At 42.1% G+C, this 252,266-nt stretch overlaps 4 protein-coding genes and 1 long non-coding RNA gene across 19 annotated transcripts; 4 read left to right on the top strand and 1 right to left on the bottom strand.

Moving 5' to 3' along the window:
• The first annotated feature begins 49,723 nt into the window (after positions 1-49,723).
• On the top strand, positions 49,724-81,304 carry CD96 (CD96 molecule). Of its 6 annotated transcripts, none has more exons than XM_019283769.3 (14): positions 49,724-49,832; positions 53,830-54,048; positions 56,964-57,389; positions 60,851-60,960; positions 62,404-62,626; positions 66,798-66,853; positions 68,781-68,871; positions 69,235-69,411; positions 70,577-70,630; positions 73,378-73,449; positions 75,341-75,418; positions 77,994-78,083; positions 79,156-79,279; positions 80,327-81,304. In XM_019283769.3, exons 2-14 carry the CDS (start codon positions 53,991-53,993, stop codon positions 80,433-80,435), a joined length of 1,668 nt encoding a protein of 555 aa, XP_019139314.1. In that variant the 5' UTR covers positions 49,724-49,832; positions 53,830-53,990; the 3' UTR covers positions 80,436-81,304. The 6 variants fall into 6 exon arrangements, with proteins under 6 accessions (XP_019139314.1, XP_019139315.1, XP_019139318.1 ...); XM_019283770.3 differs by lacking the exon at positions 49,724-49,832 and adding an exon at positions 51,253-51,435 and having other exon boundaries at positions 75,344-75,418; XM_019283768.3 differs by lacking the exon at positions 49,724-49,832 and adding an exon at positions 51,255-51,435 and having other exon boundaries at positions 53,833-54,048.
• Positions 81,305-89,907: 8,603 nt separating this feature from the next.
• PLCXD2 (phosphatidylinositol specific phospholipase C X domain containing 2) lies at positions 89,908-114,794 on the top strand. 2 transcript variants are annotated; one of them, XM_039557438.1, is made up of 4 exons: positions 89,908-90,052; positions 103,366-103,826; positions 106,321-106,562; positions 109,041-114,794. In XM_039557438.1, the coding sequence occupies exons 1-4, from the start codon at positions 89,929-89,931 to the stop codon at positions 109,195-109,197; spliced, it is 984 nt and encodes a 327-aa protein (XP_039413372.1). In that variant the 5' UTR covers positions 89,908-89,928; the 3' UTR covers positions 109,198-114,794. The 2 variants fall into 2 exon arrangements, with proteins under 2 accessions (XP_039413372.1, XP_010394141.1); XM_010395839.4 differs by lacking the exon at positions 89,908-90,052 and adding an exon at positions 100,399-100,538.
• A 1,402-nt stretch (positions 114,795-116,196) lies between these two features.
• PHLDB2 (pleckstrin homology like domain family B member 2) lies at positions 116,197-234,999 on the top strand. 9 transcript variants are annotated; one of them, XM_019283799.3, is made up of 20 exons: positions 116,197-116,554; positions 179,678-179,787; positions 183,098-184,446; positions 193,236-193,619; positions 195,866-196,009; positions 196,866-197,003; positions 205,917-206,045; positions 209,616-209,771; positions 210,532-210,642; positions 211,378-211,467; positions 214,613-214,756; positions 215,581-215,754; positions 216,410-216,550; positions 217,125-217,224; positions 224,495-224,702; positions 226,476-226,566; positions 226,990-227,136; positions 229,492-229,711; positions 232,272-232,357; positions 233,042-234,999. In XM_019283799.3, the coding sequence occupies exons 2-20, from the start codon at positions 179,739-179,741 to the stop codon at positions 233,180-233,182; spliced, it is 4,002 nt and encodes a 1,333-aa protein (XP_019139344.1). In that variant the 5' UTR covers positions 116,197-116,554; positions 179,678-179,738; the 3' UTR covers positions 233,183-234,999. The 9 variants fall into 9 exon arrangements, with proteins under 9 accessions (XP_019139344.1, XP_039413313.1, XP_039413339.1 ...); XM_039557379.1 differs by lacking the exon at positions 116,197-116,554 and adding an exon at positions 170,564-170,604; XM_010395829.4 differs by lacking the exon at positions 116,197-116,554 and adding an exon at positions 171,317-171,401.
• Positions 148,413-161,106, bottom strand: LOC104686995. The gene is made up of 3 exons (XR_751450.4): positions 160,775-161,106; positions 159,096-159,981; positions 148,413-149,397 (listed from the first exon to the last, which is right to left on the bottom strand). It is a non-coding gene; the product is annotated as an uncharacterized LOC104686995 (long non-coding RNA).
• Positions 235,000-236,535: 1,536 nt separating the features above from the next.
• Positions 236,536-243,583, top strand: ABHD10 (abhydrolase domain containing 10, depalmitoylase). The gene is made up of 5 exons (XM_039559342.1): positions 236,536-236,638; positions 239,529-239,712; positions 240,521-240,632; positions 241,567-241,704; positions 242,749-243,583. The coding sequence occupies exons 1-5, from the start codon at positions 236,545-236,547 to the stop codon at positions 243,088-243,090; spliced, it is 870 nt and encodes a 289-aa protein (XP_039415276.1). The 5' UTR covers positions 236,536-236,544; the 3' UTR covers positions 243,091-243,583.
• Positions 243,584-252,266: the final 8,683 nt, after the last annotated feature.

Genomic DNA, 252,266 nt, shown 5'->3' with positions numbered 1-252,266 from the left:
TTAACTCAGAAACATTCTCTAAGATAAAAGAGCAGTTTGGAGAGTTATTACAATATTAGCACAATATTACAATATATGTCACTGACAGACATTGTGTGCTGTTGATTTACAGCTTTAAAAAAAATCTTTATTGCTTGAGAAGGCTGATATCAGCTGATAAAGCTGATCTGTGTCATCCTGAGAAGCCCAGTCTCATCCTAAAAACTTGCAGAGGAATAGGAATGGGTCAGCAGTTGGCAGTTCAGAGAAAAAGTGTCACAACCTGTGAATATGTTTTCTTACATCATGAATGCTAGGAGACAAAGATGAAAACCAGCTTATAAGGATACAAGCAACAATTACAGAGGAAATGCTGGGTGTCAGAAAAGGGGAGGGAAGCAACACCAGGGTCCAGAACACCTTTGGGTGCTGCAACCACCAAAAACCTCCTGAAATCTCTCAGCCCCACTCAAACTGCTTTTAATAAACAGATACCTAAAATTCAAGCACTGCCTTTATAAAGCCTCTTGGTTTCAGAGGAGTGGATCGCTGTCTGACAGTTCACTGGGACGTTCTTCTTCCAGGATTGCTTCCCTCCTTCGCAGAGTTGCTTGGAGAGCAGCTCAGCACGCTGGCAGGCTGTACCAGCCAGGCGTTTACTCCCACAAGTGCCACCTGCTCTGCTGTGAGCCTTCCCGTGCTGAAGCCGCCAGCGTCTTTGTGGCTGATCTGCAGGGCAGCTCCCTCCCGTCGGGCTTGGCTGCTCTCCCACGAGAGGAACAGTTCGCGGAGCCGCTTGGCTCAGGAGCACTTGGCAACCTCCGGATGTGCGTGCGTTCCGCTGGGCAGCGGGGACACACGCATCCCAGGGTGCTGCTGTGTGCCCCATCCATGGTGCTCCCCACAGCCTGTGTGTGCCTCCGGGGCACTCGCTGTGCAGTTGACATAGCCCTCGGGCATCAGGCAGCTGGAGCTATCGCCACAGAAGATTTAGCAGCAGAACACATCACAGTCAGAGTCGAAGGCTGAATTGAGATATCGGTGGGGGAGGTGGCTATTATGTTGCAGCTCTCTTTAAAAACCATTCTGAGACTTGTAAGGCATTGTGTTGTGCTTGTTGCTGGATTTCAGACTGCTGACTGTCAGGCGGTGAAGGTCACTTTGTGCTTTCCTCTTTAAGGCGAGCTGCTGTTTATATTAGCAAGAGACCAGTACTGCTGACTAACTCCCGGCATGTTAACCTGCATCTCTCCTAGGGAAAAGGTCTCCCATGCACTCCCTTAGGACCTGTATAGTTGGAGAGTTGTATATCATGCAGGTGTCAAGCCCAATCAGAGCTTCCTTGTCAGGATGTGTTAGGACAGCTGCCTGCAATTTGTGTGACAGTGCACATCTCTGCCAATAAACTACTTTTGCTCTCCCTTTACGCTGTGTCTGCCGTCTGCAGGGCTGTTGGAATGCTGCCAGGGGAAGAGAGCAACTGCATTCACGAATGTGTCTGGGTGGCACCTCTTGTAATCTGTGTTCTGCACGGTGTATTGATTGGCTTTGTGGATGGATCCCAGGGGCTGAACACGAACATCACGTACCAGAGCATGACATTTTAATCAGAGACACGTTTAACTAGTGGGAGCAGCTCGGGCAACATCTACTTAAAAAAAAAAAAAGAAAGAAAATTGCACCAAAAGAAAAAAAATATGCATATGCTGGTTAGGAGCTATGTGTCCTTAAATGCAGAATGCAAGTAAGTAGGTTGTGTCAGGGCCAAGAGCACTTCGAAGTAAAGCTGTAGTAAGTGCAAATCAGTGATACAAGTGAAGACACTGAAATAAGGGTTTGCACATGCATGTGCACACACCATGGCCAAGCAGCAGAGCCTGCTCAGCACAGTGCCATTCCTGTCTGCCAGCTGTAAAATCACTCAGAGGATAAAAAGGTGTTCTGCAGGAGATGCGACTGGCAAGGAGCAAGAGAGATTTAAAAAAAGGCAGATGGAGTTTTCTCTGTATTTGCAATGATAAAGAGTTATGAGGAAAATGGAGCTCTTTTGGGGTTGGTGTGCCAGCTAGCCCCACCATCATTTTGAGTAAGGGTTGAAAAATGACCACTTCAGAAACATCAGGGAAGGTTATCCTCCTTCTCAGCCTGTAACACACTGTGTAGTAGAGTTAACCCTTCTATAGTAAAATCTCAGGGTCCCTGAAGAGCTCTGTTAACCTTGAAATCTGTGTAGTAGGTTACTTTCTACCTGCAAAGTAGAAAGCACCACTTTTTCACCGTTGTGAATGACACCAAATCTGGTCCAGAAGTAGACTTGAAAGGACATTCATCTGCTGTTTGTAGGAATTTAACTGAGAGGAAACTTCTGAAGTACTGAAACACAGAGAATAGTAAACTTATTCCCAAAGCGTTGCCTGCCTTCTAATTGCTGGCCATCTTCTTTTGTAAAAAGAAGCAAAAGAAAGAGTTCATGCAAGCGCAAGTGCTTGCTGACTTCTGGGGAAAACTGTTGTCTTTCTTCTCTTGATTTTGGACGCTTAAAATGAGGAAAGCAACATATCAGACTAGAGAGAGAGGAAAAACAGTCAATGTTGCCTTGGTATCTGATAATCAAAGGTATGACCCCCACCTGCGGTGCCCTGAGAATGGCAGCACGTTTCCTGAGGGAACTGCACTTAGTTCAGAACAGGCAGTGTCCCTTCACTCCCTGTGTTGCCATTGGGAGCAGGAGCTGCCTGCCTGCCTTGGGAGAGCAGGGTATTTATCTTTTCCCAATAGAAACAGAGCAGCTTAACCAGTTATCCTCTGCCAATGAAAAGAAGCAGGAAGATAAATGTCAGAGAACGATTATTCCCTGGGTAGTGACATGGCTGACAGGTATTTTCTTGTGAAGATCCAGTCAGCTACAGCTATTAAGTAACAGGAATTTATGAAATTCGTGGCCAGCTTTCCTACTCAGCTTCCTTTCGTCATTTTAAAAGTCTGTGATTTTGTTCTGACTACTATACTTTAAACACAGAAAATAATAGAAGCTAAGAGGAAAATGGTTTGTTCTTTACATTCAGTTACCACTTTACTGTGTGCATTTTAACACTCAAAATATACTGGCTCTAGCTGACATTTCCAAGATGTTGGAGTGCCTGTATGCCCCTCATGTTTCTAATGAGGCACAAAGTATAGAGAACATAAATGACAGGAAAAAGGCTGCAGTTTTTTTAATTACCACGATCATATATTTTAAAGCTCTAGCCTAAGGTTACAGCACAACAAAGCAGGAAAAGTGTCTTTCATCTGCAGTTTGCTTGAAAACTAGGACCAAATTTCATTCTCCCCAAGTGACAGAAAACAGCAGAGTCCCCAGCACAAAAGCAGAGACCCAGTCATGCACCACCCAGCATGAATCCAGTAACACCTTTCTTTGTAGAAGTAAAGCAGACAAGGGCAGGACAGTCAATGAGACAAAAGAAAATAGAGAAAAAATTAAAATCAGTCAACACTGTGAAGATATTAGGTGAGGGTGTTACAGTACCTGATGTGAGAGACCTTAATTGGGACATGCATAACATTTTCCCCCACCTCACCAGGCAAAGGGCTGCCCTGACTTTGCCATCAGAAATGATGAACAGCATCAGCTCATCTAAGTTCTTAATATACATCACGCCTTTTGTATGAATTTTTGCCAGAACTCTGAGGCAATTTTCTGAGATGAGAATTATTTTTTGTCACCTGTAAATTGCACTTTTGTGAGGAGCTGTACTGAGGAAAACGTAGGTGAGATGTCGGTGGGGTGAGCTGGTGCCCCAAGGCTGTACAGCTGACAAATGAGATTTCTGACAAGGAGAGGCAGAGAGAAAAAAAAAAAAAAGAACCAAGTTCAATTCCTGGTGATTTGAACAGACTGCTGAAATTGCAGGCTGTCATTGGGAAAATCCTGGTTTTTAGACACAAATGGACAGTGGACATTGACATGAAAATGCCAGTGCAAGTCAGTCGCTGAACTGTGTTGTTAGGTGTAAAGAGTCTTTACCTGGGTCTTCGCAAAGGGTTAAGACAGGGGTTTAGCAAGCTCATGGTTCCTGCTTGCATTACAGTAGCATTACAGGCATGTTCAGGACCCATAATACCAATTGCAGTTTTCACAAGCAGTGTGCATTGAAGGTGTTATGTAAGTATACATAAATACATGTATACGTGGTGAAGCCCCCTGAGAACCATAAAATCAGTTTGGGGAGATGAATGGCAAGACAGGCAATCCAAAGAACTTTCTCATATTCCACCTGCAGAGCTGCACTTGGGGGGGAAATAAAAACTAACAAAAAAGAAACACTATCTAAAGCTCCCAGTTTCTCATTCCTTACTTCTATGTCCTTTGTATTTTACCAGAAGCTGTTACTGGAAATCTTCAGTGGCAAAGGGTCTGTGCAGTATCAAGACTTTTTTTTGTTCTTTTTGGTGTGTGGCAGAGTTGCTGTATGATGGCAGAGCAGAAGCAGCCCAAAGGCTTTCTGTAATGCCTGGACACATGGTGTTGGCACATTAATCTGTTCCTTGGGCTTGAACTTACCATGCTGCAGTACTAAAAATGTAACAAAACTGAATTTGGGGCAGGCAAAACTGATAAGAGATTTGCTGCTACTGGGAGCGTGAGTCAGACCTTTTCTGCAGCAAAGTTGCAAACATTAACTGAATTTTGAGTGCACAGAGACAGTGAACTTCTTCAGTGGTTGTAGCTCTGATCTGGTAGTGGGGAGTATCTGTTTGTTTCTGTACTTAAGCAATTGTCTGCAGACTAGCAACAAAATGAACTATCCAAGATGCTTTTGATAACTTTCAGGCGGGACAGCACAATAAGGCTAGCAGCTACAGATGTATGCTCTGATATCAAACAGTGCTTTTTGAGATCGTGAGGTGGATTTTGTTCATATTTAAGCAATGCCTTGGACTATCATTTCTGAGACATTTTCATGTCTACCTTTGATCTGAAATGTGTTAATCTAATGAGTGGGTAGAGAAAGTGAGTTACTATGGGAACAATGTCTTTCTCTAACTTACTGGCCCAGCTGGCTGCTCTGGCAATTGAAGCACACCGCGAAATGGAGCGAGGCCACCAGAGACAAACGTGCATTTCAATCTTAAAGGGAGGATTCGAGGTTGGGTTTGGCGTGTGAAGGATAACAGCAGACCGCTGGGAGCTGCATCACGTGCTTAAAGCAAAGTGGGAGGAGGAGGAGTGTGCTGGGATCTGACTGTGATAAGGAAAGATGCTCTGCTTCTGTGTTTCTTGGGGTGTAACTGATAAATGATAAGGACAGCTGTTAAAGCTTTAAGCTTTTAAATCAGTTCTGGTGGTTATTAGTAAGGTATTTCACCATTAAACAGCTCTATGAGCTTCCTTTGCTTCCTATATCCTTCTGTAGGCTCACAGAAGAAGCCATCAGTATGAAAAGTAGGGGTGCACCTTCCCCCAACCTGGAGAGCAGTGCTACCTGCTGTGACCTCGTGGGCTCGTAACCTCTGTGGAGGTGTTGTTGGCTGGGAAGTAGCATCCTGTACTGGTATTAAATTTCCTCTGTTTGCACCTTCCTAAAAACATAACACATGTGGAGAGGGAAAAGCTGAATTTCTTGTTATTGCTCATTAAGGGGAGAGCTTTTTTCTGGGTGGAAAAGTCTTAATCTTCTCTTATTTGATTCCTGTCTTTGGCCTATTGCCTGGAAAAGGCAAAGGGAAAAACCTGTGGGCATCCTGCCTCCCTTCAGCTCACTGCCTCTGGGCAGCATGTGAGCATGAGGTGAGTGCTCACCCCAACTTCAACACTTATGGGTGAGCAGGAAATAGTTCCTCTGGGCAGTTTCTTTGATACCTACATTCCTCACCATGTAATGTATGTCCCTTTTTTGCCTACTTTCTCAGGTAGAAGAGCTGTACAATTTATGTGGTTAAATCAAATCAGGATCCAAGCATTTTGATTTGCTTTTTTTTTAAATGAAAAGTAAGTGAAGAACAATTAACAAAACACATTCAGGATCAATATCAACAATGTAAATACAATACTAGACACTCAAACATTATCAAAAGCCTATGCCTTACTGGATTTCTAACTGGGTTGGACCACCACTCTCCTATTCCAATGTTTCTCTCCACAGTCACAATTTTTTGTACCTTCTTAGTTTTTTTCAAGTTGATTCCTGCCCTCAAGGTCTCTTAGTAGTCAGTCCCTTGCTTGCTGTGTAACCAGGCTGACAGTCAATCTAAGGCAGATTCATCATTGGTAATTTCCTCCCAGCACAATGAGCTTTTGGGTGATGCCTTCTCAGACAGCTGCAGGTCTTACACTGCCCCAAGTTCCGTCAATGTTGCTCTCCTCCTGGCTGCTGTTGTCCAGGACTCACTGGGGGTCTCTGTGGATCCCTCACACCTGCCCTCAGACTGGTACCTGCCCTATTTGTGTCACTGAGGCCGTGCTGCTCTGCCTGTGGCCCTGGCACTCGGATTTATCTGGTTTCTGTGTTGCTATCCGGTGTCCCTACAATTAGAACTTCATCTCTCTGGTGCTGTTTCTGAAGTTTAATGTTCTGCTTATTGCTTGACTCATCTATTTGCTAGTTTTGTGTGTATGCATCTTTATTGGAAGCCTCAGGGACTTGCCTAACTTTGAGCTCACCCGCCCAAGAGCACCTAGCTGGAGTGGGCCAGGCTGCTTTTTCATGTGTACGTGACAAGGGAAGCATCTCACTGTCTTTTGTGCCACAGGCACATCCCCAGGCTAGGTAGGGTCACACTGTGCGAGGATTGGAACACAACAGGGGCTGCCTTTTTTCCAGTTTGAGCCCACTGATGTAAACAACAGCAATAACTCGAGCACCCTGAGCTCAGTGTTGCAGCACCTGCATTCCCAGTCTGCAGAAGTGCAACCACAGCATCTCCCTGCCTGCCTTCTACAACTGTGCCTCTCCACCTCTGGTATGTTCCCAAGCTCTTCTCCAGAGAGCTTTCTCTGATGCAAAGAGGTCAATAATACAAATAATTAATGTCAAGTGGCCATATCTATTGAGATACTAGGTCTGAAAACATAGCATGTGTAAGCCCATATTAATTAATTTCATCCCATTCTGAAATTTGAACATTAAGCAAGCTAGGAGGGATGGTATGGTGATAATGATCAGTGCTTATTTTTTCCTGGGAGATGTTGAGAAGCAGAGGAACTTTGGCACAGCTAAGTCCATACTGAGTTGGTTTATCTCTCCCTTCTTCTGAAATTGAATTTTTAAATATTTGGTAGTTAATGGTATAATGCTTACTTTACAGAAAGTTGAGTTTCTCAATCACAATATAAAAATTCCTATAATGATTTTATTTAAAACACAAAAAGAAGAATTACACAGGGAAGCAGCAAATGAGAAATTAAATTTTTATCTTGACCCACAGACTGCTTTTTCATGTGATCTGATCCATGTTCTTGCTATTTGTATTTCATACCTAGTTCTTGCATCTGGTGCATTTAGTCCAATCCAATTCTCTGCTCTCGGAAGCATTTCATCAAGGTGGAGGAGCAGGGATCTCGTCCTGGCACACAGACCTTGAAGAGGGTAATAGCAAACAAGGCATGTCAGACCAACATCACCATGTTAAAAAGAGCCCATGTAAAGAGATTTCCCATATAGACATGTTGATGTCTATATTGATTTGTGAGGTGAGAGCTATTGGATTTTTTTCTCTGATATTTCTAAAGCAGATATCTGATAGTGTCACCTTTTCTATGTTGCAGAACTTTTTTTGCAAGTGGGAGGGAAAGAGCTACAGGAATAAAATCAGAAGCTTTATAAAGGCCCTGATTTTTAATATACAAAATAATCTCACTAGAATGAGCAGGAGGAGATAAATAGGGGAACAGAATAACTTATTTTTATCTTCAGAATAATACAGACCTTTACTCAGGTGTAGAAACATTTCAACACAAGTTTGTTTTTCTTTGCACGCTCTATCTGGCACAAGTCCAGGCTGCTGCCCACACCAGTCCTTGCCTCTCTTTCCTGCCACTTCCCTGCCCGAAGCCCTGGGTGCCGGTGAGAGTGCAGTGAACAGAACTCCTGTCCCAGGGCAGCTTCTCCGGGCAGCAGGCGAGCAGCCTCGCAGTTCCGAGGGCGCGGAGCTGTCACCGCGGGGAGGCTGGAGTGGGGTGCCTGAGGGAAGGGACAGCCTGGGCTGGTGCTGCTTGTGCTGGGCTGGAGGGTGCATGACCTGGAGCTCTCCCCTTATCTAACAGCGCCCACTACTTCCTAAGAGCGGGAAGAGCTCTAAAGGGGAGCCGGCTTTTCATCTCTGCGCCACTCCAAGCCGGGAGCAGGCGTGCCTGCCTGGAGCACACCCTCCCCAAAGGCAGAAGCTGGCCAAGCTCTTCGGATAAGGAGAGAGAGAGAGAGGTGATGAAGGGTGGATCCTGCTGCCTGCCCATGAGCAGGGAGGAGTGAGCGAAATATCGCATTCAAGCACACGAATCGCGTTGTAAGGAGCAGAGCCCTGGGAGAGGAGGAGCTCAGGTTTTCCCATGCATCCTCCTCTCGTCGTTCCTTTGAACTCCCTGGCCTTTAGAGGAAAGGAAATATGGCAGATGTCCAAGAACAGCCTTTCCTTCACTGGTAGCTGAACAGCTCATATCTGGGAAAGGAAAAACGTCAAGGAAGATCAGGAAAAGGAAATAAAATAAGGTGTCTCTAAGTGATTAAGACTTAAGCAGCCTGCCTGTTAGGTGCCAATGAACTGAAATTACTCTGTTGCTATGAAAATAAGAAAAGTTCTCCAAACCAAGATCTTGACTTTGGTCATGCTGGATATTCTTCCAGCTAAGCAGCACAATTTATTGAGCACAACAATTTCTTGGAAAGTGCTCTGTGGAGTCTCTTTGGATGCTGAGAAACTGAGCAGTTGTTCTTCAGTCTCTGGTGGAGTAGCCAGTGTTATTGAAACATGGTGAATTGCAGTAATTCCTACAATTACTCATGACTGATTTATCACTTGATTGTAGGAATTGAGTTTAAATAGATTTTTTTTTCCCATCTCCCTTGCTCCCTAATTGATTATTTTTTTTGAATGCTAAATCTTTGAGTTTCTCTCATAAAATAGATTAAAGTCATTATAGCTGTGCGCTTTTTAATCATTCTGCTGTATAATTACTGTTGCTGCTGCTGTCTTCTGGTTTACACTGCTTCTTTATTAGCAGCTCTTATTGCCAGAAGCATTAAACATTTAATAATCTGTCAAGGTGGTAATTTGTTGTCTTTTTTTTTTTTACTTGAAGACTTTTCCAGTGATATCTTCAAACACCTGGCCTGCCCAGATGCTTTAATATTCACTTATCTCTGTCTGGTTGGCCTCATGTTATTTTTAATTGCCCTTTTCTGGATAACCAAAGTTACCCATTCATCATAAAGAGAATGTAAATAAGTCACATGCAACAGTATCAGGCAGTAGGAAAATAGACTGTCCAGAAACAGTAATGAGGCTGATGGCCAGAGATGATGCATAGGCTGTCTGTTGGCACAAGCAAAAGAACATTATTGGAGCCTGATACAACATTCATGGTAAATGCAGGTTGTAGTGGTTTCCATACTATGGAAGGATTTTACCACAATTGCTCTTTTTAATGTTTTTTTGGGATTTCCATTGAGGCTCCCTGCAGGAATACAGCAATCCTCCCTGAGCTCCCAGAGGCTTTTCCTATGTAGCATATAGCATCTCTGGAGTAGCTTGCCTTTCTCAAAAGCCAGGTGTCGTGGTTTGACACTGGCCAGTGCCAGTCACCCATGAAAACCACTCACTCACCCTCCCTTGCCATAGCTGGGCTGAGGAGAGAAAAAATTTAATGAAGGCTTCATGAGTTGAGATAAGGACCGGGAGAAAACACTCCAAGGGCAAAACAGGCTCATCTTAGAGGTATAAAGTGAGTTTACTACTAACAGAGTCAGAGGAGGATAACGAGAAGTAAAATAAGCCCTTAGAACACCTTCCCTCCCCAGTCCCTCCCTCCTTCCCAGCGACAGCGCAGGGAGACAGGACATGGGGGCTTGGGCAGTTCATCACCGAGATTTCCTTCCGCTGCTCCGGGAGAGGAGTCTTCCCGTGTGAGGCCGTGGGGTCCCTCCCAGGGGAGACTGTTCTCCATGAACTTCCCCGGCGTGGGCCACTCTCATGAGCAGCAGCCACACCGCACCTGCTGCAGCGTGAGTCCCTCCCACGGGCACACAGCCCTCCCAAAACTGCTGCGCTGTGGCTCTCTTTCCACGGGGTGCAGTCCTCCACGGACAGGCTGCTCCAGCCTGGAAGCAGGGGCCCCCTCTCTCCAGCGGGTGTTCCACTGGATCACAGCCTCCTCCAGGCATCCACTCGCTCCGGCACGGGCACCTCCCCCACGGGCTGTGGGTGGATCTCTGCATCCCCCGTGGATCCCCATGGGCTGCAGGGGCACAGCTGCTTCACCATGGTCATTACCACGGCCTGCAGAGGAATCTCGGCTCTGGCGCCTGGAGCACCTCCTGCCCCTCCTTCTCCACTGACCTTGGTGTCGCCATGTTGTTTCCCTCACATGTTCTCACCTCCTCCTCTTCTCTGACTAGAAAAAAAGCTGTGTGCCCTTTGTTTTGATTTTCTTCTTAAATATGTCATCACAGAGGCATTACCACCATCTCTAACTGGCCAGCCTTGGCCAGAGGCATGTCCATCTTCAGAGCCATCAGGGATTAGCTCTGCCAGACATGGTGGAAGCCTGCAGCAGCTTCTCACAGAGGCCACCTCTGTGGCCCCCCACTACCAAAAACCAGGCTGTGCAAAACCAACACACCAGGAAAAGCCAAATAGTTCATAGGTGATATTTTATCTCTGTAAAGGCCCTTGGATTGTAATTCTGGCTGACCTGAGTGGAAGTCGTGGGGCTGTTGCTCCCTGAGGAGTCCTGCAAGGCTGTTCCTTGGCGGCTGTGTCCATCAGCCTCCACTCGTCCCTGAGGGCAGCGCTGCTGAGCGAGATGGCATTTAGCAACAGTGACAGCAGTGTCCTCTGGGGTCACAGCCAAGAGCTGCAGCACTGCCCAGCTCGTATGCAGTGCATAGCCAGGACACCCTGTGTCCCACTGGAACCAAGCACTGCAGCAGCTGCTCCTTACCCAAAATATCCACTGGAGCCAGCAGCCTGGCCTCTGCACGTGTCCCTGGGCCCCACCACAGGAATGGGGCCTCAGAGGTGGAGCAGCACTCTCCAAGGCAGCTTCTCCTGTGTCCATGAGGTGATCAGAGACGGGACAGCACCAGGAAGGGCCAGAAGAAGTGAACAGTTCAGTATAGGTTACTGAAAGCGGGGACATGGTGGCCTGTGGGTTAGTAAAGGACTGTGGTGGTGAGAAAGTGTTCAATTCTCCCCATCCTCAGGGAGAGGACAAAGTGTAGTGGGTTCCTCTGGGCTGAAAGCAAGAATAAAATTCTGGGTGAGGAAAGAGGGTGATGCTTGGGAACAGAGCACCTGGGGAGCTGTTGGCATTTCAGCTGCTGGTGGTTTCAAAGGAGTGTCTGACACACGAGTCTGTCAAATATGACACACATATGATGTGCTCCTCACTTCCGGCAGGCGGATGGGTCAGGCTGGCTCTTAATTCTCTTTCCCCTCTGCTCTCCGTGTGTGGAAGTGCAAGCCAGAGGGAACAGAAATGCTGGGATTTGCACATATATCTCCCCTAAAGATCAAAACAAAAACACAGAGTAAAGGTTTTGACATACAGAGAAAAGAATAAAATCCAAATACATCAATCATTTATGACTGAAAAGAATGAACAGTAAATAATTGCTTGTGGAAAATAAGGTATTTACTTATATTTTAAATGACATCTTACAGATTTATATTTTCTTTGCTTTAGAGTTCTTTGTTGGGGAAATGGTTACTTTACTTTTTCCTAACATTTCTTCAACCGTTTTAGGATAAGCTTTTTCATTAATGGAAATGACTGTCTATGTTTCTTTTAGCATCTTGTCTGTGCCTTATTTTATCTTGTCAGAGGAAACTGGCAGATAGCAATTCTTAGGGTTTTTCTTGACTGTATGATTATCCAGACAGGATTTTGACAATTTCAGTACAATAGCCTCCTCTCAGGAAGTCTTTGATTGAACTAAAACATACTCTGAAGTGCTAATTTCTTAACCTTCTAGAGTTCATTATTTGGACAGATAAAAATTGAGTTTAAAATGACCTAAAAGGTCATCTTGCCAAGGTACAATCTAGTTAAAATTTTCTCAAATTGAATTAAGTGGTCTGTATACCATGTATTGATTAAAAAAAATCTTCTTAATGTAGTCATATTATAGGACTCTTGACATTATTTTTTTTTCTCCTTTGATGGAGCTGGTTTTTTACAGAAACTTCAGCATTTTGTTTTGTAAAACTGTCACTATCTTGATGGCTTCTCAGTTGTATAAGGCTTTGACCTCTAGACCAATCCTGTGTTTGGGGAAAACACAGCTGCAAAATTTTCTACTCCTGTGCCACTTGTGAATAAGTTTCTCTTATTACATTGATATGAAGAAGCTGAAGGCTGCTTTGGATTATCTCCCGAAGGACTGATGTCACGGCCTTTATTCAAGATGCATCCTTTGCACTTTCAAAATAGAAATTTTGATAAGTTCTGCTTTCAAATGTTCTTTTTGCCCTGATAATTATAATTCTTAATTCAGTTCTTTTTTAGCTTGGAACAAAACCAAAGAAGGAAATAGTTAAATACGTGAAGAGACAACTTCAGCTATGACTTATGTTTCTGGAAGGTGGGCAAAAGTCAGACAGGTTGAAGTCAAGAGTTGCTCTGTGGTGTTGGATAAGGAGGAGGATCCCAACTTTATTGCGACCTTATCCATTTCCATCTATGGCTTTCCTCTGCAAAATCTGAGTTTTGCAGATTTGGGAACTCTACAGCCATAGCCTTCTGTCAGCCTTTATGTCCCTGGGTTGTTCGGTGACCTCTCATGGGAGAACAGGAAAAAGTCTGATGCCTCAGCATCAGTTAATTACCAAAATATGTGGCAAAAGAGAAACAAAAGGAAAGTGGAGTCTGTATGCCTCACAGGGACAATGTTTTAAGTCTTCCTGTGGACCTTAACATGTAATTTGAATGTGCACAAACATGGTCAGTATTTGAACTTTGACCTCCTCTAGTTGCTTTGCTTTTAAAGAAAGTAATTTCAATAGTGATACTGGTTTTCTGATGCTTTTTGGCTCATCTACAAAAACTGCTCATCTGAGTTGACTGAGGAGGAAGGGAATAGGTTGTTCTGGGGTGGGTATTAAAAAAACATTAAAAATTATTTGGGTTTATTTCTTAAGTGTTGGAAATACCATACAAAAACCCTTTTCTGGTATGCAGACCCTGGTCATTTAAACAAAACAATTACTTGGTTTCAAAAAAAAAAATCCAGTTGTGCTTTCTTTAGAAAAAGGTATTTTATGGCAAACCTGAAGTTGACAGTATTTGTTCAATTCACTGTAATTACTAGAGATGCTTCATCTATTCAAAAGCTTTCATGACACCCTCAGGGACTATTAGGCTTTAATATAAGTTGTTTTTATCTCTGATTTTTCTCTCAGATGATTTCCCCTTTTGTTTTCTCAACGTATCTAGATTTTGTTATTATAGTGTTAATTGTTTCACTTGAAAAGGTAACAGCAAAGCTATGGTGTTTCAAATCTTTTATCTGAATTCCTAGGGTCCGATTCTTATGTAGAGCTCAGCTATTTCTTGCTAAAATAATGTTGCAGGCTCGCTAGTGAACAAGCTCATTCAATCAATAGTTCCTGTTTGATAGACTAAATAAATGATGTTGTGCTATGTGATAATCTCTGAGTTTTCCCACCACCTGACAGAAGGCTCATGCTGAAGTGGGAGTGCGGAAATGGAGGAATTGACAGGCCCAGACAAATGAACAATTAAGTTGGTATTCTGAGGTCTGTGGCAAGGCAATAGAATAAGGTAGAATACGTGCCTGGAATATCAAAATCTTACATGCTACTTTAAAGTGTCCCAGGAGAACTGCTGGACAGATACAGCATGAAAAGCAGATGATATTCTTGTTACAGCAGATTAGGTGGCTTATCAGCAGCCTAAAACTTGGAAATATGGGAAAATGAGGCCAGAACACCTTGAAAAAAGGAACCTATGTATATCTATTTCTAAAGGAATAATCTGCTTATTTTCAGCAAATTCGTTTTGAAGCAACCTCTGGTCGAAGAGGAAGAGGCCTGAGGTGTTGTGAGGAGTGAAATGTGGGAGTTTTCAGCAGCAGGTCCCTTGTTCCCAGGTTGCAGCCTGGTTGATGGTGCCAATAATTATACAAGTCAAGATTTCAAATGTCACCATTATCCAGCCACATCTGCAGTGTCACAAGTGGCAAAATGACAATGAGAAGTGGGTATATTCACAGTATCTCTTGCTTCTGTTTTATATCCGTACTGTAAAATGTTTGATTCTATTTGTTCCTATTTAAGTAATTTCCACTTCAGAAAAAGAAAATACGTTATCAACAAAGTGCACTGCCTTGCACCTTCAGTTGGGACAGAAGAGAAGCATCAGCAAATGCTTGAGCAGATATAAAAGCATTGCTAAACAAATGGGCCCTTATGAGGATCTGATTTCAATTTTGGGATAAGTAAAGGTGTTTGCTTTGGTATTATTTTTTTTCTTCTGGATGTAATTTTTCCCGTAACTGCCAATAAACTGCAAATAGGATGATAGAAAAGAACTGCATTGTGAGTCATAAATAGGATTATTGACTAAATAGCAGTTGTAGGATCTGCGCTGCCAACATGTAAGCCAGAAAGCATATCTTGGCTGTACAATTTTATTTCTATTTTCATAGAAGCAGCAGTTAAAAAAATTATTATCGCATGCATCTGAGCTGATCGCGTTTGATTTGGATGTCACTGGGATGCAATAAACAGGAAACCCCAGGGTGCCATTCTACTAAGACAGTTTTCAGAGAGGAACCACAGTTTCTGCAGCAAAGCACCGCTGATTTACATGGATTTTCTTGTCACATGTTTTGGCAAAATGTATCAGCTTGTGCTTCTTAGCATCAACAAATAATACTTGACTTGCAAACGAGCTCCTTAGCAAGTACCCAGCCACAGGAGGCTTGGAGACTTGACTGTATAAAAAAGACTCTCATTTCACCAATTTCTGAACTGGCACTATACCTGCCATGGTTGTCTGCAGCCACTCGCTGATCCCTGCTCTTGATTCTTGGATATTGAAGCTATCCAGCCTGTTAGCTTTTACCAAATTCCAAGCAATGAAAATTAAACGTTTATTTTTTCAATTTCCATGTAAATGCCTTAAAGGGCTCTCAAGCTCATTTGTGCTCTCATGTTTGAAATTAATCTTCTCTACCATGTGACACTGGTATCTTTACCCTCACAATGTTGGCCTTTCAACATGTTCACCTTTTAAAGAAAAGAAGCAGCTTACTTTGTATTTTTCCTGTGCAGCCTTCTTGCTCATAATGAGCTTAAATATAAGGAGCATAAACCCATCTGGAAATAAAATTATGCACTAGGTTCACTAAAAAAAGTAATTACATTATAATCAAACTGTCACTTTATGAGATAGTGGGAGATGAAATACACTACAAGCTGACAAAAGAAGAGGATGGCTTGGTCTTTTAAACATCATCCATGGCACAAAGTAGTGAAAAAAATCTGAATTACGTACAGTGTAACCAGGAAAGCACCTGGAGCCAGGCAGGTAAACCTCAGCACTAGGACCAGGGAGACAGATGTGCTTTCTTCTGGTGGAATGGGGGAACCTTCAGCTTATGCAGCCCAATTCATGTACAGGCTACTACTGTCGACAGACTGACAGCCCAAGGGTGTTTGGATACACGGTGGGAAACAATGACCTGTGATTGGGAAATGCACTGTATTCCTGAGTCATGTTTTGCATGGAACTTCAGTCTGTGCTGCTGTGGCAGCTCTTGCATTACCTCCCTTGTTTGCTTCACCTGAAGCAGTTGTGCCCCACCAAGCAGCCTGTATTCAGCAGGGGCTGACTCCTGTCTCAGGTTAAACCTGTGAGGGAATTGGGAAAATCTGAATGCGTCTTTGTTCACGTTTTGCTGCATCTTATGGCCCTCTCAATCTGCCTCACTGTGATTGCAAATGACTTGGTTTAGGTGAAATCCATGGTCCTGTGTTGCCCCTAGGTAGACATCAGCAGCCAGGGGGGAGTGATTTTCTTCAGTCCTTCAGACCCTTGTCATACGAGCTGTTGTTGAACAAAGTCCTTTTTCCCTTCTGACATAATTTCTTTGAGATCTGAATCTGTTCCCTGTTTTTTGTTCTCTGTCAGCAACTGATCCTTTTCACGGGCGGATCCTTGTTCTGACACTTGACCATGGGTTGGTGGCAAGTGGTGGGCATGCGTGTGGGGCACGGGGAGAGGGAGAGGAGCTGGTGATGTGAGTCTGGATGCCAGCCCTGTCATTCCATGAGGAGCCAGGGAGGGGGCAGGTGAGTGGCTGCAAGTTTATCCTCCTGGATGGATTGAAGCTGGTGAAAGATTGGTGCCCAGGAGAACTAACTGCTCTTGCTGCCAGTAATGCATCTAATGAAAGAGAAATTTGTTCTCAGGTACAGGCTTTCTTCTGGTAACTGAAAAAAAAAAGCTTCAGAAATATGAACGGGTTGAAATTAATGTTTCTGTAGTCTGGTTTTTTTTCTGTTCTAGAGATAGAAATGGTGACACACTGCGAGGTCCATGCTGTGTAAGTGGCACAGCTGATACCTTTATTCAATGTCTTGCTTTTCATGCTATGAATACAGTGACAGAACAGCATGGAATTACTTTCCACACGCAGTGGATAAGACCCACTTTGTGTAGTCATGACACATCTATCTGGCACGGTCCTGAGAGCCTCCGGAAAACGTAAGGTGGGGTAGCTCACTGGAGACTTCCTGATACTGTACCTTGCTTTTCAAATTTAAATCCCTAATTTGTTTAAATACAATTAAATTTTATTTCTTTTCTAAGAAAACTGGAAAGATTCCAGTTCCAAGAACGGGAACATGAAATAAAGCTTCATCAAAGAGAAATAATAATAAAACCTAGTCCAAATGCCTATGTAACTGTGTAGCCTCTGTTTTGACAGAAATAGCTGTCAGAAACAGCTTTTGACAGCAGCTCTCCCCAGATAAAAGTAATTGTTTTAAAGCTACTGTTCTTAAATTCCAGCACCAAATCTCAGCACAGGCAACCCCACTCATGAGCTGCCAACAGTGGTTTACTGATGAGCTGTTAACTTGTGTATTGAAGGCCTCATGGACTGAAATTTATCATCATCTTCATTCTGCATTTTGCTGCTGTTCCTGGCAAGAGACTTGGTTTAATTGCCACAGTCTTCTTTTCAGTAAATTCATGTTTCTATAGCCACCTTTATCATGCAAGACACGTAAGAGATTTTGAATTGCAAAATAAACAAACAAATGAAAAAAAAAACAAACCCTAACAAGCCTCAAACCAACTAAACTAAATAATCAATAATCTCATGACAGATGGTCCAGGTAAGGTTTTCTTTGACTGTGTAGATACTTCCATGAGGCACTGTTTGGCATAATGAAGCTGTTTGGAGCAGAAACTGCACTTATCCCAGTGTCTTGGGCAGTCTCAACTTTCCCTGTGTGTCTTCTGCTGCAAGGATGAAGGCAGGGATGCTGGTTTGTCTCCATGCCCATCTTGATGCACACAGCAAGGCTCTCTGTTCAAGCCCTGAATTCACAGCAGAGCCAACAGTGAAATTTGTGCTCCCTGGTGGATTTGAGTCCTTAAGAAAGTCAGAGGATTAACATATGCCACATATATTCACTCCCCTTGGGACCCATTACCTTTCTGGCTCTTTCTGCTCATATTTAAATTCACCTCAAGTTGCAACAAATGCTGCAAAAAAAGGCTTCTAAATAGATTAGATGGTGCTTGTCTTTTGGGTTTTTTGGTTCTTGGTTTTATTATTATTATTAATAATAATAATAAAAATATTTGGGGGATATTTAGTTGTTTGTTTGAGTGGTTTTTTCTATAAAACTGTTTAAACAGTTGTAGAGATCTGTTTGTGGTACAGGTAAGCATCATTGCTTCTACAGGGAATGCTAAGTTGAAGAAGGGGTATAACCTTTTAGAAAACAAACACAACCTTTGAATCTAGTATTGCTTACCTCTAGCACAGAAATATGTAAGGCTTTTCCTTCTGCTCCTAGTCAGACACAGAAGGTATGTTGTTCAAAGCTAGCAAGCAGCTTGGGAAATGTTGTCAAAGAATTAGCAATACAGTGTACTCTCTGGCTTTTGATGAACTGGACATCATTAGAGTCCCATAAGCAACTGTACCTTTCTGGTATTGTACCTCCTTGTCCTGTGAAGATCATAGATATGCAATAATTTAGCTCAGACAGATGTGACACTGTAAGGCTAAACACTTTGTTTTACCTGCCTGCAGCAGCTGCTGCCAAGCAATGTAAACATTATGCATGATAAAGAAGAAAATAATTTTTCTAAAAAATTAAGGCTTTGGGGTTTTTTATAAGTGAAGACATGGAGAAAGACAAAATTACCCATCTGGGCCTGGAGTGATGTTCTTGGGATGTATCACAGCTCTGGATGATAACAGGTGACATTGCTGACTCTTCTTAGCCTGAAAAAATAGTGGCAAAATTACTGTAGTAGATTCATGACACTGCTGGTATTTAAGGATTCTGCATACAAGTTATGAATTCTGGCCTGACTCAATGAACTTGGTGTTAGATCTTGACAATGTTATTAGTTTCTTTTCTTTCTTTTTTTGTTCCCCCTCTGTGTTCCATCCTTCAGCTACTGTTCTGAATGCAAAACAGACACCTATGTATGAGTTTGTCTGTTAAGGTGTTTTCAGGGGCTGATGATTTTTCCTGATCCTGAAAGGAAGAGAGATATTAGACCTTTTTATTCCTTCTCTGCAGGGGCCAGGGCACAAAGTGTCTGGCACAGCTTGACACTGAGGTATAGGGACTAGATGTGCTTAAAATGTACTAACAGAGCAGGATTATTTTCTAGTATCTGGATGCATTTTATCCATGTTTTTGTTGGAGGTGCTATAGGTCCCTCAACTGTCAGCAAAGGTCTGCACTTTTCCCTGTAACCAGGCTTTCATGCACCAATCTTTTTGAGGGCTGAAACCTGCATCCTCCTTTCTGAAATGGCTGAGCATCACTGTCTCCTGAGATTGTGTTGCTCTCCCCTTGTTCCCCCACCCCAGTGCTGAGGTGCATCATGTGGGCAGGGCAATATAGCTCTGAAACTGTTTCACCATTCTCTTTACAAGAGTCCATGTGAAGAGTGGTGAGGCTGATAACTCATAACTTCTTTTGAGCCTTTCCTGCTTCTGGCATGCTGAGGCTGAGGAAAATTATTATCACACTTGTTATAAACCTGTCCTTGTGGTAGATGCAGGCCTTCCTAAAAGCATGTCAAAACAACTTGCTCAAGTGTGGCAATTTGCTAAAAAGTAATAGAATGGAAAACAGGACAAAATCATATGAAGACTTTGCAATTTCAAGATTTTAAATAGAATATCAGCTCAGAGGTGTGTGATGAGTTTTGATTGCAGAGAAAGCAAGGATGTAGGTTTTAAGAACCAATCTCTGACACATTTTAAAAATCCATCTGTGCAGTGTCTGCCTGCAAGAAATCAGCCTTCCATGTGATCCCTGCTCTTCAAGCAAAGGCAGCAAGGATTGTTGACCTGGATGAAATAAATCACTAGTCTTAGTACAATATTGGAATGAAATATCCTCTAAAATCTAACCTGCTTAGGCATAAAACAGCTTTCACTTGTTCAAGTGAGAAGCTGCTGACCTGCTTGCTTAGTTTTATGTTGTAATTATCCTTGTCTTCGTAAAAATACATTACTTCAGTTTTTATTCTGTAGATTAAAGCCAGAATTGGTAATTTTAGTAAGTCAGGATTTTATCCTGATTAATAAATCAAACTTTTTCTGTCTCGCTGTAAAATGCTCATGGCTTCATTAGAAACAATGTGGGCTGTTTACACTCCTGATCTGACTTAAAATGTATGTGTAAAGCAAAACAGGAACAATGGGAAGGATTCTCCCATTCTCACTTAATGTGTTTGATAAAGAAGGAAAACCCCTTCTTTGCAGCACCTAATAATAAGTTCAGCTAAAAACACAGAGGCCTGAAAAAAGCCTTTTTTTACATGGCTGCAAACTTTCTTGGTCCTATTGGCCAACACTGGCACCAAGTTCTCTCTAATGTAAATCCTGTAAATTACAAAGCACTTCAATTCTGGCCTTAGAGATAGGTGGAAACCTGACCTCAATAACATTTAATCAAATTTGGTTGGTTGGTTGGATGGTTTTTGGGGTTTTTTGTTAGGACTAAATCTGTTTTTCCAATGGAGTCATTGCACTGCATGCTGGACCTAAATTTCCTAGTAGCAAGTGGCACTGTCCCAGAGTTTGTCATGTGCCTTCAACTCTACTCAGAAGCCTGTGCTTACCCTGTCCTTATTGCTATGCAAACTTCAGTTCTTTGTCTCCACAACCATATCTGACCAAGGTGTGCAATTAGTTATCTGTAACAAAGCAAAGGCAAGAAATAAGTCCAAAATCAGAGACATAGATGTAATGGCTATGTGGCTTTGAGTGGAGGTTTTTGTTTCAGATTTTCCTTCCCTTCGATGCTATTAATTTATTTGATGAACCTCATTGTTCAGTCTTGCCAAACTGCTTACTTCAGTGCACGATACCTGCTTGTTACAAGCCTGATTTGCACTTGTATATCCTAAGTGCAACTATTCCAAAAGGGGAAATAAGATAAACAGAAAGAGAAAATTCAGAAGTCAAAAATAAAAGAGTTTATTCAGAGGCATAGAGTCCCATGGGAGCTTTTTATGTACAGAACACAAATCTAGCAAGTCGTAGTTGCTAAGACACATGGATGTCAAGGCTCAGGAGGAGTGACTACCTAGACCATTAATAACAGAAGTAAATTGCACCCAGATGTGAAACTGCAAATACAATCAGAGTTTATCCCTTAAAAAGGTTTTGCACATTAGCACCATAACCTTGAAATTAATCTTTCTTCCTTTAGCATTCTCTATTGCAAGTAAAATTGCTATATTTGCTGAACCATCTTTCATGCCAATGCTCTGTGGCAGCTATGCTGCAAAGATGCTGATGAAACAAGAGAGTTCATTTTACATGGATCTGGTGTTCCACATGAGTCTTGCTCTTATCATGTCCAAAGGCTTGATTTTATGGAAGCTGCCAACAGACTTGGTTGAAAAAACACAGTGATCTGAAATACAGTCCCATCTTTCTCATGGTCTGCCTAATTAAAAAGCTAATTGAATACCAGCTCAGTATGAGCTTTCTCCCTGCAGACATGATCTTTTCTCAGATTTCAAGTGGTGCTTTTGAAGCATCAATACATATAGGCAGTGTTCAGGGACCAAGTCTCAGAACACACCGCACCCATTTGAAGCCTCAGCAGGACACATTTGAGAACGAAAGCCTGGACTGATTCAATCTTTATTTTTCCTAAAGGCAACTTGGAAACATAGAGCAGTTTATGGGTTTTCCATCACTAAGACAGATCTGAAAGCCATTGACATGGAAATGAAATTTCAAGTTACAATAATGAGAAATCTATCATGAGGACATGATAAGTACCCAGTAAAATGCATGAGCTTTTTAATGGGCCTCTGTAGGAAAGAAGCTGTCTTAGGCAAGCCATTATGTCCTTAAGGCTCTGTACCAGAGAAGGTTCAAGTAGCAGCCAGAGAAAAGTAAGTGAGGTCAGATGGTAGAGCCAACATTTTTTATGATAAAAGAGAGACAGAAGACAACCTCTAACAAAAGCACAGTTGCTGTTGTTGCACAAATTTCCAAATGAGTAACTGTGGTGAAACTACCCACAGCCATGTCAGGCCCCTTTCTGAAAGTCTCCCCAAGTCAGCAGCCTGAAGTCCACAGTATTTCCTGTGAGCAATGTACCTTTTCCTTCAGAGCTGCACCTACACGCAAAGTCTGTTTCGAAGCTGCAAAAGGGGTTGGGTGAAGAGTAGGGTTGACCAAAACATCCATTTCTGTTAAAAGTTGTTGCCTGTGCAGTAGGACCAGGTATTTTTTTTTTCCCAGCACACAGCAGTGCTGCAGCCTCTCCATCACTTTTGCTCAGGATTTGAACCCTCCGTGACAGACCCCACTTCAGGCAGGAGGCTGGAGTGGAAACCCCTGGGTTCCCCTCCAGCCTGAATTTTCCTGTGGTTCTATGTCAGACCCCACAGGAAAAATGCTGGCTTGAAGCTAGGCTGGCTTTGAAATTGGCACTTTTACTTGGTGTAGCTTAAACATGAAGTTTGTGTGGGATAAAAATGGCTGGAATAACCAGCTCTGTCAGGCTTGGTAGGTAAGATGGAGGGATCCTGTCCTGAAGGAAAATAGAGGGGAAATAGCAACTCAGATTTGTATGTGGAAAGCTGAAGGATGGAGAGGTGAAGCTGATTTGCCAGGCTTACCAAGCCTGCAGGAGCTGAGAACAGAGTTGGGGTATTTGGAGTCTGAAAAGTATCTCTGTGTTTCTTCTTACAGCTACACAGAAAACCAGATTTATTTCAGGAATACAAGCTGCCCTGGCTTGCTTGTGGCAGGACCAACCATGCAGAAGCTGGAAGATACAATCATGATTTGCAGCTGAACTTGCTAAAGACCAAGCTTGTTATTTGTTAGTTACCTTATTTAACATATTTTAGAAGTACTGTCGTAATGTCTATGGAAGGACAGGTGCATAACAGTCACTCTGATTTATGCAAATTAGAAGTGGGAAATGGGCTTAGGTAATGGGGATGTCATAAATATCTCTGAGTTATGAAGTGGTGTACTATCAGAAAGGTCAGGAGCGGGACACAGTCATTGCTCATGACCTCATATTCATCATAAGTCCCTTCACTAGTACCTTTGCACTATTCCTTTTGTATCTTTGAAAAATACACCGATAAGCAGATAGCAGGAAATGGTGTCTGGAGGGGATCACACCATGAGTTAAATTAACTCTACCAGAGGTGGATAACTCCAGTGGTAATTCTTTCCTTTGTATTGGTGTTATGGTGTCAGCTACAGAGTATACTCAAATGCATTTCTCCAAGGAGAAATGAGGCCAATGAGTGATTGTTGTATCATATAAACAAATAACTGGTTTTTGGCAAGCTGTGGATTGATTGCCAGGAGGCACTCACAGGGAAAGCAGCAGTGTGTGCATGAGAATCACCACAGCAAACCTGAGATCTTACCCCAGGGTGGGGTATAAGGATGAGGGGCTCTGTGAGCAGCCTCAGCAATACCTTAAGGTTGTGGCTTGCTTTAATGGATTTTTGGGTTAGTCTTCCTGAGATGCTGGTCTGAGATTATGCTCTGCCTCTCTCAGGAAAGCCTGTGGTGATGGTTGTGTTCCCTTCATTGTGTTCAGCTTGAGGTGATGGTTGTAAGGAAACAGTTATTAAAGGAGTAACTCTCCCTTAAGGTGTCCCTGTAGGGAAGGAGTTCAGATGGGGAAGGCAAAGGGCAGAGATTCTGGCTGCATATCACAAAAAGGAAGCTGGGTCAGCAGAGCACATCAGGATGTGTGCTTACACACATTCCTGTCCTGGGAATACATCTGATGTGTAAGTGCAATAGATTTGGATGCTCATAATGCCTATCACAGACATCCAGTGATGGATGGTTATCAGGCAAATGTTTAGGGGTGAGAATGCATTTCTAATGTTTATAGCACAGACTGCAGGACTGGGGGGAAAAGTTACAATGATTACACACTTTTAGAAATAGAAATGGCATATGATGTTTAATGGGTAATTGCATTGTCATTTTTTGCTGCAATATGTTAATTAGTAGAATCATTGTAAGCTTCTGGAAATCCTTAGATGTAACAGTATCTGTTCATTTCTTTTGGACTTTCCTTCATTTGCTTTTCCCAATTTTTTACAGCACAAAGTACTCCGAGGCCATCAAGTAAATAAAAAAAAATTAAAAGAGCGTGTGGATGGTTACATATAAAAATAGTTCTGTATTTGAGAATGCATTTTTCAGACAAAATTGTTAAACTATTTAACCATAATTTCTGAATAACTTTGTTGTATTTGTGTTTTAGAGTTTATTTTGCTCAGTTAAAATTCATCATAATCAAAAGTTGGGTCTCAGGTCTCGCTGAGGGGCATAACATTGTTAATTGTTAACTTTGTCTCAATGAGAACTAAATCACTTCAGGAATCTCAAGGTTTATTTTAGAGTTAAGAAAGGTAACAGTGTTTGGCCCTACAGGGATCATTTTGTTCCACATCAGTTATTAAACAATTAGGAAGGTGTGGATTGTCTTTGACAGGAACTATTCTACTCAAGGGCTTCTACTCAAGAAGCTTTTAGTGGGGGGGGAGTCCCGGGTGCAGGGGAATCAGCTGGAGACACGACACGAACACCGATACGATTTGAGCATCGTGCTCCCCTTTATTGTTTACTTACACCAAGTTATACTTTGCAAAGTTCACGCCCCTTTCCCACGAGAAAGCCTCTAAGCAGTGGGGGAGCTGACCAGTGTATACCTTTTCCCAAGGCTGTTCAAGGCTGCCGGCTAGCAGGTGCCTTGCAAGCCTATCTTCAGCCTGAGGCCCCATCAGAGGTACTTCTGCAACAACCCTGGGGTGCCCAAGCTCTCCTGGGGTATCCTATGCCCCTGTTCCACAAGGAATTCCCCCACAGAAGCTGATCGTGAAGATCTGGCACCTAATGTTTAGCAGCTGATCAATGTCAAGAGTGATCAATTTTAGGCTAGGGAGATTATTTTTAAGTTTAAATTAATAGGAAAAATTGTCTTTCCAGGAAAGTTTCTATTTGTGATTTTTGTCATTGCCTTGTTGACAGTAGCTTGCTCTGGAGTACGATTTATCATATGAAGATGTTGATGAAACAGAGAACCCTTCTGGGATGTCCTGATTCAACAAACCTGTCACTTCACTTTCTCAGCTTTGTTCTCTTAAAAACCTGTGGTTTTCACAATCTGTTGGACTTTTCCGACTAATAGAAAACTCTGTTCAACATAAGACTTGTAGCATATGCACACACTTTCTGATGCAGTGGAGAAACCACCCAGAGGAAAGCAGTATGTTCAATCCTATTGCACTCAGGTGATGCCGACACTTTTATTATTTTTTTGTTAGGGTTAGGGTTAGGGTTACACTTACAGTTACTGTTGGGTTAGGGTTAGGGTTTTGGGTTAAGGTTAGTGTTAGGGTTAGGGTTAAGTTTAGTGTTAGCATTAGTGAATGCTTAAAAAAAAAAAATACAGATCTAAACAAAACCAATTTTGAAAACTTATCATGTTTTTAGGTGAGATTATCCTTTGAGTAAGTGTAATGGCTATGTGGGTCTGGAATCTCTTGAACAGGATGGTTGTTTTTCGTCTGGATTGCAACACGACTCTCCACTGCAAGGGCCTTTTTATCAGCACTGTGTCCATTGCTATTAAGTATCTAAACTACATTCAGAGCACCAAACTGTTCAAGCAATAGGGACCATTTCTGCATAAGCAGAAAACTTTCTAGTATTTCCAAGAGTCTCACCTATGAATGAATTGTTCAGTTATGCAGCAGGAGATGTCTGGGGAGTCCCTGGGACAGCCAGACCCCACCTAGGGTGCTCATCAGCACACTGAAGCACAGACATCACTCTACCCATAGCAGTGATCTACCTGGAGAAATGCAACTTTTTCCGAAATTCCTTCCTGAATAGCTCCTGAGAGAGTTAGTTGTGTTGCTGTTATACAGACTGGGAGTTGGATCAACACCACACCTCAGATCCATTTTTGTCTTACCAGTCCACTGATTTTTCTGTGCAGAAACTAACCTGTTCTCTTAACCTGAATCTGTTAAAATCTGTTAAAAGGAATTAAGGACATAAAGACACCAGATATACAAGCAGGCACAGATTTGATTACACCACAATTATAATTACAGGGCAAACTTGAATTTCTTTCTCATGACTCACAAATAAATTAAATGCAATGGCTTTTGCCACACACTACACATAACAGTAATTTCAAAGGTGTGTTTCTATTCTTGCTGGTGCCCCAGGAAATGGTAGATGCTTGCCTCCAAGCTCACACATCAGGAACTCCTTAATTTCTATATCACTAGCTAAAATAAATCATTTGCATCACCAAACTGAAGCTCAGGATATCTGCATGCAAAATATTGTTGCACAAAGCACTGTTGTCGTAACCTTTGTAAATTGAAAAGACAGCTCCTTCTTAAGCTGTGGGTTGGATTTCAATATGAATTAAATTATAGCAGCAAGATTTTCCAGTTAAGCTTATAAACTTAACAGTAGCTATTTCACCTTTCAAGTCTTGTCACTTGTGACACTTGAACTTTTGTAACATTAGTAGCTGTTTATAACAGGTTGGTGAATAAAAATAAAGTTAATAGGGCTTTTTCTGATAAGAAAATATCAAAAGTTACTGGAAATGTCTTGACAGTTAAAACTTCCAACTTAAGATGCTTCATAAAATATTAGTTATAGTTCAGTACTTTTGATCTGCACCTTCATGTGGCAAAGGAGTAGAAAGCCAAGCTAATGTTAAGTAGCCTTTGGCAAACATAAATGGATGCCACACAATTCAAATTGACACTTTCTACAAACAAAGGCAACTCTACACTGTTCAATAATTGAAAAATCCCTGTGGCATGAACACACATAATGATGAGCAGCAAAAATGCTTCATCTTCCTTGCAGTGCTTGCTGTGGGTTTCATGGAGCTTGCTGAATTATTCATTGGAAACAGTTAACAGTTCTTATTGTGGATATGGCTTCTTCTTGCATTCAGAAGTCAGGGATGCTATGGTTCAGTTAGAAGAGGATGTGATTTGATGGTTGCTGGGTCATCTCCAGTGCTCAGATGCATAACACTGGGATGAGAGAATCAAAATGTCCTCTTGTAGAATCACAACTGGAGCTTTTCAAAATCCTGTCTTCTCCCTATTTGTGTTTAGCCAGTAGTTTATTGCACAATTAGGTGCCATACATCTTTCTTTTCATCCTATGTGCTGCACAGCTTCCTACATGGATTTATTGCTCCCTGGATGTGTGCTATATCTGGACACACATTCATGGATCTTCAAGTGCACATTTAGTGACATGAAAACACAAGGCCTAAACTCAAGGTGGGAAGCTTTATCATCATCGTGCTTTCCCAGATATGCTCCTGACCAATTCAAGGCTTTCTTTGATAACCTGAAAGACAGACAAATAGTTCTTTCAAGTGTGTTTGAAACCTGGTGTGTCACAACCAGTCACTACTATGCCTGTTCTAACTAATCATTGAGGAGTTTTGTTTTCTTAGCCCACAGACAGTTTTGCTCAGGTCACCAGCTTTAGAACCATAGCATCACTAAGGATGGAAAAGGCCTCTACATTCCTCCAGTCCAACCAGTAACCCAGTGCTGCTCTGTTCACTACTAAAGCATATCCCCGTGTGCCACATCCAGACATTTTTCTGAATGCTTGCAGGGATGGAGATTCCACCATATCCCTGGATAGCCTATTCCAATGTCTCACCATATTTTCAGTGAAGAAATTTTTCCTACTATCCAATCTAAACCTTCCCTACCACAACTTGAGGCCTTTTTCTCCTGTTCTGTTGCTTCTTCTAGGAGAAGAGACCAACTCCCTCCTTCCAGGTAGTTGTAGAGAGTGATAAGGTCTTCCCTGAACCTCCTTTTTTCCAAGCTGAACAACCCCAGCTCTCTCAGATATTCCTCACAGGAGTTGTGCCCCAGACCCTTCCCCAGCTCCATTGCCCTTCTCTGGACTTGCTCCAGCACCTCAATGTCTTTCTTGTAGTGAAGGGCCCAGAAATGGACACAGCACTCGATGTGTGGCCTCACCAGTGCCCAGTACAGGGGGACAATCCCTGCCATGGTCCTGCTGGCCACACTATTCCTGATACAGGCCAGGTGCCCTTGGTCTTCTTGGAAGCCTGGGAAGATGCAGGCTCATGTTCAGCTGGATGTCAACCAGCAGCCCCAGATCTCTGCTTTGGAGCACAAGTTCCTTGTGTCAAGGGAAAAGTTGTAGAAACTCCTTTAAAAAGTATTGGTGGTGTTCTGCTGGTCATCAGGCAAGCTATCTCTGTCAACTACTGCACAGTCAGTGTCCAAAGCAATGAATCATCCTTGTGGCTGTCATCATCTTTGGTGAAGGATAACTACATTGGGACCATCTCATATCTGAACAGCACATTCAATCAGTCAGCATTGGTACAGGGAAGTGAAGGAAGGTTCATATTTTTGGTTATGATGTCAGCAAAGAGCTTAAGTATGTCCATCTCTTCTGTTATAATTTATAAATAAATGGCCTACAAAGGCCAGATTCTTGTTTTGAGTAGAGTCTTGTAAATCACAAGCAAACCACTGACTTGAGAGAGACAAGCTTACCCACTGTGTTTTAATAATTCTTTTCTGTAGCTACTTATCTTTTCCTAGAAAAACATTTCTAAAAAAGGGCATGAAATCTTCTATCATTAAACTTCACCGATCCCTCTCTGCAACATGTCTTTTTTAAATTGAAAATGTTTTTTTTATTTTGGCACACTATTGAACGCAGGATTTTTATTTAGTACACGCTAGAGTGTCTTGAGAACTGCATGCTAAATTACAGTAGTCTGCAAAGTACCTGAATTTTCAGAAGGGTTTTTTTGATATTTTCACACAGTGTCAATGATTGTTTTCAATTTTTTGCATGTGGGGAGGGAGAACTCTCCATTTTTCCCGGTTCTTTTTTTACAATTTGGTAAGCCATTAGAGGCTTGTGTTGTATTATAAGCAATAAAGTTTAATAGTTAGGGAGGGAAAGGGAAGGTCAACACTAACAAATCTACCTGCTGTAATTTTGAATGGCAAACATAAAAAATTATTTATATTCTCTAGGGGTGAAGGAGAGCAAATCCTAGAAAAAAAAGTCACAGTCTAAGGTATATCTTTTTAAGCTTCAAACATTCAAATACGTTCCTTCCTTCATTGTGTGTGTTTTTCCACTGGTTGTCCTAAAATTTTCTGTTCTCAGTTTTTCAGTGCCCTGTGTTGTCTGCTATTATTTTCCTTGAGCCAAAAATCACAGATAGCTGCTCATGTACACATTTGTCAGTGAAGCTGGCATGTACAAGATGCAAGGATTCAAATGAGAAAATGCATTGGCTTGGCACGGCCTGGTTTTAGGCAGCAGGGGGGCCACAAAGACGGCTCCTGTGAGGAAGCTGCTGGAAGCTTCCCACCATGTCCAGCAGAACCCATGGCTGATGGCTCTGAAGATGGACATGCTGCTGGCCAAAACTGGGCCAGTTAGAGAGGTTGGTAACCTCTGTCATGACACATTTAAGAAGAAAATCGAAACAAAGTTACAAGATTTTGGATTCTAGTCAGAGAAGAGGAGGTGAGAACATGTGAGGGAAACAACATGGCGACACCAAGGTCAGTGGAGAAGGAGGGGCAGGAGGTGCTCCAGGCGCCAGAGCCGAGATTCCTCTGCAGGCCGTGGTAATGACCATGGTGAAGCAGCTGTGCCCCTGCAGCCCATGGGGATCCACGGGGGATGCAGAGATCCACCCACAGCCCGTGGGGGAGGTGCCCGTGCCGGAGCGAGTGGATGCCTGGAGGAGGCTGTGATCCAGTGGAACACCCGCTGGAGAGAGGGGGCCCCTGCTTCCAGGCTGGAGCAGCCTGTCCATGGAGGACTGCACCCCGTGGAAAGAGAGCCACAGCGCAGCAGTTTTGGGAGGGCTGTGTGCCCGTGGGAGGGACTCACGCTGCAGCAGGTGCGGTGTGGCTGCTGCTCATGAGAGTGGCCCACGCCGGGGAAGTTCATGGAGAACAGTCTCCCCTGGGAGGGACCCCACGGCCTCACACGGGAAGACTCCTCTCCCGGAGCAGCGGAAGGAAATCTCGGTGATGAACTGCCCAAGCCCCCATGTCCTGTCTCCCTGCGCTGTCGCTGGGAAGGAGGGAGGGACTGGGGAGGGAAGGTGTTCTAAGGGCTTATTTTACTTCTTGTTATCCTCCTCTGACTCTGTTAGTAGTAAACTCACTTTGCAACTTAAGTTGAGCCTGTTTTGCCCTTTAAGTGTTTCTCCCGGTCCTTATCTCACTTTTTTCCTTTTCCCTCCTCAGCCCAGCTGTGGCAGGGGAGGGTGAGCAAGTGGCTCTCGTGGGTGCCTGACGTTTGGCCAGTGTCGAACCATGACAATCCTTTTAGTAGCAGAGGATGGTTTCAATCCATCCACCTCTGGGTTATAGGCCCAGCACACTTCTGCTAAGTTCGCATCCCCGTGCTGTGCTTTGCATTAGTAGCTGGAAGGGTGCTGGTAACAGAGCAGTGTTTTGGCTACTACTGAGCAGCGCTTCCCCTCTGACATTCCTTCCCCCCACCAAAGGGGATGAGAGTGGGCAAGATCCTGGGAGGGGACACAGCCAGGCCAGCTGACCCAAATCAACCAAAGGGAAATTCCAGACCATATGACATCAGCTCAGATATATAAACTGAAAGAGAGGAGGAAGTGGGGGGCATTCATGAGCTTCCAACGTTTGCCTTCTGGAGCAACTGTTATGCATGCTTGTCAGAGACTGAAATATTATAGTCTATGGCTTAAGCATTTTCTTAAAGGACTTTTTAAAACTGTAGTACAAAAGCAACAGAGAAGACTACTGCACCCTGAATGGGGCCCTGACTGAGGCCTTACACTGCTCGATGATGAAGATAAGATAAAGTAACAGCTCAGGGCTGGGGATATTCACAAAGCACAAGCCTAATACCTCCAAGGTGGAGACCACAGCCCCAGGGCTATCAGCTGCCAGGCTCCCACAGACCCCCTGCACCAAAGGGTGGAGGGAGGAGAGGCTTTGGGTACCTGGGAAAAGCCTCAGAGGCGCAGTGACTGCCCATCCTCCGCTGTGCGGAGCAGCCCAGCTGAGGGGTCCTCACTGGGGGGAAGCTTATCCACAGCAGAAGGGATGACAGGGGCTGCTCAAAGGGGCCTCCAGACCCTGCACCAGAGATGATGCAACAGACCCTCAGTGTTGCAAGGGACAGTGTCAAGCCAGCCCCTGCAAGAGAGATGTGGGCGTTCCCACCTGGCCCACAGCGTATATTAATCCACAGGACTCTGCACTCTTTGGTGTGACATGTGGCATGTGTGGCCACGGCAGCGACAGGGGACCCTCACCACCAGCAGACCGGATGGAGGGGAGCAACAAGATGTCATTGGGACCCTCGGATGGGTGAGATGCTTCCACCTAACCCCTGTCACCTCTCCCTGTCCCCCCACTCCCCACGCACACTTGTTTCTCTATTTCTTGCTTACTTTCTTTCTTTTCTCTTCCCTTCTCTTTCCTTCTTTTACTATTAAATAAAATACATCCATTTTTTGGCATCAACATCTAACCTCGTTTGGTTTTAATCTCGTTTCTGGGAATATTTTGAACCTTCTAAGTTGTTTCCGGTTTATGCATCAAGACTTAGCTTTCTTTGCTTTTCTGGATTTAAACCGGATCGTAACAATGCTGAAGGCCTGCTTCGTGGGAAATGCCCGAACATCGCTGCTAACGGGAAGCAGAGATTGACCTTTTTTTTCCACTTCAGCTTTTGCGCATGCTAATCTCTGCTTATTCTTTTTCTTTTACTGTAATAAAACTGCTTTATCTCACCCTGCTGACTGTTCTCCATCTTTCTTTCTCCCCTGTCCCAAAGGGAAAGGGAGTGATAGAGTGAATTAGCGGGCACCTGGCATCCAGTGAGGGTCAACTCACTACAGAATATCAAATAAAGCATAGGAAAGGAAAAGAGACTTACAGCACTTGGGACACAGAAGAACTTTTTTTTTTGACAGTCATTAAATATTAGCAAAAGATTCATGAGAAGTTTCAAATAAATGTTTGAATAGACCAAGTAATTTAAAGACGACCAAAGTAATTGAGAAATACAGCTTTCCGTTTAAGCTGAGGAAGGAAAATATTTATACAAAAGAATGTTACTTTTCAATATATGAAAAAGAAAATTCCCATATACTAGTTCAAGCTTCAGCTTCTTTTAATATTTAAACCATCCTAAATATAGAGTTTTCTTTACAGTAAGCAAAATTATTTCCTTTTTTCCCCCCCATTTTTGAGTGAGATGGATGAACAGGGGAACCATTGTTTTCCAGACTTCACTAGCTAGCAAAAAAATGGTCTATCCCAGCCTCAGTTCTGATGCCTCATGGAGCAAATCCAACTGAAGCGTAACTCCAGTCATGGTGGAGCAAACCTATAGCTACTCACTGCTGCTGGTGTCATCTTGTCACTGTAAGAGGAACCACCAAGGCACAGCTCTGCCCCTGAAAAACTGCTCTCTAGCATATCTTTGATTTCTCATCTTGCTATCCCTGCAAGTTCCCTCTGTCATGAACACCATGACTAAGGGGCGTGGGGTGGCTCTGTGCTAGGGATGCTTTTAAGAGCAGCTTATTCTCGATGCTATCTTGTCTGTGGACTTTTTGTTCTTGGAATCCAGCTCTCAAATGCCTGGGAACTTTCCCTGTCCTCAGAGCATCATTGCTGGCATGGAAGGAGGCCCTGGGACCAGCTTTCTGAAGTCAAACACTACCAAAAACCCAATAGGAAACCCCATGAGAGAGACCTGGTACCCAAAAACAGTGGTGTGGTACCCTGCTGTATCAATCAGCCCCCCATGTACATCCTAAATCTTTTGTTCAATGGCAAGAAATGAAAGGTAAATAAGCAAATAGCCATCTATATACACTTGTGAGTGTAGCAGCTGAAGTTGCCTCACAGGGGACCATAAATCCAACTGCCACCAACATTTTAAAGAGCAAAACTAGCAAGGTCCATTTGAAATAGCACTGTATGCCAATACCAGTGGCTCTATGTATGTCAGGAATGGAATTTGAACACCATAAATCAATCCTCTAGATTGCCAGAAGGAGAGGAGGTTTGATCAGATGATGTCAAGAGATACCAGGCTGCAATAACTCATACAGGTACCTGCCTCACATTCACAGGTGGAACATCGCCAGAGATAAATATCAGCATAACAGAGTCATTATCTAGGATTTGGGGTTTTTTGTGAAGAGGAAATCTTCACAAAGTGGGGGTTGTGGTTTGGTTTTGGTGTTTGTTTTTTTGTTTGGAGGGGGATGCTTTTGTTTGTTTTGTCCCCAAGAAGCAGTAAAAGAGAGATGCTGCCTCTGGTGCTGTGGCCTGCTGTGGAGGCCAACGTTGGTGTTCCATGCTTCAGACAATGCTTTTGAATAGTAAGTTCGGTTGCTATGAAAAGGGGAGTCTTCTCTCCCTTCACCACCACGTCCCTTTCCCCCAGGCAATGAAGATACGCAGTAAACAACAAGACTTTCTTTACCCTGCCCTTGCAGCACATTTCAGCACTGGCTTTAGGCCCCAAAGGCATCAGTTCCCATTTGTGTCATATATCAAGCAGCTGAATACATTGAAAAGTGCAGATTCCAATGTTAGGACACAATGCAGGAGATTGCCAAGTCTAAATGCTGGCCTGAGACATCTCCGAAAGAGTTCCAGTTGAAGGCAAGGAGTAAAATGCAATAAATTGACTTTTCTACCACAGAGTAAAACCTACTGAAACCTTCATGTGATCAAGGTTCTGGTGAAGTAAAATGCCACATTTTCAAAAACAGGACTTCAAAAGTACTCAGTACAATCCAGACCTAAATTAAAGTGATGACCTTTCAGTGACTTAGATTTGGCTGTTATGAAATAAGTTTTTTTGGAGACAAGCACATCCCTTATAGAAAGGGACATGTTATTGAATTCTCATTGTACAGGAAATTCTATTGATCCTTTCAAGCACTCCCAGAGAGGTGTCATGAACTGGAGCAGGCCCTTGAGACTGTATGTACTCTGAACAGTCTTCAGAAGCCGTTCATTCAGGGATAGGATAAAGACACGTTATTGCTTTTCTTCTGGTTTCTTTTTTTTCCTGGGTAAATGAATATTTCTTCACTTCAAAGCTGTCAGTCTAATGACCCTCGCCAGAATTAATACATCTTTTATGGAAAGTACGATTTTGTTTAATTGCACCATGAGGAAAATGGGACAATAGAGGAAAACAGAATGGTAAAAGGATGCCTTCAGAGATATAAATATAGCACATAGCATTTCTAAAAAAAAAAAGGGGGTGTGGGAAGCACATGCAAATTTTCCTGACAGTAGGATTAAAACACCTGATTACATTTGTGCAAGAGATAGTTGTGGTTTCTCGAGCGAGGTTTCAAATTTTTCTTTAAACAAATGTTATTTTTTAAAAAAATTCTTACAGGAAACATCTCAGGAAAATGATATTTCAATGTTTTTTCCCTGATAGGGGGAAAATACAACTTCAGGAAAATGGTTGGAGCTGTAGCTTTCCTGATGTGGGAGAAAGCAGGCTGTCTGAAACATGTTCAGGTCAGCTGTTGAATTTACTTATTACTTAGATTTTCACTTATAGATGAGTATTAATTCAAGTCTTAAAATCCTGGCTTTTTGCCACAGCCTTTTTTTTTTTTTTAATTAAAGGTGCTTTATTAGGACCTTTTGGTCTTTCAAGCAGAAGGTGGTGGGAACAAACAGGTTTTACATAGATCTACAAATTTCATAAATGTAAACCATACATGGAACAGGAAAATGAAAATAGCATGTTTCTTTTCTCCAGCACTACTACAAATGAAATGATTGTTTATCAATAAATACATAATGCACTTTATGACTGCATTATAAACAGTGGGAGATGAATGAATTTCAATTACGCAGACCAGCGATATTGTGCCACTCATTATATAAATCAAACCTAGGCAGGGGCCTATAAGCTTTTGCTGCTTCACTGATTTTTATTGCCATACAAAATGATAACTGGAAACCATATAGAACAAGGCAAATTAAGAATCTATTGGGGGGAAAATGCAATTGGAAATGAACATCTTCCTGGAAGCTACATTCATGAGTCAAATGCCTTGTGAGATTTTATCTTCCATACAAAATGTGATGATATTCCTGGGCATATATGGTTAAATTAATTTTCCATTATCAGCATAAAATTGTAGCTGGCCAAAATAGATTAGAACTGCATAATATGTTGGATCACATTTTATTTAGGTGGAGAAGAGGAAAATATTTAATTTCAGCCTGGAATGATATTGAGCAGAATAAATGATGGAGTTCAAACAAAGAGATCATGCTTCCTGGGCGTTTTTTCTTTTGTTGCATGAATGAAATGATCTGATGATGACAAGATGATGATTTTCTCAGTTGCGAAACAGTGACAAGAAAATAAAATTATTTCTCTGTGGTCAAACAGAAACCTCTGAACCTGCTGGACTCCAGTCTCACCCTTTGAAGGATTATTCAGTTAGTTCAGGAATTATTATGTGGGAATCCAGAGTTTCAGCCAGTCGGCTTGTGCATTTTGAAGCTAAGGTGGGATAAGGTGACCTGTGTCCTGCAGGATTTTTCTGTAAATGAACTCATCTTCTAAAGAGTTCACCTGTAACCAATGTGAGCAAGTGGCATCAGGGACATTGGTAGAGGGGTGCCAGATTTGTCCCTCTGCTAAACATATCCAGCAACCCCTGGGGGCCTGAGGATGCCCCTGCACACAACCCCACATAATCCTGAAATGGAAGACCACGCTGTTGCAAGTTAGAAAAAACGGTAGGAGGAGGGTGGTATTTTGAGGGGGCTTGTGGGTTTTTTGTCCTTATTATACTGTTTTACTTCTCCTTGCCATCTAAGTGTTTCTTGAGGTTAGTCAGGGCTTTTTTAAATGTTTTTGGGTTTTTTTTCCCAGACACAATGCTGTGGAGAATTATTCAGCCTTCAGCTATTTTTTTATAAAAACTTTTGAAGTAGATATCTAGCACGTCTTAGATTCATGTTTCAATGACAAAAGCACCTTCAAACACAACAGGCAAATATCTGCAAGAGAAGATTTATTTTGATGGCTACTTCTTGTTTCAGCCATATAGGTATTATTTAATCCAATATTCAAACATTATTGAACTGGTGATTGTTTAACTTTAAATTGAGATTTAATTGCTTTTTTTAAAATGTATTTTCTTATTTTTCATGTTAGGTATTTCACTTCACCTCTTCAGTAGACCAGATTTAATTTGTACCTGTTTTCACTCAATCATTGAGTAGAAAATAACTTTGTCTGCTTTGTTAAACATTTTGGCCAATTTGCCCTTCTGTGGCCAGAACTGAGTTCTCTCTCTCCCCTGTGTGGTGGAAACACCCCAACATCAGTCTGCACTGAGTAAGTCCCTCAGAGGCTGATGGCACAGCTCCCATGTGCCTAGCTTCCTGCAGTCCTGAATGGGTATCTCAGCTGAGGGAGCCTGGGAGCTAATTTCTGCTCACACCACCTCATGAGGATGGAAAATAGCCTCTTGAAACTGCACTTAGTAAGACAGGTCTAGCCTGAAAGAGCACTGAACAAATCCTCTGTTACTGTTGATTGTGCAGGAGTTCATGTAGTGAGTGCTACAGGGGAGTGGAGCCCCCAGAAGAAATACACACCCCACTATAAACATAATGAAAAAGAGAGGCATTTTCTCAAGATGTTGCAATGTCATCTCTGTGCAAGACCATCAGAGCAGTGGTAAGAAGGCTTCTGAGCCATGAAAGGGCTGAGCCTGTTGATATGCAGGGAGATGGATATTAAATGGCTTAACAAAAGAAAAATGATTCCTTCAGATTGCAAGATTTTGCTGAAGCCATAGAGGGAATAGATAGTGCTTTGTTATACTAGACTGTGTTTATTAAATAACAGAGCAATTTGGCTTAATAAAATATATAAGCTAAGAACAATGAAACAATGGTTTGTCTACTGTAATTTCATTTTTACATGTTTTGTGTATCATAATTAGAACTGTTCATAACTTCTAATACCCCATACCAGAAGTCTCATGTGCTCAGCCATGTGCCTGGTTCTTGTGGGATTTTTATTGTTTTATCAACTGGTTTTGTGAAAGATATTCCTTTTCCTTGAAAGTCTCACTTATAGCTATGGACCACTGTATTTCTAAGAAACAGTAGTGCCTTCCTAATTCAGATACATCCTATGTGGGCAACCAGATGCAATGAGACACATTGAAACAAAGAGCAAGCAGTGGTAATTCACCTAATTTTACCAGTGGCAGCAATATCTTAGGGTAAGTTTAGTAAGTTAAATCTTGTCAAAATCATTGTCAAAATAAATTTTTCAGTTTGAGTATTTGTGATACAAAGCAGGTGTTTAAACAGGCAACACTGATTTTAGCAGAATGCTAAACATCAGTTTAAAATGCATGATTCCAATATTTTAGAGACAAGAAATAAGAAGAAAATTCTTCAGGGCAGTAAGGATGTAGTATATAAAAGTAGAGTTAATTTTAAAAATTAATTCATGGACAAAATCCCCACTGTTCTCCCTCCACCCCCCGGCTTATGCCAGAGTGGAAAGCAGAAGTGGCAGCTATTGTGGTAAAGCATTCCTTGGTCTGTCTATGTTGGAGTAAATGAAAAACCATTAAATGGATAATAGAAAAACAGTGCAATGAGATGCTCTGAGAATCCATCAATAAAAGGATGGCAAGCAATTGCTAAAGACAGCCCTTTCTAAATGTAGCTTTATTGCCAGAGGTTGGGAAATTGAGAGAGAATGTGCGAACAATTGAATTTATGGTAATGGCATATAAGCATATTTTGTCACCAAAGCAAAGCTCAGAGCAAACATAAAAGAAAAAATACACCAATGTCTCATGGAAACCCTGTGTTTCACCCATTATCTCTTGGTACTGGAAACTGTAATATTCTGATATTAAAATCTAATTCATTGCAAAATGCATTAGGAGGCAATGAGGGTGATATTCTGCTCTGTGCCTGCTTTAAGGTGAATTGTTGGACTAAAAGTGATTCAAGGCACAAGCAATGAGCAGCTTGTTCCTGTGCACTCCAAGTAGCTTTGTTCCTTTAGCTTCAGTGATACCTGGACAGTCTGATGCTCTTACCTTGGCAGTTTATGGGTAAATTACCCTGAGATAATTTGAGTCAATTTGAATTTTAAGCCTGTTTGAAAATGCACTGTCACTATTGAACCAGCAGAAGTGACTGCTAAATGACAGGGAGGAAGAAAACAATTCACTGATGGGCTCAGAGATGGGGCCTCTCAATAACCAGATAAACTGGAAAGGGGAAAACCATCTTCTGCTGCAGGTTAGAGATACTTTCTCTGGACAAAGCCCCAGACAAAGACTGAATGAGGTAACCCTGTGGCTGGAAAACCACAGGCACCAGCAAACTTTAGCTTTGAGACAGACTGCACTCAGCAGTCAGACTAGCCTTGAGGGAGGGATAGGGAAGGCTTTCCCGTAAGGGTTATTTTGATTTTTATGTGCAAAGAAATTGCTGGCACGTTTTCAGAGGTTATTTATGCGTGCGTTTGGGGCTTTTTTACTCCATGTCCCCACCTCGTGGTGCCAGGAGACTGTTTTCAGGAGCTATGTCTCCCCTGACGACCACGGGGTTTCCAGGTGTCTCTGCTTCTGCCCCGTCTGCACTGCTGCTCCCATATAACCAACTCGGCACAGTACTGCTGGCTGGACCAGGGAAATGCCCCAGCACCAAAGGAAGTCTGGGATTTTTTTTTTTTTTAATGTGTAGAGAACAAACACAATGTGTTTGGATGCACTCTGGATAGAGCAGTGGGTATGGATGGGGTTACCTGACTGAGTGGCTAATCCTCGACGAGTTCAGAGTCTAAAGATAATTCTCTGCAAAGCACTGAGAAGATGCAGGCTTTGCTAGATTTATCTTCTGTAGATTTTGGGTTGACAATAGTGCTTGGAAACAGAACAAATAGGAATAAAATATCCTGGGTCAGTACATGTCATTCAGGAGCACCTGCTCTCCCTGAATGGGCACAGACACTGCTGAGCCAAAGTTCAGCTAAACTGGTTTTTTGTCTAAGTCCGCTGCAAAGACTGAACCTGCAGACAAGTTTCCCATACTAAAAAGTCCTAGACTGGATGAACAGAGCAAATCCATCTTTGTAAAATAATAATTAAAAGTCTAATTTCTGGGGGTTACTCCCCAGATCTCAATACCAAACACTAAGAATGGAAGATGGGGAGTTTTGAAAATGGTAGAAGGTTGCTGTGAGGTAACCAGCAGTGAGAAACTTGAGGTTTCAAAGCAGTACGGGCCTAAGGAGAGCCTGAAGAACATAATTGGAGAAATGAGAGTAAGTAGCAGCAGCCTGTCTCAGCCTAGCCCCATGGAGAGCTGAGCTCAGAGGACACCACTAAGTGGGAACAAAAATCCAAGAGTGTCCAGCTGATGGCCCTGCTGAGGTGGTGGGAGAAGTTACCACCAGGCAAAATAGCTGTAAACCAAGCCTCTGTTTTAAAGGTAAAGCCTTGAATGGTAGTGGCTTGGGCTGTGGCACTGCCTTGTGTCTCTTTCCTTGAAAACATTCACCAAACATGTAATTAGCACATATTGCAGTGTTGCTGCTATTAATGACTCTATCTTTCTTGAAGTAAAATATTTCTGATTTATGAGTACGTTAGGTTTTTGTTGTTGTTTTTGTTTTACACTGTTTTGCCTGAAGCATAAAAATTCCTGTATCTCTGAAAAGCCCACAAATAACAGAGGCACAACAATGTGAATTCTCTTGAAAGATTTAAGCCTGTCATTCCAAAAAGTGTAGTTGTCTCAGCAGCAAACAAGGATATAAGTACCTCTGAGACATTTGCCTTTAATTGTGGAGGAATGGCATCGCCAGCTGCAAAAGTGTTTAACCTTCAGAATTGCTTGTCTTACTCTTTAGCATCTCATTGAGGCACTGATTACGAATATGAGGGCTGGGAGAGGTACCTGTAGGATGGCTGCCTTGGCTGGGGAGCAGGCAGAGCCGTGGCATTCAGCTGAGTCTGGCCGCAGGGGACCTGCAAAGAGTCTATTTCTCTGAGTAGCTCAAGGGCTGAGCATGGTAATATAATGTTACAGGCAGCAGATACCCATACCTTCAGTGGAGGGGGGAGAAGTCATAAGCCTGATAAAGCTGGGGAGCACCTGTGGGGATGTTGAGGTCTGGGGTGGTGTCTGGTCACGTCCCTTTACAGGGCACAGTCACTGTGTCACATTGTTTCCCCCCATCTTCACCTGGGGCATAAAGGAGTTGGATGCATCTGGTGCCTCAGACACGTACGTGACAGCCCATGGGGAGTGGGGAGGAGGTACCTTGGCTTCAGCCAGAGAAACTCAAGATCTGTACCCTTTTCCTGTACCACCAGAGCTCTTGTGATAAAAGGTATATACCTGGAAATTATTTTTTATTTTTAATTTCATTTTCCCAGATTATTTTCTATACTAAGAAAAAAAATTGGGTAGCCTGTCTACAATTTTTTTTTTTTAAATCACCAACAGAAATTAAAGTGGATAAAAGCATTATGACCGTGCAGTGTCTCTAATTATACATGCTTCAAACCTTGCTTGTCAGGGAGTTGTGCTGGACTGTGCAAGCACTGCTATGCAGCCACGGCTGCTGCTTTCTCCCCAGGAGCTGCCTTCCCCCAGTCACCACCAGCACGGTGGTGATTTGGTGAGCTCTGCCAAGCTGCCTGCGTGAAATCACAGGCTGGTCATAACGAGTGCTCAGCAGGCTGTCCTTGCCCCTTCTGCCCCCTCCAGTTCCCCAGCCAGGATTCCTAAATTAGTCAGCTGTCTTTTAGCTCAGGTCTGATTCAGTATTGTATTTGTCATCCCCAGATTCAATGGCTGAAAAGCAGCAAACACAACACTGCACGTGGTGGGGTCCAACACTGTAGAAATGCCTGTCTAAAGGCTGGAGCTGGGCCTTCCTTTTATAGAAATTGAGTAAGTTATTTACAGGGAATCTTTTCTTACAGAGAACTCTGTGTTTCCTTGTCAATCACTGACTTCTGCCAAGTGCTCAGATTTCATTCCAGGTCTGTTCACCATCAGCTCTGTCTTCAATTTATTCCATGTAAGTTGAGATGCTGTAGTTGGACTTCTCCAAGTCTACACAGCCTTGTCTTAAGGTACGCCAAGTGTCTTATCCAGGCTTTGATTACTTCTCTGACGGACTACAGACATCCTGTTTGTTTGTTTATTAGGCAGCTTCTTATCTCAGTTGTAGACTTAGGAAACTCCATCATTTCAGTTGCACAGCTCCAGCAATTACACTTCCTGCTTTTCTGGTCTGGCTGGTGCTGCCTTACCATGTATAAAGAGCAGAAGAAGGTGTAAGAAAGAAAACATTACCACAGGGAGCAGTCAGCAGTATAAGGTAAGAACCCCGGTCATACACGTCCTGCGCTGAATCCTATCATGCTAGGGTGTTGAGCAGAACAAAAAGGTGCTAACGAAAGGCCAGCAACCAAAATGATCATTAACATAGATTACCATTAAAAAAAAAGTAGGTAAATTAGAATAAAGGACTTTTTTTTCAGTATTTTTTTCCTAGCAGGACAGGTTCAAGAGTAGCAGAATGCCCCATTCCTGGGAAGTAGTTGGTCTGGTTGGGTGGGACTTTGTACAACCTGGTCTAGTAAAAAATGTCCCTGCCCATGGCAAGGGGTTGGACTAGACTATCTTTGAAGGTCTCTTTCAACCCAAACCAGTCTGTGATTCTATAAAAACTGCTTATTGCCTTTTTCCATTGTCAACCCATACCAATTTGTACATATTCACTAGAAGATGAGCTTGGCCTGGGGTTGCAGATATGCATCTGAATCTTCATCAAATGGCAACATTCACCTAACAGGCTGCTAAAGTGCAAATATTCTGATTTTTCACCTGCAATAATACCAGAAGTTAGAAAAATATTGAGGATTTATAAATGCCATTTATCCCCTGGAGAAGGGGGCCTGAGTTGAATGCATTTGAAGGCGCTGCAAATTAGAAATGTTTTAATCATGTATTCCCACTGGTGAGCACATTTAACAGCAGCAAATATTTATCCAGATGGATGAATGCAAGAATCAGGTTTGGCCTCAAGCTGTCACTGCTCCTAGCCAGTCACATATGTCACTGGTGGGTCGTGCTGACATGTCATCTTCCCTGCTGAGAGCATCCAGGTGTCTTCAGCTGCTTGCCAGCCCTTCCTTCCCCTCACTGGGCTGCTTCCAGTCACTCTTCAGGCTGTGCCAAGTACCTCAGCCACTGGAGAAGGTCCATCTGCCAGCCTTTCACAGGGGAACAATTGGGGCTCTTTTTCTGGAGGTCAGCAGTACTGCCAGGATCTCGTATGGTTTCAACAGGCTACAGGAGCCTGACAAAAAGGTTAAATCAGACACTTGCCTGGCACAGTTTTAATTGCCCAACAGGACAGTGCAGGGTACTGCCTGTCAGTGCTGCTGCTCATTTAGCTGCCCTTAAATGTTGTTCAGGCAGTAAGGAATTTTAATGAATTATTGCTGAGCAAGGAGCATGGATATAGTGCTGTGTCATAGAACAGGATATTTTTAAACTAATTCCAGTCTTTCTGGGTCACAGTTCAGCTTCTTTCCTTTGAACTCTTGAAGGGGAATCCAATCTACACCCAATGTTAAGGTCAGTTTTCTGAACCCGTTTCACAGAGGCATGAATGCCTTAATTTTTCACATAGAGAGCCTGATCACATAACTCAAATGAGGAAGCCACCTCTTAGGCATGGCACGAGTCAGCAGGGGAAACTGGCCTTTACGTGCAGAGTCTGAGACCCAACAAGTGTGACTTCCATATGTATCTTCCATCCTCTTGACAAGTTTCTGTAGTAAGATTAACTGTAGCTGACATAATTTTAAGGCTAAATCCTGAAAAAGTCTGGAATAAGGCAGGTGAAGTTCTACTGTTAAAAATGCAACAGGCTATTATGGAAGGGCATTTTGAGAAGGATGATCATAATGAATGATGATCATAATGGCAGCAAAAGTGCATCAGGACTACGTTGTCAGAGCAATTTCAGGGCAAGTTTTGTTCCTGCTTTCCAGTAGAAAAAAAATCCTGTGTTCTGGCAAGCTTATTCAGGTCCAGAAAACTGGGCGCTTAAAATTCCTTGAGAGCTATGTAGTTATGGATTAAACTATACAGGCACAAAATGTTTCCTTTGACTGATTCTCTGTGCAAAGGGTGGGGATCATGGATGCCGGTTGAGTTTTCTCACTGGAGAGTCGCGGGAGGCTGCGAAAGGAGATGCCAGAGGTGCCCTACCCAGCCCTTTTCCCCACAGCAGAGCAGGAGCACCAGCCTTGGCATGCAAAGTAGCAGCTTTAAAAAGCCCCCCCAACATCAGCTGCATAATTCAGAAGTCTCTCCATTTAATGTACTCAGGAAAGACAGGCAGGGCACCGAGTCCCAAATGCCTGGACACCTGTTACAGTGGGGAAACTGCAACACGTGTATCAGACAACAAGGCCCATGGAAAAGAAATATCTATGGACCGATTCTTGGTAGATGTTTCAGAGATGGTTATTTCTCAGCCGCATGGCCGGGGCTCTGCCAAGGAACTGCTCAATCACGGGACCCGAGAGTTCTTGCCCACGCAGGGAACACAAAACAACCAACGGGGAACGAGGCTGACCAGGGGCAGGGAAACCCCGTGTCTCCCCTCCAGGGCCCCTCTCCCAGGGCTCCATGGCAGGGGGAAGGGACCCGAACAGACACCAAGGAGGCTGGAAAAGCCCTGGCATTGCTGGCCAGAGCAGGTGGCTGTTTGCACATAGCAGGGGCCAAAGGTGCTCCATGAAGCTAGTTCCCAGTGGCCTGGCAGGCAGGGCAGTGGCCCTGCTTCTTAGCCTCTCTCTGGGTTTACTGCTTTGGGCTTGAAATTAATACGATTTGTCATAAAAAATATGCACACTGACCATCCATGTTAATAATTAACTTAATGAGGATCTAACTGCCTCTAGCCCATCCCAGAGAAGTTAATTGAGGGGATTGTGTTTATAATCTGCCTTGAGAGTCCTAATCTTCTCTTCTGACTCTGCCAAGTCACAGATTGATTGATTGATTTTGGTCTCTTGGAGCAAAATAACAACCTCCTGAGACAGACTTTGGCAGTTTCCCAAAGAGAAAGTACACAGCATGGGGAACCAGGAAAAAACTACAGGCTTCTCTGTGGTGTTTAAATGTGGGTTGCTAAATCCTGCTTCCTAGAAAATACGAAGCAGTAAATGTCAAGCTTTTAGGTGCACTTCAGGTCCTATGGAAAAGCTGTTGCTGTTGACAAGGAACTTGTGTTGTTTTGTACAGACAATGGATGGTGGATTTTTTTTTTTGAGAATTGGTGTGGGGGGTTAAATAAAACAAAACAGAAGGTCATGCCTGCCTGTTGGGGGGTGGTGGGTGAGGTCTTGCAGAGGTAACTCCCAGGTCTGGGAACCTCCTGTCCAGAAACTGCCTGGCTGCTGGAGCTATTCTGCACAGAGCAGGTCAGGGGCTGGCAAACATGATTCTGGTGAGGGAAGAAAAGGTCAGCCATAGAGAAATACTCCTGAAAACTGCAACTGAAAATGGAAAGGAAAAGAAGAAATTGCTGGAAAACACACTGGGGAGCTTGTCAAGAGATCTAATTCTTTGTGTTGTGCCAAAGTCAGACTAACTGCACCTAAGCTATTTTTGGTCAATATTTTTTAGAGGTAATAATTCTAATAATAAGATAGCTAATATACTTGCTCTGTTCAATATTTTGTCCTTTTTGGAACAGCTGATACAACTTCCCTGAAAAAAAAAAATCTTAGTTCTTTCCTGTGGGCAACCAGTGTACCAGTCCCATAAAGCAGAGCATGTACTTTTTCTGTTCAGGAAAAGTAAGCAATCCTCCCTAGGATCCCACAGAATACACTTGTTGCATCCAGAGTTTTCAGATCTGGGCAGCATCCACACTGGTATAATAAAACTTACCTTCTGGGTGAATGGACCACATTAGTAGACTGCTTCTTTCCCTTTTTGTTTCATGTATGTGTTGTTAAAAGCTTCTATTGTACAAGTCACTGAACCATACATGAATTTTCTTTGAACTTACATTTCTCTCATTATTCACTTCATTCTCTTCAGCTTCTTGGGAATGAGAGCCATTGCAAAGCAGGAAGCCTGTCAGGGAAGTCCAATATCTGAGGATGTTATGAGATTACAGCTCCAATCTAATAAGGATAGATTAGTTTTATTTCAAATTTAGCCACGAGCATTTCTGGTTGAGCCAGATATTAAATCAGACTTCTAAAATTGTACCTGTACTCAGAGCAGCTGGTCAGCTGTACTGATCTCCAGGCTCAGTACTTGCTCTTGCATCTTGAAAGACCACAGCCAAGACATGGCAGAAGCACTGCAAGCTAAATGTGTCTCTGGTGTATTCAGGTAAATCACTGAAATGAGCCTGAAGTGATTTTGATCCACCCTTCTGCAAACAGATCCATGGCTTCTAAACTTGTGTTTTTCAAGCACTTCTGTGGTGGGCTTTTTTTATTCCTCCTTCACAAGCTCTTTGCTGCACATTATCATCTGTTAGAGAAATGTGAGTCAGTGCAATTTTATGGGGAGAAAGGATGACCAGCAATGGCCACAGCTGCCATAGTTTGCATGATGTTTGATGCTGCAGCTGCCAGGCAGCTGAGCAGGGGACAAGGGAGGAAAGGGTTCTCTGGAGAGTCTGATTCACACAAGTTAACTTTGTTCAGTTCTGTAATGAGAGATTTTTTTTTTCTTATTTGCAATTAAAATGTCAAATACACTATTTGATTTGTGCTCAGTCACAGTGCAATTCTCCAGCTTATTGGCTTTCATAAGTCTTCCAAGACGCTTTTTTTTTCTTTAATCCAATTACAGTAACAGACTGAAATTCATTTACTGAAATCATTGATTTTCCAGGGGGCAGAAGGTGACTTCAACCTTTTGGGGAAGAAGACTTGGGTAACATGAGTGGCTTCCCTTGTCTACAGAGTGGTGCTTTTTTGGGACACAGTCTGGAAGCACCCAGGAGCCACCCATCAACTCGGGCAGTTAAACCCACCAAGCCACTACATATTCATTGAAAATGGAGGCAATCATGCAAAATAGAAGTTAACTGCTCTGCTAGAGGTCTCAAATTATTTCATTGCCATGAGCAGCATTGCTAAGCTTAATCAGCTGTGGAGAAATTAAAGCATAACCTCATTTCAGGCAGAGGAAGAGCGGTGTTCAGTCGAGTGGTGCTTGTGTGTCAGTGGGTCACAAGCAGGCTCCCGGGAATGGTTAGGGTACACCTGAGTGACTGGGATGGAAATAGTATTAAAGACAAGGGGTCAGACTGGGAGGAGGGCTAGAGGAGATGACTACTAACCTACTCTTTGTTCACAATCAAAACTCCAGGTGGCACTCACGGATGATTTTCATTACTTGGTTGTCCTTTCTCCATTTTATGCAAAAAGATGTGTGAACAGTGACTCTTTTAAATCCCCATTAGTTGAGATATGAAGCTTCACTGAAAGAAGCAGCAGCAGTGCAGGCCCTGGCTAGTACTGTTTTGGGAGGTGACAGATTCAGCTAGAAACTGAAGATGTATTTTATATGGAGAGTGACCCTTACAAATCAACCTAAAAGTGGAAGTCTTTCTTAATTTTAGTGGTGGTTGAAACTTCAGGAAGTCATATTGAATATTGAAAGAGGGGTTTTCTGTTGAAACCCACCTTCATTCTCCATCCCTTTCTTCAGCTACTTGGTCAGGAGCGCTCTGGAAGGACTCTGTGTTCAGTGCCCTTTGCCATACTAAAAACTCTTGCGGGCTCCTTCGGGCAGGTTCGTATTATGACTTTGAGCACAGAGTGAACCAAAAGGATTCACATCTGCTGTCGCTACATGTTATTCTGCTTATGGTGTGGAAAATAACATTATGCAGAAATATCCAAGAAGTTTTCTACTCTCCATTTTACCTTCTAGCTGCTGCTGTGCTGTGTTTATCCCACCTGACTGCAGGCTGTTAACTCTATTGAGATACCCAGATTTAGGAATGCATTCATCCCATGCTGTGCTCATGTAAGGAGCACTCAGCTCTGTGCTGCCTTCTGGAGATGACCCCCCTCTTTCCAGGACCTGGGTGAGGCATCCTGCTCTGCAAGGCTTCAGGCTAAAGCACCTCAACGGTCCAAACACAGCTCCACTGAGATACACTTTCTTCTCTGCAAAGTCAGGCTCAACATGAGCAACAACCTCTGTTTTCCTTTTCTCATTTGTACTTCACCACCTTTTCTAAAGAGACAGGGAATTACAGTTTAGTGGACAATTTAATTGATGATGGATGTGATGGAAGTAGTATCTCATTTTCCTATGGTTGCTTCTGACATGCTGATAGTATGGAAGCTTTTGGGTCCTTTCTCAGAGCTCCGGTTTTAGGCGTCGCTTGGCAACGGCTTTCCGTGCTCAGGACCTCACAGGTGGGTCCGCACTGAGAGCTCCAGTGCGGGCGGTGCTGAGCACTACTCGCCTGTGCTCGGGGCGCGCGGCAGGGTCCCTCCATAGAGCTCCGGTCGGCACTGCTTAGCAGCATGTCCGTGCTCGAGGGGTGCTACAGCAAACTTCCTCAAAGAGCTCCAGGGAGCCGCTGTGCAGCAGTGGCCGCCTGTGCTCGAGGACTGGCAGGCAATTCCCTCCAAGAGCTCCAGGTAATCCCCGTGCTCGAGGGCTGCCTCAGCAGAATTATAGAGCTCCAGCTTCTACGATGCGCAGCAACGGTATGCCGTGCTCACAACACGTTCTAGGTGGTATAACTGGTCTTTTAGTTACCGTCCATGGAGAAGTCTCCCACAGATGGAGAAAGCTGAACCGGGCGTTCAATCACGTTGTGCGCCAGACTGCAGGTGCTGGGTGTGGGTTCAGCAATCACGATGGACTGTAGGTTCTCTGGTGGGTTTGGTCGGGAGATCTCTATAGGCAGATCTTGGAACATGCGGTTTATTGCAAAGGGCGTGGGTATAGGGGCACTGCTTAGAGCTGCAGCTGGCAGCTCTGAGCAGGCCCAAGAGAGCAAGAGAGTAAGCAGGTAAGAGAGAGAGAGAGCGAGAGCAAAGAGAGTGAAGAAGAAGTAGTAAGAGTGTCTGAAGTCCTGGTTACAATACAATAAATCATCTTCTGTACTGAATATTCTAATTGTCACTAACCAATCTAATACAAGATACAAATCCTATAGCATTTACATACAGCCTATAAGAGTTCTTATATTACCATAGAGTGTTACATCTTAACTTCTAAAAACTACTCTTTGGACCCCTTCTGCTGAGCTAGTAGGGTCTGCTCTGACCGTTGGACCTGCCTGCAAGGAGAGGGTATTGTTCAATCAAGAGGGGATTACCTTTAGTCGGCCATACCATTGTTTTCCAGTTGTTCAGTAACTAAGACTTGGTATTTCAAAAGTGGCTTTCATTTCGATGTCGCCTGTAGTTTTCATATTCTCAAAATCTTTTGTCAGGCAATCATATTTATAAGGCTTTCCTGTTTCATCTTCCCCAACAGAAGGTATTTATAGGCAACAAAGGTATTGTATGCAAATGAATTCATTAACATACGATGCTTTCAAAATATTTTGTCAAAAAGAAAAAGCCAAGTTATGGTTCTCAGTGTCACTGTAAACTTGGCCTTTTGTTGTTGTAAATTATTTTATTCTTTGGTTTTTTAATAAAGACAACTGTGCTACGCTCAAATCGTCACTGCTATTGTATCTGAAGTTAACTTTCACACCTTTATTCTTTTCTATTTGATGTGTTTCTTCAGTGGTGAATTCTAACCCGTTTGCCATGTTGTGCCCTGGCCAGGTGTCTGTGTGCCTTCAAGAAGGTATTTGCATACAATAGTATGGATGAATTTAAATTAGTTGGGGAACACAATCCATTGGAGATAGTCTGCATGGAAAAATGAGCTGTACAACCCATCTAGGTTTATATCATTTCAGAAGTGAGCTTAAGCTTTTTGGTTCTGACCAAGTGGTCTGTTCTTGTCTTGTTAACTCCCTCTGTCATGCACCACTCAAGACAAAGTCCCACAAGCTGTGTCTGAGAAAAGTTCTTTCACAAGCAGACTTCTTTTGCTGGAGTGATTCACAAAAGCTGCTGCAGGTCTCTGAAGCTGCTGCCAAAGTGACCGGGGGAGGACATGGCCCTTCTGGAAGGCTTCAGTGGAATCTCAACCTTGTAGTCTCACATGAGCAGGTGTTTCCCAGCACTCGCAGTGGGTTATCCTTTCCAAACAAATGCTTTATTCAAAGCTATGGGTGCCATTACATTTTGTTTCACAGTTCTTAATCTACTTTGAAACATCTTCTTACAAAACCTGAGAGATGAGATGTACAAGTGAAAAGCCTTTAGCCGATGTTGAAAACAGTGGGGAAGCACAGCTTGTGCTGTATCTAGAAAAGAGAAAGTGACCAAAGAAAGCAGGGCTGGTCTCATGTGTGCCTATGTCTGTGTAGAGTCTTTAATTTTGATGGAAATATCTGGCTGGCTTTCACACGGTGGTGTTTCATTAGTATTTCACTGTTGCGTCAATGTGCCTGCTATTTGTTTCGTTTTGCTCATTGGTTGCACTTTTTGTACTCTGCTTTTTCAGTAACTTGCACTTTGCACAAGGAAATGCTCAACAGCTTACCCCAATGAAACATCATTGGTCAGAAACGGCATTAAATGGGAGCAGAGGACCACAGGGACCTGTGGCTGGAATGGCAGAGAAGGTGAGGGAGCTCATTATCCTCCATTTATCACCATATGCTCTCTTTCTCTGAAACATGACGTGTAAGTTAGGCCTTCTAATTAGAAAAAGTAATTAAAAAGTTGAAGCAGGGAGGCACCCATGTCCTTGGTTTTCTCCCATACTCTGAGCTGTCAGTGAATAGGGAACAAAAATTGGCTCAGAGCATTAAACACCTTTCAGATGGAGAAATTGCTGGTGAGAGGGAAGTGTGTGTGCCTTGCCATGCTGCCTCCAGACCCTGGCTCAAAATGGGGCTGGACTGTGTCATACATAGGGTATAGGTGTGCACATGCAGCCATGAGGGAGGAGGAGTACGAGGAGGAAGCAGAGGAAGAAACCCTCTTCCCTCTTATCCCCCTCTTACCTTCTATGCAGAAGAGGCAATGCTGGGAGCAGGAGAGAGGCACCAGAACTACGTGTGGGAAGGAGAGACAGAGGAAGCAGGGGATCACTGAAAAAGCCCAGTGGGTGTCCCACTGCCAATTCAGTGCCCTGTCCCCTGCAAAGCTGCCCCTCATCCTGTGCCACCCACACATCCAACCCCCCATGAGGTGCTGTGGTCAAAGGTGCCCACCGGCTGTGAAGCCATTAGTGCAGGTTTCAAAGAAGTTCAAAACCAAAACACAGTGATGAAGTGGGAGTTTCTGTGCCAAGTGCCAAGCAAACCTGAAAGGTTAGTTTACTCTTTAATGAAATTCCTACTTCAAAGTCTCCCTTTCTTTTCCACCAGGGACCAGTGCTTTCTTTAAGCAATGTTTAGAGGACACCAGTCTGCAAGGGTAATCATCCTCGCCTCTGGCAGGAACGGCTTGTGCACTAGCATTTCTAAAAAGGATCTCTTTGTGACTAATTGAATTCGTCTCTGGAGTTGAAGATTTCTTTTTCTGTGGGACTGACTGTAGCTGTGCTTCCTCCTTAGGTACAGCTTACTGTAATTGAGGCAGAAGAAATGTATTGCAGTGGAGGGTTTTGTGAGCATGACACATAATAGGGTGATTGCCATGGAAAGAGTCATTTGTAGTGTTTAAAATACCTCCTCCAGTGGTGAACAGATCTGCAGAAAATAATTAAAGGATCCCCCTCTGCCATCCCCACCGGAGTGGAAAAAAAATTAATGCTGCATGAGATGTGCCTGTGCAGTGGGCATAGCCCCTCGCTGCAGTGCACCGTCAGGAACCCATCCTGGAGGATATTCAGAGCCCATCTGTTCCTGACACCCCCTGGGACACTGGGGATTATCAACCAGGTCAAATGCTTGTCCAGCCTAAAAGAAAACACTGTGATTCACACATCCACTAACAAGGTGTGTCACTTGCTTGGGCACAGCTTCTTTTCCTCTGAAACCTCCCAGCCTTGCAGCGATTTCTGGGTGTCTCTGGAATGGCAGGAAAAGCCTGCACATCCCAGCTCTGAGGCAATCGTCCCTGTAGCTTCTCCATCAAGGAAAAGCCAAATACAGATGTATCCTCTCTCCAGCTACCAGTGAGGTCCACTGTCCCTGGACATGTTTCAGTACCTCCTCTCGTCCTCACCATCCATAACCTGATGTGTTACATCCAACCACGGCATTTGCAAAGCTGCCTGTAAGTAATTTTCCAGGAAGGGGATAGTGGGAGAAGAAACTCTCGTAATAATTTGTATTGCTGTGAGCAGGACCTCAAGTCTGGCTCCAGGGAAGAGATGTCTCCCTGCCAGTAGGCTGAGATAAGTGGTGTGTCTCAGAATGGGTTTTGATGTCATTTGCAGAGGCAGGACTGTGCTACTCACGCACATGAATGTTGGCAGCAGGGTGAGTGCCTATTTCAAGACCTGGGCTTAAGGCAGGAATTGGGGCAAAACACAGCTCTGAACTGAACAAAACTCCATCGTGCTGGGAGGTTTCTTTCTCGTCTGTCTTTAATCACCAAGCACAGCAACAGAGCTGGGTGGCTGCATTCAGCCAACACAATGAAACATAGCAGCAGTATGTTTTTAGGATGTTATTTTAGGGGGGGAAACAAATTCTAATGGCAAGATACAGTGATCTAGTAACTCAAACAAGCTGCTCAGGGATTTCTGTGTCTCTTGAATGTGCCACACAGCACTTGGGCTGTCTTGTCAATTTGTGATGCGTGTTTCAGATCAATAAAAAAGATCATTTAAGACAAAATACATTCTCTCATGGTACAAACCTTACATGACCTGATCAGCAGGAAGCTAAGGTAACTGCAATCATAAATGAAAATCCAAATTTTAGACTGAAGTCAGATTTTCTTGGACTCTAGTATCTGCGGGTAATCTCTGGGTTCTTTGTGGTCTTTGGTCTGAACTGGAAACCAGAACATATCTCTTTAGTATTTTTGCTCCCTTCTGGGCTTGTCAGTTACAATGGCTTCAATATTCTGTTTATCCTCAGCTTCAGGACTTCTTGATCCTCTGAGACAGATCTCTGTCAGGTTTCTGAATGACAAACAGAGATTTCATCCCCAGGGACAATTCCTTTAGCAGTAACCTTGGCATCCAGTGCATTTCCTACAAGTGCTCTTAGTGCATTTCCTCAGGTAGAAGAGCAATGGAAACAAAGAAAGAACTGTGCAACAGCGTTTATTCTCCAAGACATGTGGAGCCCTGACGTAGCCTGGCCAGCACTATTAGCTCCCGCTGGAGCCTGTTTAAGTGTGACACCAAAAGGTTGCATATGCATAAATTAGGGAAGCGGTATAGATGTTGTTTACACCTGGCAGGTTGCAAAATAGGAAAATGACCAGAGAGTCTTTCTTTTTCACCTTTTACTTTGTACCTTGCATGCTAGAGGTGTGGGGAGCTCCATGGTTAGCAAAATTTGGAAGTCAGGAAAAGACATGTCAGGACTCGGATCAGTCAAGGACTCCCTCCTGAGGGAGGGCACTGCTGGCAGAGAGAGGTGCCTGTTTAAGGGACTGTGACACTTGCCTTCTCTTCCCTGAGGAATGGGCTGTAATAGGCTCTGTCCCAAAGTCCACATGGTGGGTTGTCCTTGGGCCCCCGAGGATGGAGCTATCAGGGGCAACAAGCCTCTTGCCCATCCATACTGCCAAACATCCACATCATGAAGAGCCAGCAAATAACATATCCACGCTGTGCATGTGAGGTGTCCTGCCCTGCTCTTTTTGGCTTGGGGGAAAGAAGCGTGATAAGCAAGAACTCAAACCTGTTTCTTTCTGAAAAGCTGCCAATTTGCATGACTTGCCTGCAATGAGATGCTTTGCTGGCAGGTGTGTGCCTAGCTCACGGAAATGCAGTGTGCTTCCAGGACATCTCAGAAGGATATACAGGTGACCTGCAATAGAGACAGGTGACAGGACTGCCAGGAACCATGCTCCTCCACCTGAGGGTGCTGCCGTAACCAAAACTGACAGCTGAAGGACAGTACAGGGATTAACTACACCAAGGGACATTGTCACATGTGATGCTGTAATTCATCAAACTGCAGAAAATAATTCATGTTCTCCTTCTTAGGAAGAAAAGGAGGAAAAAGAAGTGAATGTAGAAACTCTCATCTCATCTGTTTTAATTTCTGGAGATTGTTTTTTGATATTTTGCTGTGTTTTTTAAAGATTCTGAGTGTAGAGGGTCTAGAAATAGTATATGTGAGATACTTTGAACTAATACATGAAGGAAATGAAGGAAGAAAGAAAGTCAGCTTTTTTTTGTGTGTGCAGCCTACCATATAGTACCCAGAAAATACAGAATAATCAAGGTTGAAAGAGACCTTTGAGAGCAAGTCCCACAGCTAATGTGGCACCACCATAATCACTCCCAAACCATATCCCCAAAAATTACATAGTCAAACTTAGGTACCTGGCATGTTTTTGGTAGTGTGTAAACCAGTAAACTGCTTCCTCTAAGTTAACCTGAAAAGGCAAAGGAAAAAAAATTGGTTTTCAACGTGGACTTAAAATGTAAGTAATGTTTTCGTCTTAAAGGTTTCACAAGCTGTACTTATTTTATCACTCCAGCAGGAAACTGAGGCTTTCAGTTTAATGAAGCATTTCTTTGAAGTCATGCTAAGTGACTCTGCTGCACATCTGCCTGCCTGCACGGGGCAGGCCACTTCAACTTCCTTTTCTGAGGGAGCACCAAGAGAGATACTTATTCACCAGAACTTCATCAAGTGAAGATGAAAGCAAGGTGGCTCTTCTCTCTGTTTTGTTTGCTCTCAGTGCCCAGTGTCACAGGTAAGAGCTCCAGGAGGACACCTTGACTCAGTTTATGATGGAGGGTGGTGAGGGGCAGTTTGGCATTAGTGGGTCTCACAAGGGAGAGTTGTAGCTACTGGCAATGATTTTCTATTTCCTGACAACTTTCAAATAACACTAGTTATAATGTGCAGCTAGTAAGGAGTAAATGGCTTATGCTGACTAGCAGATTGCTTAATTCAATGTGCCTAACCTGTCAGAATAATCACAGGGATGAGCTCATTTGAAGTTAGGGCACGGTGTGCTCCTCTCAAATGGGCCGAAAGGAAAACTGCTTTCAATGGAAAAATTAAAAATACCTTTCTGTCTCTGTGTTACATACCTGTGTATGCAGAGAGAGGAAGAATTGAAACACTTCAAGTCAAGGGTAAATTGTACAGCTGCAACCCCTTAAACAGATTCTTCCCTTCCTCTTCTCCACCTAGCCCCATGTGCTGTGTTAAAGGCTTGAGAGACAAGTTTGTCATTCAAGTAAAACACTCAGAAAAGTTGGCTAAGGAGGGCTGCATCTTTGTCGGAGAGAGTTTAAACCAAAAGCAATCTGAGGAAAACCAAGAAAAAGTATGATGTTCACAAACCCCCACCCCTTCAAAATTCTGACCATGATAAATGCAGGAATATTTATTACCAGCTAGGAAGAACAATTTTGTAGGATACAAAATTTTCCACTAAGAAGGGAAAAACCGCATGTATTTGACTAGCATGGTAAGATGCATCTCAAAATCTGGCATAGGCTGCTCTTTTTTTCCATATAACTGAGGCAAACTGGTCCTAAAAATAAAGGAAAAATAATTTATACGTGTATTCATAGAAAATAGAAAATGTCAAATGCAAAGAAAGGAATAGAAGCCTCAAAACATGCACACATAAGAAAGCAATAGTAATTAGAGAAAAATAGGAATTGGGTTTTTTTTCCCCCGAGGATGAAATCCTCACTGAAGTCACTCAAAGGTGAAAGTGGAGGCCTTTATGCCCTTTGTGGAGATCAGACACCTAAAGGTCTGGAAGTTACTCTAAGAAATTTCAATTGGAGCACAAGTATGCACTAATGGACACTGATTTTGAAAAATAAAGTTCACATAAAATGAGATTACTTATATTGGGATGTTAGCAAAAAGTTAAGAACACTTTTGCACAAAAAGTTTTCAGTTAAAATAATCTAATGTGCTAGGCTACTAAGAAACAAATGCAAATTAGGATGTTGCTTCTACAAATATAACTTTGGCAACTTAATAGAAATTACTCAAGTGATTCTTCATAGGCATTCTTTATATGAATCTTAGACCTAAGGCAACATCAGCATGAATATGAGCAAAAAAATGTTGTGTGCCTTTTGCCTGATAGTCTGATTGCAAGATTACTAATTGCTTTTTCCTTAACTTTTACTGATGCAAAACTTGTGGTGAAATCAGAGAGCATTTCCTATAATAAGCTCCTTGGACTAACAAAAATAGTTTTAGTAATTTTTCCCTCAGCACAAGGCTGTGAGACTTGTCATTCAGGCTTATTTTTATTTACCCTCTTACATCACCACATGTCTTAGAATAAAAGACGAGCAGAACACATGCAGCAATGAAACAGCAGAGATTAATGTTGGCCATGGCCATTCAGTAGCTTTGTTCTCCACACATCTAGTCTCCAAGTGTCCATGTCACCCTTCAATGGACAGGTACCAAATCGGAGCCAGCTCTGTGGGGATGTATCACTCTGCCCTTGTGCCTTTTCCCTGTCAAGCCAGAGCTGAGGGTGAACAGAGTCCCTGCCTGGCTCCTTCCTGGCTGAGCTGGCAGAGTGTGGGGCACACTGCAGCACAACTGAGGTTGTCTGACCCTGGCTCAGGTGCCCCAGAGCCCTGTACCACACAGCAAAGCAAAGGATTGGTACCTGGCTTTTTCAAGTAAAGAAGGTGAGCGGTGGGCACTTGCAGCTGGCAGGACTGCAGGGCAAATTCCTAAAGAAAATATACAGTGATGTTATGATGCACAGGGAGGATAAAATGCAATGTAAATGGGGGGCAACAAGTCTGTACCTAAGGACAACTTCACAGCTCATTTTATTCTGTGGACTCACATGTCCTTTTGGAAAAGGGACTTTTTGTGTATGGCTCGATGGGAGTGATTGATTACTTGTCTCACTGCAACAACCCCCTCCATAAATTCTTCATCTCCTTGAGTTTGTCAGTGCCCTGCATTCAGGGGTTTAGGGACTGCAAGACTCTTACTCATAGGAGGGAGAAAGGGATATAAATCAATTTTACTACAACAGCAGCTAAACCAAGTAGTACAGGCTCCTGCTGAAAGCCCCTTCATTTCATCGATCCATTACTCCTTTATATGGCACACTAAGGACTGCCACCTGCTTTATGAAATTAATTGAGGAAGAAACCACACACACCAGAGCAGCTCACTCTGACACTGTGACAGACACTCCTTTAGGACATGCAGGAGATGTTTAATAACATGGAGAATGGCTTTCTCTGCCAAAGCCACAAAGGCAATGGTCAGGGGGACAGTGCAGGGAATTGGCCAGCGGGGATATCTCATTTGTTCTTGCAAGAAGAACTGGGGAATAACTGGGCCCAGCTTCTGTTTTATTTATTTTACCTGAAAGATTTTCATTTGCGCAGAGGCCCTCAGAGCTCTCATTTCTCTCCCACAAGCGTGACAGGACCTTCCTGGCCTCTTCCAGACACACATGCATTTGCTCTCCCAGTTGTCTCTCTGAAGTCTGTACTGGTAGAGATTTGCTGTAAAGCTCCTTGCTGGGAAGCCTGTGGTTACAGTTGTAAGGTCTTCATAGTTGTCTGTGGCTAGGGCACCAGGTCATGACAAAGATGTCTTAGGTAAAGCTTTGTTTAAACACTTGCACTGAAAATGATCCTCTTTGTTTTTAAGGCCAGACTGCAGATGTCATTACCCAGACAGAAGTGGTCCATGCTCTGCCAGGTGCTGATGTGACCCTGGTGTGCATGCTCCCAAAACCACACACCACCAAGGTAATACAGACGCAGTGGTCCAAGACTAATGGCAGCCTGTCTACCAAAATAGCTGTATATCACCCTGATTATGGCACCCATTACTTCAAGTTTTCTGCGGCTCCTTACAACTTTTCGGTGTCCTTCAGCACGAGGAGGTGCTGCCGTGGGGATGACACAGAGTCCTTGTGTTCCACCAATCCAAATGCCACCTCTGACTGCAGTTGGTGGGATCTGCATCTGAAAAATGTTACCATGTCCCTTAGTGGGCAGTACAAATGCACTTTTGCTACTTACCCATATGGGACAAAGGCTGCAAAAATTCAACTTATTGTCAAGGCAGCAGGTAAGTGATTGCAAATGAAATTTTGCTGTTTCCTAACCAGGTGGGGGAAAATATCAGGATAGATGAACATTTCTTGGTTGGTGATGGTGACTTGTTTGGGATTTACATTTGTGCCACTGAATGTTGCTTGTACGGTTTCCTATTTACCAGGCACTCTTTAGCTGTTTTGTCTAGCTTCTGATTAGGAAACCTTATTTGTTTGGTGGAATACAAAGTTAGATAGTAAAGTAAAGTGAAAAAAAGGTGGTGAGGCAGGCAGTTTCTGCATTTTCATTTTGGAGAAACATTGTGGAGGAGACTGGATGAGCAGCTCAGGATATGGTGGGACTAAGGATGTTGGATCTTCAAACCATGTTGTGCTACTGCTGTGGGCGTGCAGCACTGGGCACCAGAAAGAGAAAGCATCCTTGTCTGATTGAGGCTGAGGGCTGGCATCTGCAGGGCATGCTAGGTGTTAGCTCCACGGATGGATGTGTGTCCCCACCACCAAAAACACACTGGAGCAAAGTGGGGAATTGCTTAGGAGAATCACAGGAATGGAGATTTGGCTGCTTCTGTCAGCCAAAAGGAAGCTGGAAAGCAGCATGACTGCTCTTGGTAAGTAAGCCTCGGGGGAGAGTGTGAACACTAGGGAGGATATTTAAATTATCCTGGTAAAGGAACAAATTATTTAAATCAGATGAGAATGGATTTGACTGCAAATTAAACAACAGTGGCAATTGTCAGTGCAGCAAATTTGGGAACAGCTATTTAGTGTCAGCAGTGAGGGCAAAAGCCCAAACTGCTGTGAAGATGGAACTTGACAGGGGTGTTGAGCTTGTTGTTGTGCACATGGGGAACTGGATTTAATGGCCCTAGAAACCTCTTTCTGACCGAGGTTTCTGTTAACAACCCAAGAAGGATTGAAGTAAATACAACAAACCTGGCACCGTTTCAGTTCAGAGGAGCTGCAAGGCCAACGTCCTCACTCTGCTTGTGCCCAGGGCTGTAGACGCAACAGACATTCAAGAGTTAGGAGCAGGGTGGGTGCAGGTTAATTTCGGGGTATTTTAGTCTGCTCCCACTGCCCTTTTACCCGCATCATGAGGCCAGACTGGTAGTCCCCACGCTGGACCATGTTGCTCCTGTAGCACGAGGAGGTCCTGTGCAAGACTCATACTCCGGGATGTTTAACACTGATGGCCCCTGCGTGGCAGTAGCTCCAAGCATTTTGGTGCTGTTATCCTGGAGGCACATCTTGGGCAACCCTGTGGCACCCTCCTGCCCCGATGAACTTGCAGAGGCAAAGTGAGAGCTGGCACCTCTGCCCAACCCACAGAGGACACAGTGCACACTGGATAATTGTGCCCAAGATGAAGCTGCCACTCTACCTGCTGTGTGGGGTGTGTTGTAGTAGGCTACACTTTTGGAATTTTCCTGTGCTTCACAGGGCAGAGGGATCAAGGGGAGTGCAGTGAGGTTCAAACCGTGCTGGTAACCCTGTGAAACCCTCCCACACTTCTGTTCTTCATGAAAAGTTTCTCTCTCTGTTCCTTAGTACAGTTACTCTGCCAATCAGGCATTGCTTTTCTCTTGCCCTTGGTATAGACAGGTTCAATGCTGTTATTGCTGTCTACAGTGTGGGCAGCTCTTGTTCATATCAGCATCATTGCGGCTTTTTTCAGTAACTACATGATGTAGCAAGCTGTGCTACTGATGACTGCTTGCTAGAGAGAACTAAAAAATTGAGTTTGCTACCTTTTGCAGGTTTGTATTTTAAGGTAACCAGATTTGCAATGAACCACTCCCACTCAAAAGAAAGCAAAAAAACTTAATCCAGCCTATGAGTGGGATGGATAAAGGTGATAGTCTATGATGAAGTACAGTTTTCATTACCTCCAAGTGAAGTGAATCCAGATGCACTCAACTTGTCAAAAGCCCACAGAGCAGCAGGCCTTCATAGGACAGACAGACAGACACAGAGGACTTTAGCCAACAGGCTGTTAATGAAGATGCGAGCCAGAGATGGGAGGGGGAAGCAAGAATCTGGGACATGTGACTGTGAGAGTAGACAGAAGCTGTTTCCAGACTGAACTCCTGGGGTGACTACTCATTTCCATACTTGTTGTATTCTGTACAGCACTTTTGCATGGTGGTTTGTCCCAGCAAAATCTTCCGTACAGTTTTGTTCCTGGAGAAACTGGAGATTTGCTTGCTTTGTTCTTTCATTATCCTCTCTGCACTGTCCAGCCCTGGGCTTCTTCACTCTGTGTCCTGCTGTGAGAACTGGCTCCTCAGGTTCTTTACTCTGATGGATGCAGGGGGAAGCTGCTCCTGCTGCTGGCTCTCCCGGGCACAGCTCTGGGCACTGCCTTTCTTCACATCTCCATGGCATAAGCTGCGTGCTGGCACCATTGCTCCATGCTTGGGTGCCAGATGCAAAGGAAGTTAGTCATCAGAAAGTCCCCACTGACAAATACCATGACAGTCTGGGACAGCTGGATATTCTCACTCCCCTCAAGATAAGAAATGAATGAAATACATATCTGTTCTATCTCCACATGCAAGCCAGATCTACCAGGGGACAGAGCTGAGGAGTTTCACTGCAGTGTGTGCTGGTGCCTTGCCTCCAGGGAAGAGAGAAGGCAGGTTTTAGGGCAGGGAGGATGGCAGGATGCACCACACCCCCACCTGCTCCGTGGCCAAGGGTCAGAGAGGTCAGTGCTGACCATGGCACTCACAGCACCTCCCACCCATCACCACTGCTCTTCCTGCTTAAATGCAGACATGCACACTCACAGACCCAACATCCGGACCACAGCAACGCCCTGTTCACTGCATCACTCTGCCCAGCCTCCACAGCTGGATGGAACCCTGGATTGAGAATGGGTAGGGTAGGAGATGGTGAAATGGATTTTGAAATGGATGAGAAAGGTAAGAGTGAAAAGTTTTGTGGTAGTGGGCAGGTTGAAGAATAACAAAAGGAACACTTACACTGAAAAGGAGGGTTAATCTTAACCTGACTGACATGCTGAATAGCTTGCTTAGTGAAAAGAAGGTCTGCAGATATCTCCAGAGAAAAGGAAATAGAGGTGCACAAAACTGATATGAAGGTTTATTGCCTCAGAAAAAAAAACAACTGTAAGATAAAAATTGAAGCTTCAAATTATTCTCAGCCCCGAAAGGAGACATCGTGATCCTGCAGTGAAGAAAAGCTTTTTAAAGAATTGCCAAAAAATTCAGGTAATGCTGTGAATTGAGTCATGAAACTGCAACTAGAATCAGATGCAGGGCTTTCACTCAAAAAATGTGTCTATGGGTAATGGTTGAAAATTACAGTTCCCTTCTAAACAGAAAAGTGCCTGTTCCTTGAACAGAAGACTAGTCAGCAATGGTTTTCAAATCATGTTTCTGATTTTCCTGCTTGGGTTTTTTTGTTGTTGTTGTTGTTGTTGTTGTTGTTGTTGTTCCAATGATAAAAGAGGAGAGGCACTACCTGAAGAAAGTGTGGTTAAACGAGACTTTAGAAATTCCATGCCTTGAGGACGTGACCTCAGAAAATTTGTCCACTTATCCTTTGAAATGGCTAGTGGTAAGTATTTCTCATCTCAGTTATAAAGTTCAGAAAGAACTACAGGGTATTTTTGCAGATTGAAATGAAAATGTTCTACATTACTGTGTCCTGTAGAATCTGCTAAAAAACTTATCAATCATGTTGTACTGTGATAATAAAGGGAAAAAGTATGAACATAGGGTTGCAACATACACACTACAAAATAATAGCTGTTAAAGAAATAAAGAGGAAAAATTCCATCTTAATTGCTTTGAATTTTTTAGGAGCACATACAGAGCAGGTCTAGGGAAAGTGGCTAATGTAAAAAAACTAAAATATTTCTTAAGTTGGATTTCCAGTGAGTTTTTCTGTAGTGAAGCTTTAGTATCTGAAAAATACATGGTTACTGTGTAGGATAGTAAGACATCAGGCTGCTTTGAGATGGAAAAGGAAGGTACTGACTAATGTTTTTGGTTTTGTTAACCTCTGTGTCACAGATGCCACCGAAGACATGCAAAGCCAGTTATCAAGCTAACCAATGAAAAACTATTTTTAAGCAATTTTCTGTGAGATATGAAGCTCACTATATTTTTGTACTTTATCTTGCTTTCTGGATAAATATTTATATGCATGTTTTAATGTAACCTTTTAGCATTCATTTTGGTGTGTAAAGATAAGTATCAGTGAGCAGTGTCCTTGAGCTTTGCTTGTTCATTCAGAGGAGCTGTAGCTGTTAAGGGTTTCCTTAAAGGCGACTTTCAAATATTTTAGGTTTTTTAACCTTTTGTTCTTGTTCATTATCTATTTAGATCTGCCTTATGCAGGTCGTTCTTAATATTAAAATTTTAAATCTTTTTGTAGGGAGCACCCTTATCCTTACTACTTCAATTTTGCTGGTTCAGTCTACACAGTAGCAGAGGAAAGGGAAAAAACCCCAAAGGTCAGCGCAATGATATATGTGGGTTGCCATGCATCATACAGAGTAGAGCTTGCAAATATGTACTGAGGCACAGATGTCCAGGACATGCTGGCTGCACTTACAGCTAAGGGTGGCTGCCACACAGACAATAAGGGGAAATAAATTTTAGTTATTATTATCAGGTTTTTCTACTTAAAATTCTAAAAGAGCAAAGTTTTCCTTGAAATTTCAATCATATTTAATATGTATGGGATGTTCAGCATAACTTAGAGATTGGTGCAGTGAGAAAGCACCTCTGTTGCTCTCTCTGCGGGCTACAGAGATCAGGATTCACCAGACATAGCTCATTATTCCATATTTTATTGTCAAGATGATGACTGCTCTTGGTATTGAAGTTCTGAGAGAGAATATATTGGGGAAAAAAGCCCAGATGTTGCAAATGTCCACTTACTGCTACACAATGTGCAAAGGAAGATTTTCATAGTGGGAATAGAGCTGGTTTACAAAAATTTCTCTGTGTGTGTGTCTGGGCTTCACAATTTTGTGGATTTTTCTGTACACAGGGTGAAAATGGCAGGAAAGAGGAACTTGTGACCAAGGAGCCCTCCTGTCCTGCTGTGTACAGGAACAGCAGCGTGCTGTACAGGCAAAGAGTCCTCCTGGGTTTCAACAATGCCCTAAAGATTTCCTCCCCCAAAATCACTGATGATGGCAGAGTCTTTTCCTGCCATGTGCTGTACCACCCGGAGAGAGTCCAGAAGAGCAGCACCACTGTGAGAGTATTTGGTAAGGGGCTTATGCCAACTGCCTGCTGCCTTGCACTTGGAAAGCTGAGACTCCTGTCTGGTTCTGAAGCCAATAACCTTTGACAGATACTGGGGGGCTTTTTAATATAAATATATTTACCTTGTCATTTTTTCAGCTGCAATAAGGTAAAATGTTAGTAAATAACTCTGTAGTTCTTAGAAGAATGTGAGTCCATTCCTTCAATTTCTGGCATGAAAAAATAGTAGATTCATTGCACATATATCAACCTCACTGCCATGCACATGGCCAGTATATTACCCTGATGTGGAGGCTTATGTTGGGATTTTGTGGGTTATGGGGAAGCACACTGGTCATCAAGATCTCCGTGTCCCAATGGCTATGCTGTCTGTGGTTAGGAAATTATGGCCAAAATTTAGTAAGCAGTTTGAGACTACTGTTGTAGCAAAGTCACATCCTCAAAAGGCGTGTGACATTCAACCGCTGCCAGAGGCTCTGGCGCTGAAAATGAGGGTCCTGGTGGGGGTCTCAAACTGGTCGGGAGTGGCAGGGCCTGTGTACTTCAAACATGTAGGCTGGCATTTCATTCTGTAAGCCTTCCCCATCTTTAGTTACTTGCCTTGTTCCCTTTCAAGTGGCTTAGGAACTGCTCTACAATCACTAAGGTACAACTGAATCAGAAAATTGCTGCCCACTTGAAAACCAGGCTTTATTTTGTCTTTATAGGTCAGTTGGTCTGGAAAACATATTTCCAAAGCTCCTAAAGTAAATTTTAAACAGTGGGCCTGTCAACAGTCCCTTGACTGTAGCTAATTGTCCAAGGAAGCCCACAGCTTGAGGATGGCACAGATATTCAAGGCTAATGCTCTGAATTCAAAGAAAGGTTCAATAGGGAACAGCAAAAAAAAAAAGGAAAATATGTCTGGAGGCTCTTGGTCACTGATGTAAAAGAAATAAAAATAGAAGCTAATGATCTGAAATCTCCTCTTGTGTTTGCATGATTCAGACACTTTTTAAAATCAACATTTCTCAAATAGCAACAGTGTTACCTGGGTAATCATTCAAGGACACTAATATACTTGAACTCTCCTCCATCACTGCTGGTACGCTTGCCTAGATTTGTGTGTCTCAGCCTAAGAGGTTGCTTTATTTCGCTTTTTCCTCTGAATTATGGTGAGATGTGTGCTTAGCTGTGCATGAACCCACTTCAGAATATCAGTACAGCAGGGTAGAGAGGCAAACTAGAGAAAACAGCTGTGGCCCATGGTGGTGAACAGTCTATTTCTCAGTAAGTGCTGGCTCACTTTGGACCAGGGTGCTGTGCCACCAGCCTCTCTCGCAGGGGTCCTGAGGGCAAAGCTGGGTGCAGGGGCTCCCTGAGAGCCCTGAGGTTTGTGGTGGGTGCTGAGGAAAGTCTCTCAGACCTCAGGCAAGTAGAGTCCACCTCTCAGAGGAAGTGTGCTTTTGTGCTCCTAGCCCTTTCACCTCTGAATTTTGCAGGTAAAATAACTATTTTGCATCCTGTCTCACTCTTTTCTGTTACCATTTGCTGAAGTCATGCCACTTATGATTGCACCATTCCAGCCTTTCTCCATTTACTCTCTTGTGCTGCAGCAGGAGAGACCAAGAGCAGAGGGCTTAGAGCTTCCTCCAAGCCAGCCCACAAACCCATGCAGCGCTGGGAGAGACGCTGCTGAGAATAATCCAGCACTCTCTAGGTGACATGTGGGGACAAAGAGCTTTCAGATGACAGCACCTCTCTTGTTCCTCGTGCTGACCAGAGAATAAAGAAATGAATATTTCTGTTCTGGCAGTTAGATCCAGCCTCAAATGGGTGAGACAGTACCTGAAGATAGTGTATGTATACAATGTCAACAACACCTTATGGCAGTTTTATCTGTCATCCTGGTCATTAGCAACGACACAGCTAGGGAAAAAATGCCAGTTGAAACCTGGGAAGGTTTTCCCATCTTGGCAAGCCAGAATCTCCCCTGTCACCCAAACACTCATGCAATTGAACCCCACAGGCTGGGTGGCTTGAAAGCAGGGCAGGGAGGGCAGGCAGATATTGCATCACAGAGCTGTAAAGGACAGGAGGAGCAGGAGGAGGAGAGGGCACCTGTGGGAAACTTCTCATGCACAATCCCTCTGACAAATACTTCAGGCAGGGATAAACACAGCAGAGACAGGCCAAGTCTGAGGGGTGCCAGTAGTGTTCTCTTTCAGTTGTTTGAGGTGGCCTGAGTACGGCTGAGAATTGCACCGGAGAGGATGGAGAAACCATAAAAAGATCTCTCAAGGAAGTTGAGAGTTTTGGCAGGTTGAGTAAAAACAGACATTCAATCAAGATAGCTTTTTTTAAGAGGGTACTTTTGGACTGAAATACTTTAAAATATTTCTCTTCTAGAATAGAGTTCTTTTAGATAAAATTTTCTGTGAAAAGGTATGGCCTTTTCATGTCTAACTTTGCCAAATACTGATTTCTCCTTTTTGAAAGAGTAAAATCTCAGCAGCAGAAACTACTGAACTAAATATTGAATTTCTGCTAGATCCAAAACCTTGGTAAATATCCTAGCAAGACAAATGAATGTCAAACTGTTAACAGGGGCTGAAATGTTAATTGGAAAAGATCTATTAGACCATTCAGAGCTATGTGTGAGACCTGCCTGCCAGAACAGTTACCCAGCAAACACGTCTTCTCAGAAACAGAGGACAGCGCTCAATACGGGTGTGGAAAAGCATACCCATTCTCGTCAAAAAAACAAAAGGAGGAGCACGCACTAGACCAGACATCATTTAGCCTCCCAGCCAACCTCTGCAGCGATTAGAAGATCCAGTTTTCCAGACTTTTCCCTGTATCTGAAAAAGTATGGCTGTCTTCTGCCAGCTCCACTACCATCTGTATAGTTTTGGCAAGGAAGAAACAAGAATGAAATCTTAAGATGCTCATTTTCTGATAGGAAGAATCTATAACCACTGCCCCAGCTCACCCCCCAAAAAAGCAGAAAAACCCAAAACCCAGAAGAGGGGGGAAAAAAAAAAGGAAATTCCACTAAAAAAAGTATCATAAGTCCAGAAAACCATAAGGCCATGATAATTAAATGTAAGTCATGCCCAGGCACAATCCATCAGTAACATCAGGCAGAAAAATGGAAATTAGAAATAAAGTCAGGAGAGTCCTTGGTGGATTACTTGTATAAAACAACAGGGAAACCTGAATAGTTCACCTCAGGGGGGAATGCAATTAACTGAGGTGGTCCTGTATCAATTAACAGGGTAAGAAAAAGAGAAAATTATTTTAATGGTAGAGATTAAACTGAGGTTTAGGTTGGAAAGATAAAGAACTGTGGATCTCCTAAGTAATTCAGGGAGGGCACTTGTTTCCAGTCCAGTTTCAGGGCTCAGAAAGGGCCAGATGCACAATTTATCTAAGGCTTTTGAGATTTGCTACATATTAACATAGTTTCAGCAGTCCTTACTTAGCAAGTCAGTCAATATTGCTGCAAACCAGGTATCCCAGCGGCTAATTTTGAAATGCTGGTTTAGAGAGGCTTACAGCATCTGATAGCTTTAATTTACACAGTCAGCTGTGCCCAGAACCAAAATGCTGCAAAAAAAAAGTTTTTTGTTTCATGTGGATGTGGTCATCATCTGCTGCTCTGCTGTGAAGGTGGGCTCTGGGCTTCCTGGCAAGGCAGGAAGCATCTGTGGTGGGACACTGTCACGCATCTGTCCAGGAAACAGCATGTCGGTAGCTGGCACCCTAAATCAATCAACATTTTGGGGGATGATTCACTGGAGCATTGGAACATTCTTTGGAGATACCTTTGGCAAGCACACAGAGGAACCAGCAACTGGGGTGTATTTGATTTCATAGGGCCTGGGAAGGGTGGCTCTGCTGTGACTGCAGGATGGTTTCAGTTTGTTTCCCCAGCAAAGCCACCCAAGCCTAGTTGAGGTAGGCGGTGAAATACATCATGGATCCTGCGGCAATAGCTGCTGGTACAGGCTTGTAAACCACTTCCTCGACCTCAAATTGCAGCTGTGCACGCTTTTATCTTGCTTGATGTGTGGCTGGAGGTAGGATTTACTTTCCACTCTTCTTAAGAAACAAGGCTGTTAAGTGTTATTAGAAGCTGTTACTGTGATCTGCAGCATCCATTTCTCTAACATATTTATGTTTGCTTTCCAGCTTACCCCGAGATCTTCATTAGCCTGCAGGAGGGCTCAGCCAGCACCTCGCAGAAGGTGAGCCATTTTGGAGCAAAGAGTGATGCCTGTGACTGCCACCAGCAGGGCCAGGGAACTTGAGCTGAATCACAAGTAGGAGGGACCTCCAAACTGACCGAGCTCATGGGGCAGCAGGCAAGGCAATGAGTTAATGAGGTGCTCATGCCCTTTCCTCTGAGCGACTCCCACCCCCACAGCAGTGAGCACAAACTGGAGCTAGCTAAGGCCTTCTCTGTTGTGTGGGCCTCTCTTTTAGTTTTGGTAATGGCAAAACCTAAAAGTCTGCTGAATTGCACTGGCCATGCTTGGCATAAAACATATTTATGGGGCATAAAACATATTTATGGCTCATGTGGCTGACTAGCAAGCCTCTCTGTCTACTAGCTATGGTACTTTGCTTCCTGTTCCATCTCTCCAAGTTAAAGCTTTTGATCTGCAAGTATCTCAAATTAAGAAGGTTTTCCTTGGAAACAGAGCTTGTGGACAGGCAGAATCTTGTACTATCCATAACCACCCACCCCACACAATCCATGAGTCAGTTGGTTCTGCAAAATGGTACCATTTTCCTGGTGACCTATTTCTGGGTGTGGTGTTGGACATTGCAGGCTTTTGTCTGCACTGTCCTGTTGAACAGAACAAGCTGCAATCATGGGACTGGACAATAGAAACTCCCCCAAGAGCCTCTGTCTGTTCTTCACCTCCAAATACCAACTCCTTTACTTCTCTTTTCTGCCTTTTCTTGCAGGGCTTAAATCTAGTGAGGATATCAGATTAGTATTTCTTCATAGGAAGAATTTATAAAATATTATGACCTAAAAATGCCTGAAAAATAGGGCAATAATGAAGAGGTAAATAGTGGGGAGCAATTACACTACAAGCTCATGTGCTGTTTACCATGGCAGGGAAAGAGTTTCAGCTGGGTAGTTTCAGTCTTTGTACTGAATGATTGACTTCTGCTGACTTCAATACATCAAGCTTGCTTTCAACTAAATGTGGGAACCACTTTCTTTGAAAGAGGAAACAAGAGGGGTTTCTGCTGCATGAGTAGCACATGCTTTTTTCTTCTGTTGAAAAGAACAAGGCCATTTCTCTTATAACAGTGTTTAGTACTTAGCAGTGTCATAACCTAAACTAAGGTTAAGCTAAATAAACATAATTGGGAATGTCCAGGCAGCATGAGGATGAGACCGCTCACCCTGCTAGTGCCCAACCCTTATCCAGCCTTGATATTAAAGTCCTGCCCATCTATTGTTTGCTGAGAAATTAAATAGAGCACAAACACAGATCTCGGGAACAAATGGCACAGAACCAGGATGACTGCATCTAAAGCATCCAATTCCTTGTGATTTCTGGAAATCTCTTACATATTGTGTCTGCTACAAAGGTATCTAATTTTGTATATTCAACATATCATTGGGCTAGGCAGTCTTTTTCATGGGATTATTTTCTTTATCTGCCTAACGAAGGAAGGATTTACATGGCAATCAGAAAGTTTCTCATTTTCCTCACACACACTATGCCAATTACCAATTCCAGTGTTTTTCCATGTGGGTGTTTGTCACTGGGGGCAGGAGAGTGGGGGTCACTCTACATTTCTCCAGCCACAGCACAGGACTGGAGGGGGTTGGAGTCCTGACACCCAGGGCAACGGGTGTGTCCCTGAGCTCTCATTCAAGAGTGTCCACAATCAGAAAAATGAGGGGAGTGGGCAAGAAACACAATAAAGAGGAACAAAGTGCTTTCTTTCAGATCAGGATTGTGAGTAAACAAGCACTGTCTGTACAGGAGTTTGGAAGCTGGCAGCCAGGAGGGAAGTGTCGGAGGCTCACCTAACATACATATATATACATATGTGTGTGTGTGTGTCTGTATGTATATATATATATATAGATAGATGTACAGATGTATAGATGTAACCTAACAACTGCCTTTTGCTGTCCTGCAGCCTAGCGTGAGCTGTGTTGTGAGGAAGGCATTTCCCAAGCCGAGCCTCCTGTGGTACATGGATAGAGTGGGCCTAATGGAGCAGCCTGGAGGTAAAGCAACCTGTCCACAAGAAAACAGCACAGCTGCAGGAGTGGATCCCAGGGAAAGTCATGGCTGTTACCCACTCCTGCCACAGGGAACCTGTAGGGGTCTATCTGGCTGAAGGGGGGAGCGCCAGGCCTCCTCAAAGGAAACAGCTGGCATATGGCTGTGACCAGAGCCCCCTGCAATTGCCAGGGATGGGAACTATGGTTTGGCATGACCACACCATTCTTGCCAAATCTTTGACAGTGTCTCAGCAAAGAAACCTGTGGCTATATGAGCCTGCTTTCCAGTACCGATGTTTTGCACAGCTCTGACTTTTAGTTTGGAGTGTAACAAGAGGGTCTTTTCTTTCTTTTCCTCTCCCCAAGAAATTTCTGTGGTACAAGAAGACTGGCAAGACAATGAAGGTTTCTATGAGTTGAGATCAACGCTGATGCTGCAAGGGACCCATGAGACATATAAGATGTTCTCGTGTGTGTGTCTATTTCCCTTCCCATGGAATGAAACAAGGAATATTTCGTCAGAAGAAATATTTGTTTCCTTCGGTGGGTTTTTCACAGATAGGACATATCTAAAATGTTAACACCAAACACATATATTCTCTGTTATTTAAAATACTGAAGAAATGCCAAGAGTATAGAAGCTTTATTGTACAAGTTGATCACACAGCTTGAACTCTCTGGCAGGTTTTTTAGCTCAAATCTTTGCTCAAGCCTCTAAATGAGCTAAGAAACTCCTGCACAAACAGAAGACACTTGTTTGTTTAGGCAGAATCTTGCTGTCCTCCCCATACCCAAAAATATTCTAGCATAGCCACATGGCACCAGTGAGCTATTATAATCATGTGTTTTTCACTGAGCACTCGTGGCTCCCTGGGAAACCAAATCCTCAGACTCAGGGCTAAGTTTTACGTCTTCAGTAAAACATGCAAAAGGCTGCACTGCTGTGGGTGGTAGAGAAACTGCCCTATAACCTGTACTGTAGGAATTGGCTACATGATTAGGGAAGTGGGGAGAAATACTGTCCTGCTTTTTTGGTGAAAGCGGGAGACTTGGCAGTACAGTTTTCAGCACCTCTGAGGATGCAGTGTGATGGGTGAGAAGGGCAGACAGATTTCCTTTAGCACTCTCTTGTGCATGTCTCCTCCTCAGGTGCAAATGCATACCTTTTAAATTTTTTTTTTTGTGTATGCTCCCTGCTGCACAGACAATATGACTGAGCTGCTGACCCCTTAGCAGCATCTAGGGGCACATCACCTACCGTGGAAACCACTTGCATCCCAGCTGGGTTCTCTTGTGGCTGCGTATGTTCCTATTGGCATGTTTTTCCACAAAGTAAGACTGCAGCAAAAGCCACCGCTTACTCCTCTGGAAACATAGCTTCAGAGGGGAGGGAGAGAAATCATAATTTTTCTCAAAAATGACTCATTTCCCCCAATTTGCAGTTTTCTAGAAATGTATTCACATCGAAGAGATGTCAATTAAAGCAGTCTATGTTCTTGCCTGCAGGCTATGCTAATGCTAAGATAGATCCACTCTGTACAAAAATGTTAAAGTATTTAGATGTGACAGAAAGGAAAGAATTACATTAATTCTCTGCCATACTTTCTGCAAAGGTGCACAGTATGACACAAGCCCAAACTAAATTTTCAGCCTTTATAACTACTTTTAAGAATTGCTTTAATCTTTCTCTGTTTTATTTCCTTCACAGACAATAAGTCTAATGAAGCCTCAGCTGAAGTTTTTACTACCACAATTTCAGATGGTAGGATAAATTTGAGAATAAAATAACTTGGGTTGTGTTCGAGGTGCATTTATAAAGTCCTAAAGCTGTTGCAGCATTTACTACTCTAAATGGGTAGTAAGGTACCCCTTTCTGCAGCTTTGACTTCAGAGAAAATACTATAAACCAATATTTTGGTGATGTAATCTATCATAATTAAGACCAAGCATAATTAAGCTCCAGCCTTGAGGGGCACTTAATGTTATTTGTGATGCTTCATCTGGCATTTGAATATAGTTCTTTCAGTACTGAACTAATAATTAAAAATAACAGCCCTGCTAATGGAGGTTCTACCTTCTGCTTAAGTACACAGCCAAGATCCTCAACACTTTTGCTGTGTTAAAGAACTGATAGATGTTTCTTAATTTGTGTAAATTTGGTAAATCCCTGCTCTTCCCCTGCAAGTTTGTCTTATTATCAGCTTATTGCAGACAGATGAATGTTCTCTCCACACCTCAGCCAAAGCCCTTTGGGAACATCTCTCCTGGAGCAGTTTGCTCTGCTCCGCGTGGGAGGCAGCTGCACTTTAGCAGGGGGTTACATGAGTGTGTCAGAGAAATGCTGAAAGCAGATGGCATGAAAAAGTATGGGTTTTGTGGGAAAAGCTTCTGCAAGTGCAAGTTGTGGCAGGCCCTGGGGGCTCAGCCAATACCCCACTGGGCACCAGAAAACCATCCCAGATATTGGGGAGCCCTGAGAGAGGGAGACTTTTTCCTCTGCTGGCCTCTGCAAGGTGAGCTCTCAAAGGAACCCTAGCAACTTCCATCAGGCCACCACCCTGCTTCACCTTGCACACTGCAGAACCGTCTGGGAGCCAGGCACATCTCAAAGAGCCTCGCTGCTCTGGTTTTTAGACCTGTTGCATCTTTGGTAAGGAGTGCTTTACATCAGCCAGCTACTGTGAAATCCCTGTTAGCATGGGCAAGGCAAAGCTGAAATGCAAATGGAAGAGAAGCAGTCAAAGGAGGTACAATTGTTAGCACAGAAAAGCAGCTGGAGAGTGGATAGTTACCTGCTTATGCTAAGATCCAGTCTGCAAGGGTCACTCCCACCCAACGCCCTCCACACGTGCCTGACCAGACAGAGGTACCTTCTGGCTGCCTTCCCAGATATGTTTTTCTAGTGGAGTGTGTGAGCTTTCATAGATCTCTTCCTTCATGGACCTCTTTGGGGGAGACATAATCCATCCTCCTAGCCTACTCAGGGAGTACTTTGCCTCTTGTGATGGGAAAAATAAAGAAAGAAAACAGATATCTCAGGACATATATGCAACTTGGGCAGGATGGTGTCTCTGCTGAGCTCACCTGTGTGATTAACAGTTCTTTAATTAGAAGGAATAACTCCCCCTCCTCTTCTCTGGGGACTCAGTGAGCACTTTTCAGTGCAGAGTGTCTCTGAAATTTCCTCTCAGAGTTGCAGCCTCTGAAGTGCCTCATGGATGGAGCTGTGCAGCTGACACCACCAGGTCATAAATGTTATTTCAGCATCTGTGCTAATAAGGTGACTCTCTTTGTATGGAATAAACCCATGTGATTCATTTCTGGTTTTTAAGTTGAGGTGCCAGGGGCTCCAAAAATTTTTCCCCAAAACCTTTGTTTCCCTAGGGATTTCTCAGCACAGTTACCTCAGGTGCTTCACGTTTCCTTCTGGACTGCTTGGCTGAGTTGTGCATGAAAAGATTATTTGGAAATTTGGAAATTAGAAATTCTTGCTCCTGAACCTTTGAATCGCCCACTTTCCTAAAGCAGAATAAGCACCTTTCTCATGCCGAATGTTTGCTTTCATTCGTTAGACTTTGGTAATTCAGCACTTACATCTGCTGTCATGAGAGCCTCAGCTAAGGGGGAAAAATACTTTATTTCTTACTCAATGTATGTAGGATCTGTGCTTGACCACTGCCTAAATGTCATGCACTCAGAGTCCAAGGTGTGACTGGGAAAGGTCAGTGTGCTCTGGTACTGACAGTACCAATGGGCTGCTGCTTGGGAATTTGTGAGCTGTGAGGTTACCCAAGAAGAGATCTGACAGAAATCTTGATAAAACTGCCAAGTTAGGGCAGCATGTAAAATGGCATGCTGAATATTAGGTATTATTCCTACACATTTTTATAAAGTGGAATAATATGCCTATAAAACTGTAAATAATTTTGTCCTATTATGACAGACAGGTGCATGTAATAGAAAAGTTAAAGCCATCACTTTTCCTTGACCCGACAGCAGGGCACATTCCCATTCATTAATTTTATAACTAACTCTGTTTTACCAGAGCATGGATATGGATAATTACATGAAACTATCTTCAGCAATTGAGAGGAGAACCCTCAAGAGCAGGTGATCTCCTGGGCTTATATGGCTGTGGCCTGTTGTCATGGACCATTTCTGTCAAGGCCCTGGCTTAGCTGGGGAGCACCACATTCAAGTGGATGATCCACCCCAGAGCAGTCAAACTGAACCCTGTGTATAACAGCACAAATAATCAATGCCTGCAGCCAGCCAGCCAGCAGGAAAGGGTCAGCACTGATAACATCAGCCATCTGCAAGTGCCCACTGGAGTTGTGATATGAGTTTTGAGCATTTAACCTTAACTCCCACAGCAGGATTTCTGCTGCACAGTCTGCATTTACCCAACAGCTACTGCAAGCTCTTTGATCTAGGTTGTTTTGTGATTTATTTACATTATTTTCTAAAGAACTTATGGACTAAATGTGATACCATGTAAACTGTCTTTAGAGCACCAGACATCTCTGGCCTCTCTGGATTTCACAAGTCAAGCAAATTTGGCTCCTGCTTCCACAACACAAGGTAATGAATTGAATCTGTTTTCTCTATTGCTTCAACAATGTAGCAAAAAGACACATAAACACAATAACCATCTTACTTTTTTTGAAGCAAGAAATTTAATGTCCATTGAAGTCCTTTTCCTAGTACATAACACACTAGGAAGTACACTGACCACTGTCAGTGTAACCACAGTTCAGGAATAAATATATGAGAAAATACTGTCTTGAGTTTATCTTTTTTAATGCTCTGTGTAGGATATATTCATTAATTTTGGCAACTGAACAGACATCGAGTGTTATTGGCGTTTACAAAGAAGTTAATTAGTGTTATTATAGTGCTTACAAAGAATACCTATTGTCTTTAGTTAAATATCATACCTAAATAGAATACTGGAGGAAGATACTAAACACAAGGCTTTGGCCTGCCCCAGAAGAGTGCTCTTTGGGAGATAAATCACTCAACATAAAGCCCTGGGGCTTGCAGAGGCTTGACTGAGATATGCCAAGGCTGGAACACAGATTGCAGCAGTGCTGAAATGAAAGTTTGCTGCTTCTCACACTGCCTTCCCCATCTCCAAAACAGAGACACCTGCCTGTCTGACAGCAGAACAGATAAGTTGCTTGTCCAAGTTGAATGAAAGCCCTTCCGTCTCAACAAAAATATTAACAGCAAAGGCTATAAATATACAATGTGAACAGAGAGGATTCTCCTCACTGAATTATACATTTCCTCTGGTTGAGGTGGTACGAGAACAAACTCATAATGTGAGACGAATCTGAGCCATTTTTCTTCTGCAAGTAGCCCAGGAAGCAATTGTCTTTTATCAGTGCTCCCAACATGTGCCAGTCATGGTATGACAACCCTGGGTTAGCGCTTCTCCTCTCTGGATCACTGCTGGTCCTCACACTGGTGCCACCATCAGCTTCTTGACCAAATCTTCCGGGCTACAGTCGAGACACGACACCAAGGCCAAGCCTGCTGTTTTAGTCTACTGATTTGGTTCAGTTCCTGCTATTTTGCAAGTTTTTAATAAAAATCTAAGAGACTGCTGAGAATGGGTATGAGGGAAGAGTGCACATATATAGGCAAGAGGAGGAAGAGGGGAAGCAAAACCAAGGCTGTTAAAACTGTAGCCTGGTTTTGCTTAGCTTCCACAACAGCTCCATCACTGAGCCAGAGTTGCTTAGGCTTTGAGTGATACAGTTACAGCTGCAGTTCACCTTCTCAGGTTTGTTCAGATGGCTTGATATTTTTCCAAAAATGAGACAGTTGTTAAGAAAGATGGATTCTTTTTAGTAAATGTGAAATTGTTCTCTCGGGAAAATGAAGGTCTACATGCCAGCTGCCATCTGTCTGTGTTTGAATATCAGATAAATAGCTATCTGAGCTCTAGAAATCTTAGCACTAAAAAAATGCTTAAAGGAAAATATTAAATAAGTTGTTATTTGGCATCAGACATTGCAGGTGTGACTCTTGTAATCTAACTTCTTCAAAACTTCCCTTTGCTAGTTGGGAAAACAGTTTTGTTTCACTGGAGCTGGTGACATCCTGTCTAAATTCTGATTTTTATGTATGTTTGTTCATCACTCTACTGGTTTCAGGTCGAAACAAGCCAGTGCACTCAAGCTCCTGAGGTTCACCTGAAACTAAGCTGAAATAGAAAAATGCTTCAAATGTTTTGTCTAAGTTTATTTACCTATCTCAGTAAAACTCCTCTTGAGTTTCTAGCTCGTGATAAGCTTTCAAACCAGACAGAGCATTGTGTAGTGCTTGTCTGAGGGAAGCCAGCATCTTGAGTAGTGGGCTACACCTGTTTGACCTCAGTCAGAAAACAGGGAAAAAAGAGGGGGAAAATGAAAAACAAGTGATATGGCTCCCTACAGCAATTTTTACAAGCTTGTGTGCTTTTCAGCAGGAACACTGACTTCTACCACAGAGGCAAAAGGCTACATCAGTGCTACAGCAGTCAGCGAGACTTTGACAACAGCACGTGAGTAGACAATGCATCTCCTTTGCTTCACAGGACTGAAACAGAGGGGTTATGAAAGTGCAAATGTGGCACCAGCTCAGTGCGTGTTGGGTTGCAAATCTAGAGTAATCTGGAGCATCTTGCAAAAACCACAGCAGCAGATCTTCAGGTCCTCAATTTGTGATGCCTTTTCTCAGAGCATTAGCTCTGTGGTGCTTATTTTCAGCCGCTAGTTGAGAGTCACCACATTACCATGCAAAAATTATTACTAAGCATGGAAAAGTTGTGTCTGAGCAGAGGCCAGAAGTCAGGTGGAGTAATGTGTACCAGATTTTCAATACTTCACAGAAGCAATTTCCCTGTTGAGTTCCACTGAGTTAGAAGATAAAGGCTTGGGTTTCCAAGCTGTCAAGGATTTGCAGTGGCAAAAGAGGAATGAAAAAACATTTGAGCAGCCCAGTTTCATTAGACATATTTATTTTAATAATACTACAATTGAGATAGTTGCTAAGCAAATGTAGTGAGTGCTGAAGGTAGTTTATTGATGAAATAAATTGCTGGAGAAGCTAAATAAAATCGCAGAGCAGCAGTGAAATAATGAGATAATGTGGAGCAATAAAGGCTGGCTAATAGAACATTGAAAGACAGCCTCATTAAAGATCAATAAATCAATAAAAAAAACCCCTAGGGTGAACATTTTTTCACTAGTCTTTCCCTTTAGAAAATCTCTGCTCAGCAATACAAAGCCCATAGTGACTTTTCCTTTTTGACATCTTGGTTTGCCTTTGTGCGTTTGGAACAGGCAGGACCTGTCAATGTGCTTTTGCATTTGCATGGGAGTCATCTTTTGGCTGAGGCACAAATGTAGCAGCCGCTTTCCATTTTGTGAATGTATTTTTGGTAGCACTCTGGTGCTGATCTACCCTCGTACAACCCACAACCGTGCATTTATACCACAACCTTGTGACAGCTTCTAATGCTTCACAATTATGCTCTTGCACAGCTTGCTGGTTGCAATTTTTGCTAAAAGCATGCTGAATTGCTCTACTATTTGCAGGGGATACTGTGTGTTGCACCACTCATCTGCACATCCCTGCCACTGCTTCCCTGCACCTGTGCCTGCCTGAACACCAGCTAAGAGATAAGGGCCTTGAAGGGTCCTCAGTCCAGCAGCTGTAATTGAGGGCAGTTTCAGGCACCAGTGAGCCTGCTGAGGCACACACATGTATCCCTGTGCTCTCCAAGGGCCTCTGGGCTCCTATGACAGTGAGTACCATTATCATTTTGGTCCTGAGATGCCCTAACACAAGCCATTATGTAAATAAGAATAAATAGTGCTCATCAGTGTGCTGTAGAGAGCACAGTGCTATCGGATCTCTGTAAGTGTATATCCTTTTTTTTCATATGTAACTTTGTAAAATGCCATGCATTTTACAAATGTGAGATCTGTCATGCTTATTCACATAAAATCTAACACCTAGTAAGCAAGCAGAAAAGAACTGAATTAATATCCAAAAATCTCAGCAAATATTTAGAGTGGCCTAAAATTGGACTGATTTTTAGAAGGCTTTTTAATGCACACATACATACATATATATACACACACACACACATACACTTGAACTCTCAATTTCAGCCAAAGCTAGCAAGCATCTCACCATAAAGAGATTTTCTTGGTTCTGTCTGGTTAGCCATTTACATAATTTAAAGCTGGTTTTTTTTGTATTGAATTTATAAATCAACAGTTATACCAGAGACTTTCAGGTTCCTCCGTTATTTCATTTGTTGTTCGCATCAGAGAAAGTCAAAGAGTACAAAATAGCCACAGTAGAGCCTAATGAAGTAGTCATGTACAGGCTTGTATGATAATCAAAGGACATGATTCTTTTCTGTACAAATTTGAATGATTCCACCACTGAATCCCCACATCAGAAGTGCCATGGCAGCTCTGGAAATGCTGTGCCATTGTCTATTTGAGTATTTTAGCTATTATTTCAGAAGCTGTGAATGTGGAGATGGCTAGAAAAAACAGAAATGTATCCTTATGGAGCACTGATCTTAAACATCAGTAGCTTAACTGTATTAGGAAGGGAAAAAACTGTCTATAAACAGATGATGGATGATTTTTGTGGTTCAGACAGTACTTGACAGAGGAGACTGAGGTTTTGCTCAGTCATGACAAAGGTACGCTCTTTGTGTTGCTGCTAAGCCACTTAATATCTTTAGGTTTCTCATTACCATCAAAGCGGTAAAAAGCTTATCATTCTCCCAGATGGCTGCACAGCTCAAAGCTGGCTCAATGCTGGCTTGATGGAACATCTTAACAGGTGCTTGCTCTCTTCTCTTCTCTTCCCTTCCCTTCCCTTCCCTTCCTTTCCCATTCTCCTTTAATTTGATAAAAGTACACTTTTTATCTAACACCAGGTTGTAGGCCAAAAATGTAGGCATCTTGCCAGTGAATTTTTACACCCTGATCCTGGAACTTGATTTCCTCTTTTCAGCAGGGTGAATTACAGTGGGTTCAAAAGACAACCTTCATTTAAAAAAAAAAAACCAAGTAAGTTACTAAAAATATTCTGTGCCCGTATCTTTTTAGGTAACCTGTCCTACAGCATCACAGACCGGACAATTTCAGCTACTGGAGGAAAAGATTTGTTTACTACCAGCAGCCTGCTGAACAGTACTGGTGAGACATTATCCTACAAATCCTCTAGTTTCAGCATGCCACTGCAGAAGTACAAAACCTGGAGCCTTGTTTTGACCAGGGGATTTCAAAAAAAGGGAAAAGAGATGAAAAGAGGAGTCAGCTGCTGTGTCCTCATACCACAGGTTGTCACAGGCTTTTGGCATTCCAGCCTTCTCCTTCCATCTGCAAGCAAAGTTCCAGTGCATGTTTTCTTCCAGCAGCAAAATTTGGCCAGTCACACTCGTGCCCCAGGGAAATCTCACAGCTCATGCAGCATGGTGGACTGGCCACAGCGCTGGCTGCCATGGTGGGTAAGACCCAGGCTGGGTGCCACACCAGTATGGCCAGCCTTGCACAGCGTGGTGATGCCAGCACAACGGGAGGTGACACTGAGGCATATCGCCCATGGATCTCTCTGGCACCCAGGCCACTGCTGCACCCTCTGGCAGCTGGAGAAGGACTGTGGTCCTTCTGTCCTTCTTCTCCATGCCCAGGACCTCAGGGCACCTCTGTCAGCACACACAAGGTTGACTGTGCAGAAGGGGGAAGGGGACAGGAATCTCAGCATCCAGTAGGGAGAGGCAGCTGGAATGGGACTGGGATGCTGTGCTGCAGACAAGAGTTCACCTCAAAAGGCAGCTGAGCCCTTGGCCAGACGTTTTGGCAGGCTCTGGCGTCAGTGATGTGAAAAATGAACCACTGGGAAGGAGGGCTGGGGTGGGCAGATGTGCCTCTCTGCACTGTGAGCTTCTAGCAGAGCAGCTCACAGGGGAACTTGAGAAAGCCAATGGTTTTTTGGATAAATGCTCTCTGGGCTGTGCCTAAATAATCTTGTCAAGAGAACCAGTGGGTGGCTGAAATCAGCTCACACACCCAGTCAGAACAAAGGTGGCCTAAGTCCATAAATCAGAGCTGCAATGCTTGGAATTTGGGATCCTCAGCCTGGTGATGAGGGGCTGCACTGACAGCAGCGCTGTGCAGGGCAGGGAACAGCGAGCCACAGGCAGCAAACCTGGATTTCCCTCCTCTCTGAGGACACTCTGATGAGCTCTGACTGGTGTGTCCCTTTCAGGTGACAAGAGGAATACCAAAGCCAGTCGCTTCCCCTGGCCAACAGTAGTAGCTGTCCTGCTCCTCTTCTGCAGCTCTCTAGTGGCTCTAGGCATCAGGAAATGGTGTCAGTACCAGAAAGAGATGTAAGTACAACTGAATGGAACCACAAGGGTGGGAGGGGTGGCACAGAGGGCAGCACAAACTCTAACCCAACTGTTTGGATTTACACCTTTTCATTTGAGATGACACATAGCACACAAGGCCTTTAAGTACATGAATAACTAATGCCATTTTTTTCATACAGTATGAAAAGTGGAGTGTTCTCAGTCCTTTCATCTGTTCTGTGGGTTATCTTTAAAATAAACTTTAAGAAAAGAGCTGCAGTGCAGCTTCAGGGTGTAAGGGAAGAATAACAGTCAATTTTTGTCCCCAGAGCCCCCCATTTCTATTAGCCTCCCTGCCAGCTGCTTTTGCTCTCTCATTTTCTATGGTTACTTGAGGACATGTTTTAATGAAACTGTACTTCTAGGGCAGCTCTATTTGAGTTTTGAATAATATATATGAAAGTAGGCTACCCAAAACTCAATCCCAGTCAAAGAAGTGTTGAGTTTGTAATTATTACCAAAGTTTGATTCCCTGCTAAAGCACTCTGAGATCTACTGGTGAAAGCGATATCTACAAGACAATTATTTTTAATCTTACTAACATTACTAAAACACTCAAAAAATCATAGTTATAATTAATCACTTATGATTCTAAAAAACCCTCTTCAAACACAGCGGCAAATCCTGCATATCAAAGGTAAAAACAGGATTGATTTTTTTAACTGATTTGGGATGGGACCTTTATTTACAAATTGACCAAAAAAAGTTACGAGTCTTTAACTACACCTTCAGAGAGCAGTGTGAGCAAAAGCCCTGTGCAGGGGTTTTGAATGGTTCATCAGGACCATGTTCTCTTCTTTTAAAACATGAATGAAGTAAAATTGAGGTGGGAGCTGAGAAAGCCAAATGAATACCAGGAGGTGTGCTGGGGTTATAAAACACACTCAGGGAAGTCACAGTATGTAAGAGCGAATGTCAGGTGCTCTTATAATGACTTAGTGCCAATCCACCTCCTCCTGTGAACATTTTACAAATGTCTTTTGTGTGACTTTTGTGTGATAGTGCATTTTCTCTCTTCTATTTCAGTATGAACAGACCTCCATCTTTCAAGCCACCGCCGCCTCCAATAAAGTACACCTCCATGGTGGAGTCTGATGGGACTCCCCCATCCTGCCATGAACTGGAAAACCTGTAACATCACCCACACCCCTTGTGTAGCACACAGAAGACTGACACAGTTAAAAGGTTCTGCCTTTAGAACAGTGATTACAGGAGCTTGGTGTTAATGACCCATATTGAAATTCAGAGCTCCTATATGACATTAATTTTGGCAGCTGAGCACTCCTTAGGACACTCCCTTCATCCCATGTATCTCTAGGTACGCACTACATTAACACCATCGTGAGTGTCACTGTGAGATTACATGTGCTTAATTTGAACTGGGTGATTGACTGGGAATTTGCTGTCTTGTCCATAGCAGCAGATTCACACATCACTCTGCCAGCCTGACTGAAGTGTTGAAGCTTGTCCATCTATTAAATGTATAGAGATGACAGCTCTGCCGTATGGACACCACAGTTACATGGGAAACAGTGGCTGAACACAAGATTTTGAGACCTACATGAGCTGTTCTTGCAATTATTTATTTTTATTGTGAACTAACATAACCCAACATATAATTTTCTATCTCTGTGAAACCAAAAGAAAGAATCAGCACCAAACACAGAAAGAAAACATTCTGCATCTCTTGGCACAGGATTGCAGCACCGGATCATGGAGAGTGGCTGGTGAGATGAAAGGTCATGGTGCAGGCCTGGTGCAAGTGTATGCAAAGAAGTCTCATTGTCATCGGTGAAGTCACAAGAAAGCTAATTTTGGGCTCATGTACAAGTCACCTGTGGGCCAGAGACTTAAGGACTGAAGCAAGCCTAAAGATAATGGAAAATTCTAGTCCTTTTGAAAGGCCTTTGAAATTGTACTTACTTTTAAGTCTGCGCTTCAGGAATTATATTTACAGTATACATTAAAAAAAAAGAGAATTTAATAATTTTAATTTGATCTTAATGAGCTTCCATCATTTGCTATTTTCACATTTTCTGAGACCTCAGGGGTAGTTTCCCGGGTGGCTTAAGCCTGTGAAAGAGATGACCCAATCTTCCCCCTGTCCTGCCCAAGCTACAGATTTCCTTGTATTGACACTAATGAATAAATGATGGTGCAGAGGGTGGGCTCGGCTTGGCCCTCTGCACAGTTCTCAGCCAGGTCAGCAGCTGTGTCATCACCAATGCAAGGCACCAGAGCTGCAGGAGGAGCACTGCTTTTGGCAGCAATTACAATACCTTCAGGCAGCCAAGAAACTGTCCCTCTTAAGTTTGGAAATGCATTGTTACCACAATGGTATTTCTGTAATTAATGCAAATCAGCTAAAATTCAATCATGTCAGGCTTAAAATTGATATTCTGATTTAGGAATGGGATTTTCTTTATTTACTGCTAAACACTGGTCGATGAGTGTCAGGGTTCAGAGCACTGTATTTCCCGGGACTTTAGATTAAATTAATGGCTTACTGGAAAAAATGATCTCACAGACCTTTTTAGCATATTTTGTTGTATTATTTACCTTATAGTACAAGCAGTTCTAAATCCATCATCTGTGTGGAACAGAAAACACTTTGTTTCCTACAAAACTATACCGACCAATGTTAATTTGAGCATTTCTTGTCTGTGTGGTGTTGTAGGAGCCCAGTAGTTAAACTTTTGTCATACTGTCCGTCGCTGCAAAAGAAGGCCGATTTTTGCCCTTAAAAAAATAAATTAGAAAAAAACCACAAACAAACAAACGACAAACCCCCCCAAAACAGATGGATAACAGTGTTCCAAGGGGTGTGGAGAGCCAAGACGTTCCTCCTTGCCATTAGACGAGGATGACTGTCTGCAGAATACGTGCCGAAGAGGAGTTATTTTATTATCTCGGGTGTTCTGATCCCCACGGTTGCTTCTGGCCAGAGATGTTCCCTCGGACCGTGAGCAGCGCTCATGGGTGTCAGCGCTCCCTGCGGTGAGCCCCGCTCCCCGACCGCCCATCCCCGAAGGATGCTGCTGCTGCTGCTGCTGCCTCCGTAAGCGGTGCTCGGCGGGGTAACGATGCCCGGGAGCCCCCGCCTGGCTGCGGGGCGCTTCCAGCCTCTCCCGAGGGTTTTCCCCAAAAATCCCTCCGCCGGGACACGCGGGCGGGCACAGCAGCTGCGCTCCCGCCGCTCGCCAGCAGGTGGCGCCGCAGCACCGCGCCCGCCGCCGAGCGGGGCTGCTCCCCGCCTCCCTTCCCTTCCCTTCCCTTCCCTTCCCTTCCCTTCCCTTCCCTTCCCTTCCCTTCCCTTCCCTTCCCTTCCCTTCCCTTCCCTTCCCTTCCCTTCCCTTCCCTTCCCTTCCCTTCCCGTCCCACCGGCAGCAGCGCGGGAATGCGGCGGTGTCCCTGCCTGCCCCCGGGGCGGAGGGACGGGCACACGGAGGGTGCCTGCCCTCCTCTGCCAGCTTCAGAGAGGGAACAGGGAAAAGGGGCAGCCATCAGATTGCGACCTGAGAGAGGAAATCCCCTGCGTGCCAGCCCCATCTTCGTGGTTTTCTGCAGCTAAATTTGGTGTAGGATCGTTTCTATTCTGTTTGCCTCTATCTGTTCCTCACCACGCTAAGAATAGAACATACAGTTTACTCAATAATTGTAATTTAGTTCAAAACTGACCCCTGCTTTAAAGAGAATAAAACCCAACCAAACAAAACACTCAGCTGCAGCAACTTCAGCTGCCCCATCCCTGGAAGTGTTCAAAGCCAGGCTGGATGGGGCTTTGAGCAACCTTGTGGAGTGGAATGTGTCCCTGCCCATGGCAGAGGGGTTGGAACTAGATGATAACTTCAGATTTTTCTTTAAACCCAGAGCATTCTATGATTCAGTGATTGTTTTTGGCAGCTGCTGCCCCGGTACATAAACTGGAATCCTTGGCTTGAGCTTGGGTTTTGTCAGCTCTGGAATTAATTGGCCCAGATCAAGTTACCAGATGCTTGAAGGTGGCTATGGGAGTATTAGATAAAAGCTTTTCTGTAAGCGGAAAATGTTAAAAGCTTGCTGTGTGGCTATAGTAAAGATTTTTTAAGAGACTCTTAAATGTTTGTTGTGGTTTAACCCCAGGTGGCAGCTCACTTCCACCAGTAGGATGGAGAGAGAACTGGAAGAGTAAAAGTGAGAACAATCATGGGCTGAGATAAAGACAGTTTAGTAGGGAAAGCAAAAGCTGCATACTACCAAAGAGAAACAAGGAATTTGTTCACTGCTTCCTATGGGCAGGCAGGTGTTCAGTCAATGCCAGGAAAGCCGGACTCCATAATCTGTGATGGTGAACTGGGAAGGCAAAACACCGTCGCTCTGAATGTTCCCCTTTTCCTTCTACCCCAGCTTTATATGCCAAACATGACACCATATGGTGTGGGACATCACTGTGGTGACTTGGGGCCAGCTGTCACAGCTGTGTCCCCTCACAACTCCTTGTGCACCCCCAGCCCACTCAGTGGTGGGGTGAGAGGCAGAAAGGGCACAAAAGGCTTTGACATTGTGTAAGCCCTGCTCAGCAGTAATGGAAATATCTCTGCATTATCAACACTGTTTCTATCATAAATCCAAAACACCAGCTCATAAATCCTCATACCAGATACTATGAAGAAAATGAACTCTACCCCAGCCAAAACTATATTGCTAAATGCAAATCCATGACACAATAAAACATGTAAAGCAGACCCACGTCAGGATCTGAGGTCACGTAGTAACATGTAATGTCATACTGTGAAATTAGCTGGGTCTGCTGTATATGGTCTTTAATACGTGCATTACACAGCCATAAAAGCAATACACTGGAAAGCTAAGCAGCTAGGTGGTTTTATGCACAAGTGGTTTTCATCTGCTCCTGAGGAGATGGTGAATGCTGCAGGGTGAGAAGAAAAAATGACAAAAGCAAGGAATTTGTTCTCAGTATTTGTTTGCAGTTGCTAATGTGCCTTGTGAAGTCAGCAGCAAGGCCTGGGGATTTCAGTGGAGTAAGTGACTCTTCCCAGGACTCTGTCATTTGTATTGCTGCCTGTTGCATCCAGGTGGTGCTGGGCCCTGCTGATGGAGGGCCAGGAAAGGCTTCCAGCCCCAAGCCTGTAGTGTGTGTGGAGCAGACAAGTCTCCTCAGCCTGGTTTCCACCTCTCTGACAGAGAGGACAGCCCTGAGCTTAGAGGATGCCCTGGTCCTGGCACACCTGACAGCCATCCCAAGCCCTAATCCCCCTGAATTACCTTTTGCCTCACTCCGAATCACACAACCTTTTTAAACAGTATTGCAGTGGTTTCTCTTACAAGGCACCTTTTGGTCCTGTAAATCAATTACGTTTGGCTTGTTTATTTAAGAAGCACCCCTATAGTTTGCACGGTGTGCTCCAGTAATTGGAATGCAGCCTGGGAGCAGGCTGTGGGAGAGCACAGGCTGCCTGGCCGTCCCAGTGCCAGACTCATTAGGTAACAGCTGCTGATAATAGGCTTTGCCACTTGGGATTTCCTGGGATGGGCTGTTTCGCCCATCTTAATACCGACCTATGGAGTTTCTCTTTTCAGGGATGTTCTCCTCATTGCAGCTGTGTTGAAAGCCTTGAGAAGTGCTCCAGCTTCGTTTCAGTGTTTGTGTTTGCTTTACAAAGTTGTGCACAGAAATTATACCTGTTAACCAGCACAGGGTATTGGTTACTTCGCGTGGTCTTTGCTGGATTTAAAGCCATCACGTGTTAGAAATGGAAAACGTTAGAAAGACCTGTGTATGCTTTAACTCCAGAAGAAGCAGGATACAAATGAGAAATTTTGTTTTATTTATTGTTTATGTTAGTAAGCAATTCTTCCTGACTCTGCAATTAACTTTTGAGCAATAAACCAATGGAAAGCTCCTAAAAAGCTCTGTAGGGGGGTAACGACTGCTTAACCCTGTCTAAGGAGATTTTAATGGAAATAATATCAAATCATATTATCTTTGAAATTATTTCTTAAGGACAAGACAAAGCTCAGGGAAGTCCACAGTAAAGATTATTTGATTTCAGGGAACATCCGATTATGTCTTTAAAATTCCCCTTCCATCTGCTTTCTAGCCTATGATGTTTCATCTTTTTTCTTTCAAAATCTCTTATAGCAGGTTGCCCTGATAAAACTTTTAATCAGGGCAAAATAATGTATCTGTTTGCCCCTTGGTTCCTTTCCAAACGGGATGACTTCCAGATTGACTCTGGCATCCTACACAGCCTCAAACACCCTCATGTGGTGTAAACGAAAAATTGAATAGCTCGCTATTGTCAAACATACGGCTCACAGATGCCGGGGCTTGGCTTGCAGCAAACAAAGGGAGAGGGAGAAGCAGGCAATATATTGATAGAACTGACACTGAGGCCATGAGTGATGGGCAGAAAAAGGAAGGGAAGTCAATATTATATTATATTATATTATATTATATTATATTATATTATATTATATTATATTATAGAAATCTATGTATTTGCAATGGGCTTAGGAAGTGCAAAAAGTGCCGTGATAGTAACAGTGGTTTTCTGACTTGATGTAAAATGGAAAATGAACACTGCTACTTGTGATGCACTTGAAAGAAGTGGCGTTTTAAATGCAGTGATGTCTGCAGAGCTTTGTGACTGAGTGCGTCTGATGGTCTGATGGTTTGAAATGTTAAATAATTCCATTGCAGTCAGGGTAAAAATGGTAATGAACAGCTTGGAAGAGTCTGAGTATACTTACATGCAATGTTGAGCAATTAGCTTCTCTCTGTGCGAGTGAATCCTGCAGTTTTCTTCTCATCAGAAGCAAAGTGACCTTTAAAATGCACAGAAGACACAGAAGCTGTTCCAATAACTTATTTGATCTATTGCCTGCTGATAAATTGCATGTAAGGATTTGGAATTTACATGGCACTGTAGACTTTGGGCTGAAAAGGAAGATTTTGAAAACATTAACAGAAAGCTTTCTAACAGTGGCAATGCAGCCTGTTTAAGAATGGGACGTGTTATCAGGATATTCAATGTGGTAAGGAGAAAGAGGCTAAGCTCCCTGTAGCACCTGATATTATCAGCTTCTTTTCAGTTCCTTTAAAGCTCTTTTAAAAGTTCATTGTTCTGGATTTATATTCTGTATATGGCAACCCACATGTTAAAATTGAAATAAACCACATTTGTGTGTTTGGAATTGGCTAACAGTGAAAACCATATGCCTCTTGGTGCTTAAATAGCACCAGCCTGATCTGCACAGCTAATCTTTTTACTCTGCATTTGAAACAGGAGGGTTAGGAGGGTGGGAATGGGATTTGAGCTGCTAGATTGTCTAGGCTGCCTGTGACATTGGCTTGTGCTCAGCACCCAGGCAAAAGGGAATAGCTGAGCTCTGTGTAAATCCGCATAAGGCATAAATATGGCTATATAATCTGTGGGGGAAAATTGATAGTAAAGCTTTAGTCAGGCTATCCTCATTGCTAAATGTGATTCATATGGGAATGCTCCAGCTACATGGAAAAATACAACAACCTACTGACCTTGATACAGGATTTAAAAATGTCAGTAATGTGATGTTTTTCCTGCCTGCTTAGGCATTCATTTTTGCAGTCACTTGCTTGAAGTGGAGCATTTGAATGGTCTCAAGTGACAAGACCCTATATAATTTGTGAGTTTAGTCTGTGGAAAATAAAATTGTATTATTAATGCCATTTGTTCCCTCTGGCTATCTTAATTAATGATCATCATTGCAGGGTTTGGTACTGATTACAGAAGAAAATTACAAAGTTTTGTATAGATGGAAAGAGGTTGAGGTTTTGGTGAAAGCAACAGGTGATTTAATGCTCTTCTTTCTTAGAAAAGGAAGGGTTTTTTTGGACCATAAGAAAGTCTTGGTAGTGATTACTGCTGGCAAGCATCTGTGCATAAAATCTGACGCTCAGAGCTGAAGTCTCATCCCACAATGCTGAATGGATGCATGTCCTCCTTCCCTTATCGTTCTGCTTGTGAGCTGGTGGTGTCCCACACAGTCTAAACGTCCTTTGAAGGTTGGAGATCTAGATACCATCTTAACCACAAGAGCCAGGGTGTGCTCATCCTGCATATCATAGCCTGGGGGTGCTGAAACTACCTGTGGACAAGGGAGAAAGTCACTGAGCTGTGGTAGCACAGAAGGACCCCAGTGCTGTCACATTCCCCAGTACCATGGAACAGTGATGGCAAATGGTCAGAGGTTTTTGTGAGGCTGTGAAGGGAGAAGGTTTGAGACTCTTCCTGCTTCAGGTGTAGCCCCCTCTTTTCTAGCTGATCTGATAGCAGAGGACTGCTAAGACCTGCTCTCATGGTAGATGTGATTAGATTTCCTTCTCCCATGTCAGAGCACACTCTACTGCTCCTCTTCAGACTCCGTTGCCTGTCATACACACCCCATTGTTATGTCCTTTGAGAGATGGGAAATGCAGGATGGGGCCTGGCAAGGACACCCAGCAGTACTGTGTCAGTAGTCAGCCTTAATAATTTTGGTCCTAGACTTCAGTGTTTACAGTTTCCCTGTCCAAAGGCAAAGATGTCCCTGGGAACATACCAAGCTCTGTCAAGTGGCTACCCCTGCACTGCAAGGCTTTCTCATCCTGCAAAGCTACACTTGACACAGCCGTGGTTGCCAGCTGCATTCAAGGTATTCACAAGTGCTCTTTTCCTGGACAGCCACAAGCTGCAAAGGTGGGGGCATGAGAGAGTGAATAACATACAGTAGAGCAGACATTTAAAGGAGATAAACTTGGGAGTGGTAGGGACTGTTTGGAGCTCCCACATAACAACCACTCTCTTAGTTGAAGATACAAATTTATTTACAAGAGAAAATGCTTATGATCTCATACACATGCCTTTGAAGAGTGCACCCTGCTGCCTCCTATATCGGGGCAAGTGTGGTCTTCATGGGAAGGGGGAGCAGGGCTGCAGGAGAGTGGAATACATGCCAAACCTACCCTCATGTTCTTCCTTGAGTGTGAGGGTCAGGAGTGCCTTGTGAAAATTTATAATACAAATTACACTGGGTTTAAGATTCTTCAATATCAAAGCTCTAAAAGCAAAATGTCTTTGTTCACTTCCTTGAGAAGGAAAATGCTGACTCATGGAAGGAGATAGATTCTGGTTGTATTATGTGAAAATATATAGTAAATGTGTATTTACAAATACATTAAGTTTATGTGGACTTTAAATATACAGTTCTGTCAGCAGTTTCACTACATATCAATTAAAGCATTCCGTGAATAATGTGCAAATTGTAACATACCAAATGAAAAATACTTGCTTAATTAAAAAATACTTCCTTACAGACAAAACAGAGGACTTCCAAAATACATACTTTTGGTATTTTGTATTCAGACTTTAATAATTTGATAGTGAAAAATTATCTTTCAGAATTGTATTTGTGAATTTGGTTTTTTTCACTAACATATGATGGAGTAGGTCTCAGTGTTGTATACCTAGTCATCTCTATATCCTATGGGAAGAGTATGTTTGTACATATTTGTAAGGAGCAGTTACGAGAACATGCTCACAAAGCATTATCCTTCAAAGACACGTAATAATGCAAGGAAGGAAAAATGTATCTTAGAGGATCAATTTTGTGTGACACAGCAAATCCAGAAATTATTTTGGAGAAAATTCTTTCCCCAAAAACCAAATGCAGTGAAAGGTCGAGTGTGAGACTGTTGGGGAAAGGGAATTGTGGAAGAGCAAGTGGTGGGATTGAGCCTGTCCTATCTTGCTCCTTAAATCTTGTGCTGCCGTGTTGGCTCCTGCCAAGTGTAGATCTCTCCAGATAATACACTTAACTCACCAGTCAGCATCATAAAACCAAGGTGCTGGCCCTCTGTCTCGGGGGTAGCTTCTCTGGAGCTACAGCAGAGGGAATTAAGGAATTTTAGGGGGCTTGGTGTACCTCTTATACAGAACGGCTGAGAGAGCTGGGCCTGTTTGGTCTGGAGAAGCCTGAGGAGAAGCCTCATCAATGTCCATCAGTATCTGAAGGGAGGGTGTCAACAGGATGGAGCCAGGCTCTGCTTGGTGGTGCCAAGCAACAGGACAAGAAGCAACAGGCAGAAATGGATGCCCAGGAAGTTCCACCTGAACGTGAGGAAGAACTTTCCCGTGCAGTGACCGAGCACTACAACAGATTTCCCAGAGAGCGTGTTGGGTCTCTCTCACTGGAGATACTACCAGACCGGTCTGGACGCAGTCCTGTGCCACGTGGCCCGGCCTGCACCTGCTGGAGCACGGCGGTGGGCGCAGAGGCGGCGCAGAGGCGGAGCAGAGGCGGCGCAGAGGCGGCGCAGAGGCGGAGCAGAGGCGGAGCAGAGGCGGAGCAGAGGCGGAGCAGAGGCGGAGCAGAGGCGGAGCAGAGGCGGAGCCGTGCCCCGTGCCCGCCCCGTCCCGCCGCACTCCCCGGCCGCCGCCATCCCAACCCACCGACCCCACGGGCGCGCGGGGCGGGGCGGGGGCGGGGCGGGGAGCGACCAATGGCGAGCCGCTGAGTCCCGTGACGTCACCGCCATTACATAAGGGCGGCGGGTGCCGCCGTTGCCCCGGCGGTGCCGGCCCGGCCGCGCCGCCTGCCCGCCGGCCATGAGGGGAGGGCGGCGGCGGCGGGGCGGCGCCGTGGGGGCCATGGCCGACGGCAACGCTGACTGGATGGGCTCGCTGCCGCCCCCGCTGCGCTCCCTGCCGCTCTCCAACCTCGCCATCCCGGGTAGGGCGGCGGGGCGGGACGGGGTGTGCCGGGGCCGCCCGGGCGGTGGTAGGGGAGTCACCTCGGCCGCGGCGTCGCGTCCCCCGTAATTTAAGTGCTGAGGTGGAGGCTGGGGCGAGTGCTGGGGCTGAGAGGAGCCCTGTCCATTGCAGCAAAGAAAGGAGGGCGTAATCTCCCGTAAATACCGCTGTGAGACTTTAACCATTGACATGCTGCTTTCACTGCCTTGAGCAAAGGTAGCGGTGACCGCTGGAGGCCCTCCTGAACGTTTGCGGGTGCTTCAAGTAAGGCTGAAACCGGGTAGGGAGAAAGGCTTGGTTGCGCTGAGCCAACAGCTGGAGGTTCATCAAATGGAAGGTCTGTTGAGATGGGGCTCTGAGCAACCTGCTCTCGTGGAATGTGTTCCTGCTCGTGACAGGGAGCTTGGAACTACGAGATCTTTAAGCTCCCTCCCAGCCCAGACCATTATATGGTATGTTTTTTATAGCCTGGTTTACAGATAGATAAACTGATAAATGACGACAACACCAGATGACCTGAAATTTACTTTGGCTGATCTTCCATCTGTAAAAGGCAAAAAATACTCTTCCTTGCGAATGTCAACAGGGAGGTTTTTAGGGGTGGTTACTGTAGCTCCTTCTAATAGTGGATGTTAGACTCTGGTACAGGCTTAGTTTTCATTTTAGTGCTTTAGCTTGTCCACTAGCACTTTGGATATGTGTTGTAGCATACATACAGTCTCAAGCTGTGCCTGGGGAGGTCCAGGATGGACGTTAGGAAGAGTTTCTTCACAGAAGGGGTGATTAGACATTGGATTGGGCTGCCCAGGGAGGTGGTGGAGTCACTGTCCATGGAGGTTTTAAGAAAAGACTGGATATAGCACTCAGTGCTACGGTCTAGCTGGCAAGGTGGTGTTTGGGCTTAGGTTGGACTCTGATCTCAGCGGTGTTTTTCAGTCTAATCGATTCTGATTCTATATAGCAAACATTATGAGACACTTCCCTAGAAACAGTAACTTTTTGTGTCAGAGGTAACACAGCTGCTTCTCTACATGCTTCAAATACCCTTGAGAAGAGATGCCCTGTAGAGAAAGGGCTGTGTACCTCCTATGCACTGCTGTGTTACCTGAAGCAGAACACTTAAAATGACAGGTTTCAGTTAAAAGTGGTGCCCTTTCCTATCCTGATAGTAGCAAAAACATTTTATGTGACCCTGTTCTATTGAACAGGGAAGCAGGACAGAAAATAAGTTCAGTGTTTATGTAAGATTCAAACATCAGCAGACTGTGAAACTTCTGGCAAAGAAAGGCTTCTCTGTTTTAGTGAACAGTAATAAATCATCTTCTTGTTGGTGTAGCCACTTAAAGGCTGTGAAACTGCAGAATGTTATGGTATAGATTGCATTAGGTGCAATGCTGCTGTCACTTGCAAACATCATGCAACCAGCATTGCAGCAGAGAAAGCAAGTAAATGAGTGGTTGTTTCACTAATGCCATGGTGCTTTTAAAAGGGGTGATGCTTTTTTTTTTTTTTTTTTAATTTTTGCAGTACATGTTCATTTGTGATCAAGGTTGGTCTATCTCCCCCCCACTTTCCTGTATATACCTCATGCAACCTGCAAGCAGGCAAAAGATACTTTGGGTAGATTTTGGTCATTTTGATTACTGTTATTTTAGTCCAGTCATTATTTTGCTGAAGTGGGGTTTTGGTGTGGTGCTTGACAAAGCAACTTTTTTGAGCACCAGGCAGGTGTTCCTAGCAGTGTGCAATACAGGTTGCAGTTGAGGAATCTTTGCAGATGCTGAACAGCAATGAGGACCAGTGTTACCTTGAAAAGAGAGATGAAAGGTTGAATGAGAAGCATTTTTGTCTGTGCTTAATACCTGTGTGTGCATATGACAGGAGTGGCCTGCTTTTATCGATCTCGGGATACATTTGTTTTCTCCCCTGGAATGATGGAGTGAAATGGTTTTGATATGGGGAGTTTGTTTGTTCTCCCCTCCTACTCCTTGTCACCCTTTGTACATAGGATCAGAGATAGAGCTCCAGGAGTGGAAACCTTAGAACTTGTTTTAACTTGAAATAAAATCAGCACTCAAAATGATGCAACTGTTGTTCTATACTTTTTGCACTTTAAAGAATTGCAGCATTTAAAGAATAAAATTTTACCTTTCTTTAAGAGAAGAGCAAAATGATGGTATCATGGGCTATTTAAAGTGAAATAATTGAGAATGTACACAGAAAATAACTTCTTAGATTTAATTTATGTGCTAATGTGAGTGGGAAACTCCCTTGTATGTTGCCCAGGATGTCTTCATAGAGTTCTGCTTTATTTGCTGCAAACCTTTTGCTTTCAGAGCTGCTTGTTTTCACTGGCTTTAGAAAAGGTGGCTGTGACTTCTGAGGGTCCTTTTAAAGCTCCATTTTTCTATGATTCCATAATGGTGTGAAACACCTTACTGGATGGTAGAGAAGGTCATTCTTTCCTCAGTCCTTAGAACTGACTGGTAGCAAGCAAATAATGTTGAAGATGGGTATTAATGAGGTATATGGGGTGTTTATATGCTTATTTAACTCTGTGCTCAAAATAGAGAGAAACTTTGAAAAAGTCAAGGCCTTTCTCCAAAGCTTGTGTGCAATCAGTTCCCAGGTTTGGGCTTTTCTGTTACTTCTACTGGGAAAAACTAGCCAAAATGCTAAACCAATATAGTCTTAGGCAAGGAAAAGAGATGAGATTCCCTGTGCAATGTCATGAAAGGAGGGATCTTTTGCAATGAAAAATTGACAAATATCAAGTAACTAAAATGTCATCAACTTTACAAGCATACCATATAGTCAACAAAAATAACCACCCTCAACAAGTGATGACCTTGTGTGAAAGTCTAGAGGGTTTTCTCTTAATTGCATTTCACTAATCCTCTTTGGATGTGGGTTTAAAAATGAACCCTTAAACATTTTGATTGTGGACGTGACCTTTGGCAGGGTATGGTATAGCACTTGTTTAATCTGAAGCTGGTTTACATTAGAAATTTTTATGAAATCATAGCTGTGGTAGTTATTACTTTCTTTGGTCATCTTTTGATCTGCATCTGCTACTTTTCTTATTTCTCCATGTAGAAATGGAACACAAAAATCTGGAGTGCTCTCACTGATCAGTTTCCAAAGTAAATCATCTATTTAAAGAATTAGCTGGAGAAGCCTAGTTTTTCCTTGCTTATACTTGCATCCTGATAGTTGATAGCACCATGGTGTGTCTGGTTTATACTGTTTCATTTGAACTGCTGCAGAAATTTTTAGAAAGGCAAGCATCTTGATTAACTTGGTGTTAGAGTCTGAAGTCTCTGCATCTGAAGGTACAGTACCATTTTCCTGTTTCATCAAACTTTTACATGAATACTTGTATTAGAGCAGGTGAAACATTTTTTCTGTCTCAGTCTCCACTGTGTGAGGTGACGGTAAGCTCGTGCATTTTGGTTTGAGACAGCAAGGCAGTCTAGCAGATGTTAACTGCCAGCTATCAGTGTTTGTTTTTATTGAGTGTTTCATCTGTCTAGCCTCCAAGGTGCTGGATGAAGGTCATGAGCTGAAGAACAGGCAGTTCTGTGTTCCTTTGGGTCTTGGTAATAATACATTTACTTAATCCTGTCTGGACTATTCCAACTTTAAGTATATAAGAGCCGTGATGTAACAGGTATACTTGAAGTTTTGGATCAGTCTGTATCCCTTGATTGGTTCCTAGTTCTGGTCAGGACAGCTAGCTGTGAGTTTTTCCATACTGCTATTTTCTTTGTCTTCCAGAGAAAACATATGATGACTTAGGTAGGGATCCACTGCTGCTTGCAGGAGCACCCAGAAGAGTTATGGGTGCCCTTTTGTAAATAAAGTAAGGTAATCAAATGTCTCTTCTGTCCCCTGCCTTTCCTTCTCTCCCCCTGCAAATACAAATGAGTGAGTGTGTTCCCCAAGCTAACCTGGTGGGGAGGTTTTGTGTGGTGATAATGGTTTAGAGGCATTTTTTTATTTTGAGAAGTGGTTCTTGCCAGAAAAGCTGCTTTCAACAGCTGCTCATGGAGTTGGGCAAGCCCCAGGGTGGGTGCTGGACTGTGTGGGTGTCCCAAGGGAACATGAAGGTTAACCTGATGTGTCATGGTGCTGCAGATGTGGACAGGAAAGAACAACAGGTGGAATATGTAGAATATTGTATAATAATGTATGCAGAATAAATGGGTGATTGTTTTCTTTCATATACTTTGGCTGAAACATAGGCTATTAGTAAAAACAAAGCTTACTGGGCAACAATTAATTTGACTCTGAACTAAGCTGTTTGATAGAAGTTGCTGAAGAGAGCTAAAAGATGGGAAATTTGGGAAAAGTAAAATGTTTTACCTTAGCGCTTTGAAATGTGATACTAAAAAAACCCCAAACCTTACACCAATGGTTTTCTTCTGGAGTTTTTTAAAATTTTGAAATAAAGATGTTTGTGTTGTGGGTCAAACTTGATACATCTAAGGCTGGTTTGAAACAGTAAGGCAGCTTTTGCCACCAGAAGTCAGTTTTTCAGCCACTGGTACACCTAGAACCACATGTCACACTCAGCAGAGTGCTCTGCTGGTGTGGAACGTGCAGGCTGGGCAGGCTGCCTTTCCAGGGAGAGGCGGGGCAGCTCCCCACCTGTGGCTTCTGGTGGTGTACAGGGCCTCTTCTGTCATCTTCTGGTGATCCCATTGGTGTGTTCTTGCTTCCTCAGAAAGCACGTAGACAGCTGGCCAGAATTTAATTTCTAAGTCATGCAGAGCATTTGGAATGTGGGGCCATTCCTGTCAGCATCAGGTTGGACAACTGGTGAGGAGTTTCCTGTGGGATGCTGGGTTGTAGGTAGCCAGAGCTGACAGAAAAAAATGGGGTTTACAGTTCCGGAAGCATTTTTTTTGAACAGAGAAAATCATATTGGCCTGAACATGGCCAGAACAAGACCATATTGGTGACTTAGAATCGTTGGTAAAGTGTCTTGAACATGACTGTTCACTGATCTCCAAGGAGATATGTGTTCTTGCTCTTCTAAAATAGTAAATCTTTGCTGCTCCAAACTATAGCAGTAGTGAAGCTGCCTAACTCCCCCCTATGACACACACACTCTTGACTTTCTAGCCCACTTTTAAATAATAACTTCCCATAGCTCATTTATGGTAGTGTCAGTATGACTGGCCCAAAACTTCCCATACTACAATGTGCTGCTGTTTCTGCCCTTCTCTGAGAAGTTCGTCCCAAGAGCCTCAGTAGGAAGCCTCCTGATTTTGATTTAAATGATCAAAGTACTAGGACATTACCATCCCTGGAAAACAAAGCTTTACAAATACAGCTAGTAGGCAGTCTTAACAAGGAGCAGTCCTGCTGGCCAAGCCTATGGTTAAGCTTAAAGGAGGGATAAAAGGCATGGAGAGGTGTTGATGTGTTGATGACCTGCTGTGAGTGACTGAGTTGGTGAGTTGGACAGTGTGACATGTGCCAGGTTCATGAGGAACACCTGGAGGTGGTGGGGCCCTGAGCATCTTCTGTGCAGGATGCCATCTTCCCATCCACCAACTGGCCAACTGCTGTCCCAACAGTGTGACTGTTCCCCAAAAGCCCCATGAGCTGCTAGACTTGGAGCTGGCCAAGCAGAACCAAAGTGGTTCTGAAAAGAAGCAGCAGCACTGTCCAGTTGAGAGCTGGCCACTAGGCTCTCACTGGATTGGGTGGTTTTTCTCTTTGCCTGCGTGACTCTGAGGTGAGCTGCTGAACTTGCTAATGCTGTGATTTTCTTGTTTATTTGTTCGTGGGCTGGTGTGGACTGTGGACGTGCATGCTGAGAGGAGTGGTAGTGAGCTTGAGGCTGCATCCTCCTCCCAAACAGTACTCCTTTGGAGTTCTAATTAAAAGGATCATTGAATCAGCCGAACTGGCCATCTGTTGGGTTGAAGCTCAAAGGGAAGAAATATAAGATTTATGTTCTGATTCACCAAGCTTTAATTTCCCTCTCAATTTAGATTTCATCTACCAATGAATGAGGTGGTAACCTCACCATGAGTAAGTATGGTGATGTTGAGTATTTGTAAATGCAGAATTTTCTGAAAAGACATTTTATTACCTTGGTAGGCTATTTGATTGTAACAGCAAATCTCTAATATTTTTAGAGAGGCTGTTGAACTATCTGGACTCTTACACTGATAGAACATTTGATGGAAGTTGTTCCACTATTCTTAAGTAACCAAGATATGTTGGTTATGTCTTTTGTATGTCCATATGTGAGGAAGTGGTGTGGCGGACACCGGGTCTGTGCAGGAGTTCCCCTGAAAAGCCAGTTTTAGGGCTTCTCTTTTTAAAGAACTTATGTAATCTGTTTAGCCAAAACCAAATTACTCTTGAAATGCTGCAAAATTTTCTTCAGACAGTATATGAAGGTCCTAATTTTTTTTTTTTTTTTAATCTGGAAACATTTTCATTCTTCCTGTTACTTATTAAAATCTGTACCCTAGAGAGTGACTTAAGTGTGTCTGGTAAGTGAGTGCAGAACATACCAAAGTTTTACTTCAAATGGAGAAAACTAGTCATGATGTTAATATAAATGGTTGTTGTTCTCCTTCCATGTTGTGAAAGTTTGTTTGCCTGCTTTTCCAGAAAAGATGTTAAAAGAGGGAAAAGTACCATGTAATAAAAATTTCCCTAGAGCCTTCTCAACAGAGAATGAACCCTTGGTCCACTCAGTTCTGAGTAGTCACAAAAGAGGAGTTTAGGACTCTAAACTGAAGGGCTTTTTCCTTTTTGAGCATGTGGATCAAGTCAGGCTTTGAAATGGTAGAGACATAATGTGTCTTTCTTGCATTCCCATTGCAGACAGCTGAGATGGTTGATAAATGGGAAATCACTGCTAAATGGCCTTAAACTTTGATGGCAATAACTCCAACCAGTGCCAAAAGGATTTCTCCTGGCTGGAAAGACAAACAAACTACTCTGTGACATTGTGTCTGAGACAGTTTTAGGTTGTCTTTAAGCTCTTGCATCCCATTGCGCTGGCTGAAAGGGGCAATGGGGGAAATCAGGGTAGTTCTTGGATAGAGGGAGGGAGTTTTCCTAAGAGGATTTGGTCTGTACTAGGATTTGTCTTAATGGGACTGCATTAAGAATATCTAAAGGATTCTTGTAGGTTTCTTAAAATATAATCATCTCTATAGTTTTAGATAATTGATTATCAATAAGATGTTTCTTCTTTCTGCCTCATCTTCTTTTGCTAGACAAGTTAATGTGAACTATTTGATTTGCTTTTCATTAGTGATGAACTTTTAAGATGTTAATCTTCTAATAAGAAAATCTGGATTGTTAACGACCTGAATCCTGAGGACTTCTAGGCTTTGAGAGGCACTTTTGCTTATCCTATTTTTCCCTCAGTTTTGGCACACACAGGTTATCTGGTTTAAAAGAACATTTGTGGGGTAGCCTTGACTCGCTAGCACTTTAGATGCTGTGTTTTTGGAACTTGATTACTGTTTTTCTGCCCATCTTGGCTTTGTAATGCCTGCTGTGTCATGTGCAGTGGTGTGCAATGTGTGGGGAATGTACTTTGTCTAGTGAGCAAAGCTTGTGCTAAGAAGTTCAGCGTCACTACAGCTGGGGTGATTCTTTGGTCGTAAATGACCCTTTGATGCTTTTACGGGATGGGTATGTTTTGTTGACCTTGCTTCTTAGCTTCATGTTATGTTAAACATTTGTTTGTTGCAATTTTCATTCTGTTAGTATTCTATTCATGTAAAGACCAGTCCAACTTAATCAGATCTAGTTAAGCTTACCGACAGCACACTCTTCTGCCCTTGTGCTTTCATTTATTGCTTCTTGGTTGGCCAGATGTTTGTAGAAAGTGTCTTGAGCTGCTGGTTCTGACTAGTCTGCAGCCTTGGAACCAGGAAGGCTTGCAATATGTTGGGAGACATGCTTTTTATCCAAAAAAACCCATGAGTTTTTGTCTTGTTTTCGAGTGATTGGCAGTGCACAGGTATGTTCTATGTTGGAAAATCTCTGCACTCTGTATGCTGTATAGTCATATGTTTAATGTTCCATGAAGGTAAATTTACGAGGGGTTGGTGACATGATGCTAATCCCTGTCCCTCTGCTACAACTGTATTTGCAGGAAGTATAATGTGGAAACAAAAGATAATACCAAATGATACAGAATCATAGAATATGCTGAGTTGGAAGGGACCCACAGGATCATCAAGTCCAACTGCTGGCCCTGCACAGGACACCCCCAAGAGTCACACCCTGTGCCTGAGAGCATAGTCCAAACACTCATTGAACTTGGACGGGCTTGGTGCTGTGACCACTCCCTATTCCAGTGTTCAGCCACCATCTGGGTGAAGAATCTTTTCCCCAGATGTAGCGTAAGCCTCCCGACTCAGCTTTGTGCTGTTCTCTCAGAGTCCTGTCACTGGTCTTGAGAGTGAAGAGCTATAAGCTAGTATTTGTTGAAATAGAAGGCTTGATAACATTCTGTTGATGAATGTCATTTGTTTCAACTCCACCATTGGTTAATTTGACTATCTGTGAGTAAGTAGCATGACAAACAAACACACTGGGAAGTTAGATTTTACTGCAGATGTGATGATAAAAGGCTGCTTTCTAACAATTAGCACAAGGGCTTCAACAAAAAGTCATCCTGAATAGTGAAATACAATCTATTTAACATATAAATTGAATTGAAAAGTGAGCTCTTTAACATACAATTAACTTGAGGAATTAGTATAAGCAGAATAAAAAGATGTTTAAAGATATGAATGAAATTTAATCCACAGTTGCAATTACTGGGATAAAATTAAGAGGTCTATCTGTCATTTTAAATCTGGCGTCTGGAAGATACCTATATAATATTATTCTAACTATAACAGAGCCTTTGATAGTTAAATATCTGGGCATTTGATGGCATGTGAGTTCTGTCCTTGAAGCTGCCAGTCTTTGTCAGATGAAAGAAATGAGACTGAAATAGAGCAGCGGCTATCTGTAAGAGCTGCCAGCTGATTAGCAGTCTCCTAATTTTTGTCTTTGAATGTGCAGTCTCTTTCATGATTAAATTTAATGCTTGCTGCTTCATGCTGCACATCTTCACCCAGTTGGAAGCAATTGGCAAATCATCATCTCTTTGTTGTATTTTCTGTGCCTGACTTGGTTTTGGGAAGGGCTGAGCACCAGACAGATGCCATGTCACTGGAGCAGCTCGGTAAGGTTTGCAGTCTGAATGCTGATCCAGTCTCATCTACAGTAAGTCAGTGTCCTGCACGTGCAGGAACTTGCAGCAGTTCAGGCTGGGCTTGTGGCCTCTCATTAACACAAGGACAATGAAGACAAAGTTTCTTGGCTTTTCTGTGCCTTTTGACTTCTCAGTGTGTGAGGTGGAGGTTATAAATGCCTAGTTTTGTTAGTTGCTTTGTCCACAAGCAACAGTTTTAAGGAATAGCTTTACTGAATAGGGTGTTACTTCTATTTGAGATGTTAATTATCATCTGAAGTGTCTCACCTCAAGAATTCTTGAGGTTGTTTTTTCCCACGGCAAGTAAGTACTTAGCGTAATTTGAGGCAATGCACTTTATTTGTGTGGTGGGGAACACAGATGGTGAGGGATTTTTTACAAGTGGAAAAGACTTTACAGTGTATGTCGCTATGAGGGTTTTGTGGTTCTTGCTCTGTCCAGGAGCTGCCAGCCTTGTTGCTGTCACTGGGCAGTGTGGACGTACCTTCACACATCCTTGTGTTACATATGAATTGAGAATGTGCTTAGCAGCTCTTACACTGACCTCCTGACAAAATGGGGCTCGTCTGCTCCATCCTTCTGGTGTAGGCTCTGCCCTTTGTCTTTAAAGTTTTACAGATTTGTGTTGGTTTAGGTGATGCTTTTTCAAAAAGAAATCATGCTGTATCACATATATCAGCAACCAGCTTGGCTTCTGCTATAGCTACAGAACAGCAAGACTTTTTATGACTTTGGGGATAAAGAAAAGGAGAGCAGGGATTATTTTGACATCATGATGCAATCCGCTTAGCATGTACTTAATATCACAGCTAAGCTATATTAAAAGGCAGTGCCTGAGCTGGTAGTATATCACAGTGATCTTAAAGTAGGGCCTGGTGGATGATGTGGGTCTTTACCTTGCTCTTACCCCACAGCTCCACAAGTATCCAGTGCTGTTGCTTCAAGGTCTCAGTTTGGGGTTTTTTCCTGTTACCAGAGTTAAAACATTGTGGGTCCAGGTTTGGCCTAGATGTTGGTGACTGGCCTTTTTAAATGACCACTGAAGACCTAATTGAACTTCTGCTGTCTTTCCAGCCTCAGTACTGATCATAGAATGATCAACAGAATTGGTGATGCTCCCCTGCCCTCCTTACAAGGTGATGTGTTACCAACAGTGAAAAGGAGGATATGTTTTGCAGATGCTCCAGCTCATGTTCTACTTGGTTATGCCTAGGTATGCATGTTGACTTTGTTGTAGGAGAGAAGCTCCATATCCTAGGCTTTTAGCAGAGCCATGGGGCAGGATTTAATGGGATCTTCTCTAACTATAGAAGCATGTCACACATAGTTCAGTTGGCTGGGAAGGCATGCAGTTTTTAAACTATGTGTTGAAAAAGTTGCAATGTGCTGACTTGTTTTCTTTGATGTTGATTTCTAGTGCTAGGCTATAAATAGAATTTGGTTTGTGATAGTGCGGGGAGAAAATTGGCTCTCTCTATCCTTAAAAGTGCCTTGTAAGTGACAAACTGCAAAGGAAAGACTTTTGTGGCTATAGAGTGATCAGAATTAGGAAAATGAGTTGTTTTTTGGTTCAGATTTACTTAGACAACTCTGAAGTGACAACAATATATTTGTGGCCAGATAAAATTCTCGTTCCTTTGTAAGTCAGATTTATGAGTCTGACGAAGCATAATGGTGAGAGTGACTGCTATAGACAGGTCTCAAGAATGCTGCACTGTCTTAGTTAAAATGAAAATATTTCTTATGTCATTATTCTACAATGTTAAACCATCTTCTACAGTGAGCTAAACAGAAGAAGAAAGAAAACTTGATAGAACTAAGAACTAAGAAAGAAAACCAACCCAACAAAACAAAAGATTTCTTTGTGCAAAGTGACTAATTCCAAGGTAGAAGTCAAGCCCCTTGTTATTGAAGTCTACTTTCCAAATATTGTAGAAGCTTGAAAGATTCATTCTGCTGTACAGAGAGGTAGATGAAACTCAAATATCTGTAAACTACTGTTTAAAGCATCATATAGTTTCTGAAGTGTCTTCACGAGATGTTTGCTCCTGGATTTTGTTTGGGGTTGTGTGCTTGGAGATGGGGGGAAAAAAAAATCTAGGTATCACTCCACAACTAACAGCCACTTTGTAATGTAGTTTACTGGGACAGGTACTAAAAAGCTGCTTAAGCTGGCATCTTTGGTACTTCTCACTTCTGTTTAGAAGACTGGATGGAAAGCGGTGACAGAGAATCCACTTTTACAAATGCTGTGAAGAATTCATGAAGAGCTAGTCAGAATTAGTGCTCATTTGTAAAGCTTTAAAACTAACCTTCACACTGCCTCTTCACTGCTTTTGAACTAGTTGAAATCCATGGAAACAGAGTGCATTTAAGGTTGTTGAGAAATGATGTTTAGTTTATGCACAGTCTGTTCTTTCATCTGGATTAAAAATGCTGACAAGGTAATCCAGTTAAGATCATAATCTTGTTTGTAGCTCTGATCTTGCATCACAAGAAATGCATCACTGTTCATGTGAGCACTGCTACACAACTAAAAGATTGGGGTAAAGGAGGCTCTGAATGCCTCAAATGTTATTTTGAATATGAAAAATTAGGATTTTAAAGAGTTGCAGACTGAGGTAGAGCAGGAAATTTGAGAAAAGCATGATCCTAGAAGCAGGGACAAGCATGCAGGAATGTAAAACATAGGTGTCAGCAGCACAGTGCAGCGTCACGGTACCCTGGGGCACCTGGAAAATGAGCTGCTTGGGTGAAGATGCTTTCTCTGCACTTCAGCAAGTGGGTCCACAGGGAGCAGGTGGGGTTTGGCTTAATGGGCAAACTCTTGTCTCCTGTCCTGAAGACAAAGGGTAGCAGGGCTTTTACAGCTCCTATAGTGTTTTTGCTGGCTGGAGCTTCACAAGGAAGGTAAGCCTGGAGCAGCTGCAGCTTCTTGGCTTTGCTGGTGCCTGGTGGAAGTGATTAGAAATCCCTGGTAAACCCCAGTCTGTGGTGGATCAGCTTCTGCCAGTCTTTGCTTTCTGCTGTTCTGGTACAATGCAGACATACACTGTCTTCTCACTCTTTGTTCTGTTACTGACTTGGCTAAGGCAGGGATATTTCATTGACTCTGAAACTTTTCTTTTGGAGTTTTGTTATTTCACAGGTTTTTTCCCCATTAACTACTGAATTTTCAGTTGGAGGTTTTTTCTAATAAGTAAAAATTTTATATTGGAGATGCAGTTTCTCTGCCAAGGTACAGATTGTGTTACAGGGGCTTTTTGGACGTGCATTATTTTGGTAGGGATTGGTGATTTTGATTGTTGGTTGTATTTTTTTGATGAACTTTCTGTTCACCATACCTGTGGTCACTCAAAAGCATGCCAGGTAAAAGACACGTTCATGAACTTGTTTAACATGAGTTTGGTATCTATCCATGCTGTAACTGGTGGTGCGTTCAATTGTTCCACCTCTAAGGCCAGCCAGTCATTGCCCACTGTTCAAACTACTAATCATTTATCTGCCATCTTGCGGCTAAAGTGAAATGTGCTGGTAAGGCATGTACAGGTGCAGATCCCTCAGTCCATTACATGAATAAAGATACCTGTTCCAGGATGTTTGGTGTATAAGGTCATGGCTAGATTTACCAGATAGAATTAAAGTTTAGATTCTTAAAATGAATCTGGAGTCTCATCCTAGATTAGTCATGTACCAGGCTCTGGGAAAGCTTTGGGGGTTGATTTGTAGTTTGTAAACGAAGGAAGGTTAGAAGGAAGTTTCCCGTTACCACAAATGTCTGTTCTGTAGTGTTCAGGGAGCACTGAAATTGGGAGCTCATGCAAGAAAGCAGTTCAAACTGAGAACCTTATGCATAACTCGTAACACTATCAGGGAAAAGTAAGGTGTAAAGAATAGTCTGAAGGACTCACACATGAGCATAACTCTTCTGCAACCCTGCCATATGCATAGGACTTAGTTCCGTTTTCAGGGCACATGGGTATATGTGTTTTGGGAGAGTCACTTTTTCTAAAATTAATTTTTCTTGGCTCTTTTTCTAGGATCACATGATTCTTTCAGCTACTGGGTTGATGAGAAATCTCCTGTGGGACCAGACCAAGCAACAGTCATCAAACGTTTGGCCAGAATTTCCTTGGTTAGAAAGATCATGAAGAAATGGTCAGTGACTCAAAATCTAACTTTTAAAGAGCAGTTGGAAGGTGGGATCCGCTACTTTGATCTTCGTGTATCTTCCAAACCCGGGGAAATAGGACAAGAGATTTACTTCATACATGGCTTATTTGGCATCAAAGTATGGGATGGGCTGAAGGAGATGAATGGTTTTCTTGAGCAGCACCCCAAGGAAGTAATCTTCTTGGATTTCAATCATTTCTATGCCATGGAGGACAGCCATCACCACTTCTTGATCAACAGGATCCACTCAGCATTTGAATCCAAACTTTGTTGTGTTGAATGTGTAGAATATGTGACACTACTGTACATGTGGGAGAAGAAACACCAGGTAGGGAAAGGATGCTTAATGTTTTTCAAACCCAAAATGTTAAGACTTTAAAGAGACAAGCTTTGTGTAGTTCCCACTCACAGTATTGGACCAAAAATGCTGCTGATGGTCAAGTTAAAGCCCACTAGGGCCTTGTTTATGTAGTGTGCGTGTTTTCCTCTATTTACATGAAGCTGTGTATCAACTCATCCATGGTGTGGTGTAGTGGTTTGGTCTAAAATATTCATTACTGTTTATCTTCTGTGAGATAAGAATTAGGAGAAATGCAAAGCAGGCACCAAACTTGAAAGAATATAAAGAAGTTTATTAACAGACCTAAAAGAAGAAAAAAAAAAATCATACCACACCTTCAGAACTCTTCTCCTCCCCCCATCTTCCTCCCTTCTCCCACTGACAATGTAAAAAGACAACCCTTGAGATGTTCAGTCTGTTTACCACTTCCATAATAACCTTGTTCAGTCCATTTAGGAAGAGGAGTCTCTCTTGCCCATGCTATGAAAACAGTATCACAACGAGACAGCCGCCCAGGTTGGTTCTCTGCTCGCATGCGAGTCCCTTCCCCCCCCGACTTACAGCTTTTCCCACAACTGCTTTTGAGGGTCCACTGTTGAAATTACTGGGGTAGAAATTTAAGGTTGAGCTGTTCAGAAACAAAAGTTCTCTTCACCCATCTCTGGGAGCATTTCATCTCTAAGAACAGAGGCCCTTCTCCTTCCCTGGGAGCAAAGGGTCTTCCTCATCTTCATCTCTAGGACTATCTCTGGGAGCATCTCTAGGAACTGATGTTTTCTCCTTTTCCATTTGGAGCAAAAGTCCTCATCGCTTCCATCTCTCCCTGTTCAAACTTCTCATGAAATTACAGCTGCATCAGCATCTGCCTATCTCAGCGCAGGTGCTTTTGCTCACAAGTACAAGTTGAACGCTCCACCCCCCATGCCTTCATGAAATTACAACGGGTACTCTGATACATCATAGCTTTACAACAGAATTTCAGCTTTAAGCATCTCCTCTTTCTCTTCCCTCAGGTTTTCAGCTCTTCACGCACTAAAAGGGTTAATGTCACCTAGGCCTTGCAGCTGGAATGAAGCTTATTGCTGTTGGTCACATGCTCTTTGCTGGACAGTGGTGCAGCGTCAGCTGAATCTTGGCCACAGTGGAGGGGAGGGGAGCTGAGCCGCTCTGGCTGCCCACAGCAGGGCTGTGGGAGGGGTTCCGTGGGTGGAACAGGGCCCATCAGCTCCAGGATGGCTGTGGCCCGGCCCCACACAGGGCCCGCAGCCACCTGTCCCAGCACCGGAAACAAGAGAGAGAGAGACTCTGCCTCAGAGTTTCCTGTTCTTAAGTGTGGATCACAGAGGTGGTCACAATTTTAAGTGGCTCAAAGAATTGTCCATATTCAAACTGGCCAGCTGATAGGTTCTGTCAGGTCAGGTCACAGAGGAAGCTGTAAGCACCCCTTTGCAAGAACATCACTTCCGGGACTTTGCTTGCTAACCCATGACATGTGGCCAGTCTGTGTCCTGCTCCCAAGCATGTTTGTTAAATAATTAAACTGTAGTATCCTTGGAGCTTTGTGCTCTTCACAAATGGTTTTCTCTTCTGGAAGGGCATGTAGTGCAGACTTGTGTTGGTGAGGATTTGATTAGCTGTTGTCTTTCTGACTAGTGTGAAGCATATCAGCTTTAGCATGACTATGGTATGGTGCTGAATTTCTTACCTCCTTTGCAGCCATCCAGATCTGCAGAGGTGAGGTTAATGCCTCTTCTCTGTGGTAACTGCTCCCAGAGGTACATGAAAATTGAGAACCGGAAAGGGTTTCAGCTGCAGCACATGGTCTTAAACTGGAAATGAGGCTTTGAGGAATTGTTCTGAACTGATGCTGTCAATACTAGGGTTCAAAATGAATCTTGTATACAAGTGGGTATTAATAAAAAGTGTTGCCTCTTTGTGCTGTAGAGAAGCACCTTACAAGGTATAAAATACTAACTTTGGATTTGACAGTTTTGCTGACAGCAGGACTGGCTTTGGCATCTCATGCAGCAAGTGTGAACACGGTGCCAGTATGCCAGTCATGTGCCAGTCAGCCCAGCACACTTTAGCCTCTTAGGAGGTGCTCAGAAGATGACAAAACTGCTAAAATCCTTAACTTCAAGTACAGCTACAGTATTTTCTGACAGTAAGAATTTGCAATGTATTTAAGCTGAGCTCTTTAAATGAAAGAGGCAACTTTGTCATTTTAAATGGATAATGCTTAAAGCCTGAAGCAATCCTGTCCTCAAAGCTGAACAAAATGATCTCCATCTCCTTTGGCAATAGTGCAACATATTTACTGACACTCATGACTCAAGAGCAGCTTCTTTTTGTTTGGTCCTCTTTTCACTGCTACACTAGCTGCAACAGTACTGTGTGAACACAAACCAATGCAACAGCCTGTCCAAATAAAAATATAGTAATTGTGATTTTTTTCTTTTGTTTTTTATTTTTGTTCTGTTAGGTTCTCATATTTTACCACCACCCTTTATATCAGGAATATCCCTTCCTATGGCCAGGTAATAAAATGCCAGCACCATGGGCTAATACAACTAATGTGCACAAACTGCTACAGTTCCTGGAGACCACACTTGGGGAACGAAGTCGTTATGGGGCTTTCCATGTATCTCAAGCAATTCTCACACCTCGAGTGAAAACGATTGCACGGCATCTAATTCGTGGTCTGAAGAACACACTTGTTCATAGGTAAGGACTTGTCTTGATTTTCTCAGTTCTTTACTTAATACATCTCGTGTTGAAAGAGCCACTGAGCTGGCAAGAAACTAGGAAACATTTGCTTAGGCTTGCTAAAAGCATGCAGCTTTGCTCATGTTGTTCATGAGAGATATTTACAATCATTAAAAATAAAGAATTAGTGAAAATAATTAAGTCACAGGATGTATATGTGTTTCCTTGTAAGTGGAACTTTTTCTGAATATTATATAATTTTGTAAAATGTGGGATGGATGTGTGGCTTCAAAGCAATAATTCATTTCAAGCTGGCTGAAGTGGAATTTAGGGGGGCAAAAAAAGCTTGTGCCACAGAGGAAAATTGCTTATTTCTGGACTCAGTTTTGCATTTGTCCATACAAATGTCTCAGTAATTTCGGTAACAGCCAGAGATGTATGACCTAGGACAGTATTTTACCTTGTATTTTTAGGGGGTGGGGAGGAGGCTTTCCAAAAACTAGATTCACCATTTGGCTTTTTTTAATACCACTGACCATTGTACAATTAATTTGCCTATAAGTAAGGTCGCTGTAAGAGGGTTTTGCTTTGATTAGCACAGAGTGCCAGTGATTTTTAATAGCATTAACAGCATGAACAGTATAGTTCCATATGATTTATTTTATGCAATTATTACCTTGTAGCCCATTTGCTAAAAATTACCTGAACTGTGAAAGTCCTCTTGGATATTAGGAAGAAATTCTTTACTGTGAGAGTGGTGAGGCCCTGGTACAGGGTGCCCAGAGAAGTTGTGGATGCCCCATCCATGGAAGTGTTCAAGGCCACATTTGATCGGGCTCTGAGCAACCTGGTCTAGTAGAAGGTATCTTCTACCTTAGGGGGTGTTGGAATGAAATTATATTTAAGGTCCTTTCCTACCCAGGCCATTCAATGATTCTGTGAATAAGGGAATTTCAGGTTGGGTATAAATCTGTGAATTTTCAGTCCCCGTCCTGTTTCGAGGCGTTCATGTGGCACACCCACAGTCAGACCGCGCTGCGGGCTGGGTTCGGTGTCGGTGGCCGCGGCTGTGCCGGCCGCGCTCGGCACCAGGTGGCGCTGGGGGCCCGCGAGCGGCCGCGGGTCCCTGAGCGCCGGCGCCCTGCGGGCATCCGCGCCAAGGCCGGACGGAATTCCTGGGCCAAAACTAACAGAGGACCGTCGCATTTCGTGGAATGGGCGAGCAGCTTCGTTTCAAGGGACTCCTGGCACAGATCTGTGCTGTAAGCCACTGTTACTGGGAAGCCTGCGTTCAATCCAGCCCTTTCCCTTATCCTTACCACTCGTTTGAAAGTAAACTGAAAGTTGCAAATAGATGCTGCAGTTTGCATAAGCATGATTGCTTGTGTGCATTTGCACAAGCTAGCTGATATGCAAATCTGTCTTCGCAGTTTTATGTAGATGCCTGCCTTCTTGTATGGAAATTTTGCCCTGAATATGAATATTTAAGTGTTCTTGAGGTCTTGCTAAAGGAGAAATGTGCAACAGTCACACTTAGCTGGCTGAAGTCTGGTGTGTCCCCTGGCAGTAATTACGCCTTCACTCATGGTTCTTGATAAGACTTTTTTATTGTCCTGATGCAGCAGGAGTGGAGTGTTTTTAAATTTTTTGGTTTTGCTTTTTTCTCTTCATCATCCTGTTAACTAATATGCTAGCATACCATCTTCTCAAATAGTGTATACATGTTACAGGAGTAATCTAAATAATGCTAGCATATTTAGCCATTTGTGTCTAACTGCTGAAAAGCCTGGTGTTTCATGTTAGAGTGCAAAAAAGCTGGTGCAGACTCCTGACTTGCACTGTGTCCAAGAAGTTACTTGAAATTTCTCCCCATGGTAGAATTTGTAACTTGATTTAACTCAGTTCCTGACACACCTCCCCTTTCTCCAGTTATAGTGATGTATAGCAGGATGTTCAACCCCTGTGGAGCTGACAGCTTCATTCTAGGTTTGGTTTCCCTGACCCCATTGCTCTGGGTGGGTCTGGAGGCTGGAGAGAGTTTGGGAGAAATGCAGTCTGCTGCCTCCAACAACTTTTTTCCCTACCCACCTTGAGGCAGAGAAGAGCAGGGGAACATCTTGGGCCAGGTACAGCCTTGCTTTGTGTTACACTGAAGTCTGCTGTGAAATTGAGCATTTGACTTAACATGTGCTTGGGTGAAAACAAACCAGGGTGGAGAAAACTGTAGTGCAGTGTTAAATCCTGACTGCCCGGTGAATATAGAGGGACTGCTGATTTGGATTGATGACTGACCAATATGTCTGTGATAGCTCATGACCACGTGCTGTGTTAAGCACTCATCTCATCAGCCAGTTGCATTTAGGGTAACAGCCAGGACCTGATAACAAATATGAGATAATATATTTTGTAAACAGCATGGTGTTTGAATTGAGTAGAGTATGTATAGATAAGTGCCTCTTTTAAAATGTTTAACTTTCTTTATTTCAATTTCTTTAGGAATCTGCCCATGATTTTGAATTGGGTGAAAGCACAGAAGCCTGGTGTTATGGGTGTTAACATAATTACATCAGACTTTGTGGAGCTGGTTGACTTTGCTGCTACAGTTATTGCATTGAACGACCTCCTTTTAGAAGAGGACGAATCTGCAACTTAAATCCTGATTGCTGTGCTCCATTTGTGCTCCTTAGTGGACATCTTTGAACTGTGCTAAATGTTTTACTTGTCAAGTGAAACCTATTGTAATCTCTCTTTATGAAAAAAGTTTCCTAGAGGAAACGTGGTTAAACATCCCGTACAGCCAGGTCCCTTCTCCTGGTGTCGTGTGGACCTGAGTGAATCACCGCGTGCTGTGTGAGTGCTGCTGCGTCTGTCTGTGTGTGTGTGCTCTGTTTGGCTGAGCTGTGCACACATCTGCTGCAGACAGGGGCTGGCCTCTGGAGCAGATGTACCCCATTGTGGTGCACATCTCCCTGGTGACCGTGCTCCCAGCACCCCTGTGTGTGCATCCTGCCCACTTCCCATGGCCAGGGCTCACGCCAGGGATCGCTGCTGATCCCGTGGCAGCGTGACCAGGCTGGCTGGGGCAGCATTGTTCTTGGGCCACCTCAGGCATGGCTGGGCTCAGCTGGAGGCTGCTGCTGTGTTCATTATGCTGTTTTAGACACTACCTCTGACTTACTTGAGAAGACAATACTGCTGTTGTTCAGGGAGAAGCTGTTAGCACTGTTAAATATCCAAACTGTCCTTTGGGCCTCAGAGGTGAAGGCTTGGCACAATCTTTCTTCTCTACCTCTTATGTTACTTTTTTACTTCAGTACATTTATTGCAACCGTGTTTAAGTGTGTTTCTTTTGGCATTAATTTGGAGAATATTTCAGTCTTCAAATTTTGAGGTTTAGAACTCAAGTCTGAATTCCTGTGTCCTGTGACATACAGGAAGCATTAATTTTCCTGAATTCCTGGGACATTTAGGAAACCACAGCATAACCTTTCTCTTTTACCTGTTGGTCACTTGGGTTTTTTTAATCCATTAGTTTTTCTTCGGGGAAAGTCTCTCACCCAGGCAGCCCTTCTCTCAAAGGAGGGTGGGCCAAGTGGGGGCTTGCTCAATATTCTAAGAACTGGAGCTGACAGGGACTACTCAAAGCCCAAATACTGGATCACCGGTTTGTGATGGGACAGTGAATTCTGCAGTCCAGCCTGAAAGTTGTGCTTGTAGACAGAGAGCCACAGCCATTAACGGAGACATTTCTCCAGCCTTCACCTGCTTGTGACAGAGTAAGCAATAGTCACACAAGCACAGGCAGGTGTCAGTACTGCTTCTTTCTGTAGTCATACTCATTTTTGTGCTGGTTCACAGTGAAATGTGACCATGTGTTTGAGCCAATGCAATCATACGTTGGTACTTATCAGCACTTAATTTACTAGCTGATAGTATCCTATGGTCTGATTTATCTTCATTGTGGCTTTGTTTTTTTTAAAAAAGCACAAAAGGGACTGAATAGCAGATACTTCTCTGCTCAATCATCTTCCTAAAGCAAGATTGGTGCTTTAGTGCACCAATTGCACTAAAATTGTGCAATATTGGTGCACTAATTATTCACTGATTATGAATTTGTATTTATCTCTAAGCTTATTTATTATAGACTGGATTGTCTTTATACATATTTTATTCAAAGGAAAAATGAATCTCCAGATTTATTATTTATTTTGTTGTTTTATCCTGTATCTGCCATCATGATCTAACAGCTGTGAAAAAATCCCAACTTTATTTGTTTGCTTGTCACAACTCAGGAGAAGTTTAAAGGTTTGCAAACCTTCCATGTGAACCTTGGCCGAGTTCAGAGCAGACTGTAATCTGATTTATCTGTTGTTTGCATGGCTTTCATTAGAGTTCCTTGAATTTTTTTGACTGAATCATTTCTTGAAGGGAGTTGAGAGTGGGGGAAGTGCCTGTTATTCACTGTCTTTCTCCTTTCCTCTTGTGTTTTAGTGATAGGGGACAAGTCATAAAAATCAGGGTTTGGGAACTGTGCTCAAATTTCTAGTTTAATGCTTCCTTTTAAAACCACAGCAGAAGGTTTTTATTGGGGTGTTGTTGTTGTTGTCGTAATTGTCAGAACCTGTTTTGAACAGTTCTGTTCAGTCTGCAAGTTTATTTAAAATACCTGGATTTTCCTTAGCGGAATTGTGTTTACTATTTTATCTGTGGCCCCAACTGAAACTACACATGGGTTTGGTTTCAGTGGTTTTCTTCTGCAAATTGTCTTAGTGCTCAGAGCCCAGTTGGGTAGAGCATGGTGTTAACACCAAGGTTGTGGTGTGGGCCATTCACTTAAGAGCTGCACTCATGACCCTCATGGGTCCCTTCCAACTCAGAATATTCTGTGATTCTGTAACTTGGCTTGAATGCCAGTGAGACAGAAATAATACCATTGCAAGGTTCCCTGCAGAACTGGAAGACAAAGCAAGGTGAAGTGAGTATGCTGTTTGTATTTGACCTTTAATCTATTTTGTACTGTGTGTGTATATATATGTGTGTGTGTATATATATATATATGCCTCAAAAGAGATTTATTTGGCTTAACCAATATTTGTGTGTGCACAGTAATGACTGTCATTAGTCCTTCTGCTGTATTTATCTGAATAGAGATGGGATGGGCTCAGGGCTTTGGTTAGATATTTTTAAGTGCAAACTCTAAAGTTTCTCTAACATATTTGCTGTTAGCTCTTGCCTCTTGAAATAGAAAATAACATGCTGGGTGTTAAGAGTGTTAGCAGAGGGAAAATAAATGGAAAATAGATTTAGTATTAATGGTTAAGTATGTGTGGGGGAAAATGTTTCTGTAAGTTTGGCCTGTCAGAAGAGACTCGTGTCATTTCAGAGCAGTACTTGGTGCTGTGCTTCCACTGTGAGGAATCTAATGTTCTCAAATGGTGAGTTGGGCAATTGGCAGGTAACTCTTGTCAGTGACATGACATCTCCCTTGGCCTACTCTGAGCATCGTTCATGCTGGTGTTTAGAATTGGTCCTAGGGTTGTCCTAAACCATCCTAACTAAGCAGTGTGAACTACCTTTAGTCCGTTCTGTTACACAGAGCAAAGCTATCCATATAATAGGCTTATCTTGCTTGCTCAACACCAAAACACATCCAGACTTCCTCATGCCTTGCCAAATGGATCTCATCTAGGCTTGGACTTTGGCCTGTGGACTCTATTTTCCAGCATTGCAAAATTAAAAGGTGAGCTGGGCAGCAAGGGAGGATCAAGGAAGTAGGGCAGTAGTTTGCATCCAGTGTCCACATGGAAGGTGTGGCAGTGCTTAGCCCAGTTTTGGGCAGCACAGTGGAGCAGGTCTGGCAGGTGAGTGACAGCGCTGCAGCTCACACTGGCACACTTGGCCAAGTCTGGCCCCTGAGCAGTCTGCCCCTGAGATTAGCAAATAACAGCCTGCAAGGTCAGGATGTGTGAACTTGAGGAGAACGAAGATGAGTATGAGCACAGGAGAAGGCTGGGGGTTCTTACTGCTGATGTAGACGCACATCTGGTGAATACAGTGGTTTTAGTCTTGCTTGTATATCCCCAAAGCTGTAGAGTTCACTTTTAAACAGGCTGGGTAGAAAACTTCCTCAGAAGAATTGTTCTGACCTCTTGACCATTTGGTAGGTGCTGGGAGAGGAGAAGTCAGAAAACAAGCATCTGCTCGAAGCAAAGTACTTAAACTGTGTATTCTTGAATAATTACACATATGGTTTGTTATTAAAGATTCAGGTTAGTTATACACTGTGTTATGACTATTGTTTCTCTTCCTGGTGTGCAGTCCCTGAATGCCAAGCACACTGGTGGCATTCCTCTTCTCGCACTGATTGCTGCTATGTGCAATTTAAGGGCATATTTGAGGCACAGGAGACCTCTGTGTGTATCCCTGATGGGAAGCAGTAGGGAGATGTTTGTTATGGAGCATCTACAAGTTTTTAGCCTCTTATTGTGTCCCGTAGATGAAAACAAAAAAGAGTTAGTACTAGATTTTGCAGACTGACAATCTGTTGGCTTCTTACTTGGGGACTACTGTCATAATATATTGAACTGCATAGGGAAATGGTGGAGTCATCATCTCTGGAAGTGTTCAAAAATGTGTGGATGTGGCACCTGAGGATGTAGTTTAGTAATGAAAACAGCAGTGATGGACTTGATGGTCTTGGAGGTCTTGTCTAACCTTAACAATTCTGTGATTCAGAGCAGAAATGCTGACTGCAAAAAGGCCCATATTCTGTTAAACGGCCTCTTTGGAGGAAAGAATAATGGGGAAATGCTGCCTTAGCTCCTAGCACATGCTGGGTTTTGATGTTGTTGGTATCAACTTAGCTGAATGTTGGAGTTTAAAAAGCTGAATTGTAAGGTTGAAGAAGCACTTTTGAGCAGGGATTTTGGTTCAAACAGAAGCAGGACTTCTGCCAAGATGCTTGTCTCTTCTCATCTGGCTAAGCCTTTGGAAATACTTTCTTTGCATACTTGTCTCAGGTGTCAGAGTTCATTGATGTATCATTTAGCAGACATGGGTTTAGGACTTAAATAGAGATAGAGGACATGGATATTTTGATTTAGAATTGGGTTACCTATGGAAGTCTGACTGAGCATGTGTGACTTGAGGTTTACTTGAATATGCAGTATTTAATATGATGTCCATATGCTGTTTTCATAATACTTTCTTCTTGACTTGAACACATATTTACCAATTCCTAATAAGCAAATTTTTTGGTCAGAGAACCACTGTTTGGGACAAAACTTCAGCAAATTTTCAATGCTTGTTAAAGCACAGAGAAATTGTCTAATGTGAGGACCAGAACTGACTCAAAAATTCATTTGAAGTATAGATCGGGTCTAAATGCAGTCCTTTTGGCAGTGGGAAATAAGATTTTTCTTTTCTTCTTTGACAAATTCTTATTCCAGCTTTGGTTTTTAGCTCAACAGATGGGTAGAAGAGCCAGAGCATATGGTGAAGAGCAAATAAATTTTATGCTAAGGACATGTATGTAGGACTAACTGTGGTAAGAGTATAGTGATTTACTTACTGACACCTTTAAGGGTAATCCTATTAGCTCTTTGGTGTAGGTTTTTAAATCAGTCTCTATTTTGTATTAAAAATAATCAGTCACACTAATTCAATACATCTGTTCTGTTGAGTGTGTTTACTTCTGTATGTGTATTTATTTCTCCACAAGTCTTATCAAGTAAACTTTTAATTGTAGGGACTGGAATAGGAATGTCAGCTTTAGAACAGTGTGCTGAATCTGCTTATGTTGTATCCCCGAATATTTATGTATTGTGTGTTGTCCATTTAAACAGTACTTCTCTTACCCTTTGTTAGACCTATGATACCACCTACATTGAACTGCAGTGTATTCTTAATTTTGAAAGAAGTGTTGATCAGCACATCCTATATAAAAACAATTTAGATGGTTCTTTGATTTTTCTCAATGTCAAATGTATTTTCCAGATGGATTTTTTTATTTATACTGTGGAAGGATGCAAAGGGGGGACCAGGTGAAGAGGAGTTATGAATTCTCAGTCTTTATTTTGTGCAGTTTGTCTTCTTTTTGCAGTTTGTGCTTTACCCATCTGTCCAATTCAGTTTTGTGAAACCAGGATGCCTCATCTGAACTGCAAATAAATTTGGGGTTTACATCTGTTTCTTCTGCTTTATATCGTTGGGGGTTTTAATCCTGAAAATAAAAAGTACAACTCGAGCTAATCATCTTTGATGTGTGTTCTGTACTGCTGACTGTTTTGATATGTGATGATTACATCATGAGTCAACCAACATCGGTTGAGCTCAGTAATTTCTCTGATGCAGAATGGTGTAATTGAAGGTGGGTATGGGGTTTTTTTTGAGGTGCTCCATCTTTCTGCACCTGTGTCCCCTGAGTAGTCAACATCCAGACAACATCCTTTTTTTTTAGGATGTGCTGACTACTTCTCAGTGCAAGTAGTAGTGCAAAGTGATTAGAAATCAGGGTGTGCTTGCACTTGTGTGCACACACAGCTACATCTTTGCCTGACTGCACTGGGACAAAAGCCTACTAATCCATGGATCCAGTTCTATCCTGGAAGGCAGGTACAACTTCTGTGCAGCCTCTACTGCTGTAATATAGGTGATGAAGCTCCATTGTAACACTTAAACAGGAAACAAAGCATTGATAATGATTCCTGGAGCCTGGGCTAATGTTGGATGCTTGTAACCCAGTGAGATCAGACACACCCTTCTTTTGGGTTGCTTTCAGTGCGCCTGTCTTGAAGATGTGGAAGTACTAGGAGTGTGGACAGGGGGAGAATGGCTGGCCCTGATTCCCTCATGTTTTCAGACAGTGGTGGCTGAGGGGGAGCTATCTGTAGATTTTTTTTTTTTTTTTTTTTTTTTAATTGCAAAGTTAGAGCTGGGAATTCTGAGCTTAATCACTACCTGTTGTCTCAGACATCGAAGTAGGTGTTTGCAAACCAGCCTTCATTAGCAGTGACTCACACAAAGCTAACCATTGGTGTCAGTAATGTCTACAATGTGCTCTAGGGAGGGAGTGTGCCACTCGTTTTTTTCAGAGTATACCTATGCAGCACGAGTCTAAAGTGACTGGCATAAGCTGCCAGTGTGTAAAAAGTTAATGGTTAAATAGCTTGGAGCGGCAGTGTGACTTCCATCCCCCACCCCCCATACAGTGTTTCCCCAGGCCAGGAAAATTATGAACCTTAGAGGGGACTTTAGGTGCAAGAGTGAGAATGATTTCATCGTATTGCTTCACCAGGGGATTTAATGGATTTTTTTTTTTTTAGGCTGTGTGCCTTCAGCAATGCTGGACAAGGTCACACATGCATATACATGTGCATATATGCATGAAGTAAATTGTTATTTTGAAGCATGTAATGGGACTGCAAAAACTAGAAGCATGTTCTGTGACAAATTTATGCACGCCCTTTATACCAAGTTTCGTTGTTGCCACAAACCTGTGATTAGCTGTTCAAACAGAATCATTCCTGAATTGCATGTGTCTTACTATTTACCTCTTAGGGGATGCTGCTGAACCTGCATGCAGTTTTTCTAGCTGTGGAGGATAAACTCCTCCATGCTGTCTGAAGGACAGCCAGTTTGGAGCCTGGTGTATGCTGCCAACTGCTCTCCTTCCTTGTGTGGCTGGAAGGGGAGCAAAATGCTAGCAGGCTCTGGACCTGAGTAATGGTAATGTCACTGATTCTTCTCATCAGTTAGGTGACACACCAGGCACTTGCATTCGACTAGAAGAGCATTTGACCAAAAAGCCTCTCTCCAATTTAAATGTACTAAGTGAGGTCAGTTTGTCATGCTCTTGGGTGAGCAGATGCTGGAAAAAGAAACCAAGTGAATTTTGAACTGCTGGTTGGTGAGCCCAGCTTCTCTTCTTGAGGATCAGGGTTTGATCCGCTCAGCTGATAGCAGTGCCACTGCCCGAAGTTAAGACAAAGTGGATTCTTCCGGAAAAGATGGTGAGTGCGACCAGGATCATTAACAGGTAACTTTGTTGCATGGCTAAGCTGTTAATACAATCACACTGAAAATCAGCTTTCCCTCAGTTTAGGGATTTGTTTAAAAATTAAAGGCAAAATTTGCTTAGAGTAGAAAATGGCTTATTGTTTTTGTTCTTTCTTGTGTATCTCTTATCTGCAGTAGAAATAAATACACCTTGGGGGAAGAACTTTGGGATGGTGCAGAGTCTGCTCAAGGGAGAAGCTACTGTCGTACACATAGCTGTGGAGGTTTATATCTGCAGGTCCAACAAAAATTTGGCCTCAGAGTCAGTACTGTTCCTTTCAGCAACCAGTGAGAACATATGCCCATGGCAGAACTGCTTACATGGCCAAATTTGTGGATTAAGGTTTCCAGCATAATCTGTGGGCTGAAATTGCATATGGCTGTAAATAATGTAGTACTTTAGAGAGGTGAATGCTTCTCCTGTCTGCTTTGAGATTATTTTTTTTCTCAGTAGTTTAAAAATAAAACAACCCCACTTGTTGCAAGATATGATTTCTTGGCCTGGCTTCTAACTTAAAATTGGTGCAAGGGTAATTTTCTGCTGCCTTATCTGTAGTGGGCAGTTCCTTGGTGGAAGAAAGGAAGCAACTGGCAGTACCTTAGGCACTAGAGCATCAAGGGAGCTTAGCTGGTAGCTGTATAAAGTTGGAAGTGCATGGCACAATGCCAGCACATGCTGTCCCCTTATGATTGAGGCAGGTGGATGAACCTTTAAAGGGGTTCTGGTGGCTCAGGAGATGCTGAACAATGTGTTGGTCTTCATGCAAAGGCTTGCAGGTTTCAGTGAAATGGCATAAAAGCTTGGCTGGTACCTCATGCTTGGGTTTGAAAGGGTAATTTCTGTTTGACCAGAGCTGCAGGTGCCATTGTTTCATCTCTGTTATAATCATGAGGAAGTTTTGGTACTGTTTGTGCAGATGCTGTTTGGGTGGCTCAGCAGAGGGACAGGCAAATGGCTGGCCCGGCCATGTCCCCCCAGCCCCTCACTTTATACTGTGGGACAGCACCTTGGCACTTCAGGTATGTTTGCAACTCTAATACCAATTTCCTCTTGGACTTGACATTTGTGAATGCAGAATACAGAAGAAATTGAGAACTGAGTTATTTCTATCATGTTGCTTCTTGCAAATACTAAGAAAAGGAAAACAAAACACTGCCTAGGAGGTGTTTCTCCCTGCATCAAAGTCATCCTTCGGCAGATTGGGTGGAGAAGAACACACTGTTTATTTGGTGAGGTCTGTGTAAGTGAGAATTAAAGATGGTAAAAATATTTTTCTTTAATTTTTTTTACTGAACATTCACTTTTCTTTTTGTCCCTAGCAACTGAGCGAAGGGTTGGGTTTAGGTATTCCTGGGTTTTCTTCCAGCTTGAAATTGCAAAACCTAAAATCACGAATGCAAGAAACAAAAACCATCCAGAGAGTCAGGAGCCGTGGAAAAGGAGGAGGAAAGGTATGCAGCAGTGATAGTGCTGTAACTTGCCCTTTGGAACAGAAAATAAAGCTCTTGGTTTGGAGCACTTTTTTTTGACACAGAACAAATTATTACATCAAGTTCACTCTTTGAACCACATCCAGTGCAAAGTTCATTTGATACATTAAATGCAGTTCCACATTTGCAAAAATGCTGAATTTGATTTGATTGCATCTTTTGAAAGGCTACACTGGCAGCAAATAAAATACATGCCAGGCATTTCTCCTGAGGAAAATAACAATTGCTAGTATTTCAGCCTAAATACCTCAAATGCCAACAGTTTTGGTTCTTTTTCTCTAATTTTGCTTTTGTTGAAGAATCACGACTTGTACTCTGAAGCATTAGAAGCAGCCAACTCATCCTGTGTGATAGTGGATATTGCTGCAAAATGTGCTTTGGTCATTGCCAAAACAAAAAAATAAAGACGTGTGTATTGCAAAGATAATCCCCTTCTGGCCCTCCATAAATCTGTCTTGAAAACTGCCCTTAGTAACAGGGTTGTCTGAGGATCAGTGACACAGGCTGTCTCACTAGGCTGACTCCTTTGCTGCACACCACAACAATGTACAGGGAGTGATGAACTGGTGTTTTTCAAGGCTGTTTTTCCCCCTGTCTGCTGGGTATATTCACTGTGCAGGCATGTACAATGCTGGCAAAAACACTTGAAGCCAGACACATCCTTCCAGGTTTTAAGATCCAGAATGAATCTGAAACTCAGTGTAGGTTTCTTGAAATACATCCACAAAGGAAGAGCAAGGCTGCTGCAAGAAGAGTTTACATTTGCAGAGTTTATGTAATTTGGAGGATCCTAGAAATTCCTACCAACTAATCGTTTGTTTATACAGTACTGGTTCTGGAAAGTTTTGGTGGTGCTGAATTAGGAGAGAATTGGGATTGTTCAGCCTAGAAAAGAGAATGCTTGGGGGGACCTAAGCGTGGCTTTCCAGAACTTGAAGGGAACCTATGAGAAAGAGGGAGAGGGACTTTTTACAAGAACATGTAGTGACAGGACAAGGAAGAATGACTTGAAACTGCCAGTAGGTTTACATTAGACACTAGGAAGAAATTCTTTGCTGTGAGGGTGGTGAGGCTCTGACACACGTTGCCCAGAGAAGCTGTGGCTGCCCCATCCCTGGAAGTGTTCAAGGCCAGGTTCAATGGGGCTTTGAGCAACCTGGTCTAGTGAAAGGTGTCCCTGCCTGTGGCAGGGGGGGTTGGAACTAAGTGTGCTTTAAGGTCCCTTCTACCCCAAGCCATTTTATGATCTTCATATCACCTGGATTTTGTGCACAAAGGAGATTGCTTTCTCAGATGGTTATATGACTGTCATCTCCTGGATAGATTTGCTAAAAACTAAACTACTAAAAATATTGCTTGTTTATGGAAATAAACTAGATAATTACAATCTTGTCTTCTTGCATTTATTGCCAAGAACAAGAACTTTTAAGTAGCTTAATTTCCCTTCCACATCTTCCTTCCTCCTGTCTTGAGGCTAGGTTTGTCCCCTTTACAAGGCTGAAGGATAATGTAGGCAGCATTAATACATATACCAGGGAACTGGCGTCTCAAGATCAGAATTACAGTGCAATTCTGTTCCCAAAAGTGAAAGACTTGGCCAGTGAATTTGTTCTCTGCTCTGTTATGATCCTGTGACTCTTGGTGCAGAAGAGGCTGTAGAGGCTGTTAGAGCAAGGTTTTTAGCAAAGAATGAGGGAAACATCTGAAAATCAAGCTTCCAGAGGACATTGGAGTACCCATTAAACCTGTGTGCTTTTGTAGATGGCTAACAACCAATCAGCTTGAAATCCTTTTTTTGTGCCCCACTAGCTGTGAGTGGTTGGTTAGGGCACTTTAGGAAAGACAAGAAGAAAAATCCTTCTTACTGTCCTTATGCCTACTGAAATGCAGTATTTAGTAGATGGGTCTGTGCTGCTGTCCCCCCTGCTTCTCAAGGGACATGGGCTGGCAGATCCCCAGGGTCACCAGTGTGTCCCAGGTCCCTACCATGTGTTCTGTTGTTGCTGATGTGCAGTTGCCCTGTCCTGTTCCTGGGACCTTGCTTTGGGGGCCTGTATGGCTGCAGCGGTTGTCACACACCCTTCGTGCCTGTGGAATGGATAGACAGGATTTCTTTTCTGGGTCTCAAGCCTACAAAAATGTTTGGAAGTGGAAAACTGAAAAACCTGTGTTATTATTTTTGTTTAGAAGAAAACAGTGACTGCTTTCTCATATACTGCATCTGACAGTGGTGATCATTATACCTGCTGAGATGACAGGGGTGTTGCACTACATTCATTAAAGCCTGAGGAACACTCCTGCTCCAGTGCTGAGGACTGCAAATACATAGCCTGACACAGGCATTCATCTGAGCAGACCGAAACCAAACTCCCACATATAGACTCAAGAACACCCTCTGTGAAATGCTGGGGTGCTGTCTCACCTGCCTCTTCCTGTGACACACCTCCCTGGGGAATGTGGACCTCCAGGGTCAAACTTAGGCTCAATCATATGTTTTGAGATACCATCTCTAGGATTTAAGGGCACCACACCTTATTCTTCTTTTCTTTAAGACTTCTGGATGTGGTAGGACAGGAGAAAAATGAGCAGACACTACCTGCTGGCCTATCTCAAGCTCATGCTTAGACCTCTGTCTCATTTCTGTCTTGCTGGATTCCTGTTGATCAGAGTCGATCTGCTCTGTCCAGCAAGTCTCATCATTAGTGTTGGTGCAGTTCTTTTCCTAACTCAAAGGTAGCTGGCACATGTAACTGTGTCCCCCAATAGAGTTTAATGAGGTATGGCTTTCTGGCTCCAAGCTGAGACAGTGTTCAGACTGATTGGGTTTTTTCCAGATCTGATTGGTCTAGGAATAGTGCTGAAAGCTGCTTTTTAGTTTCAAAATACTTAACCATCCTACTAAATTATTAGCATTGGCAAGATGCCACCAAGCAGGACAGAGTCCAGTTCCGGTGAGGTGGTAGAGCTGCTCTCTTACTTAGGTGGTTTTATTGAATAACAACCACAAAAGACCACCTAATACTTGTCCAAGTTTTTCCTCCTGATCTGATGGGAGCAGAATGTATAAATAACATTGAGTCTGAGGGAAATATGGGCTCTTTTCTCTCATGCTTTTCTTTTTTGTGTGTGCCAAGTTAAGGAAGAGGAGAATTCAGAAAATGCAAGGAATTCTCATTTCCCTTTTCTCCTTGCTTGTTTTGAAGTGCCAGAGTGAGAAGCTGGTATCTTAATATGTCTTCTGTTTATTACCCCATGACACACTTCACTGTGATTTTGATACCTGGAAAGGGAACATCCTCCCCCAGGGGTATTTTGGACTCCTGTTATTGTATTTGCTGATGTTTGTAAAACTCCATTTGCTATCCTGTTAGTTGTTCTGTTTCAACATACCTTTAGCTGACCTGTGCTCCAGAGAATTGTTAAACATTGCAGGCATGCTTGAGGAAGGAAAATAATCTTCCTTTTAACTTGGAGTGCAGCACTTAAACTCACTGGTGTGGCAGAAGGAGCAGTAGATGTGCTGTGGGTGGTGCTAAACCGGTTTGGAGAGAGCTGAGAACGGCATGAAGCATGGAACTAAAAACTTTATGCTGTGATGGGATGGATAAGCTAGCATCTATGTGCTGGCAGACTTTGTTGTGTGGGGGGTATTAGAGCTTTAAAAGCATTGTGGCATATAGAAGGAGCATTTTGGAAAGTTTTTGAGCCCCGGCATTGCCTTTGCCTTGGAGAAGGCAAAGGAGAAGGTCACCAGAGATGGTTAATAAAGCTTTGGCTGCTGAGCTCACTAAACATTCTTCCAGTTCAATGGCCTATGCAGAATGATGTGTTTAGTCAATGTTTAATTCCTAAGCAACAAATGGTGATTGTCATCCTAGAAGGCACTTGTGGTGTTGACTGAAGCAATGGAGGCCAAGGATTAAAAAGGTCGTGCAGGGAGATCACTTCGGCAGCCTCTCAGCTCTCACCTCCAGGTCAGGTCCCTTCTCAGCAGGAGAAAACAAGGAGAAGTTCATGCTGCCTTAAGACCAATAAAGGCTTTCCAACAGGAAAACAAACCAGCCGTTTAAAAAAAAATTATTGGCTGTAGGAAAAAAAACAAAGGGAGATGTGAACTGTGGATAGTTGAGGGAAGGCAGGGGAAAGCAGGAAATTAAGAGACATTTACTCTTGCCCTGGTGATGGGAGAGCAGGAGTGGAGCATGTAGCTGGTGAGCAGAGGCAAGCTGTGACTGACAGCAGGAGGGGAAAGGGGCAGCAGCTGTTGAGGATGCTGAGGGCTGCTTGTATGGTTTAGATCTGGAGAAGAGATGAGAGAGGACTGCAAACAGTGCCTTCATGGAGCAGAAGACCTGGATGGGATGCCAGGCAGAAAACTCAAGAAACTCTTGTTGGATGAGTCAGAAATGAGAAGAGCCCCCGCAGATGAAAGCCTCTAACCCTGTCTCACCTTCATCCTTCTCCAAGATCTAATTGCCAAGGCCTGGCCCCTGGACTCTGAGCAGCCACCAGGTCTGTTTATCTCCAAGCCTGGCCTGGTTTTGTCTGAAGCTGCTTTATCCAAGGACTCTGTTAACTCAAGCTTGGGGGGAGGAGGAAGGGGGTGTAGGTATGTGACATTCCTGCCTCCTATGAAACCAACTCAAAGCATGTGAAGTTTACAAGTCTGTTTATAAAGTCTGGCCCAGGCCAATGGGACTGGCATGGCTGTTTTGTACATATAGCACTTCACTTCTGTATCAGTGCTAGGAGGATTGGGATGATTTGTTCTTTATTGTTCTTTCCTTTCCATGTTTTATACATCAACATGCAAAACAGCAATTATTGTGTGCTTTTCCAACTCTGTTGGGTAAAGTACACGGGGATTTTGTGATAGAGACAGACAAAGAGAAAGTGCTGTTCAAACCATTGCACTTTCCAGGTTGTGACTCAGTCTTTGGGATTGCTTTGTCTTAAAGACAGAGCTATAACCAATTTTTTTTTGTTAGGCTGTTACTGAGCCTGGACGTGTGTAATGCAAACCAGAGTTCTGCTTCAGTTTTAGAAGATTAAAGCAAGATTGAGTCAATTTTCTTTGATCTACCAAGACCTCCATTGCTGAGCTACTAAAAGAGGGCAAGACTGCAAGCTAATGTAAGGGCTTACTTGTGGCCAGGACACTCTATTTCTTCCATACTGAATATTGACTCCAGCACTGATTTACTGGGCACCAGGAATAAGTTTTCACCCATGAAATTTCCAGCTGCAAGATGGGTTTAGTTCTAAATTACTGATCTGTGATGATCTCAGTGATGGCAATGATTAATTTTGCTGATGAGTTTATGGTTTTGTAAACATGTAGGGCAGCTCTGCAAAAGTCATTGTTTATGATGTATTTGCTGCTTTTCCTTTTCAAATTTCATGCTGTTTACCTTGAGAATGAATGCTGTATAAAAGTGGCATGTCCTATGAGCCAGAATTACTTTGCTCTGAGTGTTAGCAGGGCCAAGCTGTTCCAGCAGTAAGGGTGCACATTCCAAAGCAATTAGAACAGTTTCATAAGTAAATACTGCTCAGCAGCTGATAAAATGCCTTTCAGATGTCTTCGTAAAACAGATTCAGGTGACCAGTAAAGAACTTCTTTCTTTAATCTTTGCAGTCAAATGTGAAAATACTTATTTTGATTCCTAACAGCTTTTTCATTTAAAAATTGCTGTGAATTGAAAGTAGTTCACTTGTCTTGTTGAAATAGCCTGCAACTGAGTCACAGGGAAAAGAAATTATGACAACCATGGATTCCCCACCCTCTGTGCTTCACCAGGGTCTCTGACCTCTCTGTGCATAACCACACATTGAAATCATTTGATGCTTGGCTTACTGCGAGTGTAAAAACTTCTAGGGAGGAGGAAGAACAAGTGGGAGGGTGGAAACCGAAAAAAGGAGGATTTCCTCTGCCTATAAACTGGTGCACAAAATTGCAATTCATCTGGGAAGCTCTGCAAACTAAAGCAAGCCTGTTTTTTGCTCAGAACAAGCATGGCTTCAAGCTGCAGCACTGATTCCCAAACTTCTTGGACCAGCTTTTACCCATATTGTCCCTTGTCACAGAGCTTTGAACTCCCAACCTCAGAACAGGGCTGTGGTCTCCAGGCCCCTTTGGAGGCCCACCAGCTATCTGTATTTCCAGCTGTGAGAACCCCTGCTCTAGGGCACCATTTGGGTAAAAGCATAGGATGTTGGCCTTTATGTACTCCAAGACCAAAGCTAAAGATCTCTTTTCCAGAAGCATTCTTTCAGAAGCTAAACAAAACAGTCATTTAGATGTGGGTTTGCTTTTCTCTTTTGTTTCCTCCGTTTTCCTGATTTTCTTTCTTTATTATCTTTTATACCTCTTGACTAGTGTTACTTTCTGGGGATTGTTTCCTTTTGTTGAATCACAAAATAGTGTGAGTTGCAAGGGACCTTTAAAGGCCATCTAGTCAAAAACCCCTGGAATAAGCAGAGACATCCTCAACCACACCAGGTTGCTCAGAGACCTATCTAGCCTGACCTTAAATGTTTCCAAGAATGAGGCATCCACCACCTTTCTGGGCAACCTGCTCCAGTGTTTTATCACACTCACTATAAAAAACTTCCTCTTTATAGCTAATCTAAACCAACCTTCTTCTCGTTTAAAACTGTCACCCCTTGTCCTATCACAACAGGCCCTGCTAAAAAGTTTGTCCTTACCTTTCTCATAATCAGAGAATCATCAGGGCTGGAAGAGACCTCCAAGATGATCAAGTCCAGCTATTAACCCAGCACTGCCAAGACCCCTTCAAGTACTGAAAGGCTGCTCTAAGGCTTTCCCAGAGCCTTCTTTTCCCAGCAAGAACAACCACGACTCTTTTTGCTTATCCTCACAGGAGAGTTGCTCCAGCCCTCAGATCATATTCATGGTTCCTCTGGATGTGCTCCAACAGGCCCATGTTGTTTCCATGCTGAAGTCCCCATGGCTGCTGTATGAAGGATGGATAGAACTCTATGAAGGGATAGATTTTTTCAAACACTTTTGTGTCTGAAGAGTGTTGCTGTGACAAGTTGCACGAGAAGGCCAGTAGCAGGACACTCACTGGAAACTCCAGTTGCAAGGATGAAGGAGGCCAAACATGTGAAGGGTGAGCAGGGCTGAGTGCTGAGCCTGAAGAGCTGTAGAGAGTGGAGGTGGGCCTCGAGCAAAGCCAGCTGAAGTTCAGCCTGGACAGTGCATGAGCCAAACCCTAAATCTGTTTGCTTTGACTGCGTAACTTAAGACCTGCACTTGGACACAGTGGTCCAGGCCCTGGCCAAGCACATTAGCCTGTGTGAGTATGAGGAAGAAATAATCAGCTTTGGCAGTCCAAGTCCCAAGCCTGTCATATAAGCACACCCTGAACTTTAAACATATGTGTACCCCTATTTCCAGTACAGCATTTGAAAATGTGTCCTCACTCCAATCCTTCACCCTGATTAAGAAAACAGAATTTATAAAGAATATTTTAAGCATGAAGTTGCCTTTTGTTCTGTACTGTACTGGAGCACACAGATAGTAATAGTACACAAAGATCTATTTCCTTTCATTTACTCCAGTTAGCAGAAGTAGAACTAGCATTGGTTTGGGGTTTTTTTGGTTGGGAGTTTTTTGTGTGTGTTTGTGTGTCGGTCTTGTTCTCTTTTGATGTGGTTTTCCTGGGGATGATTGTATGTGATGTGGTAGCATGAGAATTGTCAGTCGAAGAACTAGGCTTGGCAGTTTTCTGTGGATATCCAAGAAGCTGCTGATAGCATGTATCTGGCAAGGTTCCAGATGTGATCAACTGTCAGAAGCTATTCCGCCTGACTCTTGCCCAGAAGCTTTCTTCCCCTTGCTACCCCTTCAAGCTTTCTTCCAGAACAGCACCTCATACTTATACTTGGTAAAGCCCATTTCTGCTGGAAACCTTGATGTGATATCCATGTGAGTCAAATCCACTTTTTCTCTTCCTGCCTCCCAAGTCTAAATATAAAATCTGTGTTTCCATATGGTCTTACTTTTAAAATCCCGAGTTAAACTAAATAGGGAATTCTGTTGATTGTGCTATGAAATCTTATTTATGGCATGATTGTCTTCCTCAGCTGGACTCAGCTTTTTTAAAATGGAAGACAACAAACGAAATATTTCCAGAATGAGGTGACTAAAGTTTTCCAACACCTCTGGGGCCTTCAGTTCACAAGAAGTGTCCTGATTCTGGTTTGCTGTGAGTCAAAACCTAAACAAAATCCTTAGGTCAACCTTACTTCCACTGCTGAGCTCCACTACATTAGAGGCAAAGGTACAAATTTTACCTGGATTATTTGAAGAGCTTTACAGGACTTTCCTCAGTTTGGAAACCTTCTGGAAAAAGTAAGAGGAAGCTTCTATAATTTTATGCTTAGTTTCAAGCTGGAGTCAGAGCCTTCATAGTATTTTCTGGCTTTGGTTTGGAAAGGGAGCTGCTTTGGCATTTGGCCAGCTGGCGCAGGGGTAGCTTTCAGCCCTCCCTGTGGAGCCCTGCTCTCTGCAGGTCAGCAGCTGAGCCACAGAGTCTGGCCACAAGCAGGAGAGTTGGGTCCTGGCCAACTTGGCATGCTACAGCCCTGCTGGGTAAGGATGCAGCAGGCCAAGAACTGAACCTCTGGGAACCAGAGAGAGGGCTGTAAGGAGCCTACCTCTGCCTCCCTTGGGAGGGTGCTGCTGCTTCATACCAGCATCAGTGTGGAAGGAAGAAGCTGTCTCCATCATTCAGGACTGGATGGGAGGATTTCTATGTCTCTGTTTCCTAATCCCATGCTGAGTGGAATGGGGTTGCAATCTGCAGCAAAATTAGCTGTGAGTTGTACAACTCTGAGTGATATTCAGACTGTTAAAAAAACTTAGAAAGTCCTGTTGTGGTTCTTAAAATCCATGTGTTCTTACCTACTTCAAAGCTCTTGAGTTGGCATGACCAACAGAAGCCCTACATGTGGTCCCATGTGATGAGCAATGTGATTCACCTGCAGAGGAGGAACCTCTAAAGTCCTCTTATGCTATAGAAACATAGAATCATAGAATGGTTCAGGTTGGAAGGGACCTTAAAAATAATTTCATCTCAACACCTGTGCTATGGGCAGGGATGCCACCCACTAGACCTTGTTACTCAGGACCCCATCCAACCTGGCTTTGAACACCTCCCCAGGCAGCCTGTTCCAGCGCCTTGCCACCCTCACAGGAAACAATTTTTTCTTAATGTCTAATCTAAACCTGCCCTCTTTCAGTTTCAGCCATTGTCCCTTGTCCTGTCACTATCTGCTGTCTCGGTTTTGGAGACAAAACTTCAGGAGGAAACACTCTGGAGTGTCTCCTCCAAAGCGAGAAGGGCCTTCCCTTTTCCTCCACCAATAAGACAAGTAGGTCACAGCAAGTGAAAGTGGAAAAAACAAACTGTTTATTAACACCAAACAAAACAGGGTAGAACAGAAAAAAACCCTCTAAATACAACAAATTCCAGAGAGGGAACAGACACATGGGCTTGGACTAGCTGAGGCCACCCCACGGGCCCGCCAGGGCCACCCACAGGCTCCCCGGACCGGCAAGGAGGGAAGGGAGGCAGTGAGGCAAGGGAAGGGAAAAAGAACAAGAAAAACCACCAGAACCTTTTTCCCGCTAGCTGGAACACAAAGGAAACCCCAAAAAGCAGCACAGCGCTCCCGGTGCAGCCCCTCCCGAGCCCCGCCGAGCCCCAGAGCCCCCGAGCCGTTGGGCTGAGCCGTTCAACCGCCCCGCACTCGGTCCTGTGGCTCCGGCCCCGCCCCCGGGTCCATCTTAAACTAACAGCGTCCTTGGGCACTGAGCAGATGATTAAGGAATAAAACAGCTTCATAACATCACCTCAGGACATCTGCCCATATAAAAACTCCCTCTCCCTCCTTTAATAAGCCTCCATAAGGTACTGGAAGGCTGCAGTGATGTGTCCCTTGAGGTGTTCTCTTCTCCAAGCTAAACAGCCCCAACTCTCTCAGCCTGTCTTTGTAGGAGAGGTTCTCCATCCCCCTGATCATCTTCATGGCCCTCCTCTGGATTTGCTCCAAGAGGCCCATGCCTCTCCTGTGCTGGGGACCCCAGAGCTGGATGCAGTTCTCCAGATGGGGTCTCACAAGGGGAGAACCTCTCCCTTGACCTGCTGGCCAGGCTGCTTTGTATGCAGCCCAGGATGTGTTTGGCCTTCTGGGCTGTGAGAGCACATTGCTGGGTCATGTCCAGTTTTTTAGCCATGAGAACCCCAAGTCCTTCTCCACAGGGATGCTCTCAATGATTTCTTCTTCCAGTCTGTGCTTTTGTCTGGGGTTACCCAATACTCCATCGCTTGAAACCTGGATGGTCCTGCTAGATGAACGTTGCTGTTTTGTTCTTTGCTGTGGGCCATAGTCTTGACCTCAGGTACAAAAGTGTGTGTGGTGAGATCTGCAGCTTTGGAAGTCTGAATGTGGTGACCCGGGCTGAACCTGGCCTGTGTTCCTTGTGCCTTGTATGCAAAAGGCAAATCTTTCTCACTTTTAAACTTGTTGGTTTTCCACTTTGGTACGTTTCTCTTTGAATTGTTTCCTAGGAAAGAGAATGTTAAAAGCTGCTCTTTCACCTTTAATTCGGTAAAGTAGGCTGAGTGCTGCTAATATGACAATGCTTAAAGGGATTAGTTAGCACATTAACAGTTTCAGTTGCTAATCTCCTGTAGAACACAGAGGTTTGGAAGGGAATAACTGCTTCTCCCTAGTGACTTTCAATTGTTTGTTCTGCATGGATATAGGTATTTCCTCAGTCTCTGCAGAAGGCTAGCAAGCAGTGTGCTGAGGTAACAAGTGGTGTCATGCTTCCACAAAAATCGGTAGTTGGCTGAGCCAGCACAAAAATCATCCTATGGAAGACCATATTGGTCATGATCAAAAGTATAAAATGCTTCATGGCATGACAATGTCTCCACTTCTCAGGGCAGCCAAGAGCAGCTTCTCAGTCACACAAGGCCCATGATGCATAATCACTTCTCATGAAGCCTCACTAAGTTAGAACAAACAGCAAAAATCAGTTTCTTCTGAGTTTCTGCTTTCATTTCCAGCTTGTTGAAAAACCCATGCTTCCTTCACCCCCTTGAATTTGCTCCATGCATGCATGATCTACATGATGTTACTTTGCACTTGCTCTATGTAAAGCTACGTAACTTCTGCATGCACATTTTTCAGCTGGAGTGGTAGGAAACTGCTCACTTTTCCCCTTGTCCCAGATGCTTGTAGTTTCAATGCACATTGATAATGGGGATCTTGAATCTCTGGGTTCCTGTGAAACAGCTGCCTGCTTCTCAGATATAGCAGGTCATGAAGCAGAGTGCTAGAGGGCAAGATGTATTTGTAGTAGAAGATGGACAGAGGAAAATGAAGTCAGAGTTCCCTCCTTAAGGGAGTCTTTGCAAAGGTGTTTACATGTAGACACAAATAATTCGTCCTATCTTTTCTCTCTTAAATGTGTAATACTTTTTTTCTGTTAGAGAAATAGACATCTCTGGCTACTCCTTCAGAAGGAAGGTAGTGAAGTTCAGTGGGAGGCCAGAATTAAAATCCTCTTGAGATGTGCCGTGTGTTATGTAACCTCTCATGTGCATTTCAGAAGAGTGTTTGCCTGTGATCCGGAGAATGTCCAATCAGTATCCGTTGGTGAATTGCACCATTTTTATTTTGGGTGAAGCTTTAACACTGTTTTCTTCAGTATTGTTTCCTGATGCTGCTCTCAGCCATGGTCTCCTACTGCTTCATCTCCTGAAAGCTCATTTGTGTTCCAAAATACCTCATTGGAAATTAAGTATTCAGGAAAAAATGATAAAATAAAGGCCTTGCAGCACCTTCTGATGTTTAACAAAAGGTTAACAAATGCAAAAATGGCTCCTGAAAGCTGTGGGCAATTTCAGGCCAGGTTTGCATTTTTCAAATTCTTGCTTTACCTTATTTGGCCATGCAGAATGGGATTCAGCGGTCCCCAGGGATCTGGCTATGCAGAGATTGGGCTTTGTTAAGAAGAAAGTATGTGTTTTTTCCTTGAGAGACACATGGCTAAATATGGGCTGTGTTAATAACAAATGAGTCTGTTTCCTGGCGGAGTTACAGATTCCCAATGTCCCTCACGTTAAAAAGGCAGGCACACAACAGCCCTTAGCACCAAGCTTTGACTTCGACTGCGACTGTATTGAACGGTGGGGGAGTGGAGGGATGTGCCAAAATCAACACTCATGGAACTTGTCTTGATTTTAGTGGGAAGTAGTTTGGGTACAAGTCTAAAACAACTTGAAATGAAACCAGACTGGTCAGAAAATCTGAATTAAGTGATTTTTGTGAGCTAAGACTATATGTAATCTTTTTTCTTTTTTTTGCAAAATTTTTCTTTTTTTTAATAGTATTTCCTTGAACAGCAATTCTTCTGAAAAATACAAGTGGATAAAACAAGCTGGCCAAATAATATGCATGGTTTTAGGGAATAAATATTGACTTATGACCTGATATTGGTCAAGTGATATGTTTGAGGTGTGCCCTATAAAATGTAGCTCTTGGGACAGGTATCAGATCAAAAATCTCTGCTGACTGCAGGTTTTATTTACCTATTCACAAGGGTTCTGACTAAAATATTACACCTCAGTGCTTTGTTAGGCATGAAACCTGTTGATGCTTGGGTTGAGGTGAAGAGTGTAAGGTGGACAGCAATGGAGAAGTACTGATGTATTAAAGTATGTGTTGCATAAAGCAGTAACTGTATAACCACTTTTTTAAAATCTAACAAAAGGTTGAAGAACTCTTGCAGGAACAGGGGGAGGGTACAGCCAGAGGCCGTCAGGGAGCTATCAGGACCAAGGCAGATGTTAGGAAAAAGTGTAGGTAGTTGAACAGCTCCCACTGCTTACTTGGGCACTGCTGATGGGACAATATGAGCTAGATCCTCTTGCTAGTTGAGCAGTTTTAGCTCTTCAGAAATTATTACAGGCCAAAGTCCTTGTAGATGGTTCTCTGCTCACAAAAACAAATCCCAGACTAACCCAACTTAGAAAACAAAAACCAAACTAGTGAAAGTTTAACTTTTCTGTTAAGTGCAGCTTGAGGTGAATCATGGAGGAAAGGCAGAGAGGGTAGGTCCCAGTGAGACTTTGATTGGGAGCATGCTACATTTCAATCTCAGTCGCTTCACAAGCTGACTATACAAGGGAAGAAAACATGAATTATCTAAAATGCTCTTTGAAGATGTTGGGAACAGGACAGCCCCAAAAGCTTGCAGGCATTCTAATGACATGGTGCAGGTCAATGTGGCTGCATCGTGAAGAGAAGCGGGGGGTGGGCAGTTGCAGCCCTCTCTTGATATCTGTTCTTGGGAAAGTAATTCTAAACTTGCTATGGTCTCCTCATGTGTTTATATTATCACCTGGATTGTACAAATGTTTTCACTAGAGCTGGTTGAAATTTTCTTGTAGGAAGAGTCTGCAGAAAAGGATTTTACTGAAAAATAAAAATTTCATGTGGAAAAGGAAAGCTCTTCCTGGGACATTGCTTTGGACTGTTTTTGCTATCTCTGTTCAAAATGTTTTCTGTGAAAAGAGAAGGATTTTAAAGCTACAGAGTCTTGCTTTCAGACTTCCGGTGAATGTTTGTACTTTGTGGTAGGATGGAGGGGAATATTGGTTCCCATAAGTGTTGTGTGGATTGTAGACTTGGCAGACCTTTGAACATGTGAAGCATTACAAAACTTCTGTTATTTTTGATGTGAATTACATTCTCAGTTGTCTTGTAAATGGTTTTTAAACCCGAAGAGCAAAGAGCTCCAGAAAACCCAAGTGTAACATAACTACTGACCACTAATTTTTTTTATTATTTTTGCTTTTTAGTGTACCTGAATATCTGTAAGAGTGAATGACTGTGGTTGGAGTTGAAGGTGGTTCAGGATTATCCCAAGTTATGCTTGAGGCATCCCAGGGTCCACACAAGGATTAGGGATATTTTCCTGAAAGTTTTGCTGCAATTTTTCTTCACAGCTGGTGCTGGTTTTTTACACCATTGTTGCATGATGGTGAGCTGATATTTGGAGGAGGTGACTGTGTCTGCTGAGGACTGATTTCACTTGGTCGCGTGACTGTTATAATTTGGAAATGTGTGACCAGTTCGGGAGTCTGCTCTGGACTGAGGTCCTGAGGTAGCTGGAGAATGGATGAATGAAGGACTGAGAGCTGAAGACATTCAAAGTCCCCTTAAAATGGTGGCTTGTTTTACTCCCTGTACCCAAGGCTAACAAACCTGACTATTTCTTCTGCATCCTTTCTATGGACAAGGTATAGGATTTTGATAAGCTCTATCTTCTTATGCCCTTGGAGACTGTCAAGAAACTAAGTATCTGTGCAAAAGTGAGGATGCAGCAGGCTTGTGGCTTTTCACAAAAGCCAATCTATTCTTCTAGCTCAGGCAAGATGTTCTGCAGGAATGAAACCACTCCTGCAGCCCCTGTGGGCTTTTTAGTAAGGCTCAGTCAGGCAGTTATCAGATTTCGGTAATGCTGATGTTATCGCTGTTCGAACTGCCTCTGTTTTGATTCCGAGCACCGCCCACGTTCTCAGAGATGGTTTGTGAGGCTTTCACCGCCGGCTGCCTGTGCCCACATTCTGGGGTGCGTTGGGACAAGGCTGGGATTCGTGCCTGAAATGCCTGGCGCATACCAACAAACCCACTCCCACTGCCTGTCTGTTTGGAGGAGGCACTGGCAGACCAAAGGGCTCTCGTGGCCTCCGATAAGTTAATTACTGGTGGCTTAAATGTTTATGGGGTGGAATGTGCCTCCCATTCAGCATCTGACCTGTGCTGAGAAGCTGCCTTTGACAGGTTGTTTCATGCGTGAATGGTTTAAAGCGTCTGTGCAAAGTTGAAAGTTGTTTGAACGATGTATTATCAGTGCTCCTTTATAACACTGAAGCTTCTTTGCTGTCTGATTTAAAATATGAATAAGCCCAGTACACTGGAGCTGGGGATGTAAGCTCATCTGGCACAAGGGTTTCTCTGAAGCAGCCGTGTAGCCCCTTCAAACCCAGTATTTTGTGTGTGTAATTGTGTTGTTGCTAATTACAAGGTAGTCATTGTTTATATCCTCGTCTACCCTTCCGGCTTCCTCTTGGAAGAACGGGCACAGCTCCAATCTCCCTGAGGCAACTGGAGGCTGTGGCTGATGGTGGTTGGCAGCACCAGTCAAGGCGTGACACTTGCGAGGGGAATGTCTGAGCTGGGACCCAGCAGTTGCCCTCCAGATCATCCTAACCCAGAGCAGGACACAGAGGAACAGCCCCTCTTGTGGAAGAGGCGGCTTCCAGGATGAACAATAGCCTTAGGGAATGAGATCTCGTGCAATGTACAAAAACCCCCTTATTCTGCAGTGAAGTAGAATATGAGTGCCACCAGAATAGTTAATTTGAGACAACTCTGTGGCTAATTGAGTGTTTAATTCTTAAATCAGGGAATGGTTTTGATTTTAGTTTCCTAAAAAAAAAAATCGTTTTTAGGGAAATGAGAAGAAAGAAAGGAAGCATACTTTTCCTTTGGAAACAATAATGAGAGATTTGGATTATCAAATAGCAGCTGTGTTGATGCAAACACAATAGCTGTCTGTCAAGAGCATGCAGACAGCTTACGGATGAAATTGCTGTGCTCCCAGCTCCCAGCAAACACTGGTATCCACTGTGGGGGAAACTGATGATGGCCATGGATGAGGCACTTCCTTAGTAGGTTTCTCCAGCATTATAGCTTAACATGCTGGGGAAAATTTTGATGAAAAGGTTTTCTGTGGAATAGAGAATGCCGTTTTATCAAAACTGAAACACCTTCTATGAAACTGCGGATCCTGGAAAAAAAATTATTTGGAAAAAAAGAGAGTGATTAGTTTCCTCTGTTTGGTGAGGGTGAAATGTCTATACCTAATCAACTGTGTTTTGGGAAAGTAGTGTGTTTCATTTGGTTTGTTGAAGAGTATACTCAACCCGAACTGCATTGGGTATCTTAAGGTGGATTTGAAAGTGAAGAAAGAATGTTTGCCACAAGGTTTCCCTGACTGAAATTAGAAATGTGAATCTAAAGATTTTTACTGGTCTTAGAATTGGGATTTTTTCGGCCTTTTTTTGCTTGTTAAGACTGAATTACTCTTAAACATCACAATGATTTTCAAGAACAAACCCTGATTCTTGACTGGCTTGTCCACAATAAAGCATTCACTCAAGTAGCTACCTAACTGCTACGCAGCCTTCAGGACACTAGTGTTTGAATTATTTCATTTAGGCTGCTAACCTCTTCACTTGAAATAGCATCCCCCTCTCCAGTCACAGTGTTTTGCCAGGAGCTTTTTGTACCACGTGGAACAGGCAGAGGAGACACAACCAGCCCAGCATCACATCTGAGCTTGACTTGCTTTAGATTCTTGGAAGAAAAAGCCCAAATGGTACAGCCCTGGCAAGCTGTACAAGAGCAAACCACCTGCATTAGTGTGAATAGAACTCCCTTTTTGTAGCATCCCTCAACACAAGGGAACTTAAAAATCATCACATTTGTGGGCACATCTTTGTATACTTGATATGCTCATTGTCCTCAGAAACACGGGAAAGACAACAAGGATGCAGGTCTTCTGTTGTGCTGTAGTGGTCCTGGAGGATACCATGGTCAGGTGGAAAAACCATGAGAAGAAAAGATTCCAAGTGTGTTTGTGATGGGGAAATGAACTGTGAGAGACAAAGCAGGAGGGGAAAGAAGTCCCTGATCAGCATACATCGCTTTAGAAGGAGTCAGTAGAGGCTCCCTGGCAGCAGCACCACTTGCTTCCAGCAGTTTGGAAAATGATTATGGACTGAGCAAAACACAGGGGCCTGGGAAAGGGCATATTCTTCAGTAGGGTTTGGGACAGTTATGTCCCTCTGTCTATTCCTGTCTTGCATAAATACTTTAAACTGGCACCAGCCTGTAGCCAGTTGCAGCCGATGTTGCATATTTTTCATGTACCACATTTTGAAAATGTGACTCAGAACTGCCTTGATCTGAAATGTAAGTTTAATTTTAAAACTGGGAGGAATGGCTTATAAGCCTTTGTGTAAAAGGAAATGTTTTAGTACACTGTTATTTTTAAACATGTTATGGAATTGCAAAGTTGTGTGAATCAAGTGCTGATTCTCACGTTGTAGCTAGAAATAGGAAAGTCTGTATTGAAGAGTCAAACAACACTGAAATTTAGAAGGTTAAACTAGCAGTAAAAAGGGGGTTAATGCAAGTAAAATATTAACATGATTTCTAAGGATGCAGAGCTGTTTAATCAGACCTGGTACTACATCTGCATGTCTTTTTCTGTCTGAAAACTCTTTTTATCTATTGTCCAACTTTAGGTGTGATAGTGGGAGGAAGGTATTCAAAGTGATTAATTTTTGCCAATGAAATGCAGTGAAAGGGTGGAGAAGATACTGCTGTTCCCCAGAGAAAACTTAGAGGTGATGGCAATCTTGCATAGACACCGGAGAATCCTTGCAGAGGAGCCCTTGTGGCAGGGAGAGCCACCTTGGGAGATTGCAGCCCACCTTTGTACTGGGCTAGGCTCTGCTCTTTTAGCATTTTTATGGAAATAGTTTTAGTGGGAGTCACACAGTGATGTGCCCAGCAAAGCCCTGTTTGTTGGAGAATGGAGATGGTAGAGTGTAGCAATGGTGATGGGCACTGATATTTCCGTGCAAGCCCAAAGGTATTACAAACCCAAAGTTCTATAAACACAGAGCTAAGATTGCTCAGTTGTCTGAGCAATCAGCAGCATGGCATGGGGGGAAGAACAGTGCCTCTAGCAACAAATGTGAAGTCAAGATGTGCAAATTCCCACCCTGGGAATTGTTGGTTTAGAGTATGGAGTGGCTATTGAATTGCAGAGATTAAAGGCTGCCTCTGTGTTTAGAAGTTGTGTAAATATGTAAAAAATTAAAAAGATGGTGCTAAAGAATTTGAGGTTTTTATAAGGCTACATTTCACAGATGCAAAGTGTAACACATTTTTGCAGGTTTTTCCTAGTACTGCTTTCCCACTACTAGATGGTGGAGATGTTCACTGGATCTGCTAAGGAGAAGTGCAGTTAAAATGTGCTGCATAACTTGGTTCTCAAGCATCACAGTGCAGGGCTCAGTTTCAGAGCACTGAATTCTTCTTGCCATGGGGATTGGCCTTGGCTGCTTTCAGGTGACGTGTGACAGCAGTGTGGAATGTCGGGTGATGAGTGTGGTGTTATAGTGCGTCTTCCTTACACGTGGTCTAAATCTCATCTTTGTGCTTACAGGGAAGAAAGCTGCTCCAAAGTGTCCTATAGACTGTGTGAGGGCAGGATATGACAGTGCTGGACAATGCTCAACCAGACTGAACTTCAGGTATTCCACACTGTGGTAGCCAAGTACTGAAATGGCATAAAGCCTGCTCTTTAGCAAACAGAGCTCACCAATTCCTGATGATGGCCATAATAGGAATATTTTGCAATGGCAGGAAATCCTGATGAAGCAATGGTACAGCATAAAAGGCAGTTTTGCTGCTGACACTTCCCACTGTGGAAAAGCTGTGCTCTCTTTCAAGATTCTCAAAAAGACCAACTTACTACTTTATTGCCTGTTTCCTAAACTGTGGAAGTGATGTGCTCACCATATTATTTTATAGAGTAATATGTAATGGTGTTAAACATTTAGCTTTAGCAGAATAGTAAGATTTATGAAACTGAAGTTTACAAGTTAAGGAAAAAATCAGAGGCAATTGCAGTAGAAAGGTTTTAAATCTCTTTGAAACTCTAAGGTTCTAAAAGTTTTTGTTATGACAAGGTGCCTCTTGATTTCCAGCTTTAAATGCCTTTTGCAGGCAAAGATAATTGTTTTCTCATGCAAGTCAAGTGACCATGCTTACTTTGGTCTTCAAAGTGAAAGATCCACTGACTAGTGTTTATGAGAAATGATGCTATTAGAGTCAACAATAAATAGTTTCTGTAATGCCATGCTTGACTGTAGAAGAGAATAGTACAACTGCGAGCAGTAAAACAGAAAATTGCTGCAAAAGAGTTTAACTTAGCAGTTCTGGAAATCCAGATTTCAAGTTTCTGTGAGACTCAGGTGATGGAATGTTTTGTGTGCATCAAATAATACTTTTAGAACCAGACCTCTTAGAACTCTGGTTTTATTGTGCTATTATATTTCCCTTGGAAGTAGATGGGAAATAAAACCACATTGATCATGGGCACTATCAGCTGATGTTTTTCAACTTGAGCTGCACTGTATTTTTGGTACTGTGCCTTTCTGTTCTTTTTATGTTCTTTTTGGATCCTGGCTTTGTTGAAACTGGTCAGACCCTAAGCCTTTACACTTGTGAATGCAATTCTTACACTCTGCCTTTTGCAGGGTGCAGCAAGCAAAAATGTTTTTGTTCCACCCAGCACAAACACCAGACACAGCCTGGCTGTGCATGGGGGAAGGGGAGCAGGATCTGGTGTGCCAAGGAGCAGTGACTGCCTGCGAGGTGGGCTTGGTGCCTGTGAGCACTGCAGCCATGTCCTTGCTCTGCACTTACTGTGGGCTGGGCTGTCAGCCAAAATTCCTTGAACTGGAGGAAAAAATGAGTTTTATGTGATGCACTACAGGCAGCAAATCCAACCTCTGTGGTCCTCTTGAAGAATGACAATTATGATGAGGGTGGTGAGGCACGAGCATGGGTTACCCCAAGATGCTGTGGACGCCTCATCGTTGAAAGTGTTTAAGGCCAGGTTGGATGGGGGTTTGAGCAACCTGGTCTAGTGAAAGGTATCCCTGCCCATGGCTGAGGAGATGATGATCTTCAAAGATTCCTTTCAATTCAAACCATTCTAAAATCCTATAAAGAGCATCTTGGGACCTGTCTTTCAAGAGAATGGTGGAAATAGATGAGCGGTGGCTAACCCCATTTGCTGAAGAGAGGCCTTGGGAAGAGATACTAGAAGATCAGCTTTTGGAAGAGAGGGCAAAAGGTGGCTGCGTCTTCTGAGAGGCAACATGGGCTACTTGTCACTTCTGCTTGGTAAATTCATGCTTGCTCTAGTTATTTTAATCTGCAAGTTTTCTGTCAGAACTCTGCAGGAGGAAGAACTTTGATTATCCTTTTTCAACACCACAGTAGTTTACATCAGTCTTTAAAAGATGATACAGCCAACTGTAGATGTATCCGTTTTTAATCAAATATTCTAAATAATGTAGGTATTGTCTTGCTTAATAAGTCTAGGGAACTATGATCTAATCAAACAGCAGATCAGAGAAATGGTCTTCAAGTACTAGCTGGGATCATCATCCAAATGAAGAAATTCATCAGTGTTTTCCCTAATGATTTGGATGATGGAACAGTGATTCATGATTAAATATATTTGATAAAGTAATATTTGGGCTGGAAGTGAGGTTCAGGATTTCTAGGCAATGAGTTTCTGGTTCAAAATAACTGAAAGAAACTGAAAAAACTATTTGAAAACAGATTATATATGCCAGGGAAGACAAATGTGAATTTCTTCACTGTAACAAGCAATAATTGGTCAGTTGGTCACAAGGTGGGAAACTGATTAGTAGATTGCAGTTCTGCAGAAAAAGATCTTAAAATGTCAGTCACTGATATATTATCAATAATATATTTATATTTATCAGTAATATATATTGTCAGTTATTCCACAAGGTTAAACTGACAGAGGTGATAATACATGCAAAGGGATCCTACTCCCTCTAAAACCAACTGGAGAGGCTTGAAAGGAATACGAAGAAGGACTGGGGCCATGCACAGTGAAGAGAAAGACGGTTGTGGAATTCAAGGCAAGTAAGGCTGAAAGAAACCAAATAAGTTGTTTGCAAAGACAAAAGCAATGCTCTGTTCTCTGGCCCATGGTGGCCAAAATGGGCATTAAGATGGCTTTGCTGAAAGTAACAGTGGCTGGAATAGGCAAGCTGCAGAATCTCTGTTCAAACCATTTAGATGAAGTCTGTCAGGGCTCATGTGCTCAGCTGATTCTGCCTGGGAACATGACTGTGTGGTTTGAATTCATGAGGTCCTGCTTGGTCTTCTGCTGCTGATCACACTGGGAGGTGGGGAGGGGAGGGAGGAACCCTTAACGTGTGGTGATCTTACTTTTTGGCCAGTGCTTGCTTCTGCCTTTCTTCAACCTCATGCTTCTAATTCCTGAGCTCAGACTCCGCTCTGCCTGCTTGTTGACATAAACTATGCAGCCAGTCCTTTCAGGCAGGGGCTATGTTTACCTGCCTATTTATCTGCCATCAGTGGGGCTCCAGTGTTGATTGGCGCTCCAAGAATAAACAATAACCATTGTCAGAGTAGATTTTTCAGAACAGAGCAATCTGAAGTAATTTGGTTATGAAAAGCTCCCCAGAGCATGAGTGCTTGCTGTGACCCAGAAATTTTGGCATGAAAATCAATTACATGGTAGGATTTATGTGGCAAACTTGTGGCTCTTCCTTGTGCAGACAGCACACGGTGTCATGGAGATGGTGCCTATTGTGTGAAATATATGTGCAGCCTTCCTAAGGGAACAAGCTCCAGCCATGGGAAAGATGGCTGAAGGAGCCCTTTTGTTGGGAAAGGGGGCGATGAAAAGACAGTCTTTGGAGTTTCCAAAGTGAGATGATACGAACAATAATTGCTGGGGAGGGAGTGAGATCTAGGGGCCAAAGATGCAGGGTGTGAAGCCAAGTGACTCCCATCAGACATTGTCTCCAAAGGGACAGCAGCTCTGTTGTTTGAGAGCTGGTTAGACAAAGCACTGAAGAATCCAGAGCTGTTTGAAATGGGCCAAAATCCCTTTTCTTTTTCCATTTCTCTGCCCTGTTGCTTTTTGCCTCTCATGAACGTTCCTGCCAGATTCTGCTTGCTTTTTGGTTCTTGGGGAAAAACTGGGAAAAATTACTCCTATCACCTGCCCTGTTTCAGAGAGCTTTTCTGCTGAAGGTACAATAATCTCTTGCATGGGGACTCAGGCCCTGGGAACTGTTGCTATATTCCCCACCAAAATTGTGGAAACTGCTAAGAAGGTGTTGTATCCTGTGGGCTTCTCAGAGCTGTTAAGGACAGTCACCTGGGCAGGCAGACTGTGGGTGCAATAGACAAAAAAAAAAAAAAAAAAAAACTTTATAAAATTTGAATTTCTCTAAAACAGCTTTAAAATGAAAAATTTAGGCCTTTTTTTCCCCCCAATAATAAAAAAAAAATAGTCAACCAAAACCCCTCAAAATGGCTAAAGGTCTTTATGGAGAATATGTTAAATCTTAATCTGAAATTATAAATCTTCCCCAAGGACTGAATCCATCTGAAGATGATCAAAGCCGTTCTTCCAGTTCATTCTAACTAGCAGAGCAAGGGAATTTCCTAGCAAGTCACTATTGGTATGTGAAAGTGCAATGTGTTAAATATCTAAAAGCTATGCTCCGCTCAGAGCAATGAAACTTGTCTTGATTTCTGCTCTGGACAAGTTTCAGAAACGCAGAGACACAGAGATAGAAAGGTAAAGCAGCAAGAAAATATGCATGTCCAGCATCCACACCTCCCTCTGGGGCAAATACCCAATTCTTGAGACGACAGCAAAGAAGCCACGTACAGCACTATGAGCTTGTGTGATAGGTTCATATGCAGTGAGACACAGTTTCTTTCCTAATCCATATGGTGATCAGTTTAAACCATGAAGTGTGAAATGTGATTACCCTTGTCCGGTGTTTGAATTAGGGGGCTGCAAGGAAAGGCCCATTGCTCTGGATTGCATGAAGGAGGAGAGAACAGGCACAGAGACTGAGCTGGTTCCTCATGTCTGTGAGGCAGGGCAGAAATATTCCTCTTCCATTTATTCCTTGAGATTAAAGTATGATGAAATAGATAACATTCCCTCAGGAGAGCTTTAATACAGATCTGCCATGCAGATGGAATGCACTGACTTGGACCCCTTTCTCCTACCCTGTCCTGAAAGGTTTTCTAATAGAAAAGCTAATGTGCTTTGCTGTTGATCTAACACTGGTACTTTTCACACTATAAGGCTGAGAAATTCACTTTAGGGTTGCATAAGCTTTCTTTTGAATCTGTGCTGCCACTTGAGCTGTCAGCTTTGTAGAGAAACCTCACAAAACTGTATGTAAGTCTAGAATGTGTAAATGAGAACAGCTGAAAACCAGTGGTGTTTGCATTGAAACACCAAGTGTCATTTTCTGTTGCTTCTTCACTTGCTTTGCTTTTGTAGACTGAATTTCCATATTTTTTTAACCAGTTATAGTAGCCTTCTAGAATCAGAAGAGTCACTGCTCTCCTCTAGAAGCAGCTGTGTGAAATGTTTTGGTTTTAAGTGTGGTTTCACCTGAGTGCACTGGCACCCCGTGATTGCCTCTAGAGAGACAATCCCATCATAGCTCTGCACTGTAATCGCCTGCTTGCAAGTACGTGACCCTGCAGTTACTTGGACTTGGACATGTTATAATATTCACGAGATATTGATGGTCTGTATCAAAGGAAAAGAATTCATTCTGCTAGCCAAGTCTGGAAGCTAGACTTAAGGAAATCCACACGGTACAAAAATCTCAGCTTTGGTTTGGTGGGCTGCTAATATGTGATTGGTTTATCTGAGAACAGAATGGTGTTCTTCACCTGCCTATAAAATGCTACACAGCAAATGCATCAGAACAGTAAAGATTGGTAGTCTTTACGCTTATTCTCTCTTAGAGGCTTTCTACTGGCCTTTGAAAACAAATTCATTTTCAATATTTCAGTATTCACTCCATGCAAGCTATTGTGTAGACTACTGGCAAGCTACCTACAGAGAAATTCCAGTCTGGTTGCCTGTTGCCTTTTTCTGTCACATAATTGACGTATTAATATCTTTCCAAGCATAAGTCTGTGCACTGAGATTTTTTTTATTCAGGGCATTTTTTCCCCAGTTTTCTGGGGGAATTTCCTTGAGGAAATTCTGGAGGAATGCTGGAGAGCTGTTGTCATGCTGGGTGAGTCTCACTGCTGAGTGCAGGGAATTTCAGTCGCGAGATGGAGCCTCAGACCTGCCTCCTTGACACAGTTCCATGACTTTGCTGCTCAATAAGAAAAGATATTGGAAGAAACAGAGTGGCTTTGGGCTGGGAGCCAGGAAAGGTGGGGAGATCCCTTATGTTTGGCCTGCTGGGGATTTGGCTGGGGTTTTGGGGTGCTTTTTAGTGAGCCTCCCTATTCAGCAACAACAGTGTTTTCTTCATTCATGGCCTGTCCTAGGCTTAAACAACCAGCCATGTGGCCCAGGCTGTGGATCCCATGCTAGTTAGAATATAAAAGGTCCATTATTTATTATAAAATAAGCAAGTACAGATAGGAATGATATAGCTTGAGCTATGAATCACATCTGATTCACGTAAAGGTTACAAGTCCAAGTCTACATTCATCTGTATCAAGTGCTGTTCTACTATTGGTGCTAATACATGAAAACACAGGCGTTAGTACAAGAAGGCATTTCATGTGAAGTATTCATCTTATCTTGCTTCAGACTAGGTATTTCGACTGTGTCATCACTTGTATTTAACAGTTGTCAAAACAGCTGAATATGGCAGAGGGGTTGTTTCTCATCAGCAGACTTTGCAGCCTGCCTGACTTCAGATAATAAATCCCTTCATAGCATAAAATATTTTCCTATGGAGAAACCAATTATTAACTTCTGCCTTCCTCAAGGTTTTAATAATATACTGTATATAGGAGATATCTGTGGTTTGGATAGGAGAGAGATGAGAAGAAATATAGCAATTTATTTTTACATATTAGGCAATATGTCTGGATAATGGGGGATGTGATAGAATTAATTATGTAGAGCTGCAGTGACAGCTAAAAAATGGAGCATACAAATATGTATGTATCTTTTGACTGTTGCTAGTTCTAGCCACCACAAATAATAGAGACTATAAAGCTGGCCCTGCTTGGTTAGTTCATTATTTCCAATTAACTCTAATTTCCTCCAGATGTATGTGGCATTAGTCATTTTTGTATGGCGTGTATATATAGTGTGCTTCATTTTTTTCAGATTATTTGTTATTTGTTCTCTGGGCTTGGTTTAGTAATCCCAATTATGCTATTTCTATTTCCCCACTACATGACCAAAATGCATTGGCAGAAGAGCATTAAAGAAAGAAAGGAAATGCATTCAGACATCCTAACTTTCATAATCTTGTTAATATCAGTCAGTGTTCTAGGAGCCATAAACAGTTTTACAAATACTTGATAATCTCCAAATATTTTCAAACCTTTAATATTCTGGTCTGGTAATTGAACACAAATTAAGCTACAGGTTTAATTTCTTTTTAAAGCCATGCTTTATTTTAAGCTTTCTTTTCTGTTCCCATGCTACCATATTTGATGAAATTGCTTCTAGCCACAGGGGTTTGTGTTTGTCACAGGCTATCATTTCCCACAGGAAGCCAGGGGCCTTTGGGTTCCTGAGGCTGGGAGCTCTCTTGCTGCATTGCTGTATTTGTTCCCAGGGTCTCTGCCGCGAGCACGGCCGCGCTCACCACTCCTGCCCTGGCTGCTTTTCTCTTTTGCTGCTGTGGCAGGAACTCGACTGTATTGGGTGTGCATGGCAAGGGTTTGGTAGCAGGGCGGCTACAGGGGTGGCTGCTCTGGGAAGCTGCCAGAAGCTTCCCCCATGTCCGATGGAGCCAGTGCCAGGTGGCCCCAGGCTGGACCTGCCATTGATCAAGGCTGAGCCCATCAGTGACAACCTGTTAAAACATGTGTAAGAAGGGAGAAAAATCACTGTGCAGAAGCAAATTGCAGCCAGAGAAGAGCAGAGTGAGACCATGTGAGAGAAACATCTCTGCAGAAACCAAGGTCAGCGCAGAAGGAGGAGCAGGAGCGGCGCCAGGCATCAGAGCAGAGATTTCCCTGCAGACCATGGTGAGGCAGGTCGTGCCCCTGCAGCCCATGGAGGTTCATGGTGAAGCAGATACTCACCTGCAGTCCATGGAGAAGGCCGTGCCAGGCTGGGTGGACACCCAAAGCAGGCTGTGACCCTGTGGCAAGCCTGTACCTTTTGTTGTATTTTCTCTCCCCGGCCCAGCTGAGGAGGGGAGTGATAGAGCAGCTTTAACAGGCAGCTGGCATCCATCAAGGATTCAACCCACCACATCAACTTAGTTCAAGAAATACATTTTTTGGCACTGGCAGTCACTCTTATGGTCCTTGTGCCTACTGGCTGGTGCACAAAGCACAGAAAGCACTCCTGACCTGTGCCTCCAGGCAGCTCTCATGACTGGTATCAGCAAGTACCACCTACCCACGTAAATCCTTATCTCCTTCTGCCCTCCACCATCTCCTAATTGTTCACTGATGCATCTTCCTTTAGAACCATGGTTCCTAAAATTAGTTTATACCACTATTGAGGCTAGTAACAGCAGCAGCTCTGGACTCTGTGCTTTGGGCATGAGCAGTAAAAGATGGTTGTTGGTTCAGGCAGAGTTTCTGTAATATGTGAAGTATCTGGCATGCAGCTTGCCTAGGAAACCCTAATGAAGACCATTGTTCATCACGGCTGGATGTAGAGTTGGGCAGATATCATGGACCTACCTGGAGTCTCAGCTGTGAGCCTCTCATTTTTGGTACCAGACTTCCATTTTCTGCTTTTCTTGAATCCATGAAAGAAAGCTAAGAAACAAGTGACATCTGTCTTGCACATCTTTTCTTCACATGTGAGTAGTGGGTCTAATGATTACCAAAGGAGACCCTGAGTGGAACAGGCAATAGAGAGGTACAGACTCAAAACTTTGTAAGGATTTTAACTGTCTAGCTCCTTGGGATGTTAGTTTTATTTGTGTGGCTCTTACATTTTAGGGTTAATTATTTTAAATACAAGCTAAGCAGGATACATAATTATGTAAGTCCCTTGGTATCCTTTGGAAATAAAAATCATTTTGCTGCTAGATCTTGCTAACTTCAGGAGGAAAATACGGCTTTATAGTATCAGGCAATAAAATTAAACTTTACCCTAGAAGAGACCTCTTTGGATATTTCTACAACTTTGCATGATGTCTTGGAAATGTCTGATGTATGCAAGAATAATAAACCTCCTGCAGTGTCTCAGCTGTAGGCAAATGACTCTGTCTCTGAATGGTCCATGCAAGTGGTTTCCTATACTTGAGGGGCAAATTGTATGATTAGGCAATTAATAGTAAAAACTTTGCTCTTCTCCAGTGGAGTGCAGCAATATTCAGCAGAACCTATTGCTCATTTGTTCCTTGTAGTTCGTTTTTGCTTCTTAAACAGTCAGCACTGGTTGAGTAATTATTTTTTCGTATAATTAAAACAGCTCTGATTGCCGAGTCACCGCTTTCTGTAGTCCCATAGTGAATACATCTCACATTCATTTCTCCTTTTGAACCTACATGTAGAGGAGTCATCAATACAAGATACTTGCAATTACCTCTGCTTGTTCAGAGAAGGCAATTAACCATGTGATTCTTCATCTTGTAAACTGATGCTTTGTCTTAATGGGCCATTTTGCAAACAAATTCTGATGATCCATTGAGCACACAGGTTCACGTGCAGGAGCCTCGTGCTAATACTGCTGCAGCCATAGGTGGTAAATAAGGCAAAGGGCAGTAGCAGTCTTTCCATAAGGGCCTATGATGTTGCTGAGGGAGGGAATACTAGCACTGAGGAAAAAAGTAGTCTTCCATCCCTCACTGAGTCACTGATATCCAGAAGTAAATAATTCACTGTCTCAGTCTTTCCAGTGTCATCACTTTTGATAATATGGGCCTGTCTGTAAGAAGCAGTAGAACTTGCCTGTATGTTTTTGGCAAGCCATTTCTTTTCCTTAGAAAGGATTATGTGTATTTGCTGACTTATTTGGCATAGGTATGCAATTATTTTACTTTGTTAGACAGTATTTACAGATGTTTATTTGAGACTATTTGGTTTGTGAGTTTAAACATTCCTGTCACTGGTGAAGCGAATAAATAGTCTGGAGGAAGATGTTTAATCTGTCATCATTCTTCATTAATAAAGCAAAATCTAAAGAAAAGAGCGAGGATGGACTCTAGTATGACTGCATTTGATCTGGTCCTCTGAGGTATTGCCTGCTTAGGCTATCTAGCTTGGGTTTCTCTTGCAAGCAGAACCCCTGCCCAATGCCTCCCAGCCTCTAGGGACAGCGGTTTCTGATCAATTAAAAAATATGTTTTAATCATGATTAAAGAGTCAGTCAGAAAACCAGTCTTTTCAATTTTGTAAGAACTGAAGATACACCTGCATAAAGCCTGCAGGCAACTTAGGGTTTGAATCTATAGGAACATTCCTCAGGCTATTTCTGTTGACAGATGATTTTTGTATAGGAACTTCTTAACTTATGGAAGATTGGGTTTCAGTTTTGAATATATTTTTTTTAGCCAGCTTTAAACACTGACACTTCTAACATATTTATCTTCTTAATATGAGTCTTCTCACTCCAGCTCCTTTTCTCTGCACCTCTAGAAGATATTCCAACATGTCACCATATTATTTGGACTCATGAATGATGTCAGTGCACATAGGCAGCTCTGCTATATTGGGGAAATAGAAAGGGACGTGGCTGAACACCCCTTTCACAGGGGTTTACAGGAGAGGGATGGCCTGAAGCTGGGAGAAGGCAGCACGTGTATGCGCACACCCATCTCTCTGCCTGGCTTCTCTATAGTCCCTCTGTCACATTTAGGGAGGTGAGCATGCAAGAGTTGGATGTGAGGACAGAAAGGCAGAACAAACATGAGGGGTGGTGGGAGAGGCACGTGGTAAACCCCTGTGCACTTTGGATGCTGTCAAGGTCAGTGACTACACTCCTGAAGGTGAACGTCAGCTGCCAAAAAATCCAGGGCTCAGGCTGAATGTCTGCAGATGTTTTGTATCTCCCAGTAAGTGCCAAGGGCACTTGGACCACCTAAATAGTGGGGCAAGGCTGAGAAAGCCTTTCCTCAGGCAGGCAGCTTGGAGCAGGAGCATTGCTTCAGAGAAGTACTTGGCCATTCCTCACATCCGAGATGTCACGGGCTGCCAGTGGCTGCTGTACAGCAAAGCAGGGCTTAGTTTGCCCATGGCAGCCAAGAGCCCCGTGGGCTCACACATAGGGTTCAGGCCATTGCTGCCCCAAGCATCCTGTGCCATGAATGATCTGCAGAAGCAGCTACTTCATGCCACTTGCCCCATGGAATTATAATTCCCCTCAGACCAAAGTTATTCCAGGGCACGGGATGGGTATCTGGCAGTTCAGAAAGGAAACAAAAAGGGATTCTCATGACACAGCTCCTGGATACTGTATTGTCCCTTCTTCAAAGATGTAGTGGTGTCACTGGTTGCTAATATATCCTGGATAGAAAGATCAAAGATTAAATGGGGTGCATGGGATGAAAGAGGAGACTGGTCCTGTAATGTAACCTAGAGAGTGAAACTACCTTATCCTTCCCTTGGCCATGAAAATACAATTTACTTTGAGTATTGTGCATGTGGATTGTGTGTAATCCACAACAAAGCCACTGCTGAAGGCACAGGCTAAAATTGCATGGCCTAATTCTCTGACAATTGGTGGTGTCTGCTTAAAAGACATCGTGTTTTTGTGCAGATGACTTTGGGTTTTCAGAGGGAAAGTCTTCAATGTTGTCTGAAAAACAAAGCAATCTGAGCAGTTCTGCATGTTGCACATGCCAAATCAGAGATCTAAACTCACAGTTACTTTAGAAAATATGGACTAAAATATTTAAAAATTAATTCTTCATCATTTTATTTCCAGGATTAATTCTCTTGAGATCACCACTGACATAGACATTGTCAGTCTTTCAATTTCATTCCTGTTGCTGTGGGCACCTATGAAATGGGAGCACTGCAATACTCCCAATTCTTGTACTGCAGAGAAAATCCCAGCGTTTTTTAAAAGACTTGTTTGTTCTGACTGAATTCAGAGAAAAATTGTAGCCTTTGGTTTAGAAGTTTGGTTAAATGGTGACTTTTGGCAGTCTTTTTCACAGAATCAGTCAGAGAACCAACTAGCTTGGAAAAGATCTCTGAGAACACATCCAACCTTTGACCAAGCACCACCATGTGAACTAGAACATGGCACTAGATTTTTCTAGACTTTTTTCCCCCCAAATATAGATATTTTTTTTGTATATCATAAATCAGAAACTAAGTGACGTGTAGCAAGACTTGAAAAATATTAGTTTTACCAGATGTGACACTTGAGCACAAGATGTTCAAAGAAAAAGTCTTGGCTTTCTACCAAAATGTCAATGACATTTGTGATGAATTAAAATAATTTTTGTCAATTGCCAAAAACTAAATGGGAAAAAGAAAGCATTTTCAGCTGTAGAAAATTATTCTGACTCCTTCCCATTACACTGGATAATAAGGTCTAAATTCCCTACTCAGACTGATGCAGATCCATAATAATTCTTCCAAAATCAATACCTAGCTCATATTTACATATTTACAGGCAAGTGAACAAATATTGCTCAGGTAATTTCTGCAACTTTGATAAAGATTCCAGTTTTCTCAGATTAATCACCTTAGATTAAACTTTTTAAATGTTTGCATAGGTCTTAAAATGTATATTTATATTTTCACAATTTCAAATTGAAAGTATAGAGCATTCTGTTTGTGGAAAATAAAGCCACGATTTAATTGATACTGGTTACATCCCGTTAAAATATTTTCTGAAATTTACTAATAAGTGGAACTCTATACATAAGACAATGAAAAGTTGCTTATTCAGAGGTACACAGATGTATAACATACTGTGCATTAAATTTTAACAGCCTGATTGCAGGCATCGAGCATTAGAAGTAGTAGCCAATAAGTAGGCAGAACTTAAAATGGTAACAGTGAAATTTCATTCTGGATTAATCTCTAAAAGGAGAACTTTCTAGTTAAAAACAGAGTACTGGATGTCTGTCCCATTAGAATCCTTACAATGGTTCCTAGAAAATGGGAGTTATTTGCTTCAAACACCCATATTAATACTTCACCAAACTTCCCAGGCCCAGCAGGATACATCTTGCGCTCACCTGCTGAGATAAAAGCTGACATTTGAAATTCCCCTAAGCCACGTCACTCGGCCAAACTGAAGGTCCTGTGTCCATGTCAGTGTCTCCCTGGGGCCCGTGCTTCCCAGCAGAATCCCTGCTTGGTGCCTCGCCCCTTTGTGAGCAGCAGTCGCACAGCTGCCTGGTGCCGTGTGCTGATGCTCTTGTCCAAATGGTTCCTGCTTAGAGATAACAAAAATCACAGAGGTTTGCTGCTGGAGATACTGATGCAGAACTGCATCCTTCTGAAATGTGACTGTAACAGGCTCTGAATGAGCTAGGCAGTAAAAATGTCATTAGTTTGCCTTCTAAAAAATGCCAATGGTTTGATTTTTTCCCCAACAGAATGCATTTGGAGTCCATCAAGACGAGCACACAAAGTGAACTCGTTGGTCCTTGTGCTCCTTTCTATTTGGCCTAGAATTTGATCTTAATTTGTATTTTTGGTTTGAATAAATTTCTCACTGTATTGTGCTAATACTTACTTCTCTTGCTAATACTGAATAAGAAAAGAATTTTATTTATGCATCAAGTTTTATTAAGCAGGAGTGCATAGCATGCTCTGGGATTAAATTATTAAATATAATGTATAAGATAAGTGACAGAACTAGCAGAGTATATATATATTTATATAGCATATAGTATTATTTAGTATTTACTGTATGCTAAACAAGAAAAAAACATTTCAGTCATTATTAATACAGAAAATAAAATCAGAAACCAGAAGAAAGAGGGACACAAAACTAGATTTTTAAATATTAGTTTAAGTTAATGATTAAACACCCAAGTATCTGTGGAATAGGTTATGGTGGGAGAAGAAACCAAGTGATGACAAATCAGTGTCTGGTGTAGTCTTAAGACTTACAACCTATGGCTCCTGGCTCCCCAAACTCATCTTTGGAAGGAACGAGTAGGGCCCTTCAGTGAAGCTGTACTGGTTTCACAGGGTACTCCTGGCTTGAGGCCTTCTGGAAATGTTTCCTGTCTTGGTGCCATTTGGGTGCCTGTTACTCTTAATTAGGTTTCCAGATCACTTTGGTGTTTTGCAGAAATTTGAGAATAAAGCAATAAATACCTCATCTTTTGGGGTTTTTTCACTTGATTTTTTTTTTAATACAAACCAGAAGAGCCTGCTTTTCAGTTTTAGCTATGGAAGAAGCTGGACTTCTCTGAGGGACAAAATAGGATAGCATGAGAAATGGCATGCTTTAGTATTTGTGTGTTTCACACTAGATGAAGATGACAGAGATCACCTGTTTTCATTTAGAAGCTTCTTTTAGTTAAAGCTGCCCTTCTTTCAGCCTGGGCTTTACCCTTATACAGCAACTTACTGAGTAAAATTAAATAATTTTAAAATAAATGGTTTGTATTAAGGCCACAGAGGACAGTTTTTAATCTCAATCTTCAAAGAGTCTTTGACCTGAGCAATCTATCTCTTTCTTCTCCTTTGTATTCAATCCAGTGTTCATTCCGTTTACCTCACTGCCTCATGCAGATACTAAAACACACACTATTGTTTACCTTTGGCTGTAATTTCTGTACCTCTGTGGGGGTTTTTCGCCACCCAGCCAGGAAACACAAGACAGGGTGTGCTTTTAAAGATAGGAAAGTAGCTTTAAATATCCTGATGGAAGAGCTGTGGGATTTTTTTTTTTTTAAAGGCATCATTTTCTTGAAGACTTTCCAAATTTGTGCCTTTGTGAAACATTTATTTTAGAGTCCATTTCTGAGTCTAGAAGTGAAGCTTCTTCTAACAACATAAGCAGGACTTCCTTTTCTCCTCTCATCCCCCTGCCTTCCCGGGGCCTTAAAAAGAGCATTTTTCCTGTAGAATAAATAACTTCACCAAAATAGGTATACAAACCCACTGTAGAACTCAGTCTGTTTATAGCTGAAACCCAACTGTTAGTTTGCAGCTGGTCTCTGTAGTTTATGTTGAAGCTCACAGAAAGTTGTCAGCTTCTCTGAGATTTTTGTTTCACATGTTAGTTCCCTTAAATGAGAAATCAACCGTCTTCCTGACCCTTCTTAATGCTAAGTTCTACAAGCAATGGGTACAGGAAGGGTCAATACTTTATGAATACTTAAAAACTGTTCACGATGTACACTTTCCTAGTTGGAAGTTGCACCAGAGGCAAGAGCTGGTGTCAGGGCTGGATGCAGCTCTCACAGGCATCGAGGCAAGTAGAGGAAGGTGATGAAGCAGAGGAAGGTGATGACCAATGTGACTGTGTGCTAAAATAATACAGACGAAGAAAAAGCTCCACAGAATTATAAATATTCCTGCTCTACTAAGCTATGTTGCTTTGCTTTTTTGCATTTTTGGGGTGGGGGAAGAGAGACAGAGACAAGATTTACAAATTAATCTATACAGGACCTTTTGTGGGTGAGTTCAGGACAGAGCTAGCATCTTCATTTTGTAATAGACTGTAGTTTCTAAGCTAGAGGTCATGGTCATAAAAGGTTCATGATCCTGGAGGTGATGTTATATGCCTACAAGCATGAATTAGAAATGTATTTACAAAGCAAAAAATTTTGGAAGCAGCCCTCTCTTTTTGCCAGAGCTACTTTTAGATTCTGACCACAAGAAACAAAGTGTGGAGACAACTGGAAAATTATGTTGCTGTTCCAGTTCAGGTGGTGTTGTCAGAATATGCAAGACCTAACAAGATTAGAGTAGTTTTGCCCTTTAATTTGAACAGATACAAGTTGAAGTTACTAGTAGATTTACATCATCACTCTGGTTCAACACTGAGTCATGGGATTATTTCATTCTGCTATACTCATTTTTGATGAACCACTTTGCTCCTTTTTTTTGTTTTGTGAGGGTGGGTTAAACAAATGCTAATTCCTCAGTGAAATATTTCTCCCCTGTTGAAACTTGAATGGGATATTACAGAGTGCAAGATCAGAAACCACCCTTCATGCAATAGCTGTGCCAGGAATGGCTTACCAGGAAAGCAGATTGCCGAGGGGTGGGTAACATGAATGAGAGGGACAAGGGGGACTTTGCAAAGGGTACTTATATTTTGATGTTTCTTGTCTTGTGACATTAATCTAATTTTTTTTTGCACTGAATCAAGTTGGATGTCACATATTTCTTTAATCCAAGTTGTTAAATTCCCAGCTCTTGCTCAAGCACACTGTCATTTCTGCTTTTCATTAAGGTTGTTTGACTATTTCATGCCACGGAAAAAGAGGTTATTCACATCACAGCTTTCCTGGTTGTGAGGAGCAGATGGGACTGTATCTACGGGACTTCTACAGCAAGTCCAGGACCAGGTCATGACTCTGGATTTTTACAGGAACCCACATGTTCAGATGCCTACAAGGCCAAACAGGTAGGAGTGCAGAAGCACAGCACCCACCTCACTCCTCTGAGGAGGCGGCCCAGGGCACTTGCAAAGTGTGAGTCATCTGTGCTGCTCCAGAGTGCAGCTGCTACAGCATCGTAGGAAAGCACTAAACTGAAGCTTAAAAATGAGGGGAAGGGACAAACTCTGTGTAAAAAGAAACTGTAAGTTAGTTGAAGGGTGCTGAGAGGATTTTAATAGAGCCCTCTGAGATTTTCCTGTAACTTCTCCCCTTTAATGAAGAGAAGCATTTTTTCCAGGATAGGGGACAAGATGCTTGACTAGGCTTGACCATTGTTGCTAATGCAAATGGAGAATGGGTTTTGTTTTTTCCAAACTGGTGTTTAAAGTATGAAGAAAAAATACCATTCTTGCCCAGCACTGACCTTCCCTTTGCATTTTACCTGGGTTTAAATCTATTTTGCTTTCTCTCCTAGAAAATAAATTCTCCCCAAAGCAGACTATGTAGTTATAAGAGGAAGACTGCACTACTCTTGGAAAAATCTGCATACCTTTGTGCTTACGTTCCCCTACTTTTGTGTCTGAGCTGAGCCCTTGACAACTGAAAATATTTAAAGAAGAAAAACTAAACCCTAATGAATGTGAAAGGCATCTGCACAAAAACACAAGACTTCTTACTTCTGTCTCAATTGAAATACATTAAAAGGCTTGTACAGGCAGTAAAAGTAAACACGGCTACTCCTTCCTTCTATGCTGTTGTGCACCAGTTTTGAAGGTCTTTGTTACTGTTTTTGTGTCCTTATTCTTTACCTGACAAAGATCCCTAAGTAAAATTTCTTTCTGTGTCTAAGCTCAGCAGCTACGTGGTCACATCTCTCTGTATCATTTTTCCTGTGAACTTTCCATTCCTTCTCCTTTACTTGGAACAAAATCAAGCATTCCGTTAATGGCCAGAAGCCTGCAGCGGGAGGGCCCTACCACAGCTCATCTGGGCCTGTGGACGCAATAGGTGAAATGCTATCAGTCTTCTGGAACAGTGATGAGTATCTTTAAAGTCACTTTCCTATAATAGAAACTAAGAGCAGGAAAAAGCATTGGTCTCCTTCATGACTTCTCAAGACCTGTTTTTGCCACATAAAGTCAATTGGCTATAAGCTGTGGACCCAGCTTGGCTTCAAAGTGTGCCTGGCTCTTCATTCACAAACTAAATGCTCTAGAGAGCTGCCAAACCGGGGGATTATTTTGTCTCATTTTCTGGCAAGCTGCGACTGCGTGTACCACTTCATTTATATGCTAATTGAGGCCAAGCCTCCAAATAGGCTTCATACAATATCAGTGTGACTTGGCTCTGACTGTACGGCTGTTCTGCCTTCAGCAGCCTCAGTGTGTGTGCTCTGAGCTGGACAGGGTTTAATATGTCTTCATCAATGAAGTCCTGGGTCCTGACCCCAGCTTTTGGAGAGTGACGACTGAATTTGAGGAGTCATTCACACTGAGGATTACCACGTCTCTGTGAAGGTGAGCTCATGCCATTTCTTGACCAGGACTCTACACTTTTCAGGTCTGAGGAGATGTTGATGTTTCTTAGGTCAGCTGGCATAATAAAAGGTTGCAGAGGGCACAGCTAATTATGGGGACAACGTGTTGACAAGCCAGCTAAGTTGAACAGCCAGTTTTGTTACCTCCTCTTGTGCATGGCAAAAGTTCACTCTCTCCTAAACTGCCCATTTTAGAAGCATAGCAAGCATCCATGCTCTGTCAGCCATTCCTTGAGGAGCTCAGTATTGTTAGAGAAAGAGCAGATACAAATATGTGCATTCAAGGCTACTTTAAAAATATATACGTGAAGGGTTCTATTTGACTGTTTCGGATGTTATGAATTCCAGAAGTCAAGCATGGACTGTTCAGTAAGTGGACATGCTGAATGTTATAGGACGTTTCACTGAAGGTCTCTAAACTGAGGTTGGGAAATGTGTACACCTTTTCAGAGAGCAATATTAGTACCTCATGCTTTGAGGCAGAGATGTGACACATACTTTACCATTAACCCCAGAGTTCAGGGGTTCACACTAAGTTCTGAAATTTCTATGTGATATAATTTCCACTTTTTAAACTTTTTTTTAGAAACATATCAAGGCGTGTTTCTAGAATCTCATTAAAAGAGAACTGAGTGCTTGAAAATTAGAAAATTCCCAGCTGTCAGTCACCTGTGTGATTCCTCTGTGTGTCTACTCTGCAGCACATGCTGTTTTGGACAACAGCAGAATGAGGACATGGAGTTGCAACATGCCTAATTTTTAAAAACTGAGGGCTTGTGCTGCGTTTCCAAGTCCTGGTCCAAGTGCCCAAAATAGAGCTACTAGCCATAGCCTACTGGAGAGAGCAAACAGCCAAGGAAAGGCTGTTGACAAGAACAAAAATGTGCCAAAAATTCCTGTGCTCTCCCAAGCTGAATGCATGCTCACAACTCTGAAATAAGGGATTATTTGAAACCAGGATTCATGGCTTGGGCTCAGGCACCTGCACTGTTACTTTATATATTGGGGGTTTGGCTGTTATCTTTGGAGTTGTGTCAGTGCCCCTCTCTCATCCAGGAAGCAGGAATAATAGTTCAGCATGAGCTTCCTCCCCTTCCTGAGGCAGCTCAAACTTATACCTCTTGTGCAGGACAATTGGTTATCCAGTTAAAGAATTGACACAGAGAGGCTCTTCACCTCACCTATGGATGTGAAGTCATGATTTTGCCAGAAAAGGAAGACTCATAGAGCCACAGAGCAAAAAGCAAGAGGCGGCATGACTGTTCTGCTAGTGATGAGGCAATTTCCTGGGATGGAGCAGTTATGGGACAAGGTGCTTCCCAGAAGTGTCTAATTATTTTGCAATCTGCTTGTCATTCATCAGGTAAAACTTCCATGGGATTTCCAAAGCCTGCCCATGCATTCACTTTTATTTGTTCCTATGAACAGCTTGTGCCTGTTCACAACAGTGTGTTGCCTCCGGGTTATGAACTGTTGGTTGACAAAAATAGGTGCCAGGTGAGGCTCCTGCCATGGCACGACTGCCAGGCTGAAGAATTCTAAGGAGGTGGCTCATTTATCTCCATGACACTGTGCTCCTTTGTGTGCTCAGTGGAGCAGGTCTTGGCAAGTGGCACTGAAGGTGTTTAAAGTGGAAAAGCTCCAAAGCTGATAAATTTCCTCTGTCAAATGGGTCAGAGAAAGGACATCCCTGCTCTAGGCCAGGCTGGCGTCATTAGGGAAATGAGGGCTGTTCCTCAGCCTTGGAAGTGACCCAGCCTAGAGCTGAGCATTCAGAAGCTGTGCTAAAGGGGGTCATTGCAAAGGGCAGGATCAGGGTGGAGGAGCAAGGAGGAGAGCTTGCTGCTGGACTCAGAGCACCATCCTGTGCTCTGTGAAGCTCTGCAAGGGGCAGCAGTCTTTGTTCCATCAGGTGTCAGCTTTTGCCCGGAAGCAAAGGCAGTAAAAAACCTGAAGAAGCTGGGGAGAACCAAGTTGGCACAAGCTGGCTTCTAGGAGACTTGTATCTGAAGAACCATCCAAAAGTCTGAAAATACCCTATGAACAGTGAAATCTTAAAGGTTTCTGCCCAAACCCCTTTGCTACCAGCGCTGCAGTTCTGTTACTGCTGGAGTATGGTGCTTGCTCCTCAGCAGCACTGGAAGTCTGATATTTGTTTATTCCATGCTGGAATGAAAAGAGAACAGTTTGAAACGTTCTTCTTTTTTACAAATATATTTTTCTTGTTAACTCAGTTGTGCTAATGTTTGCTTTTGGATGCTAATGGGATGTTTTAATTCATGAATGTTTGTTTTGCGGTGTCAGGCACTGACCTGACACAGAATCCCACTTAAAAGTTCTGCCTGAGTTTTTACTCCAGACCCACTCAGATGAACACAGCAGGAACTTGAATGTGGGTGTCCCAATGTCAAGAGCTTTCCAGAGAATGAAGCCAGCTTCTACTCATTGCCAAAAATGCCAGTTTTGACTGAAAGGTAAAAATTTCTTTATTCTGGCTATGCTGTATCTTACCACATTAAGGCTAGCTGAAAATACAGGTTAATTTTGAAATGTGTAGAGTTGCATTTCACAAAGTTATGAACCTACAGTTAAGGCAAAATCCAGATCTTTCAGCAAAGGGAACAGCCTGTTGGCATATTTAACTAGAAAATAGATTTAGCTGGGGACGAAAGAATGATTTATAGAGCAAGAGGAAGAGTGGATGGGCCATTTTCCTGTAGTACAAAAGACTACTTTTGTCAAAGGAAAGGGAGCCACTGCATTTAAATACAAGGTTTCATTCCTGTAGGCATGTAGAGGAAGGTGGTCTGCAGCTTTAGAAGTTCCCTGGGAAGAGATCTGTGTGTCTGAGAAAACTTGAGGTCCATGGTTAGTGTCCTGCTGACTAGTTCTGAGGGACGTAAATACAATGGCTTGCCTGGGTACTAAAAATGCACATCTTGTGATGCTGGCAGTTGCTGGAGGTAGTGGGTGTAACAACCACTCTTCATTTAAATCAACTGCAAAGTGCAATTAGGCTTTAGGGAATAGAGAGCTGAAACAATAGGAGCCACCACCCCAAAAATGAGGGTATGTGCAAAGCTGTTTAAGAATGTGTTGTGTAGGTGGAGGGTTTGACAACATTGAATTGAATTAACATGCAGGTGGCTGTTCATGTGGAAGAGAAACCAGAAAGTCATCAGGGCAGCATGCAGATAAGGCAAAAAGAAAGTCACAGCCAAATAAATTCCTCTCTGAGTGAAAGCTGAGTTTTCAGAAGTCAGGCACCTGGAGCTTCAAGCAAGCAAGGTGTTATCTGCTCTGCAGTGCTTACTGATATGTGAGAACTTGTGTTTTAGGAGTTGCTCTGAAATCAGAAGGCTTTGTATCAGAAAAATGCAGTACCAGGTTCCAACACCTGTCCAACTGCAAGAGATAAATGATGCAGACGTATCGACCAGTTAGAATGTGGCAGTGCTCTGATGGATCTCCTCATTATTGCAGTGTCAGAGAAGCAGGTATCTCAGCTTTTAACTCTAGCTAAGCAAGTGAACCCTTTATATGGAATGCAACTTCAGATTCCAGTGTGGGAAATATAAATTAACATCAATTACAAGGAAAAGGCCAGGTCAGAATAAAACACAAACCAGACCCACCTGGCCTAAGTCAATTCTAATGGAGCTTTCCACATAGGAATATTTACTTGCTACAGAGTTGAATTTGGCTGAGTTGCACTTGGCTATGGAGGTTTGCTTTATTTCTTTGTTGTACAGTCAGCATGATCACAGTCCAGTTTTACTCTTTGATTACTACAGTATCCAGCACAGTTTCTCCCTTGAATGAGCTTTCCTTGGTTATTCACCTACCTCATTGCCTAGAAAACATCAGGTTTTCAGCATGTTTGTTTTGTTGACTAGGTTTAGCATGTGAGTGAGTTGTTCGCTGTGACAGAAAGGTTGTCCCTTGTGTCTTTATTTGAAAAAAAAAAAGGCTTTTGACAGTCTGTTTCTATGCCTGACCTTAAGAGATATCCAACATTATGAGTTTGTGAGACAAAGTTCAAGATTCTCCCAACTGTGCCTTTCACAGATAGTTCCTTGGTTTGAAAGTGTCTGCAGGCTCCACACAATTTCCCGTGCAACTGAGTCTGACTTTTATTAAAGCACTGTCTGCATCTGCCTTTCATTAGTCCCATGAATGATCACTAAGTGTAGATTTAGATTCTTCTTACACTTACACTGCAGAAAATGAAAAGCAAATGGGTTCAAGGTAAGACTGAAGCAAGGCTGTACATAATTCTGCTGCATTCTTCTGAACCCCAGCTAGCTCTCTGGTGATGCACTGGCCAGAGCACTGGCTTTTCTGAGCTTTCCAGAATGCATTACCCAGAGTTCAACCTCTAGACATTCTTTCATGTGTATTAAAGAAGTTTTTAGATTTCTTTGCTATTCTCTTGTGGTATGTGATAAGAGCTGCTGGATTGCCACGATTGCAACGGCCCGACTGTGGCAAACAACAGTCTGTGTCTTTGAATGGTTGTGCTGTACAACTTCAAGCTGTTACAGAGCTTTGGGGAGTGTTTTGTGGCTTGCGGTATATGCAGAATGGGTGATTTGTAGACCTTCTGAGTCTAACCAATTACCCCGGTGCTTGTGAGGCATTGGATTGGATGACCCCGGTGGCTTATTCCATGTAAAGTGTGTGATATCTCACACTGCTCACTATTTTAAGAGAAATAAATAATTGCCTTTGTTGGATTCCCGCTTTGAAAATTTTGCCGCAGTCGGGCCGTTGCAATCGTGGCAATCCAGCAGCTCTTATCACATACCACAAGAGAATAGCAAAGAAATCTAAGGCATTTTCAACATCCTAAGCACCAAACACCCTGAAGGCCTCTAAATGAAAATGCACTAAGCAATATATCCTACCCCATTCCTTAGCCCTACTTTTGCACTCTGCTGGTATGACACATGCTCAGTGTAGGACACACACCTTGCACTTGAGCATGCATGTACATAAACATAATCCCCAGGGAGCTTCCCATACCTCTTCTGTCTTCACAGCACAATTGTGGTGTGTCTTCTGGCCTCTGCAGAGCCTGAGAAGAGAGGTGGCATCTCTCTTCCTAAGCACTTCCAAAGCCTGTCAGCAAGTCACCCAAGGCTCAGCAGCTTTGGACATGATCCAGCCCAGAGGCTAAAGGTTTTTTGGTCTCTCTGATCACTGGAAAAAAACAACAGCTCTGATCTGTGTTTGAGGGGAAGAAAGTTTTTGGTCCCAACTGTCTGTGCAGACATATCTCCTGGGACTTTTGCTGCTCAACTGCAGAGCATTTTTTCCTTCTCTTGTCCTGCTGGTGACTTTTATTTCCATGAATAATTAGGTGGGAATTGCCAGGAATATTTCTTCTCTTATGCAAAACCACCTTCAGTAATTTCAGAAACAGCTGTGTGTGTTTAATATCACCATATCTGGATGCTTCTGCCAGAGTCACTGTGCCCTGCTCTCTGTATAGATGCAGAAGAAATATGGAGTATTCTCACTTGCTTTTCTCTCCCTCTCAGAGCAAAACATCAAATACAGTAACCGAAACATATGAGCTTCGCAGGACCCGATAGAAAGTAGGTATGTTTTCAAAATGATGTTTGGTTTGCATTTTGAGATTTAGTCTAGTTTAGGTCTTCAGTTACCCAAAACAGTTGCATCCATCTTAATCTAAAAAATGTAAATAGCAGCTCTGTTAGTGACCAGAAAATCGATGCTCTAAAGCTAGTTCCAAATGAAATGGTTCAGGAAAAAAAAAATCTGAGCGCAGTACTCTTCTGGTAGCAGGTAGATGAGAGCTTTGCTTCACATGGAGGATAGGCTTGGACTATTGGCATCCAAACAGATCAGCAATGTGACATTTGTTTCTCACAGGAAAATCCTTTCCCTAGGGTACAGACAGGAAATCCAAAATGAGAGGAGGTAAATACCAAAGGACCACTGAGGAAAGGGGAGGAGAAAGAACAAGAAGCACAGTGTTCACTTGTTGTGTCCACTAAAGAAAGGCTCGGGAAAGAAAACTGCATGAGAAATAAGCGCTTATTTTGATATTATATGAAGTGCTGTGATTGCAGGATGAACCACTTCCGTGCTGCGAAGCTGTAGCGCAGATCACTGTGCAGCCCAGTGAAGTCTTTATTTACTGTGTTCTTTGTTTCCTTAAAAATAATTTCATTCCTTTGGAGAAAAAAAAAACCAAATCAAATTCACCTTATACAACTAAAGCATGAGATAGACCCTTAAGTTTGTTCACAGCACTTGTTTTTCTGAGTGCTTGCCACTGTGCACCAGCAGTTTTTGTGAAGCTCTTGACTCTTTCATGTTAGAAATTTTGGTGCAAACTCAGTGATCCAGCAGTGGGTGAGGATTACAGCAGCACACGTATATTTAACTCAGGGACCTTTTGCTGACTGTATTTTGTCTAGGCTCACACAGCCTCTCAAGCTGCTTCCCTCTGAGTACAGGAGGCTCTGCTTCAAGTATAATGAGGTCTGGGAGGGACAGGAGCTGACCCACTGAGCCTTGCAGTCGCTCCTTGAACCCACTGATGGGAGCTTTGTTTTGGACCGATGCTGTTCGTTCAGCCTCCCCCAGAACTCAGCACGCAAATGCTGGGCAGCAAGGGGTGGGTAAGGAGAGCTAATCACTAAAGCACAAGGAACAGAGCAAGGAGAACTCACCTGGGAAGGAAGGGCAGTGCAAGGCTCTTCTGTGTGGTGCTGCTGAGATGCTCCGTGACAGGGAGACTGTGAAACGGGGGCTCTGAAAAGGACATTCTTCACGTTGGAATTGCTGACTTGAGGTTTATGTCAGCTGGATCTTTGGGCTTCTTGCCAGCACAGAGAAAGCTAGCAAAAGCTGTTTCTGCTGTTGCATATGATCAGGGAAGAAGGAAAGGAGGAAGAAAATAAATGAGTACTGTAGTACTTTTAAAAGAGAAACATTTTTTGCAGAGAAGTAAAAATGGAAAGTTAGGACAGCTTTGAAACTGAAGCTACAATCCTACTGTAGTCAAAACTTAGAAAAGATTAAGACTCAGATGGAATTGTTTGAACTGGATTTGCTAATCAAAGGCAAATTTATCTTCAAGTGTTATTTTCACTTAACATTTTTTCACTCAGTTTCCTATGTTCTTTGGAGGGTTCATGCTGTCTTAATGTTTATCGGGGTTGCATGATTTCTGTGCCTTCCAATAAGGAAATAGGATACTCATATATCCTTATTTTTCAAACTTTCATTTCAGTTTTTTATCCATTTAAAACCTGTCCAACTGAGATCAATGATTTCATGGTGCTCATAACCCCTGGTCATGGCATATTTAACAAAAGTTGAGCTCTCAGATAACATTTCCCAAACAAATTCCAGTACAGCTACATTTTGACATTCTCTTCCTGAGCTTTGACCAGATACAAGTGGCACCATTTCATTGTCAAATTCTATCCAACTTCTATAAAAACAATAGAGAGGTGAAAACAACATTTTTAATAGGGAAGTATAACTAACTGTTGCTGTCCTTTCTCTGTATAAACTGTTATCAAGACTTTGAAGTTCTGCCAGCTTGTTTCCATTGCAAGAAAAACCTGATAGCAGCTGGAGTTTTTGGAGTACAGAGAGAGCAATGGCAATAGTCCTGTTGACTTTAAAACTATGCATAATGTCCCGGGGTTTAGGAATACAGAATAAAGAAACTGGAAACAATTTTCTTTTTAGAGGTCTCTGCCTTTTCAACACTCTAAGCAGCTTCATCTGTTAAAACTTCTTTCTAACTGATATCCACAGGAACTTTTCTCATTTTCTCACTCGTTTTCAAGGCTTTCATTCCTCGTCTCTCCTGCCCATCAGTACTTCAAACTATCAAATGTTCTAGCCCTGTGCTTATCTGCCCCTTGAGAAGCCTCACTGCTCACATAGCATAACTTCTACTTCATGTTTTGGGTGTTAGCTTCTGGGATTTCTCAGGCATCGCTGCTCCTGAGAGTCCTCTAGTTTGCTTAATGCAAGCCTGGGACCGATGAAAATGGTGATTAACACTTTCAGCCTAACAGCTGGCTGCAGCTAGGGACATAAAAACCAGCTGCCATGTTCTGCTGACTGCATGCATCAGCGGGCAGGTAAAGCTTTATAATCAAGATAATCTGTGGTAAGGGTCCTTCCTTGTGTACACACACAAGCTATAGCCCTGCTTCATCTGCAAAACAGCGTTTAGTTTCAGCATGTGTACTGTATTAAGCTTTCTTTCCATCAATGTAAAAAAAATCTTCTGCAATATGTCGTGAGTTGAGCCATATGGTGTGCGAGAAACAGGTGGAGCAAAGGCTGAGTAACAAGCATTGAAAGAAGAAAACAGCCATTATTTTAAGTAGTCAGGATAAAGGATTACATTTGTGGCCATCACCTTCCAAACAATTATTATCAGAATTGTCAAGCCTGAGAGATGTGCTGCTAACAGTTCTGTGCTGTATGTTGTCTATGGTGGGGAATTGCTACAGGACAGTTTTCTCTGACTTACATTTTGAGTGTTTACAATCTACTGGTTTTATTATCATTTTTTCACCTCCATCAAGGAGATTTATTTCAATGTCCCTATTGTGTGATTCTCAAATCCAGTAGTGCCCTTTTCAAAGTGGTCACTGGAGCACTTCCCAAGTAAATATTTGTTGAAGTGCTTATTAGCAAGACAATTTCCTTGGATATTTTCTCTTTCCATGAATATTCTTATTAGAAATGTTAACAGAGATGAGAGGCAATTTGCAAAATTTGTTGATATTTCTAAAGTAGTGGAAAAGGATGATTTAATCAGGGTATTTACAAATGCAAGCCTCCTTTTTATTTTGCCTTTTGCTTGACATCTGTTTTCTTTTTGTAACAAAAAAACCCCTAGCAGTTGTATGTTCCTATGGCAAGTAAAAGCCAAAGCAGTCATCCAGCTGTTAAAATTAGTGTTAAATCTGAATTTTCTATGGATTTCCCACTGCATGGCAGGAAATCAGCTTTCATTGCTGCTTCCCCCTCCTCCCCATCCAGCCTCCTATTAGATTAATACCAGAAGCATGAAGTAACGTTTAACAGAAAGTTGTTGCTTTTAGCTCTGGGAAAACTTGGCAGCCTCTCCAGAAATGAAGGGGGAGGGGGAACCTGAAGCCTCTGTTAACTAAAGAGGAGATTGGAGGCATAAAGAAACATTTTTCTCCCGTTAAAATTCTGAAGTTTAAAAAAATACACTAATGACAAACTGTTCCTAAGTCTAATGAGGATCTGCTGTTATTCCTCCTCTCTCTTTATGCCTTAATTGCCCAACTTCTATGGGCTACTTTTGTGTCCCCATTTCATATTGCTTAGTAATTTATGTCCTGTTAGTAAAGTGTATCACTGAAATAGTGCATTTCTCTTTTTGGTTAGAACGGGTTTCTAGTTTACAGGATGGTCTGAGGAGCTTGCAACCAAAAAGAAGGTTGTTGCTCACCAACGCCAAGATGCCTCCCCTTGAGTACTTTAAGGTTTCAGTAGTACAAAGAAGAAAAAAAAAGGAACATGTAAACAAGGCATCACGACAAAGAAGCCAGACTACCCCCAGCTTCCTATCTCAGATTTTATAGTGGTCTTTAAACTACAATACAAAATTATAATTTATTAAAACAATGTGTTAAAGATTGTCATATGTAAATTTCCTGTGATACTGTGGGATCAGCAAGCGTATTTTATTGCTTCCTGTGGCCTAATCCTACATCAGTCAGGGGGAATCTCATGGGAAATGTGTGGTGTCATGGCCACAGCGGTGCAGCCCAGAGCAAAGAGCACACATAGGGCTCTGTGGTAAAGGGGTGCCCAAGCTCCAGGAGCAGCACAGCGGGACACAAACAGGTGCTCTCCGGGGAGCAGCATGGACAAGAACATGTGCATAAGTCAGCAGACTTTACATAGCTCAGCTCCTGTAAAACAGCATTTTCAAACTACTCATATTCCCAAAATATCTGTGTTTGTTTGCTTTTCAGTTTACCTTGTACCATTAGCTGGGGTGCTGCCCTGTAAAGCTTTAGCTTCTGGTTAAAGAGGGGAGTTCCCACCCACCACAGGCTGGGCAGGTGGAGAGATGCAGAGCTTTGAATCTGAAGTTCCCAGGTGCTGTGATTTCTTTACACTAAGCTCAGGTGCCAAAAGCCCTTCCAGCAGTTTGCAGCCTGCACGAAGGGCAAGGTCATCCAGAGCCCTCCCACAGTTTCATCCCCTGCCCAGCCTGCCCAAACCCAATCCTGTGACTGGCTCTCTAAGGAAGATGGCACATCCAACAGCAAGCACAGGAAAGAGTGTTACCTGTAGGATGTCTGGGCATGGTCCCCCATTATCCCCCATGGTAACCCAAAATGGGGCTGACATAAGGAGGAAAGGGAAGAACAGCATAGGGATTAATCTGGCACAGGGCATGTATATATATAAGGGGTATGTGCCATATCCTGTCTTACCATGCTTTGCATGCCAGCAAGCTGTCTGGTACAGAAGCTATCCCGGCCTCAGGAGCCAGACTTGTCCAGCACCCATCCGTTAAAAACCTGTGGGGAAATGCTGGACCATCTTCCCCTTTCCCGTGCATATTCTGTTGGGAAATGAATGTATTGTGTTCTGTGACATTCTCCACTATCCTGTTACACTTTCAGGATTTGGTTGAAGGGGGTGCAAGTGCAGTGGAAAAGCTAGGTTGTGGGTTGTCACTTGACTTCTATTTTGGTTTAGGTTGATTTTACCTTGGGTATTAGCATATCTTCAGAATGTCTGTCTTTAGGTTTAGTATATTTTGCCTAAGCACTTTAGGCAATTTTAAGTAAGGGCTGCATAGGGAGAGAATTGTTATAATTTACATTTTTCAGATGCTTTTAATCTTGCCTCTGTTAGTAGAAAAAAACCCAGAAATCTGAGGCTAAAATATATCTCTGCATCTTATTTTGCCCTATTACTGTGAGAAAGTAGTAGCAATATTGTGTTATCTTTTGTACTGCTAATGGGACATAATTCCACATTTGGGGGCTATCTGCTGAAAAGAAAACCTCTACAACCCTTCTGAATGCACATATAAAAACCTGTCAGCAAAAACAACTTCATGAATCAGTTGTGAGAATATATTTTATCTAAACTTCATTAGGCAAAGCTTCTTCCTTTACAAAAGCCCACATGACTCCGAACAGAATGAAAGAAGTTTTAGCAACCATCTTTCTTTTTGGTACAAATACATTGTTTTACCTCTTTTGACTCTATACTAGTTAATTTTATTTCATTTGAAGGGGAAGAATACTTTTTTGCAGGAGGAAGAAAACAAATGATAATTTATTCCAACACAGATAGATCCATCTTTACACAGATTAACTGTGAAATTACACTAGTAACTTGGTTCTTCTGTTCCATACTTTGCCCCCGCTGAGATTTCTTGTGTAACCTTGGGCAAATAGCTTAAATTGCTTTAGATTTCTTCTCACTTCCTACTAAAGAAAGTACTGTCTTACTGATATGACCCACAGTATTGTTATATATGCGTCCAGATTTGATAAATAGAGACCAAAGGAGAATAGAAAACTTCCCTGGCTTGGCATCAGAAGAAAATCATAAGGCTTCCAAACTTGAGTGCATGTAAGGACTTATGAATCAGCTTATTGCTTGCTTCATAAAAGATAAGACTAGAAGGCACAACTATGGAATGAAGGTACCCATGTATCCAACCACTGAGTACAAAACGATTAGCTGTCCTAATCTGTGACTATAACTGTAAACCAGTGTAGCTACAGAATTTGCACCATGTCTTGTGCCAACTGCTTTCCTACTGTTTTGGCATCTATGAGGAGCACTGACCGAGGTTTTGCTAGTGCTTGTAGTTTTCAACGTGTTTTCTCACAGACCATATAATCAAAAATGTACTTGTGTCCAGGAAAAAACACTTCAGTATCACTCTATAGAGCTTAGCAGCAGTAGCAGAGCTGGCTAACGAAGGCCTAACCCCCACTGACCAGTGCACACGCTGATTCTAGGAAAGGGAAGCAATTAATCAGCTGTGAAGACAGAGAACCATACACAAGCTAATAGGGAAATGCTCTTGTGATTTGAAGCAATGTCCATCCTGTGGTAGCAAAAATTCTTTCGATTACTAAAATACTCTATTTAATGAAGAAATAGTGTGATCTTTTATTGCATTAAATGGTCCAGTTGCTTAATGAAAATGGTTACCTTTCCAACAAATCTTGTCTTGTTTATGTCCTTAGGCCATTATGGATACAACACTGGTGCTACTTAAATGAATCATTATGAGTTGTGCAATTATAGACAGAGGGATTTTTTCAAGGTAACTACTTATTATTAACAGAAAATTAACTGCTTAAATTAGTCTCCCTTTAATGGTAGTTCTGCAACACAGTTATACTGTGGGCTGGGCAGTCGGCATAAAGGAAGAGCAAATATCCCAGCTGTGCTGTAAATCTAGGCAAAAACTCACAGAAGTGAAACAAAACCCACCTATCAGACCTGTCTCTTAAGCTCTGAATCCAGCTGCAAAAGCAGCCAATGCCTGATGATTCAGAAAAATGAAAAATATAACTGCTTTTTTTGCCTTGCAATTAGAATTTAGTTAATTGTGTACAACTGCGCAAAGGAAGAGAGTAAGGAAATTCCTTTCTTGACCCTTCTAGCAATTGACTTCTGCCCTGAAGCATGAGATTTGATTACTCATGTAACTTATTTTCCCCAGGCAGGTTCTTCTTGATAGCTCTTGCGTGACAGTTTAAAAAAGGACGAGTCACAAGAACACTCCACTGGTTGAACCCCAAATTATTTTATTACTGATAAACATTTCTACTGTGTGCTGCATTAATAGATTTTTAGATTTTTAACTACGATGACCACTGTAACTGCAGGGTGTGATTTTTTTTCACCACAATGTAACTGATGAATGCAGTCATGCCCAAGCGTTGCCTTTTGACTTTGCAGATATTCCCACCGGGCCTTAAAAATCAAGATTCTTTCCTAACCTAGAATCCAGCCTGCTATGCTGCCTCAAAATGTCTTTGAGGAAGTTACAGCAGAGGAATCACTGCTTGCTTTGAAGTTTCACCCAAAGTTCTGGTTGTAACCATTGTTACTATTTTCAAGCTATAAACAAGTGTTTCAAAATGCTGGAAAGCACTGAATCCTTACGACTTCATTTGTTGTGACAGGTTTGTTCAAAAAGGGTGCAACTTAATTGATGTGTTGGTGATGCTTGTTCAAGAAACAGAGGTTCAGTCTCAAACACAACTGCTCAGATCTATTTGTTTCTCATCTCATCAATCACTCTAATGCAAGTACTTTTTCGACTTTTTTCAGAAGAGGTAGAGGTGTTGGGAAGGAAGAGGTTTCACCTGGAATCCTTTTCTTGATCTGGTTTTTGTAAATAATTGCACCACCCCACCAAAGCATGTCACAAATCATAGATTGTGAATCCAAATAAGTAGTTAAGGCACAAAATGGAAGACACCAGACCAGTTTTGCCACCAAAGAAAAGGATGGGTGTAACAGCATCTAGTCATCAATGGGAAGCTTTATCTTAACCGATTTTGTCAGGCTGGGAATCGCCTCTCCTCCTGAAGGTAACATAAAGCCTGAACCAACTCCCAGCTGTGGGCTCTGGCTCATTTGACAGAAATGCAGTCATGCCCACCACACCTGATGTGGATAAAATCCGTAAAGGTAAGGGACCAGGTAACACAGAGGTTGTGATTGCAGGTGCCTGCTCAGAGATTACTTCAGTTCTGAAGCGATCTCTCCTTCTATCCTATAAAAGCATGGCATTGAAGTATGGTAACAAAATGGTGTTTTATTACCGTTTTCAATGCTCCTGATTAAAGCATGCTTTTTGCAAACATTCCAACATCTGATTTCTACTTACATGAATTACCATGGAAACTAAACTTTTATCGGGCACGCTTGCATACTGAGGGGTGGAGAATTTTAAAAGCCTCTATGATATGCAGTACAGTTGATGCAGCAGTACAATTGCTATGAAAACTGTTAATGTTAGCTAGGTGGACTGTTGAACCCATCTATGACTTATAGCTCTTGTGCAAGTTTCCATATACTTTTTCCTGACTTTCTTTAATAGTAGCATGGCTTCTTTTGTTCCAACAAGAGTTTTCAGTTCTTTAGTTTATGGAGTTTCACTTGTTTCCTAATTTTTAAGCATTTCCCACTCATAAAATGACCAAGACAGGGGGTTTTTTTGTTGTTTTAAATTGCCAGACTCTTGCCTGTTAAACATTACAACTTACCAAGTTATTTTAGAGCCTCAGCTATGGCTGGTTTTCAGTACTTATTATTATTTTAGAAATAAGACCTATTCTTTATTTTTATTTCTTTTGCTGAAAAGAAACAGATGACACTGATTTAGACAAAGTTTTCCCAGCATACAGGTTATCAGGAGAAACATATGGTCTGCCTTACCTAGCTTTGCTGCCTCCTCACCTACTGGGTAGGAACTAAGTGAAGGAACGTTTTAGCTGGCACATCACAAGTCCTTCAGAGTAACGCTTTGACCACAAGAGCAAAGTTGCAGCTTTCCATACTGCTAGGCTTCACTTCCCCCTGGGGAGATTTTTGCAGACTATTACTTACAGTTTTTCCCACTTAAAAGGAAAAGGAAGATCATGTGAGATGAAGGGAAAGCTGGCTGCTTTTGGTTCTGGCTGTGGCAGGATTAAAAGTAATTTTCAGTTCTACTAACTTTAAGCATGTCCTTAACTTAACTCTGCATTTATTAAACGCATATTGCCTTTATTTTTTAAGTGCGTGTACTTCTCCTTGCTTGTTCAGTGAACAGAGAAGAGCCAGGTTCAATGCTAGTGGAAAATGAAGCACTGGGCTGCTTGTGGAGGCATCACAGAAGAGACCATCTAGGTTCCGGCCTTTTAGAGTAATTAGTCTCAAAGTTTGTCTTTTTATATGTAAACTACAATAGACACCAAGGCAGGGGCAGTCTTTTGTTCAATATTCTCTAGTATTCTGGGTGTCACTATACAGATTCCAGACATTAATGAGTTATTACAAAGTTTATATTGTAGTAAAGTACCAGTTCTAGCCAAGTAAAATATCTCCTGGAATATGTAAGGCAGGAAGTGTATCACAGCAAACTCCATTTCCTCGTGGCACATGGGAACAGTCAGCAGTCACGCTTTACCTGGCCGAGTGCTGGGTGAGCTTCGACCCATCGCGCAGGACCCCTGCACAGCAGATAAGTGCTGCTATTCCCGAATTTCCTCTTTGGGAAACAAACGGGGAAAGGTAGAGTGACGAGGCCACACAGCACGAAACAAGATCTCTATGCAGGATACTCTGGCTCACTGCCCTGAGTCCTCCAGGCTGGCTCGCATCTCTCACCGCCGGGGTTTGCCGTACCAAGCTGACACTGCACAGGCGCTCGGAAAGCGAAGGTTGGTTATACGCCCTGGGCTGCCAGCACCCAGTGATCCCGGGCGTGGGACGACCCCTCCCCGAAGGCTGTGTCCCCTTTTTTTCCCAATGTAACAGCTCCAACCCCGCCAGTGGCCTGGCTGCTTCTGTCCCTGAGCAGCCTCCTGAGCCAGGATCCCTGCAGGGTCCGGGCTGGCACCTCCAGCCGCTTGTCGAACATGGGACGGGCGAGACGCGCTGCTCTGGCGAAAGTTTTGCCGATCTGGTGCTGGTTTGTAGGATTGCTTTGGTGTGAAAACCCCTCCAGCAAGGGCCGGCCGGGCTCACCAGCCCGTTCCCTGCTTTGGGAACAGCAAAATGCTGGGGGTGGCAGCTGCATCCTTCGGTGATGCACGGGGATGGACGGGGGTCTTTTGCATACACACGAGAGTATCTATGTATACACACATACTTCCATGGGCGTACTTTTCTCAGGTAAGAGAAAATCTTGAATCTCAGGACACCCCAGGCAGAGGCAACAGCAGGTGTGACCCCGGGCTGGGTGAGTGCCAGGGGCGCCCCAACCAGGGCACGGAGGCAACCCGGCTCCACTCCGGGATCGGGAGGGCAGAGGGCAGCCCCCTCTGAAACACGGCTTCCCCGGGGATGAGGAGGAGGAGGAAGATGAGGTGGAGGGCGGGCGCAGGTAAAGCGCAGCCCCAGCCCCAGGCACGGAAAACGGGGCCCGCGCCCTGCCAGCGCCGCCCTGTTTGCTCAGCTAATCTCGCGGGCAGGAAATTGCCTGGCGACTCATATTTATGGATCGTGAAGAGCTCCACGGCGGCCCCTCCGGGGATATCCCTGTGCCCGTTTCCCGTTCTCGCCCGTCCATCCCCCTGCTCCCTCCCTTCCCCCCCATCCCGACTGCCCTTCGCCCGCCCCGCTCCCGCGACCCCGGCCTGAGGGGAGCGAACCATTCTGCCCGCGGGGGTGCCCCGGCCCCGCCGGGGGGCGGGCGCTGCGGCGGGGGGCGGCTCCCGGGGGCGGCGGCGCTCCAGCAGCCGGGCGGGCGGCGGGGACCGGGATGCGCGGGGAGCGGCGGCGGGAGGCGGCGGTGAGTGCGGGGGAAGCGCCGTCCCGAGGGGTGGGTGAAGCCCTCCCGGCCGCGGGGATGGGAAGAGGGTCTCTCTCGGGCACGCAGAGCCTGGGCTGATACCGGCTCAGCTGCTCGCAGCCGTCCCCGGTTTTTGGGCTACTTTCAAGGGAGTTTGTGCCACCACTCCCCCCATTCACTCCCCCGCCTCCGGCCCCCTCCCACATCTGACGGGTGGGGGGGTGGGGTTCCCCCCTTGCCCCCCGGCTCGGCAGGGACCCCGCAGCTGAAAGGGACGGGGCTCCCTCCCTGTCCCTTTCGTCGCTTCTCCGTCTTTGTCCGGGTGTTCCCCCCCGGTTCTGCCGCGTCCCCGCTGGCGAACAAAGCCTCTGCCCCGGGGGCGGCGGGGACATCCGTCCGAGGTCCGAGGAAGCAAGGAAGGAACGGCGGGGCTTGGCTTTGCTTGGTTTGGTTTTCCGTCGTCAATAATCTACCTGGTGGAGGGCAAGACGTGGGACAAGGCTCTTTGTCCACGATCCTTTGTTCGGCTGGTGGCTTGTAAAGGCTCCTGCGGCTGTGCGAGGGCTGCCGTGCCCGGCGGGGATGGGTTCCCGGGGCTGAGCCGGCGATGGATGCCGTCTCGGCATCGCTGGAGTTTAGCAACAGGAACCCGGCGTTACGGCGGATCGGCTTGCAGACGGAAATCGGGGGTTTGGGCTCGGTCTCCCTGACAGATTTAGAGCTCCTAAGTCCTCCCTCGTGTAGCCCTGTCAGCAGCTGGGTGGCATTCGGCGGCGCCCGGAGCCCCGCGCTCGGTGGTGAGTTCAGCTTGGGGATCAAAGCTTTCTCGGGAAGATACCTGCTGCCCACGAGCAAAGGGAGGAACGGGCTGGGAACTACGGTCCCCGCTCCTTCTCCTCCTGCCCCAAAGCTGCCCGAGGAATTTACCCGTGTGCAGAAGTGTAAATAGACAGTCTGCGCTTACATAAAGACTCAAGAGATGGGCTTTCTGCTCCTGCCACTGAGTGCTTTCTTGATTTCACACACATGGCTTTTGTCACCAGTTCCTTTTCCCCCAAATGCTCATCTTGTCAGCCTGTCATCTTGTCTCTGTGCCTTGACTCTGCACGTTCCCGAATCCTCTGTGTCTGCATCTTCAGGGCATCTGGGTGAACATGTTGCCAGTCAGAACATGGTGAATATTTCTTTTTTGTGCCACACCTTCCCCCTCTTTTGGAGGAAGAGGGATACAAGAGCAGCCTTTTTGCAAGTTTTCATGCTTAGTGAACTTTTTCGGTTTTGCATTCTTTATATTCTCATGGATAATGTCCTCAAAGACAAGCTGTTAACGTGGGAAAGGATGAGAGATGGGAGGAAGTAAGGTATGATAAAGTGGAATTGCAAAGGATGAGGATGGGCTTGCTTTCCCACCGCAGAAGGAAGCAGTGTAGGAAAGAAAGGAGATTAAGTGATCAGAAGATGGGAGAGTGCCTACCTTTGCTGTCATGAGGAGGGGTAGTCTGAACTAAGAGGGTTACAGAAAAAGAGATACTTTTAGGGCTGTCAAGCAGTAACATTCTACCATTTCTATATAGTTCATTTTACACAGCTCCTTTTCTACACCAGCAATTTATTTTGTTTCTATTTTGACAAATGCTAAATCGACTCATTAGTGTGTCTCTGTTTTTACTGAGGATATGGAAATCTTTGCCATCAGCCAGGACAGGAAGAGTGGTCATTTTCTTCCATATCAGTTACTGTCTATACTTATCAGATACAATTATCAACTGGATCCTTGGAAGTAGTCAAAGGCATCAGTTGACTACTGTGGAGAAGGAACAAAGCTCATCATGAAAAATTTGAAGTATTTTGAGTTTAGATAGGAAGTGGAGATTAGGTGAGCTAAAGGTTGCAGATCCATCTTGAGGCTGGAGCTGGATCAGAAGGACTGAACACGTTTAAATGGGAAGATCTTTTTTGTCTTTTCCACTTGAAGATCCAGAGAAAAGATGAAATAATCAAAGTGGGTGTGGGCAAGTGCTGGTGATTGTTAATGAAGGGATTAATGCTGTGTTCACTGCACATGTAGTGTATTCTTTCCATTTTAATTTGTTAAAATGAACAGTTAATTCTGGTGTGTAATAACTGCCAGCAAGGCAAACAGTGTTTCCCACTGAATTAAACAAGCAGCTATAAAATGATGTTCTGAGTGTTTTGAGCAGGTGCTGTTCATTTAGGATTTGTTTTAGAGGTGCTGTTCATTTAGCATTTGTTTTAGACTGGTGGAGCACATCCAAGATGCTACAGAAATCCAGGGGGAGTTTTTCCCTGTAGAAAGAAGGTCCTCCAGAGACTGCAGTGTAGAGTAAACTGTATAAATATGACCAAGTTTGGGTTTTTTCTTACTCAGGTCTCATGCAGGTGGAATCAGTTTTTAAGTGAATCATTTGATTTAACTTCCTTTATTATAGTATTTGGTGTAACTGCAGGTATAGCATCTCTGTTCCTTGCCCAAGGGAATGCAGTCCTGGCGCCTGCCGGTAAATGCTGCCCCGTGTTGGTGCAGGCAGACCCATGGCTTGGTAGCACAGCAGCCACAGCCGGTGCCACTTGAGCTGTCACTGTCACAGTGTGGTGTGCCAAGCAAGTGTGATGACGAGCATTTAGTCTGGGGGCATGCTTGCTGCCCTGAGAGTGCTGGGAAATGAAGAAGCGTTAAAGAGCTAGAGGGGACATTTGGAAATATGGGGCAAGCATCCCAGGAAGAAGACAAATTGAGGAGAAATGGACGAGCGAAACAAGAGAGACAGAAGCTGTCAGAAGGAGTGGGCACTGGAGAGAACTGATTAACGGAAGGAAGTGACAGGCGAAAGTGGCAGTGAAAGAAATCAGCACAGAGGAAAGCAGATCATGGGCAAAGGTTGCCTGAGACTGGGAAAACACAATAGAGGGGGAAAAATGGTAAGGACATCCAAGAAAAAGAAAAAAGAGTGGATGATCTTTGAAGCTGTTCTGATTAGTTTTTCTATCTGCTTAGATTTTCTGGGCCTTACCTACCTGCTCTCATTGAATTTGTCAGGGTAGTCCTGGGGCAAGTTTGTCATGTCAAGTAGGATGGGAACAGAGAAACTTCTGTTTAAGGTCTTTCTGCTCTTGTACAGTGAGAATTTCTGCTCCTGTAGAATATGGATTTGGATACAACTGTTTTGCACTCAATCCCCTTCCTGAAATTTTAGATGAAGAAAGTCTGTATTTCTTGGGTTTCAGGAGTGAGTTATATTGGCGTAGAGTATTTAAGTGTATTTATTTCTACACCAGCTCTGTTGTTTGGTTTGGGTTTTCTTAGTCTGCACAGTAAACAGTCACAGCCCACCACCAGAGCTTTCTATTTGCCATCTCTGTGTGAAACTTTAAAGTTTCAGTTGGCAAATCTTTTGAGTGTACTCAAATTTCCAATAGGAAAGGAGTTAATGAAATAGTGTCAGAATGATACCAGGGAGCTTGTCACTACTGTCATGAGATGATACAGTCATTGGGTCAGATAACTGACTCTTGAGCTTAACTACCAGAAAGGTACCGAAATAGAAAAGATGAGTATGACTGGAGTTTGGCTTGTCCTCTGTCAACCGTGTTTTGCTGCATGATGAAAGGAGTTCATTGTTTTAACAGAAATCTCTTTTACTATGTTTCTACTTGTCTGTGGCTTTTGTTTGAGCAGAAAAGCATTAACTCTCCTTCTTCCTTCAACTTATCTCAATGAGCTACTCCAGATGAGACGGTGGTTTGTGTGACTGTAAGATAGGGAGGAGGCAGTGATGTTTACTAAAGTAATGTTTGAGTAGGTGGTCTAGTCTCTTGTATTACCAAATGCATAGGAATTAGTTTAGATTCATTGAAATGAGTGCTGTAACAGTTTCAGTTTCAGGTAAGAGTAGCTGCTATGGCACAAAAGTTACAAAGCTCCAACATTTTTCCCTGGCATTTTTATTTGTGTCTCTTACTATTTGCGGCTCGACCCTCAGTTTATAGTCACCCAACTGTAGTGTTTACATGGTAATGAATGTTTTCATTTTTGATGCGCATTTGAAATTGTCAGCTGTCGTGACCTGATTAAAATGATTATGTCCATCTACTGGACAGAGCAATTGATGTGACAATACCTACAACATCAATCCTTATCAAATAGGAGAGAATCATGTTTTAACAGTAAGACAGAGCAATTAAAAATGTCATATTTAAGTGCCATTTTTGGAGTAGTCAGTGGGTTATTACAGTAAAATATATGTGGTTTGTGAGGGGGATAATGTTATTTAGGGTGTTTTCTGTTGCACTGTTTTATTTCTTCTCCTTCTCCAATATCCAGTGTGATAATTTCTCAGAGGAAGAGGTAAGCCATAAGAGCGACTTCCTCTGCCACTCCCTTTTCCACATCGGAAACCTGCAGGATTGCAAGGGAGCAACTTAGTCAAATCTGATTCACAGATACTTGATTTTTAATTTATTTAGTGTTGCTGAGGGTGCCAAGCTGTGAGTTTTAGGAACTAAAACACCCTTTGCCTGTAACCAGACCTGGTGCTCACTTGCATGCAGGGACCTATGTGTTGCAAGATTTATATCTTGAAAAGACAGGGACTGAGCAGGTTTCAGGGCTATGCTGGCAGGAAATTAGCTGTAGCTTGGGGTCTAGTGTATTATGTTGTGGGGGAGGAGGAGGAGGAAATTAAGAAGGATGTTTAAGGCAACCTTTAGATCACAGCCTTGCTGAGTTGTCCAGGTTTTGGCAAAGATGGCTTTGCTGTCTCTTAAGGATGTGTCCATTCGTGGCTACAGAATCTCCACCAAATTATGCAGGTGCCTTTCTGTGAATATATTGTTTTAGTTTGGCAGTGGACTTCGGGAAAGATGGATTTCCACGTAAGTGTTTTGGAGGTAAACAGTAGATTCCAGTGAGTTTTACTTTGCCATCAGATTGAGCCTATCAAGACTTTTGTTTGTAAATAAGCAGAGTAAGTCAGGAATTAGAACAGGTTTGATTTAATCAGGTATAAGTACATTGTCCTCAGATTATGCAGGAAAAAGGTAAATCAGCTTGGTAATGGAACAGTCTGTTTATGAACGTAGGCATGCTATACTGTGGGAAAAGAAATCTCCAGGCACTGAACCCATCAGCACTCATTCACCAAATTTTGTTCAGAGTGTGAAAATTCAAGAGGCTTTCTTGTTTCCAAAACAGTGTGTGTTTTATTGGAGTAGTTGAAACAGACTCTAATCATTTGAGGATCTTGTTGCAGAACAAATGAAACTCTAATGATGTGCAGACGGTGCCAGTGATGGGCTTTTGTCTTCACCCTCCATCAGTTGGGGTTTCGTCTGTTTTCCAAGAGTGGCAATGCACTGCTGTAGGAGTTTCTGAAGAGAAATGTCAGAGATAGTAGAGGTGCCAGGAGCTGCAGGGAGTTCACTGTTAATATTCCCTGAGAAACTGAAAATCAAAAAACAATGAAGAGCAGAAAAGCCTTAAAAGATGGATGGCCAAGTTTGAGAGCTTTGTTTAAAACTGACTGTTTATTTTCAGTCAGAGAAGTGCCTTAGCGATGCCTGAGGCACTGCAACCCACTTGATTTGTAACATAAGAGAAAAGTGGGTGCCAGAGCAGGCTCTGCTGACGGGAGGTGGGTATCAGCCCAGGCAGAAATAAAGAAGAGGTGAGAAGCTTATGTGCTAGGAAAACTTCACCCTAAATCTGTGGATGAAATGCTGGGAAGTGCTGTGTACACAGGTAGTGTACTTGTGGCTTGGCTGAGCTGCAGCTTTTGGCTCCTGCACTGAAGTGTCCTGGTTTTGACCGGGATACAGTTCATTTCTTCCTGGTAGCTGTTACTGCATTGTGTTTTGGATTTAGTATGAGAATAGTGTTGATAACACACTGATGTTGTTTAGTTGTTGCTATGTAGTGTTTCTGTTGAGTCAAGGACTGCACCTTCTTATGCCACACCAGTGAGAAGGCTGGGGGGGCATGAGAAGTTCGGAGGGGACACAGCTGGGACAGCCAACCCAAGGGATATCTCACATCATATGGCATCATAATCAGCATATAAAGCTGGGAGAAGAAGGAAAAAGGGGGTGAAACATTTGGAGTGATGGAACCCTGCTTTCCCAGGGGATTAATTCCTTATTTTGCTTTGCTTTGTGCATGACTTTTGCTTTATCTATCAAACTGTCATTAATTTAGTATATGTTTTCCTTCTTTTATAATTCTCTCCCCCATCCTGGGTGGGGGTTAGCAAGCAGCTGGGGGGGCTGAGTTGCCAGCTGTGATTAAACCACTGCACAAAGGAAAGGAGTTCTTACTGTAAAGCCACCCAGTGTTATAATATCTTAAAATTGGAATCCTTTGTTTGACTCACTGCTTGAGTTGTGAATCACTGTTTCTTCTGGTCGTTAGTGAAACAAAACTTAATTTGGCCTGGGCACTGTAGAGATGAAACATGATTGGTAATGCTGTATACATTCACTTCAGATGACTTTATAAATCCCAGATGAAATAATTTTGCTTCGTTCCAGACAAGGCAGAGCGTGCATGTGCTCTGTAACAAGAGTCAGCCTTGCTGGAGGCCCTGCATAACCTCATCTGAAAGAATATGATTTCATGAGACCGCATATACTGTGGATTTTGAGCTGTTTGTTACCTTAGCTCATTAATTCATTGATTGTTTCTTGGTTTTGGTTACACTGGAAAGCTTTTTAAAAAGTTCTTCTCCCCTTTAAATCCAGTTATTACTAAGTGATGACTTCTCTGATCTCTCGTCCTCTAGGAAAAGAGATGTGTAATGAGTTATCAAACCTGAAATGAAAACATATAAATATTTAAACTCAAAAAAGGTTATTAGCAAACCCAGGTATTCACCAAATTGAATCAAAGATTGAATTTTTAATTGCATAGAATCCCTTCCCTTTCAGCTGTGCTCTCCTTAATGTTTGTCACATTGATGAAGTGGTAGCTGTCATCTCACAAATAGAAAGGATGGGGGTTTTGGTGTTCTTAATCATAAAGCAGCAATGTTAGAGACACGGGAAATGCAATGAATCTTCCTGTCTTTCTAAACAACCCTTTGTTCTGTCTTTTAATTCCGAGTTGTCCATGTTTGGTTTTTCTGTTCAATGATACAGTGACATCTTTGTTGCAGACAGATGTGAAATGTTGAGTGTCACTAGTTTTCTGCGTCAAGTTGAACACGGCCTGAAAAGTTAAGTTTTTGGTTCTTTTCTGGGGACCTCTGGGCACAAAATGCAGTATTTTTAATAGAGATGACACAAGCAATATGCCAAGGTGTCAACATAGTGGCAGTATTAACTGGATTTGTGTCCTGATCCTTCTGCGCTTGGTCTGCAGACAAGTGGGAGAGCCGCTGTCACCTCTTGCTGGGGTTGGCTGCCTGTAGCTGCAGCTGTGCCAGGGATCCATGGGCAGTCCACAGCCCCGCTCCAGCAGAGCTGGGTGCCTGGGATGCTATGCAGGCTTTGAGTTTGGAGGATCTGAGGCAAGCTGGAAGGAATCGGGGAAGGGGTCTGTCCATGGGTTGGAAGACAAATGAGGTAAAAAGGATGGTAAATGTTTCACGTCAATAAAATAACCTGTTGAGGATGAAAATTGGGTTGAAAAGCTTTCTGCTGCCTGGGTTCTTTCCCATCAGCTGCTCTGGAGAATTTCAGTCCTGTTGTGCTGGAGAGGCTGGACATGTGGGTGAGTCCCCTCAGGAGCTGCAGCGCTCTGGGGGGGTCTCCTTCCTTACCCTGGCTCCTTGGAGAGTAGTGTCATTTTCGGGGAGTGGTGGGTTATGTATCTTGGAGGAAGCTGCATCTTGCTGTGAGGGGTAGAATGTGCATAGTGGGGTTGAAACTTTCTTTGGGACTGAGAAATGACCTCTACAGAGAAAGAAGAAGCATTGCAAAGTGAGGCCAGCACAGGAGGTTCCTGGGGGAACCCAGTGAAAGGACAGGGACTGGCCCCCTGTGGGAGAGCAGCTTGCAGGGAGCAGGTGAGGCAGAAGCCAGAGGCAGAATGAAGGAGCCTCCCTCTGCAAGGATCAGTAGCCAGCTCCCTTCTCCCAGGGCTGTCCTCCCAGGAGAGTAACATGAAAAAGCATGGCACAAGAAGTCTGTGCACCACAGACCTGGAACCTTGGGGCTGTCATGACTGCAGTTAATTAAATAGGTGGCTTGTCTCTAGAGAGCCCCAGATATCTGTCTCCATTCTTCACTTGTTTTCCTGACACGTTTCTATTTGCTTGTCCAGAGCTAAGCCCAAGGACCTACAGATGGTCGCCATAAATTTTGTCACTTGATGCAATTTTTAAAAAAATTTTTGTCAACCTTTTAAAAAGAGATGTGCATAAAAAATAAATAAGCCTTTTAATAGAGCAACTCACTAGAAGTCTTCTATTTGGATTTAGTTTTTAGTGGCTGGGATTTAATTTTGGCATTTCTTTTAAGCCAAGTCTCTCTTGAAGCCATATCAATTTTTAATTTGATCTTAAATGAGCTTTCAAGAATCCCTTTGCATTCCTAGTCTGGCTTCTTTGGAAACTCAGAAAACATTTTTTGTGTTTTGGATGACATACCTGGTTTTGCATAGGTTTATTCATGGTTGCAGAATGCTGGTGTTGCGTGGGCTGAACTTGGGCTATGGGCTTTCAAAATAAAGTCTTCAGCAGCAAAGTGCAACCTTGTTTGTCATTTCTTAAGGAAGTCACAGGATCACAGACAAAACTCAGGAGCTGTGACTAGTACAGAGCCTGTACAGAGTTTGGACAGAGTCATACATAGATAATGGCTGATTATCAAAACAAATTATATGTCTTTTAAACTGATAAACCAACTGCAGACAGGTTTTACCTTTTTTTTCCACAGACTCCACATTAAACATGGAGTGTCCTTTCCAAATATCTTTTAACGTATTTCTTTTTGAGTTGTCTGTGGAAATTTTACCATAAGAAAAGCCAGTTGTGTTCTATATTATGCACTCAAAAAATGTTCCCAAAATACACTTTTTAACACGGCGTGGTTTTTTTTTCTTTTTTTACTTTATTTGCAGGTCAAAATTTATCTGGTTCACTCAAATTAGTGTCATTTTAACCATCCTGTAGAAGAGAAATATGATGCCAAACAGAAGTAACCTCTCCTCCTTCCAGAATGCCGGATCAGGTAATCAGTTAAAATGAGGTTTGTTTGTAATGCACTGAGATCTTTCAGAATTTCTAATTGATTTTGGCCCTTTAATTCTCCTGACACATGGATAAGATCAGCACTCTGTTCTTATTCCATGTCTAACTCCATTTACAGGGCAGAACAAGGCCACAGCTGGATATGCTGCAGACAGCCAACCCTCCCCCATCACTTTAATGCCTGTCTGGAACAGATATCAGTGACCCCCAGCTAAACAACTTGGGAAAGGAAGAAAAGGAAGGAGGGGAGGGAAAGCAAAAAAAATTTAAAAAAAGGAAGAATTTCCTTCTGTAGCTCCAGGCAGCAAATACTTTGCTAAACAGAGGACCCTTGTGCTGAGCATGAAAGCTGGGGCTGACCTGGATGCAGGGTGGGTTCAGGGCATGTCACGAGCTGAAGCTCCCATCCTTAGTCTCTAGAGCTGCATGCAAAGACAGCATCAGCCAGGATGTGTAACACAGCCTGGCATATTCATCAAGTTTCAACTCAAACATTACCCTAGAAATAAACAAAGCAAACAAGATCTGGTTGGTGGGAAGCAGCTTTGGTTTATTTAAACATGTGCTGTTGTCCAGTTGGGTTTTAACTGTATGATTACGGGCACTGTGGTGCTGGAAACAAAAACGCAGAGGAACTGGCACAAGGGATAGTAGAGAAAAGCTGAACTGGATTGACTACATGAAGGTATCATGACCTTTTCTTACTGTACTTGTTTGGATTTCAAGTACAATGAACCCTTCACTGCTGTGGTGAACAGGCATGAAAGTTTCCATGAGCTAACTTGTTATTTGGCAAAAGCATCCAGTCTTTGTAGGATTAAATGTGCCCTACTGCTGTTGCAAGGGAGTAATGAACAATTATTAATGTCCCATTAATGTGTCTGCCAAGCTATTTATAGAGGAGCCAGTGAAATTTATGCAAAAATATTTGAACTTAGCTGGGTTAGTTAAGGTTTGGACAATACAATTTTCATATGAGATCAGATTTCAGTTTTAAGAGAGATTTGGAAGAGGGGAGGAGAAAGAGAGACTGAGATGGAAATTAGGGTCTGTTCCACAATGGAAGGTTAAGTATAAAAGGCATATCCACTGTGCTTTACATCTGGGCCCTTAAATAACTTCTACATCTTATTCTTCTTCCTTAAAACACCACTAATATGAAGAATACTTGATTCTTCCAGGTGACGTTGTCTTGTCCTGACAAGAGTTCTTTTGAATTTGGGTCACATTTATCCTTTTGTTCATTTGAATTTCATCACTGCTGTTATCAAAATTTATGAAAATAGCTAAAAAATGTCAAGTAAAATATCACAATATAAGAAACTGCAGTTTCACTGCTCAAAGTGGCGATGGTGTGATGGAGAACTCTGAATTCACTGGTTCAAAGGCAACTTAGATAGTTGTATCATCATCATAAGTGTGTTAAAATTATAAATATAATACAAATTCCATATTTACAGCCAGCATAAAAATATTTAATTCTGTGTAGAGGTAGACTTGAGGTTTAGTTTTGAAGGTGCAAGTTAATGTTTCTGGCCTCTACCAGAGCTTGTAATTAACAACTGCTTAGCCAGGTCCACTGTGGTCAAGAAGGTGTTTTATTTTACTTTGATTTTTGTGTTTGTGTCCCCTAAGGGTGGCTCCTTTTATCTGCTGCCTACTCAGTTCCATAAGTAATGATAGTTATCTCTGTTCCCAAAATTACGGCTTTTTCTCTTACTAATCGAGGAGAACATGTTGTTGCACACCTGGATTGAGCAGAGGAAGCCTGTGCAGCTGAGGACTGGTGATGCCCTGGACAGTGGTGAATTCCGTGGTGTTGTGCCTTCTTAGCAAGGAAGGTCCTGGAGACCAGGACCCTTGGGAGGAATGCATTGCCACCTTCCACAAGATGTGAACATAGTGATTCTCAATGCAACCAGGTCATATGAGTTCTGGTGGCAGACAGGAATCCCAAATTCTGTCTCTTGGTTGATACAATTGCCTGAAGCGGTACTTGGGAGAGGACTAAAGTATTGCCTCCGAGGACTTTAAGGGCACTTTACACATTAGGTTTTCCCACCGAGTGACAAGCTGAAATTCAGTTTCTCATGAGGAAGCTGAAGTCACAGGTGAAATGTGACTGAGCCAAGAGTAAATCCCAGATTTGACCCTTACTTTCAGAAACAACACTTGCTGGCACTGCAGGAACTGACACTCAGAAGTGCTTTATTAGTTCAAAGTGTAGACTAGCACATCCCAGAAGCTGCTGTAAATGTTAATGGTGTCATTTCTACATCAGCTGAGGTCTAAGTGTAAGCCTGCTGGGGCTCCTGTTTATCTCCTGCAGGAACTGGCACCGTCAGGAGCTGAATTCCTTTCTTTGCTTTCGGCAAAGTGGTGCTCAGAACTGTAGACTAGAGCTTGACACTTTGTTGAACAATAACATCCACCACAGCAAAGGCTTTCTTGGTCTGTGCTCTCTTCCTGAGTATAAATTAGATTTCTGAACAATCATTAGGATCTGTAACTTTCACCCCGTCCGTATTTTTAATAGTCATGTGGGTTTGATGTTTTGAATGAAGTCATGCAGCCTAGCATTCTACTTCCTTAAGGTTATCTTTTAACCAAAGTGCTCTTTGCAGATGTAGTTACAGCTTTGTATTTTTAGAGCATGAGCTGAAACACCTTGAAAAACGTGCCTTGGTTTTGTACTTTCCCATTAAGCTTTGCAGGACCATCCACAAAGTAAGCAGAAAGGTGACAAACTCCTGAGCTTTAAATTGAGTTCACTAGTATATCAGGGCTCATATGCACTAGCTGCACAGATTAAAGGAAGAGGTGATCCAGAGCAGTATCTTATGTCTTTGGCCCTGGGAGACCTGAGTTGGATTCTTTACTCCGCTGTCTGCTTTGCATATTCTCCCTGTTCCTCAGTTCCTCAGCTGTAAAACATCAGGACAACAATTCTTCCTTACTTCATGGATATCTTAAGAGGCTCAGGATTATAAAGGTTGAACCACAGACTCCTGCAATGGATAGGACAGCAAAGAAAGAGTCTAGCCTCTTTCCAACTGTGTTGCTGACTTTGGTATGGTTTTGTGCCTCTACCGCTTCTTTTTCTGTCTCCCATCTTCTGCAGAAGCAGATGGGAAAATTGTGCATCTCCTCCTTTGCTTAGTGATCTGAGACACATTTATTACAAGCACAGTAATTATTGCAAAAAGTGTTCACGTTATTTTGCAGGCATGCACATGCAAGAGGCTACTTACTAGCTAATTTTTTTTTTTCTTGTTTTGTCTTCTTTACAGATTCCAGTAAGATTATGGCAGACTATAGCCACTCACAAAAACAGATGGAATTACAAAATGCTAGTTTGGGAAAGGGTTCTGTGGCGAATTCCCTTGAAAATGGTCTCCAGGATATTATGGAAAACCTCAACACAAAGAAATATTCATCAACTCTTAAATTTAAAACAAATGGGGACTATGCTGGCTCTTATTTAACCCTTTCACAACCTATGCCAATTAAACCTAATCCTTCCTCCAGTGTTAAAAATACGCACTCTATTAACAAAATTCAAGGAGGCAAGCAGTTCCCCTGTGAAAGCCCGTATCTTCCAGATAAAAGCATCTCTGTAAAACATTTGGGTTCCATATCAGGCATGTCTCCATCCCTCAGTGGGTATAGTTCAGGAAGGACAGATTTTGATATTCATGCCAGCAGAGAAAATGAAAAATCCCTTGGACACATGGATAAGTTTAACTACTCAAAGTACAGTCAGAGAAATAAATCTTATGACAACATCTACTTCCCAGGAATGCTGGAGTCAAAGAAGATCTCAGGCTCTCTCCTGACTATGTGGAATGGAAGCTCGGGGAACGAGCTGGTGCTCTCACCTGGTAGCAATTCTGGGGCAGCCAGCATGCCTTCCAGCCCAAAGCAAGGCAGGAGAATGAATGCTGAAAACAGTCTGGCCCTACACATAAAGCCACTTAAGTACAAGGATGTGATGATGGAAACTCTGGGTTCACGGCCTAGGAAATACTCTGGTGGATCTCTAAGTCATATGGGAATGTACAGCCGTTCCCTACCCAGACTGTATAAATCAACAGAAAACCAGCTGGTGCCATTAAGTTTGCCCCCCAGAAGCTCTCTGGGTAATAGTAAAAGGAAAAAACTTGGAGAAAAAGATCTACCTCAGAATGCTTTCGATGCTGATAATTACCTGAATTTTTCTTCTTGCAGCTCAGGGGTTTTACCACATGCAAACTCTGTCTCTGGGAGTAATCCCTATGTCAGTTCAACTCTTAGTGTTCCTGCAAGCCCTCGAATTGCTAAAAAGATGCTTTTAGCACCTTCTTCCCCGTATCTCCCCGATGATTTTGATAGACTTGGACTCTCAGGAACAAGTCCCAGTAGTTCTTTCTCCCCAGTGGATTTTGACAGGTCATTCTCTGTCCGAAGAAACCTTTCCACCAGTTCCATGGAACTTGATGACCCAGATCTGGAAACTTACAGACAGACACCAAATTCTCTGCAAATGTCCATGCGAGAGCGGAAGAACAGCATTAGCTCAATTTCAGGAAGGGAAGACCTCATGGACTATCACAGGAGGCAGAGGGAAGAGCGACTTCGGGAGCAGGAGATGGAACGGCTGGTAATTTTTTTCTCTTCCTCTTATTTATCTGTGACATTTAGCATTTGCAAAATACCCATCCCAGGTCTAGCCATCAGGAAGGTACAGCAAAGAATAAGCTGCTCTGTTTTGAAATTCAAATGCTGCCTGCTCCAGATGCCTTGTTTATTATTACAGTCCATAAAGCTAACCCGTACATAGCGTGCTGCTTGGATAGATGGTGCCATTCAGCCATCCTGAAAAAATGTTGGAACCCATGTAAATTGTATTCAGTTATCCTGTGGGCTCTGTTAAAATGTCTGTGTACATAAAACCCACAAATTACACTGCAGGGATCCAGGACTTTTTGCTTTAGATGATGACACTGTTTTGTGGTAAGTGGGCAAAGAAAAAGAGATTCTGCTCTAAGCTGCTCAGCTTTGTGTGCTGCAGAGTCAGGTATACATTGGTGTGGGCTAAACAGCCATCTGCAGAGGTTTTTCTGCTTAGTTTTCATTTTTTCCTTCTGAGCATGTTCATTAAAATACAGGCCTCCTTGCTTCTCCCCCTCCCAAGATGGAGAGTAGCAGAGGAGGACAATTTCTTTCTTTGTCTCAGTGAATCTAAAGTAGTGCATACTGTCTCAGCTTGGGATTATATAGGTAGTAAAATGTAATTATGTATTATTGAAACAACTTATGAGTGGGAAAAGTAAAAATGTCTTCAGAACCCACAGAGATGTTTGAAACAGTTTTGTATTGAAATTGTCTCTGGAAGAACACAGAGCAGTTCTTCCAAAGGGTTTTCAGAGTGGCTTTGGGACTCTCTGACCATATTAACATGCATTCATATTTTATCATCCACATAGAAATAGAGGTCACTAGATGGGCCAGTTGGTACTCCTGAGTCTTAAATTTGAGACATTAACTTTACATTTGTGTGCCCTAATTCACATCTTATGAATTTGAGCAAAATGGAAATAGGATACTCTTAAACCTGTATAGTTTGCATACAGACAGCAAACCTGCAGGAGAATTCATTTCCTGGGCAGGCTGGGGGTGAAAAGCTGTGGGGAGGATGGATGCAGGAGTAGTGGGAATGTGGGAGAAGGGGATGCCTGTCAGTGACCACTAGCAATGACCCGGTGCCTGTGCAGGGCCACCGTTCCCATCTTGAATCGTACGAGTAGCAGGTTCAGCCTAAGAATTGTAACCCAGTGAGATGCCTCCCCATGCCCCATCTCACCTATGTCCTTGATGCAAGTTGGTGAGGAGCCTGTTACACAGACAGGAGTCTGCCTTTTCCCCCCCCAGTCCACTGATCACTGTAGTTTATAAGATACATGCTGTTGTTCGCAAGATGCGAAGAGGTTCGCCTTTGCCTGCTCGAAGGCTGTAGTGTTGAGGCTCAGGTGTGAGAGGGGGGCAGGCACTGCCCCTTCCCCGCTCCATGAGTGTCAGGGCATGTGCATCCGTGCCCTGCTTTGCTCCCCAAAACCTCTGCTGGTTCCCCTTGAAGCTGCAGCTTCTTGGGAGCAGCGACTGGGCTTCCCAGGGCAAGAAGGACCAACTGTGAGTGAAAATGGCTGTGTGGCTTGGGAAAAAGGTTGTGGGAAATATCAGCAGAAATGTTGTTTCTCCCTCTTCTTCCTGCCTTTGTCCTGCCATTCCTCTACTCCTTTCTGTAATCTTCTCCCTAGTCCTGGTGTGTTGTGTGTGCAGAGTGGTGATTGCTTCTTTGCTTGTTATCAGAAGGTTTTGCAGGCAGTCATGCTGTAAAACCTGAGATAATCAGTCATAAAAGCAACGTATTCGTATTTCAGAGAGAACAGGCTTTTTTTTTTTTTTTTAAATTATTTTTCATGGTGAGGGATGAAACATATTGGGTTGTTTCGGTATTCGGTGATGCTGGTAATTGTTCCGATTTTATAATTGGATGAAATGGCTACATTCCCACCCCTCAATATTTCCTCTTGCTGAGCAATACTTCCTTCAAGTCCCAATTCTTTAAAAAGAGAATTTGCTTACTGTTTTTCCAAAGTTTTTGAAAAAAATATGATGTTTTGTGTGTTACACATAATTTGAATATGAAGGAATTTGCTCCTGATTGAGTTGATCTTATACTCAAGATACTGCTCCATTCCTTCATTCTCCATTTGCTAGAGCTCTTCATTTCACTCTTCATTTGGTAGAAGAGTGAAATATCACATCAGTGCCTCCTTCCAATGGTTTGAGAGTCTGAAAAATGCCATAAACAGGTTTCTACATCTCTGAGAAGTAGAAAGATCCATATACATATATATATATATGTATGTATATAAATCCAGACATCAGTTCTTTGGATATTAGGGCCTGTCCTGTTCTGGGATCCCTGTGGATACCTGTGTGTGGATCCCTATCCAAAGGATAGTCAAGGGTCTGTGCAAACAGGGTCTTGATATATCCAGCTGAAGCTACCAAAGAACAATTTTTTTGCCCTTGAGTACTGACATGGGCAAAGGATCCATGTCTGCTCAGGTCTCTCTGTTTTTTGGGATGGGGGAAGGTGTGAATAAAAAACCCCAACTAAAGAAGCGTTCATGGGTATCAAAACTGTGTGCTCTGAGCTTTCAGTGCTGTGTAAAAGCTCAAGTTGAGTAGCTGGTAGGTAAATGGCAGGGAAAATGTAGAGTCCCTGTGCACAAGGATTTTCCTTACTGGGTTTTTGAAGCACAGTAGGTAGAAGAACAGTGTAGGACTGCTCAAATAACTCCATCAGAAAAATAGCACGCTTTTTTAGAGGACTAGAGTGCTCTGTGGTCCAGATAAGAAGTAGAGAGTATCTTTCTTTGCACCAGCACTGCCCCTGTAGCTATTCTGCTGGCACAGAGTGGCTTGAGTGTCTTCTATTTGATAGCTGATATTCACTTCCGGATTTTTTTTGGTAGTAAAATCTATGCACTCACTGCAGTTTGACCTAGTGTCTGCCCTTGAACTCTTCTGTTTACTTTCACTTGTTTACTCTTTCTTTTCCACATAAATTATTCTATGAGTTTGACTTGTGTTTAGTTTGCTTTTAAGTGTCACAGGCTCCTCTAAAAGTTTGCATTTAGAGCTGCTGCTGCAGCCTGCATATGAAAACAAATTATCTGCTGTCATTGCCCAAAGAAATAACCAGAGATGAGAAAAGAAAGTACAAATAGTAAAAATATGCATGTTGGTTTTTTTTTAAATTATTTAAAAGTCTAAGTTTTAATTTGTTGCTGTGCACCAAATAGAAAAGACACATACATACTTTTGCAGGATTTGGTGTTTCTCCATATCTGTTTCTTTAGATCTGCTGTCTATGGCTGGGTTCACATAAACTAGCTGAAGACTGGTGCCGCTTCTGCTTTGCCAGCCTGCTCCTTTGTGACTTGAAGAGCAGGAGGAACTGGTGCTCTTATTCCTGCCATCCCTCTGGCGTTAGTGCCAGGGGCCCATGGGCTGTGGGAGCAGGTGGGGCAGCACAGGGCTTCTCCTGGCACAGGCAGCAGGGTCACGACCTGTGTCTGCTTCCTCTCCAGCCCGGCTGACCGGACGTTGCATCCTGGCACGGGGATGTTTATACAAGCTGGACATGAGTAGAAGTCAGAGTAGCTATTGCTGACACTAGCCCAGGAGCCTTATAAACAAGGAAAAAGGTTATCACTGTGATCTAATAATGTTCAATGCAATTCAGTTAGCTATTTTTTTTTTTTTTAAATTATTATTTAAAGAGGAAATCTCACTCTTTTTTTCCTATCTGAGATGAAAGCCCAGTTGTGGTAGCTGCTGGAACTAAAAAGGGGCCTCTCTCTTCAGACCATGGGGTGGTTGGGAGTGGAACAGCAAAGGCAACGTAATTTGGTAGATATTATGGACCATCTGTTTTCTTCGATAACTGCTTGTTTAAATAGCACTAAAGTTTTTTGTGCTGGTTTTTAGGCAATACAATATATTTCCTCTAGATGGTGGTAGGTACCTAAAAATCACATGTGCACTAGGTTCGTGATGCCTTCCATAGCCCAGCTGTCAGTAGGGATCTGTAAACATACACTTGTTAATGAAGTTTTACTAAATCCAGGATTTGTACTGGGAGAGATTTCAATTTATCAATGCCTGAATGTGCAGTAATAAAATTCAAGGGTCTTGTTCCATAGTCCACTTTGTCACAGTCAGAAGAGCACTGAATTTCATTAGTTTATTCAGAAGTAGGGAATAATACCGAATATCCCTGTGCCTGGTTTGCATTGATGCTTTGCAATTTAGTAAGATGTGCTTATGTGAAGGGAAAATGAAATGAAACTATTTTTGCGTTTTTAAGATGGTACTGCTTTAAAATCATGGTTAATAGAGCTTATGTAAGTCTTTATATGACTTGTGGAAAACCTCATATTCATGTTTTATAAATCTAGATTGGCACTGTGCCTTTAATAGACCCTTTAAGCATAAATTACCCAAGCTGTATATAAAGCTGTAAGTGATTAGCTCTTAAAGGAGCCCCAGGCAAGTAGACAAAGGTTAGCTTCAAGGTAATTTTTCCCACCATTAGTATTTGACAGTCTCTATAGTGTTACAGAAGAGCTACTTAACATCATTTAGTTTTGTAATTGAACAAGTGCTGTATAACAGGATAAAACCCCCTGCAGAATGTAACTAATACTGATGACTCCATAAGTTTTCAGGAACATTCAGTTTCGATTGTGCTGTAAAACATTTCTGTGAGGTCTTTAATAAGCCAAAATCTGGATTACATACGCTTAATTTTTGCAGCTATATGTGTTATGCAAATTAACACTATGGTCCAGGAAGAAATCAATTACAGGAGACCTGTTCTTATTTACAGAACTTAAGTACTGCTCTGGAATTCTGGTTTTCAGGCTCCTGCCCTTGGTGTGGTTCAAAAAGGATCATCTGCATAGGTACTCTAGGGACAAGAGAGCTGAACAACGCTGTTATTTTGGCAGCCAGTGGCATTCCCTCAGGAGCAGAACACGTGTCAGGTACAGGAGCTAATTTTCAGAAAGTCACCTGCTCAGCTCCTCCCTGCAGGCTGTCTCTACTCTGTGCCACTGCTCTCTCCTGCTTTTACCAGTCTGCTTCTCCTGTGCCTGCTCTGGGAAGGAAAGGACGAGGCACACCCGGTCCTCTGCTGTGACCTGGGCCTCTCCATGCTGCTTCTCTGTGCAGGTGTCTCTGCTGTCAGAGCTGCGTCTGAGAGAGGGACATTAAATACAGGTGCTGCTTCTGAAAGCCATGCTGCTGGTGGTAACCTCGGAGCTGAAGCACTAACCATAGCAAAACAAGGACTGACAATGAGAAAATAAACTAGTCTGGAGTGAGAAACTGGTGCAAACTGGGGGGAAGGGAGAGAACAGTTGGCGAACTGTCCTCAGTCCCAGTTCAAGTTTATCTTTGAAATAAGCTCCTTAGAAATGTAGGAAAGAAAGAGAAAGCTTTCTCCTGCCTCTTGTCTATGAGGTAGTGAATGTACTTGTAAGAAAGAAAGTCTGGGGGGTTTCTGCATCTCTCTTCCCCAGTCCCTGCCTCTTTTCCCACCCTCCTTTTTGACTAACAGCTGCTCCCAGCCTTTGCTGAGATGGTGGTGGTTTGTCTGTCTGAGCAACAGTATGAAAGCGCTGTTCTCTGGCAACAGCCTCTTCAGGCAGAGTAAACCTGGCCACACGGACTAGCCATAATTCATGTTAGTCTTTGTCACAAGGGATAGACTGCACATGTATTTTTAATGAAATGTGAGGTTATCCAGATCCTAATGGAACATACCTGAAAAGCTTCCTGTTTGTCACAGCTGTTAACCAAGGCTTGCCTTGATATCCAGATATAGCATCACCTACCTCTACGCATTTGTAAAATTCATAAACACGATCTGTAGCAGATGAACAAATCTAGGAATCACCACATGGTTACTGTTAAAAATGTGGGATATTTACCTCTGCTATTTTGGAATTTTTTTTTTGCAGCGTACCACGGATGCCTCTTAATGTCATTGATAATCAGTAGCTGAAAAAGGTTATTATCTCCTTATCCCATCCCTTGTCCTTCAGCACTTAAATTTGCAGCCAACCATAGGTGATGTGTAGCTTTCTCAAAGCCAGGAGTAGCGAAGCTGCTCAGGCAGAAGTTGCACAAGACCTGTTACCCCTCTTTGTAGCGGGGAAGAGAACTATAGAAAATACACAGAGATGTTTTAATCTGTTAGAAAGGACATTTTATGGGGAAACACACTGACAGGCTTACAAGGCTTGATTCAACATCCCTCCCTCCCACCAGAGCCAATTTTAAACCCATTTCCTGCTTTTGACATACCTTTTTTTTTTTTCCCCTCTGCTGTGTTCAGTTCACAAATAACTTGTAGGGTATTTCTTGTAAAAATATTGACTGGATTTTCCATGTGCTACTTTTTTCATGGTTTTCATTTCAAGGGTGCTTTCCTAGCTTGCTTCTTCAGTGATAAATTTATGCTGGAAACAGTTACATGCAGGTGTGCTGGAGCTGGAATGAGCTGGCTGAGATGAAATGGTGAGAATAGAGTGTATAAAATAACCACAGAGCTTCCTGTCCATAAGCCTCTCAGCACATGTCAAAATAGAAGTGAGAGATATCAGTATTTCTGTAACATGTCTGAAAGCTCATCAGGAATTTCTTGAAGACTGGTTTTCCTGCAAATTTTTAAGCTTTTCCCGAGCATCTGAAGCTTGAGGGGGGAAAGAAAGAATCCCTTTTGGTTTGCAGCCAGAGTGCCACACCTGAGCACTTAGGCTGGAATGAGCAGCGGCTGTGCTTTGAAATTTCCATTTCCTATTATTACCCAAGGGATGGAAGCTTGGCGTGGGGTAACCCGATACAGCCTGTTGTTGCAGGAGCGATGGGACCTCGTGTCCTGATGTCCGTGTTTCCCATCTATAACCCTTACAACCGGCCCGATGCCATCACAACAGGGAGAGCTGCATAATTACTGGCTGTCCCAGCCAGCACTTGCACAGGGCTTTAGGAATTGGGTTGCCTGGCCAAAAGACTTAGTAAGAAGGAGGATAGCGGTGCTGGAAGGGTAAGGGAAGAGGCTTAAGGTCTGGCAGTGGTTGCCTGGAGGGAACAAGGCTTTAGAGAGTTATAATTATGTCGACCTTTTGGGGCTGAAGGATGTCTGAGAATCTGCTGGACCTATTTCGTGGAAAATAGAAGTTTGCAGTTGCTGCCCTGGGCTCCGTTATTTCAGCGGCTCGTTACAGGAGGATTCCGAGGAAATCTCAGTGGGAACCTGGGAATAAGCTACCCAAAGGCAAAATCGCTCTCTCACAGCGCTCTCTCGTTTGGGTAGTGCTTGGAAAGGGGTGGGTTCAGACGGGTTCTCCAGCTCAGAAACAGAGGTCTTAATTGCGGGTGATGTGCACGTGTGGCGCGTACAACCAGGTAATCTCTCGGTAGCCGTATAAAAAGCTGGGTGTGTGTAACCAGTGTTAAATTTTCATACAGTTCAATGGCTTGCTGCAGGGAAAGCTGAGGCAGTGTACTGCCTGCCCTACTTTGCTTGATCCTTGTTATCACTTGCAGTTGGGCATAGGAAGTGTTAGGGCTGGCAGAAGTAGCTGCTGTGCAAATCCTCTTTGCAAATGTAATGCCAGGTAGAGCTTGGAAAGTGAATATGTCTGTAGTGGTTCTTGGGGAGGGAGGCGGAGGATGTTGGTTTTTTGGCTTTCTCTTTAAATATAACTGTAAAAGGATTTCCTAGAAATGAGAAATTAGATCATTAGCGCAGGTATTAATGCCAAGCATGGAACTCTCACAGTGGTCTTTTTTCCAGCAAAATTTTCAATAGACTTATGGTAAGCAATTTTAAATTTTTTTTTCTTTAACAAAAGTAACATGAAATTACACAAATGCTTTATCTCTTCAAAATGATAAGGTAAAAAAAGTTAATCTGAAATAGAAGTTACAGGAAGCTATGCATAGAGTAAAATAAAACAAATATAGCTTGCTAACAGCTGATGAAAGGTATCATAGAGATCTAGAAATCCTTCAGAAATTAAATGTTTATAACAACTTGAAGCACATCAAGTCAAAATGGCACAGCTACTCTTAGTCTCAAGTTTGAAATGTTGGTATGAATCCATAGGGAATTTGAATAAACTGGTAAATAAATACTTCCTCCACTTCTGTGCATTTGACAGCTGTTGCATGTTAGATGTGATGCCTCTTTTTTTCTGTTAATGCTCCTAAAACTTTTCAAAATGTGTTTTTCAAAATGTGACTAAAATGACTAATTCTCTCAAAAGGAGGAATCACAGTTAACAAAATGGAAAATCTAAAAAAGTCAGGAATGGGTGAGTTCATGGAAAATCTATGCAATATTTTGCAGCCTGGTAGGAATATAGCATAAGTGTGAAGTGGAACAATTAGTGATTTACATAGTGAGATCACTGGACATGTGTACATACAAATGGGTGTGAACAAAAAACCTCAATAAAAATTTAAAAGTACATTTCACAGAAATGAATAGCTAGTTAAATAAGATGTCCTAACACTTACTTATCTTTCCAATGTAGAAAGCTTTGACATTCTTAAAATCTTCTTCCACATTAATTTTGATTCTTCATCTTGCACTGTAATTTATTTATGTATATCTGTTTATCTCTAAATGGTAGATGGACTTTACATGGACTTTAATCCTTCACTCTAAAACAAAAAAACCAAACTCAAAGCAAACAAACAAAACCCCAACCCAAACAAAACAAAAAAACCCAGCAAACTTTAACTTCATCTTTATTTTAGCTCACATGTGACACTCAGTGCCATTATCTTTTTTTGAACTAGGAACGACAGCGGCTTGAGACAATCCTCAGTCTGTGTGCAGAATACTCCAAATCTGACAGCGACCCTGCTGCAGCTACTACAGTTGCTGATGTTCAAAAAATTAACAAAGAACTCGAAAAACTTCAGCTCTCTGATGAGGATTCCGTGTTCGAAGACTCCCAGATGAATCTGGAAACGAGGTTCAGAAGCCACTTGAAATCATCTGCAAGCGACTCGGATTTCTCAGAGCTGAGCAGCCACAGCCGTGGCACTGCTGCTTACCTGCCCTCGCGAGGGCTGAGAGCTGATGAGCACTTCAATGAAGGCACCAAGCCCCTGCCTTTTGCTGCTCCCAGCTTCCTGAAGGACACCACCGAGTCATCCTACCTAAGCATCACACCAAAGGTAATGCTCTGTAGGAGGAGACAGTGTAATCCAGGCTTTGCTGCTTGAAATCCTCCTCTAGGAGCTGGCTGTCCTGGCAGGTGCCACAATTAGGCTGGCTTAGGTATGAGAATTAATCTCACAACTCATACAATTTTATAAGCCATCAAATGTAGAAAATATAGCCAGCAAAATGTAGCAGCCAGCAAATGATTATTTCATATCCTGTGGAAGCTAATGGTACTGGAAGTTGGTGGTTTTTTTTAGTGGGATGTACAGTTCAGGAAGAGTTTTAAGATTTTCCAAGGGAGAAGGATTTGCTTGAACAATTACAGCTACTTAAATAAAGAAGGTTTACAGAACCCTGCTTAGCATCCTGCTGAGATGTAGGAGGGAAGGGATGCTCTGCTGTTTTCTCCCAACCCGAGGCTCTTGTAAGAGGAGTATGTTTTCTCACACTCACTTGGGAGGTGAAGAGGAGTTGCCTGGGCTGAATTTACTTTCCTGTCTCCTTTCCCTTTGAGCCACTTGCCAGATCAGCCGTTGTCTCTTGGGGATGATGTGGTAGCAGCAAGCCTCCTGCCCCTCCAACCAAACTGCTGCCTTTAATCAGCTGCACTTCCTTTCCTGTGTGCTCCTCACTGCTGTTTCATTACCAAAAGGAAATTGTCCTTTAATAAAGGAGCTAACAGCATTTGTAACCATTTGCTTGCTAGTGCAGCAGCCTCCTCCTCCAGGCTGTGCCAGAGCAGCAGTGCAGCAAATCCCAGTGGCAGGCAGTGTGTTAAGTAACTGGATTCAAGAGCTGGAATCAGGAGCGTAATGAGACCAAGCAAAGCCATAAAAGCATGTTTCTGTTTAACAAGTTCACACTTTCAAAATACTTTATCTCTTCCATTTAGTGTTATTTACACACAGTATGATCTTCAGCGTGGTTATATGCCTAAGGTGAATTGTATTTAACGCCTGCTACACTCACAACTTGAGAGTCAATAAAAGCGTGTGTGTGTGTAGAAGAAGAGAGAGGTGTGATAGAAACACATCTTCACTTCCAAAGGGTTATCTCTCTGGAAATCTGTTGAGTCTTCTGGTGTGAAATTGTGTTGAATGGAAACATGCTATTATGTCTTGACTTGGTCTTTCCATGTTAAAAAGGTAGTAACACATTTCACTTACAAGTTGCCATGGTCTTTCATTTCTTTCCCATTGGTTGCTTTCTTCATGCAAGTCAGAGATCCTATTTTAAATCCTTATTAGGAAGTTGAAGTCAAAGATGTTATGTCAGCATTATCTGAACAGGAGACTGGACAAAAGGAGGCTTTCCTGCTAGGATTACTATTGCTAAATCAAGGAATGCCATTCATTCCTTCATTGTAAAGGGAGTTCTGTTAAGCCCTGAGAAAAGCAGCAGCAAGCAACTGCGTTAATGAAGTGCAGCTTGTTTTAAAATACTGAGCTCAGATTTGTTCAGGATGAAATGCCTGCTCTCAGAGTAGCCATTCAGTAGCTGAGCTGAGCCTCATTTGAGGCTCAAATTGTGGCCCAAAGGGGACTGCAAAGTGCTGCATGCAGCCCACCTCTAATCCTGGTTGGGGATAATGAGCCAACAGCCTTCCCAGAGAAAGTAGGTTGCAAACCCCTGGGGTCAGGTGAACATGAAGAATGCATTTCAAACTCAGTGCTGTTTGGTCTAGTGTTCGATCGTGTAAGATCACAGGTATTTTCTTCATAATCTTGTTTCATTCTTGTTTAATCTTGTATCTAGTAAGGAAATGGCAACCTGTGCTACCTGGGGAGATGGAACCAACTTTTGTCCTTATTTTACAGAAGCTGCCCATCTTAATGACTGGTTACAAAAATGTCCTATCCTACCTCTTGGCCTCTATTAACTGAACAGCTGAAATTGACATAAAAAGCATCTCCATCTGTCTGTGTTATTTTTATAAAGGAAAAATTGGATTTTTACAACCTAAATAGCAGAGCATGTAAAGTATTCTCAAAGGTTAAGTTTTAGTAATTCATTTAGAACGAATAGTATTTACTGTTAAGTATAGTATTTAGTTCCAATGCCTGGAAGTAAAGTATCATGTTTGTTTCTCTTGTACACCTCCTAAATATAGAAATAGCAATATAGTAGATGGGAAATACGTAATGGGTTCAAAACCAACAATGCCATACTTGTCTAAAATGAGAACTATATGAAAGGGGGCAGAAAAGACAGTGTTTGCCTCTTTTTCTAATGAACTTCTTGTGGTGTGCAACTGCAGATACCAGAATGCACCAGTGAAGAGCAGAGAAGGCAGGAGCTTGGTCAACTGGAGGAGGAGCGCATAGTAATACTGAATAACTTGGAAGAACTTGAGCAGAAGATCAAAGATTTAAATGACCAGATGGATGAGTCCTCAAGAGAGGTATAAAATATGGTTTTTGTTTTCAATGCCTTGCTTGTTACATGTGTCTACATAGCATAAGTCTAATGGGTTCAGCAAGTACATAGGGAACTCATGGATGTGTGTAGCCTTCATATTCTGTGCTTTTTCACCTGGATCACAAACCTGGCAGTCTCCTATTATGAACGGTATTTTTCCCCAGCTGGGGGATGCTTATGATGCTTGGATTAGCCTTTCCCAGCTGTAACCATTACACTCTGAAGTGGAATTGGAACAATCTTGCTTGTTTAATGGTCACTCAGTTGATCCAAATACCTTGTGTCACTTGGGAGTTTTATGGTAGTATCTCCTGTGGCTGTTTAAAGAGAAAGGAAGTGAGACAACTTCCTTTCAAACCTCCTTGGCTTCACAGTGGCAAGGGTATGTTGGCACCCTCTTGACTTCTGGAATCTCAGAGTTGCAAACTAAGCTGGCCAGGCATTTGGGTTGTGCCTGCTCCAATTATCAGCAACAGGAAAGAAACAGCTGTTCCAGAAGGGTTTCCTACAGAGCCTGGGCACAGAGACAGCATCATAACAGGAGGAAGCACAGAGAAGAGATAGAAAACAGAAAGTTTTGGGAAAAAGAATCTTCAAGCTAAAGTTGGTTTGGACTTTATTTTGCAGTATTTTATATTGCAATTTTACTTTTTCTCAAATTTGTGACCTCTTTTTAAGTTTTATGGCAGAAAAACTTACGGGGTTATTTTTTCCCCCTCCCCTTTCTAAAAAATATTTCTCTCTTGTGAGCCAACTCATTCCCCTCCCCTCTGAAAATCATGTGTATCAAGATTTCTTCTGAATCTGGACTGCTTCTGAAAGATGTTTTGTGTTCCTAGTTGGATATGGAATGTGCCCTTTTGGATGGGGAACAGAAATCTGAAACAACAGAGCTGCTGAAAGAGAAGGAAATATTGGATCATCTAAACAGAAAAATAGCTGAACTGGAGAGAAATGTTATTGGTGAAAAGACAAAGGTAATTCAGTTATTGTAGCCTGCTATGTTCTCTGTTCCCCTTGATCTTCAAAATATATTTATATGGTTAATATTAATGGAGCTTATTTGATGAAGTACTGCCTGTAAGTAAATTTGCTTGATAAATATGGAGGAAAAAATAATTGTTTCACCATAATTTCCCTTTAACAGTATTGTTTTCCAAGGTATGATTGGCAAGCAAGATATAGTAAGCTCAAGTAAAAAGACCTGACCTAATGTGAAGATAATTTTATTAATAAAAACACCGCATAGGGCTTGTACTTGGGTTATCTGTTTAAAAGAACAGTATTAATTGCACTGTTCCAGTACCCTCCATTATAAGTTATATAATTTGGGGAAAAGGAAAGAAATTATTTTCTCAGCAGAGGAACAAAAGGAAAAAGGGTGCAGTTTTATCTAATATCATATAGAATATATAAGACATTCATCAAGTATGTAATTTTAAAGCAATTATGTTGTTTTGTTTGCTGACTGACAATTTTAGTACTGTAGAATATTCCCTCTGTAATTAAGTCTCAGGAATTAATTAGTTTTGATACACTGTCATATACTTAATTGCTCTCAACTATGGAAGAAATAGATAAACATATATTTCCAAAATAGGATAGCAGTATAATAAGATTTTAAGTGCAGAAATGGAAAGGGCCTGCAAGATGAAGTTGTCCCCCTCAAGCCAGGCAGTGCCAGTTCCTTCCAGTGGGCTCTTTGCTGGCCTCTCCAGGCCTTTGCTGGCCTTCTCCACAGGGGATGTGCCATGGCCAATAATACCTCAAGGTCAGGAGGTTTTTCCAGGGGTTTCAGCCAGTGTTGTTTCCTTTTTAAATTTCATCCTCTACCTCATAATTCAGATCTGTCACTTGTGGAATTGCTCTAGCTAGTCTCTCCTCTTTTCTTAAGCTCTCCAGAAATATATGAAAGTTTCTGCATTATTTGCTTTTGCTTAGACAAGCTGCACATTTTTAGCACTTTAGCAGTTCCCATTTAATTCACACCTTACGGCTTGCATTGTTTTGTTCTGAGCTTTCTGTCTTCTATTTTTGCCTGCCCTGTCAGGAGCCTGGCTGTTGTTCTGTGGCTGTGCTTATCAAGCCTATGTCTGAAAAGGAGAATGATGCACCCACATCTCCGCTCTGTGGGGAGACAGTGCACATCCAGTTTGAGTTTGAACTTCTCTGGACTTTCCTGTCTGAACTTTTCCTTGTTCTTGTGTACCCTTCACTGGTCCTTCAGCTTTCAGTGTTGCCTGTGGTCACATTTTAAGTTGCCTACGTGACATGTTTCATACTTGCTATTTAGCAGAAAGATGAGTTTAAAGTGGGTATCAGCAGATAGGGTGTGCAACCTTCAAAAGGCTGCTGCTGGAAGTTCTGGTTGGTAAGTGGTAATAAATAACATGTTCAGAAATTCAAGAGATCTTTTGTCTTTTGTATGGGTTCTCTGTAGCCTCAAAGTTCAATTAAACTGGAAGTTAATGTAAAATCTGGAGGAAATTTAAATTTTCTTGCCAGTCACCTGACAAACTGTTAGTGTGTATGTAGCAGTGAGAAAATTCAAATGACAGGTCTAGTTTAAATTTTCAGTTGAAATGAAACATGGAAAGCAGCCTATAAAAAGCACTTGTTGCTTATAAGGCAAGTTCACTCAAAACATTTTTTTCAGTGTGAGTCATGGCACTAGTCAGATCAGTTACAAAATTTTAGTTGTCTTTTCTTTTTCATTCCTCTTTGTTTTAAACAAACAAACAAACCCAGCTGTGAGTGTGTGCTCTAAATGTCAAGCCATGGCTCAGTTAATACTGAAATTATCTTTGTAGGGATAACCTCACAGTTCTTTTTTTTTTAGTATGTCTGAAAGCATTGCATAAAAGTGAAAGTTGATAAAAGAAATGGGAGATGGGCTTCTGTGAAAGGAGTAAAGTATAAAGTGACAGCTGAAGTGCTCTGGGGAAAGTAGTGTCAGCCAGCAAAAGAGATGGCACTGATCCTGTCAACACATAAAAGTTCTGGCTGGCTTGAAACGGTAGCATTTTTTAAAGCTTGATTATTGTATCTATGTTAAAGTTCAGCCATGCAGATCTGGTGCAAGATAGTCAACATCTTGGCTCTGTAGTAATACAGGATCAATCCCCATCTACAAAAAGGGGGCTCAGCTGGAGGTGGTAGGTGGTCCCTTTTGCTGAAATAATTTGAAACTTAGGACAGAGTTAAGGCTCGGCCAGGAGTCTTCACTCTGCTGATGGCACTTTTTGTGTTGTTTCTTGCTAAAACAAGTGTCCCAGTGTCCAGAGGTTGGTCACAGTTTTTGTTAGTTGCCTGAATATTTCACCCCTACCAATACCTGGGGTGTTGATTTTGGTGGGGCTTCAAGGCAAGAAGCTGTTGGGGTCCCATATCTCAAACAGTGGTTACATTTCTGTCAGGGTAAGGGAGTGATAGCTGAATACACCACATGGTGTTGGTTGTCTGGAGGTGAGAGAGAGAGTTCATTTCACTTGTGAAACGATGGTGGGGCAGTAGTGCTGTATATGATGGCACTTGTCTCTGGAGCAACTTGAGCATCTCATGGAATTTGCCACAGATCTTGGCATCTGTTTGACAGGAAACTCCTGCCTGCTCAAGTCTCATCCTTACCCATGCACCTGTTTGAAAAACTTGTGAAATTCTTAAAAAGAGAGATAATAAACTACAACCTAATTATTGTGTCATGTTATGTACTTGAAATGGACTGTATGTAGAAGCTCTTGTACTACCTTCTACCTGATTATTTGATTTTTTAAAATTATTATTATTTTTTTAAATGTGCAGTGCATATTGCATTTAGGTGAGGACACAAAGTTTTGCCAACTTTTTCAGAGTATTAAAGCCACAAGTTTTAGTCCTTGCAAGGCAAAAGAATTGACTGGAAAACATCATGGAAGTTGGAAGGCAGGAGTGAGTTCAGTTTTGGGCTATCATTGTGCTCTTTGCTGTGGTGCAATGTCTCGGTGTCCCAGCCCCTTGCTTGTAAACCAGGGATGTATTTTGTGAGCGGGTTTGTACATTATATGTTAAGCTGCATGCTGGTCTCATCCGAGTCCTGTGCTCAGCCCTCTCAGATCATGAGGCAGGACTAATGTGGGGGAGAACAAGGGGAACCGGTGGGGTAAATGGTGTAGTGCCTACCCTCAGGTGAGTTGAAAGCATTTCCCTTTCCTTTGTGATTATGCCACTACACACATTGTAAGGAATGAAGCAACTTGTGTTGATTTACTTAGGTTTTGAAAATCAGAGCTGTGGGTGATTGCCATTTCAAAAAGATGACAGAAGCTTTCAGCAGCCCTGCAGCACTCTGCATAGTTCTGCTGTGGTGCCTGTCTGCCAGGGACAAGTGCTGTCAGGACTCAGTTGTCCTGACTGGGGTAGCTACTTCCAGAGCTGTTTCACATGGCCTGTGCTTTTAGCTGTGCTGGAAACCATGCTAGGATATAGAGAAAAGTCCAACTTTGCCTCCTTGGCTGTCCTGCTTGAGAACAGCTTACAATCACCTTTCCTTTCTTTCCTTTCTTTCCTTTCTTTCCTTTCTTTCCTTTCTTTCCTTTCTTTCCTTTCTTTCCTTCTTTTCCTTCCTTTCCTTCTTTTCCTTCCTTTCTTCATATTTGGTTTTATCTACAGAAAAAGATGACAACCTACATATGTGAATATCAGCATTGAGGCTATTAATCACAAGTTCCATTTATGCAGGGAGAGCCCGGGTAAGTCCTTACTAACATAATTTGACAGATACAGCTTGAAACTCTCTGGGACAGAGCTTAGTTACAGATCTTGAAAAAATTACTTTAGGCACAGCCTGCTCTAGAGAGCTGAGCTGGGCAGTACCTGAAACAAGCAAGCAGGTGAAGCTTTTCCCTTCCCTTTTCCCTTTTTCCTGCCACCAGGGCCTAGCTCCCTGTAACTACCACAGCAGTCATTCTGTACTGTTGGTGTACAACAGTGATGCTGTTGTTTCCAGTGGAACAGCACCTCAGGTCCATGGTGCTGTCTGCATTTACAACTTCCTTCCGATGAACCTTCGCTCATGAGGCTTAGATCAGGATTGATGTTTGCCTATAAGGAAATTGAAGAACATTGTATTTGCCTGATTGGATGTCATCCAGCTCTGCAACGCTCTCTGTTTTCGCACAGTGCCTCCTTAATCTGTGCCATTTTAAAACACGCAGTCCAGCATATGTGGAGGAGGATGGTTAATGATTCCCCACACCCTATGTCTCCAAGTAAAGCATGAGGCTGAAAGTAACAGCACAGCCAGCGAAAGAAAGAATAGATCAGTAAGCATGAATAAACAGAAATAACTGAAAATTAGTAATGAATTCAGCAGGCATGCTGTGGGAGCTAATCACAGCTAAACGGGAGTTTTGACTGACCATTTCAAAACAAGTATTTATGCAAAAGTTGAGACTCTTAAAAAAGAGAGGGAGATTATTCCTTTTCTTCTAGAGGACCTTTGCCTTATGTCATGGTAGAAATATATACTCTGGAACTCCTTTATCAACCCAGGTTTCTTCTCCCTCTTCAAAAACAGAAATCAGGAGCAGCTGTCAGGGGATAACTCATATTTTTTGGAATACATTTAATTTTGTCCACATGCTTTTGTGAAAGTATTTTTTCAGTCATTAACAGAATATCCCAGACATGCCAAAACATTTGAAGCTCAGCCTCTTTGCGAATTAGTACTGCAAAGACTTGCAAGAATAGAGTCAAGGAAAGAGCAGCTGTCAGATGAGCCACCAGCAATCAAAGTTAAATATACTGGTCACCTCTCTCCTCAATCCTTTCTCTTCTAGATGCAAAATTCCTGCTGCTGGATTTTATCCTGATGAATCTGACAAATTTTTGTCATATAGCATAGCCTGTTACATATTTACTGGTCAGATTCCAGTTCAGCAAGATGTAATCAAGTGTTGTAAAATGATGAGCTACCAGATCCATAACATTATCTACCTCCTTAAGACACAATACACAAGATAAGGTGTATTGAGGAATACTTGTATCTGCTGGATATATCCACATAAAGATATCCTGTAGAGAGAACACTAATGAGCACAAAGTTGATTACAAAGACTCCAGGAGCAAAACCTGAATTCACAAGCTTTCTTTTAAAACATTCATGAGAGAAATATCAGAATGGGTTATACCCCTAATGGGAATCCTCTTACTGTCCTCTGGATGCTGAAGACTATAGTAATTTGTATTTCCTAACTTGATTTTTTTTTCCTGTGGTTTGGATGATTATTTCCTCATTTACCCTCATGAAGGAGCAGTGCTCTACAATCAAGGGCTTTCTTTTTGCCTCCCCATCTGTTCACTAGGACAACACATTGCAGTGGTCAGAGAATGAGCTTAGAAATTCCAAAAAACTTGAGTTGTCTTAGGAGCAGGTTAATGTGGGCACCTATTGGGATTTTTTTACTCAAAGCAGAGGGATCGTTTCCTCTGGTTTAAAATGCTTTTTAACAGTAGATTAATACATGCATCTGAAACAAGACTGAGATCTCTTGTATAGATGCCATCACTGAATACAGACTGTTATATAATAAATTAGTTACCACTCATACAGAAAAAAAGAACTGTTATGAACAACCTTCCTCTATCTTACTATACTCCTTTTCATATACCTGGCATACATTTTATTTTCTTCTCTTAATAGCTTTTGTCATGAAACCCACAGGGATTTAAACACAAAGAATTAAATTGTGGCAATTTTAATGCATCTGTTCTTAAAGAGATCAAGGAATGCAAGAAAGAGTAGTCTGAAAATACAGAAAAGAAGCATGTACAGTTTGGACAGGAGAGTTTGTTTTATTTCAGTGGGGTTTTCTAGTCAGTTATATGCAGTTACATTTCTCAGGAACCTGTGAGAGTTGTGAGAGTAGCTGATTCCATACTGAGAGGGAGTGAATGTGCATGTCTGAAGTTTAGTGTGGGTTATGAGATGCTGCTACTTTAAAACATTTAAAACAATTCTTTCTACTGCTATCCTTCACAGTTTCCAGAACTCCTCCAAAACAGATCCAAGCTTTGCCCCAGCGTCATCAAACCCCAAGTCAGTCCTGCTTTGTATTCAGGCTGACCCCAAATCGGTTCATAACGTGCATGTGGAGGCAGACCATAGGCCAAGCTGGGCAGTAGGCTAAGACCAGATGTTGTACTTGTTTTCCTCTGGAAATTGGATGTTAAGAATTCAGCCAGCCTGCAGTTGATGTGCCTCTGGCATCAGCACTGGGGCTGTCTGCAGAGAAGTATTAACAAGTCCCAGCTCCTGCGGTTAAATGAGGATGAGCAGCAGGAGCGTGGGTTCTGTTCACAGCCGTGCCGCCGGCTGCTCCAGAGCAAACAGCTTGTGGAGTCAGCCACAGACCTGTCTCGGCTGCATCTTGCACTTGGCTTGTGAAGTTATGAATCTTTCCCCTTCTAGAAGAACTTGTCTTGATTCACTTACAGAAAAATAAGTATGAAAAATTGTATGAAAAATTTCTCACTTCTCATTTCTCATTCTCATTCAAATTACTTTTTGTGAATTAAATGGACTTCACCAATGCACAGCCTGAGACGACAGCAAACTTAACTCCACAGCTGCAAAACATATAATGCCTCTCATTGCTGAAAGTGATATTTCCTGTTAAGACTGCACATTTTGAAGGGAGACAATTTGGTGGGATGTTAGCACTTCCTATGCTATAAATAGACCAGATGAGTATCACTTTCAATCTCAAAGGAATACATTTCTAATTTCTTGAGGCATGTAACAGTATCTCTGGCAGGAGTCTCTGGGAGTTTTATCCTTGCTGATGATGTCTCCTCACACCCGAGGTTTGACTTGCCCATTGATGAATGAGCATGCTTGTAGCAGTGCATAGACATTTAGAGAGCTATTCATAGCTTCAGAGGCACTGCAGCCAAGGTCAGAGAAGTCCTTGCTGCTTTGGATGGCTAGGTGGGCCGAAAAGGCAAGTGTGAAACAAGGTGGCAGACCGTGGGTTGAATGTTAAATGGACAGCAGAGTTTGTGAGGAGGGGAACCACTAGTTTATTCATAGCTTTCCTTCTGTTTTGGAAATAAGGATGATTCAGCAAATGGGGCTTCTTGGTCTAGAGGTGACCTCGCAGGAGTTGCATGCTTCTCCCTCATTGTGCAGCTCACTCGTGCAACCTCCTCTGTATTTCTGATCCCTGCTGCTGCTGTTGTAAGACAGAAGCTAGGACAGGAAGTCCAGGTCATAGAATATGCTGGCTCAGCTGCTCCTTTTCACAAGCTTAATAAAATGTATTTGTGTTCAGCATATTGTTCATCTGATGGTATGAACTCAGAAGCTGCACGTGTAAATGAACATAATGGAGCTGGGAATCTGGTTGACATTGGACATGAATAAAAATTCTTCCTGTTGTTGTTTTTAGTTACTGGAAAAACTGAATCCCAGCCCGTGATCCCACTCAGATTTAGAGATAAAATCATTAAGAAAGCAGGCAGCTAATACATGTTTATTACTATGCCTCTGCCATGCATAAGAGAAACTCGTCAGGCGTAGCAAAGAGGAAGTTTTCCCACAGTTTGAAATGGCAAGCAGGGTATACTAGAAGACATTCCTTCTCTATGGCAAAGAGTGATTCAATGTCCAATCATACAGCACCTGCTGCACCACACATTTGATTTCAAAATTAAATAATAGTTGGGAGTGGAAAAAGTGGAAATGAGTAGATGCTGTGACAGAATTCAGCTGTTCTTGGAGTAGCCAGAATACTGTTAATTTTTGAGTATTAAGGAGAGATGATTAGAGACCATCTGAAAGGAGATGCAATACTACAGAATAATAAGTAGGAAAAGAAAACTATACAGGTGTGATGCTAGAAGATAGCAGATGGCCTGGTTTCAGGGACTTGCTTGATTATTTACGCCTGGCATATCAGGCATAAATTGGTTTTTTTCCAGTTATTAATTGCTGCATTGGAGAAAATGCATTTGCTGTGTTGGCCAGTGTAGATTTAAGTGAAAGACTTTGAAAAAATGCTCGGTGCTCTGATTTATTGGTTCCCAAACTTTGGTCCACAGATAAATAACAGTCTATAGGCAAGCTTTAAGTGATACACAGCCAGTCTTTGGAGCAGTGTTGCACAGTAAATCATGGAGTATTTGATTACAAAGATTAAAAGGCCAAAGGCTTTGGAGGGTGAGAAGCAGTGTGCTGAGTACTGCTGCTTGCATGGAACAAAAGGAAAGCTGAACTAGTTGAAGGAGACCAGGGAACCTGTCCCCTGTGATCCCCATGAACAGGTTACAGTTCCTGTATCCTGAAGCAAATTTGCTGGATCACTTGGTGTTTCTGCTGCAACAGGATTTCCTGGCCCAGAGTTATTTCTTCATAATGCTCTGTCTCATTCTGTCTTTTCACTGCTTCCTAAAGTGTATCTGTAGAGAGCTACACAGGCATGAAATTCATTCTCCTGGGTAGGTCCATTTCTCCCTCACTTCCAAACTGCCATCATTTTCCATCCGCTTTGCTTTCTAAAAGCTACTCATTCTCTCTCAGCTTCATCAGTTACCTCACTAACATGGCTACAGTTTCCTTACTTTATTTTATTTTTACATTAGGTGAGACAAGCATTTGGGCAGGGGGCTTTAATAGTCATCCAGGCACAGGTCCAAAGCACAGCGATGAGAGAGAGAATTAATCACGCCACTAGAACAATGAACGTTTTGTTTTGATCCTTTTGCATCCCACCATTGCATTTCAACTAACGAGGTTTCTGTCTCTGCCCTGCGTGCTTCAACTGTTCAGTAAGGTTGTGCCACACACTGTCATAATCACTAACAACTGCTTGGGTTTGAAGGTAATTGTTTTTATTTTCTGGTTCATGCTTCAGGAAAAATTAAAACTTGATGCTGAGAGGGAAAAACTAGAGAGGCTTCAGGAGCTTTACTCCGAGCAGAAGACGCAGCTTGATAATTGCCCTGAGTCCATGAGGGAACAGTTACAGCAGCAGCTGAAGAGGGTCAGTAGCAAGTTTCAAGATCACACTAATTTTTTTATTTTGTTGATTTTTAATTTTCTTTTTTTTTTCTTAGTTAAGTGTAACATCTTCTCTTTCAAGTATCCAGTGTCTGAACATATTTGCGACTTAGAATTGTTAATAGTCATGAGGGTTATGGCTTTTTTTGTGGAATGTTTATAATAGATTATGTGCATGATGGCAAATAAGTAGAGTGCAAATGTGTGGATTAGAAATCATTTGGTGTTGAATGTTTTTACAGCTTTGGGTCACTTGCCTGTAATTAGCCCTTTAGGTCTGCTAGGTGATGTGGAAGCTGTTGTGATGTTTGGATGGATGGTGGAACATCATTCTTTACCTTTGTGAGCAAAGACAGGAATTGGCCAGTAAATTGCTATCTTGGTGAAGGCATGGATAACTTCTCTTTTTCAATAGGTAACTTAGCTGTTAGCCTGAACTGCACTTTGAAAAATTAATTTTGAATATTTTACCACTTACCAAAATAGCTTTATTTTGTTCTATATTTTCAACAGTGTCACACTGGTATAAATAAACTTTGCATAAAGTCTAATTGTAACTTGATTTTAATTTGTGTTATTTGTAAGCAAAAAAATTACAATATTGTCAATGAAGGTACCGTTATTTTCTGTAGAAAACTCTTAGTATTCATTAACCTTAAGTGTTAAGCACATATAGTTAGCTTTAGTGGGCAGAGGAAATAATTTTGAAAGCATCAGTATGGCAAGCTCAAGAGGCTATCTAAAAGTTAATTCTTTTTTTCTGTCTTGGGTGTTTATATCAGGAAAAAATACTGTAATAGCAGTGATGAAAAAAGGCTTTTCTGCTTTATAGGAAATACTCATTAGATGTTGTTTTATTTGCAGAATTCTATTCTGTTTTTTCAAAGAGCAAAAAGTAAAAAAGCCCAGCTTTGGAAACAACAATGTTAAATTCTCAGTTGCTACAGAAAAAGTGCGCTGGTTTTGAGACACTTAAAGATTTTTGTACGTAACCTTAAAAAAAACAGGCAGTATTATGTAATGTCTCATACATATTAAAAGAAAAGGAAGCTTTTCCTCTGCAGTCACATGCTTGAATGTATTAATTAATTCATGAGATGCTGCAGTCTTGTTGCTGTGGGATGGTAGTAAATCTCTTTTCACTATTGACCATCAAGAGGCTTCTAGAAATCTGTTTGGTTAAATTTTTTAAATTTTTTTTTTGTTCCTGACAAGTAGTCTTAATAATGATTTTGGATTTGAAAGTGGGACAAAACTTGAAATGTGGGAGTGTGGTTAAGTGTCCAGTTAGTTCTATTGCATATTAGTCCAGGCCAGTTGTAGTGGAATTTAGCTGTGGCTGCTGTGGTCAATGCAGTAGAAGTTATCACTGAATTAGTGCTCAGGAGCTCTCAAACTGATCTCAAGTGTGAGAGCAGTCATGAAATGATTGTAAGTGTCATACCCAAAATAGAGAAAATACCTTCCCCAAAAATAACTGGGGCTCCCAACAAAATAAAGACATGGACCTGTTGGAGTGAGTTCAGAGGAGGCCACAAAGATGACCAGAGGGCTGGAGCATTTCTCTTGTGAGGAATGGCTGAGAGAGCTGGGTTCAGCCTGGAGAAGAGAAGGCTCCAGGGAGCCCTTACAGCACCTTCCAGTACCTAGAGGGGTCTTCAAGAAAGCTGGAGAGGGACCTTTTAAAAGGGCAGGTAGTGATAACACAAAGGGTAATGGCTTTAAACTGAAAGAGGGGAGGTTTGTATTAGATGTTAGGAAGAAATTTGTTACTCAGAGGTTGGTAAGGCACTGGGACAAGTGGCCAAGAAAACTTGTAGACTCCTCATCCCTAGAAGTGTTAAAAGCAAGGTTGGATGGGACTTTGAGCAACTTGGTCTAGTGTAAGGTTCCCTGCCCATGGCAGGGGTTTGGAATGGGATGATCTTTAAGGTCCCTTCCAACCCAAACTATCCTGTGAAATACCTGAGTCTGCAACATGTTATCTTGTGCTACTTTACTGACAAGGAGGAAGGCATGAAGGAGACAAATTCAGTTGTTCTCTCGGGCTTCAGTAACTTGGTAATTTGTGCCCAGGGGAGTGGGCAGCCAATTTCACTGTAGCAGCTGGCTGCAGGGTGAGTCTGGAGTTTGGGTTGGGGTGGGCAGCTGGCAGATTCTTGGGCTCCCTGTGTCTGAAATGCATATACACTCTCCCTATTGGGCAGGAAGTGTATTTTAAATGCCACCAGCTGGCTTTTTCATTATTGGTTGCCTTCTCTGGAGTCTGTTCTACTGCCTCAGTAGCAATTATTGTGATGTACAATAGGCTGAATTTACTGACTTTCATGTCCCAGGCAAAGCCCTTTTGGGTTTTTTGGGGATGCTGAAGATGTCTGGCCAGTTCAAATGAAGCATTTCTGGATTTTAGGTAACTGCTTTCCTGTAAATTTTATCCCACACCTTGGCTTTTGATCTCTTCACTATCTCCTACAAGTGAAGAGCACATTTTTGGAGAGTAAGGGGAAGATGTTTGTATACCATGTAGTAACTTGGATCCTTCAGTTTCTGCATCCTGTGTCTTTTCCCGGTACACTGGAACCTGGCTTTGAATTCCTTTTATAGAGACTTAACTTAGTAGTGGCTTATCCTGGCCAGTAACCTTTGCCTTAGGTTGAAATAAGAAAAGGAGCAAGTTTGCCTTCCTCTAAAATTGCTTCAAGGATGTAGGTTTTCTTGTGTAGCAAGTTATGTACAATGTGTTTATTTTAGAGAGCCTTACCATTTACTAATGCTGCAATTATTAAAAACACCCTTTTCTTCAGGACTCTGAAACTTGTAAGCAGGAATTCATATTATGAATGCACAGATGTTGCAGGAGGAAGATTAGCATTCATTTCTTGTGCTGAAAAGCACCATGAGTTTTATCTCATCATCCCTAAGCGGAAGGCAGGTGTATTCTTGTTTCTTGGTTCATTTCTGCAGCATTCAACTTCTTTTTCTGACAAAACATGATATCAGTTCAGGGCAATGCATAAAAGTGGGCTGATACTTTTTCTGAAGTACTGCACCTTCTGGCTAGGGTGGATGACTAGAGTCCTTAATTGCACAGAGAGCAATTTTCAGCAATTAATTCCTTGTGCAGTTCTCTGGGGATACTGGTGTGATATTTTGTCCTTTTTGTTTGGAAAGCAGGTGCCCTCTGAGTTTGGCATGTGACAACCTCACTAGGCGGGTTCAGGCTTTGGTGGTGTCCCAGCTAGGCTACAGCAGAGCCCAGCCAGCTTGGGGGGCTCCACTTGCTCTGCATGCTGCAAAACAGCTCCCTCGCTGTGCAGGTGCTTCTTAGCAAGAGGCAATAGTAGGAGTGATGGAGAAAGCAACATCAAAATAATAATTAGCCCTATTTATTCTCTTATTATGAGAATAGGTCATTAAAAGTATTGAGATCCTGGTGAGACATGTTGTAGGAAATATATAATTTTAGGTTGATTTTTGTGTTTGTAAGCATCTCTACTGTGGTATCAATGAAAGTATGATTACTTTTTTACATATTACTTTTTTTTTTCTTAAGGATGCTGATATTCTGGACATAGAAAGCAAACACTTTGAAGATTTAGAATTTCAGCAGCTTGAACACGAAAGCAGGTTAGATGAAGAGAAGGAAAATCTGACACAACAGCTCCTGCATGAAGTAGCTGAATATCAGCGCAGCATTGTCAGTAGAAAGGTAAGAGCACCAACACTCGATTAATTTGTTCTTTGTTGAGCATAAAGGCAAGGAAATGTATCTACAGCCTGCCCATCTGCAAGAAATAATGCAAAACATTCCTCTTTGAAAGAGTTTTTGAAGCAGAGCAAAGATAATGGCCCTGTGACATCCCACACAGATCAAATAATGCAATTCTCCAAGAAGAAAGAAATTAATAACATTTCATGCCCTGTTTACATATTTTATGTGAAAATCAAACCCTTCAATTTGCTCAAAAAAAGTACCAAAGCTTTTTCTTTTCCTTTTTAAGAAAGGAGAGTTGTACTTTCTGGACAAAACTACAGTTATTTTAGGGTTGTTATTGATTTTGCTGTTAAATGGTTTTGTTAAAATAATAGTAGAACACCAAATTAAGAAAATACAGTTATTTTAAAAATTAGTTATAAAGGTCCTATCTCAATCGATTAAATACCACTTTTTTTCAGAAATCAGAGGTTGAATCTCTTAACCAGTTCTGTTCAGTATATGGATGCTTGTCACTATATTATCAAAGAATATGTGCAATTATTCTTTTGTCTCTTGAGTAAGTTTTCTCTTTACTGTCTAATTCTTATTTAATTATCTCCTTCAGAGCAGTAAGCTGTCTTGTAAAAACTTCTTTTCCTGCTGCTTAATCATGCATATGAATAAGTGAACTTTCATGAATACGATCCGTGCTGCAGGTTGTCTTGAGATTTGAAAATAAATCATGTAAGTTGTGATTTTCTTCTTACATTAGGAAAAGATTTCTGCTCTCAAAAAACAAGCCAATCATATTGTCCAACAAGCACAAAGAGAACAAGATCATTTTGTAAAAGAGAAAAACAACTTAATAATGATGCTGCAAAGGGTAAGTATTTTTTGTCTTTCAAGCATTTTTAGCATGCAATAGAAGAGCATTTCATAGAATAAAAGAATGTAGAGCACAAGAAGAGCATCAGTTGTGCAGAAGCTAGCAAGTTGGTAATCGTGTGACAGACATTCACCTTTAAAAGAAAAAGAAACAATCTTTTGCAGTTAATCAGCAGGTTTCTTAAGAGAAAACACTGCTGGCATTTGATAATTACGAGTGTTTTAGAGGTGCCCCCTCTCCCAAGGGCTCAAGCAGAGGCACCCACCCACGTGCTGAAGCTGGAAGCCTGTGCTCCCTGTGTGGCTACCAGAACGGTGCACAGAGTGCTCAGATTTCTGGCTTGCAATAGCCCCTGCAAGGCCATGAGATGACTTCACATCAGCTAACATCTGGTTAGTAAGAAGCTGGTGTGAACCCTTCACGTCTGTTTTATGTTTTACTTTTAATCGTGAGAGAAATCATGTTTTGTTCACTAAGCAGAGTCATCATTTTCAAAACGCTGAAGGAGCACTTACATGGTTTGGCTGTGGTTGTTAAATATTAAGTCTTTCATTTGCTTTTTGTTCTGTATCTCCATGTTTTTGTTCAGTTCTGTTCTCAATGGATGAAGCTGAAGCTCTGCTGTGCAGTTTCAGCTTTCTCTCCCAGTGTGTTTCTTCACATAGTTAAGGAAATGGCTAACATTTATTTTCACTATGTGGCTATTTAATATAAAATGTCTGGTTTTGACAGGAAAAAGAAAATCTCTGTAATCTGGAAAAGAAATATTCCACACTTTCCGGAGGAAAGGGATTTCCTGTCAGTCCCAATAGTCTGAAAGAGGTAAAGAGTTTCTCTGCTTTTGACTTTACCATAACTAACTTTTAATAATGCTTAATACAAAAGCACTTTAGTATTTCGTATTTAGTGAAGTCCTAGTCATCAAGTCTTTGCAAAGTAATTTCATACAATTTTTTAAACTTATTCATAGAAGTCTAAATTCATTAGTGAGCAGAAATAGCTTCTCTTGACATTCTTCCAAATGTAACTGGTATCACTTTAATCTCTTGCTGTGGAGAAATTATTGTTTTTATGTGTGTGGAGTGTGTGTATATGTCTAATTTTCTCAAAATAGACAATTAAACTTCATTGAAGTGAAGAAGAATGAGATCTAGGAATAACTGTTCAAGTACAAATATAGTTTGGTCTTATTTTTGCACTGTAGATTTTATCATTGCCTCCCCTCCCTTATTCTAAGGCTCTTTGCTAAAGCATGACAAATGTACGTTTTGTTCTTTTTAAAAAGTATTGATTTGAAGACTTCAAGCTACTGTGGTTCTAAGATACGTATTGAGCTATTTATTTCACTTTTTTGAATAGTTAGAGTAAGCAAGAAATCTATGCATCTATGGCTGCTTCATTAACTTCTGCTTAAGAGTTCTGACTGGACTTGCTGGAACTGCTTGTATTGAAGCCCTGAGCAAGGTCTGCCACATCTAATGATGTAGCTGTCACTCTGGGAAGTTGGGCTCTCAAAAGTCTAACACAACCACATATCCTTTCAGCACCTGGGAATTGGGATCTTGCTTATCTGATCTCCAAGTTCCTGGTGTGCAGTTTCCCATGCCCCTGGGATTGAGCACCCTTCCTCGCTTGCTTAGACTTTCAGTGTCAAGGTTCTGACCTGGACATCTGACCTCCCACCAGGACATCTGGCAAGTCTAAGCTTCATTATTTTTCCTTTTGAGATGCATCTGAGCATTCTCTCACTAGAGAACGGGTGCTATCTGGTTGGTTTTTATCACAGACACATAATGGCTTGTTTACTTACATACTTCAAAATGCAACTACATTGAGTGAGGCTACACTTTTTAATGAAATGCATTATTCAGTAGTGTCATTCCCATCACTGCAGTGAAGTCAGTTAGGACTTACTCCAAGGCAAATAAGAGGAGGAACAGCAAGGGTTATCTGTTTCATCCTCAGTGTTTCCACAGGCTCTGTCCTACAAAAGAAATGCCTTTGCCAAATGTTGTGTTTGTCTCGGCCCAGTTTAATTCTTTTCTGGCTGTCCTGGCACCTTTGAAAATCAGGCACCAAATGGCAAACAGGCTTATAGAGACTGCTGGCACAGCAGTTCATTTCACCATAGGATTGCTCATGCATCAGTCGAGTCTGTGGTCCAATGTTTGCCAGCCCTCTTCACCAAAGCACACATTTGTAACCCTCTTCCATTCATTGTGAGCTGAGTCACTGCCTGCAAGAGAGTAACGCTGCCTCACACAAAGAGGGAGGATGCTTATCCCAGTACTTAAATAAGCGAGCAAAATCAATGCTGTTTAAAAGTTCAGCATTGACAAAATGACTTGGATGACTAATCTGACTTGAAACCATTTATTTAATTGAATGTAATAGGGGCCTGAACTAGCACACAGTCATTTGTTCTTTCCTTGGTTTTTTATCCCCATGGTGAATCCTCACTGGTGTGAGTCAGAACTGAATGTTTTTCATATAATGGCCAAAGTGTTTATATCTTCAAAATGACACAATGTTGCATTATAGACTTGCTGAGTTTTGCTTACTGATAAACTGCCACTACAAGATGATTAAGCAAGTTTTGTTAATTCATACTGGACTCTATTTTACTGTAGTGTTGTCACATGTTTTGAGAGATAAACTTTAGTATCCTAGCCAGTTTCCTCAATTAATGGGTCATCAAATAATATAAGAGTTAAGATTTGCCTCCCATTTGTAGAGTGCTTTGTTCACTCTGTATGTATGATACATAATTTTCCAGAATTGTCTTATCTGCTTGAAATAACTGATATCATACACTGAAAATTATGCTAATAGATAGTAATGTTGGTATTTCTTTTCAAATTGTCTTCTATGATCATTACTAAATTTAGGCATTTCTAAAAAGAAGAAATGCTAATAGCAGTCTGGCTTCTCTTATGGAATTGCTGAAGTATACACACTGGTATGTCACTATGTTGGTGCAGTACTAGAAACACAGCCCTTGCCACACACTGTCAGAGTGAAAGCAGCTTAACATCTTGATTTAAAAATAAACATATTTCTAGCTCATCTTTATAACATTGCTTCAACAGTGATTTATTCTTCCTTTGGCATAGCCTTGTTTTCTATGGATTATGACATTTGACTTTGTACAGCCTGGTATCCTATGCACAGTGGATTAGAATCCATATTTTACTTTATAAAAAACATTTGTCCATTTAACACCAAAATACATGCAATAACTATATTGTGCCATTATATCTTAAATCTGGTTGCATAAATCTTCTTGCAGGCAGAAGCACACTGATGTTCCTGCCATTTCTCAGTCCATCACCTTCTGTATGACTGGTTAATTTAAAAAAAAAGGAAGCAAATTGTAATGGCTGCAGGGCTAACACTAACAGCATCTTAGCTGGGGTCTTCTGGTAATATATAAAAGCTAGAAGTGTCCTCCAGATGACGCAAATGGGAGATTTGTTAGTGTAATTTATGGCAATGACTTGTCTTTATAAAAGTTCTTCCCAGTTCTGTTACTCATTTGATTTACTCAAATTAGCTTAATAGTTAGGCAAGAAACAAATCAGGTTATTTTATCAGAGACAAAAAACAAATTAAGATATAAAGATAAGATTTATTCTTCCTTTTCGCCCAATCTGCTTTCCTGAGAAAGAGCTACATAATTTCTAAAGGGTGTTTGCATTTTAGTAAAATCTTTTGGACACTTAATGTACATTTCCATTTTGATTACACAAATGTTTTTGGAATTTAATTAAGAACAGTTTTCAGAATCCAGGTATTTAACATTCGAAAATCTTGATGCTAATTTTATTTTATTTATGATTAAGTATTTCAATGATAATAAATATTTGGCTGAATCACTCTAAACTAACTTTCATTGTACTGGATACATTAATACTCTTGCACGTCTTTTGGCTTTTGCTCCTTTTAACTTCTGAATTCCTCCTTTTAGGGCTATATCAGTGTAAGTGAAATTAGTGAGCTGTATGGCAATTCCACGAATATATCCCCTTCCACTCAGACCCCCTCAGATGTTGAAGCAGTTGCCACTGAGCCTTCCACGGCTGTGCTGACGAGCCAGCCACAAAATAAAGAGGTTTGTTTGAGAGACATTTCCCTTTGTTTGCATTGTTCTTTCATGGCTGCCTTTTTATTTTCTTCATTTTTTATTTTTTGGTAATTCAACATGTTACAAACTGACCCTAAAGCAAACTGCTCTCTGCCAGTTACCAAGTCAGATAACAGATTTAATAGTAAAGCTAAAGGACTGCTCTAGCTGTAAAGTGTCTTTGATGAGGTAGATGGGACTCAGAAGGCAAAAAACCCTGAATTCTTATGACCCAAGCAGCACTAAGTTACAATCTTTGCCTGGCAAACCCTATAATGTAATGCACCTCTGGGAAACAGTCTGTGGACAAGCTTATGACAACTTGATTAGTAGTGTCCAGGTGTTCATTTTGTGTTTTGTAGCTTCTTTCCCTCCCCCCCATGTAAAGTGGTAGAAGTATATCTTGAATAGTTATGGGAGATGAATAGCTTCTACCCATCTTAGCTGTTCCATGGAGTCTGTCCAGTCTGTCCTCTAGCTTACTTTCTTTTCCTCATTCCTTTGAATATTTTTGCCTTTGTAATGACTAGAGCAAATTTTGAATAAATCTCCTTTTAAAGGAACAGAATAACCTTATAATTGTAAAGCCACGTACCTTTGCATTGCAATAAGGCTGAAACTGGTTTAGCATTTGGTATTTGTGTGCTGCTTCTGGTAGCTCAATATGCCTTGAGAGTTGCAATAGAGCACACCTCCTTTCCTGCTAAACACTCCAACAAACACAGTGCTAAAACTGCAGCTTGTATGTGCCGTATCTTTTGAGAAATTCCAAAAAGAAAACACTGTGTGTAATTTCTCTTTTTTCTATAAAGCTAAGATCACCTCTCTGTTCTGGATTTGTGTTTCCTCACTCTCTTTCTCCTCGCTCTATTGCTCAACTTCCATCAGTCCATTGGCCTGAGGTCATGGCTACTCATGTAGATCCTATTCCTTTATCTGATACACCTCCACCTCTGCCAGCTAAGAAACACCGCAGGCAACAACAGGTAACAGATTCAAAGCTGGTAACTTGGGATTATTTTGTTTTGTTTGCTTTTGTTATGGTGGCCACGAAGTTGATATATGTGTGAGAACATTAGAGTGATAGACTGTAAGTTGATTGTGCTTGCAGAGTGTTGCACTTAAAGGCACTGCTCATTTAAAAATCAACATGCTGTATTATAGAATGTTACTGAACAAAAATTCACCTTATATTAATAATACAGTGGCAAATATTAATATTCAGGAGCCCTTGTAACTGTCAGAGGCCCTGCAGCAATAATGTATGTATGAACTCCTAAATTAAATTTTCATATACATTTGAACAATGCCTTTTAAAAGCTGTATGGTTTTAAGCCACCAATTGATTAGAATAACTTCTAGGGGAAAGTTTTCCTTTGTAATTGGGTTCCACTTGTACACTAGACTTGAATTTTTAACACCAAAGAAAAGGTACAGGGACATGTACATAAAATGTGCACATGAATTTAATGCATTTTTTTAATCACTGTAATGTGATGGAAAGCACTGTGAAGCAGGAGGTGCTCTGTATGTTAGATTTTGTTCTTTCCAGACTATCATCTTCAGTATTTTCCATATAGAGTATAACTGAGCAAGTGCATCAATTCATTTTGTCAAAACTGTAATGAATTCCCCGTGAAGCATTTCAGAAATCTGGAGGAGCGCAAGAAGCAGCACAGGGAGTGCACGTACCTGAGCGATACTTTACCCCGCAAGAAAACTGCCCCGTCTGTGTCTCCCCACTTCAACAGCGCCACGCTGGGACGCAACATCACAAACAAAGTACGTGGCTGCTGCTACTCACAGCCTTCCAGCCTCTGCAGGAAATCCTGTGTTGTGTTAGAGGGAAGGCTGGGTAGCACCCTAAGCATTATGTAACCCCCCAAATTCACATATCAAGTTGACTTTGAATGGACTTCAGGTTTATTAACAAATGGGAATGTATATGAAACCCTCTGCACTTCCAGCCATTCTTCTGACCTCTGGAAATGCCATGCTGTAGTACATTAATCATAAATGCACAATTTCTGTCTCAAGGATTGTATTTTCAGGCTGGTTTAAATTGATTCTAGAGACACAACTTGTTTTCTTTCCTGCTGAAGGCCTCTAAATGGTAAAGTTATGTATAAAGTGAAAATACTCTTTATTTGTGACATGGTAAATCAACATACAGCAGGAAGGTGGAGGTACTATGAAAACATTTTGGCCTAATAGAGACTGTACATAATGGAAATATCCATGGCTGATTGATATGACATGACATTAATATCCATGACAAAGCACATTATTTTGCCATTGCTGATAAAATAAGTCTTGAAATACAGTTTTAAGCACGTATTTACAAAATTTCCTGCAGGGACATTTACCATTAGGACAGAGCAACAGCTGTGGCAGTGTACTTCCTCACTGCCTGGCAACCATGACCAAAGACTCGGAGTCGAGAAGGATGCACAAAGGTAAGACCTTTTCATTGTTTCATTTCTGTTTAAAATCAGTGTTCAATTCTTCATAAATAAGCCTGAAACAGACAAACAGACATGTAAAATAAAAGTTTACTTCTTGGTGACAAAAGCAAGCTCTAAATGTAATTGATTTTTTGATATTGGCAAAATAAGATGTTAATATTAGGACGTAGGTGCATGTGTAGTTTTGAAGTACACGGTCACCAAATATAATCCAGTACACAAGAAAAGTATATTGAAAGTACACATTGTGTTAACTGGGTAATTTCTGTGAGTGATTTTGAAGCAATATATTATATGTTTTCTTTTTTTCCTTCCCTTTTTTTTTTATGTTGGGATTTAAAAATTGTTTTTCACAGGCACATGTTTTTGCTTGGATAAATTCCCCAGAGAGAGATAACTTTAAGAAGCTGTGACTGTGGTATTATAAGTGGTCTTAAATATTTGGGCTACAAAATAGGAAGGAAGAGAGCTGTTCTGTTGTGGATAGATGGCTGTGTTTTTTAATAGGGATACAGCAATTGCAGATCCAAAAGCAAGCTACACCTCTGAAACGTGATCTTGTAGGCTATGGGATTCTGTGTCTGTTGTTTGTTGACTTGAGTCAATACACCTATTTTCTGCCTTAATGAGATGTATTATTGATGTGTCCCATCTTCAAAAGGAAGCACTCCTCAGTGCCATCTGTCAGTTTATTTTCTTTCCAGCATCTGCATCACCATTATCAATATCAGTGCAAGAGGTCCTTGTGTAGAACTGCACTAACTGAGCCTGAGCTGAGCTAGATCCACCCCGTTGTTACAGGACTTGTCAGAGCTTGCAGCTATTAAAGATCACGGCAGTGACTGACGTCAGTCATATGCACCAAGATGACTTAATGCAGGGATGGAACAAGCAAGCTGAGAAAGGATCGTGACTTACTACAGCCCCTTTATAGCGCTGATCCAGTTGTGATTTGTTGGTTTTGAGCTGTAGTTATGCAGCAGGCCTTACACAAGTCTGCAGTGTTGTGGCTAACTTACCTTTACGTATTTCAGGTACAATACAAAAGGAGCTTCATGCTCAGCTTGGAAAGCGTCCTTGATGTAACGCGTGTGCAAAGGTGGAATAGCTTGCAATTACGTTCAGACTCACCACTGTGATGTTATTTCTGTCTGAAAATCAATAGGGATATTTTGGCTAAACTTTGACAAGAGATCAAGTATTTAAAATTGGAAATATTTCTGTAAAACAGTTGCAAAGAGTGTTAGTGTGTGACCTAAAACACAACTTTAAAGTGTTACCAAACCTAACACAGGCAAGGGTTTTAAAAGTAAATCACTTCTAATGTTAAATTTTTTGTCACGGTGAAATTAAGACAGTCTAAGAGTAGATTTCTTGTCTTAAGAGTGAGAAAGAGAGAAACCTCACGAATCAAAATCGAATTATGGCATGACAAAGAAGAGAGGCAGGGGAGAATGAGCAAGATGTATTCATTGGGGCAGCTGGCATAGCACTTTTCGTATGCCGTTGAGGAATCATGTGCTATACTGCTCATCATACTAGTTGGCTGTTATTTTTTGAAAGATCAACAGTTTGAATGGAAATAGAAAATTATGAAGAGAGCCTTAAGGGATTAATTTGTACTGGGAAAGAGAACAGTTCTAGATGTCCTCTTCTGAAACATTAGCTTTGCCAAAGGGAAACAATGCTGCTGACAGGTGCTTTATTTGAACTGTCACAGGATTTTCAAAGAGTCGTTAACAGGAAGGATATAGGAACACAAGGATCATTCGTGGCCTCTCTTAGTACTTACTAAAGGGTTTATTCCCTTTCTGTTCAACCTCAAGCTCCTTGAATTTATTGCTGTTGGAGGAACTTGAAGAGTATAACTGCTTTTGCACTGAAGTGCCATGTTTCTAGGTTGGGGAAAGCTCCTTTGTCTGGGTAACACACCACAAAAGTGTTTGCAGGGCTCTTTCTGCACTGCAGTGCAGAACTCAGCAAGGACAGGAATATCCAAGCCAGGTGGCTGGAGTCAGATCCCAGAGAATTTCTATCCAGCTATACAGAAGAGCTGGAAAAAACAGCCTTCAAGCACCTTTCATTCAGCTTCACAGGTAAAGCCTTAATAAATGTCATGGTTTGAGCAGGGAAGGGACTGAGTTTAACTTGGTGGGATTTCTGGTTTCCCCTCACACTTTATACCCATGCTCAGCACACAGAGGGAAAACAAACTTTCTTCAAAGTCAAAAGTAAAGAAAATGCATTTCTGTGGAACAGTGAGATTTGGGTCATGTTTTGAACAGGATGTACTGCTTCAAAGCACCACACAAGACCACTGAAATGGAATATCAGCATCCATTAAAATTCTGAAATCTTACTTGTCCTCCACTAAAATCAACGGGACTTGAGCCTGAGTAACTAAGATTAATTTCAGCAGACATCTTTAAATACATCTTTGAAAACCAAGCCAAATGTCATGTCAATGAATGTCCTTGGAGATGTTTTTTTATTCCATCACCAATGATAAATGTTTATTTTATAATAAATACAGATAATTTATTATAAAAACATTCTTGAGGTAGATCAGGTTTGCCTTTTCAGACTAAGTTAATATTTTTCAGAAGATTTATGAACAAATCAGTGGAACTCCATAAATGTAAAGAGTCTGATTATACTGATAAATACGAGCTCTCTAATCTTCCTGCTCCAAAAGTTAGTTGTTCACCTAAAAAAGGTGATGAATAGATAAAAAGTGTTCTCTACCTATCATGTGTAGTGAGTCAGCTCTTGCTTTCCCTGCGTTTCTTTCCCCACTTGACAGGTTTTTCACTCCATCAGTTTTCTGTGGTCAAGGTGATATATTGCAAACAACATGGGCGTCTTGGCTTCCTGATACCTTGGGCATAGGGCTGCACCCAGTGCACTGGAACTGGGCTCAGTGGTGAGCCAGGGTCTCACATGATAAATGCCACTTCATCCACTCAGTCTGGAGTCCTGGCTATCAAGCAGTGACCCACAAACTGCTGTCCAAAGAGGATGATGTGCTCCAGAAGTCCTATTAATAGGACCTGTGCTCCTTCAGGCTTGACAGCATTGAGCAAAGTTCTAGATCAGATGTTCTGGTGTGTGCATATAGATCTGAAAACAAGTCTATTCAATGCTGGCTGGAGGCAGCAGCAGCTCAGCTGGTTTAAAGATATTATCTGAGTGTTATCACTACACTAGTCATGGTCTGAATTGAGTTTTCTCCAATATGCTTTCTCCAGTTTTTCTTATTTCAGTCCAAGAAGGTAAATGTAAAAGTCTGAGCTGAAAAAAAAGCAAAGTTAAAAGTGAAATCAAGAAATTAAGAGCAGCAACTTGGGTTTGAACATGGATTTCAATCTCATTTGTTTTATGAAGAAACAAGTAATATCTATGAATAAATTTTAGGCTGGATGCAGTAGTAAATATTTTCATAGGTTTTTAATTATTAAATAGTCTGTATTCCAGGACTATCAAGCGGTGTTCAGTCAGTCATGTGAGTTCAATAATTGTTATGGAAAGAAACAGTCACTCTCAGTAATCATAGCTTGAGTTAAGAGCAACTTAAATGTTTTAGAGGACACATATTTGTTTTAAATCATTAGTGGAAAAAGGTATTTCTTAGCAGCCATTCATGAGGTATTTTTGAAGGACTGTATTTATAAATTCACGTGCTGTGTACATGCCTTTGTACCCAAACCATATGCAAAAACAGAATGAAGAAGCTGCTATTTGGTACAATCTTGAGACCTCACCCTGCGCAGTTGGAGGCTTGGGGCTCACAGGGAGTTCTGGGTGCCAGAAGCTTGCACAAGGACAGGCAGGAGCAAGGAGGGTTAGCTAATGCAGTCCCATGGACTGCAGGATGGACTCCAGAAGGGAAGAAGGAATGGTTAGCTGGGAATTAAGGTGTAAGACCAGACACAGCACTGGGAACAAAGCTGTTGGGACAGAGAAGTTAGGTACCAGCGAGATGATTATTTCTGTCCTTTCTAAGCTCTGTATAAAAAAAAAAAAACCAGTATACTGCAAGCAAGGGATATTTGTTCAAACAATTTAGAAATTTTTCAAAGCAGTCTGCCTTTTTTGTTTGTTTATCACTCTTTTTCTTGTCAAACTCAGGAAAAAACAGAAAAGGTATGAAAACATCCCTTTCCTTGGCTGTATCTCTCATGTGATGTTTTTCCAAAAGTACCAGTTGAATCAGCACTGTCAAGTAGTTCCCAGACTCTTGAAAAACTTTTAACTAATGGTTAAATAATGATAGCACTTCAAAAATACTTTTTTTCCTGCTGTCAAATAACCTGTCACAACAAAACTTCTGACTTATGCTGATATCTGCAGAGCTGTGGCTTTGCACAGGCCTAATTTTTTGCTTCTTTGCTCATAGCCACACAAGTAGAGCAGAAAATTTAGAAGTCTTTGCAGATCTGTAGGTGACAATGACAAGGTAGACAGACTTCGGCTTCCTACTTTGGCATGTTTCCACACAACAAATGTATCTTGACATGTTAATGTCAATCTTTAAAAAGAAAAAAAAAAAAGAGAGAGAAAGAAGAAAGAATAGGAATAAAAGAAAAATGTAATGGGATCATTTTCATAAAGTACTATTGGGTTTTTTACATACTTGACAGTGCCACTTTTAATAACAGCTTTCACTTTTAGTTCTACCCTCACCATAATTTTGTGGTGGTATACCTGGCTCTTGTGATTCTGCAGTAACTCCTTTGGAATGCTTTTCTTTGATGACATGGCTTTATGGATAATTGCAATATTTTTCTCAACACTGTGGCTGTTAACATTGTTAAGTTTACGGGTTTGCTGCAGAGCAGTGGAGCTCTGTAGTAAAACCAATGCAACAACAAACATTTTAGCTCCTGTATCAGCTTAGACTTGACTGATACTAATCTTGGCTTGTAGGAAAATTTTAGTTAAGTACTGGATTTTACAAGGAGTCTAATATTTTTAAGTGCATGTTATGTAAATAGGCACCTGAGCAGTTAAAAATTCCTTGAACAACAGATGGTGCCTACCCAATGTGTAGGTGTGGCTGTGATGGAGGCAGCTTGGTTGTGAAGCCTGGTGGTGTTGGTACACAGCTGATCCTGAGCTTTGAGCTGCCTGTTGAAGATAAAAGGAGAACACTGAATTATGCTTTGTTTCCATGAATGCATCTCATTTTGCAACCTAACAAATGTTGATTTCTTGCAGTGTTTAGTTACATTTGCATGATTGCATAAATTTAACTGATAAATGTTTTCCTCAAAAATGTGTTCTTTATCTTAGGGGATAGAGCATTTGTAGCACTGCTATGCTGCTCTATGCCTTTTAGATGGGTTTATTTTTCAGTGAAATATAAAATATGGAATTAAGATTTCTGAGTAGGCAAGGATTTGTAGAGGGCTCAACAGAAAAACATGCATTTGAATAAAGTTTTTCAGTAATTAATTTTTTTCTCTCTTTCCCTAATGAATCACTGATTACCATTTCACAGAAGCAATTAGTCATTCCAAAGGTTCGAGCATGAAAGGTAATTGCTTATCTGCAATAACAGAAGCATTTGTCAAAATAAGAGGGAAAAAAGCAAACTGCATATGAATCAGTAACACCTGTGTTGTGTGATGCTATTACTTATGACTACTGAGGTGTCTTTGTGTCCCTTTTGTCTCTTTTACTAATCGATGCAATTGAACTTTTATTGAAATTTAGTGTTCTTTTAAATGGCAAATGAGTCCTATTAGTTCCTTAGAAACCAGCTTTAACTATCTCCAAGAAAGTTTTGTATGGTACAGAGGGAAGTGAGGAGGAAACTAACTTGGAAATGCTTGTATGGCACAGTTTCTTTAATGACATGCTTTAATCATTCAGCTGCAGACACACTTTTCAGATAACTGCAGTTGTTGGCTCTATGAACTGGGACTCTCCCAGCTCTGGCATGGCAAAAAATACCAGAGAGTAACCTTGTATGTACAGATAGGGAATGAGAATAAGGCAGAAAAATATTTGCACTTTAAGCATGTTTTCCTCACATTGGTGTCTTAATGGTGTCTAGTAAAAACTTTTATCTGGACCTTGCTGCGTTTGTACATTTGTCTGCACTTTTCCTGTGTCTGTTTATCTTAAATATGTGGAATGTCAGTTGCTGCCTTCCTGTAAGAATGTGAGGTTTTCATGTAGTCTATCAGTGCTTCCTAATCTCCAGCTCTGCCAGCAGCTCAGAATTTGGGTCAGGAATGTGCAGAGAATATTATAAACCTGACTGAGTATCAGAAATGTGAGAAAGTCTCACTTCTTGCATTCATTGAAGGGAAAGATGAGCAGTGCCAGTTGCATTTGTAATCACATAGATTGAAAAACCCTTAAAAGGGCACTGTAAAATACTTCAGCAGTTAAAATGACAACTGTCATTTATACTCTCCTCTTCATCAGGCAAGCTCAACATCCTCTCTCTAAGTCTGCGTTACTTTCAAAGTGCAATGGAGACACAGGGTAAAAATAATTGTGAAGAGACATTTTCAAAGGACACAAAGCCAAACAAAGTTCCTTGTGTTCAAGAAGGATGACTTCAGAAAAAAATGTTTTTGTGAAAATATAGCAGCAGAGCCTTTGAATGAATCTTATTTTTCTTCAAGATCATTGAGCTATAAGGATCTGCTTCAATTCTATAGGGTGAACTGCAGTTTCAAAACTCCAGTAAAGTACCTCTATACCAGTAACTATGATTCTATAACAAGCAGTCAGTATTATTTCAGCTGAAACTAAGAGTCCAATTGTAGTTACCAGAAGGCAAAGTTTTCCCAAAGAGACAAAAAAAAATCCATATTCAATAAAGTCCACCAGACAAGTACTCAAGAATATTCAATATCAGGACGTTTTTCCTTTTTCTCTAATTAGTCAGTGTCATTTCTTCTAAATCTCCGAATTTAACTGCATTACTTTCCAAATTAGGCCTAAGTTTAATCTTAAAATGTAAATTTCATTTGTTCAAATTAGATTTTCATAATACACATACAAGAACATAGATTGAAAAGTCAGCTATACTAATATGCATATATTTGAATCCATCATAGATAAAACAGGTATTTAAAGCTTTTATTTCAGTGTGACTAACTTGTAAATTAACTGCAATATTGTAGTACCTTGCTCACAGCGCAGTAAAGACTGAGGTGATGTTCAAAACACCTGTGCAGCTAACAAGTTATGCTCCTGTCACATAATTTTTGTGTAAAATCAATGTTTCCTCTGTACTTTATAGGGTACAACCATCAGCGCATCTGTGAAAACCAAAGGCAGAAGTCTCCAGAATTCTACAGCAGAACAGCATCAGAATCCAATGTGTATTTGAACAGTTTCCATTACCCAGATCGTAGTTACAAGGACCATGCCTTTGATACATTAAGCTTAGACAGTTCTGACAGTATGGAGACAAGCATATCAGCGTGCTCACCAGATAACATTTCCAGGTAAATCTTCTTTCCTTCTGATCCTGCAGTGGTCATAGGGGCATAATGAAAAAAGAGAATATGTACATGTACATGTTGACACTGCGATAGTGTGAATGCTGCTGATCGGTTAAGAAAATGTAAGATCATTCGACAGGCATCATATTTGTGTAGCTTCTCATAATCAGGTTTAACTACTTCTCACCTATTTTTTGAAAGATGGAAAATAAAAATATAGAGAAGTTAAGTGATAATGCTGAAGTCTACAGAGCAGTCAGTGCTTCCTCTCCTGGTCACTACAGAGAAGGAATTTCCTCTGATAAGAAATTTCTCAAGGACATCTGCCATTGATGACGTACCCTTGTTCCACAAGCCCACCATGTTAACCAACTAGATGCTTAAGCTGAAACACTTAGGCTTCCTCCAACAGTCTTTTTGCCCTTTTCTCTCCCTTTTCTGGGTCAGTAAAAATTAAGAGATGACACTGAAAGGCTTGCTTTTCCCATCCTCAGAGGCTGTCAGCTCAGACACCATTTCTCAGATGAAAGAAATTTCCATGATCTGTGTTAAAAGTCCAGATGAGTCTCAAAATTGTGTGCAAACAATTTTCTCGTGACAGTCTGTTTTTCATTTCTGACACTATGGTAGTGCTTTCATTCCTGCTCACAGTCCAGCCCCAGCAGTTTCAGAAGCATAAACAGAGGCTGATAATTAAGTACAGATTTGTCGCAGCACTATGAATCCCTTGTGAACACAAGGCCAACTTTTTTGGCTAGCATGCTGTGTTTTACTTAGCATCTGTTTGCTGGGTCAGGGAAGCCCCCTGATTTCCCCTTTTAGTCATTATCACTGTTAAGAGTTTCAGAAAATACCAGTGGCAGTCATTCTGCTGGGTGGTTTGTTTGGGCTTTTTTGCATTGGTTGTTTTTGCTTTTTTTAAAGGAAAAACATTAGGACTGGGGTTTTGAGGATTTCTGTTTTAAAGGGATAGTCAGCAAGTTTCTGATAGGTGGAGACAGGCTGGGAACTAACTCTCTGCATTGATCTAACGTGCCAATGATGTGAAACCTTTCTCTCTCTGACTTCCTGCTCTGACCATTTGAAGGACCCTTTTGGTGCTGTCTGAGCTACCTCGGGCCATCTTCTAAGTCCCGTCTCCAGCCCAGGACTGGGAAGCTGCAACAGCTGTTGAATTTCACTGGTGCTGTTTGCTCTTGTGCTTCCCTCTGACTCTTGCAGCCAATGCCAGAAGGAAAACAAAAGCAACACAAACAAATATCCCAAATCAATACAAAAAACAGAAAGGGACCCTTTACAACAGGTCTTTCTGCTTCTCACAAGGCAAACTTTGGTGGAAGAAGAAAAGAGTGTAAGCTGATTTTGTTGATAAAATCTGAAAGATAGGCAGTTATTTCTCCTTGACAAAATTTCCCTTTAGCAAAATTAATTCAGGCTGTTATAGATGGTGTTTGAGAATATTTTCTAGCCGTATCAGACTTTAAAGAAAAACAATGTATGATGCTTTGTTCTGACCTATTTAAAATGTATGTTATATTCTACCACGTTTAAGGTGAGAGAATCACTTTTTTTCTAGAAATGCTTAAAGTATGGAAGAAACAGAACTGCTGTAGTCATTCACAACTCACCAAACATACCTCTTTTTTTGTTAGTGGCTACTGCACTGAATTGGATCAGAACACTATCAACTCTGTTCTTAAACTATGTTGGACTGCAAAATATTTATTTAAATACCAACTATTCCTTTAAATAAGAAATAATGGGTCTTTTTTGCAGTGCTAGCACTTCAAACGTTGCAAGAATAGAGGAGATGGAGAGACTTCTCAAACAAGCGCATGCTGAAAAGACTCGGCTTCTTGAGACCAGGGTAAGCATAATTTTGAATAACTAAGAGTAGGCATGTTAGTTTGGATAATGTTCTCCTAAATGCAACATAGAACCCTACCCAGCTTATACCTAATAGACACTTAAAAATTACCTCTTTCCCCTTGGCTTGACCTCACACTACAACCTTGAGCCCATATGCAATATCTGCTATCTCAAAGGGCGAGTTGATGGCAAAATCCCATCAGAAACTTGGTCAGCATTAGTTTGACACCTGCTGGGGAAGCTGCTTAAGAAGAACCTTCATTTCTATTTGCAATTCTTATTCTGAATTTCAGTCCACAGTGCTGGACATATATTTCTGCCTATTTAAGGGACAAAAAGGTATTTAGCCCTAGCTTAGAAATGACATTGCCAACTATAGTTTCACATATAATTGAAGTTCTGTGTGTGCTGTGGTATCTAGGAACGGGAGATGGAAGCTAAGAAAAGAGCTCTGGAAGAAGAAAAACGCCGCAGAGAGCAACTGGAGAAAAGACTGGAGGAAGAAACAAGCCAGAGGCAAAAACTAATTGAAAAGGAAGTCAAAATACGTGAGAAACAAAGAGCACAGGTCAGATAATGTGGATGTGAAGTGGTTTTGAAGTGTAAGGCTTCCCCTTCATATACAGAAAGGACTAAGTGTATTTCTGCCAATGGTAAACAGGACTGCTTTCAGCTGAACAAATGGATTTAGTATTTCTGAGGTGCAATTCCTTTGCTAGAAGTATGTTTGGGCTCTTGGAGCCAAGTATTCATTTAAAGTTAGATAACAGCATAGGTATCTATTTAGCATTTTATATATAAAGTATCAATATTAATCCTATAACGTTTGTTACTGAATACAGGCAGAGCAGAATTGTTTGGCCAGAACAACAGAAATTTGTGTGTTAATTTTATAAAGCATTGGTGTGGAGCTGGTGGGTTTTGATTTGTTTAGTTTTTTCTTTTAATGCATAAAATACCTTGAAATGTGTATTATTACTTCCAAACATTTGACCGAAAAGGAAAAGACAGATAAGGAAGTTTTTTCAGCTCCCCATCTACAGCAGAGAGTAAATATTATTCTCTTCTAAAATTAATGGGACTATACAATGAGAAATATTACTTAATTTTAAAAGTTTTACTTTCTACATATTTTTGCTTCTTCTCAGGCTTAGAGGTACCTTGAGTTTTCTGTAGGCTTAGGGTCTTACCTATTTGTTTATTCCTCCAAAACCAATAACATCTATAAGGTACAGCAAATAGACTAGGCAGTCATTGCTAGTACACCAGAGCAAGAAAATGTCTCCATCTTAATAGAAGTATTTGAGTGCAGAAGTTTCCATGTCATATTGGAATATCTTTCTGGTTTTATCTGTGCTACCTTTGCTGATGGTTAACCAGCTGTTTCTAGTTAAATAGACTCATTCCCTTGTTTTTATATAAAGTGTAATTATGAATGCTAAATTTTACTTGCTTGGTTGCCTTCTATTTTTCTAAGAAATTTTGTTGACAACTCAAGTATGGCGTAAACAACGATGCAATGCTGATATCTTTATCCCAAATTAGAGCGTGCACGTGTTGTAATAGAATGTCCTGTCAGTTACTGCTAATTGGCAGACTTGGCAGAGAGGCTGAAGGCTGAATTGGCAGGAAGACAAAAACTGTCTGTCAAAAATTACTGGGTTTTTTTCTTTTTTCTTTCCTTTGTACAGTGAGACCAATTTTTTGTTCCCCCACTTAAAAACGTAAATGAGAGGAAGAAACTCCACCCTTGCACTTGCCAGAACTGGTGCCAGCTTGTACCATACAGCACTGCATAATTTTAGAAGGGTGCTAAGGGTTCTTGTGGGCAACACAGCTCCTATTGCACCAAGAGGCTCCTAAGAATGCAATGAGGGAAAATCCCTTTGATTTGAGACTCACAGTGGGATTTAACAAGCTAACTTTAGGAATGGAGCAGGGGCAGATTAGTTTCTCCAGGTCACTGACTTCTCTGGAGTCTAGAGGGAGAAAGGGAGATGCTCCTTTCACAGATCTTGAAAGCACCTAAAATCAGCTTCTGTTCCGAAGTAGCCTCTCTCTGCTTCAACTGCGGCAGGAGCCTTCTCAGGGAGACCTGTCTTCTGTGTTTAACATGAGGGGGGTGGTGATTGTGCATAGACCCTCCAGGCACGGAGAACAAGAATATTCCCTCAGTTGGCAGAGGTTCCAAATCACTGTCTTCTCCTTGTTCTCCCAACTGACACTATCCAGGCCTGATGTAGAGTCTTGAACTGCAGTCAAGAATGAGGCACTGTCTCCTGCAGTGCTTTGCTGTCTCTTGAAGAAGGATGCACTTCAGCTCTCCATACCTAGATATCTGTGAACTAGATATCACAGTTAATTTGTTCAGCAGAAAATAATTGTTTTTTTCACTGCAACCCCTGAAACTAACTGGCAATTACAGTTCACTCCTATTATTAATGTTTCCCGCAATAGCATTTATTTATATATTATACTCTGCATGAAAATACCTGTAGCAGTAGAATTAAAGAGTGACATGTGTGCAGTGAGTATTTGATCCAGAGAAATAAAGGGTTTGCTTAACATCCTACATATGAAGTTCTTGGACTTCATCTAAGGTAGCAACACACCCTTACATTTAATTAATGTCTTCTCTAAGACAACTTTTCTGTGCTGTGGCCCCTATTTTACCAGCTTATCAGCTGTTGATTTCAAGAAACTTCTATGCTCTCTCTGGCTTTTACAAAGGTAGCCAACACTGTAAAGTTAGAAGTTTAAAGAATTTTTCAAGAAAAATACAGCTGCAGTAAAAGCTCTTTATTTTTCTTACATTTATTCTTAGACTCTATGAGCAGCTTTCACTTACATCCTCGCAGCAGAAAGAGTAGGAGATGATAAGGCTTCTCTTAAAAATCATATGATTTTCTTTTCTTTCCTGTAGGCCCGTCCCTTGACTCGCTATTTGCCTGTTAGAAAGGAAGACTTTGACCTGCGAAGTCACATTGAAACAGCTGGGCACAACATAGAGACCTGTTACCACATTTCTCTCACAGAGAAGACCTGCCGAGGCTTTCTGATTAAAATGGGAGGAAAAATTAAAACATGGAAAAAACGGTGGTTTGTTTTTGACAGAAACAAGAGAACTTTTACTTATTATGCAGGTAGGTTGCAGGATTGCTACTAGGGTTCATCTGTTCTTCTATCTTCTTATCAAACCTAGCTGAGTTATGAACAAGTAGGGAGTGCAGATAAAACTTAGGTTTCCATTTCATCCATTCACTTAGAGGTCATGTGAACCCTTCCCTATAGAGTTCAATCCTCATGCGAGGTAAGGCAGAATTGAGCATACAAAACAAAATAAAGAAAGAGATGCAGACGGGCAAGAGAAAAAATGGAAGATGATCAGGTTACAAGTACACGGAATAATGGGTCCACATATTTTATTTTTAAATATTATACACTTCCCCCAATGACTGAATTTCTTGTAGCCTTCATACAAGAATATAATTTATTATACTTATATTAAAATTAAATTGAATGCTTCTGCAGTCCTCCTGCTTAATGTGAAGGAAAGACTTTCAGGAAATTAAACACACATGGATTTTTTGAGTTTGCCTTATTTTGAAAGTGTAAGGAATTTCAGATGAAGAATATGCAATACTCCAAAGAGGTTTCTGTACACTAAGTTGTGTTTTACAATATCTGGAGCCATTATAAGCATTACCTTACGTTGTTATCTTAGGGTAAACCTGGAAATGGGGAATTTAAGAACATATTTCTCCAAATGCTGTGCAAATATACACGTGGTTTGATTTTGAAGTTTCAGAGGAAGCCACAAAAATAACATTGTGCTCTGAATATTTATTGTTCAGAGTCCAGAAAGAGGCATATGTAGGATGGTCATTGCTAAGAAGCAGAAGAAAACACCATGAGTACAAAAACCACCCAAACAGTTTCATTTACTTTAATGACATTACTGCTTTCCAGCATCTCATAAGGAACTTAAAATTGATGGTAGGGTTATGCATTGTTCTGTATATTTTTTAAAAGGTGTACTTGAATTCATTACGTTCATTCATTACATACCCACTGAATATTTCTTATTAGTTTGCAGTAATACAAGGAAGAATGTGACAAACATTTTTTATTTTCTTCCTAACATCTGGTTTATTGGTTAGGAAGGCCAGTAACATACAGTAGTGTTCCCATCTGGTACTGATTTTTGTCTTTTTTAGTAGTTATGTTAGCATTTAACGGTTTCATTTTTGAGTGCAGTACAGTTGCCGTAGTGTAATTTCAATTACCAACGAAAACTTTTGCTAATGTCTCAAGGACTCCAGCCAACAAGCATAGTTTTATGAGGTCTGTACCAGCTGCACTAAAATGCCTCTGCTTGTATGAGCAAGGATCTGTCAAGATCTTTAAATATGTAGTAGACTTCCAAAATATTGGTGCTGTAAATTCAGAGTAATTGAACTCTTAAGTGAATGTACTGAGATATTGCTTTAGTTCTGCCAGTGCACTGAACAAAGAATTTACCCTGAAGTCTGACAGCTTAGTGCAGTGACTGAAGCATCTGCACTTTCTGAACTGAAGCATTCAGGGAACTCTGCCAAGACTCTTGTGATGGGAGCTTGTGGATACCTGAAATAGTCTTGTAACCAAGGCCCCAGGTGGGGCTTGAAAGGAGAGTGGGTTCCCTGCCTACTTGTACTGCACAGAGAGTATGCTTTGTATAGTGCTGTATTTATCTCAATGTAATGTGTACTGTAATCTCATAATCCTATACCTCAGTGCTTCAGTACTGTTCCTCTGGGGGCTGGCAGGAAGATTCCCAAAGCTGTATTGTTTGCTCTCTGGGATTTCATTTTGCCATCACATGAAGCTTTCTGAATTGTCTGCAGCTACCCATAGGACATAAGTTGAGCTCCCCAAGTGTTTAAATGACAGCAAAATCCCTCATGGGACTGAGAAAGATGTTCTGCATGACTGTTGAGTGTTGACATGATACTATAACTTGGGGGCAGAAAGCATTATATTCCCCTAATACAAAAGTGCTGGGAGTGAAAGGAAGTTTGCCCCTCAGTGTCCACATGCAGTTGGGATGCTTCTTAACAATTTCTCTCTCCGCTGCAGGAAAATGGAGGGTGGATGCTGTGCTGCCCTCTCCTTTTTCTTGTGCAACATTATAGTGGTGACTGTTTAGTTCACATGTGAAGAAGCATTTTTCAAAAAAAGTACATGCACCAATTATGTTCTAATATAAAGGTTTTGGTGTCAGATTGTATTGAAAATTTGACTACCATTACAGTTTTCCATTGAAGGCAAACTGGAGGTCTTAGCCTGAGAACTGTATGAAGTCTGGCTGGTTTTCATGGAATGGGAAGAGTGGATGTATCTGAGACACATCTGGCCTTCTGTGAGCTAATATCCTCCATAACATTTAGACACTTCAGTGAAGGGAGTGACTTGCAAATAGATGAGGAAATTGCAAAAGCTTTTACCCTTGGAAACTAGGTGAAAAAGAAAACATATTAAAGTCAAAAATGCATCTCTCAACAAAACCAACAAACTAGTAAGAAAGGTTGAAGGTTTCTGTGGGATTTCAGAAGCGGAACTGTTAAGTCACTTATCAGCTGAACATACATGGAAATGCAAATAAAGCTTTTGCTTCTTACTGTTCATTTCAGTTCTGAAGTCTTTCTCTCTTTTCCATTTTAGACAAACATGAAACTAAATTAAAAGGTGTAATATATTTCCAAGCTATTGAAGAAGTCTATTATGATCATCTAAAGAATGCATATAAGGTAAACTTTGTTATTGGCGTTTTAACCACGTATCACATAGAGTACCCAAAGTACGGTAGTCGCTGTAAAATTAAAGGGAGAGCTAACACTATTGGGGGACAATTAAAGAAACAAAACAAATATTAAAAAAAATCCTGGAGTGTAGGAAAAGGAAGCTAATCTGTAATTATCACTATTTTGGCGTTTTTTTAATACCGATGGAAGCAGAGATAAGTGTGTCTACCTGCAAAGTGGTATTTGCTGCAAGTAGTTCTTTCGTCCAGTGGTGAGACTGCTGAAATCAGTGGCATGGACAAGTCAAGGCCTGGCTACATGCCTCTGTGCCAGGGAGGGAGTTAACTGTGCTCATGGCACCCCCAGCCTCTCATCTGTAATTTAAATGAACTGTGAACAATTTGTGAAAGCCACTGGACAGAGGGGAGGGGTTAGTTAATTGGGCATGAAACAACAGCTTGGAGCCCTGTAGTACTGTATAATAGTCTACTGGAAAAATGATGCAAAGGTGTTTATGGTGGCTACAAACACTTCAAATGCATCTCTGCTGCAATAGAAGATGCAGTGGTACAGCATTTTATCTTTCTTCTTAACCCTATTCATAAATATCCCTGTAAGCAATTCCACCTCTGGTACCAATAAATGGCTTTGATTTCATGCTTTTGATATCTTCTTTGTGTTTTATTCTAGAGTCCCAACCCATTGCTGACTTTCAGTGTTAAGACCCATGACCGCATCTACTACATGGTTGCTCCTTCTCCAGAAGCCATGAGGATCTGGATGGATGTCATTGTTACAGGCGCAGAAGGCTACACCCACTTCATGTTGTAATAAAAGGGGAGCGATAGGGCATCCTGCAATAACTAATGAAGTTAGCCATACCTAGTGACAGCTGAAAAGCCAGTGAATACCCTGAAATGTCCTCCTTATGACGTGCACCTGAAACCTCAGATTGAGAGGGGGTTAAAAATGCATTGAAAAGGGAGGCTTGTTACCTGTTTTAGTTGATTTTAATAGGAATGAACAAGCTAAAGCTGTTGAGAGAATCACAGTGCTCCAAAATGGATAATCAGGCAATTTTAATTACAGCATCTTGATTGAATGATAAGTTTCTACAAATTCTCTTATACAGAGAATGTCTTCATAAACTTACACTGAACAGTTTACAAGTATGTGTGTTCTCATTGGTATGCAAAAATTCTAGTTGTGAAACAAAAAGGTGTAATAAGCATATATTTTAATATGCAACATTTGACATTTATAGATAATTAGGTGACTTTTTAAAACTTTTAGTCAAGTATTTTATAAAAATACAAACAAGGAGCAGCCCTAAGGTACACACAGTTCTTGCCTTAGTAGTTAAGTGTTACAACAGAGCCAAAGAGTTATACAATTCCCTTATGTTTTCATATTGTTAGTTGTACCTAACTTTCTGTAAGGGGACAGTGCCAAAACTCTTAATGACCTTTAATGTAATTAAATTGTTATGATATTCTGTGTGTTCAAGCACTTAGTGGCAACAACTGTATGTTTAAAGTTTGCATCTATGGAGCTCCACAAAAAAAAAAAAAGAAAAGAGAAGAGAAGGATAGCTTTATAAAGATGCATTTTTTTCCACAAGGATGAGAAATGGAAACACATGTATTAACTTCCTCATAAAGAGGGATTTTTTTCATCTTCCCTGTTGAATAGAATAAGCTGATTCTGGACCCTACAGCAATCTTCTTTCATGTAGTAAGGTCCCAGTGTGGTTCTAATCTTACTCTTTGCCAAGTGAACGCTCTATTGAAATCTCTGAAACATTGCCTGCCTTGAAGCCAGCACCAAAATCTCTACCTATCTGAATTCTTTGGAGCCAAGCTTTCAGTCACAGAGAGTTGTTTTGTTGTTTAATGTATATCTGCACAGAATAATGCTGTCTAATAGAATAAAAAGAGAGAGGTGAGTTCTAAGAGTTTACACTAAGCAGTGTATGAATAAAAACCCCCGAAAGTTTGAAGTAGTAGGGATTGAGATTCCTAAAACGGCAAAAATACTGAGGGTGCAGTGGTCTCCCATTTTAAAATCACCTCCAAGTCCTGGAGTAATATTGCAAAAATATAAATTATTTAATTGAAATGAACTTCAAGAAAGTCTCATATTATGACCTTAAAGGGGTTCTATTTCAGTAATCAAAACTTACACGCTCTGTGGTTTGTGTACTAGAAGAAAGCACATTAGCCTTTTTTTTTTTTTCCCCTTGATGAAAAGTTAATGGTTTTTGATTAAACAAATAAACTGAAAACAGAATAGAAGTATGCTGGCAGAGTATTTTTGTTATACTTCTAAAACCCTGTAACTGTAATGAATAGGTTTGTGGTATACACAGGTGATGTGGTTGTTCTAGCATGACAAACATCAGTTTCGACTTGAATCATAAAAGAAGAGACTGTTGTTGCAAGATAATTGTTATCATCTGTGCAGATCACAGCCTGTAATCTATAATTTAAAACACTATCAGAAATAAATTGCTTTTGTTTATACAGTTATTATTTTTCCCTGATGTATCTTGATTTTATTCCTAAGTATAGTTATAAAGGTTTTCTAATAATGATTTTTGTATCCTGCATGATGCAATGAAGGCATTTCAATAAACATTTTTAAAAATACACTTGTTTCAGATATTTTCTTGCTGCATTATCCTGAGACATTTCTGTCTTTTAAATAGTTATATACAACTATTTGTATGTCATGCAAGCAATATTGTATTTCTCAGTAACAGTTAACTATTCCATGTATTTTCCCATAAAAGAGCTATGGAAAATAACCTTTGGGAGGGCAGTGGAATTAGGAGTGTAGTCTGCTTACTGCATATACATAATATAGTATCTTTTTCATTTTTTATGAACCTGTTTGAAAAATTTATCACCAAGCTTGGATATTGACAATTTTTTTGTTTAACTATAAACCAGAAATTGCTTGAGTTTGAGGATTTTGCAGTTTTCTCAATATTTGACTTAGACATGACTTGAATGGAATGAAGTATTAACTCACTGTGGAAATGAAAACCAGTGTGGTTTTATGACTGATTTCTTTTCGCTAAGTTTGCCATCATCATCATGAAGTGGGGTGGGTTCTGTAGTGGTGGACATCAAGACAACATAAGCAGAGCATGGTGGTAGGCACCCCCGTTTATGATCAGTCTGCACTGATCATAAAAGCCCTTCAAGCTTACCTGCCTGGGAGTCAAATACCTGCTTACCCTGAAGGCTCTCGGGCAGTTGCAAACCAGGTAGGCTGAGTCTTAAAAACCTCCTCTGCTGTGTCCCATGACCTACAGGTGCTGGCCTGGTGCTGGGATGGGAAAACATCCTTACCTTGGCAGGCACTGACCTTTCTTAGCGTTCATTTTCACACGTCAGGGAAGGTTGGACATCAGGAAGAACTTCTTAGCAGAAAGGGTTGTCAAGCATTGGAATGGGCTGCCCAGGGAGGTGGTGGAGGGGCATCCCTAGAGATACTCAAGAAACGACTGGATGTAGCATGTAGTGCTATGGTCCAGTTGACACGGTGGTATTTGGTCAAAGGTTGGACTTGATGATATTTGAGATCTTTTCCAGTCTAAATGATTTGGACATTCTATGATTATTTTCTTTTCTTTGTGGCTGCCATGGCCTGTATATAAAAGTACAGTGCAAAAAGACATAGTTTTGGCTCCTGCACTCATATACCTAAGGCTGAGAGAAGGTGAGGAGGTGTGAGCCCGTTAATGAGGTCCGTTCTCAGCCACTTCTTCTCAAGACTGAAGAGGCGCAGTTCCCTCAGCCTTTCCTCCTAAGAGAAGTGCTCCAATCGCCCTCATTGCCTTCCACCCGACCCGCTCCAAGAGCTCCGTGTCTCTCCTGTACTGAGGAGCCCAGACCTGGACACAGCACTCCAGAGGTGCCTCACCGGGGCTGAGCAGAGGGGCTGGATCGCCTGCCTCGACCTGCTGGCAGTGCTCTTCCCAATGCACACCTCTGGCCTTCTTGGATACAAGGCACTGCTGGCTCTGGGGAAACACGCACGCTGGGAAACGCACGCTGAATGTCTTGGGGCTTTTTATTGACAAAACTTTGCAGTTTGCCAGGCAGGCTCTCAGCACGGACCGCAGACCGCGGCGCAACCCGCCCCGCCCCGGCGGGTGGCGCGCGGCGCGTGCGCGGGCGGCGGCCATGGCGGCCATGGCGGGAGCGCTGGTGCGGGTCGGCTGCGCCTCGGCCCTGCGGGCATCGCTGTCACCGCTGAGGGCGGTCCGGGCGCTCCGGGGTAAGGGAGGGGCCCCGGGAAGCTCGGAGCAGAAGGGGTGCCACTCGGAGGGGAGAGGATGTGTGTCGGTGCCGGCTGTGACGGCCGCTGGGCGGCTCTCGGCCAGCTGCGGGTGACACCCTTTCCTCCCCTTCAGCGCCGTCTCCATCGGGAAGGGCCGGGGCGAGGCCCTCTGGTGGGGATGGGGATCTTAAACTCGGTTCCTTTCCGACAGGGTTCCTGACAGGCTTTTCCTCCTTGCCAGCCCCGCGGGGGGGGCTCGGTGTCTGCACAGGGCAGGACAGTCGCTTTCCCCACGTGTGTTTTGTTGGCTCTAAGCTCTTGCCCCTGGTGCGTTTTGAGGAGCTGGGAATCGGTGCGCCAGTTCGCTTGATCGGGTGTGAAGCGTGCCTGCCTGTAAAGCTTCGCCAGGTACCTGAAAAGCTTCGCTAGCATACACTTCTGAGTGAGATCGGTCTCTTCCCAAACACGCCGTGCCCCTTCTTGCCGTGTGAGACCCCGTGCTTATGTGACTTGCTGAGTTTATTCATTGCCTTTAATTGGACAGATGAATCTCATCTAAGGTTGCTCAATAAGTAAAACTTACTTGCCACTAACGGTGCACATTTTGTAGCTGCACAAAAGCTTGAATACAGTGACATTTTGTTGCTGTGTTTTTCTCCCTTTCTGTGTGTTTATAACAGTAACATTATCAGAGCATCTGTTTATTTGAGTGTGTCTTTAGGTGCTCTGGGACCAGGCCAAGCAGCGGTTCCTGCTGGAGTGTGGGTGGTTGCATGGAACCAGGTGTGGACAGCGTTGAGTCCATTGCCTGTCACAGCAGCATTAATCTGCTGCTGCTGGCAATGGGAAGATCACAGTGCAGGAACATTCCCAGAGTTGTTCGGAGGACTTCTTTTGGCTTTGACATGTAACACTGGTCTCAGTCACAGTTTCTGGTGTTCATAAAAGTGCACAGTGATTCCGATATGAAGAGAATTTCATAGATACCATCAGGCAAGGGTCCTGTGGTCTTCCTGTAGCTATCACCTTCTGTCTGTAACTTGCTTTTATAAACACTAATACCTGCCTTGCACCCTTTAGAAATGCTTCCCTGCTCTTCTCGAGGTCTTTCCTAAAGTCAGGAGGAGAAATTATTGGGCAGCTGCTGATGGTCTTGTCTGTCTAAGGAGAAATTTGAGAGGGTGACTGCAGTGAGCTTTGCTTTTGTGTTGGCTGGGGTGGTTGCTTTAGGGGTTTGCATTATTCAGGTTGGGATTGCCACTGGTGCACTTCCATTAACTTGTTAAATGGACGAATAATTTGTGAAATAGCTTAGACGGTGGTTGTGTCTTGTAGCTGCAGTCGGAACCCTGCCCAGTGTCAAAGTAGTTTGAGGACACCTCCAGAGTGCTGCAGCATGGAAGACCAGTGCCTTCAGAGATGGCTATCAAGGCTTATGGGGGAGAAAAATCCTCCTAATTATTTTTCTATTAAATGTAGCAGTTCTTGGTGTATCTCCTCTTACTGGCACTTGAAAAAGTGACTGGCTTAGTGAGAGACACACACAAATCAAAAGCCACAGTGTGGATGCATCTGAATACCTTTACTGTGGGAGTCATTCACCTTTATAAACAACTCATGCCTCAGTAGGATAAAGAACTACCTTATTGTTTGAGGAACAATTTAATGGTTTTAATCTGTAGTTCAAAAGATACCATTTCTGTTGGACTCTAGGAAAGTGCTGAATGCTAGCTGCATCTTTTATCTGTTATGTATCCACACTTACTCATGCACATCCAAGTTTAACAACAAGCCAACCCCCCAAAACCCCTTGAATGTAATCTCTCTGATAGTGACAAAACAGAACTCAAGGCTGCAGGACAGTTAAGTGGTGTGAAACTGTCAGGGCTTGTTTTTTGCACTGTTTATGCAGTTATTATACCCCTAGGAAGCCCTGATGCTTTATTTTGGGTTGGATAGCTTCTGTGCCTCGCTGTTGAAAAACCAGTCATCTTCTAATCTAAGAATTAAGAGTGTCAAAGTCTTAGAAGACTTGACCGAGCTTTCAGTTTAACAAATTACCTTGCTGAGTTGGATAATAGAGTGGATTAAGTCTCCTTAACAGCTCTCTACGAATTGCTTGTCCTTACCCGCAGTAGAGGTACAACTGAGTGCTAAAGTTAGATTAAATCCTGTAGCAGCTATTGGGATTCAGCAGAATTATTAATTAGTTAGCATTTCCTCTGCTAATCTTATTTCCTTGTTTGATGTTATTTCACTTGGTTTTAAACAATGCTAGTGTTGTTTTATGCTCATTATGATGAAGAAGTTAGTCAAAAGACTCTTTCACAATTCTTATGAACTTCCCCCTATATCTCCATATATTGTGTGGATCCAGGGTTTTGATAAAGGTGCAGTTTTATCCTTCGGTTTTAATTTTCTTGAAGAATTTGTCATCTCATGTACTTGTAAACTTCCATTGCACAAAGTACTCTAGTCTCAGAATTATGCTTTTTGAAAATTAAAAGTTAAACTAAGCAGATAATAAATTGGAAGGTTTTTTGTGAAATGAGTAAATGTATCCAAGATGGTATAAAATATGAGGACTGATGAAGTCTGGGAAGCCTTAGTGTTCATTTTCAGTCAACCACTTGGATAGTTGCTGAGTGAACTCTCTACATGGTTGGCATTTAATGATGAGAATGAATCGCAATAAACTATCTTTCTCAGATTCATCAGTACTTTTCAGTCATTAAAGAATATAGGAGATGCTTTTTTCTTCTCTCTTGAGCCAAAATACCGTATTTTCACATAATATGCCCACATTTGCCAAACCCTGAGTTTATAAAATACTTGTGTTTCTGCCAAGATTATCATGATGCTTGTACTAAGCAGTTCCTCTTATTAGTTTGCAGACTGAAGTCATCGGTCAGCTTTCTTACTCGACCAGATCGACCAAATATTGCTTATCAGAAACTAAAAGGCAGGAATCCGGGGGTTATTTTCCTTCCAGGCTTCAATTCAAATATGAATGGTCAGAAAGCAACTGCCCTTGAAGATTTCTGCAAATCATTAGGCCATGCCTTCATCAGGTACATACAGGAGTATTGTTCTTGAGAAAGTGAAACTGTTCTCGTGGGTTGGGGGAAGGGGTTTTAACACAAATCTGTAAACTTTGGCATTTGGATTGGGATGCTCCCTGTGCTAAGGGAGCTTGTATACAAGCTAAGAAGTCTTTTTTCCATGTCCAAATGTAGGATTTCTGTCAGTAGAGAGACTGAGGTAAATCAGGAAAATGTATTCTGAGAGTAATTCAGAAAATTCTCTAATTTTCTGTAGTCTGGCCAGTGCTCCATGTTACAATCAGGCTATAGGCACAAAAATTAAAAAGGAAGGACCTGGAGTTCTGGTTTTTAAGTTACCACTGTGAGCACTGTCTTTACCTGCCAAGTCTGATTAAGTTACCCTGTGTCTTCTGTGGGTTTAGAAGAACTTGCCCCTGCTTAGTAATGCTGTCCTTTGATAGACTAGATGGAATGCTTTGTGTTATAAGTCTTCATACTTGTGTTCAGTGTTTAAAAGAGTTCGTACATTTTAAAAATACCTTTAAAGTTGAAGTATCTGAGGGGTTTCTTTTGTCTGTAAGGGAAATTTTTTGTCTATTCTTGTAAATTATGATGTTCTATCAAATGATAAGAGAACGCTGCATAGCTTAGTTGTGTGTGTTGTATTTAAACCCCTTTTATGTGATTTTTGGTTCTAGTGATAAACAGGACCAAGTAAGAAAGTACTCAATGTGGTATTTTTCCCCTGCTGATTTGATTATACAGCAGTATTTAGTTAGTGTCTGTGTTGCTGCAGACAGTACTATGACTTTCATGTTGATGGTTATTTTTTCAGATTTGACTATACAGGATGTGGAAGTTCAGATGGTAAATTTGAAGAGTGTACAATTGGGAAGTGGAGAAAAGATGTTCTGTCTATACTGGATGAACTTACAGATGGACCACAGGTTATATTCTGTTTTTAAATATAGAATGGTGGTTTTCCCTCAGGGTAGAACATTGATCAAAAATATGCCATAGTAGCTCTGGTCAGCAGTAGCTTTTGCTGAACAACTGACGCTCACTTTCAAGCTAAATCACTTGAGAAGTCGTATTCACAGGAGCTCTTTTGCAAGCAGGTAGGTCACAAAATCATGGAAGCATGGGTTGGCAGGGCCTCCTGGAGGTTGTTTATTAGAATCTCCTGCTCAGAGCAGGGCTGTTGTCCCAGAGAGTCTGAGAAGGCCTCATGGTGGAGCAGCCACCTGTCAGGGGACAGGGAATTTTTCCAGTGCAGTGCAGCCCTCTTAATGAGAAAGTGTGTCACCGTCCCATGCTGATGAATTAATTAAAGGATTTGCAGGAAGATTACAAGATACTCCATATGATTAAATAGCTTTAAAAAAAAGGCAGGAAAAGCAGCATTTGATTTCTTCAGCTACTTTAGAAATCACTGTGAGAAACTTGGAATCTCCTACAACCTAGAAATACCTAGTATTGTGTTTAAAACAATTTCGTATTAGGAATTGCTTTTGTTTACTTCTTTTACTGCACTGAACCCTTACCATGTGCATTTATCTTGAGAAGGGAACATAAAAGTATGCATATGATACTGAATTGTTTCAAGTCTCCTTTTACAGTGTTTACAGTGTTTCAGTCTCAGACAGCAATAACCAGCCATGCCAAACAGAATAATAAATACCAGGTCTTGTGGTGCTTACTCAGGCAAAATTTCCACTGGAAGTGATAGCAGTTCTGCCTGGGTAAGGACAGCAGGATTATGCCCAAGGTTTAAATCGTTAAACCAAGTGAAAACTGATATTTTGGGCAAGAAGAAAAAACCTATTAGCCATTACCTGTAAAACACTATATTTTCTTCTCTTTTTTAATTTTCTTTTCCAGATTCTGGTGGGCTCCAGCATGGGTGGATGGCTGATGCTTCATGCTGCAATAGCACGCCCAGATAAAGTAGCTGCTCTGGTTGGAGTAGCTGTAGCAGCAGATCACGTTGTAACAACTTTCAAGAGGCTTCCCATTGAGGTAAATGTTGATGGTTGGCTTCTGTGCAGTCAGAAAAAAAAATATTACCAAGAGTTTAAGAAATTACATTATTTAAACTGTAGTTTTCTTGCAAATTTTCAGGTAAGTTTTTTGTGTTTGATTAATGTAAGCTTACAGTGTGAGACTAGTGTGAGCACTAGCCAGAGTGTGCTTATATTGCTGTCGTTCAGAGGATGTGAAGTCAGATCCCTGCTGTTAGCAGTCCATTCGATTTCAGTGTTGAATATCTTATATTTGCACTGGAATTGGATCCTTGTGCTTTCAAGGATGGAGAAGTAGCCACTAAAGTAGTTGAGGTGGCACTGGATGAGATGAGTATGACACAGGCTGTGTGCATAGAAAGGAAATTCTTCAGGTTAGTGTGTTTGTAAAGACTGTAAGATTTAGGTAGTGGGATCTGCCCTTCTGAGATTCTTCCTTGATGATGTCTATTGACTAGACTAATGTCTAGTCTTCAGGAAAGCAAATCAGGTGTTACATGGCAATAAATAATGTGTGCTTTAAAATAATTTAAAAATTTTCCCGATTTGTTTGTGTTTTTTCTAAGGCACTTTGTAGTGTTGGTATAACTAGGACTAAGGTAAGAATCTGGAAATACAGTATTCAGAGACACCTATGAAGCAAAGACTGAAAAGACTGATCACTGGAAAATGTCTTTTCCCTAGGATTTCTCCTTGTTTGAGGGTCAGTGAACCGATTGAAGCCAAGGAGATTTACTGTTCATGATGGCTATACATATTTTCTTTCTGATAGATTCTGGCTAAGAAACTTAATTTCACTGGTGAATTTTAACTAGATTAATGTAAAGGAGAGGTTTGGAGAGCAGTTTTTGTGACTTGGTAGGGGGTTTGTCTTCTCAGATGCTGTGAGGAGAACAGGAAAACACTTCTGCTCATAAAAATGAACAAGGTGAAATTTTATGCCTGGGAGAGTTTTACTGCTTTTAGAACAGAAATAAATTGAGGTACTCTTAAGTACTTCTAACATCTGTTTTATCTATTCTTTGCTCTCTTTTTTTTATAGGCACAAAAAGAAATAGAAGAAAAGGGTGAATGGAAGTATCAAACAAAGCACAATGAGGAAGGATATTACTCCTTGACCTATGACTTTATCAGAGAAGCAGAAAATCACTGTGTGCTGAATAGTCCTATTCCTGTAACATGTCCCATACGCCTTATCCATGGCATGAAGGATGGTGATGTCCCTTGGCAGATCTCTATGCAGGTTGCTGATCGTGTTTTGAGCAAGGACGTGGATGTTATCCTCCGCAAAATCGGCCAGCATCGGATGAGTGACAAGGAGGATACAAAACTCCTTGTGAATACTGTTGATGATTTAATCGACAAGCTGTCAATAGTAGCATAAGCTGAAGGGTAGCATTAGTGCATGAACTCTACACCTGACTCTTTTCCTTGAGTAACAGAAGCCTTGTTCTTACCCAGACAGTGGCAAGTCTGTGACTGTCACAGTAGGAACTGAGCTTTATCTGCCGTTTCCTTACCTCTGTTTTGTAAATACAGGTATTTTGTTATTGCTGCATTTGCACACAGTCCAAAGTGGGAAGGAGTGCTGCTATTGTGTTCAGAACCTCTCTTTCAACACTTTAACCATTTTTTTCACAAATTTCCTACAATTTTGTACTGAAATGTTGATTAATTTTTGTTACTATTGGCCTGTATAGTCGAGCTTTATTTTCACATCTTTGACATTTATTATTGTCCTTCTGCTGTAGCATCATTGTATCTCATGTCTGAAACCATCTGTGCAAGGCAGAATACAACTTGAGTGTTTACTGAAGTTAGTTATTAGAATAGTGAGTACCATGAAACACAATAAACAGATTTCAGATAAATGGCTATTTTGTTCTGAAGTGCTGTTGAAATTAAAAAGTGGAAGGCACACCCTGATGGTGTGCTTGGGGTACTACATAGGGAAGAATTTGACTTCTGAGAACACAAGGCCTCAAAGCCTTAAGAGCTCTTTATCTCTGCTTATCAGGAGGGTGTGTGTCATCTTCTCCAGTCTCCCTTGTTTGTCATTGTTTATTTGTGGGCCTACTGTTAAGGGAACAATATATGATCTTGGTGTAAGCTGAAACTGGATCATTAAGGTGACTTTAATAGTAGCTTCTTCGAAGTGGGGAGTACAGTGCCACAGGGCTCCACTGCCTCTTTCCTGTGACTTGAGTAGATTACCAGGAGCAGTGTCTTCTTGAGCTGCATGAGTCCAACCCTAAGAAGTTGTAAATGGAACTTGATAGCTGGATAATTCTTATACTATAAGTCCATAGAATTTAATAGGAAATTGGTTTAATTGCAAATATGACTATTACCTGGGTTTTGTACAGAAATACATTACCATTTGTACACTTGAGAGAGAGGAAGTTAGGTGAGAGGCTGGAATTAGTTCAGGCTGGCCTTAATGTGTAACATCAGTCAAGACCATACAGTTGTTTCTGGGTTTATTATTTTAAGTAGTAAATGGCATCACTGTTGTTACCTTAAAAGGCTAAAGCTACTGGGGGTAAGGTATTTCTAGAAAGTTTGTCATTTTCAGTTTTCATTTTCAGCTATGTCAGTGGACATGTGCTGAATAGGGCCTTGCTGAGGTAGTGGGTTTTAATTTTAAAAAAAGACTACAAACAACTAAATTTAAAAAAATAAACAGCAACAACAAAACCTAAATTTCGGATGAGCTCCTGTGAAGTGCAGTTTTATTTAGGCTTCAATACTGCAAAAAACAAGAAGCTGTGATGTAAAAAATTTGTATTTTGATATAAGGGTAAAAAAAGATGGCTCTTGTTTAGATGCAAATTTTCTAATTCAAATGTACTAATTCTCTAACTCAATTAGTCATAAAATCATAGAATGGCTTGGGTTGGAAGGGACCTTAAAGATCATCTAGTTCCAGCCCCCATACCATGGGCAGGGATATGTTTTACTGGACCAGGTTGCTCAGAGCCCCAACCTGGCCTTGAGCACTTCCAGACATGGGGCATCCACAACTCCTGTGGGCAACCTGTTCCAGTGCCTCACAGTAAAGAATTTTTCCCTAATTATCTGATCTAAACCTACTTTCAGTTTGAACCCATTCTCCCCCTTGTTGTGTCACAACATGCTCTTAGAAGGCGTCTCTATCCAGCTCAGGAGAATCTATTGGGATAATTGCTTGAGGAATTAGAACATTTTGTGAAATCTTGTCCCCAGATATTTCTGGTGTAGACTGTTCTTCTGTTTGTATCACTCTGCAAATCACTTTGGCTTTAAAACCTCTGGAATGTGTTTTTAACTTTTGAGAAAGTTAATGCAAATTGCATTCCTGGAGTTGGAGCTGTGTTCCTGTTTATGTACTGTTAAGCAGTTGTCATCTTAATATGTGTTTTTATCACTTGCATCTGATAAGACCTAAAAAATAGATTTTGTGGGTTTTAAAGATGCAGTCAAATCAAAATTGTTTCAAAACTTTTTGCCCTAAGTTGTGATAGATTTTTTTTAATCCAGTTTTGTCATATCTTAGATTGGTTTAGCTTATAATGGAAGAAAAAGCTGAAACAAGTGGACTGCTGTAATTCCAAAGTAATTAATTATAATTAATGTGCATTTATCAGTTGTAATAGATGTACTTTTTCTTCACGCATATTAAAGTTATTTCAGTGACTGAAAAATTTTGATCTTTTTTTTAATTAGAGTGTTACACCTGTAAACATTCAATTTAATACTTCAGACAAGGAAAAGGCTTTGTGTGCCTGCATAAACTAGCTGTGTATTTCTCCTGAAAGAGTTGCATTGTATTCGTGCCTCACGTTAGTCTTTATTAAATAATTGATATTTTACATGTAAGGTGTCTGTTGCCGTGCCTTAGAGCAAGACAGCTGAAAGCACATGTGGAGCAGTTGTGTAAGTAGTTTTCAGGAGGGTTTTTTTCCTTGTTGGCTGGTGGTGTTTTGTGTTGTTGCCCCCCCCGGCCCCCCCCATTATTCTGGCTGTGATAACACGAGGTGGGAGAATTCAGTGTAACAGGGTTGGCACAATTGTTGAGAATACAAACCTGCAGCATCGGTGTCTCCAACCACAGCATTACTGAAAACTTAATCCTAGGGAAGGGGTTTTTGCTGCCACTTGTTTTGCAGTTCTGGTTTCCTTCTCTGCTGGCTAAATGGAGATTAGTGGTAGCATTTACAGTACAGGTACACCCAAAGTTTGTTACATACGGCCTAAATGCAAAGGCAGAGATGATGCTTTCTTCATAAAGACAGTATTCCAGGTAGTGCTTTGAATGCTAGTGTCCTTCTCTCTGTGCTTGCTTTTTATTTTTGTAAATCTGGTTTGCTTAAATACAAAGAGCTGGCTCTGAGGTAGCGAGAGCAGACAGACCTTTTCCTCTGACTTTGCTGTGGCAGTTCCGTTGGTATTTATCTTCATAAGCATAAGCATTTTCCCTGTGTTCACTCTGGAAATTACTAGAGTTTTGACTGTTGGCAACTTGGCATGTTCAGATGGCTGAAAGAAGGGATAGTGATAACTAGGGAGATTTACATCCTACCTCTGAGTAGCTGTTGACCTACCAGGAAGTTTTGACAATCTGGAATAATGTGATACTCACTTATGACAGTGTCATCCCAAATTGGTATTGTTTTGTCCTCTGAGTTAATGGCTGGGGCATTGCTTTTTTCTTTGCCAGTAGGTGCCTACATAGCAATTATTTTCAGTATTAGTCATATTTAAAAACTAGCGCTTCATTCCTCTATATACATACTGTGTTAAAATAGGGTATTACACACTTGGAAAGCTCTGCATGGTGCAGATTTTAAAAATCCTTTTTAATGAATGCTTATGTTGCTTTGGGTTTTTTTTAAACAGACTTCTGATTTGTTGACAAATGCATAGTATATTTTGTGAACATATAATGTACATTTCCGCAACAATAAGCTTGATTTGCATGAAATAATCAGTTTCTAAAGCTTATTCAACTTGTTTCCTAATAAACAAGTGCTCTTACTCTGCTTATATTGAGCTGTACTTACACAGTTTTAGATACACTTACTTTTATCTTGTTAAATATTCTACTTGTTTTGTCTCTCCTGTTGTTTGGTTTTGTATTACACACCAGCTGGTTTGGGGTTTTGGTTTTGGGGGGTTTTTTAACTTAATTGGTGTTAAGTCTTTCATGTAGTTTCAGTTTAGCTAAGCTATTTTCTCTTGCATCAACACTAAATGCAAACAAGGCAGTGTTCACAAAAAAAGCCTAGCTGGATAGGCCTTAGAAGAACCATCTCCTGCTGTTTCATTTTTATGTTAATTTTGGTTACATGCTCTCTTGGACATGCTATTATTCAATGGGGCTAAAAGATTTATGGTACCATACTTTTCATATCAAAATGTGCTTAGAGAGAAACATTCAACCAGTGATTTGTCTGCAGCTGCTCAAGTATCTTCAATGCTCCAGTCATGCTGCAATACAGAGTTGGAACATTTTCTGAACCAGTGCTGTGGTCAGAGTTTCTACATTAGGTTTGTGCTTGTCATTTCTCTCTCCTCTGTGGCAGGAAAAAACCCAAACAAGTGGGAGGGAAAATCTTGTCCTGGGTAATAATGAGATTTCAACTTGTTTGCTAAGTTACTCAGTTGTGCTGTTACAAAGAGACCTACCTTTCACATTTTTTTAGTTTTTTAAGTGCTGAAATGCTACTTTATACTAAAGGCTTCCGGGGAAATAGAAAAGGCTTCTGTGTTTGACCTGACCGTGAGATGAGCAATCTCTCTGCTTTGTGCTGATGACCAAATTCATTGATGTGTGTGAATGTAAAATTTCACCAAGGCTTCGTGAAAATTCATCAGCTGTGTAAGGAATGCAGACAGAAACACCAAACATCAGTGTGCACTCCCACTCTTCTAAATTTGTTCTCAAGCCCAGCAGGGACAGGAAAGGTGGAGGGAACTCAGCCATTATGTTAAATAGCACCCAGCTTGCTGAGCATGAGGTTTTAATGCCCCTGTCCATGGCACTTTGCTCCTGGCCGGTGTTTTCTAAGGGAAGAGATTACTGCTGGGAAAGAGAGGCAGAGATGAAGGACAGAAATGCCCTGGTCACAGATTTACTGCTTGTTGGTCAGTTTTTATAGCTCAGATTTACTTTGTGACTGTAGCACCTCATCTCTCTTCAAAATATATTTCCCTAGAACAGAAAAATGTTACAGCCTTGGTCACGTAATGCATAAATCTAAATTACAGAACTTACTGCAGTCTGGTCGTAGGCTTGACATTGTATTTCTCTTTCAAGTCCTGCATATATATGTTATGGGGTCCAGTGCTTCTTTTCCATTAAAGAGAAATGGGCATTCTCCATATGATGCAGTAATTGCAGCTCACAGGTAGACACATTCTCAACCTGCTACAGTCTCTTGATTTGTGTCTGGCAAGAAGCTTCAGGCAGCTCTGCATTTATATTTGGAAAGAAAAGCAAATAACAGCTCCTAAAACTTCCAGTCATTTGGTTCTGAAATTAAAATAAATATTTGAAATGTTTCTAGGCTAGCACGTGAAAGGTTGTGTTCTTTTTGGGCCTTCTGATCTGCACCATGCTGTCCGCTTGCCTCCCACGTGGCAACATGAGAAGGTCACTGCTGCCTGCTGGGGTGGAAGCAGGTGCTCGTGTCAGTGGCAAAGGTCTGCTGAACAGTAGCACGCTTAGGGGTTGGAGTGGTGCCCAGACTTTAGCCTGGGAAAAACAGTCCTTGAAGGCTACCCAGGATCAGATCTTGTCCTTACAAGAATCCTCGGGTTTGGGGTTTAATTGGTTATGGCTTGCTGGCAGAAAGTGTGCCAGAGTATGCTAGTTCTTAGGACAGTAGCTCTTGAAAAAGTTCCTTACAGCAAAGCTAAATCCCTAACCATAAGAAGCAGCATTTATGTAGTTAGAGGATTTGCTCTTTTGGCGGGTTTTGTTTGTAAATTTGTTTGTAAATTTTGCTGTCTGTTTCAGTGAAATAAAGATGTTACCTCCTTTCTGTTCTACTCGTGAATGTGTATTGCATAATTTTCTAACCAAAGTAGCTCTCAGGAGGTACTGTTTTAGTTGGGGACAGATAAACAATCGATATGAAACCTTTTGGGTTTCTTTCAAAGGAGCCTGTTAATCCAGCACAAAACTTAAGAGGTCCTGAGTATTCCAATGCACAATTTACCTCCGAGGTCATCTTGAATAGGGAATAGGGAACGCTGATAATTATATCCACAGGAATTGGTTTCCAGTGCGAAGTGGTAACTGTTTCTGCTGGCAAGCTGCTTGGAAGGTGGTCAGTGATTTACAAATTCCAGAAACACTCCTGTTCATGGCAGCCTTAGGAGCTGCCTTGTTCTGCAGGCTGGAGTATTGGTACATTCTTTTTTGTCACACAAATAGGAATGTCCTTCTTTCCTGAATTACTTTTCTTTTAAACCCAAATTTGAGGTATTCAAAGTATGCACTTGCTTGGGGTGTAACATCTTCAGAGCTGGCAAACAAACCTTTTTGCAGATGGAAGGGAGGATACTTGCTTAAATTAGCACTTTTTGTCTTCGAGGATCTCTATATTGTAGATTTCAAAGTAATGGGGAAGTTAGAATTTCTAAAATTAATGTTGTCCCCTGGTTCTGATAACTACCACCTGTTTTTGCACAGTTAAAAAGAGGGCAATATTCCAATACTGCCTTTTTCTCCTAGCCTAATTCTCTTGTGTAGAACATCTCCAGGTATCTTATGAAAAAGCAAGGCCATGCGTAAACCCAAGGCTCTGCAGAGCACTTTCCTGCCTTGAAGCTCCCTGAAAAAGGCCCTGTACTTGAACTGAGCTTGTACTGGACCTGAGCATCCTCTCTGCCACTCTAGAAAACCTGACATCACACATAGACATGCATGCAGGGAGGATCTTTGAGCAGCTCTTCAGATGCTTCCTTTATGAAGGGAGGCGCTGTAAACTCCGGCTTTTTGTTTTGGGTCTTTTTAATTTTAAAATTAATAATGAAAGGTCCGTTATTGTACAGTGGCAAACCAGGAAAATGGAGCCTGGACTTCACAGTTATTGCTGGATAGCTTTATCTGATGGAGATTCAACCCACCATACTTTGTAAGATCATGCTTGGAATAGCTGAAATACCAGCCTCTTTCTAAGGAATGAACTGCCAAACAGGGAATCTGACAAAGGTTAAGGATTGCTCTCTGGTAGGATAACTTTTACTTTTCCTTCTGTATTCTAGTTGGAAGACATTGAAAGCTATCAAATTACCCTGGATCTACATGTGGGCTAGTGAGCTAGTTAACGTCAGTTTTGTTACTGGTTTTGGCAGCATTTGTTTAAAGACTTAAAAAGATTTTTTAAATTTATAGGATAATATTGTGATTATCTGAGAGCATAAGGTGAGTCATGGTGCTTACAGGCATGAAATGCTACTTCAATTATTTAAGCTTCATCTCTGTTTTTTAGTCATAAATTCCAGTCTTGTGTTGCCAAGAAAAATAAGAGGACAAAATCCATTAGAATCAGTAGGTGAAATGGTCGTACCTTTGTGCTGTAAACCTGCCCCTTTCTTCCACATCACATTTCTAACCATCAGGCTTTATCTACCTGTGTCTGACATAAGGAACTTGAGCTCCTTCAGTTTTTCTTTAACTTGTAGGCACGTGTGCTTGCCATTTCTTAACTTCTGATTTTGGTGAGATAATCCTTCTGAAGTGATTACTGTAAAAGCTCTAATTTTCAATCCTCCGGTTACTGGAATCACTTTGTTTGATTTTACTTCCCTCTTCCCCTCCTTTTTATAAAGAGTAATTGTTGTAACTGGATATGATATTCCCACTGCTCTTGGTGAACCTCCCATGTTTTATTCAGCCAAGCCCTTCAATCACAGTGTCTTACTCAACATCTTACCTTCATCATCCTCTGCATGTTTTTTAACATCTGTTTTGTCCTAGGACAGAGTGCTGCATTCTTAAAAGTACTTTTTCAATGATGGCTGGACTTTGGCTGCAATAAGACACTTTTTGTCTGCTTCCAAGTAGACTGCTTTCAAGGAGGTTTCTTTATCTTTTTTGCTTATTCATGTTAGCTGGGATCTTCTTAGGAGCCTAGGGGAGGCATTTTGTGACTTCTAATAACATTAAATAGTTCAGGCCTGGGAACATATTCTTGTACAAACTGAATAAAATATACACCATCATTAATGATTTTTCAGTTAGAGTCATATTACAGGACCTACTCGTTAGCCAGCTTTAATCTCTCTAATGTGTCATGTTGTTTCAGAATTGGTTTAGTTCCCTAATCAACCTGTCATGGAGTTGCCAACTCTAATATATTACAGAGCTTTTAGTAAATTGTATCAACATTATCACTTAAAAAAAATATTCCATTGTTTTCCCCAGGACTGATGGCACAGAAAGCAGGCTTATGATTTGTTTAGTGGTACTTTGGAAAATATTGGTGGGGAGCTGGCATTTTTCCAATCCTCTGCAGTTTTCCAGTTTTTCATAGCTTTATTAAAAATTGATATTGATGGACAAGCTTTTCAGCTTTCCCAGTGTGGAATGGTCCCCTCGAGAACGGGTTGCATAGCCAACCATCTGTGAAGGGGGAGACCTCTGCTCTGCAGCTTAGGAGAGTTAAATTACTCATCCCTGCCCCCAAGTTAGGAAACAGAGTCAGAGGCTGATGCTAAGGCAGGTGACTTTCATGAAATCTTGTTGCTAGTGGACACTGAGCACCCTGGTGTGACCAGAAACAGCCAGGCACCCTAGGTAGCTCCCTTCTAAACAGAAGAACACAAAAAGATCTGAAAGTGCAAAATAAAGCTTATTCTTTGTGGGGCTGGCCAAAGAGTGTGAAGCCCAGCCCTTAACAGCTGCTGAAGGGAAAGGATGTCAGATTCATATTCTGCGTCTTCCTGTTGCAGCTGCAGCCTGCTCCTTCTCTGATCTCCAGGCGGGGCTTGCAGCCTTGGTTCCTGCGCATCCGCTGTGCCTTCAGCCCCGTGCTCACTGAGATGGAAAGTGCTCAAGTGGTGGCCCTGTCACGTAGCATGCTCTGAGTTATGTAATCTAGTGTTGCATAGGAGTTTAAAACTACCAGTGCGGGGAAGAGAAAGCACTAAATGAAATGCCTGTGGAGGACAACAATGAATTAGGTCATCTCTTAAATTTTTCATCTCTTGAGTCTGTTCAAGCCCAGCAGCATCAGAAGCAGTATAAGTCTGAGAATTCAGAATCTTAAAATGAGAAAGTAATGGATGAAGAGCCCATTAGGAAACAGATACACAAGGAACCATATTTATTTCCCCTATATTTTTTCCCTTTCTGAATGCAGCAGAGGGACTTTTGTTGGCCAAACTGTCCACCTCAGGCTTATCAACCTCCTTGCGTATCAAGATGAATATTAATCATTTGCCAAAAGGAAACTATTTCATACCAGCATGAATGAAAGCATTTGACAAATTCTTGTATAACTCAGAAAGAAGTAAAAGTGATTTTATTTAATATAGTATTAAATCGGACTGCAGGAAAAGTCTCGTCTT

Source organism: Corvus cornix, chromosome 1, assembly GCF_000738735.6.
Source record: "Corvus cornix cornix isolate S_Up_H32 chromosome 1, ASM73873v5, whole genome shotgun sequence".
NCBI classification, from domain to species: Eukaryota; Metazoa; Chordata; class Aves; order Passeriformes; family Corvidae; genus Corvus; species Corvus cornix.
Note: the sequence above shows the minus strand (reverse complement) of the source record. Positions and strands in the feature narration are given on the sequence as shown.

Bases quoted from the DNA above. Each gene is read 5' to 3' on its own strand.
- PHLDB2 (XM_019283799.3), top strand. From the start codon at position 179,739: ATGATGCCAAACAGAAGTAACCTCTCCTCCTTCCAGAATGCCGGATCA. The intron at 209,772-210,531 runs GTAAGAGCACCA...TTCTTACATTAG, and splicing joins GCAGCATTGTCAGTAGAAAG to GAAAAGATTTCTGCTCTCAA. The intron at 227,137-229,491 runs GTCAGATAATGT...TCTTTCCTGTAG, and splicing joins GTGAGAAACAAAGAGCACAG to GCCCGTCCCTTGACTCGCTA.
- ABHD10 (XM_039559342.1), top strand. From the start codon at position 236,545: ATGGCGGCCATGGCGGGAGCGCTGGTGCGGGTCGGCTGCGCCTCGGCC. The intron at 236,639-239,528 runs GTAAGGGAGGGG...TCCTCTTATTAG, and splicing joins GGCGGTCCGGGCGCTCCGGG to TTTGCAGACTGAAGTCATCG. The intron at 241,705-242,748 runs GTAAATGTTGAT...TTTTTTTTATAG, and splicing joins TCAAGAGGCTTCCCATTGAG to GCACAAAAAGAAATAGAAGA.
- CD96 (XM_019283769.3), top strand. From the start codon at position 53,991: ATGAAAGCAAGGTGGCTCTTCTCTCTGTTTTGTTTGCTCTCAGTGCCC. The intron at 66,854-68,780 runs GTGAGCCATTTT...GCTGTCCTGCAG, and splicing joins CAGCCAGCACCTCGCAGAAG to CCTAGCGTGAGCTGTGTTGT. The intron at 73,450-75,340 runs GTAATGAATTGA...TGTGCTTTTCAG, and splicing joins TCCTGCTTCCACAACACAAG to CAGGAACACTGACTTCTACC.
- PLCXD2 (XM_039557438.1), top strand. From the start codon at position 89,929: ATGAGGGGAGGGCGGCGGCGGCGGGGCGGCGCCGTGGGGGCCATGGCC. The intron at 90,053-103,365 runs GTAGGGCGGCGG...CTCTTTTTCTAG, and splicing joins CTCCAACCTCGCCATCCCGG to GATCACATGATTCTTTCAGC. The intron at 106,563-109,040 runs GTAAGGACTTGT...CAATTTCTTTAG, and splicing joins AAGAACACACTTGTTCATAG to GAATCTGCCCATGATTTTGA.